Source organism: Callithrix jacchus, chromosome 3 (assembly GCF_049354715.1).
Source record: "Callithrix jacchus isolate 240 chromosome 3, calJac240_pri, whole genome shotgun sequence".
In the NCBI taxonomy this organism is placed as follows: Eukaryota; Metazoa; Chordata; class Mammalia; order Primates; family Cebidae; genus Callithrix; species Callithrix jacchus.
In genome coordinates, this window is record NC_133504.1 from 98,803,418 (window position 1) to 99,049,815 (window position 246,398).

Below are 246,398 nucleotides of genomic sequence, written 5' to 3' on the forward strand. Positions count from 1 at the left end.
CATAACACACACTGGGGCCTGTGGGGTGGAGGAGAATATCAGGAAAAGTAGCTAATGCATGCTGGGCTATCACTTAGGTGTTGGGTTGACAGATGCAGCAAACCATCGTGGCACACGTTTACCTATGTAACAAACCTGCACATCCTGCACATGTACCCCAGGACTTAAAATTTAAATAAATAAATACATATATACAGAAATAAAGCATTATCAGAAAACATTCCCTTGAACTCTCTGGAACAGGTTCTATTTTATGTTATTACTCAGGTATTAAAAGTAGGAAAAGAAAAGCTGAGAGTATCCAATAAGACAAGAGCAAAGCTGGATTATCTTTGTCTCATTCTTAAGAACAATGAAAAGAACTATAACTCATAAAAAAATGATAAAGGGGGTTGTGGAAGCCAAGGTTCTTGTCATGTTTATGTCACCTCCAGGTAACAGGCTTCAGAGAGAATAGATGGTGAAGGTCTCTTATCACACCTTAAAAAGGGATGGAGATTATCTATAGAATGCAAATTTTCCCCACAAGAGACAGCTTTGCAGGGCCATTTCAAAATATGTCCAAGAAATATATTTAGGGGTAAAATACTTTGATTTTCTTCAGGGCCTGCTATCTACCATGTGATGCTGTACCAGAGTCAGTTTGGAATTTTGTATCTTATTTCTCAGTCTTAAGGGCTCTGTTTTAATATTAATGCTGATCAGTTGCATCTAAACTCCAAAGAGAGAAATGTATAATGAGGCATGTCCAACCCTTCCCCTTCCTGTCATGGACTGAACTAGTTTTTCAGGTTTCTTTAGGATCCCCTTGGCCAAGAGGGGAGTCTATTCAGTCATTTGGGGGCTTAGAATTTTATTTTTGGTTTACAGTAGGAGAACATGAAGCTGTTCGTTGAGGCTGATCATCTGCTGACCTCTGTTTACTCACTGAAGCAGATTAGCTCATCTGCTAGGAGTAAATGGGATGCAAGTAGAAAAGAGGTCTTGGGGAAAGTGGTGAAAGTTTGGTGTCAAGAGAGGGAGCTGACTAAGGGAAATTAGAAGGATGAACAATTGGTGGCCCAAAGTTAGAAAACATGCAGTGGCATTAACTGACACCGCGGTGTGACTTTTTTCTTCCCCTAGCTCTTAGCTTGATGCACAGAGATGTCAATTAAACAAAACAAAATAGCTAACCACAAAAAGTTGTCACAGAGACGATTTAATGACAAATAAAAATGCTTAAGATATTTGTGCCAGTTACTATTGGCACCTTCCTCAGAACCTCACGGTATTCATCTCTATGCAGAGCTGTGTTCCCAGAGGCTGCTTGCTGTGAAGACCTGAAACTCTCTGCCTGAGGCTTTCCTCTGTCCAGGAGTGTGCTGGAAATCAATGCCAGTGAACTTCTCCATTCCCAGGGTAACTAATGCTCCCTCTTCCCACTCGCCAGCCTAACCAATTATTAATGGGAAATTGATGGTTAAATACCTTTATTAGCCTTCTATAATCAAAATGTTTGAGACTTCTCCAGCAGAACTCAGCTCCCACTGCAATGTCATGCCAACTGGATTAATTACATACAATTTATTCACTTCCTCTCTGTGGTGATTTTTTTTAATAGGCTTCAAGTTCTACAGCACTCCTCCCATGAAGCGGTAGGATCTGTGTCTCTTCCCTCATAGGCTCACAACTACTTTCATAAAAGAGGATGGCAGAAATGACACTGTATAATTTTCAGGGATACACCATAAATGGCCACTGGCTTCTGTCTACTTCTCTTGGACACTCACTCTTGGGGAAGCTAGTCACAGAGTAAGAAGTCTGACTAAACAGGAGTTGCTATGCTGGGGTGCCACATCCAAAGATCTGGGTCCCTCAGGATGTCCTGCCAGCCATGGGAATGGCTATCTTGAACATCCAGTCCAATAGAGCTCCCAGAGGCCTGCAGCCCTGGTGGACTTCTATAGCTGAGCCCTTCTTGAGTTCCTGATGCACAAAATCTTATGCAAGACAGCACTGGTTGTTTTATATCACTCAGGAGTAATGCGTTACACAGCTATCATGACTGTAACATTTCCCATCCCTATATCTCTTCTCCATTTTTCTACTGGTGTTTCCTGGGATGGTTTTAAAGATAAATTAGGGGCTCTTGAATTTTTTTTTTTTGAGACAGGGTCTCACTCCAGTTGCCCAAGCTGGAGTGCAGTGTCATGATCTTAGCTCACTGCAGCCTCAACCTCCCAGGCTCAGATGATTCTCTCACCTCAGCCTCCTGAGTAGCTGGGACTACAAGCAAACATGACCAGACCTGGTTAATTTTTTTGTATTTTTAGTAGAGGCAGGGTTTTGCCACATTGCCCAGACTGGTCTTGAACTCCTGGACTCAAGTAATCTGTCCACCTCAGCCTCCCAAAGTGTTGAGATTATAGGTATGATTGTGTCCAGCCTTGAATCTTTATTTCATAATTTGTTCCTGGAGAATTCAAGAAAAGCTATCTTACAAAAGATAAGCTACAATATAATTTCAACAATGAAAAGATACTAGGGAAAAAATAAATATAAAAATGTTAATCCAGTTAATCTCTAAATTGAAAAATTAAGGTTGATTCTTATGTTTAATATTCTTTGTGTATATTTTCCGAAGGTATAAAATATATATGTATTACTTTTATCAAAAAAGAAATGGTTTTATGAAACATGAAAAAAATGATTAATATATTATGAAAAGATTTTTCTATGAAAATTAAAATTTAACAGTTTTCATAGTTAAGGTAAAATTTGTGTCCTAAATTATTTATTTACGGTTGAAGTCCTATTTTTAGCTTACTGGGCCTACCTGCCTCCCTTGGACAGAGTGATTCCAGTATCATGTGATTCACCCTCACCAATCACAGCAGATTGAACCAGGGACCACCATATCTGAGCACCCCCCAAATCAGTCCATAATCTGGCCAAAATTCTATCAGCTTCTCTCTAGACTTTGACAAAAGAAATGCAGTGCCTGTGATTACATGACCAGAAACCTTAAATATTCGAGGCCCCTGGCAGGGTCACACCGTATGCAAGTTGAAGTTGTATGGAGGAGCAGAAACCATGAGAAATAGAGGATGCTGATCTACCATAAAGAACAGGACAGGGACAAACAGAAACAAAGAAGTGTGTGTGTGTATGTGTGTGTGTGTGTGTTCGCACACGCGTTCTTGCTTGCATGCAAGGAGAGAGAAAAAGACAGATGCCCATCCAGTTCCCATGAGGCTTGGCTCTACTTCTCACACTTCATTAACCTGAGAATCTCTCATACCTCTTCATAATCCACTTTTACTTGGCCTTGTTTGGGTGGTGCCTGTAACCAATAGAATCTGATCTGAACAAGTTTGTTTCTGAAAACTAAAAAAGCAGAAATAATTCTAATGCTGATATGAATATTAACATGAATGCGTAACAACAAGGAAGTATTATTAATGTTCCCATTTCACAATGAGGCCGGGGCAGCAAAAGAATGTTCGGCTCCGAAAGTCCCATGGCTGCCAAGTGCAGGGCAGGATTCTCACATGGGCAATCTTTTTCCAGGGGCAAAGCGCTTCACCTGGATGCAGATGATGTCCACCCTTATCTTTGCATTTCCTCCCGCTCTAGGCTGGACGCCTCAAGAGTGGCTCTTCTCCGATGATTGATCACAGCCTGCTGAGGAGAACCAGTGTTAAGGCTTCTATCCCGCATAGCAAGTTAGAAGCCACATTAAGATACTAACATGCATAGGTCAATGATTGGCAAAACCAGCCTGAATTTTTGACTCCTCCTCCCAACATTTACATTTTTCAGCCATGTTTATTAATTTTCTACCCATAATCTCACTAGCAAACACAAGACAACTCAAGAACATTGAGAATAAGAGGAAACTACAAACTGTAAAATACCCCAGGCTGAGAGAAAGATGGAGGAAAGCTGAGTGGGATGCAGCTCGCCTCAGTGAGCTAAAGTGAGATCACAGCCCCAGTTTAAGGGAGCTAGGTGGGGGCATCAACAGTCTTGAATTTGACCCTTCCCACAATCCTCTGAAGTGATTATTATTAAATTTATTTTTTTTGAAACAGAGTCTCACTCTGTTGCCCAGGCTGGAGTGCAGTGGTCCCATCTCAGCTCTCTGCAACCTCTGCCTCCCTCAGCCTCCCAAGTAGCTGGGACTACACAAGGCTGGCTGATCCTTCCTTCCCTCCCTTCCTTCCTTCCTTCCTTCCTTCCTTCCTTCCTTCCTTCCTTCCTTCCTTCCTTCCTTCCTTCCTTCCTTCCCCCCTCCCTCCCTCCCTCCCTCCCTCCCTCCCTCCCCTTCCCCCCTCCCTCCCTCCCTCCCTCCTTCCTTCCTTCCTTCCTTCCTTCCTTCCTTCCTTCCTTCCTTCCTTTCTTCCTTCCTTCCTTCTTTCCTTCCTTCCTTTGTAGAGATGGAGTTTCACAATGTTAACCAGGCTGGTCTCGAACTCCTGACCTCAGGTGATCCACCCGCCTTGGCCTCCCAAAGTGCTGAGATTACAGGCATGAGCCACTGCACCCAGCCTAAATTTATTTTAGAGATGGGACATGTGGGGCTCAGAGAGGGCAAGTGGCTTGCTGCAGGACACACAGCACATAATGTCAGAATGAAGATTTTAAATCACATACAGTTTTCATCTCAGGATACTACATCTTCAACATGGTCTAGTCTACATTTGATTTTCCCCTACCTCTTAACCCTCACATTAACAACACTGTGAGCTGGGGAAACAAATCTAACTCCAAATTAACTGTGAGCTAAGTTAATACTTAGCCTCAAATTATGCCATCTAGTGACTAGTTGCCTCACCCAGTAACATACAAGTCTGGTTATATCAGTTTCTCACATAGACACATATTTTATGAACTTAACTGCTACCAATTTTCAAATACGTAAATTGAGAGCCACAACTCTCCAAATCAGATGTTAACAGAGCTTCCCTACAGATGAGTTGCCTAGCAAACCCATCATCATGTTCTGGTTCTTGCACACACACATCCACGCACACACACACGCATGCACACACCCCCACCCCCAACAAGAAAGGGCATAGTAGGCAAGGAGGTTGATGAATTCCTATCCATTAACACCTATTCTATAACTAGTTAGAATCATTTGTTTTTTCCAGGGTAACCATAATACTTTATCTGGCTGCTAAATTTTTCTTTGCAGATAACAGAAATAGAATCTCAAAAATATGTAACATGAAAGGGTGAAGATAGAACTTTCTCTCGAACATTTATAATGAGGGGATAGGTAATCCACATAAATAATGAGTCCAGCATTTTTACAGACTAAATGAGGCCAGTCATTTGTAAAGATACTTTATTTCATACTTCAGCAGCTCTCTGGGACTTTAAAAATGCTGTGCATGGCCATGAGTTAATGCTTGTCCAGGACTGCATACCTTTTAATCCAGCCTGAGAGTGAGCCCTGAAAGCAGTGCATTTAACAGGGGACATCAGTGGCTCACGAATGTTCAGGAAGAGAAGAGAGCCTGCTGACATGAACATTCAGGAAAGAGAGAGAGTGCAAAAAGAGGCTTTCTGCCTTTTTTTCTGTTTTTTTTTTTCAAACAGTGATAATGACGGGAAAAGATAGGCTTGAGGACTCTGGGGGAAGAGGACTCACTAGCCCCTTGGAATATGATTTCCACATTCCCATAGCTGCAATCTGCTTTAAGACTCAAGAGTTTCTGAAGTTCTTTGATATCCGCAGCCAGCTCAATCCACATAAGTGCAACTTTTAAGAGCCACATTTGGGGCTTTGGGTAATATGGCCCTCACCCCTGAACCCTCAAGACCCTAACAATACTGAGAAATTTCTTGGGAATGGGTAATCGTGTGGAATAAGTATGAGAGAGTGGGAAAAGCATGAATTTAGCTCCAGAGAGCCTTGCATGGAGATCTGACTGCACAGCTTACCAGCTGTGTGGTGCTGTGTGGTGCTGGGTGGGACACTTGAATTTGCCAACCCTGTGTCCTCTTCTATAAAGTTCATTCAACAAATACTTATTCAACAGCCACCCTAAGCCACCATGAGCTGTTCTAGGAGATGGGAATACATAGCCTTGCCCTCATGGAGCATCCATGTCAGAGCTCAAATCCTCACAGCAAAGTGTCCTTGGAGAATTATGAGGATCAGAGCTTCAGTCAGGGAGTTCCTAGACCACTGTAGGAGGGCTTAACAGACATCAGCTCCTCCTCTATGAGAAGCTGATACATTCTTGAGGGTCCTCTCAAGAATTCCTGGAGTCCACTCAACAGGCAGAGTCACAGCCATTACCAGGGCACTCATGACCAAATATGGAGCTTGGATATCTCCTGTTTCCTGAGAAGGCTGCAACCAGTCTGGAATCTCTGCACGATCAAACTTTAGACACCTGGCCTTGTCATGAAATGTGGCAAACTCCACCTGGCTCTATGGGGTGGGCTATTTAGAGTTGCATTTCTTGACCCAGGGGACCAGGTACAAATTACTGAATTTCAAAATTCATTTGTTTATCTTTTCTCAGGAATTCAGAGTCAATTCATCCATACACCCACTTTGTAGCAGCCACTGGTTTGGGGAGTGTTAGGGAGAAGTTAGCCTTGACACTGTTGGAGCCTACCGTCTAATGGTTTGTTTGTGTAGGAGGTGGGAGGATGACTGATAAACAGGTACTAAAAAGAGTTGAATAGGCACACAGACCCTTAGTCAGACTGTCAGGGTTCAAATGCCTTGGTTTCTTCGTCTGTCAACTGGGAGAACTCTAATAGGACTGTTGCAGCCATTAAATGAACACGTATGTAATCAAATCACTGGGATGCCACGTAAGTGATTACAGCAGTGTGAAGTCTCATTAAAGGTCTAAGGGGTCAGGGAATGGTCTCTGAGAGAATGTCACTTACTAATAAATAAAAGGAAAGTTGGGTGGCTTCTATTTCAGGTAGGGGAACTGTCAAGTGGTGGCATTAAGGGGAAACATTTTTGATGTTGTTTTGTAGAAACACTGTTGTGAGCTGAGTGCCCGGCCTGTGCGGGGCACTATGCTGGACAATGCAGGCATAGAGGAGGTGATCTTGCCACCCTTCCCTCCAGGAACGCACTCCCTTGGTGAGAGAATGACAGATGAGGCAGCAAGTATGACTGGGTGAGCCAGACAACAAGAGAGCAGCGTGAACAGAAGACTGTAGGGGAACCGACAAGCAACAGTTGATTATGTGGGGGTATGATTTAGCCATGGCTTCGCAGATGATATGATGCTAGAAAGGTGAGGAGTGGTCACAAGGCAGGGAGGCAGAGAAGGGCATTTCATTGTAGGCCAACAGATCAGGGTGGGCAAAGGCCCAGAAATATGGTGCAGCTAGGCGCATTTGAGGAGCAGTGAGGAGTTTCGGGTGACTGGAGTGCATAGCTCCTGGCAGTGGCAAGGGGAGGTGCGGGGGAGAGATGGGACTGGAGCATGAGGTGGGCTTGCTCATCCTGGAGGGTCTTGGAAACCAAGCCAAAAGTTTAGATTTTGTCCTGGAGAGCATTTAGAAAGAGGTCTCTGGCAGCAGCATGGAGGGATGACGTGGAGGCAAGTCAGACAAGAAACAGAGAGGAATCAGGAGACGGCTGCCAAAGTCCACACAGGACAACAGGAGAAACTGAACCATGATTAGGACACGCAGAGTGAAGAAGAGGGAATGAACACCAGAGGCATCGCCTGCAGCACTTAATAACTGGTCGATCGAGGGAGGACTCTAGGTCCTGACAAAGTGACTGAATGAACAGTGGATTATTCTACAGCTTAGAGTGGGGTCTCAGTGACCATGGGTGGGCTAGACAAGTGCAAGCAGAGAGAATGCACGCCTTCCAAAGGACACAGCTGTGCTCAGCTCCAACGGTTACTACAATGGTTACCACAATGGCTATCTATTGCTGGGTAAGAAATTACCCCAACATGTACTACTTAAAACAACAAATGGCCAGGCGTGGTGGCTCACACCTGTAATCCTAGCACTTTGAGAGGCCGAGACAGGCAGATCACCTGAGCCTGACCAACATGGAGAAACCCGGTCTCTGCTAAAAATACAAAATTAGCTGGGCGTGGTGGTACATACCAGTAATCCCAGCTACTCAGGAGGCTGAGTCAGGAGAATCACCTGAACCTGGGAGGCAGAGGTTGCCATGAGCCCAGATCGCACCATTGCATTCCAGCCTGGGTGACAAAAGTGAAACTCATCTCAAACAAACAAACAACAAAATATTATCTCAGTTTTTGTAGGTTAGGAATCCAGGCATGGTTTAACTGGGTCCTCTAACCCATGATCTCTGACAAGACTATAATCAAGATGTCAGCTGTGTCTGTGGTCTTGGCTTAAGGTTGAACTGAGGGAGGATCCACTTCTGAACTCATTCACGTGGTTGTTGGCAGGCCTCAGGTTCTTGGTGGCTGGTGGCATTGGTTCCTTTCCATATGGGTCTCTCCTTAAAGCAGCTCACAACAGGGCAGTCAGCATCCTCCAGAGCAAGTAAAGAAGAAAGAGAACAAGATGGAAGGCAGTCCTTTTGTAACCCAATCTCAAAAGTGACATCCTATCATGTTTGCTAGATTCTATTAATTAGAAGTAAGCCAGGTTCACACCGGGCTGAAACTCAAGGGGAAGAGATTTGACAAAGGCATGCAAACCCAGAGGTAAACATCACTGGGAACCACCTTAGCGACTACACTACAAATTTGCCTTTGAGAATACTACTCAGTGTTGGGACTGCCTGATTTTTGAAGAAAAATTGGAGATCTGATTTTTATGTGAAATCTTCCAATTTTGAAATACTGGCCCTTAATCTCAATAATTTTTTATATGCATTTGTTCAAATAAAACTCTTTCAAGCATGACCCTTGGGAGACCATTATGAATCCTCTGGTACAGGGCAGAGAAAAAGGAGCGGGATTAGAGGGGAGGGGGCAGAGGTTAGGATGTTTCCCTCGTCCTTTTATTTGAGGAAGTCGGGAGAGCCAAGTCATTGTTAAAATGACAGGAGCTCGAGAAAAATGAATGCCAATCGTTCAATCCAGATAAATGTATTCATATAAATTCTATAGTCATGTTGGTAAAGATGACTTGCTTTCATTAAAGAGAAGTCTTTGATCTCTGATCTGACAGCTGCACATCTATATAAAATGAGACACTTTGACGTCTGTAGCTCTGATCTCAATTGGACAGGTGGTTTCCTGCACACTAAGGGAACAAAAAGACAATTGAGCATTATTAGATAGGAGAGAATGTTCTCACACACAGGAAAACAGCTTTTTCCTTTGAAAAAACATGATAAAGAACAGAAAATGACTGACAGAATCAGAGCTTCCCAAATGTCAGAAGAGCTGTTTCAGCCACACTCTGGCCTCTGTTAAGGGAGATTAGAATAGTTTTCAGAAAAGTATTGAACATACCTTAGCATTAGCTGACTCAGGGAGGAATTTGCTGGTAAAATAAGTCTGCTCTTGGAGTATGTCAAAGAGCTAAGATGCAGCTTGAGTTTTTCCTAAACAAAGCAAACACTTTGGTACAGCCTAATTTATTCACATTCACTGAAAAGTTTAGTAAGCAGGAAAACTTCTTAGTGGAAAACCTTTTTTGTGTCTTCATTCAGCAAATACTTGGGGAGTACACACATGGCTAGATGCTGGAGATACTGTGGGAAAGACAGCCAAGGTCACTGCCCCAGTACCTTGCAGGCTAGAGGGCAAGACAGATATGGAATAATGATTAATACCTGAGAACCACTGTGTGTTAACTTTATGTTTACATTATTTACAGATCCAGAGTGTATAAACCTATTTGTCTCTCCAAACCATAAAATGTTACTTTGTTCATACTTGAGCAGTTTTATAACACTTTCGATTATCTCTATATAGCTTTGTACAGATATAAATAAACAAATTGGTTTGATTGTGTATTAAAAAAAAACTCTGAGGCACATTTTGTCAGAGGAAATAGAGGTGCCATGGGAGCGTCACCCCAAGGGGACCTATCTCAAGCCAGTGACTTAGGGAGGGCATCCAGAGAACTCAAAGATGAGTAAGAATTGGCCAGTTCAAGGTGGTGAAGTGGTAGGGTACAGGGGGACACTTTGGGCTGTTTACTGTTTAAGTGGTAACATAGGAAATATTTTCTTCATGTTTCACATTCAGTGTTGGATTTTCTCTTCACCATTCAAATTATTATGGTACATCCTGAAAAAAATCAGCTTACATTTCTACTAGAACTATAAAATAGAAAATAAGCATTTCTTAGAATATGAATAACAGTGGGTTCTTTTGCCTAGAAAGCAAATCCTATATTTTGATCTCATTTCTCTTGTCACATAGAAGAAGCTATGTAAAGCCAAAAGATGAGCACACATGGTAGATAAGGTTGTAGAGAAAACTTATGCGCTGCTGCTGGAATGTAAAATGGTGCAGGCACTTGGGAAGACAGCCTGGCAGTTTCTCAAACAGTATAGAGTTGCCACATGACCCAACAATTCCACTGCTAGGTATGTACACAAGAGAAATGGAAACATATGTCCACACAAAAACCTCCACATGAATGTGTATTCAAAATATCCACAATAGTACAAAAGTGAAAACAACCCAAATGTCCTTCAGCTGCTGAATGGAAAAGCAAAAGGAGGCACAGCCATACAACAGAATATTATTCAGCTGTAGAAAGAAATGACACTGCAGCATGAAGGGACCTTGAAAACATGATGCTAAGTGCAGTAAGTCACAAAAGTCACATTCTCATTCATAAGAAATGTCCAGGCTAGGACAATCTATAGATACAGAAAGTAGATTAGTGGTTGCATGGGCTCGGTGATGAACAGGAGGATGGTTGAGAGTCAGAGTTCAAGGGTGCAGGGTTTCTTTCTGAGCTGAAGGAAACGTTCTAAAATTATGGTGATAATTGCACATATTTAGGAATATACTACAAACCATTAAATTGCATACTTTAAATGAGTGACTCTTCTGGCATGTGAGCTTTATCTCAATGAAGCTGTAAAAAGAAAAGAGCACACAGCAAGCACCCCATCCTTCCTGGCTGGGCAGTGGAGCCCACTAGCACAGATGGGCATAGGGTTTGGCTCCTAATGCCAAAGCACAGCTCTGCTCCTCCAGGCAAGGTTCTTTGCTCTTTGCCTTCTTTTCTTTCTATTCATTTTTTTCTTCATCCTCAATAAATGTCAGGAATACTTAGGTGTTACGTTTTTTCCTTTCTTTTTAAATCTTTACTCACTAGACTCTGGTACTGTATTAGAAGTGCAATATCTTTAACTTTGTTTGGAACTGTGATGCTTTATTCTCTCTACCATACCCAAGACCTTCATTTTCAAATGTTTACCACTGTTTTTAATCATCCCCATGTATTTACATTTCAGCCTTTTCCCCATGGCTTTAAGCTTGCCAGTTCTGCATTAATCTATGAGACTCATGGAGTAGCTGATAACTCATCAGCCAGCCTTGATTCCATTAACTCTTCTCCCCAGGGACCCAGGAATGGGACTGAGGTTAGACATTACTGATCTAATGATCTCAACTGAACCAGTGACAGCAAACATTTTGTATGTCAGAAGAGTTCTTGGGGGAAAATTAATATTGGTGTTTTTACATAGACATGGTCTGAGAGTTGTAAGTAAAAAGAAAAATTAAAATTTATAAATCCACACAATTATTTGGCCACACAATCCTGTTCCCCCTTTTAATACAACAAAATTAAAAATTTTACATCTGGCTTATTCAGCAATTTGGCAAGTCACTGCAAGTTAGAGAATTTCAAATGCCATACATGTTTGGTTGTGGCCGCAAATTTACCTTTCTGCAAATGTAACACACAGCTTAATATTAAATTGTTTGCATTCTATAAACACACATGAAACTGGTGGTGGGAAGTCAGCCCAGAGTAAACGAGGAGTTCATGGGAAAATCTACATGCTTTCAAAAATGTGCTGGAGCTAACTTGTGAAGAAAACAACCCACATGTGGATTATTGAGGGTTAGGTGTGTAATCCCCAAAGAGTAAAACACTGGTTAATGGTTCCTATTGAGAGAAAGAGAGATTTACCACCTGTTTCTGTGCTTTGGGGATTTTACATATATTATCCCAAATACTTTCAATAAACGTACAAGGTAGGCATTATTACCCACATTTTTCTAGATGAGGAAACTGAGGTCCTGAGAAGCTAAGTGACCCAAAGCCATAGAGATACAATAGACGGAGCCAAGACTTGACAGACTTGGGCTTATCTGCCACACAACACTGTACCTTTTGTTAATTCATTCATCTATTCAATCATTACTTATACAAATAACTTCCTTGATGGTGCGACACTATCTGTGTATAATAATTAGCAAAAGAATTCAAAGAAAGAACAGGATAGCAGTTAATGTCTTGATTGTAAATACTTTTAATGGAAAAGCATAAAAAGGATAGGATGACTTAGCAGAGAGTAACATCTACATAAAAACAATAATTTCAAAAATCAAAGATCTCCAGTCAATGGGGGATAGTCTGCCAGAAGATCTGTTAGGTCTTGAAGTCAATTCCAGCAGTGGTATCTCTTTGTGCACAGTGAGCTGCTTTAGATGTTAGTCTAAGAAAGGGTGATTTTTTTCGTTGATATGTAAAGTTCAAAGGAGCTTTGTTATACTGCAAGTTGAATAATAGCAAGCAGGTGAAAATAATTTTGGGTTGACTGGTAAACTGTCCTCCACCCAAATTGCAAATATTTGCGCAAAATCAGGAAAGCACAAAACGGCAAAGTAGCAATGAAAGGAAATGAACCTCCCAGGAATCTGGAAATGGACTTTGATGTCCTTTGATTTTATTGTGTAATCAGCAGTTTAAACCAGGCCAAGACAAATAATAACAAAAATAGTAGTATTTTATCTCTTGGTTGTGTGTTCCGGGTAGATAGCCACTCAACTCATACAAAACACAACACTCGAAGTTCTTAAGAGGAGAGATTTTACTAATAATATTTATTATTATTATTATTAATTTTTAAAGAGAGGAGCCATTCTCATCCCCCTCACTCTCACACTGCCTTGTTGGAAAACCTCCCCAGAAGGCCACACATGGCAATATTCCATAAATTGTCCCTTGCAGTAGAGTAGGAAGGAGCCGGGAAGGCTGTGCCTCCCCCAGCAGTATAATGGCCCTTCAAAGATGTTCACATTTCAATCTCTAGAACCTATGAATATGCTACCTTATGTGGCAAGAGGGAATTTGCAGAAGTAATTAAATTAAGGATCTTGAGATGCAGAGATTATTGTGGATTAGCCAGGCAGACCCAATCTAATCACGTGAGTCCAGAAAAGTGAAGAACATTTCCCAGCTGTGATTAGAAAAAGTTGTGACAATGGAAGGGTCAGAGTGATGCTGTGCCGCTGACCTGGAATATGGAGAGTATGGGCCGTGAGCCAAGGAGTGTGGGCATCCTTTAGCAGCCAGGAAAGGCAAGGAAAAGAATTCCCTGCTTAGCGCTTCCAGAAGGAAGTGCAGCCCTGCTGACAGCTCAACTTTAGCCCAGCGAGATTGATCTTGGACTTCCAATATAAGAGCTATAAAATAATATATTTGTGTTATGTAAAGCCACCAAGTTTATGGTAATTTGTTACAACAGCAATAGAAAACTAATACAGGAGAGACTAAGTCAAGGCAGTTAAACAGCCTGAGGCTTTTCATCAGCGTATCCTTTCTCCCTACTGCTCCGTGTTAAACCAGGAGATGGATACGTCATGGTTGGGGGGATACCTAAGTAATTTCTAGTTTCTTAGACCAAAGTCAAAGCCTGTTGAATTCCATGTTACTTTTACTAATCTATTAGATTATGATTTTGTTTTTATACTCACTAAAGGATATAAATTAAACATTAATGTCTTTAAGATCATTTATTTGCCTCTCCTCTATCTGAAGACCTAGATTGAATTATTAATCAAAAGAATACTTCTTTTATTGTAAAGAAATCTACCCTATAGCCAAGGGCAATTTTCTTTTTTAATTTTTTATTTATTTTTATTTTTAATTGCATTTTAGGTTTTGGGATACATGTGAAGAACATGCAAGATACTTGCAGTGTGATTTGCTGCCTTCCTCCCTTTCACCTATATCTGGCATTTCTCCCCGTGCTATGTCTCCCCAACTCCCCACGCCCTGCTGTCCCTCCCCTATTGCCCCCAATAGACCCCAGTGTGTAGTGCTCTCCTCCCTGTGTCCATGTGTTCTCATTGTTCCACAACCGCCTATGAGTGAGAACATGCGGTATTTCATTTTCTGTTCTGTGTCAGTTTGCTGAGAATGATGTTCTCCAGGTTCATCCATGTCCCTACAAAGGACACAAACTCATTGTTTTTAATTACTGCATAATATTCCATGGTGTATATGTGCCACATTTTCCCTGTCCAGTCTATCATCGATGGGCATTTGGGTTGGTTCCAGGTCTTTGCTATTGTAAACAGTGCTGCAATGAACATTCATGTGCATGTGTCCTTAGAGTAGAACGATTTATAGTTTTTTGGATATATACCCAGTAATGGGATTGCTGGGTCAAATGGAATTTCTATTTCTAGGTCCTTGAGGAATTGCCACACTGTCTTCCACAATGGTTGAACTAATTTACACTCCCACCAACAGTGTAAAAGTGTTCCTATTTCTCCACATCCTCTCTAGCATCTGCTGTCTCCAGATTTTTTTTTTTTTTTTTTTTTGAGACGGAGTTTCGCTCTTGTTACCCAGGCTGGAGTGCAATGGCACGATCTCAGCTCACCGCAACCTCCGCCTCCTGGGTTCAGGCAATTCTGCCTCAGCCTCCTGAGCAGCTGAGATTACGGGCACGTGCCACCATGCCCAGCTAATTTTTTGTATTTTTAGTAGAGACGGGGTTTCACCACGTTGACCAGGATGGTCTTGACCTCTTGACCTTGTGATCCACCCGCCTCGACCTCCCAAAGTGCTGGGATTACAGGCTTGAGCCACCACGCCCAGCCATCTCCAGACTTTTTAATGATCGCCATTCTAACTGGCATGAGATGGTATCTCAATGTAGTTTTGATTTGTGTTTCTCTAATGACCAGTGATGATGAGCATTTTTTCATATGTTTGTTGGCCTCATGTATGTCTTCTTTTGTAAAGTGTCTGTTCATATCCTTTGCCCATTTTTGAATGGGCTTCTTTGTTTTTTTCTTGTAAATCTGTTTGAGTTCTTTGTAAATTCTGGATATCAGCCCTTTGTCAGATGGGTAAACTGCAAACATTTTTTCCCATTCTGTTGGTTGCCGATTCACTCTAATGGCTGTTTCTTTTGCCGTGCAGAAGCTGTGGAGTTTGATTAGGACCCATTTATCTATTTTGGCGTTTGTTGCCAATGCTATTGGTGTTTTGTTCATGAAGTCCTTGCCTATGACTATGTCCTGAATGGTTTTGCCTAGATTTTCTTCCAGGGTTTTTATGGTGTTAGGTCTTATGTTTAAGTCTTTAATCCATTGGGTGTAAGGTGTCAGGAAGAGGTCCAGTTTCTGCTTTCTGCACATGGCTAGCCAGTTTTCCCAACACCGTTTATTAAACAGGGAATCCTTTCCCCATTGCTTGTTTTTGTCACGTTTATCAAAGATTGTATGGCTGTAGATTTGTTGTGTTGCCTCCAATGCCTCTGTTCTGTTCCATTGGTCTATATCTCTGTTTTGGTACCAGTACCCTGCTGTTTTGATTACTGTAGCCTTGTAGTATAGTTTGAAGTCCAGTAGTGTGATGCCTCCCACTGTGTTCTTTTTACTTAGAATTGACTTGGCTATGCAGGCTCTCTTTTGGTTTCATATGAAGTTTAAGGTGGTTTTTTCCAGTTCTGTGAATAAGGTCATTGGTAGCTTGATGGTGATAGCATTGAATCTGTAAATTACTTTGGACAGTATGGCCATTTTCATGATATTGATTCTTTCTAACCATGAACATGAAATGTTTCTCCATCTGTTTGTGTCCTCTCTTATTTCGTTGAGAAGTGGTTTGTAGTTCTCCTTGAAGAGGTCCTTTATGTTCCTTGTTAGTTGTATTTCTAGGTATTTTATTCTCTTTGTAGTAATTGTGAATGGCAGTTAGTTCTTGATTTGGCTCTCTTTAAGTCTGTTATTGGTATTTAGGAATGCTTGTGATTTTTGCACATTGATTTTGTATCCTGAGACTTTGCTGAAGTTGCTTATCAGTTTCAGTAGATTTTGGGCTGAGACGATGGGGTCTTCTAGATTTACTATCATGTCGTCTGCAAATAGAGACAATTTGGCTTCCTCCTTTCCTATTTGAATACCCTTTATTTCTTTTCCTTGCCTGATTGCTCTGGCTAGAACTTCCAGTACTATATTGAATAGGAGTGGTGAGAGAGGGCATCTTTGTCTAGTGCCAGATTTCAAAGGGAATGCTTCCAGTTTTTGCCCATTCAGTATGATATTGGCTGTTGGTTTGTTGTAAATAGCTTTCATTATTTTGAGATATGTTCTGTCACTATAGGGTTTATTGAGGGTTTTTAGCATAAAGTGCTGTTGAATTTTGTCAAAGGTCTTCTCTGCATCAATTGAGATTATCATGTGGTTTTTGTTTTTGGTTCTGTTTATGTGGTGAATTATGTTTATAGACTTGCATATGTTGAACCAGCCTTGCATCCTTGGGATGAATCCTACTTGATCATGGTGGATAAGCTTCTTGATGTGCGGTTGTAATCAGCTTGCCAGTATTTTATTGAAGATTTTTGCATCTATGTTCATCATGGATAATGGCCTGAAGTTTTCTTTTCTTGTTGAGCCTCTGTCGGGTTTTGGTATCAGGATGATGTTGGGCTCATAAAATGATTTGGGAAGGATTCCCTCTTTTTTGATTATTTGGAATAGTTTCAGAAGGAATGGTACCAGTTCCTCTTTGTGTGCCTGGTAGAATTCAGCTGTGAACCCATCTGGACCTGGGCTTTTTTTGTGTGTAGTCTTTTAATTGCTGCCTCGACTTCAGATCTTGTTATTGGTCTATTCATGGTTTCAACTTCTTCCTGGTTTAGGCTTGGGTGGATGCAAGTGTCCAGGAATTCATCCATTTCTTCCAGGTTTACTAGTTTATGTGCACAGAGTTGTTTGTAATATTCTCTGATGATGGTTTGAATTTCTGTGGAATCTGTGGTGATTTCCCCTTTAATGTTTTTTATTGCATCTATGTGGTTATTCTCTCTTTGCTTTTTAATCTGGCTAGTGGTCTATTTTGTTGATCTTTTCAAAAAACCAGCTCTTGGATTTATTGATTTTTTGAAGGGTTTTTCGTGTCTCAATCTCCTTCAGTTCAGCTCTGATCTTTGTTATTTCTTGTCTTCTGCTGGGTTTTGAGTTTTTTTGATCTTGCTCCTCTAGCTCTTTCAATTTTGATGATAGGGTGTCAATTTTGGATCTTTCCTTTCTTCTCATGTGGGCACTTATTGCTCTATATTTTCCTCTAGAGACTGCTTTAAATGTGTCCCAGAGATTCTGGTATGTTGTGTCTTGCTTCTCGTTGGTTTCGAAGAACTTCTTTATTTCTGCCTTCATTTCACTGTTTATCTAGTCAACATTCAAGAGCCAGTTGTTCAGTTTCCTTGAAGCCGTGCAGTTCTGAGTTAGTTTCTGAATTCTGAGTTCTAACTTGATTGCACTGTGGTCTGAGAGACTGTTTGTTATGATTTCCATTCTTTTGCATTTGCTGAGGAGTGCTTTACTTCCAATTATGTGGTCAATTTTAGAGTAGGTGTGATGTGGTGCTGAGAAGAATGTATACTCTGTGGATTTGGGGTGGAGAGTTCTATAAATGTCTATCAGGTCTGCTTGTTCCAGGTCTGAGTTCAAGTCCTGGATAACCTTGTTAATTTTCTGTCTCGTTAATCTGTCTAATTTTGACAGTGGAGTGTTAAAGTCTCCCACTATTATTGTGTGGGAGTCTAAGTCTCTTTGTAAGTCGTTAAGAACTTGCCTTATGTGTCTGGGTGCTCCTGTATTGGGGTTGTATATATTTAGGATCATTAGCTCTTCTTGTATCGATCCTTTTACCATTATGTAATGACCTTCTTTGTCACTTTCGATCTTTGTTGCTTTAATGTCTATTTTATCAGAGATGAGAATTGCAACTCCTGCTTTTTTTTTTGCTCTCCATTTGCTTGGTAAATCTTCCTCCATCCCTTTTTTTTGAGCCTTTGTGTATCCTTGCATGTGAGATGGGTTTCCTGGATACAGCACACTTACGGGTTTTGGCTTTTTATCCAATTTGCCAGTCTGTGTCTTCTGATTGGTGCATTTAGCCCATTTACATTTAGGGTTAATATCGTTATGTGTGAATTTGATACTGCCCTTTTGATGCTAGCTGGCTGTTTTGCCCATTAGTTGATGCAGATTCTTCATTTTGTTGATGCTCTTTAGCATTTGGTATGTTTTTGGAGTGGCTGGTACTAGTTGTTCCTTTCTATGTGTAGTGCCTCTTTCAGGAGCTCTTGTAAAGCAGGCCTGGTGGTGACAAAATCTCTGAGTCCTTGCTTGTTCGCAATGGATTTTATTTTTCCTTCACTTCTGAAGCTCAGTTTGGCTGGATATGAAATTCTGGGTTGAATGTTCTTTTCTTTAAGGATGTTGAATATTGGCCCCCACTCTCTTCTGGCTTGTAGGGTTTCTGCTGAAAGATCTGCTGTGAGTCTGATGGGCTTCCCTTTGTGCGTGACCCAACCTTTCTCTCTGGCTGCCCTTAGCATTTTCTCCTTCATTTCAACCCTGGTGAATCTGACAATTTTGTGTCTTGGTGTTGCTCTTCTTGAGGTATATCTTTGTGGGGTTCTCTGTATTTCCTGGACTTGAATATTCGCCTGCCTTGCTTGGTTGGGGAAGTTTTCCTGGATAATATCCTGAAGAGTATTTTCCAGCTTGGATTCATTCTCTTCGTCACTTTCAGGTACGCCTATCAAACATAGATTAGGTTTCTTCACATAGTTTCACATTTCTTGGAGATTTTGTTCATTCCTTTTTGTGCTTTTTTCTCTCATCTTGCCTTCTCGTTTTATTTCATTGAGTTGATCTTCGACCTCTGATATCCTTTCTTCTGCTTGGTCAATTCGGCTGTTGAAACTTGTGCATGCTTCAGGAAGTTCTCGTGTTGTGTTTTTCAACTCCATCAATTCACTTATATTCTTCTCTAAGTTGTCCATTCTCATTATCATTTCCTCAAATCTTTTTTCCAGGTTCTTAGTTTCTTTGCATTGAGTTAGAATATGTTCTTTTAGCTCACAGAAGTTTCTCATTACCCACCTTCTGAAGTCTGATTCTGTCATTTCATCACACTCATTCTCCATCCAGTTTTGTTCCCTTGCTGGTGAGGAGTTGTGATCCCTTGTAGGAGGAGAAGTGTTCTGGTTTCAGGTGTTTTCCTCCTTTTTGTGCTGGTTTCTTCCCATCTTTGTGGATTTATCCACCTGTCGTCTGTGTAGTTGCTGATTTTCAGATTGGGTCTCTGAGTGGACATCCAGATTGTTGATGATGCAGTTATTTCTGTTTCTTAGTTTTCCTTCTAACAGTCTGGCCCTCTGCTGTAGGACTGCTGAGGTCCACTCCAGGCGCTGCTTGCCTGGGGATCACCTGTAGCAGCCTCTGCACTTTCACTGGGAGCTGCAATCCTAAGCTGCTCCTAGAGGGCCATCTTGGATCTTCCTCCAGCCAAGGGCAATTTTTACCTTAAGACTGATGGCTTCAGTTGGACCAAACAATATAAAACCAGACAGTATTCACTGGACCCACAAACAAATATTATTGTTATTATCACTATCACAAATAACAAAACTTGGGCATGTTCAAATATACTTATCACTATTGCTCAAAACAACCCTCATACACATTTCACTTATGAACATATTAATTAAAAGCATTTGGTCTTAGGCCCACATATAAATAAGGTATAAAGTAATAAATTAACTTTCAATGGATAGGTCCTCAATCACGGACCTTTCTGGATTAAACAAAACCAAATCTTCTGACTCTCTTTGTTACATAAGCCAGACTAATATTATCTTCTCTTTGAAGATTATCTTCTATCTGTTTATGCCAGAAGTAGAAGGGTAGGAAAAAAACGCTTGTATTTACACTCACAGCTTATTATTTCTCTCCCCATTCGTGTTCTTGTCCAATGAGAGGAGTTCTTTTAAACTTCCTCTGGAGTGATTGATCTTTGACTCTGATACCGAATTAGCTACTTGGTCCACAGCCCTGAGTTACAGAGCCCTCTCATCCCAGATCTTTCGTTGGGAGTTATGGAACAAAGGAGCCCTACCTGGCTTTCCCTACCTAGCCCACCAGTGGCAAACCCAGACAAAGAACTTTACATTTGAAACCCCTCTGGTTCCTGGATGGAGGCATGGAGCCAGAAAACTCCTGCCTTTGAAATCATACCCTTCCCGGACCCAGAAAGAGAAGTTTTTTTGGCATAGTCCCTCATTACCACTTTCCAACTCTTATAACGATTCCTTTTTCATTTACTCACTCTCTTTCCCACTCATCACGGCCTTCTTTTACCCAGTAGGGATGGTCTAAATTTTATTCCCAGATGCCAAAGCCTAAATGATAAAATTTAAATATATAAAGGACTTAACCTGGCTGGGCACAGTGACTCACACCTGTAGTCCCAACACTTTGGGAGGCCGAGGCAGGTGGATCACCTGAGGTCAGGAGTTCAAGACCAGCCTGGCCAACATGGTAAAACCCCGTCTTTACTAAAAATACAAAAGAATTAGCCAGGTGTGGTGGTGGGCACTTGTAATCCCAGCTACTCAGAAGGCTGAGGCAGGAGAATCACTTGAATCCAGGAGATGGAGGTTGCAGTGAGCTGAGACTGTGCCATTGCACTACAGCCTGGGCAACAAGAGTGAAATTCTGTCTCAAAAAAAAGAATATACCTGTGACAAAGCTTCAGATAATTTAGCAATGTGAAAGGCAGGTTACTCTGAAGTATGAATGAAGTATAAATGAAGGTTAAGCTTCAGGCCCCTTTCATGGTGGGTCTTCTCATGCCTGGACTCCTTAGAAGGTCCCAGGAAGGATCCTGACACATACATTCACATACATGTAGATTTTTGTGAAATTTGCAAAAGTAAAATCTTTTGTCTTTTTTTTGTTTAAGAAATAGGGTTTTGCTCTATGGCCCATGCTGGAGTACAGTTCCATAGTCATAGCTCACTGCAGCCTTAAACACCTGGCTCAGCCTCCAAGTCACTGGAATTAAAGGCTTGAGCCGCTGCACCTGGCTCAAAAGTAAAATATTTGTATTGCAATTGGTTATGACCTTGTCTCCTTCCACTTAGACTTCCCATCTTTCACATTGCAGTCAGGTGGTATTACTGGGGACATAAGTGTTTTGGGGAGCTGACTAAGGGAAAGTTGTATTGGGGAATATATTAAACTGTGGTTTTTAGTAGGATATATTTCTGAGAGTCAAGTCACTTCTTTACATAGTTAAGCTATTACTGACTGATCTGGCATAGAAATGGCTTCCAGATTCTTCTCCTGTGCTTGAGCCAACATACCAGGCATCATGTTGAAGGACTAGGGCTAGAGGCCATATCAGAATATATATATATATATATCCTACTATCCTGTAGTAGGAGTATATGGGGAGAGAGAGAAGCAAGGTCTGCAATGTGCAGAGCCAGAAGCAATTCTGTGGAAAATTCCTTCAAACATCTAACATGTAAAATTGTAAACAAAGGATTCGATTGTCATCAATGCCCTATCAAGACAGAAATTCTCTCCTGTTCAGGAACATACTTAATAATACATTATACATAATTATAAACCTAAAATTCATTTTCATGAAATCATCTAAAGTAGATTTTATCAGAATTCTTGGGTTTCTGATGCATTATCCTGTAGCAGTGAACACATCTATGTGTGAGGTTGCATGTTTTATGCATTCCATCTATCACTACTCAGATACAAATTTAGACCAACCATGCTAGAGGATGACTATTTTCTATCTATAGAAACCCAGGTTATAAAATTGGTGTTAGATAACGAGGTGATCAAATAATATGCAGCCAATGTAATCCCAGCACTTTGGGAGGCCAAGGTGGGTGGATCACCTGAGGTCAGGAGTTCGAGACCAGCCTTCCCAACATGGTAAAATTCCATCTCTACTAAAAATACAAAAATTAGCCAGGCGTGGTGGCAAACACCTGTAATCTCAGCTACTTGGGAGGCTGAGGCAGGAGAATTGCTTGAACTTGGGAGGCAGAGGTTGCAGTGAGCCGAGGTTGAACCATTGCAGTTCAGCCAGGGCAACAAGAGTGAAACTCCGTCTTAAAATAATAATAATAAGAAGAAGAAGCAACCAAATATGTAGAAAAAAACTATAAAAAGCTGTCAGAGAATTAAAAAAACAAAAATAGAGTTCTAGATGTATGGGTATTCATAGCATTTATCATCTTTCTAATGTTTATAATTTATTTTTTATCTCTTTTTGATTCTAAATAAATATTTGCTTTTATAATAATTTTATACTTTTTCTTAAATAGAAGATTAAATAAACTTTGAGCCCCACAAAAGCTAGATTCACTCTTCCTGCATCCAATTCTAATGACTGATTACCCAAATTTGTCAATTCACATAGTAAAGGCCTTTATTTCCCATTGGCAGTCTCTGGTTTGCTTCCTTTTTTGTTTTAAATTAGAGATAAGATCTCTCTCTGCCACCCAGGCTGGAATGCAATTGCAAGATCCTAGCTCAGTATGGCCTTGAATTCTTGGACTTGCGAGATCCCCCACCTTAGCTTCCAGTGTAGGTAGGACTACAGGCACATGCCACCATGACCGGCTAATTTTGTTTAATTTTTTGTACAGAAGGGGTCTCACTATGTTGCCCAGGTTGGTCTCAAACTCCTGACCTCAAGCAATCCTCTCACCTTGGCCTCTCAAATTTCTGGGATTACAAACATGCCACCATCTGCTTGGTTATCTTTTATGTCTAAACCCATGGGGAAAATAAGAGAAAACAAAGAAATACATATCATGATACTTTTGAAAGTGAAATTTATATCCTGAGCATGTGTCAAACATCAATTACGACCCAAGTCTTGTCAATGTCTGCTTCCAGTGGAATTCAAATTAAGAAACATACCTGTATTAGTTTGATAGGACTAACGTAACAATGTACCACAAACTGGGTGGCTCAACCAACAGAAGTGTATTGTCTCAGTCTGGAGGCCAGAAGGTGGAGATCAATGTGTTGGCAGGGCCGGTTCCTTCTGAGGACATGAAGGAGAATCTGTTCAGTGCCTCTCTAGCTTCTGGTGGTTGCTGGCAATCAGTATTGCTTGGCTTATGGTTGCATGCTCCCAGTCTCTGCCTTCTCTTCACATGGTGTTCTCCCTGTGTGCCACTCTCTATGTCTCAATTTTCCATTTTTCTAAGGAGAACAGTCACGCTGGAGTCGGGTCCACTTTAATGATTTCATCTTCTCTTGTCTACATCTGCCTAAGCCCTGTTTCCAAAGAAGATCACATTTCTGAGCAGTGGGGATTAAGATTTCAACAACTTTTTAGGTGTGACATAATTCACCCCATAACAATGCCTTAATTTTTTTGTACTTTCTTTCTACAAAAGTAAGTAATAATAGTACTCAGTATTGATGAGAATACAATGTGCAGTAAAGTGGACATTCTCATTGCTATTGGAAATGTCAATTAGAACATTAGAAACAAGTAATGTAAGTTCATTGTAAGATGTAAATTTCAGAAAGTCAGAGACTTTGTTTTCCTCACCACTGTTATCTCAGCTGCAAAAACACAGCTTATCACGCAACACATACTCAATGAATACTTGTTTTGAATTGGTGTATTATCTTGAAATGCCTATACTAAATAGTTATGGTTTGGTATTGGTTAGAATAACTAGACAGAAGAAAATGTTGTTAAATACCATACTCTTGGCTAAATAGATGGGAAGCCTCCTCTCAACCTATCTATTCAAAAACATAATTTAGATCTTTATAGAAATAATAAAATATGTTTGCTGGAATTAATACAATGTTATAAAACCTATAGTTAATATTTAACTCTATAGAAAACATATGTATATTGTATATTCAGTCAACCACAAATAGTTAAGTTTCCATTCTGTCCCCAGTAAGGAATTGGTAAAAATGATTACCCTAGCTAAATCTCTTTCACCTTTAAAATTTCATTAAAAATTTCAAGTCTCATAGAAACCCCAAAATGAATTCTCTGATCCCCTGAACAGTAGGTTCTCCTGTCACTTACTCCAACAGATTTCAAAATTTCTTTGTTGTTAGTACTTATCAATTTGAACTTAAATCGTGTTTTATTATTGTTTTAATGCCTAGCTTTGCCACGATTACACAATCCATGAAAGCATACTTTTCTTGTCTTTTTCACTAAGGTAATTTAACCCCCAATATTTGCTTAGTTCCTAATATATATTTGCTGCTCAATAAATATTTGCTAAGTCAACACATAAATTAGTGGAAGAATGAAAGAGCGAATAAATGAATGCATGCATGGAAGTATGACTAAATGAACATGAGTTCATACAGTCTCTGCCCAATTCCCCTGCTTTGGACTTTACCTAAGTTCTGCTGATGATCTTCGTCAATAGCCTTGTCCTAAGGCAGTATTTTCAGGAATGTCATTTTCTTTCATTTTTTACCCTAATTTCTCTGCAGAAATTCTGTCTTTGAGTTTGTTCAAAATAATAGTCTATATCAATTTTATTGCGAAGGAGATGTTGTTTTCCTTCAATAAACTCTGCAAGAATGCCTACTGCTGCTTGTTTGTTATCAGAGGAAGCCTCCCTTTCTATTTGCATGACCCTGTAGTTTTCCAGCCCTTTAATCTGGTTCTCTGTGTTCCCTGGTCAGCAGCCTCTAGGTTGTGCCCACATCGTGTAGATGGAAGCTAAATTCTTCTTTTGGTGGACAAAGTACTGATTGGGGTCAGGGCTACAAAAAATCCCCACTGGGCAGAAGAATGCATGTAGTGAAGCTTCCTTTGTAACATTGTTAGGAATTATTTTCTGGGTGCAACAGGGATGGCTGTTTTTTAATTGAACCATTTCAGGTCCACTGTATCTGCAAAACTTTTATTTCCATTTGGAGTCAATTATAAATAATGGTATATTTATTTTTATGAAAATCCTTATATTTCTTTAAGATAGTCTACAAGTGGAGATGCCAAGTCATCTGTTGAATACAGACTTTTTCTTTTTGAAGGATTTTGATACAAATTCAAATCGCTTGTCTAAATTTATACAATCAGTACAAAAGAGGGTCCCCTTAACTGAACCTTTCCCAAGGATATATATTATTATTTTAAAAAGCAAATCTTTAGGGCTAGGTGCAGTAGCTAACACTTGTAATCTAGCACTTTGGGATACTGAGGTGGGAGGACCCTTGAGGTCAGGAGTTCAAGACCAGCCAGGGCAACACAGCCAACTCCATTTCTACAAAAAAATTGTTTTAGATTATCAAGGAGTGATGGCATGTGCCTGTAGTCCCAGCTACTCAGGAGGCTGAGGTGAGAAGATCTCTTGAACCCAGAAATTCAAGAATGCAGTAAGCTATGATTGTGCCACTGAGCTCTTGCCTAAGCAACGGAGTGAGACCCTGTGTCAAAAACAAAACAAAAACAAAAATAAAAAACACAACTAACCTTAGTAATAGTATTAGTGAAAAATGATCACTTTTTTGTGCGTTGTTTGTTTTTTTGGTTACTATCAAGGGTACATGCTTGCATGTGAGTTGACTAGATGAATTTTCTCTTTTGGGTAATGATCTCTTCATAAATATTCCAGCTATCAACAGGGGCCCTACTGGTTTTCATATCTGTTTGCATGAACTCTTTATGTAGAAACTATATTCACTTCAACATTTTGTGGAAAATATTTTTCCATTTTAATATTTGCCTAACGGTTGTTTTGTGTACAGAACTTTTCATTTTTATAGATCTGCTGGTCTTTGCTTTACATTTTTTTTCTGTTATTTCTAGTATAGGAAAACTTCCCCATGTAGAAGTTTTAAATAAATATCCATGTTTCTTCAAATGTTTCTACTGTTAAAATTTTAAATATTAAAAACTTTTAACCAATCTAGAATTCACTTTGGTGTGTGGAATGAAGTGAGAAATCAAAGCTTTCATATTTCTAGACATTCATGTCATCACCATTTACTGAATAATTGGTCCCTGCTTAAGGGTTTATAATATGCTTCCTATGGCATAATAGATTCCTATGTAAAATAGCGTCAATTTATGAGTCTTCAAAACAAAATGTCCTAGACAAATTTTTCTTCAAGCACGTGCTACATTTTATTAATGTGCTACAAGGGCTCCAGGAAAGTGACAGAAACGTGTGCCCATGTAAAAGTGGAGGGGTTATACAGTGAGAGACAGAAGACTTACATAAGCAAGCAGCTGTTTAAAAAAAAATTAGAAAGATTCCATTTTTATTTTACAAAGTCATGAAAATATGTCCGTATTAGTTGTGAAACAGGAATATGTGGCACAATGATCCATTATCCTAGGTGTGCATTAATTATACCTTTCAGGTATGTTTTAGAAGCATTTTGTCAGTTCATAAAAATAAACCACGAATGCTTCGATAGGGGTTATATTAAACCACCTTCTTGGCCTCCAAAACTCTAAACTCTCCAGTTTCTCTCCTATTTTATTAGCTGCCTTCTTTCAGTCTTCTCTGCTGGATCTTCTTTCTTGTCCCAAATTCTTCGTGTTGGTGAGCCCCAGAAGTCTCTCGGTGTTCTCTCTGTGGATGACCTCATCCAATCCTCTAGCTGTACATTCCATCTACCTGTTGATGGCCCAACATATTTCTGTGAGTTTCATGCTCTTCTGGCAATTGCCTACTCAACATCTTCACTTGGAGTCTAATAGACATTTCACACTTAACATGTCTTAAGACTCCTGGTTTCAATCTCCAGCTCTTGTTCCTTTCCCAGTCTTCCCCAATGAAGTAATTAGTACCGTGATCCAACCCGTAGCTTCAGGACGAAAATGGAGGGACCAACATGGATTCCTCTCTTGGTCTCACCCTTCATACACAACCCATAAGCAAATATTTTATGTCTATCTCCAAAGGTATCTGAAATCTACTTCTGGTTCTTTCCACCCTTACCACACAAGTACAAGCCCGTCTTTTCCAGACTGAATTACTGAAAAAGCCTCTTAACTGTTCTTACTGCTCTATTTTCCCCTCACCTCTACTCTGTCTATTCTCAGCACCAAGACCAAACAGGTCTTTAAAAAAACCATTTTAGATCACATCCTCACCTGGTCAAAATGGGCACCACAAGACTTAGGCCCCAAAGTCCTGTTCTACAAGGGCCTGCACAGTGCGCCCTCACATTACCTCCATCTTCATCTCCCACACGTCCCCACTGTACTCACTCTGCCTTAGCAACACTGCGTTTCTTGCAGTTTCTGGACTACAGCAAGCTGGTAGCATGTTGGGGTCTTTGCATTTGTTGTTCCCTTTGCAAGAAATACTGCTCTCCCAGATAGCCACATGGCCCTCTCCTACACTTAATTTAAGTGTCTGTTCCAATTGTACTCCCTCAAAGACCTTCCCTGACCGCATTCCCCTTCTTTCATTCTCTATTTTATTTGTATTTCTTTTTATTATACTTTAAGTTCTGGGGTACATGTGCAGAATGTGTAGGTTTGTGACATAGGGATACATGTGCCATGGTGGTTTGCCACACCCATCAACCCATCATCTACATTAGGTATTTCTCCTAATGCTATCCCTCACCTTGCCCTCCACCCGCCGACAGGCCCCAGTGTGTGATGTTCCTCTCCCTGTGTCCACGTGTTCTCACTATTCAACTCCCACTTGTGAGTGAGAACATGCAGTGTTTAGCTTTCTGTTCTTGTGTTAGTTTGCTGAGAATGATGGTTTCTGGCTTCATCCATGTCCCTGGAAAGAACATGAACTCATCCTTTTTGTGGCTGCATAGTATTCCATGGTGTATATGTGCCACATTTTCTTTATCCAGTCTATCACTGACAGGCATTTGGATTGGTTCCAAGTGTTTGATATTGTGAACAGTGCCGCAATAAACATACATGTGCTATGTCTTTACAATAGAATGATTTATACTCTTTTGGGTATATACCCAATGATAGGATTACTAGGCCAAATGGTACTTCTAGTTCTAGATACTTGAGGAATAGCCACACTGTCTTCCACAATGGTTGAACTAATTTACACTCTCACCAACAGTGTAAAAGTGTTCTTATTTCTCAATATCCTCTCCAGTGTCTGTTGTCTCCTGACTTTTTAATGATCACCATTCTAACTGGCCGGAGATCGTATCTCATTGTGATTTTGATTAACCCTATTTTATTTTTATTCGATGCAGACATCATTACCTGACACTATATTATATTAAGGCTTTATTTGTTTGTTGTGCCAACTCCACAAGAATCTAAACACCAGGAGGGCAGAGCCTTTGTGTTGTTCATGACTGTAACCCTAGTACCTAGCATTTTGCTTGGCATATAGCGGGTGTTCAATAAATACTTGTTTTTTTTTTTTATTTCTTCTTCTTTTTTTTGGAGAGAAGGAAAGAAAAAAAAGGAGTGAAGGAGAGGAAGAAAGAGGAAGAAAAAGAGGGAGAGATAATGGAAATGTTGCTTTATTCTAAAAAAAATGGGTATTAATAATGGCCAATCAATGTTTCATTTAAACCTATGAGTAGGTGTGATGTGGTATTGACAAGAATGTATATTTTGTGCATTTAAAGTGGAGAGCTCTATAAACATTTATTAAGTTTACTTGTTCCAGATCTGAGTTCGAGTCCTGGATATCCTTATTAATTTTCTGTCTCATTGAGTCTAAGTCTCTTTTTTTTTTTTTTTTAATTTTTTATTGGATTATAGGTTTTGGGGTACATGAGCAGAGCATGCAAGACAGTTCCGTAGGTACACACATGGCAGTGTGCTTTGCTTTTCTTCTCCCCTTCACCCACATTTGGCATTTCTCCCCAGGCTATCCCTCCCCACCTCCCCCTCCCACTGGCCCTCCCCTTTTCCCCCCAATAGACCCCAGTGTTTAGTACTCCCCTTTCTGTGTCCATGTGTTCTCATTTTTCATCACCCACCTATGAGTGAGAATATGCGGTGTTTCATTTTCTGTTCTTGTGTCAGTTTGCTGAGGATGATGTTTTCCAGATTCATCCATGTCCCTACAAACGACATGAACTCATCATTTCTGATTGCTGCATAATATTCCATGGTGTATATGTGCCACATTTTTCCAATCCAGTCTATTATCAATGGGCATTTGGGTTGATTCCAGGTCTTTGCTATTGTAAACAGTGCTGCAATGAACATTCGTGTACATGTGTCCTTATAGTAGAACGATTTATAGTCTTTTGGATATATACCCAGTAATGGGATTGCTGGGTCAAATGGAATTTCTATTTCTAAGGCCTTGAGGAATCGCCACACTGTCTTCCACAATGGTTGAACTAATTTACACTCCCACCAACAGTGTAAAAGTGTTCCTTTTTCTCCACATCCTCTCCAGCATCTGTTGTCTCCAGATTTTTTAATGATCGCCATTCTAACTGGCGTGAGATGGTATCTCAATGTGGTTTTGATTTGCATCTCTCTGATGACCAGTGACGATGAGCATTTTTTCATATGATTGTTGGCCTCATATATGTCTTCTTTCGTAAAGTATCTGTTCATATCCTTTGCCCACTTTTGAATGGGCTTGTTTGTTTTTTTCCTGTAAATCTGCTTGAGTTGTTTGTAAATTCTGGATATCAGCCCTTTGTCAGATGGGTAGACTGCGAAAATTTTTTCCCATTCTGTTGGTTGCCGATCCACTCTAGTGACTGTTTCTTTTGCCGTGCAGAAGCTGTGGAGTTTGATTAGGTCCCATTTGTCTATTTTGGCTTTTGTTGCCAATGCTTTTGGTGTTTTGTTCATGAAGTCCTTGCCTACTCCTATGTCCTGGATAGTTTTGCCTAGATTTCCTTCTAGGGTTTTTATGGTGCCAGGTCTTATGTTTAAGTCTTTAATCCATCTGGAGTTAATTTTAGTGTAAGGTGTCAGGAAGGGGTCCAGTTTCTGCTTTCTGCACATGGCTAGCCAGTTTTCCCAACACCATTTGTTAAACATGGAATCCTTTCCCCATTGCTTGTTTTTGTCAGGTTTATCAAAGATTGTGTAGTTGTATGTATGTTATGTTGCCTCTGGTGCCTCTGTTTTGTTCCATTGGTCTATATCTCTGTTTTGGTACCAGTACCATGCTGTTTTGATTACTGTAGCCTTGTAGTATAGTTTGAAATCCGGTAGTGTGATGCCCCCCGCTGTGTTCTTTTTGCTTAGAATTGACTTGGCTATGCGGGCTCTCTTTTGGTTCCATATGAAGTTCATGGTGGTTTTTTCCAGTTCTGTGAAGAAAGTCAATGGTAGCTTGATGGGGATAGCGTTGATTCTGTAAATTACTTTGGGCAGTATAGCCATTTTCAGGATATTAATTCTTCCTAACCATGAACATGGAATGTTTCTCCATCTGTTTGTGTCCTCTCTGATTTCGTTGAGCAGTGGTTTGTAGTTCTCCTTGAAGAGGTCCCTTACGTTCCTTGTGAGTTGTATTCCAAGGTATTTTATTCTTTTTGTAGCAATTGCGAATGGCAGTTCGCTCTTGATTTGGCTTTCTTTAAGTCTGTTATTGGTGTAGACGAATGCTTGTGATTTTTGCACATTGATTTTATATCCTGAGACTTTGCTGAAGTTGTTTATCAGTTTCAGGAGTTTTTGGGCTGAGGCGATGGGGTCTTCTAGGTATACTATCATGTCGTCTGCAAATAGAGACAATTTGGCTTCCAGCTTTCCTATTTGAATACCCTTTATTTCTTTTTCTTGCCTGATTGCTCTGGCTAGAACTTCCAGTGCTATATTGAATAGGAGTGGTGAGAGAGGGCATCCTTGTCTAGTACCAGATTTCAAAGGGAATGCTTCCAGTTTTTGCCCATTCAGTATGATATTGGCTGTTGGTTTGTCATAAATAGCTTTTATTACTTTGAGATACGTTCCATCGATACCGAGTTTATTGAGGGTTTTTAGCATAAAGGGCTGTTGAATTTTGTCAAATGCCTTCTCTGCGTCAATTGAGATAATCATGTGGTTTTTGTTTTTGGTTCTGTTTATGTGGTGATTTACGTTGATAGACTTGCGTATGTTGAACCAGCCTTGCATCCCTGGGATGAATCCTACTTGATCATGATGAATAAGTTTTTTGATTTGCTGTTGCAATCGGCTTGCCAATATTTTATTGAAGATTTTTGCATCTATGTTCATCATGGATATTGGCCTGAAGTTTTCTTTTCTCGTTGGGTCTCTGCCGGGTTTTGGTATCAGGATGATGTTGGTCTCATAAAATGATTTGGGAAGGATTCCCTCTTTTTGGATTGTTTGAAATAGTTTTAGAAGGAATGGTACCAGCTCCTCCTTGTGTGTCTGGTAGAATTCGGCTGTGAACCCATCTGGACCTGGGCTTTTTTTGTGAGGTAGGCTCTTAATTGCTGCCTCAACTTCAGACCTTGTTATTGGTCTATTCATAGTTTCAGCTTCCTCCTGGTTTAGGCTTGGGAGGACACAGGAGTCCAGGAATTTATCCATTTCTTCCAGGTTTACTAGTTTATGTGCATAGAGTTGTTTGTAATATTCTCTGATGATGGTTTGAATTTCTGTGGAATCTGTGGTGATTTCCCCTTTATCATTTTTTATTGCATCTATTTGGTTGTTCTCTCTTTTCTTTTTAATCAATCTGGCTAGTGGTCTGTCTATTTTGTTGATCTTTTCAAAAAACCAGCTCTTGGATTTATTGATTTTTTGAAGGGTTTTTCGTGTCTCAATCTCCTTCAGCTCAGCTCTGATCTTAGTAATTTCTTGTCTTCTGCTGGGTTTTGAGTTTTTTTGATCTTGCTCCTCTAGCTCTTTCAATTTTGATGATAGGGTGTCAATTTTGGATCTCTCCATTCTCCTCATATGGGCACTTATTGCTATATACTTTCCTCTAGAGACTGCTTTAAATGTGTCCCAGAGGTTCTGGCACGTTGTGTCTTCATTCTCATTGGTTTCGAAGAACTTCTTTATTTCTGCCTTCATTTCGTTGTTTACCCAGTCAACATTCAAGAGCCAGTTGTTCAGTTTCCATGAAGCTGTGCGGTTCTGGGTCGGTTTCTGAATTCTGAGTTCTAACTTGATTGCACTATGGTCTGTGAGGCTGTTTGTTATGATTTCAGTTGTTTTGCATTTGTTGAGCAGTGCTTTACTTCCAATTATGTGGTCAATTTTAGAGTAGGTGTGATGTGGTGCTGAGAAGAATGTGTATTCTGTGGATTTGGGGTGGAGAGTTCTGTAAATGTCCACCAGGTTTGCTTGCTCCGGGTCTGAGTTCAAGCCCTGGGTATCCTTGTTGATTTTCTGTCTGGTTGATCTGTCTAGTATTGACAGTGGAGTGTTAAAGTCTCCCACTATTATTGTGTGGGAGTCTAAGTCCTTCTGTAAGTCATTAAGAACTTGCCTTATGTATCTGGGTGCTCCTGTGTTGGGTCCATATATGTTTAGGATCGTTAGCTCTTCTTGTTGTATCGATCCTTTTACCATTATGTAATGGCCTTCTTTGTCTCTTTTGATCTTTGTTGCTTTAAAGTCTATTTTATCAGAGATGAGAATTGCAACTCCTGCTTTTTTTTTGCTTTGCATTAGCTTGTTAAATCTTCCTCCATCCCTTTATTTTGAGCCTTTGTGTATCCTTGCATGTGAGATGGGTTTCCTGGATACAGCACACTGATGGGTTTTGGCTTTTTATCCAATTTGCCAGTCTGTGTCTTTTGATTGGTGCATTTAGTCCATTTACATTTAGGGTTAATATTGTTATGTGTGAATTTCATACTGCCATTTTGATTCTAAGTGGCTGTTTTGCCTGTTAGTTGTTGTAGATTCTTCATTATGTTGAAGCTCTTTAGCATTCAGTGTGATTTTGGAATGGCTGGTACTGATTGATCCTTTCTATGTGTAGTGCCTCTTTTAGGAGCTCTTGTAAAGCAGGCCTGGTGGTGACAAAATCTCTGAGTACTTGCTTGTTCGCAAAGGATTTTATTCTTCCTTCACTTCTGAAGCTCAGTTTGGCTGGATATGAGATTCTGGGTTGAAAGTTCTTTTCTTTAAGAATGTTGAATATTGGCCCCCACTCTCTTCTGGCTTGTAGTGTTTCTGCCGAGAGATCTGCTGTGAGTCTGATGGGCTTCCCTTTGTGGGTGACCCGTCCTTTCTCTCTGGCTGCCCTTAGTATTCTCTCCTTTATTTCAACCCTGTTGAATCTGACGATTATGTGCCTTGGGGTTGCTCTTCTTGCGGAATATCTTTGTGGTGTTCTCTGTATTTCCTGCAATTGAGTGTTGGCTTGTCTTGCTAGGTGGGGGAAATTTTCCTGGATGATGTCCTGAAGAGTATTTTCCAGCTGGGATTCATTCTCTTCGTCCCCTTCTGGTACACCTATCAAACGTAGGTTAGGTCTTTTCACATAGTCCCACATTTCTTGGAGACTTTGTTCATTCCTTTTTGCGCTTTTTTCTCTGATCTTGGTTTCTCGTTTTATTTCATTGAGTTGGTCTTCGACTTCAGATATTCTTTCTTCTGCTTGGTCAATTCGGCTATTGAAACTTGCGTTTGCTTCGCGAAGTTCTCGTATTGTGTTTTTCAGCTCCTTTAATTCATTCATATTCCTCTCTAAGGTATCCATTCTTGTTATCATTTCCTCGAATCTTTTTTCAAATCTTTTTTCAAGGTTCTTAGTTTCTTTGCATTGATTTAATACATGATCTTTTAGCTCACAAAAGTTTCTCATTATCCATCTTCTGAAGTCTAATTCCGTCATTTCGTCACAGTCATTCTCCGTCCAGCTTTGTTCCCTTGCTGGTGAGGAGTCTTGGTCCTTTCTAGGAGGCGATGTGTTCTGGTTTCGGGTGTTTTCCTCCTTTTTGCGCTGGTTTCTTCCCATCTTTGTGGATTTGTCCGCTGGTCGTCTGCGTAGTTGCTGACTTTTCGATTGGGTCTCTGAGTGGACACCCAGAATGTTGATGATGAGGTATTTCTGTTGCTTGGTTTTCCTTCTACCAGTCTAGCCCCTTCGCTGTATGACTGTTGAGGTCCGCTCCAGACCCTGCTTGTCTGGGGTGCACCTCTAGTAGCCGTGGCACAGCGAGGGATGCTACCAGTTTCTTTTTCTGCTCTCTTTGTCCCAGGATGATGCCTGCCTAATGACAGTCTTTTGGATATAGAGGGGTCAGGGAGCTGCTTGAGGAGACAGTTTGTACTTTATAGGGGTTTAATTGCTGAGCTGTGCACTCTGTTGTTCATTCAGGGCTGTTAGGCTGCCTATGTTTGATTCTGCTGCAACACAGCTCATTAAACAACTCTTTTTTTTCTCTCAAATGCTCTGTGTTGAGGCGTTTGGGCTTTATTTTTGGATGTCCGATCAGGTGTCCTGCCCAGCTCAAAGGCAGACTAGCCACTGTTTGGCTGCCGAGGCTCCGCCCTGCTGTTGTGTGATTCGCGCTGTTCCTGCCGGCTCTGCTGTGGTCTCCGCCACGCCCTGCGGTGGAGTCTCTTCGTTGTAGCGTGTTGCCTCAGCAACGGCAGGCTGCGTCAGCAGTGGGCGTGTATCTCAGTAGGGATGGGTTGCCTCGGCAACGGCTGGCTGCGTCAGCAGTGGGCGTGTATCTCAGTTGGGGCGGGTTGCCTCGGCAACGGCTGGCTGCCTCAGCAGTGGGCGTGTATATCAGTTGGGGTAGGTTGCCTCCGTAGTGGTGGACGCCCCTCCCCCACAGAGCGTCTCGGACCGTCTGCCCGGGATAGTTTGAAATCGCGGTTTTGTTCGTCCCACTGGGTATCCCAAGCGATCTGTCCCTGCAATCCCCTGGGCTGGGCTACTGTGCAAGTCTCGTTCAGTCTCAAGTCCAGCCCTCTCAAGTCTCAGGTTGCCGGTTCAACAAGGCACCCGGACACGCGCGCCCTGTGGGGATTGCTGGGTAGGGCCGGCCGCCGCCGCCCCGGCTGCCGGCTTCGCCAGGCAGACCTACTGCCTGGCGTCCCGTGTCTTTTTATACTTGAGAGTTTCCCCGTTCTGTGGACAACAAAGATCAGTCTGGAAATGCAGCACTGACTCACCGTTTGCGAATTCAACGCGGGCTCCAATCCTGGGTTGTTCTCACAGCGCCATCTTGAGTCCCCTCTTGAGTCTAAGTCTCTTTATACGTCTTATGTATCCGGGTGTTAGGATCGTTAGCTCTTATTGTTGCATTGATCCTTTTACCACTGTATCTTTGTTGCTTTAAAATCTATTTTATCAGATACGAGAATTGCAACTCCTGCTTTTTATTTATTTATTTATTTTTGCTCTCCATTTGGTTGGTAAGTCTTTCTCCATCCCTTTGTTTTGAGTCTTTACGTATCTTTGGATGTAAAATGGGCCTGGATGTACCATACTGTTGGGTTTAGGCTGTATCTTTTGATTGGGGGGTTTAGTTGATTTAAATTTAGGATTACTGCCATTTGATGTTAACTGGCTGTTTTATCCATTCGTTGACGTAAATTCTTCTTTATGTTGATGCTCTTTACTTTTTGGTATATTTTTAGAAAGGCTAATGCTGGTTGTTTCTTTCTGTGTGTAATGCTTCTTTCAGAAGCTCTTGTAAAGCAGGCCTGGTGGTAATAAAATCTCTGAGTACTTGCTTGTTCATAAAAGATTTTATTTTTCCTTCACTTATGAAGCTTAGTTTGGCTGGATATGAAATTCTGGGCTGAAAGTTCTGTTCTTTGAGGATGTTGAATATTGGCCCCCACTCTCTTCTGGCTTGTAGGGTTTCTGCTGAGAGATCTGCTGTAAGTCTGATAGGCTTCCCTTTGTGGGTAACCTGACCTTTCTCTCTGGCTGCCCTTAGTATTTTCTCCTTCGTTTCAACCCTGGTGAATCTAATGATTATGTGCCTTGGGGTTGCATAATCCCAGATTTATTATTTAACAATAAATACTTGTTAAATGTTTCGTGATTAAACCTATATTATTTTGAAAATATTTAAATATTTATATCAACATCTTTCTGCCCTGGATCATCGTGTATTTTTTCATTTTCTTGAACTTTAATAAATATATCTTAATTTTGTTCTTTTCTTTGAATATTTGAAAGACATTATGCATTAAAGCTACTTATAGATTTTATATATTTTTTCTTGTTAGTATATATGGGCTTTATTTTTTTTTTTAATCATCTCAAATCTTGTTTAGAAAAGGTAAACTATATATGTACACATACATAAATATGAATAAATTTAAAAGTTTCTAGCTGATTATTACAATTATATTGGAATGCTTTTGATTCTGCCTATCTTACATTCATCCCCTTGTGTTTAAACAATTTTCAAATGATTTATTTGGAATTATAGTTTTACAATAACTGTCACAAAACAAGTATCATTTTATCTCTTCTTTGTTAATAGTACATCTTTTGTATCATGTCTTATTGCATTGATCACAGCTTTCAGAATAATATTAAACAATATTCTTTTTTGTGCATATTTTAATGGGGATCTCACTAATGTTTTGCTATTAAATATAATGATGGCTATTGGTTTTAATAGAATACTTTTCCTTACATTGAATAAATATTTTCTCTATTTCTCCTCTTAAATAATATTATCAGGGATTGTTGTTGATTCTTACCAAATACATTCTAAGCGTGTTTAGAAGCAAGTCTACTCTTTTGTATTTGACATAATAATTGGATGTATTATGTTAATGGCCTTCCTGTTATTTAACAACTTATACCTCTCTGAAATTAACTAGGTGACTATGGTGGATTATTCTTTTATAAACTATATTTGCAACTTGATAATATTTATTTTGGATCTTTTCAGCTTCTTCTTTTTTTTTTTTTTTTTTTTTTTGAGAGGAGGTCTCACTCTGTCAGCCAGGCTGGAGTGCAGGGGTGCAATCACAGCTCACCGCAGCCTCAACCTCCCCAGGCTCAGAGGATTTTCCCACCTCAACCTCCTGAGTAGCTGGGACTGCAGGTGCATGCCACCACCCCCAGCTGGTTTTTGTATTTTTTGTAGAGATGGGGTTTCATCATGCTGCCCAGGCCGGTCTTGAACTCCTGGGCTCAAGTGATCTGTCTGCCTTGACGTCCCAGAGTGCTGGGATTACAGTTGTTAGCCACCACACCCAGCCAGTTGTGGGCACCCAGCCAGTTCTCAGTAAGTGCTAAATATTTTAATTCAGAGTTTTCTTTTTGCTCTTTCTTCCTGTTCTTGTCTACCTGTCATTTCACTATTACCACCAATTCTTCTTATTATTGGTAAACAGATAATAGGGAGGAAGCTATTACTTCTCAGCTTCAGAGTCTTGTCTAGAAAATAAAAATAGCCCTGTAATCTTCTTAATGGGTAAGAAGGAGCAGGTGGTGACTATCTACAGAAAATGGTTCCATCAAGCTGGATTAGTGTTGTGTCACCTTCCAATATAGATAAAAGCCTGTCAAGCCTCCATTTGACATTTATTAATGGGAACTACCATTTGTTGAAAGTCTTTGTGTGTGTATCAGGCACTTTACATGCATTATCTCAGACTTCATCTTAATTCTAGGAATTGGATTTTAATATTCCCATTTTATAGATGGAGAAACTAAGGCAGCAAAGGGCTAAATAATTTGAACAGTTTGAATAATTTAACAGTTTAAATGGCTGTTTGTTGGTAGAGCTGGAATTTAAACACAGGGCTCACTGGCTCCAAAGCCCACTCTCTTTTCATACAGTGACAAGGCTCACAGTGCCGTACTCTGAAGAAGCAAGACCTCAGCAAACAGGGAGACAGAAGATAAGCGTGTTGCAAGACAGGATGTTATGACTGCTGCGGAACAGTCAAGCACAACGTTACTGCCATTCAGATTCGTTTAGAAAGAGCTGGAGAGCCAATGGGAAGGATGTGACATAGAATGGGGAGGAAGGCATTTTAGGTGGAGAGGAGCAAGGGCAAAGGCATAGGATCTGAAAGCCTAGGACATGTTTATGGAAGAAAGGATAATGCTCTTTACATGGTGGATTGTGTCCATGCTGTTGTGTAATCAAAGATTCGGCTGGAAACTTTAGATTGAGTTTCTATTTGTGAAACCTGAGAGATAGATGAAGGGGTTTGTTTTTAAAAGGTAGGCAGCGGGAAGCCATTGCAGTTTTTTTTGTTTTTGTTTTTGTTTTTTGAGACAGAGTCTTGCTCTGTCACCAGGCTGGAGTGCAGTGGCACAATCTCAGCTCACTGAAACCTCCGCCTCCTGGGTTCAAGTGATTCTTCCGCCTCAGCCTCCCGAGTAGCTGGGACCACAGGTGCGTGCCACCATGCCAGCCTAATTTTTGTGTTTTTAGTAGAGATGGGGTTTCACCATGTTGGCCATGATGGTCTTGATCTGTTGACCTGGTGATCCGCCGACCTCGTGATCCGCCCACCTCGGCCTCCCAAAGTGCTGGGATTACAGGCATAAGGCACCACTCCCAGCCTATGCAGTTTTAAATAAGGGGCTAACACGTTAGATTGGGATAGATCATAGTAGGTAAAGATGGGAAAATGACACCCTGATCACGTGACTGTAAACAATGTATCAGGTAATAAAGGGAGCCTGGTTTGAAGAGTGGCAGGAGGAATGGAAAGCAAGGACCTGGTTTAGGATCAGACGCAAGGGTAGATTTACTGCATTTGTGCAGCTGGGATGCTGGGGCACAGGGAATGGCAATCATGGATGCCTTCAAGTCCCTGGGAGCCTGAGTCACTAGAAGAAGGGTTCAGCCACTACCGATAGGAGGACCTTGGAAGGCAAGACTGGCTGGTGGAAAAAGAGATGATGAGACACCTAGATAGAAGGTGGTTATTTAGAGGATGACATTTGGAGTCATCTACCTCAAAATTATAAATGATATTGTGGGTGCCATTAACGTCTTTTCTTTTTTGAGATGGAGTCTTGCTCTGATGCCCAGGCTAAGTGCAGTGTCATGATCTCGGCTCACTACAACCTCCGCCGCCTCCCGGGTTCAAGCAATTCTCCTGTCTCAGCCTTCTGAGTAGCTGGGACTACAGGTACATGCCACCATGTCTGGCTAAGTTTTGTAATTTTAGTAGAGTCAGGGTTTCACCATATTGGTCAGGCTGGTCTTGAACTCCTGACCTCAGGTGATCCATCCGCCCTCCTTGGCCTCCCAGAGTGCTGGGATTACAGGCATGAGCCTGCGTGCCCAGTGATTAATGTCTTTTAAGAGAGCAATTTTAGTAAATGTCGAAGAGCTGAAGCCAGGCAGAAATTCTCAATCCTAGTTACACATCAAAACCACCTCTAGATCTTAAAAGCCACATCTGCTGAATCAGAATCCCCAGAGTAGAAGACCAGACCCCTCTCTCATTTAATATCACCACAGGGGATCTGCTGGGCAGCCAGAGTTGAGCACCACTGGGGAAAGGGTAGAAATTTTGCTGTGAGAAAGCAAAAGTGAGACAGCCTCTTACCTAGCCAAGAAGAGAGATGTGCCATCGGGGTTTCCCTTCAAGTTTCCTCTTTCATATCCTTCAAGCACTTCTTGGTTTTGCAGATTCAATTGATATCTTGTTAATACTTTTTACTGAGAGCCTTCTGGTCACTTTAGCAGGCATTCACCTCCTCTTATCATAGACTAATAAAAAAAAATCAGAGGGTGGTAGAGCTAGAAGGAAACATGTTTTAGTTTTCTTTAGCATTGGATACCTTCCAGAAAATGAAATCTTAACATGTAATCCCGATGTGTAAACAGACCAAAGCAGAACCATTCTGAGAGAACCACAGCCCAGAACCCAGTTACTTCCCCACTTGCCCCAAGCAAGGACTTTAGAGAGTCCTTCCACAACTCAGGTTCTCTCTCTCATAGGTTCAGTGCAACCTCCTCTCTTTCAGGTAAGGACATTAAGATTTTTGAGTAGTGAAATAATCGATCTTAGGTGGCATAATTAGGTTAAGTCTCCTAAATCCGTATGCAGTTTTCCTTCCTTCACAGGGTGTTGTCTCTCCTTCTGCCAGTCTGACGTCTCCCTAAAATTCCCTCTCCATTCCAACAGAGAAAGGTACGCAGGGAATCAAATTACCCACAGCAGCCTTGGTACAAGGTTAAGTGAGGGAAGAGGCTGCAACTCCTGACTGCCCTGAATTATGTGGTTTATCTGCAGGGATCTCATTTATCTCTCTGCTCCAGTTTCAGCTCTCTCTGGTAATTCCGAGTGGCCTGTAAAATCGTTATCTGGCCAATGCAGGGAGATAAAAAGCCTTGTTAGTTTTAAAGGGAACGTGTCAGTGACTGAAGTTTTATCAGCAGGATGAGCATGGAAAAACTTTTTTCCTTATACTGATCTGAGGAAAAAGTAATGAGACCTAAGGCATTATAATTGAAAATGAGAACTGTGAGGTATCTTTTTTGCATATTTTATATGAGTGTCAAGGGAGGCTACTATGAGGCATATTTGGCCCTTAATATACTTTTGGCATCTCATATACTCCCTAGTTGTCCCAAAGCTTTGTCCTGGCTGCGTGTAACTCTTCAGGAATGTTTGTCACAATAGAAGGAACCACAACATCTAAAGAGGCTAAGATAAATTTCTGACATAAGGATACTTAACTTTGAATTCCTATATTTAAGAAAAAATTATTCATAAACTTGAAGGATTCTTCCTAAATAATGCCATTTAGGTGATTTAACCTCTTCTCATACACGCTATACTCCTGTACAGTGTACCTTTGCTGAGGTTGCATTCATTGTTAATATTTCACTGTATAATCACAGGTCTAGCTGAGATCATAAAAAGCTAGTCCATTGCCTTGTTACTATGCAGGCACATATTTTAATCACAGAAGACTGTGTTCACCTTTTTTTTAAGGAGACATCGAGCAAGGTTTTCCCTGTATTAATGCCAGACGATTCTGCAGGCTACTATTTAGCTCACAACTTCTTGTTCAGGTATCAAGAAGAGAGTAGTTATTACCTCCAAATTATCTTCCAGCACCCTGCAACAATACTCATTCCTTTCATTTCTGGCATCATTGCAAATTTCCTTCATCCATCCATGCAAGGGGACCATGCTGTAACTACATCCCTCTGTAAGTCAGCAGCAACATTGGCAGGATAGAAATCTTTGCCCAGAGTGGCTATCAGTAAAACTCATGAGTATCCCTTCATTCTTGGCACCTAGTTGAGTTTAGGAATCTAACTCAGATTCATTCACATAGCAGTACTAAAAAATAAAATTGGAAGTTCAATAAACAACTCCGTTAAGATATTCATTCTTTAATATCTGAAAATTCATATTTAATGTAAGAATGCACTCACCTGGCTGTTTACATTTTCTCCCTGCATCTCCCTCCTTTTTCCTTTGATTTATGTCAGCAGCCAAAGCAGTTGTGGATTGAAATACATGTGTATTGATCTCCAGATTCCAGGCTTTGCTCCGCCTCTTTTTCCACTGCCTTTGGCTACTCCTTGTCCTACTCCATCTTCTAGGCTCGCAGTCACTTAGCCCTGTGTATTGAAAAGAGGCTCACCCAGGCTGTGCATAGTGTCCTGGTGGCTGTGGCTAAAGGTATATAATCATGGTAATGGTACATGCCTTAGATTTACATAGATTCCCAGCATTTTCCCTTTTATCATCTCCGTAGAGGACAAGGTTTAAATCCACAAACAGCAACTCCCTTCACCAAGAGGCTAGGTGAGCACTTTAAAGAGTGCTTGAACACAGTATTTTCCAATATTCCCAGGTGAACAGTATTACCTGGGCACTTGTTAAACATTCAGATTCCTGGATCCTAAATAGACCCACTATGAATATGAATGCTTAGAGTAAGGTCCTGGGATCTATGTTTATATCAACAGCCCTGGAGAATTCATATCACTAGACAAGGTTAGAAAGCATTCTGCTAGAAAGATGCTTATTGCTCTCATAGGCTGAGTGCCAGCAGCTCTGGAAGGACTCAGTGACCAAAGTGCTGGGCATTTATGTGGTGCCAGATTTATAGCATCAGATGTATATCAATAGCCGGATGTAAGGGGAGGCTGGGTGCTAGAGATTCTACTCAGACTACTTTCCTGATCTTACAGAGGTGCTGCAAGTGGCAGTGAATCCTAAGGGACTGCAGAGCTAAGCGGAAGGAACAGGGTGTCTTTTAATAACAGCTCTTGGGCCCTCTTAATTAGCTTGGCCCACACCTGGTGTAGCCTGACCCAGGTTTGCAGCTTGGATGTGATCTCTTTCCCAGGACCATTGCCTGGTCCGTTAGTGTAGCAGTGTACAGAGTATCTGGTTCCCAGAGAGTCTTCCCTGCCCTAAACCAGGGTCTTGGAGAAAAGAAGGTGGGGATGGACCAGCCCCAAAGGGGCAGGTAGGAGGTGAAATTATGGAAACTGCAACTAGGAAGCTTGCACATTTCTGGGGCTACGTAACTCAGTCAGGTGCTAGGATTCAACATAGTACTTTCATTTATATTCATTAATCATACTGAGGGATAAGAGTTCTTTTTCTATACCTCAAACTTTAGTTTCCCTTAGTGGTAGTAAGCATACAGCTAAATTCAACACAAGATCTTAGATTTTTGGCCAGGCGTAGTGGCTCATGCCTATAATTTCAGCGCTTTGGGAGGCCTAGAAGGGAGGAACACTTGGAGTCAGGAGTTCAATGAGACCAGCCTGGCCAACATAGTAAAATCCCATTTCTATTTTATTTTAAAAAAAAAAAGCAAAACTTAGATTTTCAATGATCTTGTACCTTTTTTACTTTTAGAGGATAAATGATCATTGAATTCAAACAAAAGTTAGTTTTCAGTTATAAATAATTACTGTGTATTTTATGCCTAATAATTATGTCACTCTGGAATTGATGAATTTGAAGAAACATGGAAAATTATATTGGCTATGGCTGTGAATCTAGTGATGTGAAGATGTTGGATTTATATATGTTAATTTGATTCATATGCAAGTCAAAACACGCATATTTTTAATCAGCAAATGGTTTAATATGCTTTCCCCACTTGTAAAAAATGAAAAGTACTGCGAGCTATTTTTTGCCTTGTCATTCATTCTGTCAACAGTACTTATTATGAATGTGGTGCATTTGGGTACAAGGCAGAGTTACAAAAGCAATAGAAAATATGTCCCTTTTGTAGCAGAAGACAGAATAAATTTAAACACAATTTTTTCTCACTTTATGCTTTGAGGAGTGTTTCTGTAAAATCATGTGTGTCATTTGAACTTTTAAGACTCAAGAAGATCTCATAAATATTAAAAATTCAGAGCTGATTTATAACCATTTTGTTGGACCTTCCATTGCCATTTTTATCAGTCATTAATTCATTCGCTTTTTATAAAATAATATTATTCACTCAGCATGTGTGAAATACTTGCAAGGCAGCATGCTACAAAGAAAACTTGATCCTTGACCTCTAAGGGTTTGCTGATTACTGGAAAAGATAGCTGAACTATTAAAATGAAAACTCAGGTGGTCAGCCTGGAGGGCAGCTGTGCTCTCTCATCACCATAGCCCAACTCACCTCAGCTGTGTTGGATTCTCACGTGACACTTGAGAGGGGCTACCACCTCCTGTAAGAGGACAGAAGTGAAGGTGGGCTGACTTCTTGCCCAAGATACTGTGCTGGACAGTCTCCCAGCTTCCTGAGCTGCTTCTCTAGAACTTCTTTGTACCTCCTTCCAATTAGCCCAAAAACTGGTTTCAAGCCAATCCCATAACCTCCAGGACTCTCTCAATAAGATATTAGTAAAATTATTACATAACTTTGTCAAAGTTAATTTACAGGTTAAATCCGATTTCTGCTCTCAACAGCTTTTATTGGGCTGTCAACAATCCGTTAGTGAACAATTCAGTTTACTAGGGAAACAGCTCTCCGTTTAAAGTGATGCTTGGATAAATCCCTCAGCAAAGTAGATCCTTTTATAAGTGATAATATCTTAGTTAATTTTTACAATTATATTAGATTTTCTTTTGATTTTATTTTAGATTGGAGGGTTCATAATTCCACTTATATGAGGTCCCTAGAGCAGTCAGATTCATGGAGCGGCTGTCATTGCACTTACCTGGCAGCAGACATGAATCTGACTGCTCCAGGTACCTCATATAAGTGGAATCATACAATATTTGTTCCTTTGTGTCTGGCCTATTTCACTTAGCATAGTGTTTTTGAGGTCCATCCATGTTGTAGCAACTATCAGAATCCTGTTCCTTTTTAAGGCTGAGTGAAGTTCCATTGCATCTGTATATCACATTTTGTTTATCCATGGAAACAAAATGTGAAATATGTTGATGGCCAGTTGGGTTCTTTCCACCTTTTGGCTATTGTGTTGCTATGAGCATTGGTACACAAACAAGTATCTGTTTGGGCCCCTGCTTTTAATTCTTTGGGATATAGGCCTAGGAGTAGAATTGCTTGATCATATGATAACTCTATGGTTAATACTATAAAAAACCACCAAACTGTTTTCCACAGCAGGTGCACCATTGTGTTTAAGTCAAATTTTTTTTTTTTTGAGACAGAGTTTCTCTCTTGTTGCCTAGGCTATAGTGCAATGGCACAATCTCGGCTCACCACAACCTCTGCCTCCCGGGTTCAAGCAATTCTCCTGAGTAGCGGGGATTACAGGCATGCGCCGCCACATCCAGCTAATCTTGTATTTTTAGTAGAGATGGGTTTTCTTCATGTTGGTCAGGCTGGTCTCAAACTCCTGACCTCAGGTGATCCGCCAAACTTATTCTCTCAGTCATTCAAATAAACAATTCAGATATAAGGTATTAAGTCTTGGTTAATTTAACTGATTTTTTTTATTCCTATTAACTGCACTTAGTAAATGCTACTAGTACAGAAAAAAAGTGAAAAAATAAAAAGGAATTGGAAGTGGTGTTTTTTCACAATCCCATTCTGAATATTTATCATATGCGTGTTACGCTTTGTCGAAACTGTAGCACTGAATCCATTCTAACCCATGTTCTTCTGTTTGTCTATTTTTTCCGAGTACAATCTTAGGGCAGGAACCATGGAAACAGGTACATTAACAGGAGATGTGTTCAGATTTTGTTGTTGAATCAATTGATTCTTTATAATAAAACCTAAATGAATATCTGATTAATCTGCTAATATCTATTCCTGTTTCTTGACATTAAATTCAACATTCCAGCAATTATAGTTCCATCAGAAAGGCATATATCACAGAAGCAAAGCTTTTAGAAGGTAAAAAACCAAATGGTGACAGGAGAAATTATTGGACATGATTTGCATGTCCAGTGTTAAAATGGGGCAGATTTCATAAGGAGTTGAATTATGCTTAACTCTGCAAAATACTTAGATTTTTGATGACAGATGGAAGGGTGGAGTTTGTGACTAGAAAATGGCATTCTGAAATTGTCTGGAGGTAGGAATGTAAGGGGACATGCAAGCACTTTTGAAACAGGCCGGGTGCAGTGGCTCACACCTGTAATCCCAGCAGTCTGGGAGGCTGAGGTGGGTGGATCACCTGAGGTCAGGAGTTCAAGACCTGCCTGGTCAACACGGTGAAACCCCTTCTCTACTAAAAATGCAAAATTAGCTGGGTATGGTGGCATAGGCCTGTAGTCCCAGCTACTTGGGAGGCTGAGATAGGAGAATTTCTTGAACCCAGAAGGTAGAGGCTGCAGTGCCCATGACCAGGTAGCAAGTAGACTACATCAGGCTTCTGCTGAAGTCACAGGAGTATACCCATGCATTAACAGCTATGGACAAGGCCACAGGCCTGTTGTTTGCCTACCCTGGCAGAGTGGCCAACCAATACACCATCAGGGCCCTGAAACACTATGTTCCTTGTATAGTTGCCCTTTGTCCATTGAGAGTGACAGGGGAACATATTTCACTGGACAACAGGTACAACAATGAGCAACACAAATGAACATAAAGTGGGGATTCCATGTGCCGTACAACCCATAAGCTGCAGGTGTGATTGAGTAATGTAATGGGCTGTTGAAGAATGGGTTATACTTGCATGTCACACCCCCATCTTTGTGGGGCTGGAATTCCAGGCTAGACCTGGTGCTTCAAACCTTGAATGGACAGCCATGGAAAGGTGGCCCAGCCCCAGTGGAGGCTTTGTTACACTAGGCTGGCACACCCATTCAGTTGCAGATATATACCAAGGATGACCTCCTCCGATCAGGTATGGGGATGAAAGGTAACTTGTTGTTGGCAGCCCCAATACCCCTGAAAACAGGGGAATAGAAAACCTGGCTGTGGCCATGGACCCTCCAGGCCCCCCACTGTGGGTGGTTGGCCATCGTGACTCCCTGCAGGGAGGGCCTACAGTATGACTCACATGTCAGTCCTTGGGTGTTCAATACATGGCCCCCGTGGTTGAATGTGCATGGGGAAGGGCCAGGGAAGAAACTCTCCTCCAGGGGACATTTGTACTGTCTATGGGGCCTATTATGAGCTCTCCCATGACTTTGGCATTGATACAGGACTCAAAGGAACCATGGGGAGCTGAGAAAGGATGGTACCATCGCCCAGAGCAAAGGCCCTTGGTGGCTGCATTATTATCCAGGGATGAAAGGTTAGCCTATATTTTGTGGAGGGATGTGATTTACCTCTGTTAGTACCTGTGTCTGCTCTATCATTCAACTATAGGTTAACATGCTCCGACTACATTGTGGACTGGGCCCACACCTATGCTGAGGTGACCAATGTTTCCATCTGTTGGATCTGCACTGCCCTTCCAGCAGCTGGAGGGTGGAGTGTAAGGGAAATGGCTGTGCTTTAGTCAGGAGTAGGCTTAGGCAGCCTTCCAGTGCAGCATGACTCAGCAGGTTTGGAGTGCAGGTGCACAACTGCACATATTCTGTAACCACGCCACATGAGACACATTAGGCGATCACCTATATGAGCTCCTGCTGGTCTCGGAGCCACTGCTATCTGCAAAATGTATAATTACCCTGCTAATGCTGTACATATGGCTCACTCATGCCCAAAGAGAAAATAAAGCCATGTTGAAACTGTCTATGATTCCTTGAGTGTTTTTCCAGCTACCCACCACTTGCCTGCTGATTCCCCTTAGACCTCAGTTAGAACCTGACAGCTAGCTTGTGGAACCAGAGGAAGGGCAGAAAAATCAGGAGGCTCCCAGAGGTCTCAAGGGAAGCCTCAGGCTTGTCCAGGGGCTGCAAGAAACAAATTTCAGGTGGCTTTTAGTCGCTTTCTCTGTTCCACTCAGTATCAGGAAGTGAGCTTCTAATTGGCTGAACTTGTGTCATGTGCCTGGCCCCTGGCAAGGTAACATCAGGGCCTAGTGCCTTGATCCACACAGGCATAGCTATGTCCAAAGCAGGTGGAAGTCTGTGCTATTACCAGAAGAAGGTGGAATGGCAGAGTTAAAATAAAATCAATTACTGCTCTGTCATATTGTGTGAAAGACAGAATTCATTTTATTGTATGAACCATTATAATTAATTTCTAAAAGTGAAACAACTGTGTTCTACATATGCTTGTTCAATCATATTTATAAGACAGATATGCCCTCTTTTATGTTCTTCTGGGGATCTGAAAACTGGTCTTCTTCAGTAGGTATGTGTGGGCGCAGACAAGAGGGCCACAGTGGGTGGTAAATCCTGAGGAATCAGTTAATTGTTTCATTACAGAAACAGACCATTTAATTGCTCACTTTTCAACTAAAGAACAGAAGGTAAAATATTTAATTCATTAACTATAACAAAAATATAGTTTAATTTTATATAATAGCTAAGTAAAAGGTATTTTAAGTTGACCTCATTTCATAAAGGATTTGAGGTGAGGTGACCTTTTGTTTTAATCAAGGTTCTTTGATTTGCCAATTTGAGATACTCACTTCAAAGTAGCTAAAGCCCACATGGGATGTGATGAATGATTCTATCTAAAAATCTCATAGACCTCAAAGACAGAGTCCTCTTAAAATCTAGAAGCACGCCTTTAGCAGGGATGGGAGTCTTTCAGAGCACAAAATGTACAACCATTCACAGCACGCAGGCTGTCAGAGACTCTGCCACAGTTTTTCTCTGTTTAGGCTTCCTTCCTCTTTCTGCAGAGGGTGAAGGAGAGTCTTGGCTTCCTCCGGGAAATGAAGGCCCACCCCAGCTCTCGGGTAAACATTGCCTGCATTTCAGCCAGGCACAGGGTTCCTTTTGTTACTGAGAGAGACAGACTCTCAGGTTGGCTCAGCCTGAATCTGCCGGGACCCCATCAACTGTGAAGTACAAATGTGGGTGGAGGTGGGGAGCACATTGTGGTTGAGAAGGTCTGAGAGAAAGGCATAGGTATGATCTGTCAGACACCCTAAAAGGTTTTCCTGTATTGTTTGAGGCAGAAACAGCTGGGGAAGAGGGGTGGGGGTGGTGGTGGTGGTGCGGGGAATAGAAAAAATGTGACACTGAGAGAAATGCAGAAATGGTGGTGGTGATTCAAGAAGAGAAAATCAATAAAGGCTTGGGGGAGAGTCTCAAAAGGTGTTTAAGTCAGGATACTTTCTGCTGTATGAAACGGAAAACCCCTGTCAAAGTGTCTTAACCAAGAAATTTGTCTCATCTGATAGGAAGTGGTGAGGTAAAATGACCTTCAAGGCTGGTTAAGTCAGCCATACAACAAAGGCTGGAAGGCTCCGGTTCTTTTCTTTCTTCCACTCGACCATCTTTGGTGTGGTCTTTGCCATCAGGCTGTAGAGGATCCAGGCATCACATCCAAACCCAAGGCCAAGAGTGAAAGGGACCATCTCTCAGATGAAGGAAACCTCAGATGCTTCTCATGGCTCGTTGACCAGAACTGGGTCACCTGCTTATTCCTGAGCCATGCATGAGTGAGAGGAACGGGACTGCCAGGTGCTATGCAGAGGGCCAGGCTTCCCAGAGCATGTGGCTGCTTTAATAGGGGGGAACTGAACACAGCTGGGGTTCTGAGAGGAAGGTGGCAGGAGGGGTGGGGAGGCAACTAGCAGGTCAGCAACAGAGAAGAAAAAGAAAAACAGTGTTAGAGGAGCAGAGAGAAAGACAATGACAGAGTGGAGAGGAGGGAGGCAGGAAGGTGGGCGCGAACAGTTAAGTTCAGGTGAAGACAGACAAGCTCGTTTAGTGTCTTAGCTTAAAACGCTGTTGTCATATCTTGCTCTTCAGCCAGGCAACTATTAGAACATGGTTTACCTGTTTTCACTGCCACTTGAAGGGCTGATTAGCTTTTCCATAGTTAAGCTTATTAGCCATTTTTCAACATCAGAGTTTTAAGGGAGGTGGCCTTAGCAGTATTCAGACAGAAAATTCCTCTACTTTTCTCCTTAAAATAGATCAGCATTTATTGAGTTGTGAAGGAGTTGTGTGAAATAAATATGATTACTTAGTTGCTTTCTTATATCTTTATTTATAATTTTATCTTCTTAATTGTAAAAGCAATATAACCATACTTAAAAATTGCAAACCAGAAACGAGAACACAAAATCACCCACAATCTCTTAACTGTTATTATTTGGCAAATATTAACTCTTAACCTTTTCATAAAATTGCATACCATTTTGTAGATTGCTTTATTTTTCAAAACAGGTATATCGTATACATGGTACAGATTTAAAAAGCAAACTAAAGGGGTTATTTAAAAATAAAGCAGGTCTCCTTCACATCAATATCTTTAGTCCCCCAGTTTGCACCCCATTCCACTCTAATCTGCTGTTATCAGTTTATTTTGTTTTCTTCCGTAGATAGCCTACCTATTAGCAAGGAAATAGTGTATGTATCTTCTTTTGCCAACACACTATCCTTTTACAAAATGACAGCCTACTGTGTACACTGTTTTTGTCCCTTGCTTTTAAAATTTAACAATATTACTTGGAGATAATTCTACATATAGTGCCTGTAAAATTTAACATTACAATGTATTCACACATTGCCACATACTCTATAAGCAGTATCTTCAAGAGCTGTAAAAAGTTAGAGCAAATGACTCATTCATTCCTTTAATAAATACCTATCAAGCAACTGCAATATCTGCAGAGTTCTGGTGATTCTAAGATTACCGAGAATTAGGCCACACCCTAGAAGGAGTCACAGCAGATTGAGAGACAGGTAGGTAAACAAGTTCTTACAGGCAGCCTGTAAGTGCCAGGATGGAAAAACACAAGGGGTGTCGAGGGAACAAAGGAGGAGCCTCTGAGACATTGAACAAAAGTAGTGAAGAATAAGAGGAATCAGCTCACAGACAAGGGACAATACCCCAGGTAGAAACTCACAATGACACGTGCAGAGGCACAGAATGTGAAGGGACATTGTGATCCAAGTAACTACAAGGAATTGGATATCAACCCTACTCTTTGATCTTGAATTTGCGGCAAAGTCTTCAATATAAATAATGCTATGATAAACATCTTACAGTATATAACTTTTTCCATCTGTTAGGGTATTTCTTTGGGTAGATTCCCAGAAGATGGATGGCTGAGTCAAAATGTAGGAGCACTCTGACCTGCTACGTACAGCCAAAATGCTTTCCAGATGGACATATTTTTTCATAAGGACAGCAACAACTTATGTGCTAACCAGTGCTCATTATTTTTGTATCTGTATTAGATTTAATGTATACTTCTTTGATTACTAGATTAATTTCTCCCATATTATTTTGATTTCTTCTAGGATTTGTTTCCTGTTTGTATTCCATCACTTCGATTCTATATTTTACTTTAGCTCTATGAGCCTCATTTATGATACAGATATTCAGATTTTTATTTTTCATGCTTGCTACCAATTTTTTTTCTGGTTTAATTTACACTAAAAAAAGTCCAACATGTGTAAGTGTTGACCCAATCCTATCTATTGATTATTTCCTTCTATTGCCTCTAAGTTGAGAAATACTTCTATTCAGATGTTTGACAAATATTTTTTCTTCTGCTCTGCTTTAAAATGTATTCAACTCCTTAATCCTCCTAGAACTTATTTTGGATATACGACATGAGATGAGAATTCAGTTAGTTCCCCATCCCTCCAAATTACCAATTAGTTATCTTACCTTTCCCTTCTCCACTGATGTTTCTTTTTTAGACTTTATTTTCTTAGCAGTTTTAGTTTCACAGCAAACTTGAAAGAAAGACTATACTGTATGATTCCTTATATACAGCATTCTGGAAAAGGCAAAACTACAGAGACAGGGAGACAGTAAAACATCAGTGGTTGCCAGGGACTGGGGGGAGGAAGGGACTGAATAGGAGGTGTAGAGAGGACTTTTAAGGAAGTGAAAATACTCTGTATGATACTATAAGGGTAAATACGTGTTATTCTATATTTGTCCAACTGTATAGAATATACAATCCTAAGAGTGAACCCTAATGTAAACCATGGACTTTGGTGATAATATGTCAATGTAGGTTCACTATTTGTAGCAAAAGTGCTACTCTGGTTGAGGAGGTTGATAATGGGGGAGGCTACGCATGTGTTGGGTATATGGGATATCTCCAAAGATTTTTTATTTCAAAGATAAATCCACATAGGGATCAACTCAGTCATCAATTGCATCTAATTTTTGGTCCTTTTTGAAATGTGTCACATCAGCTTAAGACAGATCTTTCTTCTGATTTATCCAGTATTCCTGCAGCGACTTCTATTTATATATAGCATTACAACATAGCTCCAATAGGCTTAGGTAAAGCTTGTCAGTGCCTTCCTGTTAACAAGGAAATCTGCTGCTCAAAGATCTTACTTTAGAAGTCTACCAGATTGGTGGTAGTATGGCCTGTGTTTTGAGTGGGTGGAGAGCGCTTTTGAGGAACAGAGGATTATTTCATCCAAAGGGCTGAAGCCACTGTTATCTCGTGTCATAGCTTCTGAGGTACTGAATGAATAGGATCTCTTGGCCCTCCCATCTCTGTGGATACCTGGTTCATACCTCAATACAGGTATAGATCTCAATATAGCCTCATGCTGCTGAAGCACAGGACTATCTCAAAGTGTGGTTTATTGCATGAAAAAGTAGCTTCTTGCCTAGCCAAAACTTGACTGCCGGTTGTCAACTAGGTAGCCAGTTTTCGAGGTAAGTGAGAGGTTGTTGCGTAGGGAAACCCTGTAACTACAGGCTCTCAAACTCAAGTATTTAAGTATCATCTGGGGAGCTTCTTAGATTTCTGTGTCCAGGACCGGGTTGCACAGGGTGGTGCTGGAAAAGTTTTTTGATCTCACCTCCTTCTAGCCTTTGGAATCCCTAAAAATATTTCTATAGACATTTAAGCACAGTCCTGGGCGGTTCTTCCTTCTCCTTCCATGAAATACTGGTACCTGCTTTGCCAGCACCTATGAAAGTGCTCCAGGAGGAGGGGGGGTAAGCAACACCTGCTCAAGTAGGGTTCTGAAGCAACATCCAGCCACGATTTCTATTCTTTCCCAGAGTTCAAAAGCATAATGGTTCGTGATCCAAAAACCCAATTCCGATTCCCCAGAAGACCTCCCTAGAGGTTCTGGATTCCTTCCTAGAGTTAGCAGGCAGGCAGGTTTCTTAGGCACTATTCTGCGGGGGAGGGTGCAGCGTGCGCTGTCCCGGTTTGTGTGGTTGCCACAGACCCTCGGGCGAGGATCGTATCCCGGGCCAGGACTCCTTTGGGCCGTCTCTTTTTCTTCGTCCCCATTTCTAGGATGAAACTCATTTCTCCGGCAGGTGGGGAGATTGGGTTAGAGTCACATGGGGATTCAGGAAGCTTTCCTTTGCATCGTCCCATCCCTTCATCCATTCCTCCCATTTCCTGTGGCTCTTCTCCCTCTTCCCCAACTACCCCCATTTCCATTCGGCGAAGTCCATGACTACTTTCCTACCCTGTCCAGTAGCACCGCATCTACTGTAGCCACAGAAGCCAGTTGTGGAGGACGGGGCGCGAGTGCGGCTATCCCGGAGGGGGTGTAGGGGGGTGGCTAGCAGGTCCTCACTCACCCAGCCCTCTCGACTGCGTCCCTCCAGAGCAGCTGCCGCTCATCAATTCCGATCACTCTCCCAGGCTGCTCCTCGGGCTCTCTTCCTTCTCCGTCTCGCCTGCGGTCCTCCGCTCTCCCACTCCCTACCTACCCCGCGGCGGCGCTCGGGGTTGGCCTGAGAAGGGGCGGAGATAAAGCGAGCGGTGGAAGGAGGCGGCTATGTGGTGCCACCGCGGCCCGGGAGAGCCCGACCCCGTGCGCGCGCGCGCCTTGCCAAGGCTTGGGAGGCGGGCGGAGCTGCGGGCCGGGCGGGCGGAGCTAGGGGCGGGCGGAGCAAGGGGTGGGAGGGCGCGCGCGAGCGGGCGGGCGAGCGAGTCAGCGAGCGGCGTAGCCGCCAGCATCTGCCGGGGCCGCCTTTGCCCGAAGCCCGGGGACGAACCGACGGACCGACCGCCTGGCACACGGACGCGGGCGCTCGCTTTGTGTTAGGGGCCAGCTTCGTCGAAGCGCGGGTTTGCAGCGCAAGGCTTCCCCGCTTGCTCGCGGCCACCCGGGCTCCGGCGGCCTCGGCGCAGGAGAGGCTGGAGGTGCGGGAGCCGCTCTCCGCCGGTCGGTCCCCGCGCCGCTGAGCCCGGGCCGCCCGCGCCGCGGCCCCGTGCGGCGTCCCTGAGCTCCTGATCCCCGCCGGGCTGCTCCGAGCAACGGTGCTTCGGCGCTCCAAACTCGGGCTGCCGGGGCAAGTGTCTTCATGAACCCAAAGGATGTCCGGGAAGCACTACAAGGGTCCTGAAGTCAGTTGTTGCATCAAATACTTCATATTTGGCTTCAATGTCATATTTTGGGTAAGTTGGAGCGCTCCTTGGATTCCAACTATTGTGGCCGATCGATTTCGCGACGATTTCCCCCACGTTGCTCGTTGCTTTTACTTTTCGCAGCCCCTCAGGCGCTTGCCGGAGCAGCGTAGAGGCATTCGCCTTCCGCCTTTCCAGCTGGCGCGTTGGAGATATAAACATTTAATCCTTTCGAGGAATGGGAAGAGGTGAAAAGAGAAACCGAGGTAGAAAGGGGGCACCGAGGCCTTCGGGTGGCTTTTTAAGGAACGAATAGCAGGCATGCAGATAAAAGAAAGGACTCGGCAGTTTGAGAAATGAGCAGCCGCACGAATTGGATTTGCTCCCGGTGGGATATGGATGTTGGGCAGAGCGTGGTGTCATAATAGGGAAGGCTAATCGGGCACAGCCGACCCTAAGGTCCACCTTCTAACCACGATCTGATTGGACGAGGGCTTGGCTCCGTGTTGCCGCGGCTGGTCTGTGCCATGCTCAGCGTGTATCTTGCACCATCTCCGGCTTTGTGTAGGATGCAGATGCCGTGGTATATGGTTCTGTAATGTGCACGTAAATAACGTTTCCTGCACGCTCTTCCTCTTCAGCTGGAAAGCGCTCCTTGTGCATAATGGACTGGCCAGTGGGCGCGCGGGGTAGAGGGATGTATTTATATGTATATGTCATTGTCAGGATAATAACAAGTCACCGTCCACATATGTTTCAATGTGTTCGTGCCCCACGTCCTCCTTTTTAAAGGAGTGACACAGAGCGGGCCGTTTTGGGGAAACCTTTGGAGAAATGCAAAGGAGAAGGTGTGCGAGGCATGTTTTATTGGGGAACCGAGAGAGCAAATGCTTGAACACAGGATTCAAATTATGCTCTGCTCGGGACTGCAATGTGTTGGGCACCTATTGTAATTAGGCTGGGACACCTACTCTTGTTTGTTGGTTTTGCTTCTTTTCCTTGGTCTGGCAAACGTGTTCAGCCAGACAAAGAGTTCTTCTCCAGGACCAGGGGAAAACGTTGGTTCGAAGACCATGTTATTTTTCTTCTCCTTCTCATCCCATCTCATCCTCTTCCTCACTGGGCACCCTCTTTTCCATGGACAGTAAAGATGGTGGCTGTCTGGGTGGGGGGTTCTCTAAGTTGCTGTTCAGTATGAGGTAAACAATGATCCAACTGCGGGATCAATAATTATCCATAGCAGTCTGAACGCGGAATGTATTTATTTGGATTCTCCTTTAATTTTGGCCGTTTGCTATACATATATACATCTGTGAGAATAGTTGTCAATACAGCTCTTCATTTTTTTTTTTTTTTTGTACCACACTCTTGCCAGGTTATTTTATTTTTTGTTTTCCATAAGAGTACCTTGCATTGGTCATGTATGTTTTGTGAGGGGAAATGGAAGGGACTGGAGACCACTTTCTGTGTCAGCCTGTCATCTGTCTTCAGGACTAATAAAAATAATGAGGAGACACATGAATGGATGTCATATCCTATCATTCCACAGGCAGTTTTTTTTTTTTTTTTTTTTTTTTTAACCAGTGTTGTGCATGATTCCCGGGGGCAGTCCCCCGCTTCCCTGCAATCAAACACTGCTGCAAATACAGGAAGAAGAAATTATTTTCTTTCTTTGCCCCTTTTCCATTTGAGAAAATGTTTACAGGTGGTGGGTAGTCACGTTTTTGAATAAGATATTCTGATTTGATTGCAACTTGAAACTTTGTGACTTGGAGAGGCAGGGACTAGGGAACTGGGACTGGTTCTTTTTAGGGTAGTGAGTTCAGGCCTCTTGCTTCTACTTGAACATTTCTAAAAGTTGCACATTTTAGCTACCTAGAGACAAAAATCACCTGGGGACTTTCTCTGCCGTTTCCTAGCAGGGGATGGTAAGGAAATAAAAGGATTTGGGCCTGCTTCCCTGACAGTTTGCTGTAATTTTGTAGAGTGCACAGAGACAAATTTAGCCTGTTCCGTGGATTAGATTGCAGCAAAACCCCTGGAATTGTAGAGAGCTTCAGAGAATTGCAGCGTGCTTGCATGGAGAGTTCTAGAATAGAGCAGCATCTTTTCTGATTTTGAAGGTCTTCATAGGTGGGTGGGTGAGTATGGGAAGCCTGAGAGAAGACCTAGGCTGTGGGATTAAACCAGCTGCCCCAGGCAGAATTGTTAAGTGAGTGCCTTGTTATGAGGGCCCTTCACTTACCCTGCCTCCTCTCTACCCTTGCTCTCCTTTGTATGCCCAAAGCCTTCCTCTCAGATACCCCCTCATACCTTTCCTATCCTGCTCTCTGTTCCAAAATTACCCCGTATTTAAATATCCTGCTATATAGTAGAATGGTCTCTAGTGGTGATCAACGGGAAGGCAACCATATGGTTTTGATTAAAGCGGTTCGGACTAAGATGTTAGTGACTGAAAAGCAGGGGTCAGTAGCTTGGCAGCATGCTTCTGAAAAGTCGCACACCTCTGCCCTCTACAGAGTCACCAACCTGTCTGTGATTGCCAAAAACAGCCGACTCAGTGCTACTCCCATACAATTATGAAGAAGAGATTGCCAACAGCATGATTTCCCAATTGTTCATTTTTACCCTGAACTGCTAGTCTAAATTTGACATACACTGGTGACATTTACAAGTATTGTTCTGGTAAAATCAAATTGAACATATGGTGGCACCAGCACTGAAAGTTTTTTTTTTTCCTAATTGGGAGTTTGGCTCTTTGTTAGTTAACTGCCTGGGCCTCAGTTTCTCAGCTGTTAAATTGAAGGAGTTGGATTAGTTATAAAGTTCTTTCTAGTCCTTATACAGAATGAGTTTCTTGAGTTCTAGTAGGCTGGAGAAGAAAAATAGAAGAGTTTGGTCACTAACATATAACAGAAGTACTATATACTAGGACACTTGATAAATTATAGACATTTTCGGTTAGGGAGGCTTGTCTGAAGACCAGTTTTATTACTTTCATTTCTTCCCCAAAGACCCTTTTATTAAAAAAAAAAAAAACTTTCAGTAATTTCTTCTTGGCTTGTTCAGCTCCTGGTATAGTCTACATGCTTTTTTCTCACCGCTGTAAATCTCAAATGCATTCCTGTGAGTCATTAGATATATTTTTATTATTAGAATTACAGCTTCATGTATAAAATTTGAATCCTTTTCTGTAACAGCCGTAACGGTGTTGTGAGTAACAAGGTCAACATCTTGTACAGATTCCTTTCTCGTTAGTTACCACAGGGTGGTGGGGGACAAACTTGTTTTCTCTGTTACGTATTGGAACAACTCAAGACAGAAGGAAATTGATTTTATTGAGGGTGTCACCATACTAGGACATTTCTCCGAAAACCCTAAGACTGCTTTGGGGTTGGGGGAGGGAGGAGAAAGAGGGTTTTGTTTTAAAGTCGTTTCTTTTGGGTACTGAACCCCACATCCCATCACCCACCATGAATAGATGTTTTGCCCTTTTGGATTCTGGCTCTTAAATGTTTTGGATTCTGGATATGTAACTGTTTCTAGGCAAGTAAGTTGAGCTCAATATTATGGTTATTTATTGCTACATAACAACCTCTAAACTTAGTTGTTTAAAACATAGTATTTATTATTATAGTTCATAGTTCTGTGATTTGGCCAGGCTCACCTGGACACTTCTCACTTGGGGTCTCATACAGTTGCAGTGAGATGTGGTTGGAGTTGGAGTTATCTGAAGGCTCTTTGGAGCGGGATGCCCAAGATGGAATACTCACATGACTGGCAGCTGATGCTTGCTGGGATCTTAGCCAGAGTCGCTGGAGCATCTACAGAAGCAGCACCTACAGCGGCTTTTCCCGGTCTCTAAGATTTAAAGAAGCTTTTGGCCAGTTAAAGCTACACTTAGAACTAGCAGTGCCACTTTTCTCTATTTCATTGGGTAAAGCACTCATGCAGCCTGCTCAGCTTCAAAGGGTGAAGAATTAGATGCCATCTTTTGATGGAGAAGTGTCAAGGTCACATTGCAGAAGGTCATGTAGGTTGTGGTCATATTCAAAAAATATAGTCTGCTGTGTTAAGGCACTGAGTCTTAATGTAAAGGAAAGATAACATTATCTAATCGTGTTGTAGTTTCAAAGATTCAGTGAGATAATGTTTTACTCAGCATAGTAGGTCAATATTTAACAAACGGTGAATATCATTATTGTTATTGTCTCCATATTTTATACTGGTTCCGTACAGGGATATAGAACTTCTAGAATGCCTTACTCTAGTACTTTGGCATCATTACCACTAGGTAATACAATACTCTTAAGATCTGCCAAGATGCCGCAAATGGATTCAATAGATTTTATAGTGACTTGTTAGGAAAAAAACTCCATGGAAGGCATGAATGATGTGGGAGAACCAAGTCATTTTTCTGTTCCTTTTGCTACAAAAAATTAGAAAAGCCTCAGATACTTGAGGACAAATTTCTCTTTTGATGTGCTTTCAGATACGTTGTGTCTTTAAGTGGAGGCTTATCCGGGGTTGATGGCAGAATCTTGCCTTTTATTTGCTTCCACGGGGCTTGAATTCAGAGAGGAGGGAGACTTAGGAAACCTTTTGGGGGGGCATCAAGTTGGAAGCCTTATCTTATGATTCACTATAAATTGCAAGATGTTCTGGAATGATGATACATCAGCAGTTTATAAGTCATAATTTTTGTTTTAATTTGCTAGACATCTGTTAGCTTCGATGGCAACCATATGGGAATCTAAATTGCCTTTTGAATTACAGGGAGATGGTAGGAAGAAAGCTAAATATGGTTATGAAAGTGTCATATGGGAAAAGTGTAAGAAAGGTATAAAGTGGGGAAAGTAATTGAATATAGACTTGCTTAGTCTGGCCACTCCCTCCGAGGGGCAGTATGCAGGCGCAGAAGCATTCTCACTTGACGATGTACTCCGCAGACTGAAGTGAAGCCAAGTGGGGAGAAGTTAGAAAACTAAATAGTATTTCACTCACCATAAAATTGCCAAAATGTTTCACTCATTTAGATGGGTCACTTTGTTTTAATGTCCACAGTAATAGGTAGTCCCTGGCAAAAGGTGAAAGCAATCTGCATTTTTAACAGAGCTTTGCACTCATGATGTTTTTCCCATAAGACCTCAAATTGTCTTCCAAGCATACTATATCTTTGTGACAGATGAAGAAATTGGAGTACAGAGATGTGGAGTAACTTTCGAGGTGTTGAAGAGCGTCTCAAGGTTCAGCTTTGGAGTGTTAAGTCTCTTAACACTCTATGATAGCCCCAGCTTTTTGGGTAGAGACTTATTTTAGAAGATGCTTGTTATTCTAAAATAAAACATCAAGTAAGTCATTTACATCTGTTCATAATTGAAAAGTGATAAAGTTTTTGCATATGCCACGATTAACACCACCCACAAGCACAAAAATGTTAGGATGAAAATGTTCTTCAAGAATATGATGGAATTAATTGGAGCCTATTGAAAGTTCATAAATGAAAATTGGAGTATTATAGACAGCATTCTTGAATCACAAGTTTCTTTCTCTGTGTAACACTGATGACTGTCTTAAAATTTCTAACTTCCAAATCATCCTACTCCACTGGATTACAAAGGCTTCAAGTGTGGGGGCCGTCTCACTGTCATAAACCCAGTGTCTTGCACATTGTAGGAAACACAGTAGATGTTTTAATAAATGTTTTGGCCAGGCATGGTGGCTCACACCTGTTAAATCCCAACACTTTAGGAGGCTGAGGCTGGAGGATGGCTTGCGTCCAGGAGTTTGAGACCAGCCTGGGTAACATAGTGAGACCCTTTCTCTACAAAAAAAAATTTGGAAATTAGCTGGGTATGGAGTCCCAGCCACTTGGAAGGCTGAGGTAGGGGGATCACTTGAGCCTGGGAAGTTGAGGCTTCAACTTCAGAGTGACAGAACAACACCCTGTCTCAAAAAAAAAAAAAAAAAAAAAGTATGTTGAAGGAAGGAATTACAAAATCATCAGAAAGTATGTAGGAATTATCTCCTCCAACTTCATAGTCGGTGAGGCGTTCTCCACTGGATCCTGCCAACCCTTCTAAGCATGGGTCTGTTTTTGGACCACTTTAATTGTAGAGTTTCATCTGTTTTCAAACTAGATGTAATATTCCTCTGCATAATTTCCATCTTCCTAATTTACTGTTCATTTCAAATTTTTATTTGGAAACATCAAACCTATAGAAAAATTGCATGTGGTATAGAGAACTTGTCTTTCTCCTGTTGGAGAAAAAGTTGCCAGCGTGATCGCTATCACACAAACAGGTTAGTATGTATTTTCTGTAAACTGGAATATTCTCCTAGATCACCACAGTACAACCATCAAAGCCAGGAAATTACCAATGATACATTAACACTATTTAACCCTTAGACTTTGTCCAAGTTTCCCACTTGCCTCCAATAATGTTTTAAAGCAAAAGAATCCAGGTCAGAACCACACTTTGTATTTAGTTACATCTTTTTCGTCTCTTTCAGTAAGGATTATCATGTTCTTGATACTTTTGACAACTATAAGCCAGTTATTTTGTAGACTGTCCCTCAGTCTGGGTTTGTCTGCCATTTCCACAAGCTTAGATTCAGGCCATGCATCTTTGGTAGGCATAGTACAGAAATTGTGCTGCATTCTCATTGTACCCTATCAGGGTGGCACTGATTTCTGTTTGTCCCATTACTGATGATGGTCACTTGATTAGGGTGTTGTCTGCCAGGCTTCTCTACCATATACTCTTTTCTCATTTGTAATTTATAAATATTTTATGGCAAATTACATTGAAACTATGTAAACAGCCTATTCCTCATCAAATTTTCAATCTATTATTGATATTAGTAAGAACCTGTGATCTTCTTTTTTTCAGTGTGTTTTAATGTTACTCTCTTCACTTACTTTATTTAAAATGGCCCTCAGTTTGGCCAGGGCAGTGTTTTCACGTTGGCTTGGCTCATGTGCTCTTTTATCTCTCATCAGTCTTTGGGCACCATCTTGCTCTCTGGCAGAATAAGATGTTCCAAACTCATTTTGTGATTTGCCTGTGTCATCTTTTGTATCAGTCATTTCTCCAAGGAGCTTTTGAATGGAGAATGGAATTTAGAAGCCAAGATCTGGTTGCTTGGTGTGCTCATTGGTATTAGGGTATCACTGCTGTGAGTGTGTTTATACATACATGTACATCTGTATTTCTGTATCTATGTACTTTTAAACCATGAGTTTACAATCGTACCTCAAATTCCTGTCTGATACCACAGGGTTTATTTTTTCCTCTCCATATTTTATAATTGCTTCCTTGACAGTGAGATTCCTGGTTCCCTTTATTCTTAACAGTTTGCTTATTTGGTAAATCTACCCATATGTAACCAGTCTTCTGCAGCTGCTGCCACCTTTCCTCACTGGGCTGCCCTCCTCAGCTGTTGGTGCTCTGACATATGGATACCTTTCTCCCTGTGATATTCTGCTCTGGGCTTCTGTAGTATCCCTCCTCTTATCTTTTTGTAAACAGAGGCCTACTGGGTTAGACCTACGTAATTTTCAGGAAGGCTTTGAATTTTCAGGAAGAAGGAGAAGCGCCTAGGCTCTTCTTGAAGGATATAAAATAAGACTCATCTTCCTTGCCCTTTAAAAGTTCATGATTTAAAATAGCCATTATGTCATTCCTAACCTTCTTTTCCCACCTTTAAAAGCTCCTTGTTCCTCCATGTGTTTACGCTAATGATGTTTTTCTTATAAGCATCTAAAAGAGTCTTCCAAACATGTGTTATATCTCTGTGACACAAAATTGGAGTACAGAGATGTGGAATAACTTTTGAGGTGTTAAGAGCATGGCAGGGTTCAGTGTTAGAGTGTTAAGTCTACATATACTGTTTCCAGATTGTTCTTTGCCCTGGTCATGGGGCTCTGCCTGGGGTCCCATTTGGACACACCTCTGTTAATGCAGCAACCAGCAGGGAACACGTTGTTCACAGGCCTTTCTAACCATCAGAGAGCAGTAGGCTGTTATGCTTGAACTCTCTCCCTTCAGTCCCTAGGCTGTGCTGTGCCGGTGGCAGAAGCCTCTGCTACTGTCTGGAATTGACCTTGAATAAGTTACTTGCACAGATTAGTTCCTCAGTTGCTCATCTAAAAAAACTGGAAAATAATTTCCTGCAAAGTTGTTATCCAGTATTATGTGAGATCATGCATATCAAAGTGCTTCATAAATGGTAACTCTCTAAATACAAATACTAGTTATTAAACCAGGCTAAACCGCACTTGCGTTTCCCAGCAGCCCAGGAGCACTGTTGGCTTGAATTGACTTTTTAGTGAAATAAAACCTTCACTTTTCCAAGTGAACTCTATTAAACCATCCCCCTAAGCTATACGCTAATCAGAAGCCCTAACCCTCCAGTTAATTGTTTGAATTTAGATTTAGTTCTGTTTATTTCTCCCATTTGAATGTCTTATTCTGGCCCAGTGGATTTCAAACCTGCTACCAGCAATTCTAGGCTTCCTTGAAGTGTTATGTGGGTGGGTGGGTCTGTGCTGGTGGGGTGTGGGCTGAGCAGTGTCTCTCTTTCCCTCAGAAAAGCTCGGCTATTAGTTAGATATTTTGGGATACTAAGTAAGATTTTTGCTTGACAAAAGGGGTCCCACTACTTAAGAAAGAAAAGAACCAATATTCTAGCCTTTAAATGTTTTTGAATCTTGATGGCCAAAGTACATTTTAAAAAAAATTACTCCTTGTGTGGGTTTTTATCTCTTGGAATCTCTTCATGGATGGGAAGTCCCTCTTACTAACTAGGGGTGACTTCTGTAGGATTAGTTGGGATTAGTAGGCATTTCACCCCTTTATGCATGTAGTGTAGCAGCCTGATTAGTAAAAATTTCATTCTTCCCATTGGGAGATCTGGTTCAATAGGTCCATCCAGGATGGGGCCCTGGAATTTCTGTTAAGAAAAAAATCAAAACTTCCTGCAAGTCTTTGTGATGCCCAACCGAGTTTGAGAAGCTCTGGCTGGTTTTTCTTGGGAAGGTGTGGCCTCTCCTTTGCGTTGCCTCCTGGAGGCTTGTTTTCCTGGATGTGTGGGAGAGCTGGGCGTGGGTGGTGTAGAGCAGTGACCAAAGGATGACTGATTTCACCAGCACACAAAACTACTGTTCTTTGCTTACAAGAAAAAAAAGTGGCCTATTTTATCCCTCGTGGAATTTTTTATTAATCCAAAAATGCCAGTTTATTTTTAAGCCTGAAAGCCCTAAAAACAAAATGAGAAAAATCTCTTCAAAGAGAACCTCTAGTGCTGCAATTAGTATGCTAACAATTAGCATCATATAGCCCTAGAAGCTAGTCATTCATTCCACAGGCACGGTGAAGAGCTAGACCTTTTGTTCCCTTGCTCTGCTTGGCCTGGACTACTTTGCACATATCAGTGCAGTTGAGTAGATCTAACTATAGGCACTTAACAACCGCAGACCACCCTCTCCTTAAAAAAAAATCAGCCTCCCCGTCCACTGTTGCTGTTCCTTTCAGCCTCCATTTCCTGGGGCTTTCTTGTTGGCCTCCAGCCCTGACTGCTCAGTTTGCAGGAGGGGAGTTGCTTTCTGCATCAAGGTCTGCATGACAGGTTCGTTGATGCTGTGGAAGGGACATTTATTTTCCCGTATCCAAACTTGCGTCACTGCCCTGAGGACAGTTGATGGTAAAGCAAATGCAATCTGGAACACTGTTTGCCAGGGTTCTTTAGAAAACTTGGGTGGGGTGGGTGAAAAAAAAAAAAAAAGCTTCAGTGTGGAATATCTGGATTATGCATAATGTTTTCCTGTTATTTCTTAACGTTGTTTCTTTCCTCCACCTCCTTTAAAAGAAATTTAGATCTTTGATTATGGCTGGGTTCCTAAAGTAGAAATCTTTTGAAAAATAAAATTTCGAATAAAAACCTATATTATTTCTCTGAGATGTTTTACTGGGTCTAACACCACTCCTTTTATTAAAAAAAAAAAAAAAAAAGCAAAACAGAAAAGCCAACCAAACAAAACCAAACCAGAATGGTATAAACTGTGGTTAGCACTGTGATATTATCTATATGTACATAAAGGATTGTTAATTATGAATCCCAAGGTATAATTTTCAAGTAATATAATCACTAAGCCCAATTACAAAATGGTGTTTTTGTGATGGCAAAACATTTACAAATGGCAAAACATTTTGGCTCTCCTCACTGAAAGGGAAAAGTGATGTTCTATACCACTTCCAGCTACTATTTACTATTTTGATAAGTATTAAAGGCATAGGGCTCTTTTTACTTGTTGGAAAATTTTTCTAAATTACACTTGGCACTAAGGCTCAAATTTCTAAAAATCTGGAGGGAACAGCTGGTGCTCTAATAAATATTCAGGCCAGCTATTTTAATGCGTTGTACTCAATTAAGTAGTCCTAATAAAAGACGAATACTTGACTTAAGCATTTCTCAAAGCATAATGTTGCGCTTCCAACAAAAATTTCCTCCAACTGTTGATATTTCCCCCCAAGCAGCCTTAAAATTTAATTCTGCCAAGTAAGTAGTCTAATCACTGATGATGGATTTAATGCCAGAATTTAGTTCTGTTTTAAAGTATAGTTGTATTAAATGGCCCAACCCTTTAATTGGAGACTCTACAGGTCACTGACCTCTTAGAAGAATTCTTTGTGTGGTTCAGTATGAGAGTGTATTGAGAGATTCATCCTCACTTGGGCATTCTGGTTCCCTGGTGGTGGGAGGCACAGAAAGTCTGCTGTTAAAGAGTTTAGACTTTGAGTGTGTCTGGATTTTTACCCAGCTACATCCCAGGCTTGTGATGTTAGACATTACTTGCCCACTTTTCAGTTAAGTCTCCCCTTCATCTGCAAAATGGTATGTTTAGTAGTATTAATATTATTAATAGAAGTATTAAGATAATGTCTACCTCAGAGTCATGAAGACTCGAAGAGTTAATATGTATAAACTGCTTGGAATAGTCAATAGGTATTAGCAGTTATTATACTGTTTTCCTCAACACCCTTTTGGTTGTTTTCCCTTCTTTCAGAATCATTAAAATATTCTTACATTGTAACATATGTTTTTTTGTTCTCTGTAATATTCTGCCTACATAAGTACATTCTCAAAATAACTAAAAGGAAAAAAAGATCTAACAAATGTTCGCAGTGTTCTTTTCATCGTAATGAGTGGCACACAGATCTTATCATGGATACCAGACCATGAATTCGCATCTATTGTTTGTTGTTAATTTTCCCTTTTTTCTTTACCCAGTTAGATTCACTTTTTTTTTTTTTTTTTTTTTTGCAAAATCAAAGTGTTCCCTATTAGTATTTTGTACCAGGAAGTTGAGTTTCTGATGGATAGCTGTGGTGTTAGGCCCAATACCTGGGTGGGGTGGGGAGGATGCAAACACTTCATCAACATCTGTTAAATCTGGGCATTCTGGAACTATCTAGATGGCTGTAACTGCATGTCTTTAGTTCTTTATGGTATCATAAATCCTGCATATTTTGGTTATTTTTTTACTCTGTGTATTTCAGATAAATTCTTCAGGTTATGAAGGTGAACCTTGAGTCAGTCATCCAGATAACTTGGGTTTTCCCCTTGTATGTCCTTCCAGTTGATGCAGAGCTAGGATTTTGGATTGAACTACCTGGATCATTGACTAATCATCTTGGGGAATGAGAGACTCACTGGCTTCTCCTCTAGGGCATAAATGGGATCCAATGAGAGCTTGTGCTTTTTTTTTGCCACCTGCACTGTCGCCTGACACAGAAGGCACAGGCTGTCACATTTCCAAGTTTCATCTTCCATAACTGGGCTCAGCTCTGAGAGGAAGGTCAGGGCATGATAAATTAGTAGGTGCAAGGAGCCTTGTCACTCATTCCCATGCAGAAGGCATGCTGAAAACCCCAGCCCTTCAAGGGGAAGTGGGGGATAAAAGGAGAAGTTTAAGTAGAGCTTTTACTATAATTTTTATTAGTAAAAAAGAATGATGTATGTAGCACAACAGGATTTTACAGAAGCATGTTTAAAGTCATTTCTGGCTTACCACAAACACCCCTAAAACTGCTGGTGTAGATTCGTTAATCAGTCTCACAGTCCTCAGGTGGATTGTGAGTCCCTGTTATGTACACACCAACCATATTACTTCCCTTGGTCCTCCTGACCTCCACTAGCTGATTTCAGTGAATATCAGGACTTAGGTCGCCACCTGATGATATAAAGCAATGAGTCCCAAGGTTCAGCCATTTGTAAACCACCTGCTTGGTTTTGGACAAACTCTTGTGTCACCCTATGGTTTCTCAGATTTTAATATACATACAAGTTGCTGGGGATATCTTGTTCAAATGCGGATTCTGGTTCAGTAGGACTAAAGGGGCCAAAGATCCAGTATCTTTAACAAATGCCCAGGCAATGCTGATGCCACTGGATCACTGATCTCACTTGGAGTCACAAGGATCTAGTCCATCTGAAACAATCTTTTCTTTTAAATTGACTCTGATTTTGAATCTTAAACACATATATTTAAACAGGAGCATAAAAAGTATCACTATTCAAATCCATATGATGACAAATATGACCTATTAACTTCTACTAGCAGGTAGTTATTGGTACCTGCTGGTAAGCCTGAGTCAGAGGCCTCTTTTCTTTTGTTATAATGGAGGTTAACAAGTGTACCAAGTGTTCGACATTCTGGCATCAGATGGAGACTTTTTCCTTAACTGGATCAGAGGATTAAAAGATAGTTGAAAAGCAGTGACTTTCTTAGTGAAGGGTATTTAATGCTGCATTCTAAAACTGTCTCTTCTGGTACCACAGGTCACTAGGGAATCTCAATTTGGGGAACACTTGTGTTTAAGTAATTTGCAGCAAGACATATATTTATAAGCTGAAATCTATTAGTGAGATGGATGGATCCTTAGAGGTAAAATGTTTGGGGAATGTGTTTAAATGTTTGCATACTCCGTGTTCTGTTTTCTGTTAGGGGTGTGGGAGAGAAGAGGGGATCCCCCATTTCTGAAAAGTTGCTAACCCTAGGGTCAGTGAGTAGTTATATCTTGGGTATGAAAAGGAAAATGCTTTGGGAAATTGTATCTCAGGCTATCAGGAAGTCAACCTTAAATACTTAGGAACTATATCTCGTCTCATCTTCCAAGTTACTGTAGGTATTGCTTAAGGTCAGCTTTAGAATGTGTCTATTTATTTAATGCATTTTAAAAAATAGCGTGCTTTTTTATTGCAAAAACAATACGGCAACATCAATATTGCTTTTTTTAAAGAAAATTTACCACAATAATATTTTCTTTTGGTTCAACTATATTAAAAGTGGAAACTCTTAGTCAGGTGCTCTGAGAACAGTGAACAAACACTTCAGAATGAAAAAAATATTTTAGAGTTTCAGTTGCATTCACCTATGACGACTTGAATTTAGCAAACCCTAATTAACTTTTTTAAAAAAAATATGCTGTTACATTAGTGGCTTTTAAACATTTTTTCTGACTTTACTGGCCCTTCCCCCTTAGGACAACATTTAAAATAAGTGTTTCCAACATACAGAGCAAATACCTTGTGAATAAACATCAATTTCACACAACCAGAAAAACAAAATAAAATCAATACATCTCCTTTAGGCATTTGAAAGACTCTATACTTTTAAAGGGAGAAGTTATAATTAAGTAACAGGAGAACTAAGCTCCAAGAAACCAGGCTGTTAGTTTTAAATGTTTTGCAACCTGACCTTATGGAGGCAGAAGAGTAGGACTAGAAACTTCCTGAGCACCTGTTTCATTATTGGTGCCCTACTTACCCAAGGATGGGCAGCAGCTGCCCACATAGCAGCTCCTGTAAGAAAGCCCGCTCTGTTTTGTTTTTAATCTCATAGCTGGAATCCTAGGGAAACTAGTGTTCTCTTTGGTACCAAGTTCTTTTGGCTTCGTCTATTGGATTTTGAAAGAATAAATTGAATTAAGGGATGTCTAGATGATACAACTGTATATGGCATTTTCGTAGTTTTTCCTGACCCTGCAAGATTAATAGTCCCTAATATTCTCTCTGTATGTTTTGAGAGTTTTGCTATCCAGTGAAGATTTGAAACAATTGCACAAAAATTTGAAAACAGTGTTTTACTTGTCATTTTTAAAGATACAGAATCACTATTTTAGAAGTGAAAGGCTAAGGGTCTCAAAACAAATTGAAATGTATTTTGTGAAATACATAAATATATATTCCACTTAAATATTGATGTACTTGATTTAAAAAATATATATTATCAATATATATCCTTGGTGCTTATTCCATTCTGATCTATATCCTTGGACTTTTTTTAAAAAGTACAGTCATGTGTCACTTAACAGGGGGTATGTTCTGAGAAACGAGTTGTTACCAGATTTCAGCATTGTGCAAACATCATAGAGTGTACAACACAGATGGTGTGTAGCCTATAACACACCGAGGCTGTATGCCATAACCTATTGCTCCTGGACTACAAAGTTTTACAGCGTATTACGGTACTGAATACTGCAGGCAATTATAACACAATGGTGTTTGTGTGTCTAAACATACACAAGGTACAGTAAAAATACAGGATTAAAGATATAAAAATGGTACACCAGTATAGGGCTCTTACCATGAATGGAGCTTGCAGGACTAGAAGTTGTTCTGGGTGAGTTAGGGAGTGAGTGGTGAGGGGCTAGGACATTACTGTACACAAATGCAGACAGACTTCATGAACACTACACTTATGCTGCATTAAATTTACAAAACTTGCTTTCTTTCAATAATTAATCTCAACATACTGTCACTTTTTTACTTTATTAATCTTTTTTAAGCTTTTTTACTCTTGCAATAACACTTAGCTTAAAAACACATTGTATAGCTGTACAGAAATATTTTCTTTATATCCTTACTCTATAAGCCTTTTTTTAAATAATGATTTTTTATTTTTAAAACTTTTTTTGTTAAAAATGAAGACAGAAACACGCACATTAGCCTAGACCTACACAGGATCAAGATCATCAAGATTTTACTAGACCTTGGGAATTTTTCTAGCTCCATTAGAATCTTCTGGGACCACAGTTGTCCTGTCATTGATTACAATGTCATCATGCAGTGTGGGACTATAGTTATGTACTGTCTTTGGAAGAAAAACAAGAGAAACTACCTAAAAGACCATATCACCTCTAAATATTTTCATTCATGATGAGACTAAAATTTCCTTATTGTAGTATACTATAAATATGCAAACTAAATAAACTTGTTATAAAGTTAAAAGCTAGAGATCTATTTTAGAATCTAACACATAAGCAGAAAAGAAATTTTTTTGTGGTTATTAGTTGGAGGCTAGAAAAGAAACTCTTTGAACTATGCAATTACTGAGTCTTAGCTAGAAACTCCAAGAAATCATTAATTATTGCCAAGAACCTTTTAAAATGCAGTTTTAAAGTTTAAGTGTTCTTTCTATGGAATTTTTTCCTCACCCACCCACTTCTTTCTGTGATTCTAATTCCAAAATTGAGAAGACAGAGCTTTTTACTTTTAGGGAAGCGAAATCTCTTTCTCGCTCTAAAAAGGTTGACCTGCTGATGAAAGAACAGAAGGTTGGAATTCCTGTGAGCAGGAAAAGCTGTTCAAATACTTAATTCATTGTTATTTGGCCGATCTTTTTAGCGCCCAAGTATTAGAACTACGCATTAATTGTTCTTTTGCAGCCCTGATTGTGTAATCTTAGGACTTATATGTTGAAAAGGGACATCACAAATCAATTGGGTCCTAGTTTTTACTGCTCACTGTTCCTCACTTTGCCCACCCTTTTCATAGTGGAATCCTTTATTTTCCTAACCAAAATTGTAAGCAAAGCTCCCAGTTTATAAAACAAGGATCAGAGCTGCTGTTCAGGGAGCCAAGTGTCTCAGGTGGCTCAGATGTTCTTGGTATCACTGTGTAGGAAAAGCGTGCAGAGGGGACAGGGGAGTCCTTGTGGATTTTACCCATGGGTGGAGATTGAGCTGAGGCTGGTGGAGAAGCCATCTGCTTATAATTTATATGTTGCATTAGGATGAAGGCGGCACTTGGCCTGTGCTCTTTGTAGGATGTGGGCACACTGAGTTACCCAAGTTGCCAAGTCCCAGCACTTTGACTCCACTTGGTTCCATTAAACGGTTTTGGTGCAGTTGTTTTGATTAACATCAACCTTGCTTATGTTAAGTAACTATTCAGGTTATTTATTATGCGTTTCTCTTATGCTTTGGAATGAGCAGACTCGGAAACCTCTGCTTCATATGGATTCCATATGGGGCCTTAAAGTTAGCAGAAACACAAAGGTTTCCAATTAATTTGCACATAAAATTGCATATTGAACAAATTAAACTTGATGGCGTATGCATTATTTGAAATTCTCTGTCGTCTTTAATATTGTTTATATTTCATTTAAACGAGCTATTAGGTGTTTGAAGGTTCTGTGGTGATGAACATAATCTACACATTCACATATGTCCTATTTGTTTTTTTATTACACAATGCAGATATGAATGGAATTTATTTTATTGTTTTATATTGAGGAGCTCCAGATAGTAGGAGATGACCAAAAAAAGGTGGGGATAGGCTGGGCATAATGGCTCATGCCTGTAATCCCAGCACTTTTGGAGGCCAATGCAGGCGGATCACCTGAGGTCAGGAGCTGGAGACGAGCCTGACCAACATGGAGAAATCTGGTCTTTACTAAAAATACAAAATTAGCCGGGCATGGTGGCACATGCCTGTAATTCCAGCTAACTCTGGAGGCTGAGGCAGGAGAATTGCTTGAACCCAGGAGGTGGAGATTGTGGTGAGCTGAGATTGTGCCATTGCTTTCCAGCCTGGGCAACAAGAGCGAAACTCTGTCTCAAAAAAAAAAAAAGAAGAAGAAGAAGATATTTACTCTTTATTTCTGTGATTTAACTTTTTCTCCCCACCTCTTCCCAATGCTAGGCAGAGAATATTACAACTTGTAAGACAGTGGTTAAGGGTGAGACTGCCTGGGTTCAAACGTGGGCCTTGATACTTCCCAGCTGTGTGACCATGGATGGTTACTTTATCACCTTGAAGTAATCCTTTTGGGCAAAAAGTGGGTAATAGTAGTGGCAACCTCTAGGATCATTGTAGAGATTCCATGAGATGATGTACACCCAACCCTGAGCACTGGGTGAATGTTGACGTGATAATTAAGGGACCAGTAGGTGACCAGTCAGGGGAGTTGCTGCAGGCTTTTGCTTCACTGTCACCTGGGAAATCGTCAGTGTCGGGACCCTTAACTTTCCTTGTTGGGAAAGTGTACCCTGAACCTGTCACCGACACCAGGCTTTGTTTCCTTTGTCCCCCACCAGTTGGAGGAGAGTGTATCTTCATGCTTTCCTTTGGCAACTGGAACTGAGGGCTTTCTCATCAGGGCAACTGCCGTGTTCTCCTCCTCCTGGACTGTAATTTCCTCTCTCGTGTAGCTGCAGCTATCCACCACATCCATTCCAGGCATGGCCTGATCAGTCCTGTCTTTCTGGATAGTGATGCCAACATTTCTTTTTCTTCTTTGAGATGAAGTTTTGCTCTTGTTGGCCAAGCTGGAATGCAATGGCATGATCTTGGCTCACTGCAACTTTTGCCTCCTGGGTTTAAGTGAGTCTCCTGCCTCAGCCTCCTGAGTAGCTGGGATTATAGGCACACGCCACCATGTCTGGCTAATTTTTTTGTATTTTTAGTAGAAACAGACTGTCACCATGTTAGCCAGGCTGGCCTCGAACTCCTAACATCAGGTGATCCACCTGCGTTGGCCTACCAAAGTGCTGGCCTACCACTGTACCTGGCCTGCCAGCATTTATGTCTTACCTAGGGGATCATTTTGAGGCCACAGACCTACCTGTTTCATTTTTTTTAATGGTATTATGTACAGAACATTACCATTTCCATAAAATCATGTATATAAATACGCCTAGAAAACTACCTGATATATAGCAGCTATCTCATAATTGCTAATTGAAATACGTTAGTGGAATCTAAAGTAATTTTCTTAGCTTAGGAACAAGATTAGCATCCATCTGGGTCTCTCCACAAAAATTTGTAATGTGTAAAAATAGGCACGTTTAGGAAGTTGCTTAATTTATTAATATATACTTCATTTTGATGGCAATTACAGATTCTCTAATTGAATTTATATTTGCATGATTACAGTGTTTGTGCAAACCATGTTTATGGGCTGTTGAACTCTAAGGAATCTGACATTTTAAATTATTCTTCACTGTCTGAGAAGTAAAACTATGTCTTAAAAAAATCATTGATGTTATGGTAAAGGAAAGCTGCCTCCCTTCCCTAAGTCAGTGCCTTTCAGAGTGTGAGCATTTGTCAAGTGGAATTCTGTCTGATCATTTTTCATTTTCTGAGCTATTATAGTGCTTTCTCTTCCTTTAACTATCGTAAGTGGTTTTTCTTCCCTTAACTAAGATTTCTGGAACAGCGTTTTGACTGGATTGAGACCAGCTTCTGTCCTATCCACTATTCATTCATTTGTTGATTTCTGGTGCATTTCTAAACATAGATAAGTTTCTAATGGGGAAGAAGGTGAAACAGAAAGAAAGGAAAGAAGCAAAAGCTGGGTTGGGTCACCATACTGAGGGAAGGATATGCTTGTGGGGAATCCTACATTGTGATATTGGAGTAAACAGTTAAATTATGGGGTGAGGCCAGGTGAGGTGGCTTATACAGGTGATTCCAGTGCTTTGAGAAGCCGAGGTGGGAGGATTGCTTTAGGCCAGGAGTTCAAGACCAGGCTGGGCAACAAAGTGAGACCCTATCTGTACAAAAAAGAAGAAAATTAGTCAGTCATAGTGGGGTGTGCCCGTTTTCCCAGCTACTCTGGATGTGGAGGCAGGAGGATTACTTGAGCCCAGAAATTCAAGGTTGCAGTAAATTGTGATTGTGCCATTGTATTCTGACCTGGACAATTAGATTGGATTAGCTAGCTAGATAGATTAGATAGATAAGAATTCCTTTCCAGTGAGAGGCACGTGCTGCTGCTTTTCTAATCCATGATATGGAGAGTGTAGCAGGGGTTTCATGTGGAGGAGTTGCTGAGACCATGAACCTCGCTAAGCATAGTCATCTAAGTTCGGGAATACACACAGATCGTTGGGAGACTCTTCTCCATGGGTCTCTTGTGCTCTTGCATGTCTTACTGGGTATGTCAAGAATGTTCTTTACCTGACCGTTTCTTGGTGTTGTATTTGCAGTGAGCAGCCTCTAGGGATGAAGTAACGTCTTTTTCCAGGAAAAAGACTGACTTACCCTCACTCACTGCTTACTATAAAGCAGCAGATTCCCCAAGCATAGATTCCTCAGCTGGATGCACACCCACTGCATGGGCAGCTGCCATCTGGGCCCTTAGCACTGTCTCCACTGGACTGATGCAAACATGATGCTGGCATTGTCTGTATCATGATGTGAATAATAAAGGCCTTTGTCCGTGGCCCAGGAGCCTCATGGCTTCTGCCAGCTTCCATGAAACAGCAACAAGCTAACTTATTACCTTGCTAATAGGGTAAAATCAAATTAAGACCAGATACAGATGGAGGTTCCTGGAGGGTGCTGCTCCAGAAGGGGCATGGAAGCACCATGTCCCTTTCCCTATACCTTTACCTGTGAATCTCTTCATCTGCATCTATTGTAATTTTTTAAAATAATAAACTAGTAAATGTAAAACAACCAGAACAAAGAAACCAAATGTTTGTGTATTACATATAAGTTGATACCTAGCCAGTTAAATGCATTCAGATGTGTCCTGTTTAGGAGATAATCACCCGGGCCTCCCCAACAAAGAGTGGCTCAAAGGGTGATGGTGGGGTGCCTCCTTAGAGCATCTCAGCTCTCCTAGACCTGATGAAGACTTCACAGGCATTTCATATCTGTACCTCTGGCCAGTATATCTCCAGGGAACTGAGAACCGAGGAATACCAAGGCGTCTTTACCAACATTGTTGTATCCTGAATGAGGCAACATGTAAAACTGCGACATATAGGAGTGCTTGATTTTTGAGTGTGCAGAGCAACAGCGTCCAGTGTTGGTGGTAGGGGCCGGAGAACCCGTGGCATCAGGAGCCTAGACATCCCCACTGGGCATGACTATAGCCCAGGCAGAGGCAAGGTGCAAAGGTGGTCAGACATCTGGCCCTGAAAAAGGAAGAGACAGGTGAGAAGGTCTAGGCCAAGACACTGGAGCAGAGTTAAGAAGGAGCAGGAGGAGCCAATCTCGGAAACAGGCTGGCTCTGTTGAAATTGGACGGAGGCAGATATTTTCTTTTTCTTTTTACCTTTAAGCCCTGTTGGACTTGAAGGGATGATAATTTCTAAGTTTACTTTTTGATATTTATAGGATGAAATGCTTTCACGCAGTCAGTTAACCAACCTATTGGAAAGTGAGATCACCTTGAAGCTGGTTTGGGCGATTCAGTTATGCAGTTGATGAAAGTCGAGTAAAAACACTTGTTCGAAACAATTATTTTTGTACCGTTTGTGATAGAGCTGTAAAAGTGTATACCTGTTAGCTAGAACAAGTTTTGGCTCCTCCCCTCATCAAAAGAATAATGTATCTACATAGTAATTAGGCCTGAAATTAAGATTCTGGATTTAAAGAGAACTCTTTAAATCCAAGAGACAAGATGTGGAAACTCCATTCCTGTTGTTTCTAAAATGAGTCTTACTGACATTTAGTCAAAACTAAATTCTAAATAATATTTGATAATATGTGAATATTATTAACTGTCTGTTGTCATTAGTTGAGATTCATGATTACTGCTGGAATCCAGGGATTCAGGGATTGAAAAATGATGGATCAGGAAGTGGATTTTAATGGGGAAATATCTGTGGGAGAGTGACCTCTTATCCCTGAGGGCTGCCATGTGCAGCTACACAGGCGGTGAACTGCACAACTCCCTGGAACGTGTGTGATGCTCCTTGGAGTTGTACAGTGTGACAGTGCTGTGTGCATTGAGGGCAGGGGACATGGCAGTTCTTCAAAGGCTTAAGTAAGTGGCATAGAAAGTGGACAGTCCTTTTAAGTTACATGGCTTCAGACATTTCTGTTAGTGTGATAACTACTGCCTGTGCCTCTCACTCTTTGAAGAGGAACTTGCTGGTGCTGGGAAGCTCCCTACTAACGGGGAGGGTTCCTCAGCCTGACAAGGACTGCTTATCCGGTGCTTTGGTACCCTGTAGACTGGGCTAGGAAACTTCACACCAGGGTTCACTCTCTAGCTGATCTCCACTGGAAATAGGGAGACCAAAAGACCTGCAGTTGCTGAACTTCTGTTACTGTACCTGTGAAGCCAAGTAAACCATTTGTTCACTTATGTTAATTAAAGAATAAGCTCGATCATTCATGTTCAAGATAGTTAACTCTTGTTTGTGAATTAGTAGTCTGGCTATAATTACATTTGACTCTTAGTCGAGTATATTTGTCATCCAGATGAAGAGGCTGCCAGCTGCATTTTTTTCTGGCAGTTTTACTTTATGTTGTTTTAATTTTATATACAAGGTGTTAATTTAAGTGCACAGATTAATGGAGATAATCTTTCTATGTAAAATAATTTTTACAGCATATTTCTATGAGTAATTTCTCACTGGCATTGTTATAATACCTCCCGTCCTTCCCCAAAGCTCTATTCTTCCCACTGTGCTGCTGGATATTTCTCTAGTGGCAAATCTGATTGTGTCATACTCCCCTGCTTTAAATAGCTAAATATTCTAAATTTGGAGAAGATTAAAGCCAGGCACCATTATAGGAACGTTCCCTACCTGTCACCTCTGATGTTTTCTCATCCATATTCTGTTCCACAGTCCTACCTATATGGAGCAGGGAGTAGGCACATTCTATGTTCATTATAAAATATTCAGGCTCCCTAGGTTCAGGATCCTCCACTGTAAAGCAGTTCACTATGTATGTAGGCATCTGTCCTTTTTCCACCACCCTATGGGAATTGGGACTTGGAGAACTGCCACATTGTGCCCTTATTTACATTTCTTGAGTCGGTAACTTTGCACTTACCTTTGCTTTAAATGATATTTTTGCCATTTCTGTCTGCCTTCCATCAAAGGTATGGTGTCTGCCTTTACAATAAAAGATTGTAAAGAATAAAGACGTAATGAATACGGAGCTCTTACCTCAGGGCTTGGTAAGAGCCTTGCCGCTGCTGTTATTGTTACTCTTGCAAGACTTGGTTCCAGAATCATACCCTTTGGGTACCCCTTCCTAAACTTCCTCTGTCCCTACCCCATCATTTAGGGAGACCCTGTTTAGCAGTTCAGTCCTTATATATTCCTTATAGCTCCTTTTTTTGGAAATACTTTTAAAATCACAAAGAACACATAATTCTATAATGATACTAAAAAGAAGGAGTATTTGTGTGATTTTCTTCTGGCCAGTTGAGTGGCATCTATAGAAAGGGGGCTGTAAAATGCTTTCAGCTAAAGAGTGCTAGTCTGGCATGTTGTGCTTTTTCAGTTTGAATGGCTCTGGGCAATCTGTTTGTCTGTAGTCTCTTTTTTTTTTTTTTTTTTTTTCCGTTCAGCACCTTATTTTCCACCTGATGGTCTTTGATTCACAGCAAATTGTTTGTTTTCTAAAGGATAAATCAAAGGTGGGTTTAAATGGTTCAAATACAAGCTGGCTATTAAACTGTGAGTTTTACAAGCTGTCAAATCATATGGGCTGTGTTCTATCTAGCTAGATCCACCGTTGGAACCATTCAAAACCATAGTGAAAAGATAAAAGATATTAGCCAATAAAACCCTTCCTCATGTAGGGATTCATTGTTGGGATAGTACCTCCACAGGGTGTCCCATTAGGGCCAGGCTTGCCACCGGGCCCTCTGATGCTGAGTCAGTTAGAGGACCCATTTCTCACTGGTCTTTGAGTTCCATACAGGATAGGACCTGAAAGGTTTTTATCCAAGCTTTGCCAGGGCCTGGCTTCTGGAAGGCATTCCATAAATTGTTTTGAATGCATGAATGACTAAATAAGAAAATGTGAGAGTGCTTAGTTAACTGTAAAATTAGCTAAATGTCAAGTAATATTTTTTCCTTCTGTGATGTGGAAAGATATGCAGGTGCAGGAGTGGGCAGCGGATGGTGGAGACCTGGGCAGTGGAAAGTGCTTGTTGTAATTGGCTTTCTCCTTACCTCTGCTCCTGTCCAGCTCTCTTGCCTCTTACCCTGAAAGGCTGTCAGATCACTCACAGGTCTGGCTATGGAGAAGTCCTAAGTAGTATAGAGTACGTACTTCTGGATTCATTTCAGTTCCAACCCAAAGGACTTGCCAAAGAATGGGCATCTTTTGTGTCTTCTCCCACTCTGTCCAGTTTGGTTATAATCCCTTTCATCATCTCCTCCTAATTCTCCCCACCTCTATTCTGGTCTTCATCTGTAGAAATTTACCTGTCACCATTTTAGGTGTTCAGGAGCCATCTTTTCTCACATCCCTCTTTTGTGTTTCTTGGATACTTGCTGGAACCCTTTGTTCAGTCAGTTGGGAATGTGTCTTAAAAGAAGGTGGTATATATTATAAAAAATTTAATTTGGGACAAAGCATCTGACAAAACATTGTTCCTCCTTATATGTGGACTTATAGCAAATGTTTTATAATGGCATGCAAAGTAAACCACATTTGATGGGTTTTATTGAAAATAATACAGTTACCCCAAAAGGAACAAAAGTACACTTTTATGCACGTCAGTTGACAGTATTTGAAATGGAAATTTTTCTAGAAAATTTTGGAGGTGACAGTCTCAGAAAAGAAAACTTTATATGCTATAATCCAGACATTGGCCACAGACAGATTTCCTTGGGTGGCTTATGTTGGGCAAGGCAAAGTCTCATTGTACCCATCTGCTATAGAGAGAACATATAGAAGAGCCCTGCCACTCCCTGCCAGTCAAGCCCTTGTGATAAATCTTGATACTCCCATGTGTATTTGCCTTCTTGTGCTGTCAAGGTCACTGAAAAAGGTCAGTGCTTTGTGAAATGGAGAGTATGATGTAAATGTAAAAGTTATTAGTAATTTTTATTGTGATTGATTACTTTTAAGTATATAAGAATTCTTGGCATGACATACAAAAGAGGATGGGCAGAGTTCCTTTTCCTGTCTGTGATATATTTCATGAAAATCCAGTCCTTGGTGGCAGAGGTTCAGGGTAGTGTAGCCATTGTAACCTAAACCATTCCTTTGTATTTATTTATCGGATTTTCTCAAAGATTGAGTGCTGATCATTTTAAATTCTGTTTAAAAACAAAATTTTTCATCAAATTGGTGAAATAAATGGGGGCTGGATATGATTTTATGGATTTTGAATCCTGAAGAGGATTTGAGATTTGAATACCATCTCTGTAGAATCAAGGCAGACTTCCTGTATCACTCAGAACTCTCATAACTTCATCTGCAATTGTATTATTGGGTAACATAACTGAGCAGGTCGTTGCAAACACTGAGAATTATTGAGTTGTTTAGGGGAATCTGTCTTCTTTAAACTGTTGAAAGGTTCATTATTTGGGGGGGTGAGGGAAAATGTTGTAGGGTAGTTTTAGTGTTTGCATTTCATTTTAACATTACTTATGAGAGATTTTTCGTGCTGTGCTAACGAGATTACAAGGTCACCCTAAGGCATTTTAGGGTTATGTAAGGAGCTGGTTTTGCTGTTTTATGTTCAGGCCCTTTTTTTCTGACTGAGCCAGAGTCTTGGTAACCTTTTCATCTGTCACTTGGACGTTACCTTGCCAGCTCTCCCATTGCCCTCATAGTCTAACCAGAGCCCTGGTCTGAGCCTCCATCCTGCCAAGTGCCCTGGCTTCCTGCTGTCTGCCTCCTGCATTCCTGACTATGGTTCGTGCTTTGCCCTGGGCCTGAACGGTCCTTCATGTCTGTCTAATTACGACACCTCATGCTATGAATGACCTCTACAACTTCCTGCTGCTTTTGGTGCAGCCTCAAATCCTCCTAGTCTGTGCTTTCCCATTTAGGGCCCACCTGCAGGCTTATTCCCTTCCTCTCTTCCTTTTCTTCCTTTCCAGTCCTCCTCCTTCTCCCCAGTCAGGTTAATCCTTGGAATGTTCTGTCATACCACCCAGGACTTTTCCTTCAGAGCATGCATCGTAATTAGGTGAGGTCATTATTGCATATTTGGGTAATTATTTGATTGTCTGTATCTTGCACTAGGTAGTCAATTTCCAGAAGGGAGTAGATGTCCTTTTAATGCAGCATTGATGGATTGATGGTAGCACCCACACTCAGGGCAAAGTTTTCAAAGTGCTCCATAGGTCCCGGTTTTCTTTGACAGTGCTGGTATACACCCGAAGTCCCCGTGTAATTTATTAATAGTGTCCCCTTTCTCTTTCAAAGTTGCTCTCATTTTGAATGACAGCATATATGATGATCCCTCCTAAAGCCCAGTGATGTGGAGTCATTCAGGTAAAAGGTTTTATTGTCATGCTCCCAGAATGGGAGAGCCTGGTTGCAGGGTCTGGGTGGGGGTGGGGGGGGGTGGGGGGGTTAGAGGGGAGCTGCTGCTGAATTTTGATTCTGGCTGAAGTTAATTTATCTTCTTGAAACTCTGGCAGCATATACAGATTGCCTGTTTTTAACATTTTAAGAGGTAAGAACGTTCTCTTTGCACCTGGGATTTTGGAATGTGATGGCAGGAGGCACCAAGACTTGTTATGGAAATGGAAAATGAATGTAGGGTGGCGGAGGGTAGGTACTTCTGCCAGTCAGAGGCAGACAAACTTTCGATTGGAAGGGGTCAAGGACACTATTGCATTGTGTTTGGCCAAACAAACCAAATGCATTCCAGGGGAGAGCTGGTCTCCAGTCTGTGTGTAGCGGAGGCCCAGTGAGAGGCACACAGATCTGTGCGTCCATTTCTTTACTGATCTGTAGACTCAAAGAAGGTGGTGTACACAGTGCTAGGGGAATCTCGTTGAGTTAAAAACAGTGAAAACCTAAAAAGTGGCCTAAGATCTTGGTTTCTAAGGCCTATTATGGCCGAGTCCCCATAGACAGTTTCCTCCTGTCTGACTTAGAGCAGATGCTCGCCTGCCTCAGAAAAGGCTCTGAAGAATCCAGAAGAACATGCTTTGCAAGGCACTTTCAAATTGCTGGGTCCCTTCATGGGGAAAGGGCTTTTTATAACACTAGTCTGAAGATAATTTTTATCAGATTCTATAGCCTGAGGTCTTAAAACTGAACAACAGTAAAAAGCCCCTCTCCGGCCTGGCTTCTGTGTAGCAGTTGGACGAGACCTTGAAGTGGCGGCTTCCTTCATGTTGGCCCTGCAGGGTCAGGCATCTAAGACTCTGGAGTCCCAGGCAGTCTGGAGGGATGCCAGAAAACAAAACAAATGCCAAAAGAAAAATAAAAGGTGGGATTGCTGTGTTTGCCTGTGTGTGAGTAAGTTCAGGTGCACCCACCCGGAGTCAGGGATCGAAGATGTACAGTGAAGGCTACATGCTTCCCAGATACTGGGGTCAACTTGATGAGAGTCTGGTGATGGACTCAGTGACGTGGAATTGTCTTTCTCACTTTCCTGCCACTTCTCAGTGTAAATGTTGTGTGTAGAGGGTGCCCTCCCTGCTTGCTGTGGACTTCAGCGCCACCAGAGCATTAGAATGTGGGAGATGCACAGGTCTCATGGACATTTTGCCAGTCGAGTGATTCAGCAAAGTAATTGCAAGCTTTTTCTAATTGTTAAATATCTACAACAGGCCGAATTTGAATTGGCTGAAAAGAAAGGTGAAACGAGGTCATCAGAATTACATGATTTTTTTTTCAAGTTCTGGCATCTTGTGTTCTTTGCCAACCGGAAGTATTCCAGTGGAACTGTGATAATGCGTTTCATCTATCACTGAGCCTTCCAGATGGCAGTTTCTCAGCCAGTGAGCAAAGGAAAGGGTGTTGAGATTTATGAGTAAGTTGATGCCCTTCGTTCGTACTTCCCAGTGAACTCTCATTTGCTTTTTGTGCTTAACACCGGTGGCAAGCTATCCTCAAGTCCTTAGCTCTGCAGGGCCCTTAAGCCAGCAGGCCTTGTTTCAAAGGAAGGAGGGCTTCAATTCTGAGTAGTAAATGACTGTCTAAATAGAGCCCTTCACATACTTTCTCAGGGACTTTTTGTGATCTGAGTGGACTCTAAGTTCCTTGAGGACAGGGGGACTCCCTTCTCCTGGGTAGCATCTGTGCACAGGAAGCTTGGCTTTGGATTTGTGGGCCCCTCCCTTTCTAGTTATGTGCACAGTCTCCTGGGTTGAGAGAATCCCTCCCTTTCTTAAGGCATCTTCATTCAATCAAGGGATGTTTAGGGAATATGCATGCCTCGCACAACAGTACAAGATGGATTAAGATGATTCTTGTGCTTTGAGGAAAAACATGTAAATAAATACATACCTAAAAGAGAAGAGTGCGTACGCCTAAGGAAGGGGTAATCTGGGAATGTTTCAGAGGAGGTGGTGCTGCTGTGTGTGTTGGAGGTGGGTAGGGGTTTGCTGAGCAGGACGTGTGCCATGCTGTTTTCTCCATCAGGCCTTGTAGCTGTAGCAGCTGCAGTGCATTTCCTTTGGTGCCTCCTCTGCTCTGCCGTTGTCCTGTTCCTGTTCACTTTGAGCACCCTTGCAGCCTATCCTGGGTGTAACCCTCCAGGAACTCTGATGCTGTAGATACTCAGGGGTTACAACTTAATCTCTGTTTGTTAGTTTTGTTCCCCAATTTGAGTGTAAACTCAGAACAGGGCCCAGTTCCAGCCACCGCAAATGCAGTCAGTGCATATGTCAAGATTTAGGGGAAGCTTTTGGGTTGATTAGTCAAGTATTTTCATAGATTATTATTGCCTCGTTATGTAAGTATGACGACGCAGTATAGCAATGATGCAAATATGAGCAGTTTCCGATTTAAAAAAAAAATTTTAAAGGGAGGCATAAGTTTGTGGTCAGCAGCAAATAACCCATTTCATGTTCATTCATTTATTCTTCCATTTGTTCATTCATTAAGTTTGTTCCTTTGTGAATAGCAGCAGTCTTTCTCTTCCCTGGTGTTTTTTGAATGCTGCATTTTTACTTCCCTCGGGATTTTCTTTAAACCTGATAATTGTTTTGATAAATCACTTGGATACCAGTGGATACCAGCTTCGAGCTAATTCTTTTCTGTTAAGTACCTCTAAGAGTGGCTGACCATAAGCCATTTGAGAAATCACCACATTTTATTAATGACTTTTGAGATTTAGCAGCAACTTAAAGTAATAATAATGGAGTGTGCTTTGGATAGAAGACCAGAAGACAGTGCTTCATTCTGCAAACCAGGGCAGAGATGAGAATGTTTGCAGTAGGAGAACACAATTTATCAGCATTTTAGGCTAGTGTGTCAATTAATATAAGTCTGGACAATAGTGGTAGGCAGTATTGTAAGTGCTGTTTGTATGTATCAGCTCATTTAATCCTCCCAGTAACCTGCTAAGATGTCTGTGCTATTATTCTTCACATTGTCAGATGAGGACATTGAGTCACGGGGTGGGGGGGTTGTGTGACTTGCCTGCGATCTTGGTTGTGTGCTCAGAAATGCTCAGTCTCTCTGAGACTGAAGATATTCTGGTTATGTGTAATACACAGTACAACTCAAAGACTGTGAAACAGTTCAGAAACAAATTGTAATATCCATTCTTTGCCACTTTAGAGTAATTATGCTTATTTGTTTCTGTTACAGGATAATATATATGTGTTTATGAGTGTTTTTTCTTTTTAATTGTGGTAAAATATACATAAATAACTATTATGGCTATTTAAAAACAAGTAACTTTATGCTTTGATAAGCTAAGATACATTCAAAGCATTCCCATTTCCAAAGCAAAGCATTTTTAGTTGAAGATTATGCATGTGGCCTTTTGCCAATGATGCCTGTGAGAATGTCTGTTAGAGAATATTAATTCATCCATAAGATTAACTTAGCATGCCTTCTCTCTAAAATGGACAGTGTATCATAGGACAATGTATAATACAGCTCAGTTTTGATATCTTAGCAAGTTGAGTAGTATGTTCTGTTTTAGTTGTTTTAAAAGCTGGGGTTGCAGATACCTATGCTTAGAAGGACCAGGCAGAAAACAAGCCATTGAAGGTACTGGGAATGCAATAGGGAGTGATGGGGAGTGTGGTAAAGGGGTCAGCCATGCTTCTGCACTGCCCAACAGGAAGCTGCTTTCCATTAGCTGATGGTTGACTCGGGAATCAGTACCTTTGTTTCCAGATCTAACCATTTTCCAGGAGAGGCTGAAACTTCATATTTTAAAAAGGAGAATTTGTCAACTCTAATTAATTTGGAAGAAAATTCAAATGAAAACAAACGAATACAAGACAGTGTGGTGGACCCCACATTACAGAGGAAAGTAGGGGACTTGGGAGGTACAGGAGTCCATCTTTAGAGGCTCCTGTTGTGAAGCTGAACTTGTGCTTGCTTTTAGTTCCTGTTAACATTTTGATTCACTGTATCTAGACATGTCCTTCAAAAGTTGCAAGTAAGTTAATTATTTTTCTGTGTTTATAAAATGGCCCCACAAACACTATTCTAGATGTTGGAAAAAAAAAAAGCTTTATACCTTGTTATGGAGACTTCTGATGGGTCCTTTCATATAGTGAACAATCACTGTATTTATGTTTGTACTTTTGTACAAATGGGGAACACTGTTAGTGCATACTGCTTGAGTTAAGGAGGTTGTTAAGCAGGAACGCTTTGGATTACTCAGACTATTATTGCACTGCTGTTTGTTGTAATGGAATTTGACCTGTCAGGGGAGCTGTAGAGGCCTGGATGAGTGCTGAGTCCTTAATACTGCTATCTAAATTCTAGGCATGTTGCCTGTAACTTCAGTTTCAAAAAATCTATGTCAATCTGTTCTTTTATAACCTAGTGCTGTTGCTTCCCCCCACCCTTGTTTTATATTTGATCATTCTCTTTGGCTCACAACAGCAGTCCAGTCCAAAGATTTACTTTTTCTATTTTCAACCCCATCATTATATTTGTGTAAAAAGTATGTTTTGAGTTACAGCAATTCATGGAGATCCGGCTTCTACTCTGTAGGGAGAAGAGAGATGTCATTTACTACAGAGTTTATATGGACAAATGTTCTCCTGCATGCTGTGTTTCCACTGAAATTCAGGGGGTTTATTTGCATTTACACTTAAAGAAAAATGACCATATTTGGCTGATTCTAAGTCAAGATGATGTAGGCCCAAAGTTTTTCTTGGAGGAGTTGGGGAGTAAAGGGGTAGGAACATCTGGAAGAAATAGTTTTTGTTTTTCCCTGTTTTATTCAGTGGGCATTTTATTCACAGATCATTTGAGACATTTGCATTTACTCGTATTATTCTAGTTCCTTTTGTGTTTTTTTTTCTCTTGAAACAGTTTCAGACTTATAGGAAAATGGCAAGAATACTAAAATCAGACCTCCTTAAACCTTCACTGATAAACTCCCTTGAGATTTCTCCAGCTATCCCAGTCATGTCATTTATAGCATCGGGATCACGCACACCCAGCTGTCAAGTCTTTCCAGTCTCCTTCAGTCTAGAAGAGTTCTTCATTCTTCCCTCATCTTCCATGACACTGACATTTTTAGTTACAGGCCAACTGATCTGTAGAATGTCCTTCCTTTCTGAGACGATGTTCTCTGTTCTTCCTTTAAAACCTCACTAGTGTTACCTGCTGTGAGGAGAGGTGGGTGCTCTGCCCCCCACCCCAAGCTGGTTGCTCTCTCTTACAGTGCTTCATTAATCAAGTACCCATTTTTGGAGCACTGATGATATTCATTCATTCTTTTAGCCAAATACTTTTTGATGCCTATTGTGTGCCAAGTGGGATACATTTCAGAAAAAAGCAGACAAAAAAAAAAAAAATCCCTGCTCTCATGAAGCTTATATTTTAGTGGTGGGTAACAGATAACCAAGGAGAAAAATAAGTAAAACAGCAAGTACATTAGATAGTGATAAATGCTGAAGAGAATCAAATCAGGCAGGAAAAGGGAAGGGCAGGTTCTTGATAACATAGCCAGGGAAGGCCTCCCACACTGGTGATTGTGGAGCAGGAACCCCCGGGAAGGGAAGGAACTGGCCAGGGCGGCTAGCTGCAGGAAAACACTCTCAGCAGAGGGAGGCTGCAGAGCACAAAGGCTCCCCTGCGCCAGCCAGGTGGGCTTGGGGTGGGGAGGAGGTGGCCTGGTGGCTGGAGCCAAGCAGGAGGGGAGAGGAGAGTGGTAGGAAATGAGTCAGAAAGGTAGAACAGAGAGGTTATTCTAGGCTTGTTGCCATTGAGGGAGATGAGAAACTCTTGGGGAATTTTGAGCAGAGTAAGCTACATGATCTGACTTATTCCTTAAAGATCCCTTTATTGTATACAGAATAAGCAGGTATGTAGGGATGGGGTAAGGGTAGAGGCAGAGAGACCAATTTAAGACCAATTACGGGAGGTTAAGATAAGCCCTTTGTGTATCTGTCCTGTTAGCACATAAAGGGAACTCAGTGGTCCTCAACCTTTAGAACACAGAAGATGCACCTGGGCTGCTTGTGAGTGATGGAGATTTCTTCACTGGGAAACCAGCATTCATTAGATCTCACCTGTATTGTCAACAGTCAGCCACAGGTGATTCTCATGTGGATGGTCCTTGAACCACATGTTGATGTTGATAAATATAGTAACAAGTGAGGAATGAGTGAATAATTGGTTTATGGAAAATCCTTTAGAGATACTTAGTTATGAAGTGTTTCCACTCATTGCTTTTTTCTTATAAACACAGTACTCAACTTCAAAATATGTGGTAGTATAAATTTTCTCTTAAAACTTATCTGGCACAGATAAGATCTAATAGACAACGTGATTTTCTTTTCAAGAGAAGATGTACATTTGATGAAGTAAACATAATACTTTGACATACTGTTTTCTTGCTTTTAAACATGGTTTTCAGAAGGAATGATAAATGCTACTAATAGGGTTGATTCATAAAGAAGCTATTAAATGTATTCAAGAGGAAATTGGTTTCAGGGAGTAGGTTGGATGAAGCCATTAAAGACAGATAATACAAAATGAGTAGTATTTTGGAGTGGACCAGATCTGGTTTGACATTTCGTTGGACCAGCGTTTCACAGGAAGAAAAGGGTTTGGCCCTCTGGCCCTGGAACTATGTAAAGGGCAAAACATTAACAGGCTTTTGTTTCTTCTCCTTGGTGAAGTAACTTCAATCTTGCATGACTAATCTTGGGTTGAACATGAAAACAAGTCTTGCCTTTATTAATTGGGTAAAGTCTTGGTCACTTTCATGGGCTTTGGAACTAAAGTGGCTCTAAATTCTGCTCAGAACTGTCAGTGTGACTCTGGGCAACTCACAACACCTTCATTTCCTCATAGGAGGGAAATAATACATGCTTCACAAGCTCACTGTAAGGACTGAGAGTTAACCCGTTATGCCTGAGGTTGCAGTTTGTTTGAATTTTTGCAATCAGATCATTTTTGCGATGATCTTGAGAAGTAGGATATAAGTAACTCCCACATGCTTAGCGTTCCAATAATGGAACACTAGGCATAAATAGCTAATGCCCATAAGGCACTTACAAAGGTGGCTGGTGTATTATAAGCACTCAACAATTACTAGCTTTTTCTCCTCCACTCCCTCCTATAATTGTTGTTATCATTATTATGTTTCAGTGCTTTCAAATCATATTTTGCCTTCTGGAATCCTGTACATTTCCAGTGATTTTTTTTGGGGGGATTGGTTATATCTAAAAATATGTTCATTAGTGCTTCTCTGTACAGGAGGAATCTAAAGTCTTAAGTGTGGTGTTAGTCCTGAGTATTTATGATCAACAGTTTCTGGAAGTAGGCTGACATCACTTATGTAACATTGACTTTCTTTCCCTCTATCAAAGAGAGATGCTCAGACTTGCTTCAGGGAAGTATGTTGAGAATTAATGAATAAGTTAATGTTTATGGCTCTACCCTATTAATTACTAATTAATGTAAGTTACTACGCTTAGAGTTCTTCAAGTACTATTGTCACACGGAATCTCTGAACTAGGGACAGGGACATTGACTGAGAAGACTTTTTCTTGTGTACTGTGGGGAAGCAGTGTTTTGTAAAACATTTGCTCTTGCTTTTACAACCGAGTATCATACCCTGTATCTAAAACATTATACCTCCTCTACCAAAAAAAAAAAAAAAAAAAAAAACCACAGAAAAACCCAACATACATTTAATCAAATAACTTCTTCTGGAACTTTTAGTAATATTACTTATGTTAATAAGTATTTCTTTTTTCCTCTGGGAAACCATTATTTTTCATTCTTTATCTCTGAACTAGGGACAGGGACATTGACCATTCTGCAGCACTTACATCTGTACCTGGCAATAATGTTCTAAAAACTCTCAGAACAGTTCTATGAAGGGATAATGTGGTAGAGGCAGTCCCTAGCAGTGTGTGTGTGTGTGTGTGTGTTTGTGTGTATGTGTGTTTGTGTGTGTGTGTGTGTGTGTGTGTGTGTGTAATTTAAAGGTTTGTATTTCAGTTCTGTGTTTCTAGAGGTAAGATTTGGATCTTCTGTCCCTGAGACTTTTGTCTGTAAAACAGGGATAGTAATCCCTTTTATTCGGGTTTTTGTATGGCTTTGGAATAACATATATGTCAAATACCAGGCATGAATACCAGCAAATGTGGCTGATGTGACTAACGATATGATTTTATTACCTTTTTCAATATGATTCAATTTGGTAATGTAATTAGAACCAATTTCATAGTTTCATATAAAGCAAAAGAAGATATTTTATAGGGTTCTAATATCAAGCATATTTCCACCTGACATAGGCTTACCTTAAATAACTGATTTCCAAACTTACTCTGGGAGAACACCTCTTCAGACAATGGATAAAATTAAACCTTTCAAAGTATGTGAATACAGAGGGAACGTGGAATTTATATATGTATGTGTGCATGTGTTGTTTTCAAATAAAGTAATTCAATCTAGTGAATTACAGTGAATTTTAAATTTCCCAATTTTGTATTAATGTTGAAAGCAACCAAAGGAGTAAGGGATGGGTTTGTATCCCAAAAAGGCTGCAGGCCTGAGCTAAAACTGTTTCCTGTGCTCTTCTAAAGGCAATGTTTATTTAATCCCAAGAGTCCTTTGTTCTCATGATTACAAAGTTAAAATTTAATTCTTCACATTGTAGACCTGAAAGGATTAGCTACACTTGTGATTGATCTGTAAAGAGAGTTTTATAATCTTTGGAACTATGGCTTTTGAGGAACAAAATAATTTAAGCTATAATTTTGAAGTGGAACAGAGGACATTATTACAGGTTTATTCATAGGATTCTCATCTTTTGATTGGACTCTGTAATTAAATACCTACTTGTCAGCAGGGAGGGGGTGTGGAGGAATTATGATTCTCCTGCTTTAATCGTTGTTGATTTCTTATTGATACTTTGAAGTGGTGTCCAACTGTCTTCTCCAACTTTCAGACGCTTTGATGAAACAATAGAAACTTGTTAAGTACATAACCAGATTCTTTCCATGCAGTTCCCTTGGGAGAGGTCTATTTTAAGTTAGATAGGTTTGATTTCCAGTCTGTAAAGCATTTATTCACCAGTTCTGATAAAAGGTCAGGTAGTTTAACCTCTTACACATAAGACTGAGGGAATTAAAACCTTTCCTTTCCACCACCACTACCCTCCCTTTCCCTGTGACGAAATGACGGAATTAGACTTCAGAAGATGGATAATGAGAAACTTTTGTGAGCTAAAAGATCATGTATTAAATCAATGCAAAGAAACTAAGAACCTTGAAAAAAGTTCAGCAGCCCCTCTTTTCTATACTTTGCACTTTCTCTCGTGGAATCTCTTCCATGCTGATGACCTGCTGAGTCTCAAAGTTTAACTCCAGAGCTGACTGTCCTCATTTTTAAGCCTCAGATGGACTGTCCTACCTGACATGTCCAGCTGAATGTTTTAAAAGTCATGTCAGACCCATCGGTTTAGAACTGAACTCATGTTCTTTCACAAATGCTGGTTGCTTTGACTTTTCCCCTAAGCACAACTCTTTACCCCATTTGCTTGGAGCCCTCCAGAGAACCCTTAGACATTGCTGATGGGAATGAAAGTGGTGCAACCACTATGGAAAGATGTTTTTGTGGACTCCCCAAAAAGTTGAAGAATTACCATATGACTCATCAGTTTTACTCTTAGGTATACATTTCCAAAAGAATTGAAAACATTTGTTCAAGTAAAATGTGTGCATGAGACTGCATGCAGTGGCTTACGCCTGTAATCCCAGCACTTTGGGAATTTGAGGTGGGTGGATCACTTGAGGTCAGGAGCTCGAGACCAGACTGGGTAACATGGTGAAACCCACATCTCTACAAAAGATACAGAAATTACATGGGGCACAGTAGCTCACCCTGTAATCCCAGCACATTGAGAGGTCAAGTTGGGTGGATCACCTGAGGTCAGGAGTTTAAGACCAGCCTGGCCAACATGGTGAAACCCAGTCTCTACTAAAACTACAAAAATTAGATGGATATGGTGGCTGGTTTCTGTAATCCCACCTACTTGGGAGGCTGAGGCAGGAGAATCGCTTGAACCCGGGAGGTGGAGGTTGAGTGAGCCAAGAGCATGCCACTGCACTCCAGCCTGGGGGACAAGAGCAAGACTTCATCTCAAAAACAAAACAAAAACAAAAAACAGAAATTAGCTGGGTGTAGTAGTGGGCATCTTTAACCCCAGCTACTTGGGAGGCTGAGGCACGAGAATCTTCTGAACCTGGGAGGCAGAGGTTGCATTGAGCCGAGATTGTGCCACTGCATTCCAGCCTGGGTGACAGAGAGAGGCTGTCTCAAAAAAAGAAAGTGTGCATAATGTTCAGCAGCAGCATTATTCATAATAGCCCCGAAGTAGAAACAGCTCAGATAACTGCCCCTAATGAATGGGTAAACAAAATGTGGTATGCCCATACAATGGAACAGAAAGGAATGAAGTAATGATACATGCTACAATATGGATGATCATGGAACACATTGTGCTAAGTGATAGGTGTGCACAAAAGGCCACATATTGTATGATTCTATTTATATGAAATGTCCAGAATAGACAAATTCATAGAGACAGAAAGCAGATTAATGGTTGCCAGGGGCTGTGGGGGTTGGAAATGGGGTTTCCTTTTGGGATACGAAAATGTTCTACAATCAGATAGCGGTGCCAGCTGCACTATACTGTGAAGGTACTAAAAGCCACTGAATTGTGCACTTTAAAATGGTGACTACATTGGTTCCCTAGGATTGCTGTAACAAAGTTTCACAAACTGGGTGGCATAAACTACAGAGTGTGTCGCCTCACAGTTCTGGAGACTGCAGCTCTGAGATGAAGGTGTCATGGAGCTGGTTCCTACAGAGGGTTGTAGGGAGAATCAGCTCCGTGGCTCTCCCCAGCTTATAGTGGTTTGCTGGCCATCATTCGCATTCTGTGGTATGTAGATCTGCCACCTGACCTCTTTTTCATCTTCACATGGTGGTCTTCTGTGTACATGTCTATGTCCAAATTTCATCTTTTTATAAGGACACAGTCATGCTGGATTAGAATCTACCCTGAATGACCTCTTAATTAAGTATACCTGCAATGACTCTATTTCCAAATAAAGTCACATTTTGAGGTGCTGGTAATGACTTCAACGTATGAACTTTTGGGATATGCAGTTCAACCCAAGCAGTGACTTTTATGTTGCATAAATTTTACTTTAATTAAAAAAATATATACAGACAACCCCTCCAGGGACTTCTAAGTGCTCTCAAGCACCACACCAGCACAGTACCCAATGTGGTCTGACCCCTGCCTACCTCATCATCCTTTTTACTTTCCTCTCACTCTGTGCTGCTTTTTCGTTGCCAGCCACACTCCCTCTGATTGCAGGGCCTGTGCCTACAGCCTGCTTCTTCCTCTCCTTCCATTGGTGGAGGTCTTTTCACCCTTCAGATCGCAGCCCTAATGCTACTTTCATGGAGAGTGCTCACATGACTTCCCAGCACAAGGCAGCGCCTCTGTTTTATGCAGCACCTTTTTTCTCTCGTTGTTGACTGCTGTGTGACAAAGCACTCCTGAACACCGTGGTGTCAAACAGCAACCACTCTGTTATGCTTATGGATTCTGCAGGTCAGGAATTGAGACGTCCTAGTGAAGAAGGCTTGTCTCTGCCCCACAATGGGAAAATGTGAACAGCCAGAGGCCAGAATCATAAGGGAGCTTCCTCAAGCATATATGTCTGGTGTCTGGACTGGGATGACTCCCAGACCAGCCTTAGCTGGGACTGTTGACCCTGGCTCCTACTGTGGTTCCTTCATGTGGTTTAGTCTTCTTCACGGCCGAGTGGCCTCTGGTTGGTCGGACTTCTCACAGGGTAGTTCAGGACTCCAAGAATGAGCTAAAGAAGCTGCATGGACTCTTATGACCTAGCTTTGAAGTTACATAGCATCATTTCCGCCATGTTCTATTGGTTGAAGCTGTCATAAGGCTGCCCAAATTCATGAGTCAGGGGATATAGACCTTACCTCTCAGCGGGAGGAGTTTCAGGATTTGCAGCCATGTTTAAAAACTGACCAAATCCTCCATGCTACATTTGTGTGTGTGTGTGTGTCCCCCAGAATTCCTGTGCTGAAACCTGGTACTCAGTGCAGTAATACAAGGCTTTTAGGAGGTGATTAGGTCCTAAAGGTGAAATTGGATTAGTGCCCTTATAACCAAGGCTGAGGAAGCTTGTGTGCCTCTTCCAACATGTCAGGATGCAATGAGAAGGCGCTGTTTAAGAAGCAGAGATGAGCCCTCACCAGACCCTGAATCTGCTGCAGCATTGATTGTGGACCTCCCCACCTCCAGAACTATGAGAAATATATTTCTGTTGTTTATAAGTTACCCAGTTTATGGCGTTTTTATTATAGCAGCCTGAACAGATTGACAGTCGTTAATCTGTGTTCCTTCACAGTGCTCTTTTGCAATCACTCACTCCTTTGCATCATTATTTGATTGACTTATGCCTTCTTAAATAGGCAGTATAAGCTTATTTTGCTCACTGCAGTATTTGCAGCAGCTAGCACAGTAGCTGGGACATAGATGGTTTGTAAGACTTTGAAATGAAAGTTGACTGGGAAGAATTAGAAAAGGTAGAGCAAGGAAAGCCATTTGCTTATATCATAAACATCACAAGCTTGTGCAGCTGATCCAAGCATGATCAACAGCAAATATGCCCAGTGGCCTGTGGGTTTATTGTTTCATGCTCATGATCTCATTTTAGCAGTAAATCTGAGGCTGCCTTGTGAATATTGATACTGCACGAGATGTCGGAGAGCTGTCACCCAGGAGAAAGTCATGTTGACACCTGCAATAAAACACAGCAACAGAAGTATAAGCAAAGCCAAATGTTTCCTGAATGAATTTCCCAAAAGACAATAGGCAGAATTAAAAATTTAAGATTTGAATAGGCCAATAGTAATAGAGTTTGTGTGTGTGCTCACGGATTTTTATGCTTGTTGGGTGAAGAAGGTCAGGGGAGGTAGTAAGAGATACGGTTTTTCATTTTTAACAGATTGACTTTATCAGAGCTTTATGGGGCTGATCATATTTATTTCATACTCCCTGTAGAATGTGGAAAAAGATTCTCTCTCCCATCTCCTTGGCTACCCTTTTTTTTTTTAATTCAAGTCTGAGACAGAGGCACATGTTACCTTGCCAAGCACACGATTCACTTGTCCCCCCCGGCTTTGCACAGCTGCTTGACAGCTATGCTATAGACTTGTTAGATGGGTGCCAGTTTCCTCATCTTTGCCTGTAAATTTTCAGGGCAGTCAGTTACACAGAACCTCTTAAAATGGAAGGTGATGCTGCTCACTGAACTAAAATGCAGTTTTAGTTTTTGCTCCTACACACTGAAGACCTCAAGACAGTATGGTATAATATGAAAAACACTGGCTTTGGAGTCCCGCGGACCTGGATTTGAACCTTGACCCTGCCACCTTTTATTGATGTGACCTTAGGCAAGTTAATTATCCTCCATATGCTTCCTTTGCTTAAAAAAACAAGAGGGTAATAACAGAGGTGTTAGAAGAATTTAGTGAATCATACATATAAAGATCCTAGTGCAGTTTGCCACATAGTGACGCGCCATTAATATTAGTTATTGTGACTGGTATTATACAATGTAATTGGGGTTTACCTAGAATTTTTATATGGTAATACTTGAATGGCTTTCAAAGAATGCTTGATTTTATTCTGGTTTTGCTCTTAATTGGAAAGTAAGTTCACACTGCTTTAGGTCTGAGATATTAGTATATTATTAGTGTGAGTATTCCTACCTTGTCTTTATTTTATACTGGTGACTTTTTCTTTGAAAAGCATTTATTAAAAAATAAATGAATATATATTGAAAAGGAGAAATGGTTCAGAATTCCAGCACTTTAGAAAATTGAATGCACGTTTCTACATTTTGTAACATCTGAGGTAGCTAAAGCTGACATGTAGAATGCATGGACCTGTTTGTTTCAGGATGTTTGATTTAAAACGGTGGTTCTTCCCTTTCTGGACAGAGACAGAATGAGCTGGGTCCTCTCCAAGGTTGTGAACAAGAGCTCCACACCCTCTGTTCAGAAGACCAAGGATGGTGGCAGATGCCATGGCCTGTTGTGAAGTGAAGTTGGAGGAGGGAGGATTCTAGAACAGATGGTTTCTTGGATATCTGGGGCCTGTCCAGCTCTAGCTTTGAAAACGATGAACCAAACCGTGAATTGGCATGGATACAGGCGTGAGTGCCAGAACAGGAAGTGAGGTCCTAGGGTGATGTCTTTGGGGCAGCTGCTGCTGCTCAGCTGGTGGGCTGGCACCACTAGCCTTCGCTTCCTGTGGTTTGGTGAGGTGATATGTGTGGTACAATAACAACAGTGAGATGGGAAACTGGGTCTACTATCCGAGAAGGTCTTACCTTCTCTGGAGCTGCTGGCCTGTTTTAGAAGGGGTGTCAGCTACTGTGCCTTACGGAACTTGTGCCACCTTTGGCATGATGGAAATGCATGAATGCGGGAGCCAAAGATCTATGCAGCCTATGCTGATCAGCCTGAGTTCTGGCCTGTGTAGAGCAGTAAGCCGGGCTTTGTGGGAGGGCTTGGCTGTGCTCTTTGACATTAGCCTCCAAAGACTATAGGAGCTTATCCCAGACTTTGCTAACATCCTCTGATACCTTTTTGGAATAATTAAATCATTCTTGGCTAGGTTCTGTTGTTTGTCCTGCCTCTCACTAGCTGGGTGTCCTTGGGTGAATTACTTAATAATTTTATGCCTAGCTTTCCTTATTTACAAAATGAAGAGGCCAGACTGGATGATACTGTAGATATGAAATGATCTCCGATGTCCAAATCTGATTCAATAATTTTTAGGTATTTCCTTTCTTTGAATAGTGAGTCCCACAAATTTTACTTCTGTGTAAGTGAAACATACGCCCTTTCTTTTGTTCATAAATTCTTTCTTAGAGGTTTAAGTGGACTGTAATCCTAGCATTTTTGGGAGGCCAAGGTAGGTGGATTGCTTAAGCTCAGGAGTTCAAGACTAGACTGGACAACATGGTGAAACCCAGTCTCTAGCCAAAAAAGAAAAAAGAGAATTAGCCAGGCATGGTGGCGCACACTTGTAGTCGTAGCTCCTCGGGAGGTCGAGGTGGGAGGATAGTTTGAGCCCAGGAGGTCGAAGCTGCAGTGAGCTGTGGGTGGTGCTGCTGCAATACAGCCTGGACAACAGAGCAAGACTGTTTAAAAAAAAAAAAGATTTACATGGAGCTTCTCTATATCTAGTATTCAATAATTTGGAAATGAGAGTGTATCATTATTTTATGGAGAGAAGGACCCATATTCTCTCCCCTTCTTGTAAATGATCTCATCCCATTTGTTGTTGGAACAATACTGGTTGCAACTCTTGTTTGAGAGGTAAAGTATGAAAAACATGATGTTGAATTATAGAAGCATATTATTAGGCCAGGCTAAAGTGCTGGCTCATGCCTGTAATCTCAGCACTTTGGGACGCTGAGGCAGGCAGATCACGAGGCCAAGAGATTGAGACCATCCTGGCCAATATGGTGAAACCCTGTCTCTACTAAAAAACACAAAAATTAGCCGGACGTTAGCATGCATCCGTAGTCCCAGCTACTCGGGAGGCTGAGGCAGGAGAATCACTTGAACCTGGGAGGCAGAGGTTGCAGTGAGCCAGCATTACACTATTGCACTCTAGCCTGGTGACAGAGCGAGACATCTTAAAAAAAAAAAAAAAAAAAAAAAGAAAAAGAAGCATATTATTACAGTGGCACTAGAGGACTAGAGGCCCTTCATTCTAGGAGGAGCAGATTGAGCCCCAAAAATGTTTCTGGGAGAGTCTGAGGTTGTGCATTGTGCTCCGCTTGAGTGGAGGCTGTGCTTTGTTGATTTTGGCATACAGCGCCTCTTGGGCTGTTTTTTTGTTTTGTTTTGTTTTTAAACAGCTCTTGTCAGAGTGACACTAGGTTAAGATCTCACTTTAACTTCCCCTTGACCTGTTCAATGCTGAAATGCTAGCACTCATGTTTCAAAGCATTATTTCAAGATAGAACAAACTCCAGGAGCGGTGGGTTTCCTCTTCAGCATGGTCTGTGTAAACCTGGGCAGTTTCTCAGAGGCTGGGCTGAGGCCCCAGAATTTTTCTTCATAAGAGGTTACTTCTTATCTCTGCCCCCACAATTCCTTTTCTCTGAAGTTTTAATCTCTAAGAGGGAAGCAGAGGTATGGTTCCGAGGAGTGAGGTGGATTCCGGGGAATGTGAGGGAAGCAAGGGCCAGTGGGTTGAGCTGATGTGGGACTGAGAAAGCATAGTGAGGGAAAAGGGCCTTGCAGAACTACCCAGTGCTTGGATAAGGTTCTTCTGCAGAGCGCTGGGAAGCTGGAAACACTCTCCAGAGGTGGCGTGTGCACTGGCAGTAGAGTCGTAGCCTCTTTGTCATTTCCTTTTGAATTTCACTTGTTCTGCTTCTTCCCTTGCTATAGTTACCACGTGCCCTGTCTGACATTTTGCAGGACTTTTTTGCCAGCCAGATTTGCCGATTTCATCTTTAATTCCACCCGTTCTCCCGCATTGTAAGTGAGACACACTTGCCTTCTTTGGTTCATTCCAAGGCATTAATTAAACATGTCTGGAATTCTGATGAGTCTAAAATCAGTCTGTTTGTGTGTGTGTGTGTGTGTGTGTGTGTATTTTTTTTTTTTTGAGATGGAGTGTTGCTCTGTTGCCCAGGCTGGAGTGCGGTGGTGCAGTCTCGGCTCACTGCAACTCTGTTCCTGGGTTCAAGCAGTTGTCCTGTCTCCAAGCAGTTGTCCTATCTCAGCCTCCTGAGTAGCTGGTATTACAAGTGTATGCTACCATGCCCAGCTAATTTTTATATTTTTAGTAGAGATAGGGTTTTGCTATGTTGACCAGGTTGGTCTCCAGCTCCTGACCTCAAGTGATCTGCCCACCTTGGCTTCCCAAAGGGCTGGGATTACAGGCACAAGCCACCATGTGCCTGGCCATCAACGTATATATTTATTGCCAGGTTTTTTCTTTTCCCTAAAAGCATTGTTCAGAAATCTCTGCATTTGAGAATCCAGAAATATCAGTAGTCAAACATGGGACATTTTTAGCGAAGAGAAGCTGAGGGATTGAAAACAAAATAATTAGAAAGAAGGGGTGATGACAACCATAAAGGTGGGAACAGGCCAGGCGCGGTGGCTCCCGCCTGTAATCCCAGCGCTTTGGGAGGCTGAGGTGGGCGGATCACCTGAGGTCAGGAGTTTGAGACCAGTCTGGTCAACATGGTGAAACCCTGTCTCTATTAAAAACACAAAAATTAGCCTGGCGAGGTGGCAGGCACCTGTAATCCCAGCTACCTGGGAAGTTAAGGCAGGAGAATCGATTGAACCTGAGAGGCGGAGGTAGTGGTGAGCTGAGATTGCACCATTGCACTCCAGCCTGGGTAACAAAAGCAAAATTTCATCTCAAAAAAAAAGTAAGAACAGTTTGCTAAGAGAGAGGGAAAAGTACTGGATTGTCATTGTCCCTGAGGTTTCCAGGCTTGTGTGAATTTTGTACAGAGGCAGCCTCTCCACCTGTAGGAATGTTGTGGCATTAGGATCTCTTAGTCCCAGGGCACAAAAACTCTGTAGCAGGGGTTATCACAGCAGGTTACATGTGGCAAGGCAGATGAGTGAGAATCTTGAGAGTGTCTGAGGATATGCACTGTGGCCACACAGGTATGGGCTGTCGGATGGTTCCAGATCCAAGGCAGCATTGGGGGGTGTTACCGCAGGAACTGGTGACTCCTTCCTCCTTGAAATTTCTGCTACGGTGACTGTGATGAGCCTAGCTAATTGCCATCATCTCTGTTGAGATAGACATTTAATTAATTACATTGCTCTATTTTGTTGGCCAACAGGGCAGAGTGTATCTATCAGGGAGAACGGCGGCAGCTGTTGGCTGTGATACCATTTAGCTTGGGCCTCACATTCATGAAGGGCCTCAGATTTACTCCTTCATGTTGTCTCCATATGAACTTGTACATTTAATCACAGAGACAAACTGGCAGGATTGAAAGAAGATGGCATTTGTCATCCAGATTTAAATTTGTTTCTCATTAACAGACATTCTGCCTGTAGTGCACTATGAATTAATGCATTTTATAAATCTTGTAACTGTCTTATGAAGAGCATAATTAGTCATAAGTGCTTGGATATTAGAAATGTTAATTTGCTCAATATGGGCATTAAAATGTTTTGTCATTTCCTTATTTTTAACATTATTGGGAACTTTAAAAAGGAGAGTGGCTCAGGCTCCTCTTGACCTCTTGGAAGGCCCTGCTGAGCTGGGTTTGCATTGTCTGTCCCGGGTCACACATTCACTTCCGGTCCAGTTGGCTGGGCCTAGGGTTTCACAGGGTGTGGAAACCTTTGTTCCCCATATGTAGAATAACTTGGGTCCTTTTCTCCCAGAGAGTACTGTGGGTGTGGCAGGCTGATGGCCAAATTGAAGAGGGGGAGCCTGGGAGTCTGACTTATGGGACTAAGGAGTGAGACCCCCTGCAGAACTTGGCATCCCAGATATGGGATGCCAGTTTTAGGCAGTTCAGCTCAGGTTTCTGCATCTGCACTTAGAAACTACAGGTGAATGACACCAAATGACTTTGGAAAACTCTGAAGACTGTAAAACTCATTTGAGCTTTGAGATATCAAGCCACTGCTAAACTACTTTCTTGAGAATGAAATCATTGTTTAGGCAGTTGGTGGTGGTTTTGGAAAAATTTCAGAGTGAAGGGCTTTGTGAGAAAAAGAGTTCCAGAAATAAGGAGCGGATAGAGTGATGCAAGGGGCCATTTAGCGAGCTAGATAAAGGCTGGAAGTGATAATTGGTTGTGCTTAGGGAGGAATAAAATTGGAAAGCCATGTGAAAATGCAGCTTGAGTCATCTTGGGGGGGAAACTTTGAAATGAAAAACTGGTATTTAGTAACAGCGACCATGCATTTTAAAATCCATCAACCAGCATCTCTCTTCCCCACCCTCGATATCAACCTGTAGTAATTTGTGCTGTAACCACCACCAAGAGATAACTTAGGAATGAATTGCATCAGTCACCTTTTTTTTGGGTTGTTTGGCAGATGCTGTGTTGTTTACAAGAGGGACTAGAAAATTTGATGGGGAAAGGTTGGCATATTAACAGTCATTGAAGTAAGCAGTCTGGGACCCTGTTGCATTATAAGGGAAGGGATTTTGGGCCTTGGTGTTTTGCAAAGACCATATTTGCATAATTAGAGAGCACAGGATTATGGGTAAAACGGTTGCAACTACTAAACTAGCCTAGTATATGTGGATTCTTGTTCATTCGCAAAATACCTTTTCTGTGTGCTTGTTGAAACCATAATATTCTGGGTAGGTTTTATTACAATCACTTATGGTCTAGTAAACATATCTGGAAATACCATAAGAGAGAGCCTAGGCAATATTCATAAGCCTGTTGCTTTAGGAAGAGATTGTGCTTATCAGACATTGTAGCATTACTGTAAATTTTTTCTTTTATATGGAGTGATTTACTTGGTATTTCAGTATATTATTTTGCTAGGAAAATGTCAAGTTAGTACTCCTCTCAAAAGGGCATTGTGCATCTGAGTCACCTGTAGAATTTAAAAAACAAACAGATTTGCCCTCAGCCCACATGTGTTGTGACTGTATCTCCAGTTCCCGGCCTGGGCACCCATCTAAAATAGTGAAGAGGACAGAAATGATTCTTGACTTCTTGGCATGTACATCTGTGAGGAAGTCAGATGATAAATACTGCAGGGAGAAAAAAACCATAATTGTGAATCATGTTAAGTGCTATGGAGAAAAATAAAACAAGGGGCAAGGAGAGAGACTGACAGGAAGAATGTAGTTTCGATGGGTGGGAAGGCTGCTCCAAGGAAGTCAGAACACAAGTTAAAACTCAGGGATGGAGAGGATAACCCTGTGAGGGGAGGGAGGGGCATGTCAGGCTGAGGGGACAGAGTAGGGGAGGCTTGGTGGGGTTGAGGAGCTGAGATGATTGAGACTTGTGGTGGGAGAGTGGAGAGCCCCACAGGGGTAGGGGAGGATGGTGCTCCCAGCAGAGAAGGCAGGCCACCTGCTGTGTCTATTCTGTGCTCCTTAGTGTTGTGGTTATGAAATGACTTGCCTAAATGTCCCTTTAAAGGAAAAGCGGTCCTTGCCAGTTACAGCAGTGTCACTGTTTAGGTCTGCTGAGCAAATTCTAGGGTGTCTGATTGCTTTGTGTTGGGAGTTGTAAATGGATTTCACTTGAGAACACGACAAGAACTGTGAGATTAGTTTCAGCAAAAGAATTTAATTGAAGGATACATCATTGTTCTTGCAAATCCCTTGATGTTTAGCTGTTGTCTTCCAGCCTCTTCATTCCCTGCGCCCTGTCCGCTGCCTGCAGGACTAAGCTGTAAGTCTTCATTCACCTGCAGCCCTTCTGTATGGCTTGGAACTTGCGTTCTTCTTCCTCCTGGAACTCTTCTTCCCCGCTCCTCTTCTCCCTTCCCCTCCCCATCCTGCTCCCCCTCCTCTTCCTCCTGCTTCTCCCCTCTTTAGATGGAAGAGAGATGAGAAAGAGGGTTCATTTAGTTATTCTTTGGAATAAAATATACCTCAGTTTCCAGCGAGGGAATTCTGGTAGATTTACTGACAGATGACAGTTTTTTTCTGTAGAATTAGGATTCCTGGGAAACATTAGTTGTAACTACATTATTGATGATAATGCCATAGCATTGGAAATTTGGGACGAGGCCCTGAACCCTGCATGCAGTTGTGAGGTGTGAAGTGGTTCCCTGCACAAGGGCAAGTGAGGGTGGAATCCACTGAAATGAAGCCCACTTTCCACCCTCCGCAGTTCAGGCCAGGGCATGGAGCTGGGTCAGCTTGGAGGAAAAGGGTGTTCCTTTCTGTTTCTCTTGCAAGCAAATTGCCAGGCCCCTTTCTCAGCTCCTTCAGAGGTGCCAAAAGGGCTGGTGATAGCCCTGCCTGGGGCAGACCTCAGTGACTTCTGGGTCCCACCTTCTTGCCTGGGAAGACCCTGTTCTTACCTGATAAGGCACAATTGAAACCACAGTTACTCCACTTCACGTAGGAGGCAGGCTGTTTTCTCCCCTGGTGTGTTATTAGTTTTAATGGACATATTTGTGCAGTCAGTGTGTACAATTCATATTGGTAAGCATCTGGCATACTTTCAAATATTTTTATTATTTTAGAATAATGCTATGGCAAACTCACATTTCAACTTCTTGTCAAAAATAGTAGTGTTCCGGTGTGGCAGGTAACTCCTGTTTCCTTCTGGAGCAGTACGTCCCACCAGTGTGTGCTGGCTGGATCTAGTTTTATTCACAGAGGCTGCCCCACATCACATTTCAATGCATTTGCGCTTTAATAGCTGATTCTTAGTATTAATAACATTGAGCAGGTGCTTTTATCTCCAGTTTATAAAGGAGGAAACTGTGCAAGGGGGAGGCTAACTCACTTGCCCCGGACAAATTAGAGACTGGTTTCAGGGTTGGAAAACACGTTCTCATATTTCTTCTGGAATATGTGAAGGTGTGGACCAATCTCTCCTGTGACAAGGACATCCATGAGTTGTACAGTGAGTTCTCAGATGGGAGTCCAGAGGTGAGTAGTCAGGGTTGGAAGAATTCCTCTGCCTTCCTCCATGTCTGGCTGTCCAGATGGCTCCATATGTCACCATGTCTTAGCCAGTGACTGTGTCTTTAAGAGGGTGACCTTGAAGTTGGACACATCACATCGAGTCATGTCACATCACTGCAGAGTCATAGGAGCAAACCTAGTTCCCAGGGAGCCTAGGAAATATAGTCTACACCTGGGGTGGGGGCTGAGGGGAATCACATGCTTGACTAGAACTAGGGCAGTTTAGTACTAAAAAGAGCATGGGGTAGATGCTGAGACACTGTCTATCACATTAGTCCTCATTCCTCCCTGAGCAGCATTAGGGCGGGTGAATTGTTAGCTAACAGAGATGTAAAATGAAGGGCAACCACGGAGCATTTTATATTTCTACTGTAGCCCTAAATGAATAGGCTGCTCTTTGTACCTGTGCTTGAATATGCTTCTTGGAACCAGTTCATTCACTCGATAGATACGTGCTGAGCGCCAGCCCTTCACCTGAGTGCTGTGTGGTGTAGTAATCGAAGGTACCCGTAAGATGGCTAGGGCCAGCCCTGCTCACAATGAAGGGCCTATTTATACAGGTGATTTTTAACCTCAAACAGGAAGGAAGTTGGAGTTAGTTTACCTGTCATTAAGTTGTTAAAGATATTTCCTACTGATAGCAACTGAATGGAGCTCTACTATGGTTTGAATGTGTCCCCCAAAGAACATATGTTAGAAATGTAGTCCCCAATGCAACCATGATGGGAGGTGGAGCCTAATGAAAGGTGTTGACGTCATTGAGGCTCTCCCTCATGAGGGGATTAGTGCTGATTATAAAAGGGCTTGAGACTGAGTTCAATCTCTTGCTGTCTCTCATCCTTTTGCTTTCACTATGGGATGATGCAACAAGAAGGTCCTTGCCAAATACCAGCTCCTTGGTATTGGGTTTATTTTCTTATTACCAGAAATAAGTTTATTTCTTTATAAATTGCCCAGTCTGTGTTATTCTGTCATAGTGACACAGAATGGACTAAGATGAGCTCAGACAGAGAGAGGGCTGTGTACCAGGCCCTTTCCTGTACAGCAGCTGGGCTAATGCCTCTGCAAACTATATTAGCCTGTTTGTGTTAAATGAGGAGCCCTCCTCCTTGAAGGAGGCAAGGTGAGGTGTTCATGAAGCCAGAGAAATCAGTCAGGCAGCCTCTGACTAACCTTTGTCCTCCCCTTCTACTCAGAATTCTTCAACTTGAGCTAGTTTTTATACTTACTTTCCCTCCGGCTCAGCCCTGTCTCCCCTGGTTTCTCCCAGACCTGCCTTTCTGGAGGTGGGGTCTTCTTGCCTCTCTACATAAGGGACAAATTCCGACTTGACCACCCAGGGAAGGGGAGTTTGGAGTATTACCCCTGAACTGAGAGGTGGTGGTGATGAGAGTAATCAGGCAGCTAGAGACGTTGTCCTTCAGTACATCGATGAGCCAAAGGAAAGCCTGCACAGAGTAGACCTGCACCCGGACATGAGAGATGGAGACTGGGTTCAGGGCAGTGCTCGTGGGGAGCTTCCTTCACTGCCCTGCTCTTGTCCCCTGTGTTACAGGGGCTGTTGGCTGTTGCCCCTGTTGTTCTGAGAATGGGCTCCCTGCAAACATCTGACTTGGGTGATCATGTCTACTCAGGAGGACCAACAAAAAGGGACAAGCAGCGATGCCATCTGTTTTTACCTCCAGCATTCCCAGCACTACCCTGGCTCTCTCCCCCAGCCAGTGGTCTGGGTTGGGTGTGTCCCACTCTGGCTGCACAATAGAGTAACACAGGAGCTTTAAGAACTCCAACACCCAGAGCTCACCCCCAGCAAATCTGACTTAGTCAGGGGTGGGGCTTGGACAGCAGTATATATATTTTTAAGGTTTTCTAGTTGAATTTAAATGTTACAGCTGGGATTGAAAATCTTGGTCTAGTGTTTGTGGCTGTTGGGTTTTTTTCTTGTCTTTTTTTTGGCATCCATTCCTGTTATTACCCTCTAGACCACTGTGGCTTCTTAGTCTAATCCTTACATGCTGCCCAAAACCCTCTAAATGTAAGTCTTATGCCAGGAAGTGAAAGATAAAGTTTGGTTTTATAATAAGAGATACCTTGTTCAGTGAGCAGAAATAAGTACCATTTGTTGATAACTGAAGTTTTTTGCTTTTTTTTTTTTCCTGTGGGAGCAACAGAAAAGAATTCAGAGGGTGAGGTGGGAAAAAGAAGAAACGAACATCTCTCTGAGAGCAAGTATAAGGTTTTGGACTTAGTGGGAAAAGTCCTCAAATTGAAGTCATAGAGAACTGTTGAGGGAGAGACTGAAGAAGAAGTCACAGTGAGTTTTTTAGTGGTTAAAAACACAGCACTGCTTTATATATAATCTGTTTCCTGTCTAACAGTGGCAGCATGTTGTGGATTTTTTTTTTTTCCTGGAGAGAAGCATGCTGCCTCTGATCAGTGGAGAGGATGAATATCATCAGCATCCTCATCAGGGTCAGGAGACCTGGGCCTCATTCTTCCACTGTCACCTGCCAGGGTTGGGATTGTCACAGAAGACTGGTCCTCTCTGTGATGGTTCACTGGGGAGAGATAAGGGCGTTAGAAACCTGCTGGGCTTGGAAAGGACTCCATGTGCTTGACTTCAGTGGAGACTTATGTTTCCTGCCATTTCTGTAGCAAGAAGGAACCCAGATGGTGCCAGGGGTCTGTGAATGCCCGGAAAATACATGTGAAACACTGTGTGAGAGTACACATACCTTTCTGGAGAAGAAGTTCCATGACTTTTGAAAATCAGTATCCTCAAGGGATCCCAGTGACTAAAAAAAGGAAGTGAAGAATTCCTATCGTAAGTATCTTTATCTGTGATAGGGAAAGAGGATGTCGGCCTAATGTAAGCTAGAATCCTGTGAATTCAAACAGATATTTTGTTCACACTCCTGCATCTTATGTCTAGCATGTTATGCTATAATGAATAGGGTTCCAGCATTAAACTTATTTTTTGAGAAATCTTCAGGAAAAAATACCATCTTATGAATAGGTACAGTATATATAAATTTCATTTAAGGCATCACAGATTTTTCCTTTTTTCCCCCAACTGCGTACTCTAAATACAGGCAAAAAGTGTGTAAGGAAGGTTGTAACAAAATGTGTATGTAGGCAATAGGACTGATAAAATACAAATAAATCACAAAAACTATATGGAGGAAGGGGAAAATCATACCAAATAACTTAGGCTACCAAAGTTATTTGAGCATTACGTTTATAATGAGCTTCCTGGAAACCAAAGTGAAAAGAGAAGTATGGTGGGTATGAGAATTCCTAGTTAAAGAAAGCAAATTCTTTCGTTATGTAAGACATGTTTATAATGAGCTTCCTGGAAACCAAAGTAAAAAGAGAAACATGGTGGGTATGAGAATTCCTACTTAAAGAAAGCAAATTCTTTCATTAGGTGAGTCACTCTTGTGTCCATGTCTAAGACTTTATTGTATGTTGCCATCCTCAACACTTTCACCAAACATACAGAAAGTGCCTTTCTTGTGACTGCTTTCCACTTCAGCAGTTAGTTTTTAAGTAAGACTAGTTGTGTGGGATACCCATCTCAGGATGTGCAGTTCTTTGATGAACTCGCTCCTGTTTTTCTGAAAACTCAGTTGTCTTAGCTGCCAGGAATTGTGGTGCAAGATTCCACTCTGTGGAACTGCCCAGAGCAGGGAAAACGAAAAGGGTGTTAGGTCTAAGCTTTCCTTCAGGAAATGACAACTTAACCAGCGCAGTGATGGTTTTTTTGCTATAGGTTGGAGGATCCTAACCAGAATGTCTGCTGGATGGCAGGCCTTCCCACTGTGGGAAGCTGAGCTGAGGAGACCCGTTGAAGCCATTCGTCTGCACCTCACCCCTTTAGAAGTATTCTTTCTTTCACCTTCTTGCACATAATTTACTTTGTGACTATTCATAAATGCCCCCTAAAGATGAAAACATTTTTAAATTTGAATTGAGAATCACAGTAAAGCCTTTATAGAACCAAAGGATGTTTATCAAACTGCAGAGCTTTCTTTTCTGCTCCTTTTCCTCAAAAAGAGTCACAAAAATTAAGGAATTAAAGAAAACCCACTTCATTTACTTCCTCATTGCCTTTCATATATGTTCAGTAATTGCATAAGTTGTCTCACTTTGGCTGTAGCTAATAATAGCTTTTTTGTTGTTCTGGAAAACTATAAACAAGTATCCTAATACATAAATACTTCAAAGTATGTTTTCTTAATAATGGTGTTTGATATGGGCTGGGCGATGAGGTGAAGTCAAATATTTAGACACTTACATAGTTTATGTTTATGATTATCCACCTGTATATCCATTATAATTTTACCCAGAAATAGCATGTACTGTGGAAAGATGTTTCCTTATCTTCCTGGAGTAGCTCGTGGGGAGACCTAAGAATGCTTTGGAAGTCTTTGTGGTCTGTTTTGTGTTTGTCCTGTTTTCTTTTGAAAAGTACAGATCTAGATCCAAGGGCAAACCTTTCAGAATGGGGTAAGACTAGAATTGAACTTGATGAGTTGCATCTAGTCTTATGTAGCCAAGATTTTGACTTCAAAGATACAGGTAATCTGCAGAAATAAAATCAAGCTTCTTTTGGTGTGTCTGTGACTACATCACATGAAACTAGCTAGGTAGATTTCACTTGATTTGGAGAGTTTGTTTAGGGTGGTCTGATTTAAAATGTAGGCTCTTGTGATGTGCATAATTTTAGATGGTCTTGATTGCCCAGAGCAGCTGTTACTGCTGTGCAGAAACACGTGTTCAGTGTCCCTTTGGGAGAAATGTGTCATGTGCATACAGATGCCATAGACAGAGGAAATAAATGGTGGTGACAACATGAGTCCCACCTCAGGCAACCAGGACAAGCGGATTCCAGAGGCAGGGTTGTGTGGGGACAACTCTGAGAAGTCCACACAACAGAGAGGAGCTGCAGGGAGGTGTTTATTTCACCATGGTTGATGATTTTTTTCAGCAGTGCTGGGTGGGCAGCTGAGATATAGTATCAAAAAACACATTAACTATAAATGGGTGAATTTTAAATAGCCACATGTACATCTCCAGTTTTATACTGTTTAGAAGCCATTAAAAATGAGTTCCTCCTATGATTATTCACGGGAATGAAGTATTCTGAGGGACTGACAGTTTGGGGTTGAGCTATTTAAAAGCCTGTATAAACAGGATATTTTAAATTAGTCTTATAAATGAACTTTAGCATCCTATAGAGTATTTTTCTTAAAAGTTGTAGGCTTGTCATCTTTTGGACATTCTTAAGGTCAGAGGCTCAAGTGATTCATGCAGGAGGTCATAGTGAGTAGTGACTGCTGAATTAGGAGGTAGGTCAGGGCAGACATGTGTCTCTTCTCTTCTCACCTGACCAGTTGTGTCTTAGTAACTTTGCCCACCAAGCAGTCCTGGCACCAGCTTTGGAAGGGTGATGTGACATTATGCTCAGTGAACTGATTAGTGTCTCCACAGTTGAACCTTAGCCAAGTTGTTGGTTGATAATTGGCACCATTTTTTTCTGATATGTTGATAACCCAGTTACTGCTTTAAGTTGACATTAAAATGTTTGTTTGACTCTTTCAAACCTTAGTGCCTTTGATGATGTCAGTAGGTGACCAGACTTTCTGAAATAGTTATTTGTTTCAACAACAAGAAAGCAGAGAAAAGAGAAAACACAAAAGCAAGAGCTTACCATTACCATTACTGTTTTTTAAACCTTCACAAACTGACTTCCTTCAAGGAAATACTTAAATATTTATTTAATGTTTAATGTATTATACAATTTGAAATGTAGAGTAAATGGGAGTGAATTCTGTTTTGGATCTACGGAGTCACAGTGCCTTGTAGCAGTTGGATATTGTAAGAGTGAAGTCCGAGTGGGAAAAAGGGTTGAGGAATCTCAGCCCAGTGTCCCTGAACAAACTCAATCATATCTCTGAGCCTTGGTTTACACATCTGACACACGACATGAGACCTGCTCTTCAGGGTTGTATTAGAGATTAAATACTCACATAAGGAATACTAAGACTATGGTATGTGCTCAGAAGATATTCTCTTTTTTCTCTCCCGTTTTGGGGGTTTGAGGATAGTTGTAGTTGTAAAATTTTCTTCCCCATTTAGGAACAGATATTTCTCTAAATGTAAGCCCCCTGGTCATATTCTAGTTTGTTCATATATCTTAAAAATGGAAACCTCAGACTTAATATAGTATTCAAGTATAAACCCTGCTACTGCCTAGATTATGGTAAAGAGATTACTTCACAGTCTTCACATGCCTTGTTCCCATTAATACATCTCATGTCATGTTAGCTGTTTTATAAGACAGTTCATTGCTGATTCATCTCAACAATTCAGTTCCAGAACGACACTGTGTCAAAGATGCAGTGGCTCTGTCATTTTGATGACGAGATGTTAAAACAGTTTTCAGTGTAAAAATCTGCTTAGCATTGCAAAGCATTCATTTTTGTGGAAAGACATCTTCACAAAGACTGGGAATTGACTAAAATAATCACCCCTTTTTAGGGGTTTGGTATAAAGAATAGAATATCTTTGAAGCCTGGGTGATTGGTGACGGGGAAAGTTATATGAACTGAGTTTTGGTTTCATTTCCTGGAGTGATGGTAATGAGTTCACTGGGTGCTGCAGTACTACCAAATCACAGGGTGCCAAGACCTCAGTGCAATGCTGGGTGATTGAAATGACTGATATTCTCTCTCTCTTTTTGTTTTTCATGCTAGTTCAACCTCTTCATAACAGCTCTAAAGGTTCAGTAAGCATCAAACAGGGAAAGGATGCTTTGGCAGTCCAATGGAGTGGTCGCTCAAGATGACCAGAGTAATTCCAGAAATTCAAGACGGTGATTGTCTCTCAAGTGCCTATTAGGATTGGGTTGCCTTAGAGTCTGCGCAACAAGGAACTGATTAGAGGGGTTTTGTGGCTTTTCTGTTCTCTGATGACAGGAGCTGGTTTCAGCCTTCAGAGTAAATAGCCAGAGAGCACGATAAGAAATGCTGAGGCGCTGAAATGGGCACCAGTTTTATTTTACATTGTGAAGGAGATGAGCAAATGTAACCCACAGCAAGATCAACCACCGCGTTAAATTGGACTCTTACAGTACATTCACTTTATATTGTTTAGTTGAGACCGTTGTGATCCACTCGAAACTGTGTGTTCCACTAACACTGTAAGATGATTGCATAGGCCAGAACTGTTCTTTCCAGTTCCTAGCTGACACATCAGCTCTCTGGATAACTTTATGCCCATGAGTTGAGATAGCAGAAGACAGACAACGCTGTGGCATCGGTGTATCCAAGGCACTGATTTTTTTTTTCTTCCATGCCCTAGTGTGAACTGGCCAACTAATCTTGGTATTAGCCTCGAAGTGTATTAACAACAGACTTTTTTCAATAGCCAAATTGCTTTTATACTTGAGAAACTGATCTTTTATAAAAGGCCCAGGGTAAATGTCCGTGAGCAACATCATGAACACGTGTGATATTAGTGATATGGTGGGGGGATGTTCCTCAGCACAGGATGTGTGTATTTGTTCCCAGGATGGAGAATGCTATATAGTGCCTGGTAGGGGGAAGTCTAAAGGAACTAGTAGGGAAAATGATTAGAGAGCTCACTCTAGTACCGATGGCAATATGCATTCTACAGATGACGTCTCTTTGCCACCACCGTGCTGTCGTTACTATGGGTTTTCATGTGAAAATAACCTGGTACTTCTGAGAATTTTTGAGTTCAGAGGTATCGAAGAAGGAATGAAGCTGTGAAAAGTAGAAATAACATTAAGGGATGGAGAATTTGACAAGGCAGGTCTAGACTCTGAGCATAGCTTCCCACACTACAATGGTAAAGTAAATCTTTTCCCTCTTTACAGTATACAGCCACCTCCTCATGATATTCCATACTTTTTCATTGTTATTATACCTGCTATTATTTCACATCGCTTTATTGCATTGCTGTATGTCATATGTGTCAGGAGCCTGTTTGGAAGAAGAGCAGCATTGTAGAATTACGGAGACAGCCATCTCTTGCACCCGTGTTTGAGCATCTTCATTTAAAGGGGTTACTAATCCCTTGCATAAAAGTCCATTTAATCAGCTTGCCTTCCTAATCTTCCACATGAGCAACTGTGTCACGGGGCGAAAGTGTTGATTGAAGGGGGAGAAGAGAAGGAAAGGAGAAAAATGCAGGTTTGGAAGTGGAACACTTCCAATGAGGGTAGGCCAGGTTCTGTAGCTTCCTTAGGGATTTAGAGGATGGTTAATATGCAGGCTCTGAGTACCTAGGCATCAATGGAGACAAGGGAGTGGAAGAGAGGTAAGCGGGGCTTTGTCAGAAAGAAATTTTGAAATGGGGAAAGTGTTTCTGATTTTGCCGAAAAGGGAGAGGAAATTCTCAATAACCTTCTTATACTACAGGCTTCCTCCTTATCAGACCAGTAGTGATAGTATCAGACATGCTGCAGATTAAAAAGACATTTATGGGTCAGCCTTTAATCTTTACCATTAATCACAGGAATGCTTTGTTGTATTGTCCTTCATTCTGTTGCTCTTGACATATATTGTGTTTCTGGTTTTTGGTTTCTAACAAACGGAAGGTTTGTGGCAACCCTGCATTGAGCAAGGGTATCGGTGCCATTTTTCCAGTTGCATGTGCTCACTGCACGTCTCTGTGTCAGATTTTGGTAATTCTCGCAACATTCCATACTTTTTCATTGTTATTATATCTGTTATGATCTGTGATCAGGGATCTTTGATGTTGCTCTTGTAATTGTTTTGGTGTGGCACGAACCATGCCCATATGAGAAGGCAAACTTAATAAACATTGTGTGTGCTCTTACCATTCCACCGACTGGCCATTCTTGTCTCTCTTCTTCTCCTCAGGCCTCCCTATTCCCTGAGACAACAATGTTAAAATCAGGCTGATAAATAATGGTTTCTCAGTGTTTAAGTGAAAGGAAGATCACATGTCTCTCACTTTAAATCAAAAACCAGAAATGATTAAGCTTAGAGAGGAAGGCATGGTGAGAGCTGAGATAGACCAAAAGTTTGTGCTAAACCATTAGCCAAGTTGTGACTGCAAAGGAAAAGTTCTTGACGGAAATTGAAAGTGCTACTCCAGTGAACCCGTGAATGATAAGAAAGCAAAAACAGCCCTGTTGGTGATACGGAGGAAATTTTAAATAGAAGATCAAACCAGCCACAACACTCCCTTAAGCCATAGCTTAAGCCAGTGCAAGGCCCTAACTGTTTTCAATTCTGTGAAGACTGAGAGAGGGGGAAGAAACTACAAAGAAAAGCTGGAAGCTAGTAAAAGTTGGTTCATGAGGTTTAAGGAAAGAAGCCATCTTCATAACATAAAAGTGCAAGGTGAAGCAGCATGTACTCTTGTAGAAGCTTCAGCAAGTTATCCAGAAGATCTGTCTAAGATAATTGATGAAGGTGGCTATACTAAACAACAAATTTCTTTTGTAGATGAAACAGCCTTCCACTGGAAGAAGATGCCATCCAAGACTTTCATAGCTAGAGAAGTCAGTGCCTGACTTCAAAGACAGGCGGACTCCCTTGTTAGGGGCTAATGCAGCTGGGGTCTTTAGGTTGAAGCCAGTGATCATTTGCCATTCTGAAAATCCTAGGGCCTTTAAGAGTGATGCTGACTTTGTAAATGGAACAGCAAAGCCAAGAAGACAGCACATGTGTTTATATAGCCTGGTTTACTGAATATTTTAAAGCCACTGTTGAGACTTATTGCTCATAAAAAAGATTCCATCTAAAACATTACTGCTCATTGATAATGTACCTGGTAATCCAAGAGCTCTGATGGAAATGTATAGTACAAGGAGATTAATGTTGCTTTCATGCCTGCTAACAAAACATCCATTCTGTAGTCTATGAATCAAAGAGGAATTTGACTTTCTTTTTTTTTTTAATTACAGGTGTGAGCCACTGCACCTGGCCTTGCCCCTCTATTTTTTTTTTTTTACTTCCCCACCTTCCCTTACTGTTTTAGGGGGGCACACTTCCTTAAGAAGTTACTTATACAGGAATCCTTATTTTGGGGTATGCTCCTAGGAAACTTGATGTAGAACAGAATAATTTTTTTAACAAAACTAGATGTGAGACCTACCCCCATTCACCAGCTACTACGCAATGAGGCTGGGATAGAATAGACAGACATATAGGAAGAGAACACAGCCTCAATGCCCACTATCTTTTTTTTTTTTTGTATTGAGTAGAGGTGAGGAACTAGGATGTTGAAAAGTAAAAAAAGGAGAGAAGGAGAGGAAGAAAGAGGAAGAAAAAGAGGGAGAGAGAACAGGAATATTGCTTCATTCTGAAAATGGGTATTAATAATGGCCAATCAATATTTTGTGTATTTAAAATGGAGAACTCTATAAATATTTATTGAGTTTACTTGTTCCGGATCTGAGTTGAAGTCCTGGATATCCTTATTAATTTTCTGTCTCATTGAATCTAAATCTCATTATGGGTCTTTTGTATCTGGGTATTAAGATCTCTTATTGTTGCATTGATCCTTAAATTTGACTTTCAAGTCTTATTTAAGAAAGACATTTTCAGCTGGGCACAGTGGCTCATTCCTGTAATCCTATCACTTTGAGAGGCTGAGGTGGGCAGATCATGAGATCAGGAGTTTGAGACCAGTCTGGCTAACATGGTGAAACCCTGTCTCAACTAAAAGTACAAAAAGTAGCCAGGCGTGGTGGCAGGGGCCTGTGATCCCAGCTATTTGGGAAGCTGAGGCAGGAGAATCACTTGAAGCCAGGAGGCGGAGGTTGCAGTGAGCCAAGATGGTGTCATTACACTCCAGCCTGGGCAGCAAGAGCAAGACTCTGTCTCAAAAAAAAAAAAAAAAACATTTTCTAATGCTTCCATAGAATACATAGTGATTCCTCTGATTGATATGGGCAAAGTAAATTGAAAATCTGGAAAGGAGTCATCATTCTAGATGCCATTAAGACTCTTCATGATTCAGGGGAGGAGGTCAAAATATAAATATTAACTGGTGTTGGGAAGAAGTTGATTCCAGCTCTCATGGAATGTCTTTGAGGGATCCAAGACTGTAGTGGATGTGGTACAGCAGATGTGATACAAATAGCAAGAGAACTAGAGTTAAAAGTGGAACCTGAAGATGGGCCTGAATTGCCACAATCTCATGATAAAACTAAATGGATGAGGAGTTGCATCTTACGGAGGAACAACGAAAGTAGTTTTCTGAAATGCAGTCTACTCCTGGTGAAGATGCTCTGAACATTGTTGAAATAACAACAAAGGATTTAGAATATTCCATAAACTTAGTTGATAAAACAGGGTTTGAGAAGACTGATTCCAGTTTCAAAAGATAGTCTACTGTGGGTAAAATGCCATCTAACAGCATCACATACTACAGAGAAATCTTTTGTGAAAGGAGGAGTCAATCAATGCCTCAAACTTCATTGTCTTAAGAAATTGTCACCCCTCCCCAGCCTTCAGTAACCACCACTGTCATCAGTCAGCAGCCATCATTACTGAGGCAAGGCTACGCACCAGCAAAAAGATTACAGTTTGCTAAAGGCTTAAGTGATTGTTAACATTTTGGGGCTATAAAGTATTTTTAAATTAAGGTATGTCCATTTTTTAGATATGGTATTGCGCACTTACTAGATGCAGTATAGTATAAAAATAGAACTTTTATGTACACTGAGAAAAATTTGTGTGACTCACTTTATTGCAATATTTGCTTTATTACTGTGGTCTGGAATGGAACCTGCATATCTCCAAGATATAACTGTAGTATGGTTATTTTGGAAAACCATTTAGCAGTTACCCAAGGTAAGTTAAAACACATCCACAAAAAAGACTCGTATGTGAATATTCATAGCAACATTATTCACAGTAGCCGAAAACTGGAAACAACCCAAGAATCCATCACCTAGTGAATGGTTAAATTGTGGTATATCCATAAAACAGAATACTACTCAGCAACAAAAAGAAACAAATTTATAGGCACATGCAATGGCATGCATGAATTTCAGAAAACTTGTGCAGTTAAAGGAATAAAATGCAAAAGATGCATAAAATGTTCATTTATATGAAGTTCTGGAAGAGGCAAGACTAGTCTCTAAGTACAGAAAGTAAATCAGTGGTTTTCTGGAGTTTGGCATGGGGGAATTAACAAGGGAACTTTTTGGGGTGGTGGGAAGACTCTATATCTTTTCATTGTGGGGATGGTTACATGGTTGGATGCATTTGTCAAAACACAATGGTAATGCAAAATAAGTATATTTAAGTATATTATACCTCAAAGTTGAATTCTTAAAAAAATTTCTGTTAAAAAGTAAAGACATTTGTGGCACTTCTTGTAAATTTACTGCTGTTTATGACCTTGTTTCTATAGATAGATTTTACTTTCCAAGTTTCAAAAGACCAGTTTAAAAATGGCTTTTGCCAGGCATGGTGGCATGTGCATGTAGTCTTAGATACTCAGGAGGCTGTTGCAGGAGTTGGAGGCTACAGTGAGCTATGATCATGCCACTGCACTCCAGCCCGGGTGACAGTGTGAGACCCTGTCTCTAAAAACAAAGATTAAAAAATTAAAATGGCTTTTTAGATTATAATCTGTATGAAATTGGGGATTATTTTGCACTTTTATAATATTAGTCCATTTTCTTTCTTTCTAAATAGCCTCTGGATTGTGTTTTATTTTCAGAAAGCTCTTGGAAATTTTTTGAAGTGTATGTTTTAACAGGATTTTCCTGTAGCTCTTTGGCAAACTTTGGCCTTTTATTGTTTAAGGAATATAAATAACAACAGAACAGAATTACTTTCTGGTGCATTTTCCTCTTGTCCTGAGTCTTTTATGTTCAATGACACTTAGGTTCCTGTTATTTCTGTCTTTGAACATAGAAAATCAGAGTGTTTCTTATTTACCTGAAACTAAGGCCTTAAAAAATTTAGGAGGGGCCAGGCACGGTGGCTCATGCCTGTAATCGCAGCACTTTGGGAAACTGAGGCCAAAGTGGATGGATTGCTTGAGCTTGGCAGTTTGAGACCAGCCTGGGCAACACGGCAAAACCCCATCTCTACAAAAACAAAAACTATCTGGGTATGGTGGCACACGCCTGTAGTGCCAGCTACTTGGGAGGCTTAGGTGGGAGGATCACTAGAGCCTGGGAGGTGGAGGTTGCAGTGAGCAGAGATGGTGCCACAGCACCAATCAACAGGAGTGAAAAGAAACACTGTCTCAAAAAAGAAAAGAAGAGCATGGCAGAACAAAGTTGCAATTTCTAATGAGCTGTGTCTTAGAACAAAGAGGTAGGGAAGTGGTTTCCTACTTGATATACATACCCGTCTTTGAGATTTACTAATTACAGGTACCCAAAGTGTGTGTTCCTGCTTGCCTTCTCAGGTTCCTGTGTGGATGGATGGTTACCTTAATGCTGGTCATTAGGCTAACGGAGACATTTCACTCTTGTGGGGTCTTACTGAGATATTGAATAGAAACTGTACTAGACTTATATGTTCAGAACATGACACTGATCAGCACCCTGACCTCAGGCAAGTTCATTCATCTCTTGAGCCTTAGTTTCCTTACCTGTAAGATGGGAGTATCCACTTCACAGAGTTTTCTGGAAAATGAGATGTGATTAAATTAGTGACAGTGATAGGTGTTGTGCCTGGCACATCAGAGACACTTGGTAAACCTGAATTCATTTCCTTCCTTTATTGGGCAGCTTCTGGCTCAGGTTGATATTTCATATAAACTGTATGCCTAATAGCACCCTATTGATTTTGTAAATTGAATTTGAGAATCAGATGGTAAGAGCTTGAGACCATCTGCTAAGTTTTTGTTTAAAGGTAACTTTTGAGGTGGAGGTGGTGCCGTTTCATTTCATGGTCTGTGTTGTGTACCTTTGCAACATGTCTTTGCCACATGTGGTGATATAACTGGAATTGCATACAGTAGGATGGGATATTGATAGTAAATCTGGAGGAGGATCCAAGATGGCCGAATAGTAACAGCTCTGGATTGCAGTTCCCAGTGAGAACACAGAGGTTGCATGATCACTGCATTTCCAAATGAATTTTTACTGCCCACAGACCAGGAAATTCCTGGGTGGAAAAGTGCCATGAGTCTCCAGCACAAAAACTCACACAAATCCGGATGCCATTTCAACCGGCGACTGGAACATCTGGGATACAGAGTTGCCCATTCAACTGAAGAAAAGGGTGCTGAAACAGGGAGCCAGGTGATCTGACTCAGCTAGTCCTACCCCAATAAAGACCAGCAATCTGAAATGCTCTGGATTGAGAGTTTCACAGCAAGCACAGCTGGACCCGGGATAGTCCAGCTCGGTGCGGGGAAGGGAGTCCGCCATTACTGAGGCAGTCCACCGTTACTGAGGCAATCCATCATTACTGAGGCAGTCAGACATTACTGAGGCAGTCCGCCATTACCAAGGCAGTCTGCCATTACAGAGACAGTTCGCTATTACTGAGGCAGACCGCCATTACCGAGGCAGTTCTAACTATACCCCCATAAACAAAACTGCAAGGAAGTTCACCTAGTAGCTGGGCAGAGCCCACAGCAGCCCAGCAACGCCTCTGCTGGCAGACTGTGACTAGGCTACCTTCTCGCTGGGCAGGGCATCTGTGAAAAAAGGCAGCAGAATGACAGAAACTTATAAATAAAGCCCCACCTTCCTGGGACAGAGCACCTGGGGAAAAAATGTGGGTATAAGTTCTGCTGCAGCAGCCTTAAATGTACCTGCCCAGCAGCTCTGAACAGAACAATGGAGCTCACAACTCAGCGCTTGAGCTCCTATAAGGGACAGACTGTCTCCTCAAGCAGTTCCCTGACCCCCATATATCCAAAGAGATACCTCATAAAGCAGAGCTCAGGCTGACATCTGGCAGGTATCCTTCTGGGACAAAGATAACAGAAGAAGAAACTGGCAACAACCCTTACTGTTCTACAGCCACTGCAGGTAATCCCCAGGCAAGCAGGATATGGAGTGGACCTCCAACGGTCCTACAGTAGGGAGGCCTGACTGTTAGAAGGAAAACTAAGAAACAGAAAGAAATAACTTCATCAACAACAACAAGGATGTCCACTCAGAGACCCCATCTGAAAGTCACCAACCACAAAGACCACAGGAAGACAAATCCACAAAGATGGGAAGAAACCAGCGCAAAAAGGATGAAAACACCCAAAACCAGAATGCCTCTCCTCGTCCAAGGGATCACAACTCCTCACCAGCAAGGGAACAAAGCTGGATGGAGGATGAGTAAATTGACAGAAACAGACTTCAGAAGGTGGGTAATAACAAACTTCTCTGAGCTAAAAGATCATATTCTAACCCAAAGCAAAGAAACTAAGAACCTTGAAAAAAGGTTTGACAAAAAGCTAATGAGAATAACCAGCTTCAAAAGGAATATTAACGAATTGATAGAGCTGAAAAAACACAAGTTTGTGTTTTTTCAAAACTTGTGTTGTGTTTTGCAGAGCATAACATAACTATTCAAACTTGTGTATGCTTGGCCAAGCAGAAGAAAGGATATCAGAGATTGAAGATCAACTCAATGAAATAAAATGGAAAGGCAAGAATAGAGATAAAAGAATGAAAAGAAATGAACAAAGCCTCCAAGAAATATGGGATTATGTGAAAAGACATAATCTGCCTTTGATAGGTGTACCTGAATGTGACGGAGAGAATGAGTCCAAGCTGGAAAACACTCTTCAGGATATTATCCAGGAGAACTTCTCCAACCTAGCAAGGCAGGCCAATACTCAAGTCCAGGAAATACAGAGAACACCACAAAGATATTTCTCAAGAAGTGCAACACCAAGGCACATAATTGTCAGATTCACCAGGGTTGAAATGAAGGGAAAAATGCAAAGGGCAGCCAGAGAGAAAGATCAGGTTACCCACAAAGGGAAGCCCGTCAGACTCACAGTGGATTTCTCAGCAGAAACCCTGCAAGCCAGAAAAGAGTAGGGGCCAATAATCAACATCCTTAAAGAAAAGAACATTCAACCTAAAATTTCATATCCAGCCTAACTAAGCTTCATAAGTGAAGGAGAAATAAAATCTTTTATGAACAAGCAATTCCTCAGAGATTTCATCACTGCCAGGTCTGCTTTACAAGAGCTCCTGAAAGAAGCACTAAATGTAGAAAGGAACAACCAGTACCAGCCACTTCAAAAACATACCAAATGGTAAAGAGCATCAACACAATGAAGAAACCTCATCAACTAACAGGCAAAACAACCAGCTAGCATCAAAATGGTAGGATCAAATTCACACATAACAATATTAACCTTAAATATAAATAGGCTAACTGCCCCAATCAAAAGACATAGACTGGCAAATTGGATAAAAAGTCAAAACCCATCAATGTGCTGTATCCAGGAGACACATCTCACATGTAAGGGTACACATAGGCTCAAAATAAAGGGAAGGAGGAAGATCTACCAAGCAAATGGAGAGCAAAAAAAAAAAAAAAAAAAAAAAAAAAAAGAGCAGGAGTTGCAATTCTCATCTCTGATAAAATAGACTTTAAGCCAACAAAGATCAAAAGAGACAAAGAAGGACATTACATAATGGTAAAAGGATCAATACAATAAGAAAAGCTAATGATCCTAAATATATATGCACCCAGGACAGGAGCACCCAGATACATAAAGCAAGTTCTTAATGACATGCAAAGAGATGTAGGCTCCCACACAATAAAAGTGGGAAACTTTAACACTCCACTGTCAATATTAGACAGATGAATGAGACAGAAAATTAACAAGGATATTCAGGACTTGAACTTAGACCTGGACCAAGCAAACCTAATAGACATTTACAGAACTCTCCACCCCAAATCCACAGAATATATATTCTTCTCAACACCACATCATACCTACTCTAAAATTGACCACATAATTAGAAGTAAATCACTCCTCAGCAAATGCAAAAGAATGCAAATCATAACAAACAGTCTCTCAGAACACAGTACAATCAAATTAGAACTCAGAATTCAGAAACTAACTCACAACTGCACAACTTCATGAAACTGAACAACTAACTGGCTCTTGAATGTTGACTGGATAAACAATGAAATGAAGGCAGAAATAAAGGTTTTCTTCAAAACCAAGGAGAACGAAGACACAACGTACCAGAATCTCTGGGACACAGTTTAAGCAGTGTCTAGAGGAAAATTTATAGCAATAAATGCCCACATGAGAAGCAAGGAAAGATCGAAAATCAACATCCTATCATCAAAATTGAAAGAGCTAGAGGAGCAAGATAAAAAAAAAACTCAAAAGCTAGTGGAAGACAAGAAATAACTAAGATCAGAGCAGAACTAAAAGAGATAGAGACATAAAAAAACCCTTCAAAAAACAATAAATCCAGAAGCTGTTTTTTTGAAAAGATCAAAAAAATAGACCACTAGCCAGATTAATAAAAAAGAAAAGAGAGAATAATCAAATAAATGCAATAAGAAATGATAAAGGGGATATCACCACATATTCCACAGAAATACAAAACACCATTCAGAGATTACCACAGACAACTCTATGCACATAAACTAGTAAACCTGGAAGACATGGATAAATTCCTGGACATTTACATCCTCCCAGGCCCAAACAAGGAAGAAGTTGAAACCCTGAGTAGACCAATTAACAAGGGCTGAAGTTGAGGCAGCAATTAATAGCTTACCAACCAAAAAAAGCCCAGGTCCAGATGGGTTCACAGCCGAATTCTATCAAACATACAAAGAGGAGCTGGTACCACTCCTTCTGAAACTATTCCAAACAATCCAAAAAGAGGGAATCCTCCCCAAATCATTTTATGAGATCAACATCATCCTGATACCAAAACCCGGCAGAGACTCAACAGGAAAAGAAGACATCAGGCCAATATCCATAATGAACATAGATGCAAAAATCTTCAGTAAAATACTGGCAAACAGATTGCAACAGCACATCAAAATGCTTATCCATCATGATCAAGTAGGCTTCGTCCCAGGGATGCAAGGCTGGTTCAAGGTACGCAAGTCTGTAAACGTAATTCACCATGTAAACAGAACCAAAGGCAAAAACCACATGTTTATCTCAGTAGATGCAGAGAAGGCCTTTGACAAAATTCAACAGCCCTTTATCCTAAAAACTCTCAATAAACTAGGTATCAATGGAACATATCTCAAAATAATAAAGCTATTTATGACAGACCCATAGCCGATATCATACTGAATGGGCAAAAACTGAAAGCATTTCCTTTGAAATCTGGCACTAGACAAGGGTGTCCTCTCTCACCACTACTATTCAATATAGCATTGGAAGTTCTAACCAGAGCAATCAGGCCAGAAAAAGAAAAAAGGGTATTAAATAGGAAAGGAGGAAGCCAAATTGTCTCTATTTGCAGATGACATGATTGTATATTTAGAAGACCCCATTCTCTCAGCCCAAAATCTCCTGAAACTGATAAACAACTTCAGCAAAGTCACAGGATACAAAATCAATGTGCAAAAATCACAAGCATTCCTATACGCCAGTAACAAACTTAAAGAGAGCCAAATCTCAAACCAGTATGAACCTTTCTAAAAATATACCAAAAAGTAAAGAGCATCAACATAAAGAAGAATTTACATCAACGAATGGATAAAATAGCCAGTTAACATCAAATGGCAGTAACCCTAAATTTAAATCGACTAAATCCCCCTTTTCAAAAGATACAGCCAAAACCTAACAGTATATCCAAAGATACACAAAGACTCAAAACAAAGGGTTGGAGAAAAATTTACCAACCAAATGGAGAGCAAAAATAAATAAATAAACAAAAAGCAGGAGTTGCAATTCTCACATTTGATAAAACAGATTTCAAAGCAACAAAGATACAGTGGTAAAAGGATCAATGCAACAGTAAGAGATCTTAATAGCCAGATTCATAAGACCCATAACGAGATTTAGACTCAACGAGACAGAAAACTAATAAGGATATCCAGGACTTCAACTCAGATCCAGAACAAGTAAACTCAATAAATATTTATAGAGTTCTCCATTTTAAATACACAAAATATTGTTCGGCTATTATTACTACCCATTTTTAGAATGAAGCAATATTCCTGTTCTCTCTCCCTCTTTTTCTTCCTCTTTCTTCCTCCCCTTCTCTCCTTTTTTTACTTTTCAACATCCTAGTTCCTCACCTCTACGCAATACATTCCTCTGAACACCTGATTCCTTGTGATTCTCCTGTCCCACTGAAACCTCCAATCCATTAAAAAAAAAAAAAGCCAAATCAAGAATGAACTGCCATTCACAATTGCAACAAAGAGAATAAAATGCCTAGGAATATAACTAACAAAGGATGTAAAGGACCTCTTCAAGGAGAACTACAAACTACTAGTCAACGAAATAAGTGAGGATGCAAACAGATGGAGAAACATTTCATGCTCATGGTTAGGAAGAATCAATATCATGAAAATGGCCATACTGCCCAAAGTGATTTATAGATTCAGTGCTATCCCTATCAAGCTACCCATGACCTTCTTCACAGAACCGGAAAAGAAACACTTTAAACTTCATATGGAACCAAAAGAGAGCCAAGTCAATTGTAAGCAAAAAGAACAAAGCTGAAGGCATCATGCTACCTGACTTCAAACTATACTACAAGGCTACAGTAATCCAAACAGCATGGTCCTGGTACCAAAACAGATATAGACAAAGGGAACAGAACAGAGGCCTCCAAGGCAATGCCACACATTGACACCATCTGATCTTTGACAAATTGTACAAAAACAAGCAATGGGGAAAGGATTCCCTTTTTAATAAATGGTGTTGGGAAAACTGACTAGCCATGTGCAGAAAGCAGAAACTGGACCCCTTCCTGACACCTTACACTAAAATTAACTCCAGATGGATTAAAGACTTAAACATAAGACCTACCACCATACAAACCTTAGAAGAACACACAGGCAAAACCATTCAGGACATAGGCATAGACAAGGACTTCATGACTAACACGCCAAAAGCATTGGCAACAAAAGCCAAAATAGACAAATGGGACCTAATTAAACTCCAGAGCTTCTGCACAGCAAAAGAAACAATCATTAGAGTGAACCAGCAACCAACTGAATGGGAAAAAATGTTTGCAATCTGACAAAGGACTTACATCCAAAATCTACAAAGAACTAAAACAGATTTACAAGAAAAATACAAACCCATTCAATAGTAGGAAAAGGATATGAACAGACACTTTTCAAAAGAAGACATATATGAGGTCAACAAATATATGAAAAAAATGCTCATCATCACTGGTCATTAGAAAATGCAAATCAAAACCACATTGAGATACTATCTCATGCCACTTAGTATGGTGATTATTAAAAAATCTGGAGCCAACAGATGCTGGAGAGGATGTATAGAAATAGGAACACTTTTTTACTGTTGGTGGGAGTGTAAATTAGTTCAACTGTTGTGAAAGACATTGTGGTGATTCCTCAAGGACCTAGAAATAGAAATTCCGTTTGACCCAGCAATCCCATTACTGCATATAGATCCAATGGATTATAAATTGTTCTATTATAAGGAGACATGCACATGAATGTTCATTGCAGCACTGATGGGGATAGCACTGAATCTATAAATAGCAAAGACTTGGAACCAACCCAAATACCCACGGATGATAGACTGGACAGAGAAAATGTGGCACATATACACCATGGAATGCTATGCAGCCATGAAAAATGATGAGTTTGTGTCCTTTGTAGGGACATGGATGAAACTGGAAACCATCATTCTCAGCAAACTGACACAAGAACAGAAAATCAAACACTGCATTTTCTCACTCATAGGCAGGTGTTGAACAGTGAGGACACATGGACACAGGGAGGGGAGCATCACACATTGAGGTCTGTGGGGGGTAACCAGGGGAGGGACAGTGGCAGGTAGGGAGTTGGGGAGGGATAACATGGGGAGAAGTGCCAGATATAGGTGATGGGGATGGAGTCAGCAAATCACTTTGCAGTGTATGTACCTATGCAACAATCCTGCATGTTCTTTACATGTACTCCAGAACCTAAAATGCAATAATTATACATACATATACATACATATGTATATGTATATGTATGTATTTTTAAAAAAGTAAATCTGATTACTCGTGGCACCTTACCTATTATTACAGCAGAGGAGAGAGGCAGTGTGACTATTAAATAAAGCTAGATGTGCTATTGAAAAAACTCTTAAAAGAGAAAAAAGGGAGAAAAACCCCACCACCTTCTGCAGAAATATTCCCATAATAGGCTTGCACTGACACCACAACACCAGATGGAAGATTGAGTTTCTTTTTGTCCAACATTTTATACATTGTCAGAGAAATTGGGTTTCATTAACACAAGGTAATGAAAAATTTTGTGCCACGGTATCATATTTATAAAATGCTTAATTACATCATTGCTCTTTCTGTTTTGAACCTAATTCTGGTAGTCTGCATGTAGCTGGTGTGCCAGTTCCCAGTTGTGGGTCTGGGTGGTTGGAGAATGGCAGAATTATCCAGCTAATATGGAGAATCCTGCTAAGGAGGAAAGAAAGGTGCCCCTCAGCCCCTCATCAGTTACTACATTTGGTATTTATAGGGAATTAAATTTCCTGGTAATTGCTTTCCTTTCCTTTCCTTTGTCTGTTAGGGCCATCATCAGGGACCTTAAGTGAAGAATTTTGGGAGTATTTCTGGCCTTTCCTCTAAGTCAGGCCAGTAATGCAGCTGTTAAGCACTGGGGTCTTAACAGTGCTTCCAGGAGATTAATTGACTCATAAGAAATATTCTAATGCAAATATATGTTTGCACTGGTTTTCTGACCAGTGCTTGCTCTCCTGGAATTCACAGCATGGTGGAATACAACTGTCTGGCCTTAAGGGTAACCTGGGTCTTGTTTCCGGCATGTGCTAATCTAGGGTGAACTTTCTTTGCAGGTAGAGGGCATCAAGAGGAAGGCGTGGAAGCAGGAACCCTGGATTAGGGATCAGGAGCGTGGAGTCTGGTCCCAACATTGTCACCTTTCTGCTGTGTGTCCTTTTCTAGGTCCTTAACCTGTGCTGGGCCTCAGTTTTCTCAAGTATAGAATGCAGTAATCGTTGCTTAATTTCTAGCCAGCTTTCTAGCGTTGTTAATCTGTCCTTTTATCAAAAAGATAAAATACATTATAAATGAAGACACCTTAAAAAACAAAGCACTCTGGAAGCATTAAGATGTTATTAAATGTAAGCTCAATGACATTATTTCAACATTCACATTAGAGAAACAACATTTGAAGTCTTCTAAGCCATACAAGTTATTGTGCAGCTTAGATTTCTCTTTGGTGAAGCTCTTTTAGGACAGATAAATATGCCTCAGGGCAACCTTATCTCTTTGAACATCGTAACTGGATATCCTTTGACTTCCTTCTAGATTTTCCATTATTATTCTATGTTTCTCTTTTATTTTGAAGCATTGAGAATAATGGGAAATCTCGAAGACTTCAACAATAATGAATGGAAATCAAATGAAGGACCTATGGGAAGAGAGAATAAATTATATTAAATGTATTCAAAGCAAAAGATGAGAAAAGAGATTCTTTAAAAATAGTGATGATGTTAAAATTCTTTTTTTAAAAGTAATAGACTTGAGAACAGGAAAGAGATGTTGTTAATTTTTTTTTTAATCGAAGCTAACACCCAACACTGCCCTTTCTTTACTTAGTGAGACATATGGTGGAAACAGATTTCTGTGATCCTCTGCGGTCTCTGTTACTGGCTACCCCATTCATGTGACATCGGCACAGTTGGCTCGTTTGAAAGGCTCCTCAGTGATGTCTTGAAAGCCTAATGCCTTTTCATTTTATCTCTTTCATCCTGCAGGCCAGGATGAAGTTAATTCGTTTTAACTTTCTGAGACACAACCACTTATACAAAACAGGAAAATGAAAGGACTCTGAAAAGTGTGACACAGAATATCCAGTTTGCAGAATAGACTGCGCAGGGTGGGAGGACGGCTGACGATGGGTTTCATGTAGGAACTCAAAGTGAGAGGACAGGGCAAAAAGTGTAGTGAAATGTCAGCGAGACCAATTGTTATTTGAAAACTTGGAAATAGATAGGCTTTGTGGCCCCAGGTCCAAGCACGTTGGTCTTTATGGAGATGGCGGTGTGCCCTGCTTCACTGGGGTATGGATGGGTGGAGCTTCTGTTGCAGACTTGCTTGTCTTCCCCAACCCTGCCCACCTTCTTTAGAGGAGTGAAATATATGTTCAGTCTTCATGGAGCTGAGAAAAATGCAGACAGCCGAGGAAGAGGCTAATAATAAGGCTTCTTTGGAAGGTGTGAGACAAATTGGCAGCATGGTCACCCAGGAAAACACAATGGGGCTTTGATTGCAACTAAGAACGCTAGAAATCGTGGTGTCTGGGTACCATGGGATTTGATCTGTGGGAGCCTCAGCCTGCATGTGGAAGCTGGGCTCTCTAATTGGATCACTGGCACACATAGTGCTGTTGCCCGTGTCCCCCAGAGCATCTATTTGCTTTTGTTACTGCAGTGTTATGAATGCCCTCCTTTGGCGCCCTCCGCTTTTCCTGAAGGCAGGCTGAAAAGGAGCCCTTGGCATGTGTGATGGCTGTGCTGCATGCTGGCCATCGAAGGATGTCCATCTGAGGAAAAGCTGCTCTCCCTCAGTCCTCGCCCTTGCTTTTGCCCCACCCAGCCTCCCATCTACCAGTGCGTTCAATTTCCTGCCTTTGTCCAAGGGCAGGACAGGGCACGACCACTTTGGCTCCCCTTTTCCATTTTGAAGCCAAAGTCAATCCTCCAGCTTCAGAACTGTGAGTTTCTTGTGTATGCTGCTGGCTTGGTAGGAATATGAGAATGGGAATTCTAACTCTCGCCGTGTGATAAGTTGGCAAGGGTGCATGTGCTGCGCCATTGTGTGTTATCTGTAAGGGAACTGCAAAAACAAGTGTCTAGAATTAGATTCAGTGCTTCAGGAGCCCCTCTCCTTTCTCCATTTAGATTCCTCAACAGAAGCTGCTTTTCGCTTGATTAACTGTAAGAAACTCTCTTTGGAGTTTAGTATTTTGGAAACTGCATTGCCAAAGGAAAATCATTATGTCTGCTGTAAAAGCCCCAAATAAATTCCTCCTGGGGTAGACGGAGAAAAAAGAATAGAAGGGTTTAATCTGTCATCTTGCCTATTAGTGAAATACTACTGAGTGACCTAGTTCATTTACATATTAAATGTGCTAGACCTATTTGTGCCTTTTTTAAAACTTGTTACCTTGGAAACGATGCCTTGGCGCAGAAATTGCACAAGGCCAACAGCTAATCTGCAGTCTGCTTTCTTCACACGGACGAGTCAGCTAATGGGGAAAGGTTGGATTTTCCCAAAACATCTTCAGTGGTTAGTAGAAAAAGGAGAGGAAGGGGAAAAAGTGAGAAAGATGTATTATTCTGGTAACATTTTCAAAATATGACTTCTAAACTAATTAGAAGGGGTTTTACGTCGATTTAAAAGGAAAATAATAGTGTGGCCTCTTACAATTTCAGTCTACTTTTAAAGAACTTTCCCAGTGCATTTGGCAGCACTGGCATGAAAATGATCAGCTATCAACTGACCTTGAATTCTAAACCTACTTTTAAGGAATCTTGACTCTCATTGCTTTGTTGCAATAGCACTGGTTCTTCCATATTGTTTGGCGGTGTGTTATGTTCTTAGGCCAACTTTTTAAGAGTCTGAGAAGCAGAATTTAAAAATAGGATTTCGTCAGCAGCTAGAGAGCAAAATTTCAGACCATCTTCCCACCTGAATTTGTAACCTGCAAGTCCTGGGGGAGCAGGGAATTTTAGTGATCTTCTACAGTGTCTCATTTCACAGCGGAGGAGATTGACACCTGGAGAGGTGAAATAAATTGCCAAGGGCATCCATCTGGTTTGGGGCAGTCTGGACTAGAAAACTGGCTTCTTATGTCTTTTGCAGCACTAGGGATGGAACTGGAGGCATTGTCTTAAGGGAAATAACTCAGAAACAAAAAGTCAAATACCACATGTTCTCACTTATAAATGGAAGCTAAACAGTTGATCTGCATGGACATAGAGAGTGGAATAATTGTGCGGTGGCTCACGCCTGTAATCTTGGCACTTTGGAAGACTGAGGCAGGCGGATCACTTGAGGTCAGGAGTTTGAGACCAGCCTGGCCAACATGGTGAAACCCCATCTCTACTAAATACACAAAAATTAGCTAGTACGGTGGTACATGCCTGTAATCCCAGCTACTTGGGAGGCTGCGGGAGGAGAATCACTTGAATTCGGGAGGCAGAGGTTGCACTGAGCCAAGATTGCGCTACTGCACTCCAGCCTGGACAACAGCTAGACTCCTTCTCAAAAAAAGAGAGAATGGAATAATAGACATTGGAAACTACAAAAGGTGGGAGGGTGAAGACTGAAATATTACCTGTTAGTTACAGTGTTCACCATTTAGGTCATGGGTACACTAAAAGCCTAGAGTTTGCTGTTATGCAATATATGCATGTCAGAAAAATCTGTACTTGTACCCCCTAAATGCACACAGATTTTTTTAAAAACTTTAAAAAATTAGGTCTCTTGACTTCAAATCTAGTGCTCTTTCAACATTAGTCCTGACACAGATAAGGCACTTGCTTTGAGTTCTGTCAGAGGTAAAGCTGGGTGAGAAGAATGTTACTCTCTTTAAGCCAACCACCAGCCAGTTTACTTGGGAAACTGTGGAAGGAGGACGTAATGTATCCACAGTGTGAAACCCCTTCTTAGTGGTATTTGCTGTGGATAGAAGGAATTAGATTGAGTCTAGAACTTTGGGCACTCTGAGGATAAATTGTGCCTTCTCATTCAAGACACGTTCGATTCTCTTGGTCACTCCATCTTTTCTGAAGTTCCGTTCACCATGATTTGCAGTGGCAAGAGACCTATTGCATGAAGAGATAAAATTCTTCTGGGCTTTTTCCTCTTAAAAACTTGGGATAAGGACAAGTTACCCTGAGGCAATCACAGTTTTTCTAAAGAGATTTTTAGCAAGGAAATGATTTTTCAAATACAGTGTAGGATTTGGGGCATGACTTTGAACTGGAAAGTCTACATATAAAAGTAGAAAATGGTGTGTAATATCTTTGCAAATACTTGTGTGTATTCATTTCTCATTTGTAAGTATGTTTTCTTACCTGCGGGCTCAAGCACTGACAGTGTGTTTGTTTGTTCATTCAGCTGTGTACTATGAAGGTGCTTGGGAAGCAGAGTTGAGTATTGTATGCAATCTCTGGCCTCAGTAATACTTGGGCATATATGTGTATTCAGTACCTGGACATTTTAAAAGAAAAAGAAATGAGTATTTTGACTGCTTACATATAACATGAATGATTGAATAACTTTTCCATAAGATGGCATTAGTTCAAGTGTCCTTATTTTAGTAAGAGTATTTCAGGCCAGGTGTGGTGGCACACACCTGTGGTCCCAGCTACTCAGGAGACAGAGGCAGGAGGATCCTTTGAGCCCAGGACTTGGACTCCAGCCTGGGCAACAAAGCAAGACCCCATCTCTTAAAAAGAATAATTGAGAATGTCTCCGTAAAGTCTTCTTATTTTCCTCAAAACAAGCTCTGGTGCCATAGGGTATATAGTAGGGTCCCCTGGCCTTTGGAACAGAGGATTGAGATTGGAATGTGGGAGTGGGAGAGGGAGGGGGAGCCAGGGGAAAGCATGGCAAAGTTCCAGAGTCTCTCAGTGTGAAAACCACAGAACCCTACATTAACTGTCTAGTGGATGTCAGATGGGGAGAGAGTGGGGAAGCAATGAATAATAGCAGTCACAGATGCAGGAGCCACATCTCCTCCTGCATTCTCTCACTTATTCCTCTTTCTCACCCTGCGAGGTTTGGTCCAGTTGCTATTCCCAGATCGCAGATGAGGAACCTGGTGCCATGAAGATCAGCAACATGGCCAGGGGCGTGCAGTGAAGTGATGAGCAGGAGTTAGTCCCAGTCTTTCACTTGTCTGAGCCGACCAGCTCTTGCCCTCACACAGTGCTCTCTCCTCTCTTATCAAGTTAAAAGTGGATCAGGACCATGGGGTTACTTTTCTTCTTCCTTTTTATCATCAAAATGAAATCTCTGTTTTGCCTCTTAGAGATTAATATAAGAAAGGCTGAGAGTTAAATGATGAGAGCATACGGACACATAGAGGGGAAGAACACACCCTGGGGCCCGGTGGAAGGTAGAGGGTGGGAGGAGGGACAGGATTAAGAAACAACGGATGGATACTGGGCTGAATACCTGAGTGATTGAATAATCTGTACAACGAACCTCCACAACACAAGTTCACCTATGTAACAAACCTCCACTTTAAAATAAAAGTTAAAAAAAAAAAGCTTCACATCAGTAAATAAGTGAGCCTAAAAAGGGAGACAAAATGAAGGAAAATTACGCCAGAGTGTTAAGAATAGAAGTGAAAATATAGGACAAAACTGGTAAAATGAAGTAGAAAATAGAGGAATCGCATACATAATTTTGAATTCCAACCCACTTTGCCTTAAGTTATTTCTGTTGACAAGTTGAAATTGGGTTGAGGGGTGGGATTAGGTAAGTGATGTATGGATCAATACGACGTTCTATTTTCTAATTGTAGGTAGATGTGCCTTCCCTCCCCCTAGTGCTTTTACATGGTACCAAGGAATATGTTTTGCTTTTTGTCTGACGAAGTGAGTTCACAGCGCGTAACTGTTTGATATCTTTTGTGGGTACCAAGCACATTTTTCTTCATTCCAGTGATTAGTGCCTTAATACAATAAAGCCAACATAATCCTTGCCACCAGGGAGCTTGTAGTTTAACGAGGGGGGCACATGATTGCAATTTAGTGGGGTTAGTGCCAAGGAGGCATTGAGGAAGAACTTAGTGTACGAATCCATCCCTGAACTTTAGTGATGTGGAAAATAAACTCTCAGATATCTTGGACTTCATTTTACAGGCATCTTAAACTCCTCAGAAAATTGTTCTGCAGAATTATTTGCCACGAGATTTGTGACTTGAAGTCTAGTGTTTAGATCACAGTGAACTTCTTGGAGATGAGATTTGTGCTCACATCTGTGGCAAGTCAACTGTGGTGAATGCCTTCTTTTACTGATTGTCAAAATGGAAAGCCGATCTCTTTGCATGCTTTTCGATCTCATTTTCTTTATTAGTGCACATGTCTGGGCATTTCTCTTCCTTGCAGTCTTGTGTGCACTTACTCCTACACAGAATCACTGTTTGAGTGGTTAGGGCTCAACATCTTGATCAGAACCTGAGCTGCTGCCCTCTGGGCTCCTGTTTTCCATCAGCTCCAGTGGGGATGGCACCAGGTTCAGGAGACTGAAGAAGAGACCCCAGAGCCGGCAAATGCAATGTGGGGTTGTGTTGGGGGCTTACATACAGGGGTGAGGGCCCAGTGGCTGTGGGCTAGACATGAGAACTGCAAAAGGTATGCAGTTTATATTGCATTTTCACTTAGCGCCCTTTCTTTAACAATGGCCACCTGGCAACCTTCATCATCCTCCAAACTCAGAACCTCCATTTCCTTACAGCCCATGTTCCACAGGATGGGCTGAGGGCTCAGATGTTCCTCATAGACAAGGAATGATTCTGCAAGGTAGCCACTTCCAAATCCCTGGCTCAGAACTCTAGACACATTGAGGGGCATCTGCCATATGGGATTATTCTTAGAGTATGCTTAAGTTACTGCTCTCAGGGGCATTTACCATACACCCCTAAGTGACTTCAACTTCTAGTCAGTCTAATGAAATTTCATTTCATGCAGAGGGTCTCTTAGACAAAAATTATGTGTATAAGCAAATTACTGGCTATACAAGTTACTTTGAAATATTTGTGGTGCTTTTTAAAAAAAAATCAGAGAGTTAAGCTGATCAGAGACAAAGGGAAGAAATTACCCTTTTCTTTTTAATGTGCAGCAAAATATGCACTAATGGTACAATCACAGAATATTAGGTTGTTCATACAATAAATGTGAATCCATTTTGGACTTTATTGTGTTCTTCTTGTTTGTGCAGTAATGTAATTGTGACAGAGTAATTAATACCCTGCAGAGGGATTAGCAGTCAAGATTGAGATAAGAGAACAAGGAGAAGAGCAGAATTGCCTAAAAGACAGGGGCGTTTAGAAAGTGCTGAGGCACAGAGTTTCCTCAGGCTCATTTTTATGTTTCCTGACTGTAATTATACATTTCTGCATCTAGTAGTGCTACTCAGCTGGGTTATACAGGTAAAACATATTACTAATAGAAATGATGGAGTTCTGAGGTGGATCAGATTTTTCCCTTTAAGCTTGGTGTCCAGCCAAGCCACCAGTCCTCAATTGGTGCTTTGCTGTGTGTTCAGAATGGCTTTTTCACTCTGTAATTTACCTATTTTTATTATTTGTTATTCAAGGATCTTTTGGTCATTTATTCTGCACAAATCTTAGAGGGATTCCCCGCAATGAGTACTTGTTTTTATATCAGACCATGGTGGGCCTCTCAGTGCCAACAGATTGTTTCAGTTACTTTTTATCCCCCTTTGTATTGGCCCTGGGGTTTCTAATGGTCAGCCTGTGCTTTCAGATTGGAGCTAATTAACTTCTACCAAAACAAGAGAGATTTGAGAAGAGGTAGAAGAGAGGAGAAGGTGCAGATCTAGCCAGAATCTTTTGTTTTCCACAGAAACTAGAGATGGAAAACACTCTACGAATCAGACTCTGTGGCCTTTCCTTTGCAGTCCCTGCCCAGGCAGTAAAGAGGCTGCTCTCTTCTTCCTGCATGGGTCTCCAACTGGCTGACACTGTAAATATTCTTAGCGGCAGGATTCTCATTTTTGAGTCAAAAAATAGGCTTTCATGCTAAATTATTAAACATTCTGTGGTTTGGTTTTAAAATCAAATAAGTAACTCTCTTTATGAATGGATTAGACACCCCCCCCCACCAAGTTTCCTTTTAATTATTTGTTCTCCCCCATTCTTCATCTTGGACTTCACAGCCATCGTCTCCGTGTTCTGATGTCTGCTCTTCTCTCACTGACTTCTCTCTGGAGAGCCTTCTCCAGATCGGGTTGTTCCACTGTCCCCCAGCTCCCTGTGAAGGAAGATTGAAGCTGGTGTAAATGGAGCTTCCTGCCTGCCCTGGAAGTCTGAGTCAAGAGCCATTTTACCCTCATCTTTCCACAGTTTGTATGAGAGTAAAAAAGGTCAGCTGGACAACTGGCCTTGCTGGGATCATGCAGATGGGGTCAGATGATGTTTCCATGAACTGTTTCGTTGGGGCCAGATGGACTCAAATGTGCAGTCCACATCATCTGCCCCCATCTGCACTGACCTGATGATGGTGGGTGGCCACAGCTTAAAATAGTTTCTCAGAGACTTTTGTGTGTGAAACCTACATATGAATGTGTTTATATTTATAGATGAGCAAGAACCTATTCTTCTTAAAGAGGGTAATGGAGATTTTGGTTTCAACTAACATATCTATTTTCTCTCCACTGACGGATATGGAAGGTTTTCTCCTAGATGAAAACCTGGAGAGAATCACTAATGAGAAAAAAATGCTGTTGTGTACTGTTAAAACATCGGAAAACAGTTATTATCGTCAGTCATATATATGATATGTTCATTCCTTTAAAGGATAATTTAAGCATTCTTTTCAGTACATAGGGTTTTAAAAAAATCTATTCAGTGTCTAATATAAATGTGTGAAACATTTCACATAAATTTCCACATTGTAATTGGGACCAAATTATTTGCTGTTTTTTGTCTCTTTCACATTGTTTATGAAGATCTGACTTGAATAAACGGGTTAGGAGCTTTTGCCTTCCGTAGCTAAGCCTAAATGTCCTGATGCTGCATAAGACAGCTGGGATTAGAGAAACTCTTGAAAAGCAGGATTGGTAATGGGAAGTGATAGCTGTGTGTGAAAGCCTTAATGCTGAAGTGCATTCTTGTAATACAATTTTCTTGTCTGCCTTGTTATCTGACAGTTTTAGTGGGAAAAATAATAGCAATGTTATTTCAAAGAAATGGTTAAAAAATAATCAAACTTAATAGAAAGCAGAGCCCTGGCCTTTGGTTAAACACTCATTTACTTAGCTGTCTCTCCTTTTAAAAAACAGAACCGTGAATCCTTCCTGTACGGTTGCGTGGGTTGATATTAACTCTCTCTCAGCTTATTCACTGCCCACCTAAAAGAACAGTTTGGGGCTCCAGAAATTGACCTTGTTTTGGTTCATGGGTGAAATGTTGCCCTTGGGCACAGGTTTGCAGAGGATGAGTACTGTTTCTCTTCCTCTGATGGAGATTTATGGCATTCCTGATAAAGGAAGAAGAGCGTGTTTGAGAATGCTGGGGGATGTCGAAGTGAAGCTGGGAACACGACGGCTCCTGGGAATGGAGGATGGTCGTGGATGCTGTGTTGCAATTGACTGCACTTTCTGGGGACCTATGAGCAGCACCTGTTCTGCTCTGATAGTTTTGTGGGGAGGACAGTCACCCACCAGAGCCCCCCCATCCAGCACGTCTCCCTATTTCCTTGGCATTAGTAACTACATCAGAGATATGTATGTATGTGTGAATGCACACAGGCTAGTGCAGTCAATGTTGTGGGGCATACAAAGGTAAAAAATAGATCTTTACCCTCTAGAAGCTTTCAGCTGGTGTGCGTAGGGGGAGGTGTGCTTTAGGGAAGTGTTGTATGTAGCGTAGAGGAAAGAATTCCCAAGGAGGACTGGGGAGGTGGGGAAAGTATGCTCTGGATCTGGAAGAAAAGTGGTATTGTCCACCTAAGAGAATAGTGCCAAAGACAGTTTGCACAGAGTCTGGCAAGTCTGGTAAGTCCTAATAGGCCAGGCACAGTGGCTCACACCTGTAATCCCAGTACATTTTTTAGGCTGAAGTGGGCAGATCACTTGAAGTCAGGAGTTCAAGAGCAGCCTGGCCAACTTGGCAAAAACCCCATGTCTACTAAAAATATAAAAATTAGCTGGGCGTGGTGACATGAGGCAGGAGAATCACTTGAACCCAGGAGGCAGAGGTTGCAATGAGCTGAGATTGTGCCACTGCACTCCAACCTGGGTGACAGAGCAAGACTGTCTCAAAAAAAAATAATGATAAAATAAGTACTGATAAATACTGATTGAAAGAAGGAAAAAGTCTAGGGGAATTATTTCTTGGGGAAGAGCTAAGAGGAGTTCATCTGTAAATAGGCAAACTGAATATCCTTCCAAGATTACTTTCACTTTAAGTATTTAAGGGTACCGTGAATGAATTCCTTCCCAGGTGTGTTGGCTTTACAGGTATAAAGGTGACGGGGCTTCCAGTTCCTGTCGCAAGTTCACGTCTCAAGGGGAGGTTCTGTGAGACTTGGGCTGCGTTCTGACCACACAGCTTTGCATAATTGATTAATTCTGCATAGCTGCTTGAATTCCTTTCCTAAAATAAATTTCACTTTCTAATTAACTCTCCAAAATTAATAAGTGCCAAAAAACAGGATGTGTGTTGAATCTTGTGATCTAACGTGATGCTGCCAACTCACACAGATTTAAGGTATAATTAATAATGCTGAATCTCTGAGGGAATTCTTAATTCCTGAATTGGTAGACAGATCTCTAAAATTAGCTAATGCTTATCGTGTTTACCATGTGCCAGGCACTGTGCTGAGGACTTCACCCAGTGTACCTCCCTTGATCTGTTTTTATTATCACAAACACCCTAAGAATTAGTATTATGGGCATCTCCATTTCTAGAGAGGTAAAGTCACCCACACAACCATTGACACAGCCAGTAAATAGTAGAACTGGATTTGGGCTGGAAGAGTCGGGCTGTGGAGCCAGTGTTTCTAAAGGCCATGTAACATTGCTTCTTTTTTCTTTCTCTTGGGTGTTCCAGTTTTCCTTGGGGCTTTGTCATTGCTGCTTTCTACCTGCTGACACTCTTGTCAAATGTGATAAACAGCAAGAATTGAGATAGTACAGATCCAAAATAAATGGACCCTGATAGGTGCCACAGGTAAAGAAAGTTGTTGGCAAATGACATCACTTGTGTAATGATGGGTCATGCATTGGAGGTTGGTTGTGGAGCGATGCTGTGAGGGAAGGGTATGTGGACGTCTCTGGGATGGGAGAAGGCAAATGATGAGGGGACTTGGAGTTTCAGGGGTAAAAACAATAAAGATTCTGGTTGGCAAGTTTCTTGGCAAATTTTAAGGGTGGTAAACATTTAAAATCAGTACGTCAGTAACTTCTGCTTGAGAAGTGCCAGGTACTTCACAAAACTTAAATATAATATGTGAGCATTAGGTTTGAAAGCAGGGATGTCACTCTTCTGGCTTCTCTGTTAACAAAAATATAAGAAAGAAGTATGAATTTTTTTTTTTTCAAATCGAGTTTTAGATTTGGGGTTTTATTTTTAGGCAGAATATAAAACAGTTATTTTCTATTTCCATGAATACCAGGAGAGGAGACTTAATAAAATGCAATAAATATGGCTGGACATGGTGGCTCATGCCTGTAATCCCAGCACTTTTGGAGGCCAAGGTGGGTGGATCACCTTAGGTCAGGAGATCGAGACCAGCTGGCCAACATGGTGAAACTTCATCTCTACTAAAAATACCAAAATTAGCCAGATGTGGTGGCATGTACCTGTAGTCCCAGCTACTCGGGAGGCTGAGGCATGAGAATCGCTTGAACCTGGGAGGCGGAGGTTGCGGTGAGCTGAGATTATGCTAGTGCACTCCAGCCTGGGCAACAGACCGAGACACTGTCTCAAAACAAAAAACAAAACAAAACAAAAAACTGTAATAAATAGGTTTATGCTAAAAAAAAATTATTCTCAGGCCTGGCTTTTTAGACAGGGTCTTGCTTTGTTGCCTAGGCATGATCACAGCTCACTGCAGCCTTGACCTCCTGGGTCCAAGTGATTGATTCTCCAGCCTCAGCTTTCCAAGTAGCTGGGACTATAAGTACATGCCACCATGCCTGGCTAATTTTTTTTAGTTTTTTTGCCCAGGCTGGTCTCGAACTTCTGACCTCAAGTGATCCTCCCGTCTTGACCTCCCAAAGTCTGTTGGTTGGGATTAGAAGTATGAACCGCTGCTCATGGCCCATGACAGTTTTTGAATCAAAATGTCTGGATAATCAAAGATAATCAGCATATTTAGACAGTCTAATTTGGTTAATATACAACTATGTTTGTTTTTTAATCTTCCCTTTTTCAAAAAGGCAATATTTGTGGAGATTGTATGGCAATATAAGTTTAACTAAGTTTTGTAACATTGCAGGTTGAGTTTGAGTTAATCAAAACATCTGAAATTTAATACATTGGCAAAGTGGATTGTGTATGTGAATTGAGGGAGAAAGAAGCAATGAATACTGTTTGATGTTTTTTAATCATCTTGTAAATAATGTGAATATCCAGAAGGCAATATAATTACCTAGGTCATCAGAGGCTGAGAAAGGACATAAAATAAACTTTTTTTAAAAAAAGGGCAGATGGATGGAAATAGCATTAGATACAATATTTAGGATATTGTAGTTTCTGATGAAAGAGGAAATGTTTCTAGAATATTATGTGACTGTTGTGTGAGATGTTGAATGTTGTAAATAAGGAGATTTATACTTATTTATAAACAAAACATACTGTTGTTGTTTTGTTTCTGAGGAAAAGAAACCCTTGGATTAGCCCCAATGGCTCTGGCTGGTGAAATCACCCAGTAAATAATCACAGACACCTCTTTTAGCAGAAAGAGAAGAGAATCAGCAGAAAGAGCTGGGGAACAAGATTCACTGCGGGCTTTCAGACTCCTCAGGTGGTATGTGTATTGAAGAGCTTAGAGCTGAAACATTAGCAGTTATATCATCTCACTGAAAAGAGACAGACAGTATGGGCTTAAAAAAAAAACAACTCCCCCAGCCCATTAGAGATATACTATGTGCTCAGATACTTTTGTGAAAATTTTAAAAACCTGCGTATAAATATAGGAGAGGATGTGTGTGAGTAGTGATTATCTCTGATGACTTATATATTTTAAATAACTTTCTATATTTTTTGTTTTCCAAATATTTGTATATATCGATCCACTTTTTTCATGTTTAGTTTGTACTTTATTTAAAGAATTTGCCACTACATCATAAGATTTTCCTGTGTCCTGAGGTGTTCTTTGCAGAGGGGATTTGCAGGACTCTGCATTTCCTTTTCCACTCAGTGCACTGGCTCCGGCTTCTGCCCTTGTGTGCACCTCTCAGCTCCTACCCTCCAGAGTCTGTGCTTTTCCTATGGCCCAGAACATTCCAGTGTCCACCCTCTTCACCTGGCTAGCTCTTAATCTTCATGGTGCCCTTTTCTTGTTTAGGAGGCCTTAAATGCATTGGACAGTGGACAAAGATCATTTTAACTGGATTACAAAAAGCAGACTTCACTGGGCGGAATGGTCTCTTAACTTCTTCAGTAATGTTGCCATTTACCATGTGTCTGTTGGGGATCAGGTCCGTCGCTAGGTACCCTTCGTGCTTTTACATAATAGTCATGGCTACCCTGAATAAGCATGAGGAGACAGCATTCCCATTTAGAAAAGAGGAAACCAGGATTGGAAGTAGTGCATGAGCCAGGATGGGAAGCCAGGCCTGTCTGTGCTTTGATCACACTACTGTTTCTCTTCACTGTGACTCCCTAGAACACTGCCATGGAGGGAAGGGGAGAAACCTTGATAGGGTCCTAGGATAAAGCACTGCACTTATGCTAAAGATGATCAAGGCCCTGTTAGACTGGAAACATTCGCTGTAAGACCTAGTGCCATAAGGTAAAGAGGTCTTTGGGAGAGCGCTCAAGATCTCTGAGGATAACTGTTTAAAAGCCTGTAAGAATTAGGCTTAAATTACTCCATGTGAGAAAGGTAAGTGCTCTTGGTGCAGGGGATAAAATGAACCTTTAATAAAACTCTATGGGGAGGAACCCTGCCCATCAACTGTTGGTAAGTTTAGAAAAAATAAAGAGATGCAATTCAAGTTCAGTGAGTAGGTGAAATACGTGCTATTAAACCTTCAAGGATTTGAGAGATTGGGTATTTTTGGTGACAAGGGTTAACTTGAGGATTAATGAGTCAAAAGATCTGGAAAGTTAAAATTTCCCTGCTCTGCACCATCCGATTCAGTTCAACAAATACTTTCCCAGGCGAAATGGAATCATTAGCCTTGTAGGAAACTCTTGGCCTCTTTTAAATGATGACATTGTAGCCAGTTTTGTAAATATAGTTGACGTGTGAATCTGTTGACCATGGATCAGATTAATTTTGTAATGCCCGCAGGGAAGGCAGTTGATGAACTGGTTTCTCTGCATCGCATCATAGCAGCAGTATTAATGACCCACTTGTACCATGAGACTCTAACATCTTGAGTTACCTAAATGCTTCAGTGTTCCCAGCCATATAATTTTAAACTGTATGTACATTTTGGTGGTAATTTTTATCCATTTTTTGTTTAAAAAATAAACTAAACCAAACTAAAATTCAGAACATTTTGTACTTCTGCTTCTTATTAAGGTTGTTTAGTCTTTGGTGGGTGATGTGAGAAGATCAGTACTTAACAGTTTGGGAATTCTTGCTCTCATAAATCAAAGTAATACTCAGTGACAGTTTTCAAACAGTTTCAAGTGATGATTTAAATTCTCTTATAGTTATCTACTTTAGAATAGCGTTACTATGATTTTAAAGTTGATATTTCAGCTGGGTCATGGTGGCTCAAGCCTGTAATCCCCACACTTTGGGAGGCCAAGATGGGAGGATCACTTGATCCCAGGAGTTTGAGACCAGCTTGGACAACATAGTAGGACTCTATCTGTACAAAATTAAAAATTTAAAAAGTTGATTTTTTATGAGTTTGCATTTTTAAATGCAATGGACAATAGATAGGAAAGATTGTTTATAAGATATATTTGCTTGTGTGTTTTTCTCCTCATATCACCAGGTTATACCACAGAGGAAAAATAAAATTTGGGGGCTCCAAGCCTATTTACCCAAGAGCCCCCTTCAAAAACTTCTAGCAATTGTTAGTGTTGCTTGGGTTAATAGCCATGGTCAAAGCATGAACAGAACAAAACAAAAATTTTCTAAATATAAAGAAAGTCTGGCAAAAACCGAGGAGCCAAGCATTCTCTCAATACCCTCTTTCTGCATAAGAAACGTGTAGCATTTTCCTTGGAGAAGGGTCTATGTTACTTTAGTTCAGCCCTTGATGAAAACAACATATGGTTAGTTTTATGAGGACTTAGAGACAGATGGTGACCTATAGGCTAATTATGCAGTGGGCAAGATTCTTTAAACAAATCACTGTGATTGTGACATGGTCCTTTCTCATGAGTTAGGCAATCTGGACTGTTTATTGTCACACTAGGTAAACATGTTCCAGGTGAATGAGGAAGAGGTGCCACATGAGGGAAGTGTATTTACAACATCTTTTCATCTCCATATTTATTTTAATGGCTAAAAGAGAAAGGGAAGTCAAGAAGTTAAAGGGGGAGAACACTAACACCCTGGCAAGTGCTAGGATTGTGTTATTTTGGACAGCTAACTTTCTGGATAGCTGAGGCGTTCCCTCATTAAGCATAAACATTTTTCTTTTAATCAGTTTGAATGACCTCTTTCTGAAGTCTTCCTTGCCCTCTGAAAACACAATGTGTGAGACGTAGTAGGCTTTCTAGTGTTTATCTCACTTTATGTCCTTTCCCAAACATAAGCTTCATGAAGGTAGAGATCTCAATCTGTTCTCTTCTGTGACCCTGGCTCCTGGAAGAGTGCTGGCCACAGCAGCATTAAACATTTGCTGAAGTCAGTGAGGAATTAATTAAAGCTCTTTAATCTTCACAACTGTGTCACTCTCCAGGCTTTGTTCTCCCTACTTTGTAGACTGGTCAGGGACCCTCGAGTGCAGAGTGCCTGTGCTTAACGGTCTTTGCGTCCTTCTGTCCTAGTGTGGTGGCTCACGGCTGTAATCGCAGCACTTTTGGAGGCCAAGACCAGCAGATCACTTGGGGTCAGAAGTTCGAGACAGCCTGGCTAACATGGCAAAAACCCATCCCTACTAAAATTACAAAATTAGCCGGGTGTGGTGGTGCACTCCTGTAATCTCAGCTACTTGGGAGGCTGAGGTATGAGAATCACTTGAACCCAGGAGGCAGAGGTTGCCGTGAGCTGAGATTGTACCACTGTACTCCAGCCTGGGTGACAGAATTGAGACTGTGTCAATAAATAAATAAATAAATAAATAACCCTCTCACTGTATTGAAATTGCCTTTTCTTGTCTCTCTTCACCACTGGACTGTAACGTCCTTGACAGCAGAAATTTTGGAGGTTCACTGTTACATCTGCAATGTCTGGTAGTACGTATTGTTTCTTGAATGTGTGAACAAACTGATTCACCAAGGGAAATGGTCACTGCCCTGGGTCCTTTCCTTTATGAAATCCTATTAGGTAGAGAATTCCTTGCCCATTTTACAGACACACAGCTGAGAGGAGCAACGATGATTTGCACCTAGGTTTATCAGCCTCAAGGCTCACCTTCCACTGTATGCGTAGCTTCTCATCTTTACATAAACAAGGGCTCCCTTTTTGGTATCAAACATTCCTAACCTTGCATAATATGTGTATTTTTTGCTTACCTCATCCAGAGTGGTTTAACAAAAATGCTATTATCAGTTTAGTAGTGCTTTTAATTACTGTTGTTAGTCATTATACTAACATTATAAATTTGAAAAATGGCTGTAAGAGTATGTGGGAGAACTTCTTGTTGGTTGCAGTCCTCCAGGCTGCCTGGGGTTTGCCAGCCCCTGCGGTAACCCTAGGCACTCCCCCTTTCCCAGACTCCCCTCCTCCCCGCCAGCAGCCCCCTCTGCACTCCCCGCCCCGCCCCCTGCAGCCCACACGTGGCTATGGACTTCAGGGTCCACATGGTTCTTCATGCCTCCCTTTATGTGATGTGTGTCCCCTCTTTGGCTGTACAGTATAGCTCGTGGCCAGCCTGTCTCCATTTCTAATTTGCTGCTTTATAATAAACCTTTGGTTTGAAAGCCAGATGATCAGGGCTGCTAGAACTTGCTAGAATGAGGAAAATAGGTGACCCACTGCCCACTGAGAGTGAGCTACAGGAACTTTTACAATATGGATTTCTCTCTCTCTTTTTTTTTTTTTTTTGAGTTGGAGTCTTGCTCTGTCACCCAGGCTGGAGAGCAGTAGTGCAATCTGGGCTCACTGCAACCTCCGCCTCCTGGGTGCGGTGTTTGCCTGCAGGCTCGGAGAAGCCCGGTTCTCAGGCCTTCTCAGGGTACTGGTACGTGAGGCCCCAGCACGCATCGCTCACAGCCGGTTTGGCTGAGGTCCATAGGAAGTAGGATGTGGACATAAGGGGGATGGGGTATGAAAGAGCAGAGATGGCAAATGGGAGAGCATTTACCTGGTTGAGGGCTTAGGTCACAGCAAGGACTCAAAGGGAAAGCCGGCTTCAGGTGGATACTTTATTGAGTCCATCCCCCTCTGTTTCTGTTCCTCTCTCTGCCTAACCTATCCTGGCTCTAAGCTGGTTCAGACGCTGTTTGTTTCTCTTCAGGTGGCATTTTTCTTTTTTCCCCCTCTACCTAGCTAGGGCTGAACTTTGCAGTCAGCATTTATATATGTCCTATAGACCAGGCAAATTTCTCTAATTTTACCTTTCTTGTCATTTTGTGATCTTTTAAATTTTCAGTCAATGGAAAATAATTGTTAATATGAATTGCAGTTTGGAAATTTTGTGCCAGATGATGAAACTGAATGAATGCGTGGTGTTTACGTAGGCAGTGCCTTACATATGGTTTGGTGTTTGGCTTATGTTCTAAATGTTTGCCTGTCTGTGGGCTGTCATAGATCTGGCATGTACTTTTATTTTATTGGGAGTTTCTACATGTGTTGCTGCAGTCTCTCAGCTAAGACAGTATTTTTCAGTCATCTTGCTATTTATTTTTCACCACTTATAGGGTGAGATGAAGTAAAATTAGATATAATTTTGATGTTTGATTTAAAAATCAACATATCCATGTTTGATTTAAAATTAGATATGATTTTGATGTTTGATTTAAAAATCAAAAATTCAAGAAGATGAAAGAATAACATTGATTCTTCTCTTTAAAGATAATTGATTTCCTTTGGCTGAAAAAGGTTTGTTCTCTCTTGATGTTCGTTATTTTAGATGTTTCCTTTGGACTCTGCACATCGCCGTCATAGCACCTACTGTGTTTATGAAAATAGTAAATCGACCTCTCTGCCAACACCACTGGACTGTTTAAGTTCCTTGAAGGCACAGGTCCCTAGTGACTGGCAGAGTAATATCTGATACATTGTAAACACTCAGTAAATGCTTGTGAAATGGATAGAGTAACCCAGCAATCTAATGAATACAGTCCTATCATGGTCCCAGCCAGTCACTGGATTGAGTATAGTTATGATAGTGTCATCTCAAATGAACGTATCTCAAATCACATCCAAGTTTAACAAATTTTCTTCTCTGTCTTGCCGAGGTGGGGACCCCACTCTGAGTCCCAGAGATAGAAATTCAAGTCATCTTTGCATCCATTTTACCTCCTTAGTGTCTCTTGTCTTCACCTCTGTTTTTCTCCATTCCTGCTGCCTCTACTCTAGTTTACACTTCTGGTCACCTTACGTCTGTAGCCCATGAGCTAGCTTGCTGGCAGGAGCTTCCCCAGCCATCCTGCCCTTTGCCGAAGGCAGACCAGGCTGCCTCCCACATCCCTTCTAGTAGGACGTCCCTGCAGATGGTCAGAGTGGGTTTTCCTAAGGAGTTCTGCAGGGCAGTGTGTTCCAGTGGACATCCTTGGTTCCCTGAGGACCAAGGCTCCGAAACGGATTTTATGAGTCTAGCTGGAGCTAATCTCTCCATTGTGTTATCCCAGTTCAGGAAGTGGATATATAAAACCAGATTGTCTACTTACTGCTTAGAATGAGAATAGAACTGTTTCTATTTCCATTTCATGGCCTGGGATTCTGGTGTGGGAACAACCAGTACACGTTTTCTTCCTGAAGCCAGGCTCGCTTGGGAAGCCAAATCATAATCAGATGCTTCCTTGGCCAGTGTGGAGTGAAAACAAAGAGAAGTGAAGTGTCAGATGGCATCAGGTTAAGTCCGAGGCATCCATTTCACAGTCAGGAGGCTTGCCAGTGGGAATACCCGAAGTGAGTTGGCTTCAGCTGCCGGCATCCTTCTCCTCAGTGAGGCTGACTTTGCTAGTGGGTCCTGACCCTCGGAGGCTAAGGAGGTCGCCTGAGGCCCTTTCTCACTGCATGTTGCTGTGAGTGGCAAGGCCATTGCTGTTCTCTTTGAACATCTGCTTTCCTCCACTTTCAAAATTGACCACGCCCTTACCCCTAGAAACAATACTTTCAATTTGATAGGGCTTGGAGTTGTTTCTTTGGAGTAGGATAACTTTGCATGTCTTGGCTTTTTAAAGTTTAAGAGCAGTATGCTATCTTTATTTCAAAAGAGAAATATTTCCTCTCCCTCACTCGCTGTCTCCTTTCCTCAAAAACCTTTGAAGCGCTGACTCTTGTTGGTGGGAGTCTAAATTTCTTTGCCTAGCCTCTGAGGTCCTCAGTCTGCCTCCCTGAGTGATCCAAACTTATTTTCTAGTCGTTTCCCTGTTGAATAAGAGGCCTGGGTCAGAAGCCCCAGCATAAGTCTTTCTGTCTGCTGGAGTTTCCTGAGCTCTAAAAATCCATCTTATCTATCTCTTAGGATTGTTGTGAGGACCAAATATGGTGACAAGTGTTCATTTTCTCTATTGGAGCAAGATTCTGCATAGGTGAGGTGACTCCTTTTTTTTTTAAGCTATTATATATTAAGCCCAAGCAGTTTGCATATGGTACTTCCTTTAGTCCTTTCAAGTAGATACTGTTGTTATCCCCATTTTACAGATGAAGAAAGTGAAACTCAAAGAGTTTCAGCCTGAAGTCTCAGGACTGAGGGAAAGCAGATGGGTCTGTCTCTAACCCCTTTACTCTGCTCTGAACCTCCAGTACCAGTGCTATATTGGACTGAACACTCGACTGACCCCCCCACCCCCAACTAACCCAACTCGTTTTCAGGCCCCTTTTGGGTTCCCTCTCTCTCCTTTTGTGTCTAGCCCTCATTGCTCATCATCATCTCTGACCTCCTGTGGTACTTGAGGACATACTGGAGGCAGACCCATCTGCGGTTACAACCCAGCCATGCCGTGCTGCTTTAAACAAGGCAGCCACCCTCTCTGAATCACTGAAAAAAAAAAAATAAAACCAGCATAATAATGACAGCTGGATCCTGGGATTTCTGGATTCCATAAAACCAATTGTATAACATATACCAAGATGTCCAGGAAGAGGAGGGACAAAAAAAAAAAAAAAAAAAACCAACTGTGTAAAAGTTCTTTGTGAATGGTTAGATGTTCCTGTTCTTCAGTAATCAGCTATTTGTGCCAAGAATTAAATCTGTCCCAGGAATATATTTTAATGTTGTGATGGGCACATTGAATTAAGAGTTCCACAGGAACATTTTCTTCTTTGTGTGTGTTAAAAACAGTGTTTTTTTGACCCATTTAATTGATTCTGACTATCCCCTGTAGGAGGTTACCCACAGTTTGGAAGAAACCATCAGGTCTAGATGACAGTAAGCCTTTCGAGGGCAGTGAATGTGAATGTGCATTTCTGCGTCCTCATCGGCCTAACAGGTTCTGAGAAGATCCAGTCTGATGATGGATTTTGTGCTGGGAGTAGGCAGGATGGAGAGACTTATGCAGATTTCCTATTATTTATTGAGTGCCCCTTTGCAAGAATTGTCCAGTAAGACCCTGGGGACAGCCTTGTCGCTGCAGTGCTCAGGAGCCTGCACCCTCTTGAAGACATCACGCCAGCGTGTCCTGCACTTGGCCGTGTAGGCTGCAGCGCAGCTGTTTCTGCTACAATCAGCCCCAGTATTTGTATTTCTCCTCTTGAGGCCAAGGCTTGTTCGTTGGCCCCAGGGAATTTGCTGTGTTGGGGTTTGAATCTCCTGTCCTGCGTGCTGCGCCCCTGCCAAGGGGTGTGCACCCACCTGTCCCATATGGGTGTTTGTGTCATGTTTTCCCTGCTATGTGCTGGTAGTGACAGATTCTGCTGTCTCAGAGTAAAGCTCAGCTGCATATATGCCACCCGCCCTCCTCCGCAGCATCCAGGCTTCCAGTGAAAAAGCCTCTTACAACATCAGGCAGGAGAAAACAAGCCTGCCGCTTGTGGTGCCTTAGCACCAATTTATCACCCACTTCACTCAGCCCTGGCCCCTTGCTTCTCCTCTGTATGGTACCTTTTTTCCCATGGCTGCTCCAGCTGGGCTCTGGCCTGCCACTGGAATCACATGTCTTGGCTCTAGCTTTTGGTATTATTCTCGAGGTTGTCAGCATACATCCCCACTGCCATCATTTTCTAATGCAAAGGTCTTTTCATTAACGGATATTTTTTCCTATGAGACTCGTTTAGGGGAGAGATGCATCCCGCACCTCCCCAACCCCACCCACCATAAGGCTTTTACAGGCCAAGCCAGAGACTGTTTTCCAGCCACTTTCAGAAAAATGCTGGGGCTCCACTTTGTGTTTAGCACAATCAGCACACGTAACTTGTTCTGCTTGGGTTCTGTTCATTGTCACTTGCTTCTCCTGACCCTAGAAAAAGTTGAGAATTATAAGCACGGATTATAAGGACTCACAATCTCAGTTGTTAGAGTAAGGGAAATACATTTTCACAGTTTCCCTGAAATAATAGACCTGGTGGACAGCTGCTGCCTCCCCTCACTTTTCCTCTCATTTCCCCGGGACATGTGCTCTGCGTGTTTCTTCTTCTAAAACTAAGAAACTTTCTCTTGTGTTTTCTTTTGGCTTCTAGATTGCTCACTTGGCTTTTTATCTAAGCTTGTATTAAATTGCTTCATGATCTGTGCCTGGAGAGGCTTTGGCGTAACATGGCTCACGGAGAAGTGTCGTTTGTTGACTGGACCACGTTGTTGCCGCAGCATCTGTTCTTGTCTGAGTGGGCATGCAGCTGAAGCATGCGCTCTGGGCCACTGAAAAGGGAGGGAACACAGGCACCTGGGCTGACCATTGGTAGCTGTGATCTACTCAGCAGGAGTCGTTGCTTATGTGACTCTCATACAGCCCCTCAGCTGCTTGTGATAAAAGCTACAAAATTCCAGGCAGCTTTTTGGTCCCCATAATAAGTAGGTATAATTCCTCCTTTAAGCAGTCCAAATTTAATACAGAGCAATGGGATGAGATGTTGTGTGGCGGTCACATCCACAAGAATATCTTGAATCATTCTCTTCAACAATTCAGATTCAAGAGGAATAAATGAATTTAGGAAATTTGTGTATGAAAAAACACTGTCAATCAGTAAATATGTATCTACTGGGTATGCTTTCTCCTCAGTTCTTTAAGGCCCCCAAAATGGGATGAAAAGTTGCTCAAAAGTTCTCATGCAAAATTATAAGAATATGGAGATATATTTGGAAATGAACAGATAAATATGCTTTCAAGAATCCTATTAAAATGCTCAACAGTTATATGAAACATGCAAGTATAAGTTGAAAATTTAACTGACACATGAGCATTGGATGTTTCTGTGATTTTAATGAAACAAAAAATTCAAGTAACAAGGGGAAAAAAAACCCCAAGTATCAAAAGGAAAAATGTCCTTTATCTGCTCATGCAAATAGTCCCCTTGTTCATAGCCGTCACAAAGGACATGACGGGCCATATTGTGCAGGATCATGAGAAGCAGGTTGGTAAGTGGCAGGTAGTGGGAAAGTGATTTATGTCCCATGAAAACCCATTCAGCTGTTGTAGCACTTCCAGGGCATGTGACGTGTAAGGGAGCCATTGTTTCAACATTCAGGGTGAGGACAAAAAGGCTTCAGTTGCTGAAAGGTGCTGGTTGGAGATGGTGATATCCTGTCTCCTTTTCCAGTAAAAGCAGGAACATGATGTCTAGGGTTTTTTAAATAAAAAGCTTTTGTTTCTTATTTAGCGACAGTAGAAATTAAAGTAGAGCCTTAAAAATTAGAAACACAGTTGATTTTAATGTCAGGACCTAAGCCTCAGCAGTTAAATCAGATGCCCTGCTAAAAAATGTGTGAAAGTTATTTACCCACATTTAAATTTGGGGGCAACAAATGAGTGGCTATTTAGGTTAGGTGTGGGAAGCATTAATTAGTAATGGGATAAAAGGACTCTGAGTGAGATTAACTTAGATCGCCTATATTTAGCTTCTGATTTTACTTCATTCTGTTTGCGTTTTTCATCAGTCTAAACTAACTGCCAGAATTGCATTTATTAGTATGTAGGAGAACAATAATCAAGAAGTGTTTCTGTTTGTATTCTTAGTAGGCTATGTTGTTATTCATGTGATTCTTAGAAAATAATGGATTTTACACAGAACAAGATGTTTTTACTTTCCAAAGATGTTACTCATTTGGGGTAAGAATTTGATAGAAATGCTAGGATTTGGTTTATAGAAAAGTATGTAAACTGTATGTATCATTTAGGTTTCTAATGCCTCTTACTGGCTTTCACGTAATTTGGATTGGGTGTCTAGCAGGAAGGCAGTGTAACAGGAGGGGGAGAAAAGTGAAATTATTGCCCATTTCTTTCATATAGTGTGATAATTTTGTCTTATCACACATTTTTTCTTAGTGTCCGCTTTGTGCCAAGAAGTACTTACTGGTTCTAGGCCTCAAAAGGCTTATGATTGAGCATAGATAGATTTTCTCAATCTCAGCACTGTTGATGTTCTGAGCCAGGTAATTCTTTATGGTGGGGGCTGTCTTGTATATTGTAGAACCTCTAGTGACTTCCCTAACCTCTACCCATCAGATGCTAGTGCACCCCTCCCCAATAGTGTGACAACCAAGATGTCTCCAGATGTTATGGAATGTCCTCTTGGGGAGGTGCAGAATTGCCTCCATTTTGGAACTACTGGTTTGACACAGTACCTCTTGCTGTAGAAACTCACTAGCATTCTTTGCCTTACGGCTGTTCAGTTATTTATGCTTATTTCTAGTTTTGGGAAAACCATTTGAAAATGCCCTGAAGTGGTTTCTGTTTCATTCTCATAATTCTTGAAAAGTGTGTGGAAGGCCAGAGGAGAACTGTTAACTGTGTCTGTGTGAGTGTGTACGCGTAGGGGTGTTTTCATCATTGTGGTCATTATTTTATGAAGAAAGTGAAGTCCCCAAACATGTGAGCCAAAGGATGAACATTGAGATATCCATGAGAAAGCAGGGCGAATACTGCTTTCAGGAAGCTCCTGATATTCCCCGTATTAACAGAATCTGTTAAGGCCCTGAAAGCTTAAGGCTTAATAAAATCATTGAGATCTTCAATGTAGAGGATGTCAGATTTTTTAGAGATCAGCCTTAAAATGAAGCCTAAGCAAACATGAAATAGACTTGCCCCTCTTCACCCTCACCTGCCTTCTCTCGGTTTCTTCTCTTTCCCTCCTCTCATCTCTGCTTGCTCTGGCAGTTCTTTTAACAAACATATTGCTCACTTATATGATGACTTTGATGAATTACAAAAAGGCACCACTCTTTCAAGATACATGATAGTCATCTACCAAAATATGGTCATAATAACTGTACAAAACTGCAGTGACCCAGGGTAACTGGAGCCCCAGGAGTTGTGCGGTGCACAGCTTGCACAGCAGTAAGTCGTGGCTGTGTTTGGGCAGTTCTGTTCCCTCTCATGACATTAGCTTTCACCTGAATGCTGTTCGTTCTGTTTTTGACTGCAGACCAAACCTTTTCTGCGAACATCGCGGCTATGCAAGCTACCTTTTGGACATTTCTTCTAAAGCATCCCAAATGTAACGTGCAACATTGAATTACTGTTTCCCCAAGCCTACTTTTTCTCAAATTTAGACTTCCGTTTTATATACTTATATACACACACAATATACCTATACACGCGTGTATCACAAGCACATAGTTCATAAATCCCATGATTTTCTTTCTACCCCCTACCTCCTCCTCTTGCATTATTTCTGTTTTCATCTCCTTTCTCCTGGGCCATTGCAGTCATCTCCTACCTGCTCTTCCTGCCCAGGTATCACACCCCTTCAGGCATGTTCAACTAGAACATTCTTGTAAAACACAAATCTGGCCTTACTGGTTCCCATCAGAACTCTTTGAATTCCTTCTGTTTTGCAATAGTTTATGCCTCCTTTCCAGCCTTGTTTATAATCTCAACCCCTCCCCTCAAATGTCTAGGTATGCAAAGTCTGCGAAATGCAGGGCCTATTCTAGGCACTGGAGACTCACCAGTGAATAAAATGAAGTCATTGCCGTCATGGAGCCTACTTTCCAGGGGGCTGGGCTGCTTGCAGTTCTGTGAGCTGCCATGCTGTTTCGTACCTTTGCTGGAATGGGCCTGCTAATCTGCCTGGACAGTGTCTGCTGGAATTTCAGGACACAGTGAAGGCATAGTGACCCACGCTAGCATTGCCACTCTTCTTTTATGTCTTCCTTGCATCATGTGCTTCAAGCTTCCTCTTCACCAGGGCCTGGCCTTACTGGACTTTGTGTTCCCTGCACCTACAGTAGTGTTCAGCACATAACAGGTACTTATAAATGTTGATTGAATGAAAAGCACACAAGCATGGAAACACTTTGGGATCTGTGTCCCTCAAATGTGTCATGTATTTTCTTCTTATGCTCTTCCCACTGCCAAGAATATCCACCCGGACAACCCTACCAGGCCCTTATAAGCCACTTGCCCTGTTCTTTAAAGTGTCGCAGTCATGAACCCTTGCTGAGCCCTTCCCTTTTCTCAATGACTTATTGACCAACTTGCTTTTTTTTATTCCTTCAGTAGCATTTATTCAGTAACTACTGAGTATCTACCATTTTCCAGAAGTTGTACCAGGTTCTAGAGGTATGACAATGGAAAAAGATCTGACCCTTGCCCTCAAGGAACTCACAGTTTAATAGGAGAGAACATTCTGTTCATGCCTTGCTGCCTGCTTGGTCAGTGGATGGCTGTCTTTTTTTTTTTTTTTTTTAATTGTATTTGGGCTCTGGGGTACATGTGCACACCCTGCATCCTGCAGGATTGTTGCATAGGTACATACATGCCTTGGTGGTTTGCTGTCTCCATTGCTCCCTTCCCCAGCGCCTATGTCAGGCATTTCTCCTGCTGTTATCCCTCCCCATCCTCCCCACCCCTCCCCTACTGTCCCTCCCCTCCACCCCCTCACCTAGATCTGTGAGTGTTATTTCCTTCCCTGTGCCCAAGTGTTCTCATTGTTCATTACCTGCCTGTGAGTGAAAACACGCGCTGTTTGGTTTCCTGTTCTTGTGTCAGTTTGCTGAGAATTATGGTTTCTAGGTTTATCCACATCTCTGCAAAGGACACGAACTCACTGTTTTTTATGGCTGCATAGTATTCCTTGGTGTATATGTGCCACATTTTCTTCATTCAGTCTGTCATCAATGGGCATTTGGGTTGGTTCCAGGTCACTGCTGTCATAAACAGCACCACAATGAACGTACGTGTGCATGTGTCTTTATGATAGAACGATTTATAATCCTTTGGGTATATTACCAGTAATGGAATTGCTGGGTCAAATGGAATTTCTATTTCTAGATCCTTGAGGAATCGCCACACTGTCTTCCACAATGGTTGAACTAATTTACACTCCCACCAACAGTGTAAAAGTGTTCCTATTTCTCCACATCCTCTTCAGCATCTGTGGTCTCCAGATTTTTTAATGATCACCATTCTGACTGGTGTGAGATGGTATCTCAATGTGGTTTTGATTTGCACTTCTCTAATGACCAGTGATGAGAATTTTTTCATATGTTTGTTGGCCGCATATATGTCTTCTTTTGAAAAGTGTCTGTTCATATCCTTCACCCACTTTTGAATGGGTTTGTTTGTTTTTTCTCTTTTAAATCTGCTTTGGTTCTTTGTAGATTTTGGATATTAGCCCTTTGTCTGATGCATAGATTGCAAAAATTTTTTCCCATTCTGTTGGTTGCCGGTTCACTCTAATGATTGTTTCTTTTGCCATGCAGAAGCTCTGGAGTTTAATTAGGTCCCATTTGTCTATTTTGGCTTTTGTTGCCATTGCTTTTGGTGTTTTAGTCATGAAGTCCTTGCCTCTGCCTATGTCCTGAATGGTTTTGCCTAGGTTCTCTTCTAGGGTTTTTATGGTGTTAGTTCTTATGTTTAAATCTTTAATCCATCTGGAGTTAATTTTCGTATAAGGTGTAAGGAAGGGGTCCAGTTTCATTTTCCTGCATATGGCTAGTCAGTTTTCCCAACACCGTTTATTAAACAGGGAATCCTTTCCCCATTGCTTGTTTTTGTATGGTTTATCAAAGATTAGATGGTTGTAGATGAGTGGCGTTGCCTCCTAGGCCTATGTTCTGTTCCATTGGTCTGTATTTCTGTTTTGGCAACAGTACCATGCTGTTTTTTGATTACTGTAGCCTTGTAGTATAGTTTGAAGTCAGGTAGCATGATGCCTCCAGCTTTGCCCTTTTTGCTTACAATTGTCTTGGCTATGCAGGCTCTTTTTTGGTTCCATATGAAGTTTAAAGTGGTTTTTTTCTAGTTCTGTGAAGACGGTCATTGGTAGCTTGATGGGATAGCATTATCTATAAATATGGGCAGTATGGCCATTTTCACAATATTTCACATTGATTCTTTCTAACCATGAACATGGAATGTTTTTCCATCTGTTTGTATCTTCTCTTATTTTCTTGATCAGTGGATTGTAGTTCTACCTTGAAGAGATCTTTTAACCTCCTTTGTTAGTTGTATTCCTAGGTATATTATTCTCTTTGTAGCAATTGTAAATGGGAGTTCACTAATGATTTGGCTCTCTTTTTATGTTATTGTTGTATAGAAATGCTTGTGATTTTTGCGCATTGATTTTGTATCCTGAGACTTTGCCGAAGTTGCTTATCAGCTTAAGGAGGTTTTGGGCTGAGTCGATGGGGTATTCTAAATATACAATCATGTCATCTGCAAAAAGCGACAATTTGACTTCTTTTCCTAATTGAATGCCCTTTATTTCCTTTTCTTGCCTAATTGGTCTGGCTAGAACTTCCAATACTATATCGAATAGGAGTGGTGAAAGAGGGATCCTTGTCTAGTGCCAGTTTTTAAAGGGAATGCTTCTAATTTTTGCCCATTCAGTATGATATTGGCTGTGGGTTTGTCGTAAATAGGTTTTATTGTTTTGAGATATGTTCCATTTATACCTAGTTTATTGAGAGTTTTTTTTTCAGCATAAAGGGCTGTTGAATTTTGTCATAGGCCTTCTCTGCATCTATTGAGATATCATGTGGTTTTTGTCTTTGGTTCTGTTTATGTGGTGAATTACATTTATAGATTTGCATATGTTGAACCAGCCTTGCATCCCCAGGATGAAGCCTACTTGACTGTGGTGGATAAGCTTTTTGATATGCTGTTGGATTCAGTTTGCCAGTATTTTATTGAAGATTTTTGCATCAGTGTTCATCATGGATATTGGCCTATAGTTTTTTTAGTTGTGTCTTTGCCAGATTTTGGTATCAGGGTGATATTGGTCTCTTCTATGAGTTAGGGTTAGGGAGTTAGAGTTAGGGAGGATTCCCTCTTTTTGGATTGTTTGGAATAGTTTCAAGAGGAATGGTACCAGCTCCTCTTTGTATGTCTGGTAGAATTCAGCTGTGAACCCATCTGGACCTGGGGTTTTTTTGGTTGTTAGGCTATTAATTGCTGCCTCAACTTCAGACCTTATTACTGGTCTATTCAGGGTTTCAATTTCTTCCTGGCTTAGAGTTGGAGTGTGGGAGTGTCCAGGAATTTATCCATTTCTTCCAGATTTACTGGTTTATGTGCATATAATTGTTTGTAGTAATCTCTGATGGTAGTTTTTATTTCAGAGGAATTGGTGGTGATCTCCCATTTATCGTTTTTTATTGCCTCTATTTGATTATTCTCTCTTTTCTTTTTTATTAATCTGGCTAGCAGTCTATTTTGTTGCTCTTTTAAATGAACCAGCTGCTGGATTTATTGATTTTTTGAAGGGTGTTTTGTGTCTCTATCTCTTTCAGTTCTGCTCTGATCTTAGTTATTTCTTGTCTTCTGCTAGCTTTTGAGTTTTTTTTTTTTTTTTTTGGTCTTGCTCCTCTAGCTATTTCAATTTTGACAATAGGGTGTCGATTTTAGGTCTTTCCTTGCTTCTCATGTGGGCATTTATTGCTATAAATTTCCCTATAGACACTGCTTTAAATGTGTCCCATAGGATCTGATACATTGTGTCTTCATTCTCCTTGGTTTCAAAGAACATTTTTATTTCTGCCTTCATTTCATTGTTTATCCATTTGTCAGTCAGGAGCAAGTTGTTCAGTTTCCATTTCAATGTGTGGTTTTGAGTGCTTTTCTTAATCCTGAGTTCTAATTTGATTGCTCTGTGGTCTGAGAGACTTTGTTATGATTTCCATTCTTTTGCATTTCCTGAGAGTGATTTACTTCCAATTATGTGGTCAGTTTTGGAGTAAGCACAATGTGGTGCTGAGAAGAATGTGTATTCTTTGGATTTGGGGTAGAGTGTCCTGTAAATGTCTGTTAGGTCTGCTTGGTCCAAATCTGCGTTTAAGTCCTGGATATCCTTGTTGACTTTCCCTCTTATTGATCTGTCTAGTATTGTCAGATCTATAATATCGTTGGTCTCCCACTATTATTGTGCAGGAGTCTAAGTGTCTTTTTAGGTCTTTAAGAATTTGCTCTATGTATCTGTGTGCTTCTGTATTGGGTGTGTATATATTTAGGATCGTTAGCTCTTCTTGTTGCATTGATCCTTTTACCATTATGTAATGCCCTTCTTTGTCTCTTTTGATCTTTGCTGGTTTAAAGTCCATCTTATCAGAGACTAGGATTGCTATTCCTGCTTTTTTTTCTCTCCATTTGCTTAGTAAATCTTCTTCCCTCCCTTTATTTTGATCCTTTGTGAGTCTTTGCCTGTGAGATGGGTCTCCTGAATACAGCACACTGATGGGTCTTGACTTTTTATCCAGTTTGCCAGTCTGTGTCTTTTGATTGGGGCATTTAGGACATTTACATTCACCGTTAATATTGCTATGTTTGAATCTGATCCTGCCATTTTGTTACTGACTGGTTGGTCTGCCGGTTAGTTGACGTGGCTTCTTCATTGTGTCATTGTTCTTTACCATTTGGTATGTTTTTGCAGTGGCTGGTACTGGTTGTTCCTTTCCCTGTTCAGAACTTTGTTCAGTAGCTCTTGTAAGGCAGGTCTTGTAGTAATGAAATCTCTCAGCAATTACTTGTCCATAAAGGATTTTATTTCTCCTTCACTTACGAAGCTTAGTTGGGCTGGATATTAAATTCTGGGTTGAAAGTTCTTTTTTTTAAGGATGTTGAATATTGGCCCCCACTCCCTTCTAAGTTGCAGGATTTCTCCTGAGAGATCCGCTGTGAGTCTGATGGTCTTTCCTTTGTGGGTGACTCAACCTTTCTCTCTGGCTGCCCTTAGGATTTTTTCCTTCATTTCAGCCCTGGTGAACCTGGCAACTTTGTGTCTTGGGGTTGCTCTTCTTGAGGATTATCTTTGTGGTGTTCTCTGTATTTCCTGGATTTGAATATTAGCCTGCATTGTTAGGTTGGGAAAGTTCTCTTGGATAATATCTTGAAGAGCGTTTTCCAACTTGCATTCATTCTCCCTGTCACATTCAGGTACATCAATCAAGTGTAGATTAGGTCTTTTCTCCCTGTCACAGCTTAGTTCTTTTCACATAATCCCACAGTTCTTGGAGGCTTTGTTCATTTTTTTTTTTTTTTACTCTAATCTTGCCTTCTCATTTTATTTCATTGATTTGATCTTCTGTCTCGGATATCCTTTCTACTGCTTTGTTGATTTGGCTGTCGAAACTTGTGCATGCCTCGTGCTGTGTTTTTCAGCTCCATCAAGTCGTTTATGTTCTTCTCTAAGCTGGTTATTCTAGTTAGCATTTCGTCTAACCTTTTTTCAAGGTTCTTAGTTTCTTTGCATTGGGTTAAACATGGTCTTTTAACGCAGAGAAGTTTGTTATTACCCACCTTCTGAAACCTGCTTCTATCAGTTTGTCAGATCCATTCTCTCCCTTTTTTTGTTCCCTTGATGGTGAGGAGTTGTGATCCCTGGGACGAGAAGAAGTATTCTGTTCTTTGGTGGTTTCATCCTTTTTTGCACTGTTTTTTTTCCCATCTTCGTGAATTTATCTCCCTTTAATCTTTGAAGTTGGTGATTTCAGGAAGAGTCTCTGAGTGGACTTTTTTTTTAATTGAGGTTGGAGCTGTATCTTTTTTGGCCTGTAGAGGGTCTTACTGGGTTCTCTCAGGTTCAGTCATGTTGTTGGTTGGGTGGTCCTTCCCTGGTTTGTTTGCAGCTGAGATGAGACCCGCCTTGATCTTTCTCCTTCCCCAGCTGGATCTTTCTGGTTGGGGTCAAGCTGGTGTATTTGCTGCCAAGCTGTCTAGCTAGGGTTTCTGTTTGAGTTCTGTGTAGGTGAGGCCTGCGAGGCCTCATGGTCTGTTTCCCTGCTTTCAACTCTGCCTCTCTCTGTGGGACAGTCCCACTGGCATTAATCCAAACTCCCACCCAGGTCCCTGTGACAACTTGCTGTGCCTGGCAGTAGCCGCTGCTCAGATTTACACTGACTACCCATCTCTGGCAGGGCTCTTGTGGACGGTGGGTTGCAGGAGGGATGAGGTAAGCACGGAATCCAAATCAGAGCACCGAGGGGGTTAAGTCCCCTGACCCTCCGAGCCGGTTGCATGTTTCAGGTGGGGACACCACCCCCATCTTGATTTGCCCCCCCTGAGCAACTCTCACCCTGTGGCTCCTTTCCTGGGCCTATTTCCAGAGCCCTGTCAGTCCCACAGAAACAAACCTGGCACCCCATTTAGAATCATGAAGTCCTCTAGCCCTCTGCATCTCATTTACTGGGAGCTGCATTCCCATGCTGACTTCTCTCGGCCATTTTGGTGTCTCCCCGCTTGGCTGTCCTTTTTTTTCCAAGATGGAGTTTCACCCTTGTTGCCCAGGCTGAGTGCGATGGCATGATCTCAGCTCACTGAAACCTCTGCCTCCCAGGTTCAAGCGATTCTCCTGCCTCAGCTTCCCGAGTAGCTGGGATAACAGGCATGCTCCACCACACCCGGCTAATTTTGTATTTTTAGTAGAGACAGGGTTTCTTCACATTGGTCAGGCTGGTCTCGAACTCCCAACCTCAGGTGTTTCACCCCCTTGGCCTTCCAAAGTGCTGGGATTACAGGCGTGCAACACTGCACCTGGCCTGGATGGCTGTTCTTAGGCAGTGATGTATAGACCCAGGCCCCTTCCACATTGTGGCTCTGATAACCCCATTGTGTTCCATTTTACATAAAAGGGTAAAAAAGAAAGCATGGAGCAGACATATTTGCTTCTTAAAAGCCTTGCCTCTGAAGTGACATGTACAACTTCTCTCACAGTCCTTTGGTAAGACAAGTTACAAAACCACCCAAACTGTAAGGGCAGCTGAGACATGTGGTCTGGCTGGGTGGCCAGAAAGGAAAAATTGAATTTTGGTAGACAGCTACCAAACTCAGCCACATGCCTCATTATACTAGCTGCAAACTGTGTTATCGTTACTTGCCTGCATATTAATTAGTTCCTTCTGCTTAGAACACTTTTATCTAGAATGTTTGCAACATTTGCCACTCACTTCATTCAAATCTCAGCTCATCTGAAACTTCTTCCAAGTGTAAGACCACTCAGTCTGGAAAGGCTCCCCACCCTCTTACATTGCCTTTTTTTTCTTTAGAGCCCCTGTCACACATTATATTATATATATAGTTTAGTTTATTGTGCTCCCCTGCATGGGGACACATATGACAATAAGTGTCACTGTGGCACATTATTTGTTTTGCTCATTGCTCTACAGAATCTAGAATAGTGCCTGTCACTTGTCTTCAAGGATTATCAACATCTTGAAGGCAGAGCTTTGTCATTCACATTTTAGTGAATATTTGCTGAGCAAAGCCTCATGCTAAGCAGGCTTGGAGGCAGATCCTGAACAAGGTTGGCACGCCCCCTGCCTCCCCTGATGGAAGAGATATTAGTCTCTTCAATCTCATTCAATTTTATTTCTGTGTGCTTAGCATTTAGAAGCAATTAAATATGTGTTTGTGGAATGAACAGGCTAATTAACAGCATATTTAGAAAATCTCCCTGTAGTAAATATGTTAAAGTTTTGGAAATCATAATCTAAGTGAAACATTTTACAGATACGCGGGGAAAACATGAGGGATGGAAATTTACCCTGCTCTGCTTTTGAAAAAGTCTGCTTATAAGTCATGCTTCATTGCTGATAGTAACACCATTGGGGAGAAACTTGAAGAAAGAGGTATTTGTCACCAAATGGTAAGTTAGCAGCTTGTCCTGTTATCTGGGTTGGAACACTAAGTCATTAAGTGGCATTTGGACTCAATCTGATTGGAATTCAGAATCTACTTGGGGACAAATAGAAATATGCTTCTACTTAGAAAAACTGCATTTTCCACTTTAACATGTTGTGGATTAGAAAATGAAAAGAATTAATTTTAAGAGAAAGTCTGTTGTTTGAAAGGATTGGTTGTTTATATGTTGGTGGAAATTCGTCAGGGAAGTGACATCTCTGGAGAGGGAAACAGAAACAGCTCAATACAGACAGTCAGTTTATTCTACACTAAGGAAAAATAACTAAAAGTGCTTGCTGGTTTTCTGTGGGATGTAACAGCTGGTTGACTCAAATTTCTGCTTTCTACCAATGGTGAAAATTAAGCCTTGAGCACCTGGATGTTCAGATTCTGATGAAGATACCGGGGCTAAAAAGTATAGCTATGGTTTGCCTGTGGTTACAGTTTCTGCAAATGCAGAAAAGCTTTTGGAGCCTACTTATGTTGTAGAGTATCCCCAGTAGTGATTATTAAAGTAATTCAAGGAAAATCAGTAACTAATGATAGTAAAAAAAAGTTGCCTTAAAATTGTGTTCAAGAAAATAGAGTGTTTATGTAATATTTTAGAACATAGAAAGGCTTAAACCTTCTTGTGAACTCCTACTTACCAATTTCTTCATTATCCTCTTCTTACTCAGCTTTATAAATTTTCCTTCCTTTCTGCAAAAGGACAGAGATAAATAAAGATATCAATGTTTCCCTCTCATAATATCACCCATTAGCCTGTTATGCCAGTAGTATTCATGTTGAATATCCGGTCATGTTTAGCCATTTGTATTGTGTTTAAAGTTATTTTTTATGATTTTCAAACTTGAAAGACTAGAAAGGAAGATCCTAGCCTGAGGGAAATTTTTACCAGAATAGTGATGCCTTTCTGCTGTAAAAAACATGGGAGGGAAATGTCTTACTGTCTTTCCCATACTGTTTGAATTCTTGAAGGGCTGTTTCCCCACTGTGTTTTACTGCCTTATATTCATGGAAGGGAACATGCAAGCCAGAGAGAGTACAGGTGTTAGGCTAAAAGGCAGGGGTTAGGATTTGGCTCTGCCACTCTGGAGGGAGTTATTTCTTCTTGCTTACTCCATGTCTTTGTTATTTAAGTGGGGGCATTTAGAGGACCTACACCATAGAGTGCTGGGAGAGTAAATGAGAAAACATTCACAGGTTATGTCCTGCTGCCAAAGAAAAGAAATTACCACTTTCAATTTGTTGTCTAAAGACCATCTGAAAACTTGGCTGTCCCTCAGTTAGACTCTGGCCTATCCACAGTCAGGTCAGCTTGCCCACATGGGTTTCAAGCAACTCCACTCTGCTCTGAGGCTTGCTAAGGGTGAACAGGTGATCATGAATGTGGAAGGCTGAAATAGAAACTGGAAAAAGCTGAAACTAAGTATCAACATTTAGATACTGCCTTTGGAGTGCTGAGATAATAGAAAGCTTTCAAGGTACTTTGGAAATCTACATATGTTAATCAAGAGCCTCAAAAGCAGCCCATCGATTGGCAAACAGATCTCTCAAGTTCTACCACATTAAAGTCCCCAGGGAAGCCGCGGATATTAGCTAGCAGTGATGCACAAGCCATTTACCCTCCCTTCTCTGCAACTTTAAAAAGGTTTTGCTTCATAGTCTCCGTTCTGAATTCAGTATGGATTTACTTAGCCAGCAGATTGAGATCCAGAGGGACAGTGTGAGACTTAGAATTAATGGCTGGTTTCTTTAAAAATTACCTTTTCAAGCCTCACTTTTTGGTTTTAGTTTTCTTGTTTTCTAGCCTTCTTCTGTTTAGTCAGTGTTTAAACTACTTTGTGTTTAACATTTATGGACATTATAACACGATACGGTAAGGAGGGTCATTTTACTTCTTGGCTCTTTCAAAATATTGGTATCATTTTTAACAAATTTATTTAAAAATAATCATTTCAACTTTCGATGAGTATAAACTTGGTGAGAATTAGAAACTTCAAAATATAGAAGTCTACATATTTTCCTTATCTTTGGCAAAGAATGAAAATAATTGGACTTCAAAAGACTCAGCCCAGCAGTCCCGCTGCCAAAAATGAATAATGGCATATCTCAGTCCCCAGAGAGAAAATCAAATGGGCTAATAGAAACTTTTTCAGTGTCATGTTTTTCTCCTGTCAACATTTCTTAAGTGTTTGGCATTTGCTACCATGTACCTTTTGGTGAATATTGTTGAAAATGAATGAATAAGTAGTAAAAACTGTTAACAGAAAAATTCGGACACAGCCAGTTAGTTTAGTAACTCTGTTATTTTATTGAGAACACTCAAGTTTAGGCTGTGATGGTTTTTTAATTCTTTCTTAGGGTTGAAATAATCTCCCCTGCCAGGTAAGTGTAAGCTGTGGTTTTAGATGGCATTCGTATACTGCCATTTCTGCCAGAAAAAAAAAAAAAATTCCTGGTTCATAAAAAGAATCAAAGTATCTCAGTGTTACATATTTTTCCTCAGTGGGCAGCTCTACTTCCCAGTGCTTTAGCATCAGAGCAAGTTTGAAACCCACCACATGGTGAATCAGATGCAGTTGGGGAGGCTCTGGGAGCTTCCTGAGACAGGAAGGCACAGGTCATCCTCAAGTTGTATAACAATCATCTGTGTATCCTTCTACAGGAAGGATTGCATTGACTTTCCCACCCACAAATTTGGCATAAAATGTCTCTGCATCTGGGACCAAGACAGCGTGTAAGGATTATGAAGTCCCAGTGGGTTGGGTAGTAGGTGGAGATGCCAGTTCAGTGCTGGAGAACCATTCCTGCCAGGGTGTGTGTGTGCGTGTGTATGTGTGTGTGTTTGCATGTGTGTGGAGTGATTTTCCAGTCTTTTTGCAGGGAGAAGAAAAGAATGAATTGGTAGCTTCACTTTTGCTAAGGATATCCGAACACTTCTGGTTGATCTTTTTGTTTAACAGGGTAGGTCAGATTGCTGAGGAGCTGTTCATTTATTGTGTTGTCAGCAGTGCTGTGAAGCTGCTACCGCTGGTTTTAGGTAAAGCAAGGCACAAGGAAGCGGTCTGAAAATTTGTATTCAAGCTAATTTTTGATTATGTATTTACTTATTTCTACATTTACCCTTTTAGTGTAATACCTGAAAATTTGGGGGGTTGGGAAATATCATTCATTCATTTTGAATACCTACTATGTTCAAGGAACTGTGCTGGGAAACACAGGTGGGTAAGATGAACATGGTCTCCATTCTCATGAGTATAGCCTGCTAGAGGAGACAGCTGAAAAACAACTGCAGATATAATTAGAAGGGATAATTTCAGGAAGTGTGGTTAGTAATATGAGGGGGAATAAATTCACCAAGGTGACCAGAAAAGACCTCACTGAGTTATCTTCTGAAATGAACCCTTAGGAATAAGAGTAACCCACCTTCATAAAGGAGAGAAGGAAGATATACAATTAGCAGGAAGGTTGAGTGAAAAATTTCTTGATATAGTCAAGGAATAGAAAGTAGGCCCATGTGACTAGAGAGAGGCATATAAGGTGAAATTGCAGAGGTGGTAGGAAGGAGAGCACAGAGACTCTTAGGGGTTATCAAGTACTGTATGCCTTCAGAAAAGTGCGCATACTGACAGATTTTCACAAACTGAAGAAACTCTGTAACCAGCACCCAGATCATGAAGGTGGACATGGTCAATACCATTGGGAGGACTGTTTGGGGCTGCTGGAAACGCTAGTCCCCATGTTGTTAACTTTCTTGTGTGTATGATCAATTAACACTTCAGGGCCTAGGAAAACTTCGGGTGTTCTCAGGCTATTTCATCTGTTAACCTCCAAGGCCAAACACTTCCAGCTCCATGCAGAGTATCTTTCTGTGGGATTTTTTATATTCAGGTCACTTTCTCACCCCAGCCCCCACCCCAAACATGCATCATACATGGAATTATTTGGTAAATAGCACACAAATTTGTTTTCCAAGTTCGTTTGACACATATTCTCTTCCTTAGAAAGCAAAGCTTGTCCTTTTGGAAGGTTCTTATAATATTTGTGGATCTGGCCATCAGGCAAAAGCTGAAACTTCTGTTTTGATTTAGGATTTATGCATGTATTAACAGTTTATGTTTTCTGTGGTAATGGAATATTTTAGGGTTTGTTTCCTCAGTATATTTAGATTCTTATATTAAAAAGCCTGCAGAGGCATTTAACCAAATTTAAGCTAGAAATAAATTAAAGATAATATGGTAATTTCAAATAGCTTTGTGTTCAAGATGAGATTTTTAAAAGTTATTATTCCACAGTGAATTTTAATGATGATTGTGTACAATGGCATTTATGGATGTGCAACAATTGAATGAGTATGATCAGTGAGTTAGATTATGGGTTTATAATGTGAAATGAGAACTTTTTAATAAGCTTTCCTTATCATGGTTCATGCTGTGAACAAAGTATGAGACACTGAGCTTCACTAAATCATTGCAGTATTTTGGAATCAGTAGGTTCATGTTTTCAAATAGTTTCCTATTTTTAAAAACACTGATACAAAGTTAAGAGGCAGCTGTGTAACCAGATATCTTATCTTGTTTTGAGGAGTTGGAGCAACATATTTCTTTTTATAATAAAAGGAACATTTTATTGTTGAAAGGATCAAGTATAAAATGTAATTGAAGTCATGCTTTGAGAAAAACTTGATTGCAAGACCTTATTAAGATTTAACATCTCACCAAGAATGCTTTTGACATTTTTTTTTTTGAGATGGAGTCCCACTGTGTCGCCCAGGCTAGAGTACAATTGGCGCGATCTCTGCTCACTGCAACCTCCACCTCCTGGGTTCAAGCAATTCTCCTGCCTCAGCCTCCTGAATAGCTGAGATTACAGGCTTCTGCCATCACACCCAGATAATTTTTGTATTTTTAGTAGCGACAGTGTTTCACTGTGTTGGCCGGGCTGGTCTCGAACTTCTGACCTGAAGTGATCTGCCTGCCTCAGCCTCCCAAAGTGCTGGGATTGTAGGCGTGAGCCGCTGCGCCCAGCTGCTTTTGACATTTTCTTTGGGAGGTTTCCAGGGTACAGTTAGCTGAAATCTGTAGTTTGGTTTCTCATGGTCTTGCCCAAGCTGGTAGTTGGTCATTGTGGTCTTTTGATCTGGCGATCCTAAGAAACATTCTGAGAACACATAAATGCTCACCTCACCATTTAGAAGTTCTTTCAGTAAAGGCCTATGAATAATTTTTCATGTGAGGAAGTCCATTCTTACGAAGTTTTAATGGAGAAATTATCAGTATCTTCAATTTACATTATTACCTTGTCTTTTATTTTTAAAAGCCCATTTTTCCCCATCATCAAGATAACACGATCGAGATAGACAATTTGGGAAATGCATATGACTTTTTTTGGTTCTTGTTTTCTGTAATACCATTACCTAGAGATAGTAGTTTTTAAACTGTCTAATATCTAATGTATTGTTTTCACTTCCTTTAAGATTTAGCTTTTTAGCGTTGACCTTTAGTTTTCCTTCCTCTTGGAGATTTAGGTGGATGCTAAAGTGCTGTCTTCTTGTTTCAGCTTTTGCTTAATTTACTCCAATACTTTTAGACAGCAAATCAGTAATTTTATACTAGTGTTATCTAACAATATATTTTGCTAACCTCCATTTTAAGACGTTAGCTCACAAAAATGCTTTTAATTTAAATACATATAAAATGTTGAAAATGTGTGACTTTAATTAAAGACCGTTGTTGACTAGCATTATAGAGGTGTCAAGAAAATTAACAGTAAATGGGGCCATTCATCATTTTAAATCTTTCATGTTACACGGCAACTTAATTTCCAGATACACTTTGAGAGATAAACTAGTTATAGAGAAAAGATGGAGAAGCACAGGACCCTGAACTCACTGTGGGTAGTCATACACTCTGTGAAATCAAGGTTATTAGCTTTATATTACTAACAACATATCCAGTGATCAAACCATGTCATTGGGATCTGTCCATTTCTTGACTTTGCTTTCTCTTGGACTGGCTTCATTCTTAGGGTATCCCAGTGTGTTTTTAAGGTGGCCACTAGCAGCTCCTGTTGTCTTTCCCATCAGTTTAATAACTCTAGCAAATGAATCTCTCTTTCAAAATTCTTGAATAGAAATCCCAGGATTGAGTCTCACCCGACAGGCCTTAAGCACCTACTATTCCCAAACCAATTGTTATTGTGAGATAGGTGGAATGCTGTGATTTCCAGGATTGGGTCACAGCCATACCATCTGACTCTAGAGCACCAGAGTGTTGCCCAAAGAAAGATCAAGGTGTTGTAAAAGGCAAAAGGGAGGCAGACTCCAAGCGCGCAGGAAAGCCTCTTGGGCGTTCCCTAAAAAGGTCAATGAAGAATGAAGCATAATTCCTTGAATGAAAATGAAAATACAACAGACCAAAACCTGTGAGATACTGCAAAAGCAGTGCTCAGAGGGAAGGTTATAGCACTAAATCCCTACATCAAAAAGTAGATCACAAGTTACCTGACATCACAAGGAACTAGAAAAATAAGAACAAGCCAAACCCAAACTTACAAGAAAATAAGTGACAAAGATCAGAGCATAACTACATGAAATAACTACCAAAAAACAATACAAAGGATGAGTGAAATAAAAAGTTGGTTTTTTGAAAAGTTAAACAAAATTGATAAACCACTAGCTAGACTAACCAAGAAGAGAGAAGATGCAAATAAACACAATCAGAAATGAAAAAGATATTACAAGTGATCATGGAAATACAAAAGATCATCAGAGACTATTATTAACAACTATATGCTCACAAACTAGAAAAGCGGAAGAAATAGATAACTCCTGGGAGCACAAGCTGCTGAGCACGAAGAAACAAAAACCCTGCACAGACCAATAATGACTAGTGAAATTGAATCAGTAATAAAAATCTCCCAACAAAAAAGGCTTAGGACCAGATGGAGTCACAGCTAAATTCTGTCAAACATACAAAGGAGGCCGGCTCAGTGGTTCATGCCTGTAATCCCAGCACTTTGGGAGGCCAAGGTGGGTGGATCACAAGGTCAGGAGATTGAGACCACCCTGGCTAACACAGTGAAACCCCTTCTCTACTAAAAACAAAAATTAGTCAGGCATGGTGGCACATGCCTGTAGTCCCAGCTACTCAAGAGGCTGAGACAAAATAATCACTTGAACCCAAGAGGTGGAGGTTGCAGTGAGCTGAGATCGTGCCACTGCACTCCAGCCTGGGCTACAGAGTGAGACTTTGTCTCACAAAACAAAACAAAAAAGAAAAAACATATAAAGAGCTAATACCAATCCTCCTGAAACTATTCCAAAAAAATTGAGGAGAGGATCCTCCCCAACTCATTCTACTAGGCTTATATCACCCTAATACCAAAACCAGAGAAGGATACAACAACAAAAGAAAACTAGAGACCAATATCCCTGATGAAAATATATGTAAAATTTCTCAACAAAATACTAGCATATTGAATCCAGGAGCACATCAAAAAGATATTACACCATGGTCAGGTGGGATTTATCCCAAGGACACAAGGATGATTTAATATGTGCAAACTAAGAAATGTGATACATCGCATGACAGAATTAAAGATAAAAGCCATATGATCATCTCAATAGATGCAGAAAAAGCATTCAGTAAAATTCAGCATAAAATTCTTTATGATAAAAATCCTCAACATACTAGACATAGAAGGAATATAACTCAACATAATAAAGGCCATATATGACAAACCTGCAGTCAATATTGTACTTAATAGGAAAAAGTTGAAAGCATTCCCCTTAAGAACTGGAACAACAGAAGCTTGCCCACTTTCATGACTCTTATTCAACATGGCACTGGAAGTTCTCACCAGAGCAATGAGGCAAAAGAGAATAATAAAAGACATCCAAATTGGAAAGGAGAAAGTCAGATTATCCCTGTTCGCTGATGACATAATCTTATACCTAGAAAACCATAAAGACTTCACAAAAAAACTCTTAGATCTGATAAATCTCTTCAGTAAGGTTTCAGGATACTAAATTAACATACAGAAATCTGTATCATTTCTGTACACCAGTAATGATCTAGCCCAGGAACAAATCAAGAAGTCAACCTCATTTACAATAGCTACCAAAAAAAAAAAAAAACAAAGCAACAAACCCAGCTGGGAATATACTTAACCAAGGAGGTGAACTACAAAACACTGATGAAAGTAATCATAGACAAAACAAACAAATGGAAAAATATCCCATGCTTATGGGTTAGAAGAATCAACATTGTTAAAATGACCATCTCCCCAGAGCAATCCACAGATTTGATACAATCCCTGTCAAACTTGCCAAAATTATTTCTCACAGAATTGAAAAACACAATCCTAAAATTCATGTGGAACCAAAAAAGCCAGAATAGCCAAAGCAATCCTAAGCAAAAACAATAAATCTAGAGGCATCCCGTTACCTGACTTGAAATTATACTACAAAGCTGTAGTAACCAAAACAACATTGTACTGGTATGAAAATAGACACATAGATCAGTGGAATAGAATAGAGAAGCCAAAAATGAAGCCAGACACCTACAGCTGATTTTCAACAAATCCAACAATAATGTGCACTGGGGAAATGGGGAAATAACACGTTATTCAATAAATGATGCTAGGAAAATGGAAGATATGTTGTAGAAGAATGAAACTGAACTCATACCTCTTAATCATATACAAAAATTAACTAGAGATGGATTAAATACCTAAATGTAAGAATGAAACTATAAGAATACTAGAAGAAAACCTAGGAAAAACTCTTTCTTGTCATTGGCCCAGGCAAAGAATTTATGACTAAGTTCTCAAAAGCAAACACAATGAAAACAGTAATGGAGAAATGACACTTAAATTTAAAAGATTCTGCACAGCAAAAGAAAAAATGAGGAGAGTAAACAGACAACCTACAGAATAAGGGAAAAAAGATTCCCAAACTATGTGTTCAACAAAGGGCTGGCATCCAGAATATGCAAGAAACTCAATTCAACAAGGAAAAAAATCCTGAAATAACCCCATTAAAAAGTAAGCAAAAAACATGAACACACATTTTTCAAAAGAAAACATACAAGTGGCCAACAAACATGAAAAAAATACTCAACATCACGAATCATCAGAGAAATGCAAATTAAAACCACAATGAGATACCTTCTCACACCAGTCAGAATGGTCATTATTCATAAGACTAAAACAACAGATGTTGGTGAGCATGTGGAGAAAGGGAATGCTTATATACTGTTGGTGGGAATATACGTTAGTACAACCTCTGTGGAAGATGATGTGGAGATTTCTCAAAGAACTAAAAATAGCAGTCCCACTTCCGGTATGTAACCAAAGGAAAAGGAATTATTATGCTTAAAAACACCCCAAGTGGTATATTCACCACAGCACTGTTCACAATTGCAAAGATACGAAATCAACCTAAGTGTCCATCAGTGGAGGATCACTGAATAAAGAAAAAAAATATATATATATATATATATATCTCCCACAGATTTTTATATATATATAAAATATATAGAATATATACATAATATATATAATTTGTATATATATGTATAGAATATATACATAATATATTATAATATGTATAGAATATATATATGTATAATAAAAATACATAAAATATATAATATATAATATATATACATAATATATATAATATGTATATAATATATACATACATAATATATATAATATATACATAATATATAATATGTATTAATATATACATAATATATATTATGTATATAATATATACATACATAATATATATAATATATACATAATATATAATATATACATAATATATATAATGTATATATTATGTACATAATGTATATAACATATACATTATATATATTATGTATATAATGTATATATTATATATATTATATATTTTATGTATTTTTAAATTGGTATATATGTATTTTATATATATATTTTTTTCCCACATGCTCACCAATGTCTGTTGTTTTAGTCTTTTGAATAACAACCATTCTGACTAGTGTGAAAAGGTATCTCATTGTGCTTTTAATTTGCCTTTCTCTGATGATTAGTGATACATACACACACACCCACAGACACACACCTTGGAATACTATATAGCCATAAAAAGGAAGGAAATCTTGTCTTTTGCAGCAACATGGATGGAACTGGAGGCCTTTATCCTCAGTAAAATAACTCGGAAAGGCAAATGCCATATATTGACTTATAAATGGGGGCTAAATGTTGGGTACACATGGACAGACAATAAAATAATGGACATTGAAGACTAAAAATGGTGGGAGGATGGGAGGGAGGTAAGGGCTGAAAAGTTATGTCTTGGGTTTACTATTTGGGTGATGGATACATTAAAAGCCCAGACTTTACCATTAGACAATATATGCATGTAAGAAAACTGCACTTGGGCCGGGCGCGGTGTCTCAAGCCTGTAAATCCCAGCACTTTGGGAGGCCGAGGTGGGTGGATCACGAGGTCAAAAGATCGAGACCATCTTGGTCAACCTGGTGAAACCACGTCTCTACTAAAAATACAAAAAATTAGCTGGGCACGGTGGCGTGTGCCTGTAATCCCAGCTACTCAGGAGGCTGAGGCAGGAGAATTGCCTGAACCCAGGAGGCGGAGGTTGCGGTGAGCCGAGATCACGCTATTTCACTCCAGCCTGGGTAACAAGAGAAAAACTCCGTCTCAAAAAAAAAAAAAAAAAAAAGAAAGAAAGAAAGAAAAAGAAAAAAGAAAAGAAAACTGCACTTGAACCTCTACATAAATTTTTTTAATTTAAAAAATTAAAATTCCCACTATGCCATTAGCTGGTACCATATAATTTAGCATGTAAGTAGGTATGGATCTCTTTTCTCCAATATTGCTTCATCACAACAGTTTTGTTATGATGAGGGACTGAGTCTTTTTTTGTATTCCTCTTAGCACTAAGCCAATAATGAGACCCTAGACACTTGATTGTTCATTTCTGAAGTACATTAAAGGTAAGTGGGAAATGTTAACATCATTGTTTTGTTTGCTTGCTTGTTTTGTTTTTCGTTAGGTGTTTGAGAGAAACACTTAACTCTATAAGTGGAAGAACTTTTTGTTGTCAGTGTATTCAGCACTAGGAAAGGTGATATAGACTAGAACTGAGGATCTTATCTATGGATTCATATGCTTTCTAAGAGACCGTGGGAGAGTTTCTGGGCATCTCTGCACCCCTAAAATCCTAGCAAAATTGTGCGTGTCTGCACATTGCACACTTTTGTGCTTTTTTCTTTTTCTTTTTTGTTTGAGACGGACTCTCACTGTGTCACCCAGACTGGAGTGCAGTGGCGTAATCTCAGCTCTCAGCTCACTGCAACCTCCACCTCTGGGGTTCAAGCAATTCTCCTGCCTCAACCTCCCGAGTAGCTGGGATTACAAGCACCCACCATCCCACCGAGCAAATTTTTGTATTTTTAGAAGTGATGGGGTTTCACAATGTTGACCAGGCTGGTCTGAAACTCCTGGACTCAAGTGATCTGCCCGCCTTGGCTTCCCAAAGTATTGGGATTACAGGCGTAAGCCACCATGTCCGGCCTCTTTGTGCATCGTTCTTGAGAAAGGATCTGTAGCTTTTATTAGATGCTCAAAGGAGATCCTTAATCCTCAAAAATTCAGAGCCACTTATAGGAAATACCTAACCCTGACAGAAAATAATTCCTGAACTTTGAGATAAAATAATTTGTGAGTGGGAGGAGCTAAAAGAGTGATACCACTTAGAAGAAGCACAAAGGAATCTGGGCTCAAGGGTGAATTGTTAACCCGTGTTAATGAATTCAGTCTGTACAGGGTTTAAACTAAATATGTTATGGATGAGCCTCTAATAAAATGGACTTCCTCAGCCCTGCCAGTCCGACAGTTAATGGCTGGCAATTTGCTGCCGGCTGATTTTGGCTCAGTGCTTTGGAGCAGGCACAGGCTCACTTCTCGCCACTTGGAAGGATAGGGAAAATGATAAAGTTTGTTACTTGGCTCTCATAAGCAACTTATGGTGACAGTTTAATAAAATCTTAAAAAAGTGCCCTCTCCCTGGACGGGGAGAGGAGTCGGGGAGCCTCGGGGAGAGCACCGCGTGGGATGTTAAGCTCCTCACCATCTCCTGGGGCCGCCTCGTGCTGCCACACAAGAGCAGAGTGAGGGAGAGCCAGCGAGCCTGGTGTTTCTTTTAGCCCAGGCAAGGCTGCTGTCATGCTTGCCAGTTTGACTTTCCCCCGGCAAACTCAAGCTGTCCTGTGAGTTTCCACATCAGCTGTGTGCCTGGGGAGCTGCCCCGAGCTTGGGCTCTGGTGCTGTGTGCTGCGTGGACCTCGTTAGCGCTCGCCCAACACATTGCTTTCCTATCACTGCTTCACTCTTTGCAGTTTTGAATTACCACATAAACATCAGATATTAGGGGTTTTGTTAAAGGATCCTTAGTTTCTAATATTTAGTTAAGGAAAAAAGTCCTTTTACGGAATCAAATAGATTTGCTTAAAGGATTTCCTGATGAAAATGCATTGCAGTGTGGGTCAGTTCTAATTTCCCTCAACTCCTGAGGTCATTTGGATTTTACTTTCTCTCTACCTCCCCCTTTCTCTCTCTCTTTCTCTCTCTCTCCCCCCCCCCATGAGTCCAGGTTTAGGGACATTTCAGCCAGGATTCATACAACCTTCTGCTCCACACTCATGGCCTTAAAACTTTCATGGTTTATAGTAAAATGTATTTCATGTCATGACCCGGGCTATGCCTACATATGTGTGTATGTATATGTGTGTGTGTGTGTGTATGTGTGTGTGTGTATGTATATATGTATACATATATGTATACATATATATAAGCAAAAGGTTTCACAAGGCAGTATTTGCCCTTATATACCATATTCTGATATTTTTATTCTGTGGAGGAATACTGCTGGTCTTCACTCATTGAATGATTTTCATGACTCACCGATGGATGGCACTCCACAGTTAGAAAACACTTTCCAGGGATACTCTGTGGGATCCATCATTTCTGTCACTGTGGTGCAGGATAGCTCAGGGCACTGTATGGTGGCTGAGCCTCTTTATGTGGCACAGCAGAACCAACTTTATGTATTTTCAGTAATGCTGCTGATATTCTGGAGGGATCAGAGCATAGTGGCTTAAGAGCTAATGTTCTAGTTAGAATGCTTACTTGGTCCTGGGTCTCTGACCCACCACCTGCTCTAGTGTCTGGCAAGTTTCTTAACCTCTCTGAATCAGTTTGCCCTTCTTTAAAATAGAGATAATTAGAATACTTATAGTGAAACATTGTGAGGATTGAAATATATATATATATTAATACATTATTAATATATATTAGTATACATTAATTATTTTAATACACATTAATATACAGAATTATAATACTAAGAGCAAACATTTGTTCAGTGTTACTATGTGCCTGTGGTAAATTTAACAAATGTTTCCTATTAATAATATTAATACTGTATCTTTATGTGTATCCCTAGTTGGATTACATTTTCATTCTACCCTTTGAAATAACTTATATTGAGCCTATTAAGAATATGTGGGTTGGCCATGGTGGCTCATGCCTGTAATCTGAGCATTTTGGGAGACTGATGTGGGCATATCGCTTGAGACCAGGAGTTCCAGACCACCCTGAGCAATATAGTGAAACCCTGTCTTTACAAAAGATACAAAGACATTAGCTGGGTGTGGTGGCCCTTACCTGTAGTCACAGTTACTTGAGAGGCTGAGGTGGGAAGATCATTTGAGCCTGGGAAGTGGAGGTTGTAGTGAGCGGAGATTGCACCATTGCACTCCATCCTAGGTGACAGAGCAAGATCCTGCCTCAAAAAAAAAAAAAAATGTGGCTTATGTGTGGAAATAATCCCTATGTTCAAAAGCATGAACTATAAAAAATGAAAAAAAATTGCAGCTAAGTATTTACATTTTGAATTAGAACATTTCCAGTTCTAAGTGACAGAAACCCCAATCAAACTGGTTTAGGCAAAAATAGGAATTTACTGATTGACGTAACAGAAACATCTAGGGGTATTGCTGTTGGCATTGGCCATTTCCAGTTGCTCTGAAGATATCAGCAGTTTTTCTCTTCATTTCTTGCTCTGCCTTTTCCCTGTTGGCTTCTTTTTCAGGCAAGTTTGCCCCCAAGTAATGGCAAAAGCAACCACCAGCTGCTCTAGGTTTCTGTTCTACTCGCAGGAAGAGAAAGCCTCTTCTCTGGTAGTTTCAGCTTCGTCTGCATCTGATGGACATGGACTTTGGTGGGCTAGGCTCAGATTATCCCCCTTGCCACTGTCGGTCACGAAGCCATGAGAGGCACTGGTCACCAAATGTCCTGGGTCATGTACTTGCCTTGTGGGCTGAGCCCCATTGAAGCCACATGGTCAGAATGGAGGACAGCTGCTCCATGGGAGCTCTCAGCAAATGCCACCACACACCACCATCTGTCCCCTGAACGTAAGACTAAGCTATATACATGTTTTCTTTGAATAATTCAACTGAGAGTGGTGTTAATGCTTAGATACTTCTTATTCCAAGCTATACCTCATTTCTACTCTTAATTTACGTTCCAGCTATGTTCAAAGATGTGTCATCCCTTCCTTCCTGGACACTGCTTAAATGTTTTTTTTTAGCCACTATTTGTATTGCCACTCAAAAGTCATCATTTCCTTCTATCTCATTTTATGCCTCTCTCTCTAATCTGCTTTCCCAAGCCTTTAGTACTTGTTGCCGTCGTTATGAACAGCAAAATATAGAGATGTGACACCCCATCCCCTCAGCAGTCACTCCTTTTCATTTTGTGGTCTAGCCAGCCCAGGGTCAGAACTGCATTCTGCAGCTCTTCTTTCATCCTCTGGCTGTGAATGAGGGTCCTTGATTTACCAGACTGGGACTGTGAGTTGTTGGACAGGCCGTGGCTTTCCCCTAACACACACACACACACACACACACACACACACAGAGAGAGAGAGAGAGAGAGAGAGAGAGAGAGAGAGAGAGAGAAACTGGTTGACTGTGGACACTTTGGTTACAGTAGGGACTCCAGATGGTGAAGTGTGTCTGCCAGGGAGTTCAAGAGAATTGTGGATCTGGAGCCAGTGAAGTTGAGGGCACGTTCCAGAGCCTTACATCTTCCGTGTGCAAGATATGTTTAGCTTGCTAATTAAATTAGGAACAGGGTAAGCACTTGTTTGTTCATTCATTCATTCATTCATTCATTCAGAGACAGGGTCTTGCTCTGTTACTCAGCCTGGATTGCAATGGTGTGATCATAGCTCACTGCAGCCTCAAACTCCTGGGCTTAATTCTTCTTCAGCCTCCCGGGTAGCTAGGACTGCAGGTGTGCACCACCACACTTGGCTAATTTTTAAAAATTTTTTATAGAGATAAGGTCTTATTATGTTGCCCACGCTGGTTTCAAACTCCTGGCCCCTGGCAATCCTCCTGCTGCGGCCTCCCAAAGTACTGGGATTACAGGCATGAGCCAGAGTCTCGCTGACCCTTGTTTATTTTTAAGCCATATATTGTGATCTAATGTTCTATAACTGTATAGGATGGATAAATCAAATGTTGTGAAGGTCCACATAGAGACAAAGGTATAGATTCAGGTAGTCTCAAAAGTATGCATTATTTGGGGGAAAATTAGGAAATTCCCTGCAGACTTTAAAAAATTCCAAAGTAGGCTGGGCACGGTGGCTCACGCCTGTAATCCCAGCACTTTGGGAGGTCAAGGCAAGCAGATCACTTGAGGTCAGGAGTTCAAGACAAGCCCAGCCAACATGGTGAAACCCTGTCTCTACTAAAAATACACACACAAAAAATTAGCCGGGCATGGTGTCAGGAGCCTGTAATCCTAGCTACTCAGGAAGCTGATGCAGGAGAATCACTTGAACCCAGGAGGCAGAGGTTGCAGTGAGCCAAGATCATGCTACTGCACTCCAACCTGGGTGACAGAGGGAGACTCTGTCTCAAAAAAAAAAAAAAGTATCAGAATTTGTATGTATGTATTTATGGATGACTGTATACATATGTATATTTAGAAATGCCAGTTGAGGTGCAGATATCCTTTACACATGTTATCTAATGGAAGCTTCCTAACCCCTGATGCTATAGGCACATCCACCGTGTGAGAACATGGGCTCACACAGAGTTGAAACCCTTGATTTAGTTTGGCAACCACCATTCTCAGCAAACTGACACAAGAACAGAAAACCAAACATTGCATGTTCTCACTCATAGGCAGGTGTTGAACAATTAGAACACGTGGACGCAGGGAGGGGAGCATCACACATGTGGTCAGTGGGAGAGGGGGCTAAGGGAGGCACAGCAGGGGGTTAGATTTTTGCCAAACTAAATCAAGACTGATAATCAGTCAGTTAGCTGAGAGAGTAAAAATGAGGAGGGTGTGTGTAAAATGACACATACTTTACACATTTTATTTTAAATGAAAATACAATTTTTAAGTAGCATGTTGTCTAGCATTTTGGTTTTTTCTCTGCTTGTGCTCTGTGCATGGAGGCTCTGATATTTTTCCCCCAGTGGTCTGTCACTTGCTGTAAATTTTTGAATACTAGGAATGTTTTGAGATAGGCCCAAGGCCTTTTCCTTGGGTAAGTGTCCTCTGCCTGAAGTATCTTCGTTGTGTAAACTTCAGCCATAATTTATCAGCCACGACTTACATTTACATTTTTTAAGGTTGACCTAGAACTCAGCAATACTTGCAAAGAAATCTAAGTTGTTGGGGCGGGGGAGGGTCTTTCCAGAATTTCTCCAGTGTTTCACAGTTGTCTCTGTCACATCTCATTCAACAGCAAACTTTGGTCATGGTTTGCCTTCATAGAGTTCTATAACCTTGAACTCCTAAGCTCAAATGATCCTCCTGCCTCAGTCTCCTGAGTAGCTAGGACTACAGGCATGTACTACTGTGCCTGGCTAATTTTAAAGTTTTTTTGTAGAGACAGGGTCATGCTATTTTGTCTGGGCTGGTCTTTTTTTTTTTTTTAATTGTACTTTAGGTTCTGGGGTACATATGCAGATCATGTAGGATTGTTGCATAGGTACATACATGGCAAGGTGGTTTGCTGCCTCCATCCCCCGATCACCTATGTCTGGTATTTCTCCCCTCATTATCCCTCCCCACCCCCCTGCTGTCCCTCCCCTAGCCCCCTCTCCCACTGACCACAGTGTGTGATGCTCCCCTCCCTGTGTCCATGTGTTCTAATTGTTCAACACCCCCCTGTGAGTAAGAACATGCAATGTTTGGTTTTCTGTTCTTGTGTCAGTTTGCTGAGAATGATGGTTTCTAGATTCATTCATGTCCCTATGAAGGACACAAACTCATCATTTTTATGGCTGCGTAGTATTCCATGGTATATATGTGCCACATTTTCTTTATCCAATCTGTTGTTGATGGACATTTGTGTTGGTTCCAGGTCTTTGCTATTGAAAACAGTGCTTCAATGAACATACGTGTGCTTGTGTTTTTATAATAGAACAATTTATAATTATTTGGGTATATACCTAATAATGGGATTGCTGGGTCAAAAGGTATTTCTATTTCTAGGTCCTTGAGGAATCACCACATTGTCTTCCACAATGGTTGAACTAATTTACACTCCCACCAACAGTGTAAATGTGTTTCCATTTCTCCACATCCTCTCCAGTATCTGTTGTCTCCAGATTTTTTAATGATCGCCATTCTCACTGGCGTGAGATGGTATCTCAATGTGGTTTTGATTTGCATTTCTCTAATGGTCTTGGCTGGTCTTGAATTCCTGGCCTTAAGTGATCCTGCTCTGCCTCCCAAAGTGTTTCACACTATGCCCGGCCTGCCTTCATGTAGTCTTTATGCGGCATTTCGTTTTTATAGAAACAACTATTTATTGACTTTCATATTTAATTGATTTTATATAATGCTTGCATAGTATACACACAAAGCAAGTACACTTGGCACAAAAAGATTTGAAAGGAAACATAGCTCACCTGGAATAAGCACACAGCTCCATGAGTAGAACAGATGTGAGCATGTGTGTTGGCACTAGGACCACTGGTAGCTCACACTTAGGTGGGGCTTTCTGTGTGTTCTGAGTTCTTCACATACATTGACTCATTTCATCTTCACACTACCCTGTCAGGTTAGGTATCATTATCCCTTTACATAGATGAGGGAAATGATGTACAGAGAGGACAAGAGATTTGCTTCAGAGTAGCCCACCAGCGGCCAGCTTTCAGCCTGCATTGGGCTTTAGTCTATATGTTTTGTGAAGGAAATGAGAGCATTTCAGATGGAGGTAAATTAAGAGCACAGAGCAATACAGAGATAATCCCTTAAAGAATAAAACCCACCATAACACATAAAGACTTCTGAAATATTTTTCATATTAGAGTCTAGGCTTTTAGAGGCAGAAATGACCTTAATGTATCCGCTGTGTATCCCAACAGGATAACCAAGACCCAGGCAGGTGAGGTGATTTGCTTTACAGGCACCCAAGAAAGTATGCCATAAAGTTTAGTTTCCTGACTTATCCCTCTCTTTCTTTCTTTCTTTCTTTCTTTCTTTCTTTCTTTCTTTCTTTCTTTCTTTCTTTTTTTCTTTCTTTCTCTTTCTTTTTTCTTTCTTCCTTCTTCTTCTTCTTCCTCTCCTCCTCCTCCTCCTCCTCCTCCTCCTCCTCCTCCTCCTCCTTCTTCTTCTTCTTCTCTTTTCTTCTTCCTTTTTTCTTCTTCTTTCTTTTTTTTTTGAGACAGAGTCTTGGTCTGTCACCCAGGCTAGAGTGTAGTGGCATGATCTCAGCTCACTGCAACCTCCACCTCCCAGGTTGAAGCAATTCTCATGCCTCAGCCTCCTGAGTAGCTGGGATTACAGGCGTGCCATCATGCCTGGCTAATTTTTTGTATTTTTAGTAGAGATGGCGTTTCACCATGCTGCCCAGGCTGGTCTCGATCTCCTGGCCTTAAGTGATCTACCCACCTCAGCCTCCCAAAGTGCGGGAATTGCAGGTATCAGCCACCACGCCCAGCCTATCCCACATTTTCTATGCAACAAAAGGATGTAAGGATGCATTGTAGTGTATATATAATCTCCTGAGAGAAACATCCAGGAAATGAGTCTCTCAGAGTTTGCCAAGAGAGTAGGGAGGTTGGTGGATAAGGACCACCTTAGTGTTATCAAATTCACACCTGTCTTCTCCAGTCAGAGTAAAGGCTGGACCAGAGAATCTTAGGACTGGAAAAGGTCTAGCGATTTGGTTTTATCCACCCTTGTCTAGAGCAGGAAGGAATGAGGCCAGCTGAGCACCGACAAGGTAGATGGTATTGTCACTATTTTATGGGTAAGGAAGTTGAGCGTCAGAGACAGGAAATGATTTATCCAAAATCACTCTGCTAGGAAGAAGTAGAACCAGGACACGAGCCTGGCCTTATAAAGCTAAGGCCCGTGATCTTCGTGCCATGCTAACTGTTCATCCTGTGAAGTCGTTTAATAAAAGTTTTCCTGGCTAGAAGTTCTTCCTAAGGTTAACCCTAAGTATCTCTTAAATTGAAATGTATGTCTTTCTGCAGTCCTCAGTCAACAAAAGAAGTGATTGATCAGCCTATTTGAGAGGGTATAAGAAGACACAGATTGGTGGTGTTTGAATGTCAGTACTCCTCAAATAATCCCAAGAGAGAAGGAATTTTGTTCAGCTCCCCATTATCCCTTCTGCTCTGTAGCATCCCCACCAAGTCTGTGCTGGGTAGTTTTCAACCCAGGAATTTAAGAGATATAAAAAAGAGGGACGTCACCATCTTAGCCCATCCCATATTCGGCCAGGAAGTCATACACACATACGCCATCTTTGATTTCTAATTTGTAAAAGTAATTCATGTTTATAGTAGAAACTTTGATCATTGAAGAAAGCTCAAAGAAGAATATGGAAATCTATGTGTATTAGTCATCTATTGCTATATAACAAATTACCCCAGAATTCAGCAGCTTAAAATGAACTTTTATCTCCCATAGTTTGAGAGTCAGCAGTCTGGGAGTGGTTTAGCTGGGTAGTTATCTCATGGAGTTGCAGTCAAGCTGTGAGTTGAGGCTCTAGTCATCCGGAGCTTTGTCTGGGACAGCAGGGGCTGCTTTAAACTCACATGAGTGTTGGCAGGAGGCTTCAGTTCTTGCCATATGGACCGCCTCATGGAGCTGCCCACAGCATGGCTTCCCACAGAGCCATGTTGATGAGAGAGAGAGAGAACACGCACTAGAGAGCCACCAAGACACAGCCACAGTCTTTTCTACCCTGATCTTAGAAAGGATGCTCCTGCACTTCTGCTGTATTCTGTTGGTCACACAACAACCCCAGTATGGTATTATAGGAGGGGACTGACTACACAAAGGTGTGAGTACCGGGGTGGGGAATCACTGAAGGCCATATGGGGGTTGCCTACCACAGTGTGTAAATTAAAATGATGTTGCAATAAATTACATAAGCTTTTGCCCATAGTTCTCCTATTTCTCCCCTAGAGTATTACAAAAGATTATCAGGAAAAAAAAAAATGTGAAGAGAATGTCATGTTGAGGCATGAATGTCCTAATAAACTGTTTATTGCTCTTTCATCCTGGAGGAGCTTCTTGATTTTATTCCAAGTCTGCCATGTCAAAATGTGTGGGGAAGAAGAGAGTAAGAGCAGTAGAGTGGATAGAAGCATGTGGATGTGCCTTGGGCCTGACATCATTTGTGTTTTGGCGAACCTACAGCCCCAATGCCTCTGAGAAAAGATAAGAAGTTTAGGATTCAGTCCAGGCTGAAACTTGCGAGAAGCTCATGGCTCCTGGACCTCCCTATTCTGTTTTTAGATGCAGATAAGAAGCAGAGATTTGTAAATGATATTCCAATTTTTACAAATAATTATTTGAGGAAAAAGATTTGATTACGTCAAACATACAAGCATTGAAAGTGACATAAAAGGATTTTTTTTTATTTTTTATTTTTTTGGTGGGGGTGAGGGGAAGACACATTTGCAAATACAGGTTACAGAGATCCAGCAGGAGAGCATAACATCTGGACACGCAGTCGTATTTCCCAGCCTCCCACCCTCACCTGTAACAGGTAACAGAGGAAACTTGTGGGTAAATACATAGTAGGGAACACAAGGCATTTGTAGATAGGGGACGTTTTTATATCACACATGGCAGACCCTTTTTTGAAAAGCACATACCTGTATGACATTTTGCTGAATAAAGATAATGCAGATATAAACTATAATATCCAATAAATTTGAATGAATTCTTCTATACTAACTATAGTCAAAGGAAATTTATCAGTGAAAATCAGTACAAAACAAACAGCAAAATGGAATAAATTTGAATAAATTCCTGTACAGGCCGTCACAGTATGTGTTGATAAATATTTCTGCAGAAACTGATACAAAGTATAACATAAAATTTTAATTTTGAAGGAATTCCTATGTTATGCCTTGAATAAAAGCTAATATTTCACTGAATAGTGTGTATGTACCAAGCAACGAGGAAAACACTGAATTAGTTGTCACAAAATGGCTCTAACCTAATGTTTATAACCATTTTTCTGCTGACTTTGAGCCACAGGTTGCAGTAGTCATATGGATGTACTCTTTGATATCAGAGGAATGGCCCTGCTCTGGGGACGGCGTGGCCCTTGCCCTCTGTCCCTGCCCATCTGTGGACCTTTTTGCAGACTAAGGGGCTGGCACAGTGAACTGGTGCAACTGGTATACGGCCTTCCAGATCTGCCTTCTCAGCCAGGAGAGACCCTTGGATTTCTCTATCCCAAGCCAGACTTACTGATGGCCAAGAGTGGGGAGCAGGCAGGACTGCCACAGTGTAACTGCCTTGCTCTTTGGCTGTGCCCTAAAGTGTCCAAAATCACTGCACTGAGGTGGAGCAACTACATAACCAACAGTTAACCTCTGGAGCCCTGTACAAGTCCTCCCTTTCAGTCCAGACACTGTTGGGTGCAGTGGCTCACACCTATAATCCCAGCATTTTAGGAGGCTGAGATGGGCAGATTACCTGAGGTCAGGAGTTTGAGACCAGCCTGGCCAACATGGAGAAACCCCGTCTCTACTGAAAATACAAAATTAGCCGGGCCTGGTGGTACATGCCTGTAATGGCAGCTACTGGGGAGGCTGAGGCAGGAGAATCACTTGAACCTGGGAGGTGGAGGTTGCAGTGAGCCGAGTTTGCACCATTGCACTCCGGCCTGGGCAACAACAATGAAACTCCATCTCAAAACAAACATAAACAAACAGTCCAGATGCTATATGAGTTTGGGGAGCCCAAGCTTCCTGTGTGCACGCATTTCCCTATTGCTGCTGATGCAGGAAAACTGTGCCCAGCAGTGACACAATCCAGCACCTCAGGTGCTGAAGTCCCCAGACCCTGATCACAGAACATGGTGCTGAGCCCCTCTTAGGTGGTCACACGACCCTCATTGTCCTGCTGTTGGCTGAAATGTGTCCAGCCTAGCTCAGCATGGAAGGAAAGAAACCCCACCACCTACCATGGGGAGCAGCACCTCAGATGACAATACCACAGAGAAAATGGAGCAAAACCAGGATGGCCTTGCCAGCTTTTCATTGTAGGATCAGTGCATTTAGGTGCAGAGGGGTGTGGACGGAAGCCATGGCCTAGCTTGGCTTGTTGCAGACCTCTGTGCCAGGTCCTGCCACCTCCTAATACAGAGAGCAAGCACTGGAGGCCTGAGCATCAGCTCTTGAAGTAGCTCTCTTGAAGGGTGGTGAGGCGTATGTTGAGAGCATGGGATTTGCCAGCAGAAAGATCTTCAGTGAATTATCTAAGTTCATTACACCTTAGATTTCTCATCTGTAAAATGGGGCACCTGCCTAATGAGGGTGTTGTGAAAATTAGCATATTTAAAGGTACTAGGGCTGTTTCTGGCACATTTTCAAGGTTCAGTAATTCTAGTTAAAAATAGAAAAGTGTCTGTAATCCCAGCTACTCAGGAGGCTGAGGCAAAAAGATGATGTGACCAGAAGTCCAAGGCAGCAGTGAGCTATGGACATGCCAGTGCACTCCAGCCTGGGCCACATAGTGAGACCGTCTTTTAAAAAATTAGCTGGGTGTGGTGGCACATGCCACTAGTCCCAGCCACTCGGGAGGCTGAAGCAGGAGGATGGCCTGAGCTCAGAAGTTTGTGGCAGCAGTGAGCTATGATCTTGAAACTGCGTTCCAGACTGGGCAATAGGTTGAGATCCTGTCTCTAAATATATATATACGCACACGTGTGTATGTATGTATACATATGTATATTATATATGTGTATGTGTGTGTGTATATATCTATATATGCTGTGTAATCTTAAGTGAATCTAATAACTACTCTAGTTTACTCTGCTAATGAAAAGGTTAGACTAGACAACCTCTAAAATCTTTGTTGGTTCTAAATATCTCTGCCTCAGTTTCACTCCCATTCCTTTATTTCCAAGTCCAACGCACATCTCGCCACTTTGTTTCAGCTTTCATGGCAGAAGTGCAGGTTGGGGGGGAGTGTGCCTCTAGGAAAGTGGAAATGGCTGTGGTGTCGGGGAGGGGGAGGCCTGGCCTCAGTCAGGCTGCCTTCTAGAGCTGTGTTGCCTCTGAGCCTGTTTCCTTATTGGTATGATGGAGACATCATTGTCTCCTTCACAGGGTAATGACAGTCATATACAGAAGGCACCTATAGCTCCTGACACAGGCAGGAGAGCAACAGAAGGTCACCGTTACCACTCTCTCAGTGTTAAGGGACGTTTCATACCTGAGCACTCCGGCTGTTGAAGGATGTGCTCATGAACCCTCCTCTGTTTCTCTTTTGCTCTGGTCCCAGCAACCTTGTTAGCTACTGGCAATGTGTGTGCAGGCCCTTCTGCCTACCCAGTTAGGTGATGGCCTGGTGGAGAACAGCAGAGTAGGCCATTTTGCCATCTTTTTCCTGCCAAGTGCCATGTCCAAAATACAACACCTCCATCGAGGAACTCAGAGTCCAAAGTGGAGGCTGCAGAAACCGTGGTCTAGCTTTCTGACCAAAGCTGGGTGTTGTGCTTCTATAGAAGTGTAGATTCTTTGGCTTGAATATCCTCAAAATCTTAGTTGTTAGTTGGTGATTCTTAGGATTATAGCAGCTTTGGTCTCAAAGCCAAAAGATTCTGAATTATTACAGACCTTGATTATTTTGTGGCAGTATAGCATCTCTTAACCAACCAAACAAGCTGAGTAGGTTAAAGATTTTTTTTTTTTTTTTTTTTTTTTTTTCCTGAAGCTGAGGCCAAACCGCAAGGCCTCGCTAGCTCTTGCTACTGGAGCTGGACAGTGTATCGTTGGGATGCCCTCCCCAACCCAGAGCTGACAGGTGGCTGAACACCCTGTCCCTGCCTCAGACACTCTTGTTTGCCCTGTCCCAGCAGGTCCAGCTGCAGTGAGGATGGGGAGTGGCTCAGAAGGAGCATCAGGCACAGCCTGTGAGATGGGGCCGGGAAGATACTAACTACTCATCAGCACCTAACCTTGCTTTTTTTTTTTTTCTTTTTTAAGGAGAGGAAGCAAAAGAGGGAGAGAGAACAGGAATATTGCTTCATTCTAAAAATGGGTATTAATAATGGCTGATCAATATTTTGTGTATTTAAAGTGAACAATGTATATTTTGTGTATTTAAAATGGAGTCCAAGTCCTGGATATCCTTATTAATTTTCTGTCTCGTTGAGTCTAAATCTCATTATGGGTCTTACGTATCTGGGTGTTAAGATCTCTTATTGTTGCATTGATCCTTTCATCACTGTATCTTTGTTGCTTTGAAATCTATTTTATCAAATGTGAGAATTGCAACTCCTGCTTTTTGTTTATTTATTTATTTTTGCTCTCCATTTGGTTGGTAAATTTTTCTCCAACCCTTTGTTTTGAGTCTTTGTGGATAGGTTAGAGATTAAACTGGCTGCAGAAGTCTTATGAAAGTGAATCACCAAGTTCTGAGATGTAGTGAGGGGAAACCGTGTTGCCAGTAGATCTTTTCATCTTGCATTTGGAATGCTGGGATTCTGGAATCAGATGTCTGGGTTTGAATCGTGGTTTTCCCAGTCACTAGGTAGGTAGCCACTCTAGTCCAGGCTACTTAATGTCTCGTAAGCTTAATTTCCACAATTGGAAAGTGAAGATATGGTGTTTTACTTCAGTGGTGCTTGTGAAACTTTATTGAAATGACACAAGTACTTAACTGTGCCAGGTCCATTGTAAGTATGCAATAAATGCTAGTTCTTTGTTTTTGTTAATGACAAGTATATCATTTTTGAACTTGGTGCCCACTTTGGGCAGTTGTTTACCCTATAGAAGCAGTTGTTCAAATCAGGCCTTACTACACCCTTCCAGCTGGAAAGAAAAGTTTCTAATTTCATTGATCTTTGAGGGCGCATGCCTTAGCTGAATGAGTAATAACTAAATGGAGATATGTAGCAGGCAGTTAGAAGTGTTAGCATCTTTGGGATCATGTGGTCAACCACATTATAAATGAATGCTCGGGTGTAAGGGCAGACCTGCATCTGTGTGCATGTTTTCAGTGGGTGGATGGGGCCACGTGGCATCACAGTGTTCCGCACAGGGATTTACGGTGGTCAAGGGGCATTTGTGGTACAGAGCTTGGGGTCTGCAGTTAGACTTCCTGGTTTTGCATCCTGGCTCTTCCACTATCAATCTGTGTGACCTTGGGTGAGTCTCTTAACTGTTTCCTCATCTGCTAAATGTGAATAATAATAGTACCTCTTCTCTTTTGTGAAGGCTGAAAGAGATAAATGAAAAGCTATTTGCAGTATGGTCATATTAAAATGGGAGCAGTCAGTACCCTACCCCCATTTCTAGCAGAGTGGTGGGCACGTCTAGCCCTTGTACTTATACCTTGCAGAATAGCTTATAGTAGTGAACATAGCTGGTCAATATACAATGAAAAAAGTTCCTATTCCTCATTTCTACCTGATTGGATGAGACACCCATTTAATGCAAATTTCAATAATGCTCTGGTACTAACTGTTCAAGTTAGTAAGAGAGCTTTGTAGAGTTATTGTGACATCTGGGTTAAGTATGGCTGACTTTGGGTTAAGTATGAGGTTTAATCATCCCTGTCTGTCCTCTAGATTTTTTGCTATTTTGTTAAACATAATTATGTAAACAGGTGTTCTCTATGTAAATGTTTGTGAAAGTTAAAATATCAAAACAGATTAAATACAGAACTAGACGGGTTGCCTACATCAATGTTTTAGTGTTAGTGAAAAAAAATCATCTGTTACATTTAATTACTGTGGCTAGTTTGAGTTCTGTTAGTTTGATAGTATTCTTTTTAGTTGATATAAAAATCTTCTTGGGATTTTATGCTAGTTTTTATTTCTGCATATTTAAAGAATGTTTTAATAAAATACTTACATCAACCTTGAGAATTTATGACTTTTTTCTTTTAAAGAGGATTCATACATTAGTCCATAACCATTGAATAGATTGTTCAGAGTGTATGAGGAGCAGAATCCTGTGCACAGCTGGCTTTTCTGATTTGCTGGGTACTTCGTGTGCATTTCTCTCTCCGCCTCATATGCCCGACAGAGGAATGCTTTACCTTCCTGGTCTCTCTGCCTGTTGGGCAATTGGGTTATTCTGGGTATGTGGAGGAGCTTCTTTTGATTCTTGTTGTGAGGGATGCTTTTTAACAGAAAGGGGAGGAAGAATATTTGTCTTTCATTGCTCAATACCCAGATATTCCATATTCATCAGAAATAGCTACTTCCAAATAATTTTTTCCTTTTTAAATTAGACACAACATTATCCCATGTACTGTTATTTCTTTTTTACATTTTTATATTAGCAGTCAACTGTTGGCATGTTCTCTCAGCCGCCTCTAGTGATAACATCTGGGCTTTTTACAGCCTTGCTTTTCCAGGGAGCTCTGTACACTTCACAGATTACACCATTAGTCCTCACAGTTGTTCCCGGAGGTAGGTAGGATCAGACAGAGCACGTAAGGGTGAGAAGAGAGGGCTGGGAGGGGGTGAATCTGAGAAAATCAGTGGGTTACTTCTTTTATGTTAGCATTTCTGCTTTAGGCAGACTTCTACATTTCCACCTATTTTCATGTTTTCTTCAAAGCATTTTCCAAGTGATAAGTCATTAGCTTTGGCTTCAGAATAAAGTAAGGGGATATTAATATAGCTATTGAGAAATAAGAACCTTCACTGAAATATTTTTAGGGTCGTTAAGAGCAGTTTTAACTCTTGGTTTGGGTGTGATTTTTGCCTAGGATTTGGAGTGTATTTAAATTGATTTTATATTCTGAAATTGAGAGATCAAAAGAAACCTCTCTAATGATATAGCTGTCTAACGTCTATTCAGTGTAGCTCTTTGAAGATGCAAGATTAATATTCCTAAAGCCCAGCTCCGATCATTTCATAATTTTCTTTTGTGTCTTTTTAAACATTATAAGCTTTGGATTCAAAAGACCTGGCTTCATTTTATGGGCTGGTTATATAATCTGTCTGATTCTCACTTTCCTCCTCTGTAATGGAGGTAATCATACACAACTCAAAGCGTGGCGGTTACAATTAAGTGAGATCATGTGTGTGAGATACTAAGCACAGTCGATGTCAATAAAGCTTTAAAAAGGTAAAAAACTAAAAACCTATAATGATCTCTCTGTCCCCACTGTATAAAATCCAGATTCTTTGATGCTATGTTTTAGATGCTGGCTTGGAATGACCTCATAACTGAGTTCTGATTTTCCAGCCAAATAGAAAACCTCATTCTTCATTTTTCATGAAGCAGAACAACCAATACAATTTATATGAAGTTAAAAAGCTTCATGAAGTAGTACTTTATCTTGCTACATGCTATAACATTCTATTCCATTTCATTGAGGAAGAATGCCCATTGAACTGTGATATCAAGCAAGTTGCAACCTGTTTGAAAAACAGTAGTCTAGAAGGTCCTCCATCTCCATTTCTTAGAATATACCCTGGCCCCCCTTGAGACCTATACCCCCTCATGAAATCTTTCCTCATCTTGGCCTCTGTTGGCCTTCTCTAAACTTATCGTTTTTTTCTCAGTTTCATTTATGGCATTTACTGCAAATTGGCATTTCTGTTCATTATTGATTCATAACATCTCTGTGATGAAATGGTAAGTACCATCAGGGCATGAACTCCATAGTGCCATAATTTATCAACCTGTGAACATAGCAGGGTGTCCTGCCCGCTGAAGCCCTCAGAGGTATTTGTTAGGAAATTTTGTGGTGTCTTGGATGCTTCCTTACCTTTGTGCTGACATTTGAAAGCCACAGAATTAGAGTTCCTGTGTTTACCCTTGGGAGCAGGTTGCCTGTCACCATGACTGCTGTCTCATTCGGATGTTTTCACCTGGCCTGCCTTGGATTTCTTGTGTATGTGTAAAATAATGACATTACGTTGGGATTGGTATTCTAGCTTCGAAATGGAGATTCTTAATTTTCCATTTCCTGACTTGACTTTGCTGGGTCTCAGAGGCTCCTTTCAGCTCTGACAGTGTTTGAGCAAAAATCAGGCTCCTTTCTGATGAGCCCCAGCCTGATAGCATTAAACCTTGGACCTTTGCAGCCTGTAACAGTTAATGATTTTAGCCTGCGAGACCTGCACTTTATAGGCTAGGACACCTTTTGATGTTTCTGTGTATGTACACAGTGATCTGTAGATCCTGTATGTGAGGATATTTATATACAGTATTTTATTAATATGAAGTCTTTCATCTACAGTGAGAAAATAGTATATAGACCAAAACAGAATATTTATATCTTAATTATACAGTAAGTCCTTATCATCTATTTGGAAACTGTGACTTTAAGCAAAGTGACATGTATGTATAAAAAAATCTAATTTTACCATAGGCTAATTGATACAAACAAAAGTTAAGTTGCTAGAACATATTTCTGGTCACAAACATCAGGAAACTTCTAAATAAAGATTCAAAACACTTTTAATATTAAACATTGAAATAAATGTGAGCTATATATACAGAACTCAGGAGGTGGAGGTTACAGTGAGCTGAGATCTCGCCAGTGTGCTCCAGCCTGGGTGACAAAGCAAGACTCTGTCTCGAAAAAAAAATAAAAAAGGAAAAAAGAAAGGATTGATAAAAATGAAAAAAAAAATTTACCCAATGATTTCATGATTTTAGTTCAGGGTTGAGAGTGGCTGGAGTCTGTCCTGGCATATCAGGGGTAAGGCAGGGACCTGCCCTAGACAGGACACCATTCCATCACAGGGTGCACTCTCACATCCACACTCACTCAGACTGGGACTGTGCGAACAGTTCAGTTGGGTTCACCTAATGCACACATCTTTGGGATGTGGGAGAAAACGAACGTACCCAGAGAAAACCCGTGCAGACATGGGACAAATGTGCAACCTCTACGCAGAGAATGGCCCTGCCTCTCATCAGTGTTACTGAAGGAAACAACATTGAACAGAATGACATTACTTGAAGACCTGCTGTATACCACCTCTCACATTTGGAGCCCAGTTTTGGGAATCTAATGATAAGATTTCAGGAACAGCAGGACCCATTTTATGTGTACACAAATTATCTACTCAAGGGTCAACCTCATTTAAAGGAGCTGATTTAATTTAGGCAAGCTGTTTCTTTCCCTTTTTAATCTAATTTAAGAAGTTTGACTGAAATAGTAATAGATTCTAGAGAAGTGGCCTTGCAGCTACGTAAACTAACAAATCTGGCCATAGAAACATCTATCTTGGGACAATACCTTGCTAAAATACATATCAGAAATATCTAGGAAGTTATAGATCCAAAACAGGTCATTAACAATTTAATGACAGATAGCAAAAAGATTTTTAAAAACATACCTGCATAGTAAAGTCTGGGAAAAGTTACTGGTACACAAGTGTAGGGAGTACATCTATTCATAAGCAAAGTTTTCTCTTTTGAACATTGAACAGTTCTAGGGACTTATGAAATGAGTTTTGTTTAATTCAGTACTCAGAATTTGCAGACAAGCTTCCTTATTTAGATTCTTTCCCATCTAGTCTGCCATTTACCAGAGCTAAAGTGTGTGTCAAAGGAAGCAGGATTTGTCTTAAGGAGATTTGGAGAAAATCTTCCTTCAATATTTGTTTGGCAAAGTCATGCTCACCTGAAAGTCAGTTTTGAGATGAGGAAGTTAAAATCAGGTGGCTTATTTATTTATTTATTTATTTTTTGAGACGGAGTTTCGCTCTTGTTACCCAGGCTGGAGTGCAATGGCGCGATCTTGGCTCACCGCAACCTCTGCCTCCTGGGTTCAGGCAATTCTCCTGCCTCAGCCTCCTGAGTAGCTGGGATTACAGGCATGCGCCACCATGCCCAGCTAATTTTTTGTATTTTTAGTAGAGACGGGGTTTCACCATGTTGACCAGGATGGTCTCGATCTCTTGACCTCTTGATCCACGGGCCTCGGCCTCCCAAAGTGCTGGGATTACAGGCGTGAGCCACAGCGCCCGGCCTCAGGTGGCTTATTTACATTACTGGCTGAAAGCCTGTCTGATAGGATTGGCATGGAGCACTGATTAATCACCTAGGGTCTCCTCATTCACTAATCACATTGCACAAAACTTCCCTGCTGGCTGAGGCTCAAGGGCAAACCGTGGGTTTCCAGCCAGCTTATTTTTCATAAGCATTATACTACCGCTATAAATTAATGTGAACCTAATATATTCCGTCAGCGGTTTACTTTCCCGTGGCGACCCTCCCTGGTTAAACAGCTTTAAATGAAATCTTATATCCAAAATGAAAAGTTCCTTGCAAAAGGAAAAAAGGATTTGAAGTCCTCTTTGCAATCTTTTTTCCCCACAGTATATGCTATTTCAGTTCTACTAAAAATCTGCTAGATTAACTGAATAATGCACAGATGACGTGCTAGTTTCTTTTTATCTGGAAAGTGACCTTATGTTATGTTTAGGTACGAGACTTTTTAATTGCATTTTTAATGGCAGTAATAGTGTGTTTATTGATTGCCTACTATACATAAAACACATACCTTAACTCATTAATCCTCATATCAATGCTATGTGAATGGCAGGCAATAGTCTGTATTTATGGGTGAGAAAATTGAGAGTGTCAGCTTGCCCAGGCCACATCTCTTAAATGCTGGGGCCCAGATTTGAACCAAGGTTTGCCACCAGGAGTCAGGCTCATTTGGCTGTGTCACTATTTATAATTTATATGGTCCCTTTATGCTTTGTTTTAACTTCAGGAAATTAGCAACGCTCTTAATTTTTGAAGATAAAGGCTGGGTGCGGGGGCTCATGCCTGTAATCCCAGCACTTTGGGAGGCCGAGGCAGGTGGATTACTTGAGGCCAGGAGTTCGAGACCAGTCTGGCCAACATGGTGAAACCCTGTCTCTACTAAAAAATACCAAAATTAGCCAGGCATGGTGGTATGCACCTATAATCCCAACTACTCAAGAGGCTAAGGCGGGAGACGCTGGAACCCAGGATGTGGAGGTTGCAGTGAGCAGAGATCACACCTCTGCACTTAAGCCTGGGTGACAGAGGGAGACTCTGTCTCAAAAAAAAAAAAATAAGATATAATTTATATTTCCATGTGGATTTTTAAAATATTCATCTGAATAAATCATTTTAGAAGCTTGTTGATCTCTAGCACATACTTTTATATCTTTAAATCGCTTTAATGTCATGCCACTCTTATTCAGAGAACAAAAGTTATGGATGTCTTTAAACCAGAGGAAATAAGGGAAGCTTATTTACATCCCTCATGCTGTTGTTCATCGAGAAACTCTTCCAAACCTAACAGAAAAGGAAAATTCCAGAGTGCACACACATGGATAGTTTCCAAGGCAGTGAACCCAGCCTTCTCTTCTGAAGCTGTGAATAGTTTGTCTTATATGTAAATTAATTTCCAAGGGTCTGTGCAATAAAGTCTTCCATAAAAGAACATATAAAAGAATGATTTGTCAAAAGCCATTTTCCTTGTTAAAAATACCTAACTAAGGAGAGAGGTTGATACTCGATGGCTTCTGTGAGCTCTGCGTTAAGCCAGTGCTTTACTTCTTAGTATGCAGTGCTGATGTTCTTGGTTGAAAGGAATCCATTCCATTTCTTTTTATAGTGTCATGAAAGTTGGAAAGAGGAAAAACTGAGCTGAACATACAGAATAAATAACTAAATGGTGCCGTCAGGCTGCCCTTTTGTTTTCAGGCATCCCCCTCCTCCCTCCTTTGTGAGTCACTGAGCTAGGAAGACGGATCAAAGATGCCCCAGTGTATAGAACATTTTATGTGGAGGTTATTTGTCATCAACAACAAAGGACTAATTGCCTCTAGGCCTTCTTTCACATGATAATCACTGGATTGGGATCTCCCGATTGTGCCCCATGCATCCTGCATTCATCTCTCAAGATTTTTTAGGTTTTGATTGAATTTATAAAGCATCAGAAAGATGACATCAGTCCAGTGCAACTCTGAAGGGGATTTTAAACATGAGTATGGAAATATGAAAACAGAGCTTGAAGTGAAGGCACCTGTCATCGTTCTTTTTGTAAATGGTTGATTTGATCAGAGGTATAACTTCAGTGATAGCTGTTAAGAAGGCTCCTGGCATTTTTAAGATGGAGCATTTCAAAAGGCCCACCAGGAGAAAATTCAGTTCCTGTTTCAGTGGAGACTTGTTCTCAGAGATTATTTCTTGGATGACTTCATTGCCAATGTTATCAACAAGGTTTCACTTTGCAGAAGCTTTCCGAATTGTAACAAGAAGTCCGTGTACTCTGAGTATAGTTTTCTGTAGTGGCTTTGCCTAAATGTGGGGTTGGGCATGTAGGCCCCGGGAGCGCAGAAGTGTTAGAAACACAATTCAGCTCATTCTGTAGAATGTCTGAAGCTCTGAAGTTACACTTTCCTGGCATTTCTGTTATTTCAAAGGCAAGAGGTTTACTAAAATGTACCTGAAACATGCAGTTATTTCTTAGGAACTTTGAATATTTACAGTTAAATTAGAACACTTTAAAGTGAAAAAATGATGCATTGTAGCAGACATCTGTTAATAAGTCACTTTCCCTCTGCAAATATATAAACGTCCTGTATTTCTTAGAAAAGAGATTTCATCAGCGAAACCAAAAAAACAGAACCCACAAAAACAAAATAATTCAAACACACACACACATATATCGGCATAGAGAGAGCATTTGTGGTGTTTAAAAGTACCAAAAATAGCTATTGCTTAATATCTCAGCAGCCTCCTCAGATTGGACAGTGCTGACATCCCACAGGGCAAGCCCAAGCAAGCCAGGGAGCCAGAGAACAATTTAAGACACCAGACTCTTCTGTGGAACAATAACACTGAGTGTCAAGAACTGTGAAGGGTCTGAGGTTTCACCCTGCATGCCAGCCAACAAGCTACACTGCCACAGTGTCACAAACCCTGGCAGGAGGCATCACATTGCTGGGGCAGAGACAGAGGAGTTTATTAATCACAGCAATGCCAGGAACCAGAGGATCAATATTTTTGTACACTTTCCCTGAACCCTAATTTATACAAAATGGTACAGAGAGGGCCAGGTATACATAGTGGGTTGTATTCTAGGAAAGAAATCCTGAACTTAGGGAACTCTGGTCTCTTATAATGGGCAGTAAGCCTGCCTGATCCTTGCTCTGTGAAGAAACATTGTCTGTGTCTTTCAAGGCTGTCTGCTGTATAAATTTCCTTGAAAAGGTAGTAATGAAGGACTCACTTGTAATTTCAGGCAGTGCCTTGCTGATAAGGTGGCACACGCCTGTAATCCCAGTACTTTGGGAGGCCAAGGTGGGCAGATCATAAGGCCAGGAGTTCGAGACCAGCCGACCAACATGGTAAAACTCTGTTTGTACTAAAAATACAAAAATTAGCTGGGCCTGTTGGCATGCACCTGTAATCTCAGCTAATCAGGAGGCTGAGGCAGGAGAATTGCTTGAACCCAGGAGGTGGTGGTTGCAGGGAGCCGAGATGACACCACTGAACTCCAGCCCAGGTGACAGAGTGAGACTGTCTCAAAAAAAAAAAAAGTGTAGATGTAAGAGAATTGTCTCCCCACACAAACTACTCTGGAAACAGACACCACAAGTACCGATATCATGAATGGCTAATCTGCGCTGATTTCTAAAGGCGGTGCAGGTGCCAGATGACATAGCCGTAGCTGCAACATTATATCTCTGTTATTTTAATAGATGGATAAAAGGTGGTATTTTAATTTATCCTGCATATGCAACATATTCTTTTCCAAACATCTTCCCTGTGTTTGACAATCACAGTCTTGTGACATTGCAGTGGGTGTTGTTATTGCCCATTTACCCTTAAAGAGACTGTCATTCAGTGACTTGACCAACGTCACACACACAGTTACTATGAGGCTTGCCATTACACCTGGGAGTTCCTGACTCCCCGTCTGATGGTCTTTGGAACACATTGTGTAACTCTGCCTCCCTTTTGTCTCCATAAGGTATAGAATATTTGCAGGTATTACAGAGGTGCCCCAGGCCAGTCCTGAGTTCCTTTTTGGCAGTTTCCACGCCTCCCAACTCATCTTACCCAGCCACACACACAGTGTCTAGTGATCATAATGGACTCATTTGAGTTGAGGGAAGTTACTTTTTTTTAATGCTTTCTTGTTGCTCTATATTTTAATTTCCACTTAATGGAACACAAACAGTCTCCAATGTTGCCACCCCTTTGCTTAGTGGAGCTGGCCCCTTTCTCTCCTTAATGCGTAGTTGCTGTGTGAGCTTTGGTGGCACTTCTTTCTTGATTTCCTGCTGCCTTAAAAAAAAAAAAAAGACAGAGTCTCACTCTGTCACCAGGTTAGAGTGCAGTGGTGTGATCTCAGCTCACTGCAATCTCTATCTCCTGGATTCCCCTGCCTCAGCATCCCAAGTAGGTGGGACTACAGGCATGCACTATCACACCCGGCTAATTTTCTGTATTTTAGTAGAGACAAGGTTTCACCATGTTGGCCAGGGCAGTCTCAATCTCTTGACTTGGTGATCCCCCCGCCTCGACCTCCCAAAGTGCTAGGATTACAGGCGTGAGCCACCACGCCCAGCCTCCTGCTGCCCTTTTATCTAATTCTTCTGCGTCTCCCCTTTAGGTCCCCTCTGTGCACTGCCTCATAAATCTTCCTGTTCTCTAAGACAATCCCTTGATCCTCTTTCCTCCAGACTATATGTGGCCTTAATGACAACCATGATAACAGTTATTTATTGAGCCAGGCATGTGCCACACAATTTGAGCACATTATTTGAGCACATGCATTATCTCATTTAGTCTTCTCAATGACTCCACGAGATAGATACCACTTGTCTCTGTGTTTTGTAGAGCAAGAAATAGAGGACGGATGTTGGGGTCAGGCACGTCTGCCGGGAGGCTACCGACCTGCGGGAGTCCCCAAGACCGCCAACGTAGATGTCTCGTTCAACCTGAGGGAAAGAGTGCGCGGAAGTGAAAGAAAAAAGAAAAGCGGAGTCTGGAGGGCTGGCTTAGGCTATGTCCAAGCAGCAATTTTATTTTTGCAATATGTTCCATTATATACTTTTCTGAAGTTAATGTTGTTTACACCAGATCAACATACTTAAGTTACAGTAAGCAAGTTATGCCCACTAAGTTACGCCCAGTAAGTTATGGTAAGTTACAGTTAACACCCAGTAAGTTATGGTAAGTAAGTTACAGTTACACCCAGTAAGTTACGGTAAGTAAGTTACCAAGTGTAAATACTTAAGTTAATATTTTACAATGAAGGTAACAAGGGTCCAAAATGAACACAATCAAGCAATAAACCATAAGGAGCCGAAAGTGGACACAGTGCCTCCCAAGACCTCATATCCATAAAGTAATGTCTGTTAATTATTTTGAATAGCATAGTCCCTCTCTCAGTTCCCGCTTTCCCTCAGCTCGACTCCCCCAACCGGGGATCTGTGTCTGGGCTCAAGCTCACCATATGGCGAGGCCCATTTCCTAGGGGACTCACACGGGAGCAGTCCCCACAGATCCCTCAGACGGACAAGTTAAATTACTTGTCTGAGGTCGCACAGCCACTAAGTGGTGGAACCTGAATGCTAAGCTAACCCTGACTCTGGAGCCACCCGCTATCCAGCCTCCAGATTTCCTTGCACCTGAGTCAGGATCTTTCCACATCAGTGTCTGACATCTGTCTTGGAAATGAAAATCTAAAACTGATATTTTTCTCAAAACATTCTCTACTTCTAGTATTCCTAACTTTGTAAATGACACCAAAAGCCTGCCAAGTGTTTAGGCTAAAAACTGGGGCATTTTCTTAGACTGCACGCTCTTCCTCATCTTACAGGACATTCCCCTTCACCATTCATTCTTTTCCTTTCCAACAGACTCACTGTCTCACTCAGGCTGGAGTGCAGTGACATGATCATACCTCACTGTAACCTTGAACTCATGGGCTCAAGTGATCCTCCCACCTCATCCTCCCAAGTGGCTGTGGCTACAGACACATACCACCATGCACAGCTAATTTTTTTAATTTTAGTTTTTATTTTCACTGTGTTGCCCAGGCTGATCTCGTTCCTGGGCTCAAGCAGTCCTCTCATATTGACCTCCCAAAGTGCTGGGACCATAGGTGTCCCCATTGCACCTGGACCTAAAGGCCCGTGGTTTTAACCTTGCAGCCTGCTGCTTCCCGTCACTGAGTCCATAGAGTCTCCACCTCTTCATCTGCTGTATTCATCTTGCTGTGGCTCCTCTTCCTTTTTCAGCTGGTGTCATTCTCACCAAATTAGTAGCCTCCCAATTTGTCTTGAGCCCTGCAGTGTCATCTCTCTTCAATTCCTTTTTCGTACTGTGCTGTAATGATTTTTCTGAAATGCAAATCTGATAACTGTTTTGGTTAAAACCCTTGGTTGGCTTTCCATGGCTTGCTGGTCCCTTGGTACCCACAACACATACAGCCATGCTGATCAGGCCCCACTTACCCCTTGTAGCCCAGAGGTTCTCAAACTTTACCATGTATCACAATTACCTGGAGGTCTTATTAAGAAGATAGAACTTGCTGGTCTCTGCCTCCAGAGTTTCTGATGCAGTAGGTCTGAAGCTGCCTGAACATTTGCATTTCTGACAAGTTCCCTGGTGCTACCACTGGTGTGGGAACCATAGCCTGCCTAGTGCCTTGTCTGACTTTCTCTGCTCCAGCCCTGGAACCACTGGCAGGTTCCTGAAGGGACATGCTGTTTCAGGCTTTGATCCTTTTGCATAAGCTGTTGCCTCTACAGGAGATAGTCTTTCTATCATCTTCCTTTTAAAATACAGTCAGTTCAAGTGTCACTTCCTAGGAAGCTTCCTCTGACCCCTGCAGTGATCTCATAGCTTCTGTGTTTCTGTGGAAACCCATGTGCATCTCTGGGAATGCACCATTTCTGTAATTGAGTTGTTTTGTTTATGTATCCCCCACCCACTCCCACCAGACCATTAGCTCTTTTAGAAAAGATATCTATTTTCTTATTCACCCTTCTATCCCTGATACCTAGCATGGTGGCTGATATATAGTGAAGATATTCATTCAATAAATTGAATGATATAATCCTACTTTTACCTTGAAAAGGAATAATTCTATGTTGGTCTTTATTTGCATTAACCTTTATCATACCATGTTTTTAAATATCAAGATAGGCTGAGCGTGGTATGGCTTATGCCTGTAATCCCAACACTTTGGGAGGCTGAGAGGGGAGGATCAAGTGAGCCCAAGCAAATTTTTTAAAAAGTCAAGATGTTTCAACATAAAAACTGTGCATCTGACAGTATTAAACTTTCGAAGCTGCTGTTAGGGAGAGCTCATAATTCAGCTCTTTAATGTAAACAGCAGTTTATTCCTACAAAGGCTGATGTTTGTCTATAGATAACTTACTTCTCATGCCTCTGATTTGAAGTGCTTGAGTTATTCCTCAGTCCTTCTCAGCCTTCAGAACATTTCTCTGGTATGTTTTTCAGCCTTAGATTTATCTAATCAGGGAGCTACAGATGGAAGGGTGCAAGCCTTTCTTTTACTGAGACAAGCAAAGATTAGTGGGCTGTAAACTTGCAGCCTCCATGTTTCAGTCCAAAAGAGGATGGCTCATCCCTCACGTTCCCTTTTACGTGCCTGCATTGCCTGGGTAATTTCCAAGAAAAGTATCAGTTTGATAGCTTGCACAGCCCTCTCCTCTCCCTCCACATCTCAGATTACTAGCACTTGCCAAAATGTCAAACTCCAAACCCTAACAAAGGAGTTTCTAAACAAGATTGTCCTTGGATTGTAGACATGTCTTCAAGGGGTGCCCAGGCCTTCTCCTGGTATAGTGCAAGTCCAAAGGCAAAGAGCCCTTTCATCTTCTGGGAAAGCAGGAGAGAACACAGTTCCAAAAATGCCTGGATACCTCCAAATAGACCTCACCCCCTTCCCAGCCTCTGCTGTGTGGTGTTTTTCAGGAACCATTCCATGAGTTATTCTAGCCATATCATTCTGCTTCCATAATTCAACAAGCAAGCAGCGAGCAGCTATTTCCTGCAGGTGGATATGTGGCTGAATTATATATTCCTCGCACGGCAAGTAGCAACATCTTGCCCAGTAGTTCAGAACAATTGGTATCTCCATTCAGTTATTTGGATAGAAATTTCCCTCTGCCAGAGCATGATTAGTTTCTGAGCACCATCAGTCTCATGCCTGTTTGCATGTTTTGTAGCTCACTGTAAGCTTGTCACAGGATTAAAGCATGAAACCAATTATTCTGGTCTCTTATTTATGTCTTAGGACCAGTTTTAATCTGTTTTGTGGTGTTGCTATAATAGAATACCTGAGACTGGGTGTTTTATAAAGAAGAGACATTTACTTAGCTCATGGTTCTGCAGGCTGGGAAGTTCAAGGCCATGGCTCTGGTTTCTGGGGAGGACTTCTGTGCTGCATCACAACATGCCAGAGACACACAAAGTGGGGGCAGACACATGCAAAGAGGGATCAAACAAGAGGAGGAAACTCAATGCCAACCAACTCTTGTGGGAAATAATTCATTTCCACAGAACTAATCCAGTCTCAGGAGAACAAGAACTCACTGCTATTAATACAAGTATTCAGTTACCTCTAGAATAGCTGAAAGCCATTCATGACCCAAACACCTCCCACTAAGCCCTACCTTCTGACGCCACCACACTGGGGATCAAATTTCAACTTGCATTTTGGTGAGGACAGATAAATGGTGTACAAACCATAGCAGGATGCTTTTGGCTACATGTAGCTTTAGCTAAGATGGGAGGGGCTTACTTAAAATAGGATCCTAGGGGATATATGGCACCCAGCATAACGAGTGCCACCACAGGTACCAGGATAAGAAACCAGAAGTACTCAGGAACATAAGCTACTTTTGGTGTCTTTTCTACTTTCTCTATCTACATAACATCCCCCAGTCTCTTCTAGCATGAGGGAGAGTGAAGCTGACAAAAATCACTTTGTCCAATACCAGACTCTTGGGAAAAGGAAGACTCTGGCCCAGCTTGGCATTCAGTGGAATAGCTCTTGCTGAGTCACATGTCTGACCTGAGTGACTCATCTGTCCAGAGAGTGGGAGAAGGCCCATCCTCCACAAATATTCCTGCAGGAGCCCCCACTGGGGCAGGGCCAGTTTTCAGACAGGGTGATGTAGATGGAAGAACTGACTGTGGGGTTTTTTGTTTGTTTTCTTAAGATGATGTCTTGCACTGTTGGCCAGGCTGGAATGCAGTGCATGATCCCAGCTCACTGCAACCTCCGCCTCCTGGGTTCAAATGACTCTCCTGCCTCAGCCTCCTGAGTAGCTGGGATTACAGGCATATGCCACCATGCCCGGCTAATTTTTGTATTTTTAGAAGAGATAGGGTTTCACCTTGTTGGTCAGGCTGGTCTCAAACTCTTGACCTCGTGATCTGCCCACCTCAGCCTCCCAAAGTGCTGGGATTGCTGGCGTGAGCCACTGCGCCTGGCCTTGGTTATCATTTATATCCCACATTCTTTCTAAAAGATTCTGTAAAAAATAGGTACAATGAAAGTAAACCCATTCACACAGGATATCATGCAAAAACCAAGAGTGATAAGGTTAGGGAGAGGAAAGATGCATCTTGAAGTCCTGATAGGGAGAAACATCTTTAATGCAGAATTCAAATTAATCAAAACTGGTAGATTTAAAAGTTCTGGGGCTAGTCGTCCGGAATTCAAAATCCAGGTTGCTAAGAAAGGAAATGGAAAAGATTTGAAATTAAGTACCATATTAATATCTGACTAGAGTGTGTTCATTTCTTTTAAACACACAGGGTACTATATATATTGTTCCTGAAAGGACCCTCAAGCTGAAATTGAGGAGAGAGAGGATGAATGGGAGGCCAGATGCAGATGCTGCCACTTCCTGTGAGCACTTGCTCCCTGGTTAGCACAGGCCCCATTACCCCTGTTATCTGATCCCAGGACACATCACTTCTTCATAATCCTCTGTGTTTGGAGGTGTGTATGCATAAATGTCAAATAAGGGCACTTGCAGCGAGTGATACCGAAGTTCATGAGAGAGAGAGAACTAGCCTCTGATCGCTGTGAACTAGTATATTTTCTTGTACTTGAAGGAGGCAGGACTTGAAGCTGCATTTCCTATTGATCAGTTGTAAATGGCAGGTTTGGAGGGGCAGGTTGAGAAATGTGTCAGGAAGGGGGCAGGAGGTGATGTTAATGAAAATACTGTGCCAAGCACTCAGTGCTCACATGGTCACATCAGCACCCACCATGGCTTTTGCAGTTCTGAGGTGCCCTTTGTATCTCCATTTGACAGGTAGGGACACCAGGGATCTAGGAAGTTAAGAAGCCCTCAGGTGATTCTTTGTCTCAGGAGAAACCAGAGTCCTCACCACGGCCTCCAAAGCCCGACACAGCCTGGCTCCCATCATCCTCTGTGCTGTGCTTTGTAGCCACTTGGTGGCTGTGCCTCCAAACTTGGAATGCTGTTCCCCAGCACCTGCCACTCCCTCCTTCATCTCTTTTGGGTTTTTTGCTTATATGTCACTTTTTTGTTTGTTTGTTTGAGATAGAGTCTTGCTCTGTAGCCAGGTGCCAGGCTGGTGTGCAGTGGCACAATTTCGGCTTATTGCAACCTCTGCCTCCTGGGTTCAAGCAATTCTCCTGCCTCAGCCTCCCAAGCAGCTGAGACTACAGGCACACGCCACCACACCCAGCTAATTTTTGTATTTTTAGTAGAGACAGGGTTTCACCATGTTGGCCAGGATGTTCTCAATCTCTTGACCTCGTGATCTGCCCGCCTCAGCCTTCCAAAGTGCTGGGATTACAGGCGTGGGCCACCGCACCCGGCCTATATGTCACTTTCTTAGTGAAGACCTCCCTCGTTTGCTCTACTTTCATATTGCAGGGCATCCCGTTTTCCACCACATGACAAGCCCCTGACGCTGATCTCTTTCCACAGCACTTCCCATTTTAAAAAATTCCCTGCATCTACTCACTTATGTTTCTTTATATATCCTTTCTCTCCCTGCACACTTCAGCTAGAGTGTCAACCCCACAAGACCAGTCACTTTGTTTTGTTTCCCTGTTTATCCAAAGCCCCTAGATGACCTCCTTGCGCGTGGTAGAAGCTCAATAAGTATTTGCCAAATGAACAAAGACCCTTCCAAGATCACGGAACTACGAAGCACTGGAGTCAGGGTGCAGCAGGCAGGGTGCACTCGGCCCACACTGAAAGGAGGCCATCAGGACGAAGTGACGTGAGAGATGGTGACCCTGGCCCGGATGGGACATGTCCTGTTTACAGTTTGAGCTTTATCAGTCACGCCATCTTATCATGAGGATTCCAGACACTTTGAACGAACAAACTGGGACACGGGGACCCAATGGGAAAACTGGGATTGACTTTGTGCATATTGAATTTTCCACCAGCCCACACTTACTCCTTTGACATGGCCGGAATTATGCCCAGAGGTTGTTTTATTCCTGAAATAGATCTCTCCTCTATAAAGACATTTATTTTGTTATCAGAAGCATTTAGCCAACTTATGTAGACCCCTGCTAAAACTGGAGTGTTGTTCAGACTAAAGCGTCAGAAAATGTATGATAGAATAGAAAGTACAGGTGATGCAGCTTCAGGAAAATACATCTTTCCTAACGGCACTTCTCCCCTTTCCTCCCTTCTGTGCCAGATGTTCTAAGTGCATCTCTCCTGTTTATTCAGGGAGAGATTAAAATTTTCTTAAAGACTTCATCAGAATGTTGGGTTTTTTTCCATTCCTTGTTACTTAGGATGATATTTTTGTGACTTCAATTTAGGCGAGAAGATTGACTTGATCTTTATTTTTCTCTGTCATATTTGCCTTGTGTTCTGTTATTTTGAGTCTGTTCACAGGATGTTGGGAAGAGGCCATTGGTGTAATCGCTATGTTTTTAAGCAAAGAACATTAAAAATGGCAATTTGGCTGGGCGCAGTGGCTCACGCCTATAATCCCAGCACTTTGGGAGGCCGAGGCGGGTGGATCACGAGGTCGAGAGATTGAGACCAACCTGGTCAACATAATGAAACCCCGTCTCTACTAAAAATACAAAAAATTAGCTGGGCATGGTGGCGCGTGCCTGTAATCCCAGCTACTCAGGAGGCTGAGGCAGGAGAATTGCCTGAACCCAGGAGGCGGAGGTTGCGGTGAGCCGAGATTGCCCCATTGCACTCCAGCCTGGGTAACAAGAGTGAAACTCCATCTCAAAAAAAAGGAAAATGGCAATTTATGAATTGTCTTGGAACTTGATGTATATCATATATGTAATTGTTTTTTATTAATAAAAGTAGTAAGCATGGTGGAAATTATGTAGATTTTGTAATAACTTATTTTTTCAAAGTATACAAGCTGACATTTATTTCAAAAAGAATTCAGATAGCAGCCACAATACCCATAAAAGAAAACTGTCCTTCAGAAGTGCCTCTAGATCAAGCTAGTTATGAAATTGGCACCTGAGAATTACTTCTGTCAGAGAGGATGTAAGTCTTTGGAATTTCGAAGAGCCATAGACTCTGTGTAGAAGATGCCAGCAATGTAGGCATCATCCTTAACACCTCCTTCCCCTTCTCCCCATCTGCACTGAAAATGTCAGTTTTGCTTCTCAGTAGCTCTCAGTTCCATCCATCTCATCATATTTCAGCCCAGGACATGATCGGATCTTGCCTGCATTACCAAAGTCACCTCCTTTCGGTCTCTGTAGATGCACTTGGACTCCAATCTTTTCTGCAACCCAGATCCTCATTTTTCCAAGGCTCGTGTCTGCAAAGACCTGCCTGCCTAATCCACCCCTGCTCACCGCACAAAACTGGCCTTTAAATGGCTTCCTGGCACTTGTGGGGGAATGACTGGATTCCTTCAGGTGAGCTACTAGGCCTGCATGGGCTGATCCGTGCTCATGTCTGTAATTGCAAATCTGCCATACTTTCCCCACTTCCCCACCTCCCCCGTTCTTTGTGCACCAGCCACACCAGTTGCCTTTTAGACCTGTTTACTTGTCATGCTCCTCTCACGACAGGGACTTTGTACATTCTCTGCTTTGCCTGAAACACTCTTCCTCCTTTCTTTGCTCATTAACTCCTTCTCGTCCTTCAGACTCCATTTACACATTCCTCACTCACGAAAACCTTCCCAGATGCCCCTCTGGGTCAGATCCCCTGTTACAGTCATCTTTGGCCTTATTTGTTTCTCCTTTGTAGCACCATCAAGAATGATTGTATGATTTACTCTTTATTTGATCTCTCTCTCTCTCTCTCTCTCTCTCTCTCTCTCTCTCTCTCTCTCTCTCTCTCTCTCTCTCTCTTCTTAGGGGACTGTATGCTCATTGGAGGCAGGAACTGTTTGTGTTTTCTTATTTTCATATATCCCAAGAGAAAAGTAGTGTCTAGTACAAAATAGAAACTCAAAAATATTTGTTGCAGATTCTAAATGAATGGATGAATGGCTTCTTGAAGTATACATTTTCATACCAGTTAGAATAAGGCACTGGACCAATTTCAAAATGTTAGAGGTTCAGCAAGGATGAAAACCGCCAGATATGAAGGAAGGGATCTTCGTCTTGTAGAACTCAGAGAAAAGTGGTCCAGAGGTAACTAATCACCCTCATCATATCCTGAGGTCATTTTCCTGTCCAGCTGTTCCTGAGGGTTGTCTCTGCTGGCTGTGGTTCTGCTATGCTGGAAGGCTGCATCAGCCTGCCCGATGGCCATTCTCACTTCCATGTGGGAAAACATACCATTGATACCTAGAAATTAAAAGAGTAATTTAGAGTCTTAGGGCATGAGTTTCATTACAGTTCTCTATCTCTGAGCTTTCTCTGTAGACAAATATTCTATGCATATTAGGAAAATATAATAGTTTTGGTCTTGGGCTAAGGACTCAGATTTTCTGAGCAATGCAGCTCAGGCACCTTTGTGGTCTTGGGAGAAATACTTAAAAATTTTTTTCTTTTTTCTTTTTTTTTTTTAGAGATGGGGTCTCGCTCTGTCTCCAGGCTAGAGTGCAGTGGCACGATCTCAGCTCACTGCGACCTCCACCTCCTGGGTTCAAACAATTCTCCTGCCTCAGCTTCCTGAGTAGTTGGAACTACAGGTGCGTGCCACCACGCCCAGCTGATTTTTGTATTTTTACTAGAGACAGGGTTTCACCATGTTGCCCAAGATGGACTCGATCTCTTAACTTCGTGATCCACCTGCCTCAGCCTCCCAAAGTGCTGGAATTACAGGCATGAACCACCGTGCCCGACCTTAAAATTTCTAAGCCTCAGTTTTCCTATCTATAAAATGGGGATTAGAACAATAACTCATGCCTGGGATATTGTTGTGGGATACTTTGTACCAACATTATTTTATAAAAATATAATACAAACCACCTATGTAGTTTACATTTTCCATAGCTATCTTTAAAAGGTAAAATGAAATTAATTTAAATGTCTTATTTGACTCAGATATCCAAAATGGTATCATGTCAACATGCAATCAATAACAAACCACATATTAATGAGATATTTTACATTCTTTTTATTCATATTAAGTTTTAAAATTCAGCACGTACTTAACACTCACCAGCACAGCTCAGTGTGAAGCAGCAGTCATGTGCCACGTAACTATGCTTCAGTTGACAGCAGACTGCACATGCAAAGGTGGTCCCATCAGATTGTTATACTCTGTTTTTACTCTGTCTTTTCCCTGTTTAGATGTGTTTAGATGCCAGATACTTACCATTGTATTACAGTTGCCTACAGTATTCAGTACAGTAACATGCGGTGTAGGTTTGTAGCGTAGGAGCAATAGGCTATACCACAGAGCCTTGGAGTGTAGTAGGCTAGACCGTCTGGGCTTGTGTTGGTACACTGTATGATGTTTGCCTGACTACACATTTCTCAGAACGTATTCCCTTTTTGAAGTAACACGTGGCTGTAGTTTAGCCATACTTAGCATTCAACAAATGTTGGCAAAATTATTGTTATGTATTTTAAAACATCAAAATTTGGGTTGACAAACATTTGTACTGCACATTTGTGTATGTTGCCATGTGGGAAGATGCCTCAGAAATGTTTTTTTTTTCGATTTCAAAAGAATAAAGGGTTGACTTTAAGAGTTCTCACTGTTTCCTGCAAGTGGGCCTCCCTGGGTTTCAGAGTGAGGTCAGTTTGGTGGTTTATGGTCGTCTTTTCTTTGGGAGGTGGAAAGGGGAAACTGAATGTGCCTCAAGTATTGCGTGCCTGTCTCTGTTTTTTGGCTCTTCTCTGTTTAATTATTTGGAACTGGAACGACTTGATTTTAAAACAAAACATATGGTCTGAGAGTAATTGGGAGGACATTTGCTAGTGATGTAGCACTGAAGGTATGTATCATTGAGGCCCAGGCTTGCACCACTTGCCTGCTTAGGTATTGAGTGTTTCCCTTGTGTTCTTTTTTCCCCCAATTCCTAAACCCTTGTTTGGAAAGTCATAGTCAAAGCAGGAAATATGGGAGCAACATTATAACAGAAATTTTATGTGAGTATTCTTTAAATCCCTACTTCTTTTCTCTCTCCTCTTTATGGAAAACCATTGGTTTCCAAGCTATTTATATGGCTTGTGAAAGAAAAACATCACAAAGTGCTAAGAAGAAAGAGGAAAACTTTATTTTAAAAGGAGACTGTGGGCCAGGCGTGGTGGCTGACACCTGTAATTCCAGAACTTTGGGAGGCTGAGGCGGGCAGATCACCTCAGGTCAGGAGTTCCAGACCAGCCTGGCCAACATGGTGAAACCCCATCTCTACGAAAAATACAAAAATTGGCTGGGTGTGGTGGCAGGCGCCTGTAATTCCAGTTACTTGGGAGGCTGAGGCAGGAGAATCGCTTGAACATGGGAAGTGGAGCTTGTAGTGAGCTGAGATCGTGCCATTGCACTCCAGCCTAGGGGAGACAAGAGCGAGACTTCATCTCCAAAAAAAAAAAAAGGGAGGTTGTGGACCCATCATTGAATTTCTCTGTTCTTCTGCTTGATTCCATTGCTGACACCAAAGTGGGAAATTTTCAGTTCCACAGCCAATTCTTATGTGAAGGCAAGGTTTTTGTCTGCCTTTTCCACACCCCTTTGCTTGTTGGGGGAGGAATATATGATGTGCTGATCATGTGTCATGTAATTCCAGCCGGAATGCCTCAACTTTCTGAATTATGGGGGCAAAAAGGAACTTATCAGGACTGGTGAGAACATGTATTTTTCTTGTTCAAGTCTCTGCTTCTCTACTTAGAAGCTGTGTGCCTCTGAGCAAGTTATTTCAACTCTCTAAGCCTCATTTTCCTCTTTCCTAAAAAGGGGATACTAGTGCCTATTTCAGAGTAAAATTGTTGTGAAGTTTAAAAGAGACATTGCACACAAAGCGCCAAGCACTGTGCCTGGCAAGTAATAAAAACAAATGGCAGGAACATGTCCACCCCATCAGCAGCAGGAGGGACAGTGAATACTGTGTCAGGGAAAATAACCAAACATTTGTCCGTGAGGAGCTTTGGCACTGGAAGCTCCAGTGGGTTGGGTTTGATGTCAGTGTGTTAAAGTCAAAGCCTTAACTCTGTGCTTGCATGCTTCCTAGGTCTGATGGGAGCCGGTACACTCGCTTGTCAGTGGTTCTCTTTGGCCCAGCACCTATAAATGTGAGAGTAAATGTTGAACTGTCTTATTTTTGTTTTACAGTGTCCCAAGTACCTTTGACTCATTTGGGGATTCACTTGCTGTTTTCGATCTGAAATATAAAATGAAATAGCACTCTGACCAGGGCTTAGCACGGTTTTTCTGTTGGGATATTGAAAGGAGAAATCTTTCTGAACACTTTCCAAGCAGCCCCCATGAGAGCAAGGGGTAGGAAGAAAGGGGTCTTTGGTTATTGCCAAATCAGACATGCTTTTCTGTATGGGGTTCAGAATGTATTGCATGTTGTCCGGCTTCAGTGTCAGATGAATGTCCTTCCGGAAGATCTGCTTTTAAAAACACCACCACGTTTTCAGAGTAGCTGATTGTCTTTTGTTGGTCCCCTTTTCCTTCTGCTCCTGCCATCTGTCCGAGTCCCATTCAGACTTCTTAGATATTGCTTACAAACTATCAGGAACTCTCTGCTGAGAATGGTGAAGCCCTCACCCAGTGGGCAGGTCTCAGATTTCCCTGGAACTGTAAAAAATAGCCATTTCACTCATTTTTCTCTGCATACCCCTCTCAGTGGACCACTTTCCCCATATTAACTTAAGATGTTAGTAAAATAGACAGTGTGCTGCCATCAGACTGAAACTGTTTGTCTCTTTTCAGTGTTTGGAAAGGAAATTCAGAGTTGCTATTGATAATAAAGATGAGGAGTAAGCTATATCTTTACTCATGCCCAGTTACTCCCAGTCCTGATCGTTGAGTTCTTAGTGGGTGGATAGCCCTGTACAATGTGTCATCAAGTCTGTGTCACCCCAGTTACAAAACACATCATTATTTTCTATATCAAGGGGGGAAAAACAAATGATAAGATACCATGGATTTTAAGATACGTCCCAATTTTAGATGTGTTAAAATGTGGGGAAAATATCTATTTTATAGCAGGTGGAATACAGAGAGAATTAATTAAAATGGAAAGCCCTAGTCTGGGAGTGGTGGCTCACACCTGTAATCTCAGTACTTTGAGAGACCCAGCGGGAGGATTGCTTGAGCGTGGGAGTGTGAGACTAGCCTGGGCAATATAGTGAGACCTTGTCTCTACAAATAATAAAAAATTAGCCAGGCATGGTGGCATGTGCCTATGATCCCAGCTACACAGGAGGCTGAGGCAGGAGAATCACTTAAGCCTGGGTGGTTGAGGGTGCAGTGAACTGTGATCGAATCACTGCATTCCAGCCTGTACAACAGAGTAAAACCCCATCTCAAAACCAAACCAAAACAAAAAAACAACAAAATAGTAAAATGGAAAGCCCTCCTGGTTATCACCTGTTCCCCTCTGGCATCCCCAAGTCCTCAGCACATCTAATTGACAGAACGGTGAGATGTGTGGGTATGTACGAGATGTGCCTCTGCCTTGGGGCTAAATGTATAACTCAGTCCCGCGTGTTGTTTACCCCGTGTAATACATGAAGTTGTGGAACTGAATTGAAACCAAGAAGGGTGGTGGGAGGTCCTCTGAACTAAAATTTACACAATCGAACTTTCTGAAAACAGAACTTAGGAATTCTCTTTGGGTTACATTGATAAGTTTCGTGTTACCTTTCGAAGGCATGAGCAAGACTTGTGGAGGGACATTTGAGACTCTATGTGCCCCTCGCTGACCTGACACATTTGTAATGGCTCAGAGCTGAAGAGAAGATCCCAGATCCTCTAAATTCATGCCTCTGCTTATTCGTTTCTAGTGACCGCAGGCCTCAGATCCTTGGGGAATCTGCTTCCTCCTCTACCCTAAAAGGCAGCATATTAAACATTATTGATAATTTCATTGTACTCAGGATTGTACCTAATTATTTTTATTATTCATAATCTGAATGACTTCTAAGCAATTGTGTGTCTCCAGCCCTTCTTAATGCTGTAAAAGTTTTAAACAGGGGGATTATGGTGTTTATTTTCCTGGTAAAGGTGAGTGCTCACATTTTAGGAAAAGCTATTTCTCACCCAGGTAAAGCAACAAAAGAATTGATCGAAACTTTCTTCTTTTTATTAGCGGCATTTTCCCTTATGTTTACACTGCTTTCTTTCTTTTTCAGTTTTTGGGAATAACGTTTCTTGGAATTGGACTGTGGGCATGGAATGAAAAAGTAAGTTGAATATCATGAAAATGCACAGATCTTGGTTATTAGAGGCTGCACATCATATTATGAATTATTCCTCTTTCTCTTTGACAACCACAGAGTATAAATGTGGCTGTTTAACAAGAAAAAGTGTTGGTGGAAGATTAATGTTGTATTCTCAAAGACTCTTTAGGAATTGTGCCTAAATTGATCACTGCATCAAAATAATTACTGAAGTAACAATGCAAGTGCTCAGAATTCGGTGTACTTTGCAATGAACTTTGGAATTCGATCAGTTAGCCAAAAATCAATGTTCCTATGGGATACTTTCTGCACAAGAATTCCAGCAATGATTATAAATATAACTAAACCATCTGTAGCCTTTTTACTCTTCTGCCTTTTTTTTTAACCCTTTGGAAGATAACTCAAAAAAAACCTTTTTTTTTAGTGTGAGTGTTATGTGATAAACTGTTAGCATGTGGAGTGAAGGAAATGGGATATAAATTCATGTTTGAGTATCAAATACACTCATCATTAATGTAAATAATGGGGACATTTGGCTGCTGGTGGCAAGTATTAAAAAATATTCAGTTTATTATCAAATACAGTATAATAAAAGGAAAATCTGGAAATACAGAGTAATCTACGTGACAGTGAAGATACAGTGTTCTGGGAGGTTTCTGCTCTAAGCAGCACTCTCATGCGGACCCCGCCTGTGTCCATGCCTCTCCTGTACTTCCCATCCCACTTTCTAGTGTTTTCTCTACAACTCCCCCTACTGAGGCCACCGCTGGAATTCAACAATGAATATAAATCTCCCCCATGCTTTTTCCTTCCTTCTTCCTAAGTGAAATCATCTGCAGCATTTTATCTATCCTTGTATCTGGCTGTACACAAAAGCTTTATTATCTCCCACCTTGTAAGGACAAGGGGATGTACAGACTGTATAAAAGTGGCCATAGACTAAAATTTAACTTAAATTTTCCCAGAAGACCATTCTTTGATCTCATAGGTATTTTACCCTCTAGCCTGACCCTGGCCTGAGCTGAGAGTTCCTTTGAGGTGGTAAATGCATTAAGAAAAGAGAGAAAGACTAGGAAGGTCCAGTGAACAAAAGCTCCTCAGAGGCCAGTAGCCATGTCCACAACTGAAGCAATGTTCAGTCAGACCATATAAAACAAAACTCAAAGCAAATCCTGAGTTTTGAAAATGAACCCTCCTCTATTTATTTACAAAATGCTTCTACAGAATGTAAAAGGTTTTATGGAAAATGAACCACTTTTTGGCAACCAGAGTAACTGAGGCTTCCTGGAATTTTGAGGCAGGGCAGTGATTATGTATGAGGTGAGACAAATTAAGTTCCCAAGACAGAGGTAATTTCATCTCCAGAAACTTTTACATTGAATATCAGTTGGTCTTGTCTTGGATTATGATTAACTTTTGCCTCAAACCTATTGTGAGCTGGAGATTTCTGGAGTCTCAGAAGTTGGTCAGATGCCAAATAACACAACTTTTTATAAATCCTTTAATAAGAGTCCATTTCTGTCTGCTTTGAAAAAATGCTGGAAGGCAGTAAATGAACTAATTGTCTGTTCTAGCAATAAACAGTAGTTCGTCGTTTTGAAGTTTTTTAAATTTTCTCTTTCTGAAATATAATTATCCTTTTGTTTCATCAGTTGCCTCAAATGTCTCTTCTCTGATAAAATCACAAACTTCTAAAACTGGCAGTGTCATACAAATATCAGAGTAAGGGGGTGAGGCGGTCTTCAGGGAGGGATGAAATAGCAGTTCCTTTTTTTGTCAGAGCCACCATCAGCCAATAGAAGATTTCTCTTGAGATCCAAAGTTAACCTGGCCAAGGTCACCCAGCTCTTTGTAGCAGAACTCCATGAGCTGGGAGCAAGTAGAGGCAGTGGAGGGTAAAGCGGGTGTTAGCCACGTACCAGCCCAGTCTGGTGAGTGCTGGCCATGTGTCTGGGGCCTGAGTGTGGGGAATACGACAGTGAGGGATGCAGAGTCCCTGCCTCATGCGGCTTGCATTCTAACGGGTCACTAAGGAGAAGCAGTACTGGCCAAGTGTTTGTCCAGGTACTGGTGAGTGCTGGCAGGAAACATCAAGTTAGAGAGTGGTGGGAAAAGGAGTCTCTTTTAGATGAAGTAGTTGCAGACAGCCTCTCTGAGGAGGTGGCATTGCAGTAGAGACTGGGATGAACTAAGAAGGATCTGCTGGGTTTTGGGGCAAGAGCATTCCAGGAAGAGAGAATAGCAAGTGCAGTGGCCCTGAGGCAGGGACTTTGGTGATTCCAGAGAGCGGCAAGAAGGCCAGTAGGCCTGGAAGGGAGAGAACGAGGACAAGAAGAGGTAGGGTGTATTGCCAGGCAGAGGCCAGACTGGGCAGAGTCCTGCAGAATTTTGGACGTATTCTAGGTACAAGAGGAAGCCACTGGAGCATTTTGATAAGGGAGTGTTCTGATAGGACTTTTTTTTTTTTTTGAGACAGAGTCTCACTCTATCACTTGGGCTAGAGTGCAGTGGCGTGATCTCAGCTCACTGCAACCTCCGCCTCCTGGGTTCATGTGATTCTCCTGCCTCAATCTTCCAAGTAGCTGGGACTACAGGTGCGCACCACCACGCCTGACTAATTTTTTATATTTTTAATAGAGACGGGGTTTCACTGTGTTCACCAGGCTGGTCTCGAACTCCTGACCTCGTGATCCACCTGCCTCGGCCTCCCAAAGTGCTGGGATTACAGGTGTGAGTCACTGCGCCCAGCCCAACTTTTGTTTTAAGATCACTTTGGTTGCTGGTTGGAAAAGAACACAGCTTTGCAGCTTTGCTATGAACTGAATGTTTGTGTCTCCCCACCCTGCCAAATGTGCCCATGAGGCCCTCATCCCAATGTGATGATATTTGGAGGTGATGCTTTGGGGGAGGTAATTAGGTCATGAGGGTGGAGCCATTATGAATAGGATTATTAATGCCCTTCTGATAACAGAAGAGACAAGAGAGAGTATTTCTCTCTCTGCCAGGTAAGCACATAACCAGGAAGAAAGCCCTTACTAGACACCGAATCTGCCGGACCTTGATCATGGACTTCCCAGTGTCCAGAACTATGAGAAGTAGATGTTTATTGTTTAAGTCACCCACTGTATAATAATTGTTACAGCAGCCCTAGCCGACTAAGACAGGGCTAAACAGACCTGAGTTCAAATACTGGCTCCTCCATTTACCATCTCATCTGTGTGATGTTGGCCAACAGAGTTAACTTCTCTGAGATGCCCTTTCCTTGTTTGTGCAATAGGTATGCTATTCTCACCTTATAGGATTGTTGTGAAGATTAAATGAGACCACCCTCAGTACAGTATCTGCTGTAAGGCAGTTGCCCACTGGAGACACGGCTCCCTCCCCTGGACACATAACCATAGGATGTCCACTCTTACACGGGGCAAGAGCACAAAGCTGGCTTTGAAAGTGGCCTCAAATTTTAGGAGTTTCAGGCTTTGATCCATGGACCAGAGAATTGGTTTGGTTTTGTGGTCTCTTGAGGAGCATGTGAAGTGCGTTAATCTCCTCGGTAACTGCAGATCTCAAAACCTTTTGGGTTAATTTCTGAGTTGGGCCAGGCCTCTGCTGAGTGAGACAGTGTAGTGGACACTGTGCACCTGGTGACCTGACACCACCAGCCCATGAAGCACTACATCCCCCAGACCCAGATGTGGTGTCATTTACTTATAAGAGGCCTGGAGGGTAAATCCCCAAACTGGATCATGGCTGCAAGGATGAGATTTCCAGTGGAAGAAGCAAATTTTCTTAGCAGATAGAACTTTCAACATATTTATGTGAAATACAGAAGCATTGGAAGATGGTTACCCCTCATACTTAGTATCAGTTTGAGTTTTAAACCCAGGGCTAATGTTGCAGTTCAACACTAGACATACTAATTTCAAGAATTCATTTTGTCTGAGTTTCAAATAAACTGTGAAGATGCAAAGGATAACTGTGTCTCCAGGGGAAGCTGATTTATGTGCAGTTGTTCAGAGATCGTAGGATCTGTTGTTTGAAAGGAACATTAACAATTATGTGACTTGAATCACCTCCAGAGCACCCTTGAAACACCCAGTCACAGTCAGCTCATTCATTCAAACAACATTTACTGAGCACGTAGCATGGGCAGTGCTTATGCTGAATTGTAGGAAAATGTGGATGAAGTGACCTAGTTTCAGTCCTCATGGAGTTTACCCAGTTGTAGGAAGGGAATGTGTATATACATAAAATAATACGTTGCATTAAATGCTACTTAGGGGTATATATATATGTTTAATGGTTCCCACAGCAAAGTACTCACCATTTCTGCCCTTCCTGTTGGAAAGACCTTCCTTCCACCAAATTAGAATCATGTCCCACTAGTTTTCACTCTCTGATTATGGATCTACCCCGTTGGATCCCACAGAATAAGTCCTTCCACATGTTAACCCGGGAGGTATGTCAGGGTGAGGGCCTGTTTCCTTCTGAGTTTCCAGGCTAAAAATCTGTTTCTCTCTAGATGGTCCTCACAGGATGTGGGCTGGAGTCCCTTGTCCATTTTGTTGGTGCTCATTGGCCCCCCTCTGGTGTGTCTTCTGCACTGTAGAGGAAGCTTTGGGCTGTAGAGAGTATGGGCGGATTGCATCCTTTCTCCTCTCATCAGTGCAGCTTGGGATCCTCTGTAGATCATTGTATCTGCAGCTCACTGAGAGTCCCACGTTGGTTGCACATCCAACTGGTTATCCCATACAACTCACCTATGGCTGATTTTCAGAGGCAGCTGCAGGATTCCACAATGACAGTGATATTTCAGCCCACCTCTCCACCTGCTGAGACCCCTTTAGACCTTCCTTTAGCTTCTTCCCCCTTCCTCCCAGCTTGGTTTCAGCTGTACATTTTGATCAGCCTCCTCACTTTATTCCTTCTGCTAAGTCGGACTGTCTTTTTGCCCTACCATGCCACCCAGAAAATTCTGACTCAGTAGGTCCAGGGTAGACACTGGGATGCTCTATTTTAACAAGCCTCCTAGATTGTTGTGACTGCAGTCAAGTTTAGTTATCATCGATAAAAGCCAGTGATATGCTGTTGAGCAGGCCAAGGACAGAGCCCAGTGACATGTCACTAGAAATTTCCTTTGGGGTTGACACTCATTCACTTATGTGTGCCCTTGGGTGTCATCAGTCAAGCAGTTTCTAATCCATCTACTTGTCATTGCATCAGACTATATTTCAGCATCTTGTCTTTGTAGATAGATGGTATCTTCCACCTTTCCACTGATTAACTGGCCTAGGCACTTAACTGAACCTAGCACCTTCTTATGGAACCCATGCTGGGACCCAAAGCACAGCATTTTCTCATCCTGGTACTTGGGAACCTTTATCAGCAAAGCAAAGCATGATGCATCACTCCTCAATTCTAGAAACGTATCCTCACTTGGCTTCCAGGATATCACACTCTCCTGGTTTCTCCTACCTCACAGGTGGTGCCTTCTCACATGTGTTTGCTAGTTCCACCTCATTTCCCTGACCTTGAAATTTTGGATTGCCCAAGGCTCAGTCTGAGCCTTCACTCATCTTAAGAAATCTCATCTAGACCTGGGGCTTTACACACCATCTGTCACTGATGACTTCCAATTAATATTTTTGCTTCCAATCTCATCTGAATTCTAGACTTGCATAGCCAGTAGCCTATCCAGCATCCACACTTAAATACCTAATGGGCTTCTGAAACTTAACACATTCAAAACAACATGCCTGATTCCCACGCCCTCCCAACCTGCTCTTCCCAAATGCAGTAGAGAAACAACTCCATTCTTCTACTTGCTCATTCCCGACACCCTGCTTTCTTTTCTTCTTATACCACATTCAGCCCATTAGCAAATACTGTCAGCTCTACTTTGAAACTATATTGAAACTCTGATTTCTTCCACCACCTCTGCTGTTATACGCTCGTCTAAGTGGCCACCATATCTTGCATGCATTTGTGCAGAAGCCTTCCATTTACCTCCCTCCCTCTGCTCTTGCACCCTGACCCTCACCCTAAGCCTGTCTCCCTGCAGCAGCTGGAGTGTTCCTTTGGAAATGTAAGACAGATCCTGTTACTTCTCTGTTCCTAGCCCTCCAGTGAGCTTATCTTCTCACTCAGAGTCCTCTATGGTGTCCATGGCCTGTGTGACCCTTGCTTTCATGCTGTGCCCTTCCTCACAGTGTTCTGTAGTCCTACTTACCAACTCACTATTCCTCCTGCATCCCAAACATACTCCTATCACGCCAGGGCCTTTGCACTTGCCCCTGCCCGGCATGCTCTTCCCCAGAAAACCACATTGGTGCTGTCTTTTACATCCTGGTTTCTTCTCAAATATCATCTTCGACCCAGCCCTTTTTTCCCCTCCTTTCTGTTTTCCTCCTCATGGGACTCATCACTTAGGCACTAACAAGTTTATTACCTGGACTTTTTGTTTACTGCTGCACTCCAGTCCCTAGAACATTAGATGGCACATAGCAAGTACTCAAGAGGTATTGCTTATGAAAGAATGAATGAGCAAATGAGCAATGACAGCATTCTTTAAAACTCTGGCTATATCATGGAGTTATAGAAGTCAGTAATTGCCTCACATCTCCAGTAAGCATACTATGTTAGCGATTCTTACAGAATAAAAGGAGTACATACGTGTGGTTTCTGAAGTCTGATTTGAGAATAATATGGAGTTAGAAACATGAAATACATATATTGTCTATATCAGAAAAGAAAAAATGACTTCCATTGTAAAGGTGGAAATTTATATATGATTATCTCACTTCATGGAAAAATTAGGCGTGCCATTCCCTTTCCATTTTGCCCAACTCTTGTGCTCATTACTTAGCTCTTAAGTGGGGGCAAGAGGGAGAGTGATCACTCACTCACAATTAGAAGTAAGGGTATTGGGGGGTGTTTCTCCTCAGCTTTTCAGAGGAGAAAAAAATGCCTTTCCCTGATCCTTAGTGTGAATTTAATGTTCCCATTCTGCCCCTGCCTCCCCTAATGCAGCACTTAGCCCACTAAGCAGAGGGGATACCTAGGCCTGGCTTGTCTGGCCTGGAAACTCAAGGACAGGAGCCTGTCTTTGCCCTTTTATGCTCAGTTCCTAGCACAGTGCCTCCCGTACAATGGATGCCCAGAAGCTGTTGGTGACTCAGCCACTGAGAATATACAAAAAGAGCTTTATGCATTCTAAAATGCTACACAGGAAAAAAAATCGCTTTTTATAAAGGAGTTGCATTTTCATTTCCCTGACCTATGGATCCCCTTGGGTTAGCTTTGAGAGAATGGCATTCTGTTTCATGGAGGGGAAACTGAGGCACCAAGATGTTAAGCTGCAAGTCTGGTCCTCTCCCTCCCAGTCTTCTGGCCAGTCCCCCATCATCCTCCATTGCACTTACGAGGCTGGGTTCTCTAGGGGTGGTTGGAAGGTTCTCTAGTGCTGATCCCAGTAGGGAGGGGGAATTAGAGGAGCTCTAGCTCCTGTATTGCTTTTCTCCTTGGCTTTGCTGTAGATGATGATTCTTTTTCCTGGAGGATTTTTCCCTACCCACTGTCTGTGATTTTAGATCTCATTGCGGAAACCTCTGGTTCTTCCTGTCACAATTATACAGGAGATTCACCTTGGAAAAACTTTCCCTATTTGCCCAGGGAGGAAAATTCAGTGAGATTCAGTGATTTCAGGCAAGTCATAGCAGTATAGGCCAGTTTCTGTAGACAGAGGGAGGCAATAGGGAAAATGGTTACCCAGATGATTTGAACAGAAAAAAATGGCTTTCTTAGCATTGCATCTTCTGTAAGGAGACATTTCTGAGATGCTGAAGATACTTTTGTGAAGACGATTTTCTAGACTGAAATGTAGACTGCAATTCTCTTCCGCAGTTATCCCAGTGATTCCCTCAAGTTCTCTGTTGTATCTAAAGAGCTGGAAACCAAACGGCTCGTGGTCAGTACCTGGAAGTTATGTGATCCGACGTGCTCTAATCAGTATATTTCACATACACGTGAAGTATGTGGGAAGAAAATTTCATGTTTCTCTGTGTATTCCCCTTTAAATTGCATTCAATGCGGTTTCTCAGGGCTGAAAATTCAGTTGGATGAAAAATTCAATGACTTTGTTGTCCACTCTCAGAGATCACAGTCCTCCTCTCACTTGGAGGCACAGATCCAGGCCCAGTGATGAGACAGGGCTGGATAATAAAACTCCAAACCTAACTTTGCATTAACATGTTCTCCCTGCCCTCCCATCTGCCTTGGCCCCTGAGGAGGGGAGGGGATGTGGGCCTTTGCCCTCTGCATCCTCCTGCTAGCCCCTGACCCTTCCCAGATGACTCTGCCTGCTGCCTGCCCGGGCAGAAGCGGGGGTGGGCTGTGCTCTCTGGGCCTGGCAGAAGTTAAAGGGGAGGATGTCCTGGTCTTTGTGCAGCTCCCCTGCTGAGTGCCTGTGCCTAGTGGTTTCCTTGAGCTTGGTGGCTGTCTCGATTCTTGGTGACCGCCTGGCAGCCCTGCTCGGACCTGGCCACCTTCCTCAGCCAGTGTACCTCTGAGCTCTGCCTTCTGAGATCAGTTCTCACGTCTTCAGGCTGCCCTATCTGACAGTGTCCAGGATGACTTCAGGCCACCTCATCTGTGCTTCCCCCGTGTTTTCTCCGGAACATACTCATCTGGCAGTGAGGTCAGTCCCCCCAGAACAGCCTGTGCCTGTCTTCGCTTGCCTCTGATACCAGAGCAACGGCCGGCCCTTCTCTCTAGGTTGCCAGAACAGGAGGCAGCCCACAGCCCACAGGCCCTCCTTAGGCAGAGTCGGTCCCTATTGGCTGTGCAGGTCAACTGCAGTGCCCTTGAAACGCCTCCTGAGGTTTAGGGTGAGAAAGAGGTGTCCACACCCTACCCCTAAGCCCCAGGGAATGGTGTCACAGCACAGCAACCGCTTTCTCCAGAGAAACCTCGCTTCCCCTCTCAGCCCTGCTTCTGACCCCTTTGTCCCTGTCAGAGATCACCGAGGCACACAAAAGAAAGATGTCCTTTGCCAGCGGTGGTGGAGGTGGGCTGTGGAGGGGAGGTCTTGTTTCCTACTCACTTTGGCTTTCAGATAGTGATCAGTGAAATCAGAGGCAACAATGTTGTAACATCATATTGTGTATTTTTCTTAAAATTTTGGAAACACGTCTGTGGTATGAAGTTGGAAATAAGCATCCTCTTGCCTGCTGTGACCCCATCTTCCAGCAGGAGAGCACAGGGAGTGATGCGAACCCTGCTGTGGGGTCAGGCGCCCCGGCTCAGATCCCTGCTCTGTCACTTCCTGACCTGGGTGACCTGGGCAAGTTAGTTCCTTTCTGTGTCTGTCTCCTAATGTGTAAGAGTGCCAACCTGGCTGGTTTCTCGTGAGGGTGAAATAATCCAGGTAACCCGGTGCCTGGCTGGAGTCACTGCTGAGCAGTGTAGCTGTTTTGGTGCTGCTTTTCTTCAGTCCTTCAGCTGCTTTTATTCAGGGTGACCTGGATCACCCCAGAGCCTGCCAGCTGCTTCCATAGCACCTGACTGCCACCTGAGAGGGCTTCTAAGTACAGAAATGGCCTGGAGCTTCCTCTTCTGCAAACGCCTGCAGATACAAACCCAGCCTCGCCCAACCAGCCTCTTCATCTTCTCTCACCACTTGTCATGTAGAGGCCTCAATAGGCCAGATTCTGTCACTTTGTTTCCACCTCTTGCTGACAGGACCTTCTGCCCCTCCCCATGGACCCCCATGACACCCACTGCATGTGCCTCTGCGCAGCACACTCTGTCCTTAACCACCTCCCCTCTAGACTCAGCCCCTGAAGGTGTCACTTTATGTTTTACTGGACATACCCTTGACTAACATACCTAGCAGCTCACAGGTGATCCTCATGAAAGTATTCACTCAATAAATGAACGAGTCGCATATCTTTGAGGTCCCAAAATAGAGGATCTCCTGCCGCTAGTCTGGACTTCGCCTTTTTTCTTTCTTTCTTTCTTTTTTCTTTTCATTTTCTAGGACTAGTGCTACTGAAGACTTCACCTTTTTTCACTTGAGTTTTGGGGCACCATGATCAGAGCCTGTTTTAGCTAAGGCTGCTCTAACAAAATACTATAGACTTGGGCGGCTTAAATAACAAACATTTATTTGTCACAGTTTGGCAGGCTGGAAGTCCAAGATCAAGGTGCTGACAGATTCCGTTGCTGGCGAGGGCTCTCAGTTTGCAACCGCCTTTTTGCTGTGTGCTGGCATGGCAGAGTGAGAGAGGGAGGGCTCTGGTCTCTTCCTTTTCTCTTTTTTTCCTTTTTTTTTTTTTTTTTTTTTTTTTCTGAGATGGAGTCTTGCTCTGTTACCCAGGCTGGAGTGCAATGGTGCAATCTTGGCTCACTACAACCTCCGCCTCCCCGGTTCAAGTGCTTCTCCTGCCTCAGCCTCCTGAGTAGCTGGGACTACAGGCACACGCCGCCATGCCCAGCTAATTTTTGTATTTTTTTTTCTTTTTTTTGAGATGGAGTTGCTCTGTCACCCAGGCTGGAATGCAATGGCGTGATCTTGGCTCACTGCAACCTCCACTTCCCAGGTTCAAGTGATTTTCCTGCCTCAGCCTCCCAAGTAGCTAGGATTACAGGCACCTGCCAACATGCCGAGCTAATTTTTGTATTTTTAGTAGAGATGGGGTTTCACCAGGTTGGCCAGGCTGGTCTTGAATTCCTGACCTTAAGTGATCTGCCTGCTTTGGCCTTCCAAAGTGCTGAGATTACAGGCATGAGTCACCAAGCCCAGCCTTTTCCTTTTCTTATAAAGACAATAATCTCATCATGGGAGTCCCACCCTCATGACATCTTCCAAACCTAATTACTTCTCAAAGGCCCCATCTCAAAATACTACTACACTGGGGCTTGGGGCATCAAAATGTGAGTTTGTGGGAGACATAAACAGTCAGTCCATAGCAGAGCCTCTATTAAATCTTTCAACTTAAACTTTACACCTAGGCTGGAAGGTTTCTAGGTATGTCTCTCGCCTTCTGAATGTCAATGAAAATATCTGGGAATGGCTGAGAATGTGGGTGATTTCTGAAAGGCTGCCCTTTTGCATGTGGCTATTTCTATGTTGATGGGGCAGTCACCCCCACCAGAGTGTATAGGGATGGTGATCTCCCTGCCTGTGAGCAGTGCCAGCTGATGGAACCTGGCACCTCTGGCCTCCCCAACAGCAGCTACTTGATTGCAGGATTTTATGGAGACCTAAAAGATGATTACCCCTCCTTCTCCTCCTCTTCCCCTCAACAGCAGGTCATGACCACTTTTTAATCTGCAAAAAAAGGATTACTTGAGTCTCACTGATAACCTTTTGCAACAAGAAAAAATGGGTAGGTGCCATGCACCTTTGAAGCAGCTAGTCATTCTTTATCCTTGCATCTTTTTGCTAGGCATGAACTAAGCTGCTCAGGCTCCCTTACATCTCCCTGGACTGTTCAGGGCCTGACATGCTTTCTTCTCATTCCTAGTCTTCGCTCTGGCCTCTACAGCAGTTCCTTAGATAGATGGGTGTTTGTCGAGTTTTACAGAGTGGCTGAGCATCTTTGACAAGTTTTTAGAGAGGCAGGTTCCTCTGTAGCCCTGTGGTCTCTCCTTTGGTCTTCCTGTGTATACCATTTACAACCTCATTTCCGACTCTCCAGGACCACCTCTCTCCGAGTAGCAGTATTTTCTTTGAAATGTCGTTCCTTGTTACCCTTTCCCACCAGGGAAATGCTTCTTTATCTCTTACTCTAAGAAAACTGTTGTCAGTAGGATCTGGTTTATGGAGGGGTGGGCAAATCAAGAGCCAGTCTCATAAATCTCAAAGGGGTCCATCTGGCCCAGCTCTGGGTACACATTTCATAGGGCTGTCTCTCTCTTTCTTATCCAGCAGTTGGAAGGAATGTGCTTATATATGCAAAAGCAGAAGAGTCCCAGACCTTGGGGTTTATTAATGCTATTTTTGTATTTCTTTTCTGTATGGGTCGAGAGAAGAAATTGCAGCTTGCCAGGTGGCACACAGAGGCTGCTCTGTGCTGCTGATGAAAAAAACCACAGACACTCCTGAAGTTTATTGGTGTAGAACCCTTCTGGAGTTTTGTTTTCCTTTTTGTTTCTGTGTGTGCGTAGAAACCTCTTTCAAGAAGAAATCTTTATTCAGAACACATTCCTTTATTGCAGAACTATGGGGAAGAAGCTGCTAAAATTACAGAGACAGCTGAATGAATAAGGCACTAATGAGGAGGGGGAAGGTTTTGGCTGCTTTTTCACGTTCTTACTGAGACATACTATGTTCATCAAACCACTGAACAGCCAGATCTAACGGGGGTAGAATCTAATTCAGCCACTGGAAGGTCACTCCAGAGCGGTGACCCTGGTTGTCAGTGTGCCCATCCGCGTCCCAGCAACAGAGGTGTCCTTGCTCCTGGATCCATGTGCCACCATCGTGGCAATACCGCTGCTGTCTCACCGCAGTCACTGACTCCTCCCTGCTCTCTTCTCTGCTGCACCACTTCTCAGTATCCTAAGCTTCCGCCCACTCATGGCTCCTGCCAACTCCTGGCTTCAGCTTCCTCATGGCTTCCCCCCTCTGCCTTTTCTCTCTGTGTCTTAGATTATTTCCTCAAAAGAAGATCTGATTAACAAGTCAGTGACTGTCACCTCTGCTAGGCATGATCATCAGGTGTGACTATAGCTTTCCTTAGAGGGGGTCAGGCAAGGCAAGTACAGAGCAAAACAGATTATTCTTCAGTGCAGTTGTAGAAGTACCTCCTCCTGGGTACTTCTACAGTGTCTGGTGTCTTCCTCTTGTTCTCATAATTATATTATTAATATAATAGTGGCAACAGTGATGATAGCAATATACTTTTACTGAATTCTTATTATATTCCAAGCACTTCACATCGTGTTTGGATTTACTTGGATTGTTTCCATGATCTTCATAATAATCTTAGGACGTAGGGTACTATTTTCACAGATACAGAAATTGAGGCTTCGGTGGAAGCATAAGTACTCACAGACACAGGTAGTAAGCATGATCTTAGGCAGGTTACCCCATCTAAGCCTCACTTTGGCTTAGGATTGGGATTCAAGACAAGCTAGTCTGTGTGTCTGTCTGTCTGTCTCCTCTCATCGTCCAGGCTACCCCTACTCTCTGAGTTTTGGATTTTTAGATCCCAGGGGATATTGGAGGTGAGCCTCATTGGCTCTAGAGCAGGCTAGTCTAAGTGGCTGAAATAGCAAGAGTCTCTCTTATACCTTAATGGGTGCAAATTGTTGCCACATTGTTGCCTGTGGCTCTCTAAACTTCTGTTATAATGCTGTTGCCTCAGACATGGACCACTGATGTGTCTTATTTCTTCTTAAACATATACTGGTCTATTCGCTAAGTTATGAGAGATGCTGTCTAGTACCTAGTGGATAATGGAAAGCTCCTATTCCAGAATCATCTCTTAAAGGCTCCAAATGGATATGCCCAGAGCTAGTTGTCCAAAAGCTAATTTGCAAAACGGCCAATTTGTTAAATATATTTTTTCTTTCAACTTTTTTAATGGACTGGTATTCATTTTGTCTCTATAGCAGCACTTTATCTTATGGTCAATTTGTTTTTTGCCTCTGCTGCCTGCTGCAGCAGCAGCTCTAGACTTTAGAGGCAGGAGAAGATTAAGGATCCTGAAGAATACTGACAAAGCATATATAGTCTGCATATGAAGAATTCTTATGAATATATTCATTTATATCAGTTCTTACTAATATAATCTTAATGTGTAATAAGATACACGTATAGGAATTCTTCCCACATAGCATTCTGAATCGATCCTCTTGAATATATTTTTCTCATCACCTACAGTCTTGGTACAGACTCTCTCTCTTGTTCTGAATCTTTCTCTTTCTGCTACTTTTGTTCAGAATCTCACTTTCATATGTTAACTAAAACAGATGGAAGTAAATATGTGTGGCTCGTTAACTCTGCTTCTCACTCATTTATCCTCATTCCAGTTAGATTCAGCTTCAGGGGATATTTTCTGATGTTATCTGCATAGTCTAGTACCCTTGACATTGTTAGTTCCCAGGGCTTGCTTTGCCAGTAGGATTCAGGTAGGAGAAGGATGAGAACTTCCTAAGGAATACAGATGCCAAGCTCTGTGTGTGTATTTTTGGCATAAACAGCAGTTCTAGGTACAGAAGAGAGTACTTGAATAACATTTCATATTTGTTTATTGACTTATTTATGTTTTATTATTTTTTGAGAAGGAATTTCTCTCTGTTATCCAGGCTGGTGTGCAGTGACATGATCATAGCTCACTGCAGCCTCCAACTCCTGGGCTCAAGTGATCTTTCTTCCTCAGCCTCCTGAATAGCTAGGACTACAGGCACACAACCACTGCACCTGACTTATTTTTAAATTTTTTCTAGAGATGGGAGTCTTGTTTTATTGCTCAGGCTGGTCTCGAAATTCTGGCTTCAGGCAATCCCCCTACCTCAGACTCCCAGTGTATTGATTTTTTTCCATGTTTGAGTTTTTAAAAGTTGGTATTTAAACTCAAGGGCTGAACATTCAAGTTTGCATGCAGAATTGGAAATTAAACCACGCTATGCGTCATTTGTCAGTAACATAGACAAAGCACCTAAAAGTTCCCCAGAACTGCTAATTTCATTGATGATGCTGAATTGATAGTGAGTTAACATGAATGAAGACTTTACACTGGCTTAATTACCATGTTGACTTGAAATATCAGCTAGCAGGGGAAAGTAACCATTTAAAACCCGGTGCCTCCCTTTGCTCCCTATTCCCACATTTTTTCCCAGCTTTGGCTGTGTGTGTGTGTGTGTGTGTGTGTCTGCATGTGTATCTGTGTGTGTGTATGTCTATGTGCATGTCTGTGTATGCAAGCATACTTTATTAAAAGCTTTTTTGTTGTGCAGGACTTCTCAGATGCAAATGAACCCAAAAAGAACCAGCGTAAGCAATCAAGGGAATGCATCTAAGGCCCCTGGCATGACATATATAAGTGTAGGGCAGGCCTCAGGAACCACTGGATCAGGGATTTATAATGCTGTCTGGATTTTCCCTCCCTACTCTTGTTCTTTGTTTCTTCCTGAGCGCTGATTTTCTATTCTCACTGCAGTCTGACTTTCTCCATGTGGTAAGAAACATGACATGCTTCACAAGGCTCTGGAGTTTGACATTTTAGAGTCTGAGCCATAGAGAAAGGTCCCTGTTCTAACTCCTGGCACTCCAGGAAGCGAATCCAGACTTCTCAGCCCTCACCAGGCCAGCGGGATCATGTGAGATCCTGGTAGCTCCGAGGGGTCATGGAGTGAACGGAGGAGCGAAGGCATCCTTACAAGGAGGAGTGAGAAGGTGGTGCTCTTCCCAGAAGAAGAGGGGGTGCCCTCGCATTCCCAGAAGACTAGGTGTCTGCTGGTGATGTTCGTGCACATTCCTGAGGATTTACCGTGAATATGAGTGCCTATTTTAAATTATTTGGCAGACTTAACTGTAACCTTAAATTTGTTTTCTTCCAGCTTCTTGTCAACTACAAAGTTTAATTATAATTACTCTCAGCAGGCATATACTAGCACTTGTTACTCATCTGTCAAATTGAGCTTAAGGAAATTAAAAAGTCCAGAGAAAGACCTCATCTTTAGGACAACAGAAGACTGAACACCTTATCAATTTTGTGATCCAAATCACTGTTGCCAGGATTATGACCAGCCCCTCTTTTTTTTTTTTTCTTTTTTTGAGGTGGGGTCTTGCTCTGTCACCAGGCTGGAGTACAGTGGTATGATCTTGGCTCACTGCAACCTCCACCACCCAGGCTCAAGCAATTATTCTGCCTCAGCCTCCCGAGTAGTTAAGATTACAGGCATGTATCACCACACCAGGCTATTGTTAGTCGAGACAGGGTTTCATCATGTTGGCCAGGATGGTCTCTATCTCTTGACCTCGTGATCCACCCGCCTCAGCCTCCCAGTCCTCTGTGTAGTAAAAGGCAATAAAACTGCTGTCCTTCAGTGAACGTTGGGAAATTGTGCACAGGTGAAAGAATAAGTCTGTTTTTCTCTCCTTCTAGGTAAACAAGCCTAATCCCCAGGGGAAAAGTACTGGCCATTGGGCATTGACTTTCACATTCACTTCTTGTGTTTCAAGTTTTGAGGTAGTGATGATAGCTCATAATGTATTCATGAAAAATGCTGAGTGGATGTAAAGTGTTCTCACCACAAAAATGATAACTGTGTGAGGTAATGCACATGCTAACTAGCCAGCTTTAGTCATTCCACCATGTATATATATATATATATATATATGTATATAAAATGAATATATATATTCAAGACATGGACAGTACATATGTTTTATGTCCATTTCAGTTTTTTTTTAATTTAAAATAATTTTAAATACATAAATAAAGGATATATTCTTTCCACCCCAGGAAAAAAAAAGATTTGAGTTAGTTTTCAACTGGTAACTACCTGTGTATATTCGGAATCCATTAAAAATAAAGTTGTTGGTAGTCTTTCCTATGCATTGTGGGAGATTAGTTCCCCCTAGCTCTCTGTAGTATCTGATTGCAGCTCTATCTCTGCCAGAATTTTGGATTAAATAAGTAGAGCCTGCAGTCCAGCTAAGCCCCCAAATGATTGTTGTTTCCGTGGAAACAGTCGAAGGCCTCTCAATTAAAACTGCCTCTGCAGGCCAGGGAGAGTACGTATTAAAATGAGTTTTTCTTAAGCCAGTTTTCATCCTTCCAATTAAACTGAGAGTGCAAATGATCTAGAAATCTCCTGACAGTTGGGATCATATGTTTTTGTCTTTGGGGGAAGGGACTATTTTGATATTTCGGCCATAGGTATGTTTGCTAGCTTGTTGCTTGCTTTGCTGGGTTGCTCAGATTATTGTCTTTGTTACCCACTGAGCTCTTTATGTACAACCATGGATCCTGGGTGAGGGTTTGGGAGCAATCTGATCTTTGTTCGGACTTGTGGGCTGCAACTAAAAAGCCCATTAAAAATGGGTGAAATCACAGAACAGTCTGGAAAGGAATCTTAAAGGACATTAGGGCCTTATTTCCCATCCAGTTTGGGGATCTTCGCTAGAATGCTGTTGACAAAGGTTCACGGTGTTAGCTTCCCTGTTGGGGAATCCCACATTTCTCAGGGCAGCCTTCTTTGGTTCGTTGAAAAGACTTGTTGATATTGAAAATGCCTCTTTATGATGGAACTGACATCTCTCTCTGTCAGTTCTTCTACTGCTACCTCTTCGTTCTGGTGCCAAGTTAACCATGTTTCCTCTCCAATAATTAAACTTAAAATTTTCCAAGAATGTTTTCATGCATCCTCAAAGTTGTCTCTCTCTTCTCGTTGCCGAGAAGGTTCATAACATGAAAACTTCAGGTACAAACATCTGTGGTTAAAGGTGTTCTTAGGGGAGAGACTGGTTTCCTAACAACCCTGTGCCTTTACCACTGATGCTTAGATTTTTTAATTTTATTTTTGTAGAGAAAGAGTCGCAGTATACTTCCCAGGCTGGTCTCAAACTCCTGGCCTCAAGCAATGCTCCCACCTCAGCCTCCCAAAGTGTTGGGATTACAGGTGTGAGCCACTGCACCCAGCCTGTTGCTTGGATTTTGTCTGCCTTCTCTGGCAAGTTCTTCTCAGCATCATTTGTAGAAGTGGAGAATTGGTTTGAGTATTTCTGTGTTTTCCTTCAACCTTTTCCCCCTAGAGTAAATATTCATAGATCTCTGCTTGGAAACCTAAGAAACACAAAATTGGATCAAGCCTTTGGTGTCTGCAGCCTCCTGAAGGGTGTGGTTACCTTCTGTGATGTCACCCCAGAAGTTAAGGAATACACCCTCAACCCTAACTGCTTTAGTAGCCTCTCAACCCTTTGCCTGTGACTTTATTTAAACCTTAGACTTTTTAAAATTACATTTGTTTTATATTTTAAGAGTTTTTAATTCCCCATATGCGTTCTGTCATTAATATCCTATTATTGTTCATAAGTTGACAACCCCCCCCAAGGAAGAAACAAACAGACAAAAAAGAACAAACAAAATACCCTTATCTGAATGTTCCTACCGACAACCTTTAAGTGGATTAAAACTTAAAACTCTCAAATTCAGATGTTGATCAGTGCTGATTGGGAAGTACTGGGAGGCAAGTGTGTGGCTCCTACTTGGTACTCCTCCCTCCCCCTCCCGCCTTCCCCCTTCCCCCTCCCTCCTTCCCTCCCTCCCTCCCTTCCTCCCTTCTTTCCTTCCTCCCTCTCTTCTTTCTCTCACTTTCTCTTTCTCTCCCTTTCTTTCTCTCATGCTTTCTCTCTCTTTCTCTCTCTCTCCTTTCCTCTCTTGAATATTAATCACATATCTGACAATCAGATGCTCTCTGAAGGTTTTCTTTGGGAGGGGAAAAGACAAATGCAATAATCCTTACATGTTGGAAAACTGACCCCACATCCCGGTGCCTTGTTGTGTGTTCTTTTCTGCTCCCAGGGAGTTCTGTCCAACATCTCTTCCATCACCGATCTCGGCGGCTTTGACCCAGTTTGGCTCTTCCTTGTGGTGGGAGGAGTGATGTTCATTTTGGGATTTGCAGGGTGCATTGGAGCGCTACGTGAAAACACTTTCCTTCTCAAGTTTGTAAGTATCCCACTCTCTACTCTCAGGTTGAGAGCCAAAACTTTACCTTCCCTCAGGAGGTCACCCTATCTATAGGCAAGACAGTGAGCTGTACCAAAGGCACTGGCAAAAGTAGGGCCCAGGTCATGATTTTCTTTTGAGAGAACTCTCTAGTCTTGATTTCCAGTCTGGCCTCCTTAATAAGTATATTATCACCCCCACTCCCCCACCGTGAAATCCATGGAGGTTTCGTACATATATATCACAGACTTGGATTCCATTCCCTAAGATACCTTTAGGACTAAGGTGGGTATATATATTTTTCTTCTACGTGATTCCTCCCCACCCTTTTATGCACGTAGTAAGTGGGGAGCTGTACAGGCCATGGATTTGGAGAAACCAGGCAAAAGAACAGTGGCTGTGGCCTGTCCAGATTAAATCTGTTAAGCAATAAGTTTCGCTGAATATGGAGAAACAGTAAAAGGTAAATCTCTTTTGTCCTTAGCCGGCACAGAGTTCTCCTTTGTATGACTAGCATGATATTTAGATGCGGCGTGGTTGGTGTGATCACTGAGTGAATGTTTGTAGAGGAGAGCCTTCACCAGGGGGTTTATTGGTATTGAAAGTTAAAATAGAGAATGAAAAGTGAAAGCCTTTGCTTTGGAGACACCTTTCAAAGGAGAAGAAAATGGCATGTGCCCTTTATGTATCTTAAATAGGGTTGGCAGATGTAGCCAAATGTGCCTGTCAGCATGGACCTTGGCGCTCTGGTGAGCATCTGAATCACAGCCCTCTATATGAAGCATCCATTCCCCTTTTTAAGAACAGGGAAAAGGATCAAAAGCACCCACCTTCATGCGGTGAGGAAGGATGGTGGAGAATTCTAGACAATGGTTGTAGTGTAATATTACCTGTTACCAGAATTATTCCCAACCTTTATTGACACATCATCATCCAGGGACATTTTTGTTTACAAAAAATATGAGAACTAGCCCAATAGTCAGGTAATGTGTGATTCTCTTCCCCAGCATTGCTGCCACATCATCCTCTGGCATCTTTTCTTAAACATCCCTGAGAAGAGGGGACTCGCTGTGCCCCACCCAGGGCAGCCCATTTGAAATCTGAGCAGCTCTGGCTCAGAGAAGGTTTTGGAGGCTGTTTAACCTGCAAGTTAGCATGACTCATTCTAACAAGGAAAACCGACGGCTACTTGGTCTTACAGATAAGTTCGCAAGCAGCTGGTTCTCTCTTCTGGATGCATGGGACCAAAGTGGCTGTAGCTAGTTTCCTAAGACTCTATCTACCTTATCTGCCAGATCCTTCCTTTGCTACACACACACACACACACACTCACACACATACACACACACACACACACACACACAACCAGATGCTTCATTCTTCACCTAGTCAAGAGACTTGGGGAGCTCCCAGGTCTGTCCCTGATTGCCACCTTCCAACCTGCCTGTGCCTGTCTTCTTGGCATGAGGCGTCTCAGTGCACAGCTCACCTTGCCAGCTTTCCTGTAGCCTGATTGGGTCCTATTCATGCTCAGCTGTTGCCACTGCTTTATCAGTTTCGGCCTCTATGCCCCAGAATGTGGGCTCCTCTTTTTTTTTTTTGAGATGGAGTTCCACTCTTGTTACCCAGGCTGGAGTACAGTGGCGCCATCTCAGCTCACTGCAACCTCTGTCTCCCAGATTCAAGCAATTCTCCTGCCTAGCCTCCCAAGTAGCTGGTATTACAGGCATCCACCACCATGCCTAGCTAATTTTTGTGTTTTTAGTAGAGACAGCATTTCCCCATGTTGGCCAGGCTGGTCTTGAACTCCTGACCTCAGGTGATGAGCCTGCCTCGGCCTCCCACAGTGCTGGGATCACAGGAGTGAGTCACTGCACCTGTCCAATCCCCTTAATTGTGACTTACTTGACTATAGTTTCATTTATAGCGGTTGTCCCTTTACTATAATTTATTATTTCTTATAGTTGAAGATTCCAGCGTTAACTGAATAGGCAGAAAAATACACACTTGTCTAAATCAGCACCGTATTTATAAAGTCTCATGTTGGAAATGAAGAGAACTGTGTTGTTTCTTGGCTTTTTAAGAGTTGGAAAATGTCTTAAATGGCCTCTCTCTCCATTTAATAAAAACAATAAAAACTTGCCAGGAGTAACCTTCAAGCAGGAGATATGAGATAAGTAGTAAGTAAATGTCCACAGGACTCCAAATAGCCCAAAGATCTGCTGCTGTGAGGAGAGTTGCTGAGGGAAAAATCCAAGAACTGGGATATTGCAAAAAGGAGATAGAGCTTCCTGGTTGGCTGAGGCCCTAGGATGATGCCTGTGAGTCAGTCTCTGCACCTTTGGAAATAGGGGAAATTAGTTCAGCAGGGCCTGGGGCATATAGCTATCTACCAAATATTTTATGTAAATTGAATTTGGACTCAATTTTTGGTATGTATATTATGTAACATGAGGAGAAAAATTACCAGGGGAACTGGAAAATGCACTTAACCTTTGTGGAGGTGAGAACAAAAATCGAATTAAAATCTTTCCCTGACTTGGTGTTTCCTGCATGTGCTCCTGAGTGCTAGCTGTAATTTTGTCATTTCGGTAGTACGATAATTTGTAATTCATATCGACATGCTTAAGGTGGTGCCTAATACAGGGCAGGGATTTACACTGTAGGGTAAGCATCGAGCAAAAGTGGTGAGATATTTTTTTCTGTTCATTTTTCTAGATTAGGGAAAGTTTAAATTGAAATTATTGGCATTATTGATGATCATTAAGAACTGTTTAAATTTTGGCTGGGCACGTTGGCTCACGCCTGTAATCCCAGCACTTTGGGAGGCTGAAAGAACTGTTTAAATTTCATTTCCAGTGAATTCATGAAGGATATATAAGCAGGAACCTTCAGGGAGACCTGAAGGGCCGAGCTGGAGGGTCTAGAATTGGGACCTAAACCTGGGAGTCCAAAAACTTTGCCAGGCACTTATTTCCACCTTCCACCCTCCTTCCACGCCCACCCTCACAAAGCAGTACTTGGCGCCCTAGACAAACACTGTCAGATCTGCAGACATCTAGTGTGTAATGGTCCTTCCCACTCCCTGCTCCTAACCTCCCCCTGATCACATAAGACTGGGGGGCATCTTTGAAGGCAAGGGGTATCGTGTTACTCATCCTTGCTTCTGCAAAGCCCACCTACCTCAGGGCCTGACCCATTGTGGATCATTCAGTAGGTATTTGCTGAATGAATAAATGTTTTTTGGCTTTTTTCTTTTAATGAGTAACTGTTGTTTCCTTTGCACCCCTCCCAATATATTTTTCTCTTGGCTGGTGGCTCCTTGTCTGCTTGCTCAAGACAACTGCAGACCTGAGCCTCCTCAGACACTCACTGTTCTACACACGGCCTTCAGTTGTGGCCCCATGTCACCCTCTCTGCTGTTGTTACCAGAAGTTTACCCGCAGTGTACCCTCTGGACCTTCACAGCTCATTTCTCATAATCTATTTTAACAACAAAGTTTGAGAAGGTTGAGAATACAGGATGGTAGGAGGTGGAAAAAACAGTGGGTGTGAGCAGAAGGTCGATATGACTAAGCTGAGACTCTTCTGAGTTTTCTAGATGGAAGGGAAATTTCTCCAGAGTTACAGGCAGTTACCACATGGCCTCATGGCTTTGAGCCCTTCTTTTCAACCCCTTGTTGTCTACCTTAAGCAGAAGTTTCCCTTCGGCTGCATTTTGATGTCACTTAAAATGTTGCTGGGGCCCGTGCTTCCTAGAGGAAGGTAAGCACAGCTTCCATTCCCAAGAAAGCCCTCAACTCTGGGGTTTCATTTTGTTTTTATGATGGGAAACTATTTTCATGTCACAGTCACTGCCCACCCCACTACTTCCTCTTTGACCCCTTTGTCTAAGATGAACACATCTGTTACTTTCCCCTGTATAGCAGGTGCAAAGGAGAATTAAAATAGTGTCTGAATCCATAAAAGGAATATATTGCATAAGAGAATCAAGGCCAGAGTAACAAATGACAGGCAATCTTAACATATTGGAATAATCTATCTTTCAAGTTACAGATGCTTACTAGAGATAGGGGCAGGTCATTGCTCAAGCATCTGGCAGTACGTTAATCATGAGAAATTCATTAGGCCTTAATGTGGGTGTAATGAGAAATTCTTATTATCCATGTTTGCTTATGGGCTTTGTTGGTTAATTACCAAATGGAACACAAGAGACCCTAAAATGTGATTATGAAATGATGTTTAATTTTTAAAAGTCCTTTCTTGGAGTGTAATATTCTTTTAATGAATCTGCAGAAACTGAAGATTATCTGCTTTGGAGATGTGTCACAATCCAATGTAATTACAGACCTGTTTAGAGAGGAACCACTTAGCTACATATGATCAAAATAGCCCTTATAACTGTTCTCTGTGTATGTGTCTTTTGTCTTAGTTTTCTGTGTTCCTGGGAATTATTTTCTTCCTGGAGCTCACTGCCGGAGTTCTAGCATTTGTTTTCAAAGACTGGATCAAAGACCAGCTGTATTTCTTTATAAACAATAACATCAGAGCCTATCGGGATGACATTGACTTGCAGAACCTCATAGACTTCACCCAGGAATATGTAAGTTTAAACTGGTTGGTTCGTTTTCAAGTTAAAGTTCTCTGAGCGATGACCCCAGTGAATATCCTTCCTGGTTTCTGCATCTGCCAGCTGGAAACTACCTGACTGTGCTGCGTGGGTTTCTGTTTATTATTTTCCGACTTGCTGTATGACTTACAGGATTTCTATTCTAAATGGAAATGTCCCATTTTCACTTGTTTCAACTTCTGTTAAGTTAGAGGAAAAAAGAAGAAGATGCTTGAGCAAAAAGTTCTAATCATGGATGTCCTTTCCTATTTGTATTTGAGGAACATTGTTTTGCTCCAGTTTTAAAGTTTTCTTTGGTTATTAAATATGGATCTTTCTTATTCCTTGCCCCCTTTTTTGGTAATCCTTGATATTTCACAGCTTATAATAATCTACTTATTAACAGAATAATTTGCCACAAAGTTTCTAAAATGTTCCTATCCAAATATTATTGCACCTGCTGTTAAAAGCATAAGCTTAGAAATTCCTACGGCCCAGTGGCTTCTAACAAGTGAAGAATCTGCGCAGTGGAGTCCGGGCCACTCCCTCTGGTCCCTGAGCATGCCTGTGAAATGGCTTCTTCAGTGCCAGCAAAGTGACAGATGTCTCGTTTCACTCAGAATGCAAGGGACCAAAAGACACAGGTCTAGTGCCAAAATCTGATAAGGGACCCTGGGCTCACAGGACCTTGACCTATTTTCCCAGTGGTAAAATGGAAATAATACTAGCTACTATCTAACTCACAGGGATATTATGATACTCTGATGAGATATACATGTTTTGATATTAGGCTTAAGGTGTCAGTTCTTACATATTTGCAGGTGTTTATATGCCTACACTGAAAAGTCAGGTAGGCTGAGCAGACTTGGATAGTGGTGTCTGTGGCATTCATGTATATGGCAGGACCGGAGGGCAAGCAGAAGCCCAGTGAGCCAGTAGCCTGCTTGGGGTTGGACAGTTTTCTACCTGTGATGAAGGGAGGCAGCAGCCATGTCAACACTCGTCACCAGGGAGGCTACCCACTTCCTTAGGCACTCAGAACTGAGCTGGGTTATGTGGTTTTGTTCAGTGGCAGCAACATTCGTCCTGGAGTAAACTTTACCTTAAGTGGGAAATTAAACCCTGATTCATGTCCTCAGCCCACTTCACTGTTTTATTTTTCCTAGTGGGTGCAGGCTCCCAAATAATTCCTTCCCAGGCATTATTCCTGACTGGCTTGCATGGCACTTTGATGGAGCTTTGTGGACGCACCTTGAAATGCACGCCCCAAGCCCTGGAAGGACCATGTTGTCTTGGAATGCTGTGTGCTCTATATGGAAACACTGTGGTTTCATGTGATTTTATTTTTGCATCATGGAATTTAATGTTTAGAAGTCGCTATTGGCCCAGAAAGTTTTCAAATGGTTGAGGCTTGATATTTATTTAACTCAGAAAAGTAGAGAAAGTACATCCCAGGGGAGTGCGGAAAGGGTTGTGTAGCAGCCTTTGACTCAGGCCGCATTTAAGAACCACTGAATGTAAATGATTGTTTTATTATATTTTAATTGGAAGACTGACATTTTTAAGTTGAAAATGTAAAACACATGCTCTTGTTTTTAAACAAATTCAGAGTAGAACAAATGTGAAAAGTAATGCTCTAAAATCTCTGGCAGTAATGGATATATTAACTGTATATTTCTTGATTGTGGTGATGGTTTTGTGATATATACAGATGTCAAAATTTATCAAAGTGTATACTTTAAAATGTGCAGATTAGTGCATTTCAGTTTTACCTCCGTAAATCAGATCTTTAACGAACCATTAGAATGTAGAGATCCAAACTTTAAAAAAGTAAGCCTATAGTAGCACACCCATAACCCCGCTTGCCTCCTTCAGTCACTACCACCCTTGTTGGTGTCTTATTTACCCTTCTAGAATGTTCATTTCTCCTTCTAGAATGACGTGCCCAAGCCAAACAGATCTTGTTGTAACTGAGCCCTGCTGTACAGCTGCTCTGCCCTTCCTCCACCTAACACCACGGATCTCATCAGTCATTTAAATCACGTGCCAACACATCCCTACAAACCTTCAGCCTTAATTACTTTGGAAGCTTTTATATGGGCCATTTAGGTTCATTCTGACTTAAAAATAAAGTCTGGGACAGAAAGGTCAGAACTGGCAGAAGCTGGGTGCCGTTCGGCGGGTGTGAGTTTAGGCACCTGCTTGCCTCCAAGTTGGGATGTTCTAATTCTTTCCTGTTTGCTCTAGTGGCAGTGCTGTGGGGCTTTTGGAGCTGATGATTGGAACCTAAATATTTACTTCAATTGCACAGATTCCAATGCAAGTCGAGAGCGATGTGGCGTTCCATTCTCCTGCTGCACTAAAGACCCTGCAGTAAGTGAATGTCAGTGAGCTATTGGCCTACTCTGGACATCAAGCTGAGAGTATGCATGAGACAGGCAGAGTGATTTTTTTGTTGAAAGCTCTTCTTACTGGTTACTCCTAACTGTAGCTTCTTTAGGGGGTAAAGTGCTCAAATCTTCCTAGTAGGAGTAATAATTGCTGGCATTAATTTAGCAGTGCGTGCTGGTTCTTATTCTAAGCCTTTAAGTTGGAAACATTCCTACCGGCAGATGTCACCATTACCCTCCCTTTTCAGGGGACGCAATCAAGGCACATAAGGTATAAGTGGCTTTCCCAAGCTTCCACTGCCTGCAGGTGATGGAGTAGAGTATGAGACCTGGGCAGCTACCTGTATCCCTGTTAGTCTTTCTTTATGAGAAGGGCAGGCTCCTGTAAGAGCTCTCTGCATTGGTTTGGGGTCAGTAACCCTTTTCTTTTTGGCTCAGTTCTAGGGGAAATATTAGGAGTAGGAGGAGAGTTCCAGACAAGACAGGGCTGGACTGCTGTGTAGAAAGACTGCAGCGGCCGGACTCTTGAGAGTCATAATGACGACAGGAATCGCAGTTTGGATTTTATTTTTAAAAAAGAATAAAATATAAAATCTATTTATAAATCACTCTCTTTTGCCACAGGTTTGATTATGTTTTGGGTCAAATCATGTGCCTGATATATAGAATGACTTAAAATGCACTTCTCAAGCCAGGCAAAGTAGTTCACACCTGTAATCCCAGCACTTTGTGGGCTGAGGTGGGAGGATCCCTTGAGCCCTGGGGTTAAAGACCTGGCTGAGCAACAGAGTGAGACCCTATCCCTACAAAAAATTTTAAAAATTAGCCATGTGTGGTGGCATACACCTGTGGTCCCAGCTATCCTGGAGGCTGAGATGGGAGGATCACATGAGCTCAGGGATTGGAGGCTGCAGTTAACCATGATCGTGCCACTGCACTCCATCCTGGGTGACAGTGAGACCACAGTTCTTTTAAAAAATGAAAAAGGTCAGGTGCGGTGGCTCACACCTATAATTCCAGCACTTTGGGAGGCGGAGGCGGGTGGATCACGAGGTCAGTAGATCGAGACCATCCTGGCCAACACAGTGAAACCCTGTCTCTACTAAAATTAAAAAAAAAAAAATTAGTTGGGCATGGTGGCACGCGCCTGTAGTCCCATCTACTCTGGTGGCTGAGGCAGGGGAATTGCTTGAACCGGGGAGGCAGAGGTTGCAGTGAGACGAGATTGCACCACTGCACTCCAGCCTGAGTGCTGTGGCTCATGCCTGTAATCCCAGCACTTTGGGAGGCCGAGGCAGGTGGATCACAAGGTCAGCAAATTGAGACCAACCCTGTCTCTACTAAAAATACAAAAATTAGCTCGGGGTGGTGGCGCATGCCTATCGTCCCAGCTACTTGGAAGGCTAAGACAGGAGAATCGCTTGAATCCAGGAGGTAGAGGTTGTGGTGAGCTGAGATTGCACCATTGCACTCCGGCAACACAGCAAGGCTTAGTCTCAAAAAAAAAAAAAGCAGCTTTCTAGTGTTAGCATGACAAACATGAGGGGTTACTCTGCACATCTGTGTGTGCTCCTAACCATAGAGCCCTTCTGGGTCTCCTCAACCGTTCTCTGGCCCTGCAGTCCCCAGATGTACTCGTCAAGGCTCGCCCTTTCCTCCCAGAAGCAGAGCCGAGTGGGTGCTGACGAGCTCAGTGGGGATGCTCCTTCCTATGCTGGAGGCCGTCAGGCTCTTAAAAAGAGCTGTGGTCTTGGAAAAGGAGTAGAAAAGCAGAATTTCTTGTAGGCTGCCCCCTGGGGGACCACCGTGGCTATTTCTCTTGGTCTGAGGAGGAAACAAAGTCACTAAGGACTGTGCTGCCCCACCGGCTGCCCTTTCCCGCCAGCTCATCTCCCTCTCCCTTCTGAGGAGGGCCGCATGGCAGCGGAGAGCCCGCTTAGAGCCGAGGGGCTCATCCTGCTGGCCTTGCACTGGCCAGTGTGTGCCTCACAGCGCTTCTCCTATTGCTAGTTCCTGTCCCACGTGAACAGTCCCTCAGGAGAATTCTGGATTCTCAGAGGCATTAATGCTTCCCCTTTCACGTACACATCCTCTGGGTAGAGCTAGCTCATGCCTTGCACTCTAAGCTAATACAGTCTGCCCCATACCACACAGAGGAGGAAAATAAACTAACCCAAAAAAGTGGAACCCATGCTTCTGATTAGACCCTGTGAGATGTCAGGTTGTCCGTGTGATATGTGATGGGGGCATTGTTTTGTTTTTAAATTATTAAAAGCTCATCGAAAAACCATTTGACACAGAAGTATATAGATTAAAAAGTAGCAGTCCATCCAAAAGAGCACACATGAAGAGTTAGGTTATGTTTTTTAACTGTGTCTCCAGTTCCCTAAATCCCATAAGCTTCCTGGGGTTGGCAACACTTTGAATCTTGAGCCTTCTGTGTGATAGACTCGCTGTCTTTTCTGATAGTCCCCAAGCCTTAATTTTCCTTCTTTGTAAAATAGGGCATATTTTAATACCTACCTCTGAAGATTGTCACAATAACGACATGAGGTCATGTGTATAAAGTGTTTAATACAGTGCTGCAGTCTTTGTGCTCAGATACACGTTTTATTACCAATGTGTAACAGAGGTCTTCTGCTCATTTCTAGGTGGGCCTTCTGTTTAATGAGTAAATTTCACTTTTCTCTTTCCTTTCTTCTCCAGGAAGATGTCATCAACACTCAGTGTGGCTATGATGCCAGGCAAAAACCAGTAAGTGGAATCTCATCTTGTTGCTTAGCACAAAGGGTGTTGGAGGAGCTTTGGCATGTCCCTGGTGCTCTATCTGTGACAGTGTGCTCTCCTCTTCCCTTGTGAAGGAAGTTGACCAGCAGATTGTAATCTACACGAAAGGCTGTGTGCCCCAGTTTGAGAAGTGGTTGCAGGACAATTTAACCATCGTGGCTGGTATTTTCATAGGCATTGCATTGCTGCAGGTAAGATAAGGGTCCTTTATGGATATCACAGGGAAATGATGCCCTGGGAGAGCCCTTGCCAGTATTGAAGCTTTGCTTAAAAACCTTCCTGTCAGGGGCCGGGCACAGTGGCTCACATTTGTAATCCCAGCCCTTTGGGTGGCCAAGGTGGGCAGATCACAAGGTCAAGAGATTGAGACCATCCTGGCCAACATGGCCAAACCCTGTCTCTACTAAAAATACAAAAATTAGCTGGGCCTGGTGGCACATGCCTGTAGTCCCAGCTACTTGGGAGGCTGAGACAGGAGAATCACTTGAACTCGGGAGGTGGAGGTTGCAGTGAGCCAAGATTATGCCACTGCACTCCAGCTTGGCAACAAAGCGAGACCCTATCTATCTAAAAAAAAAGGAAAACAAACACCTTCCTGTCATAGTTTTTAAGACACATTGGAGGGCTGGGGAACAGACCTAAATGATTTCATTTGTGTTTTTTTTATTAAAGATCTGAGTTTAGATGCTACTATCATGAAATATTTGAGGAAACCTTTCCTTTTTCTAAGATGGAGACATTGATTAGATCAGTAGTTGCCTGCTGGCATTCCGTCATTTACATGGGCTCAATAATACTGCACTATGGCAACTGAGTCAAATGTGTGGTTAGAAGTAGATCTCAGTGGTGAGGTTAAGGTTTTGGGGAGTTTCACAGAGATGTCATAACCCTTTCTCTCCCTGAATCACCTTGCCAAAGTGCTAGTGAGGGAAGGGAGCACTTTTCTTCCTGCTAGTCTCAAGCGCTGGATTCTTCATGTTGTTGGTGTGATACTTTCCCAAGAACACATAGTTGAAAGAAATTAAAGAAGACCCGAGTAAATATAAAGATTCCCTGTGTTCACAATTACAAAACTTCATATTATTAAGATAACAACACTCCTCAAAGTGATCTACAGATTCAGTATAATCCCTATCAAAATTGTAACCACGTTGTTAGCAAAAATGAACAAGCTGATCCTAAAATTCATATGGAAAAGCAGGGGACCCATAGTAGCCAAAAAACATTTGCAAAAGTAAAACCAAGTTGGAGAATTCATACTACCCAGTTCAAAACTTAGTACAAAGCTATATAGTAATCAATATAGAGTGTACTTGAGTAAGGTTAGCCATATAGATCAGTGGAATAAATTGAAAATCAAGAAATAAAACCAGGCCAGCTGTGGTAGCTTATGGATATAATCCCAGCACTTTGAGAGGTCAAGGCAGCAGGATGGCTTGAGCCCAGGAGTTCAAGACTAGCCTGATCAACACAGCAAGACCTTGTCTCTACAAAAGGTAAAAATTAAAAAAAATTAACTAAATGTGATGGCGCATGCCAGTGGTCCTAGCTCCTCGGCAGACCGAAGTGGGAGGATTGCTTGAGCCTAGAAGGTTGAAGCTGCAGTGAGTCATGATTGTGAAACTGCACTCTAACCTGGATGACAGAGCAAGACCCTGTCTCAAAAAGAAAAAATAGAAGAAATAAGGCCAGGTGCAGTGACTCATGCCTTTAATTCCAGAACTTTGGGAGGCCGAGTCAGGTGGATCACTTAAGCTCAGGCGTTTGAGAACAGCCTGGGCAACATGACAAAACTTTGTCTCTATAAAATATACAAAAATTAGCCACGTGTGGTGGTGCATGCTAGTTGGGGACTGGTCCCAGCTACTTGGGGGACTGAGGTGGGAGGTTGCAGTGAGCCAAGATCACACCACTGCACTCCAGCCTGGGTGACAGAGTGAGATCCTGTCTCAAAAATAAAAAATAAAAAAGAATAAGCTTGTACATCTATGGTCAGTTGATTTTTGAGAAGGGAACCAAAACCATTCAATAGGGAAAGAGCAGTCATTTCAACAAATGGTAGTAGGAAAACTAGATATGCAAAATAATGAATTTAGACTCCTAACTCACACCATATATAAAAATTAACTCAAAATTAAGCAAAGACCTAAATATAAGAGCTAACACTGTCGAAAACCAGAAGCAAACACGGGCATAAATCTTTGTGACTGGATTAAGCAGTGTCTTCTCAGATATGACATGAAAAGCATAAGCAACCAAACAAATGTAGATACATTGGACTTCAAAATGTAAAACTTCTGTGCTGAAAATGCTACCATCAAGAAAGTAAAAAGATAACTTCTAGTATCTAGAAAATATAAGAACTTTTAAAATATAACAATAAAAAGACAAGTTAAAAACGGGCAGCCAGGCATAGTGCCTTGTCCCTGTAATCCCAGCTACTTGGGAAGCAGAGGCAGGAGGATTTCTTGAAACCAGTCCTTTGAGGCTACATTGAGCTCTGATCACACCACTGCACTCCAGCCTGGGCAACAGAGCAAGACCCTGTCTCTTAAATTATTTTAAAAATACACACACACACACACACACACACACACACACTGAAAAGATACCAACGTCATTAGTCATTAAGGAAATGCAATTCAAAGCTGCATACTTCATACTCATTAAAGTGGTTAGAATAAAAAAGACAGACAATAACAAGTATTGGCAAGGATGTGGAGAAAACGGAACCCTTATGTTGCTGATGGAAATGAGAAGTTGCAGCCTCTTTGGAAAACAATGTAGCCATTTCTCAAAACTCGAATACAGAGCTACCATATGAGCCAGCAATTCTACTCGTAGGAGTGAATTGAGAACATATTTACCCAAAAACTTGTAGGCTCATGTTCATAGCAGAATTATTCATAATTGCCAAAATATGAGAGCAATGCAAATACCCATCAACTGAGGAGTAGATAAAGAAAATGTGGCATGTCCATGCAATGGAATACCATTCAGCCATCAAAATGAATACATTAATAGTACATGTGAATGAACCTTGGAAATGTTTCGTTGCATGAAAAAGACAGTCACAAAAGCCACATATTATATGATTCACTTGATATGAAAAGTCCGGAAGAGGCAATCCACAGAGGCAGAAAGTAGGATAGTGTTTGCCAGGTCTGTAGGGATGGTGGGAGGTGAATGACTGCTCACAGGTACAGGATTTTTTGTTGGGGTAATGAAATGTTCCGTGATTAGATAGTGGTGATAGTTGCATGGCTTTGAGAATATACTAAAAGCCACTGGAGTATACACATTGCAAGGATGCTTTTTACCACATACGAATTACATCTTAAATTTCAAAAATCAATGATTTAAAAAAATGGGACATAGTGGCCAGGGAAGAGCCTAACGAAGACTGCCACTGTTTGACTCACATTTTCTCCCTTTCTCAGATTTTTGGGATATGCCTGGCCCAGAATTTGGTTAGCGATATTGAAGCTGTCAGGGCGAGCTGGTAGAGCCCCTGCAAACGCTGCTGCAAGACACTGGACAGACCCTCCCGCGTGCCGAACTGATGTCCAAGCTGCATGGACCTAATCACAATGCAGCCTGCAGTCTCGCCTAATGGAGCTGCCATTAGGGGGGTGTAAAACTGGGAAATGCTGCTCACTGACAGAATTTTAAAAAATAAATAACCAGTATGAAAGTTGTTGCGCCATGAATCTCTACTGTAGCCATGAATTGATGGATGGTTGGATGCTTACCAAAAAAGAGAAAAAGGGAGGGTGGGGGACCCAGATGTACTTGAATTTGTGGAAAATACAGTCTTGTCCTCTCCTTCTGTAATTGGAGGGCTGGGAGAGGCAGCTTTGCTCTTCACCCCACCTTGGACGGACCACCTTCTGTTCCATGGCCCATAGGAGTGCATCTCCTCAAAGAGTCGGCCCCTCGCCTGGGAGGGCAGTGGTCTGTTGCATCCCTCCATGTACATTTTAGGAAACACTTGCAACTCTCATCTGAAGAAGAAAACAACTTGTCCTTGGGTTCGCGTTCTGTGATGGTATTCAGCAAGTCACTTGGGCAAGGACACTTGGCCTATCCTGGAAAGTCTCCTTATAAGAGAAATTGTGTATTTCATGTGCACCGAGAAAGAACGTTGGAAGACTTCATGATGCTGTATTTTAGCAGGACTGACCTTTTTTCTAAGTAGGCCTGAGCTTTGTTTATCAGTGAAATTCAAGGAGAAAACGAGGTTAATGAAGAGGTATTAGTTAAATACCAATACCCCCTTCTTCTCACCCTGCCAAAATTAGCAGTTGGATTTTTGGAAACTCTGGAATATTCTGGGTCATTTCATTTTGTCTGTTTGTTGTTTTTGTCTCTTCCAAAGGTGAAAGCTATGATATGGTTCCACTTAAATTTTAGTGTTTTCTTACTCAGCTCAAGCATTCCTTTTTTGATAAAATCTTAACCTGCATGACCTGTGAATCTGAATCCATCATCTCCCTTTACTGCCAGCTTTTCTACAAACATTTAAGTATGTTATTTGGTCAGCACTTATTTCCTAGTTTCACAGTCTTGGGAGGCTGCAGCATGTCCTCACAGCCTGGCTGGGAAGAGACCAGCTGTGCCATCGCACATGCTTCCATGGGCTCTGCACTCTCTCCCACAGTCGATCTGAGTGGCCTCTTCTGCAACTTCTTCCCCTTCTTTCTCTGTGAATGGAATTAAACCCAGTTTTGAAACAACATTGACACGGTCAAAAAGCTTCTAAATGGTTCTTTTTCTTCTTCCAGTTTTAGTTTGCTCTTATTAAAGAAAATAGTGCATGGCCATAGCTCCTTCAGTTCTCTTAGACAGACTAAACCATCAGGATGGTATCAAAGCACAAATACTTCAGAGGGGAATGCGTTGAACTGGGGCAAGTACTCTGTAACACAAAGTGGAAAACCACTTCCTGGTGCTGCCACTCCTGCCCCCACTTGAGGTGGGAGGGACGAGTTTTGCCCTCTAGATTTTAATCCAATTGGTGTCCGCCGGATGCTGCCCTCCTGGGGAGCAGGTATCAGTCTGTGGAATGCTGGGAAAACCACAGGCTCATTTTATGGTGCAGACAGATTTGCCAGCACATCACGGGCAGCCAGCTAGCATACTTTGTGAAAATTAAGCAAGGTTTTCTATTTCAGCCCCATGGTGCATTGTGGTGGCTGATGAGTGTGTCAGTCTGCTCAGAGAAAGGACAGAGAGGAAATTCTTTTCAAAGCTTGTGTTCACAGTTTGGGTGTGTGTATGGCTCTGCATGTGTGTGTTTTTGTCTCTGTATAGGTAGAGGTGTTCACGTCTTACTCTGACCGTAAGATTGTCTTGTTTCATCTCTGTCCCCACCACAGTTGCCATTTTGCAATGTCCTTCCAGCACGGGGTAGACATGAGCCCTCCGGTCGGCATCGTTTGTCTTTCTGTTGATTGCCTCATTCTCCAGTGAACTCCATCTGGCCAGTTGATTCAGAATCAGGCAAGATCCCTGCTCTTTGGCATATCCACTGAAAGGCCAAACAGCAAGTCCAAGAGAGTTTTAAATATTAATTAATCACCCTTTATTTTTTACACTTGAGAGTGGTTGTAATAAAGGCTGTCATTAATAAACTTGGTTCTACCTTACATGGAGTTGTGTCTGTCTTTGGTACTTTCTTGAAATTGTGAACTTTTCAAATCCAGTGGTTCTTAGGCTTTAGCAGGTGTCAGAATCCCTGGGAGGACTTGTTAAACACATGAATGTGTTTGCTTCATGCCCATAATTTCTAACTTGGTAGGTCTGGGGTGGCGACGGAGAATTTGTATCCTGATAAGATCATAGGTGGTGCTGTTTGGGAACTACCCTTTGAGAAGCATTGTTCTTGGGATCCAGTTTTCTAGGAGGAGAAATGGAGAAGTAAGATTTTGTAATTGGGAAGGGCATTTCCTTGTACTTTCAAATGCTGACTGACAAGACACAGAGGCCAGAGCCCCATATGTAGGAAATCCCTGCCCATGAGGTTGTCATCTGCTGGTTACAGTCACTTTGGGACCATGTGAAATACAGATCCCCAGACCTTACCCCTAGCAGTTCCAGAGTGGGAGACCTAGGGTATGTATGATTTAAAAGCTCCCTTGAAAATTTAATGCCTGGTGGGATTTATGACTTATGGGCTTAGATAAATGTTGATAATATTTACAACCTTTTATATAAGAAAATAATTTCTCACAGTCTCTTGGAGCCAGAATCTTAAAAACCCATTTGGGAAATGTCAGCTTAAATGTCTTTCGTTGTGAATTATCACTGCAGAAGAAGACTTCTGTTGTTAGAACTGATTAAAGACTTTTTTCAAAGATCAAATGAAAACAAATTTTAAGGTTTGTATAGCACACTTAGATCCTGACAACATAGTGTCAGACTTGCTCAAGAAACATTTTGCCTCATTTCCCGGATATTTGAACAACAATGTTATTTAGATATTAAGGAAATTTATCAATGGTAATTGGAGATGGCCAATCCCCTGCTTCTTCAGTTTTCTTTTCTTTTCTTCTTTCTCTTTCTCTCTCTCTTTCTCTCTTTCTTTCTTTCTTTCTTTTTTCTTTTTTTGAGACAGAGTCTCCCTCTGTCACCAGGCATCAGATTGGAGTGCAGTAGCACGATCTCGGCTCACTGCAACCTCCACCTCCCAGGTTCAAGCAATTGTCCTGCCTCAGCCTTTCAAGTAGCTGGGACCACAGGCGCACACCACCACACCGAGCTAATTTTTGTATTTTTTAGTAGAGACGGGTTTTCACCATGTTGGCCAGGATGGTCTCGATCTCTTGACCTGGTGATCTGCCCGCCTCAGCCTCCCAAAGTGCTGGGGTTACAGGTGTGAGCCAGCGCCCTTCTTGAGTTTTCTTATTGTCTACATTGGCCCTCTTTGCTTGTTGCAAACTGTAAGCCAAAGAAGAAAACAAAAATAACACTCAGAAGTAAAAGGATGCTTTGTCCATAAAACTCAGAAACTTGTAGGAAGTTTCTTCAGTGTGTAGAAGTAGACTTTAGGGGAAGCTTACTAAATTTCTCTATTTCTGTTATTGGACTGGTTACCACTAACATCATTGCTTGTGTAATTTAAAAATATATAGTTTTTAAACATAAACTCGGGAATTAATGAGAATTTGGCAATATGAAGTACTCGAAGTATATTTCCTTTGTCCTTCCAATTCCTTCTCCCAGGGAATAATAATCCTGGACTTTTCTTTCAGCCCTCTTCCTGCCACAAGTCCCAGTTGTCCTTTCCTCAAGGGGATTCTTAAAGTGTCTCTTGGCTTTTTCTTATTATGCAAAGTGATAATTCATTTCCCCGTGTTTATGTGGGCAGGAATGGAGTGATTCTGCAGTTTCATCTGTTTCGGGTTGGCTTGGACGGGCGCCCTGGGAAGCCTGTGGGCCGAACAATGAGGAGCTGGAGCCCAGTGACCTGGCAGGCCACCCCAGCTCTTTTTGTCATTTATTCCACGAAGCCCTCCTTCTCTAGGGAAATCTTGTTTAGACCTCCAACGAAGAACTGGGAAGCCCTCCATCAACACTGGCCAGCAGGGATTCATGGGCAGCACTGTCTCCAGGGAGGCCATGGAGCTGCTTCTAGGTGCTGCCTGCTTCCAGAGTGAGGAGGAAAATGCAGCATTTTCCTGAAAAATACATTAACATTGGCTTTATCATCATGACACAATAAAATCGATAGAAAATATACACTTTGATAACAGACAAGGCAGTCAGAACTAGGGGATAGGGGGCGAGTTGGGGCAGGGAGCAGGGCAGAGAAGCCATCCTTAGACTCACCCGTGCCTTTTTGTTTGGAGGGGTTTGCCACAGAGAGTATGTAATTACAGTTTTAGGCCAGACAAGGTGTCTACACCTGTAATCCCAGCACTTTGGGAGGCCAAAGCAGAATTGCTTAAGGCCAGGAGTTCAGAATTAGCCTGGGCAACATAGCAAGACCCCATCTCTAAAACAGAATTTTTTTTTTAATTAGCTGGACCTGGCGTTCTGCACCTGTACTCCCAGCTACTCAGAGGCTGGGGCAAGAGGACAGCTTGAGCCCGAGAGTTTCACGCTGCAGTGAGGTCTGATCGCACCACTGCACTCCGTCCTGGATGGCACAGCAAGACCCTGTCTCTAACTTAATAAAATGACAGTTTTTAGGGCTTCTTGAGGGATTAAGTACAGCTTGCTTTGGAGTGTTCATGCTGAGTGGTTCTCTTGTAAACTTGCCACTAGCGAGAGGAGGCTGATTTAAACCCTTCCTGTTATCCATTAGCGGGGGCTAAACCCCTGGAGAGCCACACTGGCCATTGTGATTTATTCCTCCACTTCTAGGAAGTCCCAAGTAAGATAAATCTAAGGGAAGAGCAGGCGAGTCTACGGGCTTTTGCTGTAAATACGCCCCAAAAGGAAAACAGTAGCAGGCTTCCCACGCTCTTGCCCCTCACCTAACGCACACTCGCATTCTCCGTGAGTGAAGCCCACCTTTCAGATACAGAGCGGACCGCCAGGTGCGGTGTCAGCTCTTGCACTTGGAGAGCAACTCGTTTGAACGCGAACGTTTTAACGGCCTGCCCTCTAGTGTCGACCGGGTGAAACCACTCCTGACTGGAGTTGGAATAATTAGTTCAAGGATGAAAACACAGTGTTCAGAGGCGCTGGTGCTTTGGAGAAACTTGAAGGTACACATGTTGCCTGCTTAGGGCAGGTAGGTGTTTTATTTCCTTTACACGCAGCTGAAAATGGCAAGGCTTGTTTTGGAAAGATAGAGAACAGGACGTTTTGCTCCCATCACCATCTTTGCTGCTTGGGATCTTGCTGCTGGGAGTTTTCCGGGCGTTTCAGAGGAGTGTGTGCAGGATGGAGCTGGGCCCTGCCCTCTCACCAGTTTTCAAATGTGATTTCTAGATGACGATGGTGACTACCTAAAGCTGCTCCTCTTCCAGGTGGAGGTACTGTCCTGAAGGTGTCTTCAGTGGGGCTGGGAAGACAAGGCTCTGCACCCTCCCTCCCAGGGAACACCACCCTCCATTGCAACTTGAGAGGTGTTTGTGGCAAAAGGCCCCAGGACCCTGGTTTGCATTTCAATTCCTCTTCAAAATGAGCAATTCTCCAGAAACAAGGAATAGAACATCTTTTTTTTTTTTTTTTTTTTTTTTGAGACGGAGTCTCACTCTGTCCCTCAGGCAGTGGCAACATCTTGGCTCATCCATCTCCCAGGTTCAAGCGATTCTCCTGTCTCAGCCTCCCGAGTAGCTGGGATTACAGGTGCCTGCCACCACGCCCGGCTAATTGTTGTATTTTTAGTAGAGATAGGGTTTCACCATATTGGCCAGGCTGATCTGGAACTCCTGACCTCATGATTCACCCACCTCGGCCTCCCAAAGTGGTGGGATTACAGGTGTGGGCCACTGCACCAGGCCAGATCATCTTTATATTTCCTCTAAAACCAACAGTGTGCTACTTCACACTGTGCCTGGATTTAAATACACACATGCATGCACACACACCACCACTGTGGATCACCTGGATTTTGCTTTGGTCTTGTCAGAAGCATTTGAACCAGAATAACTCTATCATGAATAGGAGCTGGGTAAAATGAGGCTGAAATCTACTGGGCTACATTCTCAGATGGCACAGGATGAGACAGAAGGTTGGCACAGGATACAGGTCATAAAGGAAGGCCTCGCTAATAAAACAGGTTGCAGTAAAGAAAGCCAGCCAAAATCCACCAAAACCAAGAAGGCGATGAGAGTGACCTCTGATCATCCTCACTGCTACACTCCCACCAGTGCCATGACAGTTTACAAATGCCATGCAACATCAGGAAGTTACCCTACTACATGCTCTTAAAAAGGCAGACATGAATAGTCCACCCCTCATCTAACACATCATCAAGAAATAACCATAAAAGTGGGCAACTAGCAGCCCTCGGGGCTGCTCTGTGGATGGAATAGCCATTTTTTTATTCCTTTGTTTTCTTAATAAATTTGCTTTCACTTTATAGACTCACTGTGAGGATGGCTTAAGCCCAGGAGTTTGAGACCAGCCTGGGCAACATAGAGAGACCCTGTCCCTGCAAAAAACAAAAACAAAAAACTTTTAATTTGTGGGCATGGTGACACAAGCCTATAATTCCAGCTGTATGGGAGGCTGAGGTGGGAGGATTGCTTGAGCCTAGGAGCTGGAGGCTGCAGTGAGCCATGACTGCACCACTGCAGTCCAGCCTGAGCAACAGAGCAAGATCCTGACTCAAAAAAAAAAAATACATAAAAAGAAAAAACAATTGATATTTGTGGAACATTTTAAACATAAATAATGCTTTATTATGATTACATCATAGTCAGCATTCTGTATTTATTTGAAGTAAATTAAATTCAACTTGTTAGAGTGATTCAAGTTTTATAAAGACAATAGCCATATTTCCACACTTGTGCTGTCTTTAGTCTTGTTACTTTGTGACTGAATCAGGCCCCTAGTTCACTGACTCCGTGCTGCAGGTTGGGTACTAGGGGTGAATGTACCATCTAGCCCTTGAAATAACAGGTCACATTTACTGACTACAAGTTTACTGTGTTCCAGGCACTGTGTTATAAGCACACTGTAAGTTCCTGAAGAAGTGTAAACTAATGGAGGGGAAAACCCCACACGTGGAAAGTTTCCACTTCATCAAGAGCTACGCTGACATCCCTCAAAATGGTGCTGGTTGAGATACAGGAAGAACACAGGGGTTCATGGAAGATGGTCTCAAAATGGAAGAGAGGTTTGATCTGGGCCTCCAGGGAGTGTGGAGGGAGGCCATAATAAAGCCATGCTGCTGGGGAGGTTGAGGAAGGCCCAGAACCTCCAGAGGAAAGAGTGGAGGAAAGCGCAGATAAGCAGTAAGAAGATCCAGCATAGAGAGTCTTGGAATTGTGGCCCAGTCCATGGCATACACCAGGCACTCCAAAACTTGCTGAATGTCAGCAGTTGGTAATTGAGGTGATCAGTAACTACCTCATCTGCAATGAAGGTGTGTTAGTCTGTTCTCATGCTGCTAACGAAGACATATCGAAGGCTGGGTAATTTATAAAGGAAAGAGGTTTAATAGACCCACAGTTCCACATGGCTGGGGAGACCTCACAGTCATGTCAGAGGTGAATGAGGAGCAAAGTCACATCTTACATAGCAGCAGGCAGGAGAGCTTGTGCAGGGAAATTCCCATTTATAAAACCATCAGCTCTCATGAGACTTATTCACTACCAGGTGAACAGTATGGGAGAAACCACCCTCAGATTCAATTATCTCCACGTGGCCCTGCCCTTAACATTTGGGTATTATTACAATTCAAAGTGAGATTTGGATGGGGACACAGCCAAACCATATCAGAAGGTGATGTGAAGAGTAGAATGTTCTGTAAAATTGGACAATGTAGGTACAAACCCCGTGCTGTTAGGGTTGAAACCTAATCCCCACTGGGATAGTATTAACAGGTGGGCCTTTAGGAGGTGATCAGATCATGCCTGCAGAGCCTTCATTAGCGGAGTTAGTGCCCTTATAAAAGAGGCCTGTGGGAGCTGGGAGTTCGTTTGCTCTCTTCCACCATTTGAGGATACAGCGAGAAGAAGCGAGAAGAAGGCAGTCTGCAACCCGGAAGAGAGCTCTCACTGGACTCAGTTATGCTGGCACCCTGATCTCAGACTTCCCAGACTCCAGAACTGTGAGCAAATGTTATTGTTTATATATCTCCCACTTTATGGTATTTTGTTATAGC

General features: G+C 41.7%; 1 protein-coding gene and 1 long non-coding RNA gene across 8 annotated transcripts; one reads left to right on the forward strand and one right to left on the reverse strand.

The window, feature by feature from the left end:
- Positions 1-23,263: 23,263 nt before the first annotated feature.
- Positions 23,264-43,735, reverse strand: LOC144581782 (uncharacterized). The gene is made up of 4 exons (XR_013533015.1): positions 43,685-43,735; positions 41,475-41,663; positions 39,631-39,794; positions 23,264-23,519 (listed from the first exon to the last, which is right to left on the reverse strand). It is a non-coding gene; the product is annotated as an uncharacterized LOC144581782 (long non-coding RNA).
- Positions 43,736-53,429: 9,694 nt separating this feature from the next.
- TSPAN5 (tetraspanin 5) lies at positions 53,430-240,261 on the forward strand. Of its 7 annotated transcripts, none has more exons than XM_035293278.3 (9): positions 53,430-53,903; positions 156,633-156,768; positions 206,100-206,150; positions 224,681-224,827; positions 229,260-229,430; positions 231,684-231,809; positions 234,533-234,580; positions 234,688-234,804; positions 238,054-240,261. In XM_035293278.3, exons 2-9 carry the CDS (start codon positions 156,655-156,657, stop codon positions 238,117-238,119), a joined length of 840 nt encoding a protein of 279 aa, XP_035149169.2. In that variant the 5' UTR covers positions 53,430-53,903; positions 156,633-156,654; the 3' UTR covers positions 238,120-240,261. The 7 variants fall into 7 exon arrangements, with proteins under 7 accessions (XP_035149169.2, XP_078222907.1, XP_035149168.1 ...); XM_078366781.1 differs by lacking the exon at positions 156,633-156,768 and adding an exon at positions 192,203-192,507; XM_035293277.3 differs by lacking the exon at positions 156,633-156,768 and adding an exon at positions 200,094-200,252.
- The last annotated feature ends 6,137 nt before the right edge of the window (positions 240,262-246,398 follow it).

Coding starts and splice junctions, on each gene's coding strand:
- TSPAN5 (XM_035293278.3), top strand. CDS start 156,655: ATGGAAATTTACCCTGCTCTGCTTTTGAAAAAGTCTGCTTATAAGTCA. Junction 234,581..234,687: donor ATGATGCCAGGCAAAAACCA/GTAAGTGGAATC, acceptor TCCCTTGTGAAG/GAAGTTGACCAGCAGATTGT. Junction 234,805..238,053: donor TAGGCATTGCATTGCTGCAG/GTAAGATAAGGG, acceptor TCCCTTTCTCAG/ATTTTTGGGATATGCCTGGC.